The following is a 216426-nucleotide window of genomic DNA, read 5'->3' on the forward strand; positions in this document are numbered from 1 at the left end:
AATCCCATCAAGTTGATTACATACCTCTAAGCTCCATGCCTTGGAATGTTAGAAATCCAATGGAATTTTTCAATATTCAATCCCATTCATCAGTTTAACTGCTCCATTATCCTGATCTAAGGTTTCACATTGTACTTGGGTGATGAATGACATCAATTCAGATACTGTCAAGGTAAAAAAAAAGATAAATGACAATATGTTACCTGGTAAAAGAGAGATGGCCATAGATATGAATATCAAAGTACATAGTCAATTCCATCAAGTTCAACACGAGCCATTCCATATCAATGCAAAATAAAGTGTTTACCTCACCATTTTAGATTTTGTGTAAATTTGTTACGATGATTGCAAGTGCTGGAGCAATAATTACCAAATTTTCAATTTTTTATCTGAAGCAGTTACAGAAATATGGCTAAGTAATATTTTCATAAACTGACAAAAAAGGGAGAACAAATATTTTTCATCACTCTTTGTGCTGTCTTAATTGAGCTGCAGAGATGGGAAAGGTGTCATATACCAACATTTTGTACACTATTTCCAGTGAGATACAAGTATTAGATAGAAAGTTTTGCAGAAGGGTTATGCAACATTCTTTCAAGTTCTCTGCTGTATTTATCCATCTGAAGATGGCATGTATAGCAGGCATTCCAGTCTGCTTCTTCAGGCTGGAAGTCAAGGTTCAAATGAAAAAAAATGTCAACTGAATTAAAAAATCAGCTTGAGTTGACATAAATAAAATGGACAAGTGCCTATTCAGAAACACCTAAAGTGGGGGAACTTGAAAATTTGGAGAGTGAGATGTTTCAAATTTGATGACTCTCGACATTTAAAGAATATTCTTTTGACAGGTGGAACATCTAAATTAAGTCATAACTTAGGAGTTTGAGACATAATGCAATAGAACCTCTGATGATAAAATAGATGCACATGACTAAGGGCCTATCTGAGGCTTTCTGAGTCCGTACTTCACAAGACTTAATCTACAACCAGATAATGAACGACTATCTTGTTTCTCTGTTGGTGAGACTTTTTCCTTACATTTTTATTGAAGATAAAATTAAGTACCACATGGCTAAGCTATTACATTATGTCATGATGATGATCAAATCTGTTGAGTGATTCATTTATTAGCTTAATTATTAGCTGGACTGAGTGGCCACACCCCACTTGTGAATATTCAACTCAACAAATCATAAAATGAATGAGTGACAATGCCAAGCAAAATGTGGCATAGAAAATAACTTAAGTAATAACAAGCAATGCAGTGTAAAATAGCATTTCAACTGATCACCAATTGATTGAAACATACGTACATAATTCTGAATATTGCCCTTGAGAAACTGTTACACCTAAAACTTTGCAAGACTCCCTTGAAGTAAATTTAAATTTAACATGTTCCACTCTGACTGTAAAATTCAGTTCATTACTGTAACCTTACTCAGACTAGATCATTTAATGTGATCTGTAAAACTGGAATTAGCATAAAATAACCTGCAACATGGCCTCCATTAGGCAACCAGCTCTCTAGCTCCATTAGTACTGCCACAAGTATAGCTGAAACAACACCATTAATGTATGAGCCAGTTTTTCCAAACATAAGAATTCTTATTCCATAAAGAAACTTATATCAATTTTAAAATTTGGTAGATATTTAGTATCAGAACCAGCTATGGGTGTACCACTTTTGAACAATATTAAAATTACGATTTTTCAACAGTAAAGGGCACCCAACAGTTCAGAACCTCAATCATACAAATCCAATGTCTCACGATAGAAGAGGATAATGAATGAAACCATTGACTACACAGCGAAGAAAAAAAGTTCTACTAGAGAAAGACTCCAGTTCAGATCAAAGGGGATGTAATCGTAAAATTAAATTTCAAAGATCATTACCTATTCCATTGCGTTGAAATTTATCCAAAAATCACACCCCAACATGATAGAAATCCAAGAGCATTTTACAACAGATCTTGCCAATATTCACTTAACCATGTCCAGCATACAAAGCCAATGTCTCATGCTATACGCGACTGATGAATTATAGCATAAATTTCACTGTGAAGAAAAAAAATAAGATAGGTTCCCATTCGAAGAGGTCATATTCATAGAATGTAATTAGAGTTCTTACCTATTTCATTGAGTTGATCTTTATCCAACATTCACACCTCAACGTGATAGAAATTGAAGAGCTTTTTTTAATAGAATACGCCAATTTTCACTTAACAAAATACACCATACACGTCCAATGTCTCATGCTATATGTGATTGATGAATAATAGCATATATTACACTACGAAGAAAAAAAGCAAATGGGATAAGGTGCACCATCAAAGAGGTTCTAGTCATAGAATTTAATTAAAATAATTACCTATTCCATAGAGTTGACCACGTCCAACATTCACACCTCAACATGATAGAAATTCAATTCAAGGGCACATCCTTCCTTCCATCCTTCCTGCACAATATGCATTAATCCGTATAAAATATCGTTCATATGTATCCGCAGATAACATTACACAATATTAAAATATGTTTCTTCCGCTGCACTGCTCTTTATTTTGCCAATGAAAAGTAATTCACACTAAAAGGATTATGTTGGTAATAGCATGAAGGATATCGAATAGGATGCTGAACTTGATGAATTTTCACTAGCGCCCCAGGTCTTCACGCGGTGTCTTATCCACAACATTAGGTAAGCCGGCGGCCTATACTTCTTTCACGGCCTTGGATGCCAGTATTTCCATTTCGACCCGACCCTGTGGTCTCTCGTGTTTTGACGGCTGCTGCGACATGAAGCTGTTCCGCTAGACGCGGGTTTGGCCATTGTGGGGTGAGTGGAATCTCCAAGAATGCCATGCCACTTTGCGCGCTATGGACGCAATACTGACCAAGGCCAAGAATGTCATGACTTTGGTTTTTGCGACGGGCGTAATATTACGACATCCGTCCTTTGAAAAATCGTAATTTGCAGATAACCTAAGATGCACCTCTAAATAAACAAATAAAAAATAGAAGCAAAATTCATCTTTTAAAACGATACGAAACAATTAATCTTCGCATATAAGGTCGGCTGTTAAGAAATATCACCAAAGTATTGAAATTGAACAGCACTGGGGTAGAGATCTACAATACTAAGGTAGGCACAGCAAGTATTAATACGCATTTACATCTGTATACTTGCACGCAAGCCGCCTCAATAGGCGTGTGGCGCGGGGTGTTTACTCACTACTAAATAATGCAGTTAAACAACAAGAGAAAATTAGTGTGCAAAGACAACAAAGAACAATGCAAAGATATTTTAAAAATTTATTGCACGCTGTAAGTGATTTTTGTGACTGGTCAGCTTTGATTGCACATACTTCCCGGAATGATAATAATATGCGGACAATCCTCATGTGTTGTCAACCGGGTGAATGGCTCCATCTCCAACGTTTCGGCAAATCACTTCAATGCCCACTAGAGTGCCACTCTCCACCCCTGAAGACGGTGGCACAGTGAGCTGCCGAAACGTTGGAAATGGAGAAATTCATCTGGTTGATAACCAAAGAAGAATTTCTCAATCCTATCAAGTACTACGAATTTTCAGAAAGAGAATTTTTTATACCCTTTGGCGTACTGTTACCCTGGTTGTGTTTTGATATATTTTCCCATCCATAATCTCGCGGTTTATCTTTAGAGGGGGTCCTTCGAGAACGACCCCTCATCTTGCCGCAAAAATAGTCAGATCCACGTTTTCGTGTATCCATACCATTTTGGTTTTGGAAATCCGAGTTCATAAAATTTGAGCTGCAACAACATTTACTTTCTGAAAAAACCTCCACTGCCAATCAAAACTCAGAACAAGCATTTCACTTCAATCACGTGTCTGTCTAAAACAGTGCACGAATCATGTATCATGTATCTGTCAAAAATTGTCCCCGTGCTTGAATTTTAGATCATAAAAAGCAACATTAGGATGGACAATATTGAAGTTTCTTTCATTTTCAGTCTAAACTTTTTCCAGCCAGTTGATGACCTGGGGGCCTGGCCCATTTGGGTCCCCGGAGATCGTTGAGAATTGTTGGGTGTACGAAGGGGAGAGGAGAACTGCTAATATGAGAGCGTGCAGTTGTAGCATGCGTATACTTTACATGCAAATGATGTGTTGGGGATAAATCACGGAGTGTGACTTTTCAATAGGAGCCGTGGGCCACGTAGTCTGCCCATGGAAATCTGCGCCACCTGCATTCTCTCGTGCATTCGTGTGCGCGTGAGGCGTGACGCCGCTTGAGTCACGCTCAGTGGACCCAGCCATTCCCTTGTCGCACCCCACTGCCCGCCTTCATCAAGTCCCTCTCTGTCACCACACAACGCGATGCGATCCACAATCACCCGATCACAATTCTCGGGGTTTTTGGAAACCTTTCCATAATTTTACGTACCATGATAACGTAAGAATTCACGGCGAACTATCTGACTAGATAAAATGTAGAACAGATAGATTCAGAATGTCGTTTTTCCCTGATCAATAGGACACTATAACGGCACCGTGAGGACTTAATAATAGGTCAGTTGAATTATAGTGTAGCCTATTAACTGATGTATTCCTGAATATATATTTCTGAATTTTCCTAGTATTTCCGACAGCATTTTTTTTGCATGTTCTAGCTTCATAAGCAGATTGCCTTCGCATTAGTCGGAAAGTTTTGCCTTTGCATGAATTTGGAAGTAAAATTGTTGGCATGCGTCACATTTTTACGACCGTGTAGTGCGCATGTGGGAACCCTCTTGATTGAGCACTATCTGCCAAACACCCCTGAGGTGGCTCGCAGGAAATTATGTAGATCTGAGGAAATTCGTTTCAGTTTCTCCGCCGGGTCTTGTATTCCACGGCAGAAGTTTCGAGACTCTGGTCGGGCACCGTCATTATCTCAGAATGCCCTGCTGATTAAAAAAAATATATATCAATGAAAAAGTTATTCTTTTAGATTCCAACACATTTCGGAGGGATTGCCGATCAAAGTTAACGCCTGGCCGAAACGCCTTACGTCATTAGGTAACTGTAAAGACGTCATTCCCTGCTTCGTTCAGCCATGGCAATGGGCGTTTTTCGCCAGTAGCACAGTAGAATTAATAGCTTTAATTGAGAATTAAATTGGTTGCATTGATTTGAATTAACAGTGTAACGAACCATCTTTAATCCTTGCATCGCTACCATTTGTGAAATGCACGCATTGGACTTTGGCAAACTTAATACCCGTGATATTAATATTATAATCTTATGATAATACTATTTAAGGTTTTAAAAGTACCAATTAACGATAAGGTTAAATCGATTAATTATAGGTTAAGTCGATTGTTTGATTAATTAACTTCTTTAGTTACTAAAGGTTTTAAGTGTAAACAGATGCTTCAGATGATAACTTATTTGTTAAATTTATTTGTTATAACTTTCAAATTTATTCTTGGTGTCGCGGTATAATTCGCGCAATAAAATCTTTTGAAATATTTCGGGGCGTTCTGCTGGTTGAAATAATCTCTTGGCTGAGGTGGTTCTCCGCTCCGGTGAGATGCGAAAGTTAAGGTAGGCATGGAGAAAGCGTGGAAAAGGTGTGAAATAGTGAACGGTGGTAATTTAAGCTAGGAAATCCGTCGTCAGTCCTTCGCTATTCTTACCTCGGTGGCGGGCGTTGTGCCTTCTTTACACTTCGGCGCTCGTCTTCCGCCAATCACCATTTGTTACTGGACTAGCATTACGGTTTGAACATAGAGTGAGGATCAGTCGACAGCAATGGTGAACATGGCGTTGAGTCACGTGACTTATGGAATTAGGGGAATGGAGGTCAATGGCTTTTCATTTGGATACAATGAAAAATCATTCTAGGGAAAAAAAGCACTGCAGGAACAAGTGACTTTTTACGCAGTCACGCGCACGCGTGTAAGTTGAATAACTCCTCCATAACTTCATCCGTTGGTGTATTTAACATTCTAGGGAAGCCCAGTGAACTTTCACAGGTGAGAGGAATTGAGAATATTTTAATATATATTGTATTTCATTTTGATGCGTGACTAAGTTTTTCTTCCGGGAAGATCGATTTTTAAATTTCTCACGTCACTTGACACATATGATGACTACAAGGGTTTATTGAGAGGGAAGCTAGCTACACGCATTCTACTAATCGTTACTCTAAAACCAAGATAAAATATAAACTACAAATGGCAATTTCCGCACTATGATATAAAACTCCACCACCGACAATGATTTCGCCATTCCATGTCATTTTCAAGGAACATTCTATGTAATTCCATAGATCATGAAAATGACGATAGAATTTCGATACCATGTCGTGGATACATCGCATTTTCACCAAGTCAAGCCAGAGACAATTTCATGCTTACTCTAAGGTTTTGAATGGGCTAGTACATTTTCGGTCGATTATAATAGAGTATGAAAAATAGAAGGACCAGCATTTCTTCCGTTTTCTCATCCGTGGCTTCCTTCTGTGGACCTATTTGTGGAGAGGAATCGACTTTTTAACCCTCTCGCAAATAAGTTGATGACGTCACAAACTCGTGGTGAGAGTGACTCCTTCCTCCTCCTCCTAGCGTATCTTCTTCGCGTGGTTCGTTCTTATCTTCACTTTAGTGAACGATCACTTCACTTTAGGGCTGGGGGTGGCTATCCCATCCTCCCCCCAAATCATATAATGGAAAAAGGACGAGGACAACGGAGCTGTGGTAGAAATGTGGTAAAAGTGCTGTTGATGGAAAAAAGCCAAAAATCAGAGGGTAAAAATGCGGCCTGAATGGGACTCGATCCCAGAACCTCCTGGCAGCCGGCCAGGTGCTCTACCAGTTGCGCTACCAGGACACTTAGATTTACCATGATTTCGGCGGGGGTTTTTGCACAGAAAACTCCCTTTGCTTTGGCCCATTAGAGTAGGTGAGCTGTCCCAGTGCCATCTATTGGTTTCTCTAGTTTTTGCCAAGGCGAGCGCTGTGGTTTCTATGACGTCGCCCACGTGGAACCGCACAAAAGACACATCCGCAGCGGCAATTGTTCGGGAAACACGTCCGATTCCGAAAACGTAAAACAGTCAACAAAACGCACTCTCTGTCTCGCTCCTTCCTGCCGCCCAAGGCGAAGCGGAGAACGTCCGGCATAGCCCACGCCACGCTCGGACTACGTACTGCAATTTCGGTCTGGTTCGTCGGTTCATGGAAATAATCAAAATAAATTATCCATAGTTAGAGTACTTAGCGTGGGATTATCATTGCCAATACGTAAATGAAAGTAAAGAGCATTTTCAGGTGCAAAATCTATTGCATGCGATCCGCGTAATTCACCTTCCCAAGTCGCAATCTCATCCGAATCATATGATGAGAGGAAAAAATTCAGAGTTACGCGATTGAAATGGATCTACTCAAGATGCCGAGTTACGTAATAGGGTGGTTTCCTATTATTTTTTTATTGCCTAAATCGAAAGATTATTTCTCCTGGAGTACCCACTTCACGCTTTTAAATTTTTAAATGACGATATCTATTTTTCGCGATTAAATGAAAAGTGAAAATTTTAAAGAGCGCGAAAACGCGACGGCTAAGTAGGAATGATGGGAAAAGTCCGTGTGACGTCGTTCTGGTTCCCGCTGCCGCAAGCGAAGTGACCTTGGGACTAGGCTTTGAGCGCTGATACGACGCTGGATGCTAGCAGGTAGCAGAGTACCCTGCTAGCTGGTAGCACTTGGCTTAAATAAGGATTATTTAAGGCAAGATTCTTATCATTGTGGAATGCCCTCCTCACCTGTTGTATTCTACTGATTATTTATTTATTTCTTTCTTTGCCTGATCAATGGGGTTCCTAAGTAGCGAAAGCCTTTGAAACTCTTAAAGCTTTTGTTTATTCCGAGTATAATTTAGTTCCTCTCTTCATCAGCATGTTTTATCTCAACATTTTTGTTGAATTTCAGCTGAAAGGGTTGCGAGAATGGAGTACTGAAGGAGCCACAAGTACCCAGTGAAACCCGCAAATAAGACCCCCTCCAAATTGCCGTTTCGGATGATGTAACGCAACTCTCACCATGTTACCCATAACATTATGATTTCGATTGCTACTTTAAAGTGACTTATTGGTAAATTATATTTTAAAAAAATAATTCGGATGAGATCGCTATATGTGTGACAATAATTATTTGCGTCTCATACGACAGATTTTTCGCCTGAAAATGGGCTCTTCTTATCATTAAATTTGCGCATTTTCACCGATTAAAATAGACGGAAATTGACTATGTTTGGAGGGCCCGGAGGACTTATGGCTGGCATCGACTGCTCCCGTGCAAATCGACCACCACTCCATTGTTTACATTTTAGGGTGGATGCTGTGCGTGACAACATTGTAGCTATTTGTGGTGTGTTTTTTTTTATAGTAGGCTGTATCAGTCCACCTGACGTCACGGAAGTGAGTGCAGGAGCGGTCAATCTAGTCCGCTTGCGCCCTCTCGCGTGTGCCTCGGGAAGTCCCGTCCACGTGTGTTTTCCCCCTTCGGGAGGAAGTCTTGACGGGAGGGGAGGGGTGAGGGGAGTGCGATGCCCGAATGGGGACTGTGGAAGCCGCGAAGGCTGCCGGCATTGCTCGTCCGTCTGCCGAAGGGGTTCATTCGCCCGCTTGCAACCCTTCCCTCTCTTTCTCTCGCTGCTGGCGATCAGAAGATGCCGCTGGACGATCCGCCGTGGATCTGTGATCGGGTTTTCCCTGCCCTGCCATCGTGCTGCCATCAGTGACGCGGCGGTTCATCTTTCGGATGACCACCGAGTGTGGTTTACACTTTGCGCGCTGTAATCGTACCAATGTTGGTGATACTCTACTACTTTACGTTCCCGGGAGAAGCCAAGTTTTTTTAAATCTTCACTAACTCCACGAATTTATCACGAGACGGATTCCCCGATCCAGGGCTTCATTTTGGAGTAATCATAGCGGATCGAATCGGTGAAACGGCGGACTTGGTGGTTGTTTCTTCGGCAACTGAGTGTTGACTCGTCGAGTGTGATCAGCGCATTTCTGTCGTGCAACTGAAAACTTCGCTGCATCGCAATCATTCACGTTCCCGCGATGTTATTCCGCGGATACGCAGTTCTACAAATTGATCACCAAAATACTTGGTTAACTGTCTGTCCTGTGAATTCGCTTTAAGTGAGCGCGGTGAAACCTGTGGACATTTGTTTGGTTTTTCGTTACCCAGCAACTGAGTGTTAATTTAATAATCCTGCTGATCGCATTTCGTTCAATCTTTGAACGCAATATATTGCCGTATAGTTTACAGCTTGTTACGAGAGTAATTTCCCTGATTACTTATCTTTCTGCAGATTGAATCTCCATTTGAACTTTTTCATTGCCGCCCGTGCATTTAGTGGAGTGTGATTTTTGTGATTCTGAGAAATATTCAGAAGATGTGTTTGCTTTTTCGGTGACATATGCGTGCTAATCTGTTGAGCGCAGTTCGCTGATGCTATTTGCCAGTCTCGCTTGGAAATCTCCCTGCGAATTATTCTGGGGCGATTCCACGAACTTTAAATCGTGTGATTTGATTTACTAAATACCAATTCTGAATTTGCGTGAGATATTCTTTAGGTGCCCTGTATCGAGAAATTTTTTCTTGGAATATTCTTCACGCTGGTTGAAGCATGTTTTTCTGTTTTTTTTTTGTAATTCCTTTTCTCTTTCGCTGTCCAGTGTTTTAATTGGGTTATATTTTTGAAGAGGTCGTTCCGACTCATTTCCTAAAGTGCGTCTTAATATCTTCGTACCTGTACAAAGAGCGTTTCTCAAACTAGCACCTTAAAAATCGCCTCTCTTCTAGGAACAGATCGAGGAGCTGGTGGACTGTGAAGTTGGGATTCTTTGAAAGGTCGTTTAAAAAAAAATAACAAGATAATTAGATGTCACAAGTCCGTGTTAGGTGCCGCCGGGGAGGTGATGGAGTGCTGTAGGAAATGAAGCGGAAAGTCTTATGAGCAGCTCTTCGAATGAGCCGTTCTCTCGAAGTGAGTCGTTTTTATGAAACGGCTCCAACTGCTTGACCTCACTCGCGTTTCTGATTTATCGGAAGTTTGCGTGTGCTGTGCTCATTGTTCTGTGTTGACTTCATACTCAGCCAACTTCATTGACGGCAGCGCGAAAAGGAGAGACGGTGAAAAAGAGGGAGATAGTGGCTAAAAGCGAATAAAAAAACCAAAATATTTGTTCTCCCCGCCATTAAAGTTTTATTGTCACGACGAGAGATAAGGAGCACATCTCCAGGGAGACGTTTGCTTATTTATTAATTCGTTCCCCCGCCGTTGCTCTTTCTGAGGTCGCTATCTTCGTGTCTTATTGAAGCAAGCGATATCTTACCGTTTCCGGAGGGGGTATCTAAAGCCCATAAGAAGAGAGAAAATCAGTGGTCCATTCGGATTCTCTCGCGTTGTCTTCGGTGCAGCATCTGCGAGGCATGGCGGCGGTGGAAACGATGGAGGCTGTTGGTGCGGATGCTGCGAAGGAGCAGATCAAGAAGAAGAAGTCTCCGTCGCCATGGAAACCGTGGAAGCGGAAGGCGAGGAGGGTGGGGCAGATGCCAGGGTGAGCTAACATCAGAGGAAAAAATATAAAAGAAAACACTTTCCCTCTAAACTTTCCTTTACTTTGTAGTGGATCATATTATTATTATAATTAGACAAATTGTTACACGTCAACCATATCGATGGCTAACAATAAGTTCTTACAACACGTATCTCAAAATTAGCAAATTTTGAGGAGAGCCGAAAAACGATTAATTAATTGTACTTGTAAGCTGAAATTTTAAACCAACAGTTCATAAAACTGAAAAAGAAGCATTAATTTGCAAACAAATAGTTGTTTTTTGCTTGTATTTTATTTTAAATAATGTTATTACACTTTGTTTAAGATGCCTGTCTCAAGCCGGCCGAATTTGAGTTACGTGTTGTTACAACTTAGCCATCGACATGGTCGGATAGTAATATACAACGCAAAACTATATAAATCCCAAAATACAAAATGTAAAAGAACAATAAAAGCCCTCACAGTTCAATTTTTTTAAGCCTCGTCGTGAAAATGGGGGATTTGACTCGGAAGGGCTACAATATTGACTTCCTCGGGTCATTCTGTCTGGATTTCTATGGCCCAGTGTAAGAGGAAGAATTTAAGTGTATTTGAGAGCTGCCTTGGTGGCTCTATCTTAAAATTATGATCCTTCCTCGCCAAATAACTGCGTTCTTTTAACCCGCTTGACAGGTCCTTCCTCGCAGGATCACCAATCTATGCTTTATAGATACCCAACTGATGGTCGTGCTTCTCTCATCATTGCCTCTAATGATCTACATACCAAAATGTTTTATCTCTGTGTGACACTTCCTATCTTTTGAAATATTCCATTAGAAATATGTTAATCAGTAGCGAATGGTACCTTTCGAATTTCAGCGAGGGAAGTGAAGACTACAATGTGTATTTACTATTATGAAATCAATGATTTACTGTTTGCTCCATGTTGGGTAAGAAAAAGTTGTATGGCTATTGTAGACAATTTTTGAATGCATTTAAACGCGTGGTTGCCACGGTAACTTTGAATTAGTGAATTGGCAGAGAATTGGATAAAAAATATAACTAAGTATCTTAAGGAAACGGAGATTTTTGCAAATTTGAACAATAGAAATACAGTATTCATTTCTCCACGCAATGAAGTAAATTTCATCCCTATATTCAGAGATGTTTAGAGCTTTTCTCTTTGTGACTACAAACTTTAACATAAGATGAGCGAAAACGAAGCAAAAAACTGTTTCTCGCTGAAAAAATCCTTTCTTTATGCGTCCTTGACTTGAAGAATGAATGAATAATTTACTAATAGTCCTTGGGCCATTTCCCTTAAGAAAAGTGTACATCTTTTGGGCAAGATAAATAGAAAAATCAACCATTTGGAATAGACATGGTGAAAAATTAAATGTAAATAAGTACAATTTTCACATTTAAAATGCTGAATGGAAAGTATTTTATCGTTCATTTGACAAAATTCATCTGCATACGTTTTTAAAGTTAATTATATAATAACTGCGCCAAAATACAATTACTACGAGTAAAAACACAACGAATATGGTTTGAGGCGTTACTTATGGAATTTATTCCTATAGTTGAAAATTAAACACGTTTTTCCACGTAAAACATTTATTAGTTCACTACCATGGTTTCAATTGACGCAGATGGTTTCACATGACGCAAGGTGTTGAAACCTTGGTAGTGATCTAATAAATATTTTATGTGGAATAAAAAGAATTACTACAAAATGCAAAATAATAACAACATTGAGTGGTCAGAAAGTAAACTATTATAATAATTCATCTTAAAACTAGCAAAAGAAGAACAATATTTTTATGTTTTTGGGCAGGATGTTTCAGAGATGAAACGTAGTGACCACTTTAAAATCAGTACATTTACTTTAATCTGAGGAATCTGTCTAATGTGCTAAATTTAAATTAAGGAATATATTGTGGAAATTTGGTCGCTCCATAGTTTGGGCTATTGGTGAGTCGGTGAGTAAGTGAATCAGTCAGACAGTCACGACTCATTTATTTATGCGGAGCCCGAATTTCAATTTTCATTTTTGCCTAAGTCTTAATTTTCATTTTACGCTGAAAGATCCACAGAGTGCGTTTCTCTAAGAGGGGTATATTTCTCCCCGTAATCATTGGGTGCACGGAAATAGCCCAGTCACGACGGAAGTTCGATCTCTCCCGTGCAACGAGGGGCGATTTATCGATTTCATAGTTATTCGCGATGGAAACGCGTCGCACACTGCCGAAGGTAGGAAGTACGTGAAGTAAGTTTGAGGTCAAGGAGGACGATGGGTTGGGTCGTGATATCCCTACGTGGTTTTCCACTTGATATATGCCGCCGTTGATGCTTGAAAAATACCGCAACAAATATAATAATAATTGAATTCCAACAAAGGATGAAGTTCGCCGTGAAAAAATATTTGATTTAGCCGGAATTCGAACCCGGATCTTCCGATTGCCGGTCAGGCGGGTTAACCAGTTCCACCACCAAGTCATTTTATCAGGGCGAACTTCGGGATGGGTTTTAGCGAACAAGATGTTGGCGTCACAAGTCCACACTGTGGCACATGTGGCGAGGGTCATGCTTAGTACTAAGCCACTGTCCCTTAGTGAAAAACCCTTATTTTGCCGCTGGTCTTCGACGACGAATGACGTGACTGCGTACAAAGTCACTTGTTCCTGCAGTGCTTTATAATAACATATGAAATAGCATGTTTTGGCTAAAAAGAAAGCTTTTCCATGCTCCGGTAGTAGCAAAAACTTTTACATTAAAATATATGGAGGAAAGTTGATATCTCCTTGAGATTTTCTAATGAAAATTTTCACAGCTTCTTTTATCAATGTTGGTGGTTGTTTTCGGGTATTGCTGCGTAGGTAACATTTTCTTACTCGACGTTTCACTCCTCCTACTGGGAGCGTTATCAAGAGAATGGGAGGGACACCGTTCTCGTCCCGAGCTTATATATGGATTTCGTTAACCCATTGTTGACCCGATTTTCTCCTTGAGATGTTTTGTTGTTACCACGAAATCCAAGATAATGTCCTTAAACCCCGCTTCTGAGCGCATTATGAAATAATTATTGACTTCAAAATTGTCTGGACGCCATCATTAAACGCAGAAATAAGAGAGTCTTTTATAGAGTACACTTATTTTTAAATCGAATTATCTGTTTTTTCAAAATTTGGTCTTCAAACTTGGGTGATGGAATTTTGCAATCTCGATGATGACGTACAAAATTGAGCATTTGCAGCAAATTCCAGAAATTAACGCAATTTTAGCCATGTATTTTCTTTTATGATACTACTCGTGGAATGCAACTGATCAGTTTTTAGTCTGATAAGTTTTTTAGAACCAATTTAATTGAACAATCAAGATCACCTTATATATTAAATAAATCCCGTCCCTTAAATCTTTATATGTCGTATTTAATGCATTTTTTCCACTGATGTAGTTGCTTGTCATCCGTTGTATTTTCCTTTAAATGGGGAAAATTAAAAGAAGTACTCTTTCCGAATCGTGGCGTCCGTCCAGCGCGTTTATTGAGGTTATTATTAGCGGACGATTACAAAATAAGACACCGTTACGAATTAGTGCTGCTCGGTATATTCTTAATCGACTGCTTGATGAATATTGCTATATTGGAACTCATTTTTGTACACGTCGGTACGAATGGAAAAATTTTCTCTGCCTCTACGATATAAGTGATGCTGTACCCCTATTTAAGATTGAGAAAATGTCGTCAGCATTCTGCCTGTGTGTCCATTAGATGACATGAATGGATCCAAACTCAATAATAACGCGAAACCACCGTGATAATTGCCTCGGAGGCTTGAGGAAAATTTTCAAAGAAGTGAAGGAAAAATCTACTTCAGGGTCTTCATTCTGGTTTCAATGACATCTATATTTATCAACATACGACCCCGCAAGTCACCTAGGCGCGTGGCAGGGGATGTTAGGACTTCAGCCGTTTGCAAATAAAAAAAAGGAATGCAGCTCCAATGAAGTTCCGCATAGCATTTATTAAAGTTCTTTATTGTTCAGGAAAACAATCAAATTCACATACCTCTTTTTTACGCATAATATCTCTCTTAATTTATCATTACTGTCGGACATGGGAATAAAGTTGGGTTCTGATATGATGTCTCCATTTCGCTCCCAAAAATATCTACTCTGAATTGCTCAATCAATCTAAAGCCTGAATCGCACTATCAGATTTTCGTCCCTCCGAGTGATAGCTCCAATGATAGGTTTTCAGGGACCAAAAGAGTTATCGCTCATTGACCCATCATTTATCATGAATCACACTTCCACATACCGTTCCTTTTTCCTTTACTTATTCCGTAACTTTCCGTATTTACGACTGTAATTCAATTAAATGCCAATCGTGGTGTAATAATCGTTTTTAGCGTCTGTGCGTTCTGATTGGCTGAAGGATGGTATCAGCGATGGAATTAGGGACGGTCTGAGTGATGGAAAAAGAGATGGGATTCCCATCCCTGGATCCATCTCGGAAAATGATTGAAGAGAAACGGTAATATTTTCCGCTATTGTTGGAGCTATCCCTCGGAAGGGATGGAAAAAATGGCCGTGTGATTCTGGCTTTAGCTTAGCTCTTAGCCTCCGAGTCTCTAGCGGCTTCCAGCCTAATTCCCTTATCATTTGTGGCACTCTTTCTTTTCGCCCGAAACAGTATTTAGCGAAACGCGCATGCATTTCATTTAGTTCACGGATTACGTCTTTCCGCGCCGGATGCTCGCTGCACACTCAAAGTGTGGCCGGATGTGTTCGTGGTCAACAACTGAAGTAGGTGGAGAATATAGAAAATCTCACCACAGTTCTTGAATACTTATTTCCTTATGACTAGCAAATGATTGCAGCCGTTATCACAAGCGGAGATGAAACAAGAATGTACTCCCAGATCACATAACTCATACAGTCCTATCGAAGCTTTTTGCGGACTTCTAAAGTATTGCTACGGTTAACACTATAAAGAAAATACTTTAAACTTCTGATACTGTTGTTATTGTCAGATACACACTAGATATATGCTTGTTGTTCATTTAGAGATAAAATACACAAAACATGATTTTTAAATCTGTTGAGATCTAGATAGTTTCAAGAATATTACTTTGAGAGTAATTCCGAACTTAAAACAAAGGAAAGTGCAAATATATACGGGATTTGAATTTTGAAGTCTTATGAATAAGTAAAACCGTAGTCTTATAATTTTACGTTTAATAATTCCACAATCGAATCACATTACTATTTCACACTATTTGTGTCAAAGAGTTCGCCTCGCCTCGCAGGAATTTCTGATTTTTATACTTCACTAGTCCCAGCCTTCTGGCTGTCTCCAGTGTGTTGCTATAATTTTAATCTCTAGTAGGGTTTTTTCAGTTTATGATCGTAGTGTTTCGGGTGGTGTGACTATTTAGGGGATATGGTTTGACAGGAATGCTGAGTTTGGAGCTCTGTGTTTTTTGGGTTGAGTTCGGTGTGCATTTCCAGAGGTTGATTATTTTGTCGTTTCCGGTACGACTGAGTGATTTTTTTGAATGATGATAAATTTTCTTTTAATTCGTAGAGGATTGGCGTGATGTGAAGGTCCTTGCGGATATCTCCGTTTCTAATAAACCATTTAGAAGCAACAATTTTCCTGATGAGGGCGTTTTCGGCCTTTTGGATTTTAGTTAGATGTGTTTTAGAAGCCATCAGCCGGACTGGTGACGCGTAAGATAGTAGCGGTTTGAGCATGGTTTTATATAGGGTGACTTTTATAGAGTTCTCTTTCCTCGCAATCTGCAACCAGACGGCTTGCACTGGGCGGCCCGATAATTGTATTTCAGTCTATTGACACCGAAAATAAGCCCTCCGAGGCTGTTGTGTTCGGTATCTGTTTGTCAAGTGTTTTGTGACCGGAAGTTGGGCCACTCGGCGACATGGTTGGGTAGCCATGGATACGGAGGCAAACACTCACCCGCGCTCCGAGCGCCACCTTACCGTTGCCATGCCACGAATCCATTACATAGTGACCGGCAGTGGCGCAATATATGATCGTGACATATCATTTACTTGCCATTTCCACCGTCTCATGTGAAAAATAACACGTGGATTTTTGTTTACATCTAGGAAATGCCTCAAGGGTTTATGGAAGGGGGGTGAATAATCACAAGAATTAAATATGTACCCCACTTTCAATACAGTATGCATGAAATAACGAGGTAATACGGGAATAATTGTGCAGGGGACGCGAGTTCCCTCCAAACATGCATCGCTCCACGAAACACTAGGATGTGAAGCTGGATTAACACGATCATTTTTTCTCCTTCCCAATGAGTGACAGCTCTAGCGTTTAGGAAAAGTTTTCAGCGGCAAAAAGAGGCATCGCTCATCGATCCATCATATTCTGAATCACGCGGTCATTCCCACCTTCACTTGTGCAGTCACTTTCCGTATTTACGACTATTTCATCTTACAATTCCCATCCCTTGGGCTATCGCAGAAAATGATTGCGTGAAACGGTCATTTTTCCGCGATCATTGCTTCAAGGAACACGGAAGGAAATAAAAAAATGATGGTTTGATCCAGGAGTTAGTGATACATGCAGGGGAAACCCTGAATGAAACCGAGACAGAGAACAATATCTGCTATAATGGGGGGGTAGGGAGAGAGTGAGGAACATGATCGAGGTGACTTCCTGGCTCACGGGCACGTGTTTTAGTGGCGGAAAAAAATAACGGAAAAGCTCATTGGCCAATTGAAATTGTTCGAAAAATCCTGTGGATTTCGGTGAAAACGGCAATGGAGAGCAAGTCAATATGATAACACTGCCATTTAAGCGGCAGCATATCGATGGTTAAGTTCTAACAGCACGTATCTAAAAAATGGCAAATTTTCAGGAGAGCAAAAAAACGAATAATATTTGTTACTTGCATACTGAAATTAAATACCAAAAGTTCATAAAATGGAAAAAGAAGCATTCATTTGCAAACAAAGAGTTGTTTTTTGCTTTTATTTTATTTTAAATAATGCTATTACACTTTGTTTAAGATACCTGTCTCAAACCGGCCGAATTTGAGATACGTGTTGTAAGAACTTAGCCATCGATATGATGACTTTAACATTAAGCCTAAAGTCTTGCTCACCACAACTTAACTTGACCTAACTTGGCGTCACTGTGGAAAAGTCTGGTTCTTCACAATAACTTAAAACATCGTCACTCGAATAAACACCGTCATTAATTGAGTAAAACTTAACTGTTCTCTTGAAATTTACCATTAGCAAAGGAAGATAGTTCACGACAATAGGGTGGTTTCCTATTATTTTTCTATTGCCTAAATCGAAAGATTATTACTCCTGGAGTGCGCATTTCACGCTCTTATATTTTCAAATGACGATATCTATTTTTCGCGATTAAACGAAGAGTGAAAAATTTCAAGCGCGCGAAAACGCGACGGCTAAGTAGGAATGATGGGAAAAGTCCGTGTGACGTATATCCTGGTTCCAGCTGTCGGCGTGTGAGGTGACCTTGGGGAGAGGCTTGAGCGCTGGTGCGACGCAGGATGCTAGCAGGTAGCGCTTGGCTTAAATAAGGATTATTAATACCTTATCAAACGAAGGAAACTTTCCAACCATAGGCAGCTTTAATGGGAGATTATTAATAGATATTTCCATGAGTTCTGTGCCTCAAGCATGCATTAGTAATCTCAGACAATATAAAACTCCTATCTACTCGTATAGAAACTAGGTCCCTGTGACGTTGCGTGGAGTGGAATCGCATGGGTGCCAATCTGGCCTTTTTCAAATGAGGATAAAATTGACCATTGCCATTCGTCTAAACTGGGCATTTTAAAACCAAATAATTTGTGTATTATGAATGCACTAATGGTGGGTAAGGAATCGCAATCAATGCATTTCATTTTCTTTGATGGAGGAAACTACCCTATTTAATTTGGCGTTACTATGGAGTTCAACTCTTTAAAAGAGCATGTGCTTTTTACACAAAAAATTATAGTAGATAACCTCAACAAAACACTGCCATTGATTGAGAAAAAAACCAAAGTTCTCTCGGGGAAAAGGGGTGGGATTCCCATCCCTGGAGCCATCGCGGAATATGATCGCATGAATCGATCTTTTTTCCGCCATCATCGGAGCTTTCGATCGGAATGGAATGGAAAAATTATCGCGTGAATCAGGCTTCACAATGATACACACAGTCACGCGCACGAGAGCAAATGGATAAATACATCAAGGATGAAATTCGCCATACGATTGGAAAGAGGGAGACCCGAGTTCGAATGCAGGCGAGGCCAAATATTTATTTTCATGGTGATTTCCATCCTCGGTGCATAAAAATTCGCAGCCGTGCGCGTGACTGCGGACAAAATTACTAGTTTCGTGCTGTACAAACTAAAATAATGCTCAGAAATGATTAGATGAGATGAAATATAGTGAGTACGCAGTAATTACAAAAACAATAGGAATCGAAAAAAAACATTCAGTCGTCCTAGCGTGTGCTGTTCCATCCATGGATTTTATGGACTGGGCAACTGTTACCATCGCTACCGATGGTAACAGTTGCCCAGTCCATAAAATGGTAACAGTTACCCAGGAAGGTTATTTAACTTCATTGTTATCGATGAAGGAAAGCTATTTCGAATCTCTCTGTTCCAGTCTATTTTTGCCATTCGTGATTCCCTAAGTCATTCTCAAAGATATTATTGTTCCCAACTAGCAACCTCTTGATATCTCAATACAATGTGTACGCAATAACTACACGATGTGGGTTGTAATGAATCACCATATTTTTGCATAAACCACGTGCAAAAATTTATAGAAACTCATAACCCAGACGTGACTTGGCTGCAGGAATTTTTTTGGCTTTCTACTTTAATTTTTGGCGAATATTCGGCATAGCTACGTAGAATCTATGTGTTGCCTAATAGCTGAATGCAGAGTTGCCTATTTTTGTGTTAGTGGTAACAGGGGTCGATAGTGTACGTCTATCGATCCATTCGCGCGCAGTACTACGTGTTTACTCGTCTAAGCTCAGCTTGACTACGACTGCTTTTGAGCCAACTGCATGTATTTTCACGAATGGGCTTCGAAATCCTGTTACTGCTTTGCCGCGTTAAATCTGTAGTGCATGCCAGTGACTGGATAAAATTACTCAGTTTTTTATAACCGCTCAGTTATTATTTATATTATGCAGAAGTGTATATGGGAATCATTGATTATTTAACGACGTAGAAGATACTTTTTCGTCATTGCGCAAACTAAAAATAGATATGAGCGTGAAATATGTTTCCAATTTTATAGTAATTTCTATCACGTGTCCACTTTAAAAAAATCCTTGTGGAGTACCCTGTTGATTTGCCGGTTGAATAATAATAATTGATGTTGCCTTTCATAAAACGAAGTTGTGCTTTATTTAAAATTGATTGATGATGGAAAAATATTTTTTGCCTCAAATTTCTATCATATTCGCATCAAACGACGCAATAAATATCCCTGAAACTACATGTACATAATACCTTACGAGCCACCTATAGGGAGTGTGGCAGGGGGTGATCAATCACCAGCATGCAAGAGGATTCCCACATTCACACCACACGGTTATAGAAATATTACGCATACTTAAAAATCATTCTTCCATATTCATGCAGAGGCAAAACTTGCCAAAAATTCATGAAGGCAATCTGCCTATGGAGCTAGAACATGCAGAACATTCTATAAGAAAAATATTCAGAAACATGCATTAAGGTATACATAAGATAGTAGGCTGCATTACAAGTCATCTAATTTATTTTTGAGTTCTAACGCTGCCTTTATAGTATCTTATTGATCGTGGAAAAAATGACAATCTAAATCCATCTGTTCTATAGTGTATATCTCTAATTTTTTTCAATCTTTTCTACCGTAGAACATTGGCGTTCGTAAGATATGTCTAATTTCGTCGGAAAATAAACTGCTCTTGAATGTACATAATAGGTATAGTCAATTTTTCAGTGTACGTTCTGGCAGAGATTCCCATCCGAGTTTATCAAGACTATCGTAACGACCTTTCACGTACCTGGCAGCTCTTCTCTGCTCGCGTTCTAATTCTGCTTTTAAACCAATTTCATGAGCATCCCAAGCACTGGCAGCGTATTCCAAATGGGGTCTAACGAGGGACAAGTACTTTATTTCTCTCACTTTGTCGTCGTACTTTCCTAGTAATCTTTTAACAAATCCCAATTTACGATTAGCTTCACTAGTTATTTCCCGAATACGAGCCCCGCTGATAAGTTTTTTTTTGTAAGGGAAAACTCCCGCAGAAACTCTAGTGATGCTTAAAACTGCTTATTAGGATAGTGCTCTGAGTAAAATACGCGACTACGACTGATTTTCGCGTTTCAGGAATAGACAGATGTCGATTGATGACCATCCTCGTTCAGGGCACCCGTCAACATCAAGAGCAGACGACAATGTTGCGAAAATCCACTCCCTCGTTCAAGAAGATCGTTGCCGAACCATTGGCGAACTTTGTAGATATTTCACAGAGGTTAAGGGAAAATATCCGGAAGAAAAGGGCGGATCTTTGGCGCACAGGTGATTGGTTCTTCCACCGCGACAACGCACCCGCCCACACCGCGCTGTCCACGAAGCGGTTTTTGGCAAAATACGGCATGACGCCAATTGTTCACCCCCCTCTACACACCAGAAATTGCCACCTTTGACTCTTTTTATTTCCAAGACTGAAAAGGGATATGAAAGGGAAACGTTTAGGGACTGTGGATGAGGTTATCCCTTTGAGTGCGGATGGCATAGCATTGATGCCCAGCGTAGGTCCCGCCAACGGGCGGGTGGCATCACATTGATGCCATGCCAGCCTATGTCCTTCAATCGCTCCCTACGCTCCTCCGCTCTGTTCTTTCTACTCTCACGATGGTTTCCCGCACGCACATTGGATTAGGCTACCTTGATATGCCTTCCGTTTTTGAAAAAAAGTTTATATTTTTTTAGTACATTTTTTTACATTTATGGAGTACTTTTTAATTTGTAAGATTTTTCGCCATTATAAAAAAATTAAAATGTGATATTTTCTTTACTCTTCTGAATATTTGTACTAAATGTTGCCATATTTGAAGGTTATTATCCCCGTTTTAGTCGTATTAAAATTTTTGTAAACAATATTTAGTCATAATATTCCTTTCATCTCACCGACGAAAAATATTTTCGTATATCAAAATACGGTCACAATACACAAGCTAAACACAGTTGAATAATATGTTTCTCTTTTTACTATTGTTTAAACTTAATATTTACATAATGCCGTTTTAACTCATAACATTCTTCCATAACATATTTGCAACTCATTTTCTGAACGATCCTATCAATAGGGGTTTGATTATATTGGTTTCGGAAAAAGAAATAGATTTTTTCGACTTTTTCTCATTTATTTCGTATGAGTTTGTTAAAGTTACTTGGCTCGAATAATTACGTCCACCAATTCGTTATTCACGGGAAATATTGAAGGTTCTAGGAAAACTTTTATATTTATTTCATTTTGAATGAGAAATTAGAATTGGTGAAATCTTTGGGGAAAAAATGATCAAATTTCGGGGCTCAGAAAAAAAGAGTCATTTTATGTCACCGCGGAATAGACTACAAGTCACTCTGTGTCTCCTGTTATCTCTATTTTTAGAAGTATTTTTGCCATTCTTATGAGAAATGCATGCAAATGCAAAGTATTCTGTTATTTGCATGTGGTGGAGAAGGTGAGCTCTTCCTGCTCAGTTTTTTCGACTCTCGCCATTAGTACAGTCTCTACTTCGGACATCTTTCGATTGCGTGCATTTTCACTCCTCTATAGAGATTTTATTTTTTTATAATATTACCGTATAGCCTTTTTCTTTTGGAAATTTCAGTATTTTACATATATTTAGCCACTTACGTGGAATATGGGAGAAACCTTTATTTTTAATTTTATTCCTATTCTCAAACCCCAAGGACCGTTTATGTATCAGCCTTTGGTGAACTAGGCTTTGAATATCTCCTCGCAATAAAACTACCTCTGGCACAATTTACTCAAGTTTATGCATGGAACACTGCATTGAGTCTTCTCCGCGAAGGGTTTTTTTTTTTTAACTTTGAAGCAATTTACATATTTTACTTCAACCAAATAGAGCTATTATAATTAGAAAAGACCGAGCATAGGGATATTACTCGTGGGGAATGGGGGATATTTTTAATCTGGTATACCTAATGTATGATTGCATTAAGTATTACAAGATGGCCATCCATTCCAGATTATTGGAAAATGTAGGAAAATATTTTCGATGTTTCTTGTCTTCACACCACTTTTTCCCGAGACCGATTTCAACTAATTTTTCGTTGCATGCATTTTGGCAGGGACCCTGGAGTAGATGATCCGATATCAAGAGACCCCTTGCATAAAATTCGACCCCTTTTGAATTTATTCACTCAAAGAATGAACTAAATTTACTATCTGGGTAAAGAACTCTGCTTCATGAGTCCATGTTGCTTTGGCGCCACAAACACGGCATAACATTATATATGCTTTCAGGGCCTAATGGCGTCGTGCAAGATGCTATAATTTACACAGGGGCGAAGGATCCTGATGTTGGAGGCAGGGGACATGCAAACAAAGTCGTGCGAAAATTAATCGATAGATTTCATCTCTGTGGACACAGTTTATACAGTCGCGAAGCCACGATTTTGAAATGAGGGGTTTTTGCAGGAGATTTTAGGGCCCTTCCGGAGGGTGCGGGGGCCATCTTACCCGTTTTTGGCGCCTCAACGGGGTTTGTAACCCATTACCCCCCCTTCCGTGGCAACACTGCTGAGTTTACGCATGGAAAATTATAATAATCTCTTGAAATATCTATTGAGTTACTCAAAAAAGACGCACCTCTGAAACTCTAAGGACAAACAGAAAAATAATACTCCTCACGTTCTAAGAACGACTAAAAAGTGGCTCTGATGATATATGATGTGCAGAAGCTCCAGGGCTGTGTTTGAAGCCTTTTTTCAAAGAATTCCACAATTATTAGTTAGTTTTTATAGCATTAACGCAAAATAAATTGTCAAAAAGATAAAATAACTTTCATATGTTTGCATGCAAATCTAAGTTACTGCTAAATTTAAAAATTTATAAATGTGAAAATTAAACTTCAAAAACTTTTATTTGCCCAAAATATGATGCATGGAAAGTGGATGATAACTGAGAATATATTTATCTTCTTTTATAATTCAATTCCGCCATCATTTCAGAAATTATTTTAAGCTTCTTAGTTGCTACGCAAAGATTAGTTGCCCGTCGTCACCTAATGTTTGTGTAACGGGTTGCATAAATATCCGGAGCATTGTTTCACATGGGTGCGGATGGCATCACTGTGATGCCATTAACAAATTGTTTAATAAATAGTGAAATGAATATAAAAATCTTTTTTGTATTGAAATTGTTTACCTATTTTCGAAAAATAAAGTGAATGCAGTGAAAAAAAATTCTCCGCCAATGTGAAACAACTCTGAGAAAATTTTACGCAATGAAAGGGTACAAATATCGCCAAAAGGCCTAAAGAACATTGACTTAAGCGAATCAAAATAATTGTTTTTAACGGCCAAGGAAACGATTAGATAATTGTGTTGCAGTCCATGAGGATTACTTCGAAGGCGATGAAAATTTGGTGGGAAAATATTGATTAACGAAAAATTAATTGCGAAATTTCCGTTATTTTTGGGTCCCCCCTGGTATGTTTAATCCACGATAGTTGATTGCTGATTTTAACTCCTAGGTATACTAGGTGTTATTGATATATAAGAGTGTTTTCCTTTTGTTTTTTTTCAAGGGGCAGACACATTTAAATGTCGTCATGGTCAGTGGAGCTGAAACCATTTTGGGCGTGGTTTTTCTTTTCCATGCCGTAGGAGTGCATAATAGGGTGATTCCTCCAACACCTGACTCACTCACTCACTCACTTAAAGAGCCCTTCACCCCCCTCCCTCCTCGCCCGAGTGATCGTAAAAAAGAAAAGCGAACTCCGTCGACCGACACGGACATCACACAAGTGCCCTCTCTCTACCTTGCCTCGCAAGAAGTCTGAAGCAAACTTCCTCTGGTTTTGATTTCAACTTACAGTGATGGTACGTTTTCAGGAATGCGTCTGGCGCGCATGCGCGCGACAAGACGCGTGATTCTTCGCGTGAACTGTTCTCATGAGAACGAATCTATGCGTAGACGAACATAAACGTGGGAGGCGATCCATCTGCAGCAGAGAAACGGCAGTAAAACAAATGAAACGCGACGACCGCATGTGCTTCCACAGTAGCGGTGTTTCAATTATATTTTGTGGATCATCTAACCCAAGTAAGTATAGTTCTTCTATTTTCTCTGGGAGTTTATTAATCTCATCCACACGCCAATTTGCAGTAGGTACTTACAGGGTGTGATATTTGTGACGTAGAGACCTCCACCAGGCCAACACACCCAGGGGCGCAGCCAGGAATTAAGGCTGAGGGGGTTTAAGGTGCAACTAATACCGGGTGTGTGGAGGTATGGAATACCCACCAGGATAAACAGTAGGTGCGAGATCAATAAATTGCGGAATTTTAAGATAAACGATTGAAAATGTTTATGGAGTTTTACGTTTTCTGAGGGATATTTTTATTTATCCTTACACTACTCTATTCTATTAGTAATATCAATCCAATTAATTAAAATGGCTTAAACTTAAAAATGTCTTTGAGCTCTGGGGGGGGGGGGGGGAGGGTTTTTGCCCCAAACCCCCCCCCCTCGCTGCGCCACTGAACACACCTTCCGCTGATTGAGACTACTCAAGCCTTCAACATAACCTTTGAGAATCATCAGAAATTAAAATTCTCCGTATCTTCCATTCCAAAAGATACTTCTGTCTCCCTCAAGTCTCTATCCCTAAGATTTCTGTTTCGGTATCTGTAGTCTCTAAAATTGTACAGGCAAGTATATTTCTCCCCATTTTCGGATATAATTAATGTATCAACAGAGACAAGGCTTACGCAAGCCGCCATGTTGGCGAGTTTCGCTCGTCGAAATTTGAGAGGATTTCAACTTCGGGCGACGCATCTCGCGCGAACTCACGCGAAGGATTCTGATTGGCTGAAGATGCCGTTTGCGCGTCTCTGCGCCTGAAACGCGTCCATGTAAACATACCTTCAGGATCAAATTAGAGGACGGGCAGCCAACACCCTCTTCGATATTCACGTGCACCCGCCGTATCTATCACGTGACGAGGGAAATTCAATCGTTAGTGAGGCCGGGAGGACATTGAGCACAGTGCAATGCATTAGAATATTTTTAACTTGAGTTTACGATGAAAGTACATTGATTCTCCCCCAGACGATTTTTCTTGATACCCAAAAGCACAGACCTGGTGCAACATTATGATTAATTGCATGCAAGTCACCTGACACGATACGCACATTGCTAATTCCACCGAGCAAGTGATGAGGAATCTCTTAACTTATAATTACCTCTTGAAGAAAAATTATCATAAAAGCCGCAATCTCGTCTGAATTATGCACGTATACATATCAGGTGATTGATACGGAGCATGTTTCCCTGTATGGAAGCGAGTCTTGGATGTTGACAGCAGCAGAGAAGTCAAGAGTGGAAGCATCCGAAAAGTGGTGCTACAGAAGATTGATGGAGATTAATTGGATCGACCGAGTAAGTAATTGTGGAAATCCTGGAAGAGTGGAAGAAAAGAGAAGTATAATAAAACATTTAGGACAAGACGGGACAACTTAGTTGACCATATTTTGAGACGTGATGGCCTGATGAAAACAATCGTCGAAGGACAGGTGGAAGGGAAGAAGGGCAAGGGACGTCCCCGAATGAGTTACATAGGACAAAGGGTTATAAAGGATGTAAAAGGGAAGAAATATGTCACTATGTAAAGGTTAGCGGATAGAAGGGAGCAATGGAGAGCTGCGTCGAACCAATCTTCCTAGGATTGTTGGCTTATGGTGATGATTAGGGATGGTCGGATCGGATACCTCGGATCCAAATATCCGCGGATATTGCCCTTCATCGGATACATCGGATGCAAAGTCGTGGAAGACATCAGATCTGGATCCGAAATTTTAAATAATAGCTTCAGTGAATGCAACTGCTATTTTCATTTCCAAACCCAAGCGTAACAGTTTAAGACCTGAGAATGTAAAGATGTTAAAAAAAACAACTTGAAAGCCTATAAAAATGATTTTTAATTTATAAAAATATTAAAATGTGTATGAGAATCTATAAAGCATTCCTTCGATTGTACGTACCCAGAATAAACTTGAATAATTGCTTCGTTTCATAGCAGGAATTTGAAAATGCATTTGGATCCGAAAACATCCGATCCGAAAGATCCGGTTCCGAAAATCAAGGATTCGATCCGAATCCGGATCCGAAAAAAATCCTGGATCCGTCCATCCCTAGTGGTGATGACGCTCGAGGTATGCTGGGAGCAATACTGTGATTTCACCCGCCCCTAATTATCCTTAATCAATTTATTTCAACTCAACAGCGGACGGTCTGTCTGCGTTCATGCGTCCGAAACAGTTCAGGGATATTGAAGGGAGATTTCTGCACGAATTGGATCGTCAACTAATTCTTTTTTTTTTTACTTTTCCTTTTGTGATGGAGAGTGAAAAATTAAGTGACTAGCATTGCTATCTTTTTCAATCGGTCGCCCACTTTTCAAGCCACTAACGACGAATACTGAACAGCTTTTACCCTATCGCTCGTACGTTGATGACCTCACGAACTCATCTTGAGCGGACCAAACTACCCGTCGTCGGTCGGCCATGTGCGTGAACTCAACGTGGGGTCGTTGTTGTTTCTTATAATCTGGTGAGCGATTTCTTTCCTCCAATGAACGTTTATCCATGAACGAGATTTCAATAATTCAGAACTTTAACGCCTTCACTAACTCGAAAAAGGTAGGCTGTCTCGTTTTGTAGCAAAAAATTATTAATAAATCATCGGTTGGGATCACCAAGGGTGAGATTCGAGTTTCAGAAAGTCAATGGCGACTTTAAAAAAAATAATAATAAATAAAAATATAAAAAACAGAGCGGACACTTCTGGACATAAAACGTGGATGAAGAATGAGAAACAACGTGCATATTATATAGAAATGAGAAGTCAGCTCCGGAAAAGACATGGATGAGGATAAAAGAGTTACTCTCTTTCAATGCTACCGAAGTAATGTGCGGCAGTTTGAACTGTTGTTGTTTTTCAGAAGAATGATAGTTGGTGTTCAGTCCACGGAAATTTATTTTCCTATGAACGAAGCTATGAAGCTAACTTTTCGCTTATCCTAATTTATATTTTTTGCAAATTTCATTAAAAATTCCGCCTTAACTTCCGCGTTTTCTTATTTTGAATTTAATAGTGAGTATAAGGTGGATTTATTTTCCCCGTAAATTATCTTTCTCGTCTTATAACCGCATAAAATGTTATTGACTTACGATATCAGGTGTGAGCTAATGGCACCTTGTAATCAGTATGGCTATCGATACAGCGGGTGTTTATCGGATTGTTTAGAGACCTCTTTCTCCCAGTTACAAGTTATGTAGTCTTAAGGTCTGTCTTATGGTTCTAAATACGATTTTTCGTCGTGCCTTCTCTTTCCCATCCAACGAACGAATTCTTCTCTCGAATAACAAATTCTTGTTTGCGTGAACGACCCCATTGTGAGCAGGTGAGGGGGATGGGGGGCGAAGGATTCTTTATGTAAGTGAGTGAGTGTGTGAGTCAGGTGTTGGAGGAATCACCCTATTATGCACTCCGATGGCATGGAAAAGAAAAGCCACCCCCAAAACCGTTTCAGCTCCACTGACCGCAACGAAATTTAAATGTGTCTGCCCCGAAATAAAAACAAAAACAAAACACTCTTATATGTTAATAACACCTAATTTATCTACGAGTAAGAATCACAATTTAACTATTGTGGAATAAACACATTCGGGAAATAACTGGTCAAGCTAATCGTAAATTGGGATTTGTTACAAGATTACTAGGAAAATGCGACGACAAAGTGAGAGATATAGGGTAGTTTCCCTTATCAAAGAAAACGGAAGGCATTGATTGCGATTCGCTACCCACCATTAGCGTATTCATCATGTACAAATTATTTGGTTTTAAACTTCCAGTTTAGACGAATGTTAATGGTCATTTTTAACCCCTTTTAAAAATGCCAGATTGGCGCCCATGCGATGCCACTCCACGTGACGTCACAGGGACCTAGTTTCTATACGAGTAGATAGGAGTTATACATCGTCTGAGGTTACCAATGCATGCATGATGCACAGGCTCAGGGAAACATGTCTTAATAATCACCTATTAAAACTGGATAAGGTTGGAAAGATTTCTTCGTTTGATAAGGCATTAATAATCCTTATTTAAGCCAAGCGCTACCTGCTAGAAGGGTACTCTGCTACCTGCCAGCAGCCTGCATCGTGGCGGCTCTCATAGCCTCGCACCAAGGTGGCATCACACGGCGGCAGCGGGAACCAGAACGACGTCACACGGAGTTTTTTCCATCATTCATACTTAGCCGTCGCGTTTTTGCGCGCTTTAATATTTTCGCTTTTCGTATGATCGTGAAAAATAGATATTGTCTTTTAAAAATCTAAAAGCGTGAAATACGTACTCCGGGGGTAGTAATCTTTCGATTTAGGCAGTAAAAAAGTAATAAGGAACCGCCTTATTAGCTACTTCTCCCTCGTATGTATCATATTACGAGGACTTCCTAGAATGTCGGACTCACTCTTTAGCTCGCTCTTAGACTTCCGAAACAACCCTTCCATTCTCTCGTCGTCTTCGCCCGAGCGATCTCAAAAAGAAAAAAAAGCCACAAGTGCGAAGAGCGAGGACGTGGGTCTCAGGAATCACAAATGGCCTTTTATTTGCCCCGCAGGAAGTCTGCAACTTCCTCCGGTCGTGATTTCAACCCAACGGCGGACGGTCCCTCGGCGCTCTAGCACAAAAGAGGATTCAGGCGAACGACCATGTGCCCTGCCCCGAAGAATTATTTCGAATACATAATGAGCCCCCATTTTGCTTTGCTTTCCCTTTCCTGCCGTCACTAAATGCACGAAAAAATGTTTCCTTGAGAAAGTAACACCGTGAAAGATTACGTAGCTCTGGAGCGAAAGCGTAAAAGAATTCGTAATTCGAATCGACTTGTCCGACCGATTAATGAAATATACGGAGTGGAGAATATGAGCGGCGGCATTTTGTAATTGGTTGTTACGATAAACAAAGCAACGTCACCAAGTTTATAAACGGAGTAATTAAAAGACGGAAGGCGTGATTGAGAAAAATGGATGGCTTAACTTTATGAAGACGCTTCATTCGGTTTCGGCCCGTCTTTTTTCGTCAATTTTTGCTTATTTATAATTTTTTCTGACATCTTGAAATCATTTGGAAATACAGAGTTGACTGTTTTTCGGCATCTGCATCCATTTCAACAATAAAAATATGACTTAATGAGGGAGTAATTTTTGTATAAATAATTCATACCTATTACCTCTTTGCTCATTATCATGTTTTCATTGTGCATCTTACAATCAATAATAATCAGCTTCGGTTTTCTGTTCAGAGGTTTCCGGGATTTGCACCACGTTTGTACTTCTTTGTTGACAAAAGTTTTGCCCGCACTGAAACTTGCATTGCTCCGTAGAGCCACTAAAAATCAACGACTGAGCCTCTTGGCCATATCTGAGCGCGGCTGAGCACATCTGGAGTGGGCCCACTCACAATGCTGACTCTGAAAACCAAAAATATTTGCCAATGAGAAGAGATACTATCCACGCCTCATTATGGAAGCGATAGAGATTATGAAATTCACGAAATCCTTCAATAGAGAAGTCGGATACCAGCTATGCAACTCACGAAAAAGAGTTTTTAAACCAAATCCGGGAGAGTAAAAGAAAAACGCCAAGGAAGACGGACCAATGAGATGTCTCCGGTCCTCTATGTGGACCAATGAGAGGACGCCAGACTTCGACGGATGTGTCTACGTAAATGGTTGCAGGGGCGCAGCTAGGAATTATGTCTAGGGGGTGTTTTAGGCGCAACTGATACTGGGGAGTTTAAGGGTATGGAATACCCTCCAGGGGAAGCGGGAGGGGCGGGGGCCCTCCCCCAGAATTTTTTTAAAGATAAATGGTTTAAAATGGTGAGTTTTACGGCTTTCGGAGGGATATTTTTTTATTTTTTTACATTTTTCTATAAGTAATATTAATCCAATTAAGTAAAATGGATTAAACTTAAAAATTTCTCTGAACTCTGGGGGGGGGTTTATCCCCCAAAACCCCCTCTCACTGCCCCACTGAATGGACGATACCTCCTTCCGAAAAAAATGGAAGCATTTCAAAATAAATCAATTCGTTCCCTACTTAATATTGGCAAATTAACCAACATCAATCATGTTAGAGCAGGTAACAAACTTCCTTCTATTAATGACTTCGTCAACCACCTAATTAGCAATTTTAAGTCCAGCCTGAAGGGCACCTAGGTAATACACTAATTACAGACATATGGGACTACGACCCAAGTGTCCTAACAACATATATACACTGTCTCAACAAATCACTCGTCTATGAGTCTTTTCTATGTCTTTTCCTTCTTCAAATCACAGGATCAACTAAATGTATTATTGTAAATTCACTTTTACATTTTTATTGCTAACTTGCCATATAATAATCAAAATATATAAATAGTAATAAAAAAATCAATGTATTGGCAAGTGACTATTGTGCTGAAAAAAATCCATTTAAAAAAATTATTTTCAATTGTTATACAAAACAATTGTCCAAAAATATACAAAAAAATATTAAGATACAAATAAAAAATATATTAAAAATATTATAATATAAACAAATAAAAAAGAATCCAATATTATTATATTGTTATCTCTTTGTCAATGTACTATTTTAGTTTTTAAGTTTCCTCTTCACACAAACAACACTTCGTACAACAACAGAACATATGCGCACGACGCCTTTAAAATTGTAAATCCGTCTGACTGGTTGAGGTAAGGTTGATGCACCGGTACAGTGTTTACCGACGCGCCTTCGGACAATGAATGTGACTTTCCTCTCTGCACTTCGTTGACCAGAAGAAATCAGTTGCAATGCCGGCGAAACCGTTCTTCTCTACGAATATGGACACAAACGGTGAATCTCCCGGAAACCTCTCAGCTGAATCTGCAGCACACCGCGAAAACCTACGCAAGGGTTTTGCTGTTTCTTAAAGAACATCCTTTTTTTTTTAAATCTTGTCCAGAATAATAAATTAAATCTTATGTGCGTCAGAGTTTTGGGGCCTGGAATATAAGCAGACCCCTCTCGTTCTGCGGTCGAATTGAAGCCAAGTCTCTCGATGATGCTTTACGTCATCTTCAAGTGTCTCCTTCTGTGTGTACGTACACGATGCGTCATTTTCGAGGGTGTTTATTTCTAGTCCATCACGAGCAAAGAGGCAGACGAAGGTCCCAGGACAAGTAGAGAGTTCGTGGAAAACACTTAAGAGACCAGACAAGTAGAGAGTTCGTTCCTCTCAAGAACCCTGTTATAGCGACAGGGGCATGATTAATAATGGAGACACCCATCTACATCTACATCTACATAATACCCTGCGAGCCACCTCTAGGGTGTTTGGCAGGGGGTGATCAATCACCAGCATTCAGCATGCATTTGGACTCCCACATGCACACCACACCGTCCAAAAAACGTCCCGTATAATAACAAACTATACTACTATATGCTGTTAGAAATAGAATATAGAATAGAAATTCAGAAACATGCATTAAGTTTTACATAGGTTAGTAGGCTACACTACAAGTCATGCAATCTATTTACGAGTTCTATTGCTGCCGTTATAATCTCTTATTGATCGTGGAAAAAATGACATTCGGAATCTGTCTGTTCTGCAATCTATCTCTTTAATTTTATTTATATGATCTGATCTTCCGTAGTACGTTGGCGTCCGCAAGATATGGTTAACTTCGTCAGAAAAGACACTGCTCTTGAATTTATCTAAAAGGTTTAGTCTATTTTTCAATCTACGGTCCGACAGAGATTCCCATCCGAGTTTATGTAAGAGGTCAGTTACACTAACAAGACTATCGTAACGACCTTTCACATACCTGGCAGCTCTTCTTTGCACGCGTTCTAACTCTGTTATTAAGCCTTTTTCATGAGGGTCCCAAACACTGGCAGCGTATTCCAGATGTGGCCTAACGAGGGAAAAGTAGCTAATTTCTCTCACTTTGTCGTCGCACTTTCCTAATATTCTTTTAACAAAACCCATTTTACGATTAGCTTGACCGGTTGTTTCTCGAATATGTTTATTCCACGATAGATCATTATTGAGTCTAACCCCTAGATATTTCACGGATTCAACTGCCTTTAACTGCGTGCCCCGAATGATATAGTTACGCTGTAGGGAGTTATTCTTCTTCCAGAAATTCATTACGACGCATTTTTCCAAATTTAATTCTAACTGCCAAGCATCGCACCAAGCTTGGATAGCAGCAAGGTCATTCGTTAGTTCATCTATATCTTTGCTGGAACGGATTTCTCTGTAAACTACAGCGTCGTCTGCAAATAATCGTAACTTACTCTGCACTACTTCGCCAATGTCGTTTATATAAAGAAGGAATAGGAGTGGGCCAATGACACTACCCTGAGGAACGCCAGAAGTGACTCTAACCTCATTGGAGACTGCACCGTCTAATACTACTCTTTGGACGCGGTCGCTCAAAAATTCTCTAATCCAGGAAATGACATCTTCGTCTAGACCATAAGATTTCAGTTTTATTATTAACTTTCCGTGGGGTACTTTATCAAACGCCTTTCTGAAATCAAGAAAAATTGCGTCTACTGGAATGTTGTCTTCCCCGGAGACTAAAATATCGTGGGTGAAAAGCGCTAACTGAGTTTCGCACGATCTGCTTTTCCTGAATCCATGTTGAGTTCCCATTAATAAGTTTTGCGCGTCTAGGTGTTTAGCAATTTTCCAGTCATTAGGTACTTTGTGTTGCTTGATGGATTTACTGAATATTAACTGCAAGTAATGGCCAATTTCTGAGGTTAGTTCTTTATATACGCGAGAAGGGATTTCGTCTGGACGAGGTGATTTATTTGGACTAAGCGATTTCAATATATTTTCTATTCCGAGCGTACTAATGTCAATAGCTGGCATCTTATGTATACAGGGATTGTCATCGGTCTCGGGTGAGTTTTCGGAAGGCTCCGTGAAGAACCATGATAGAGGAGGTGAGGTACCCCCCAATAATGAAAATAAGAGTTTTCCCCACAAAATCGGATGACATGATGGAGACAAATGGTTGACATGACCTAAAGAGGGCGTTTCATTCCCACTCGACTCGTCCTTTTTCGTGGCATACTGCTTGTTTTGAGAATGATTAAAAACAAGACAAAAATACCATCATCGAGATGGGACCAGGATGTTCAAGGAAGAGCGCCAGAAAAAATATATCGAAGATGAGAGAATATAACGTGTAACAGAATACAGATATTTGAGAAGTCTGATAAAGTACTACGGAACAAGTAATGAATAAATACGTGGCAGAATTATTCAGGCAAAGAGTGCCTTTGGCGGAAAGAATAATATCGTATAATTTCAAGTAAGCTACACCTTTATATAACGAGAAGGCTAATCAAGGGAATATTGAACGGAGAGATAGTCAATGGAAATATGGGAAGGGAAAAGATGACGACTTTTGAGGCTTGGTTTGAGAAGACGGCTTTTTAGAAGAAGGTTTAAGATCAGTTGTTTACATCGTGTGACAAATTAGCAATTATTCAGAAGAGATGGAGATATGAGAATCCTTATAAACAGCCCAAGGAAATGACGAGCAAATATAATATATCAGAAATGCTCTCAGATATACTGTATCAGCTTACTTTAAAGAATCATTGATTGGACGACAGAATGAAGGATTATAAGAGATGGACCACCATTTGCATGCATTGATCAGATCATGAGGGGTGGACATTTTGGACCCTGAATTTTTGGACCCGAAGACGGGATCTTGAATGCGCCCGAAATCGCCGTTCACCAAAAATGAATCAACTTGGCCTCAAACCGGAAAGCATTTATCCAACAGGACATCATCTTAGATGCAAACTATATTTTCAAGGCCGATAGAAACGATTAATATCAGAGAGAAATGATTTTGCGAAGGGATGAGTAAGTTAAGGAACTCTTTGTTCCTACCTGAAACAAAGGACTCCAAAGAAAATTAAAAATCCTTAATCAAAACAACACCAACATTACTCTCTCTTCAATGTCTATGCAGTCCCCAGTATTCCAACACTCGCCACATTTCTCCTGTTGAGGTAGCTCACCTGGTTGTATTATAATGTTCAAAGTTGCAGAGATGTGTTTCAATTTTATTTTTATTTTTCGCTGATATTTATACGTTTTGAAAAATAAAAAAAAATAAATTAGACTAATAATATATTAGACTACTAATTACAATTAGACTACTAATAAAAAGGTTAAAATAGACTAAACCTTTTACATAAATTCAAGAGCAGTTTCTTCTCTGACGAAGTTAGCAATATCTTACGAACGCCAACAACGCCAACGGTATATCAGATCATGTAAATAAAATAAGAAAGATAGACAGTAGAACAGACCGATTCAGAATGTCTTTTTTTTCACGATCAATAAGAGATTATAATGGCAGCGTTTAGATATCTTGTAGTTTAGCCTACTAACTTTTGTATACTTTAATGCATGTTTCCGTATTTTATTATTATTTCTAACAGCATATGGTAGTATAATTTTTAATTATGCGTAACGTTTTTTGTACCGTGTGGTGTGCATGTGGGAGTCCAATTGCATGATGCATTCTGGTGATTGATCACCCCCTGCCAAATACCCTACAGGTGGCCCGCAGGGTATTATGTAGATGTAGATGTGAAAATAAAAGAGACACTATATTTTGGTTTAATGATCTTTCGCCTGCATATAGAGGTATTCGTTGCGAGAAATAGATGGTCCTTTCGCAGATGAGTTGGTGACGTAGAGGATTCATGTCGAACGTGTCCTAGCTTCACGGCTAGTCCTCCACCTTGCAAGCCTCGCTTGGTTCGCTGTCGTTTACACTTTTGCGAGCAATTCGTTCCCTTAATGAGCGGTCCTTTCTGTGAACGAGCGAATGGACCGCAACCGAAATGACGTCACCGTCTCGTGAATGATGGCGGCCAACTTACGCGTTTTTATTTTTAATTAAAGCCGAAATGGCTGAATGAGTGACATTTTTTTCCTTAGTAACTATTATTTATTTTCCATCCACCATATTATTTTAATGATTTTATTTTTTTAATTATGAAAGGGAGAGAATTAAAATGAATTGAAGTGGGAATTCCATGATGAAAGAGGATATTGCCAGAATACTTCGTGAATACTCCATGCCAACCCACCTCAATCGGTGGAATACTATAATTATTGTGTCTGACTGAACGATCTCATTCGAACACGGGCCCTCGGGATGGGGTGCAAGTTTCTCCACAGCTTGGGGTACTTCGGCATCTCACGCAACTGAATACATTGTTTGATTTGTTTTGCCCCCGACCAGACCGTATATTTGGGTCGTCCTTCGTCGTTAGTGTTCTGGTGTGAAAAGAAAGCGACAACATTGTGTCGCCATCGTCAAAAAAAAAGGAAACAATGTGTGCGCTCCGATGACACCCTCGCGTTCCAATGCTTATCTTATTAATCGGCGTCCACGAATTAGGCGCTGCGTGTTTGCGACCGTGGCGCCCCGCCAAGGGAATCAATCGCGCGTTGTGAGTACGAGAAGGTGTAACAGGAATCCTCTCACGATTTGATTGTGTGCACTCAACACGTCGCGTCGGTCCTCGATTCGCTTTCGAACGTTCGTGACGGAGGGAACAATTCGGAAGGAACAGTCGCCCATGGAACAATCTGGAAATCTACGATGCTCTCTCGATCGATTCCGGAACTTCTCCGTCGCATCTTTCTTTTCCACCGCGTAAGTTACCGCACCTCACGTGTCGGATTTTTCTTTTTTTACTTTTTTTAGTGTTTTAAGATAAATAAATTAAAAAAAAATATGGGCTCATTCAACAGTTTTATTCGCTAAACTGGAAACAACGGAATGCCGCCACCATCGCCCCAAGTGACCCCAAAAGAATTGCGCATCTTGAGAGGGATTTACAGAAAGGCGCTCCGATTAAATTCACTCTACATCTACATATACGAGGTACCGTGCGAGCCACCACCGTTATGTGTGGTATGGGATGATTCCACGCCAGGGAGGCAGCATTAATCCTAGTCTTAATCGGAAACGCGCTCGCTTGCCGGATACAGGCCAGGCACACAGGACAACGACACGCGGTCAGACAAGAAACTAGGAGAGGGCTAACGACGCGAACATGCTACCATACGAATAAAATTACTTTATACAAAATAGGATATAAAAGAAAAGGTAGCGTAGCGAAAAGTGATTCATGCACGAGTTTAGGAATGCCAAAATAAATCATGCAGATAATTAGTATTTACAAATATAATGGATTATTAACTGTGCGTGCAAAGCTTATTTTGCCTAGTCGGGGTCAAGCTATCCTAAGGCTTAACTATCGCGCAACTTTGAAATTTTATTCTCAATTCATATAGGGTTGTGAATTGGAATAGTTGCTCCTGTATAAGTTACCTCTTATATAAGTCGATGTTAATTCATGGATAAGGAACCCAATGTAAGTCACCAACTTAACATCTGATTAAGAATTGCTAGTATCCGTGAGTGAACATTTTGTAATTTCCACGCGATTATGCTCTAGTAAAATGATAATTCAAAGAATGTATTAGTTTTAATGTTTGAAGAAAAAAACATTCTAAAAGTGTAGTAATCGAAGAAGATTTTAAAGCTCTTCTGATGCTTTTAATGTGGATAAAGCTAACCTCATGGCTTAAATTTGATATATTTTGTAAAATTTTATTTTTTGAGCTCCTTTGTATGCTGTAGGTAGCTATTGTATGTTTTGCGTAAATGGTGTACATACGGCATATTAAAATTAGAGAGGAGGCTTTTTTCAACTGAATATGGACGATTCTTTCAATGTAATTTAGTGCATTATCCCATTTTTTGTAATTCATGGGAGTCGGCCATGTTTTGAGGGCTTCTTTAGACTGCCTTCAACTGCCCCCATGGTGCAACGCGGTGCATAGTGAGTAGTATTCCATATTTGACACTTATGTGATTTCAATTTATCATCGATTAAGTGTTGTTTGAAATATGAAGACACCTGTATATTTTTCCATTTCCTGATCCTTTTGCCACTTCCCCAAGATATTTTGGCAGTTGACGTCCTTATAACTATCAAATATTAATACGCATGATAACAATTAATATTAAACCTTTTTGGAGATGAGTTGATGACGTCACGAATTCAAGTTGAGTGCTGCTGTATGCGACACCCGCCCTTTGCGGACGGGTCCCGTTCGATAAGAATCCATGGCGAATTTGGTTGTTCTCCATGTTTTCAGAGAAAAGATAGTTGGTAAGGTCATAGAAGGATTGGATGGAGCGAGTACTAAGCGGGGGGGGGGGATGTTGAAAATTGTTGTATTAGAGGGAATAATGTTGGATAAGCGAGGGAGAGGAAGGAAGAGAATTTGGATTTATGGATATAGAATGAAAAAGGTGTAGGCCACATTGTGATTTGAAAATTGAAGCCCAAGCTGAGAGGGTAGAAAGGCCGGGGTAGTCTGCATAATGCTTCACGTGAACCTACTTTAACTTACATTCCAACTGTGTTTTTCACGTGACACCATCACGTGGACTACCTTTCGTCTGGCTCCTACCCTTCGACCTATCTTGCATGGGTGGCCCTACCGGGAATAATTTAGAATTAATCCCGCCAGTGCAGCTCTAGGGGTCATAGGAACGCGCAAGCCTTTCCACCGCGACAAGGTTGTATTCTAAGGGAAAGGATTTTTGCAAAGTGCAACGAAAAAATATTTAACGAGGGCTTAAAGTCTCACATCAACATCTACATAATACCCCGCAAGCCGCCTAAAAGGCGTGTGGCAGGGGGTGTTAGGACACCAGGCATTTACAAATAAAAAGGAAATGCTCTAACTAAATTACGACTAGGAATAGAAGGAACTACAACTTCAGGGCTTTCCATCATCAGGACTAATGGCGAAATTCTGGGAAAGACTGGTAAAGGAATCCATCGAGATCCGGCTGACAATTAACACCCTCAACTGTGACGCCGGGTGTTCACTAAGTAATGTATGGAAACCGGCACTTAGGAAAATAAGATTGGCTGCCTCCCGGCCAATCACGGTAGACCTTACAACCAATTGAAGACTATACAAGCTGGCAAACTTCATCCACTCACCATTAGCCCTGATGATGGAACCCGACTCGTGTTCCGAAACGTCGGCTGAATGGAGGGAGACCACCCGGCTGGAAGCCCGAATAGCCTTTTTCGAATATATTCGCCGGGAAAGCATCAGATTTTACTCTAATATGTTGATTTCCGTGTCGCTCTTAAAATATCCATTCTCAATTGTTCAAGCAATCTAAGCCTAGCGCGCAGCCTCCGAGTCTCTAACCGCCAAATTCTTTAAACATCTGCGCAACGATCTCTGTACGCGCGTAGCAGTTTTTGACGAAACGCGCAGCTTTCCTTTGCATTTTATTCAGTTCACGGATTAAATCATTCCTTTATTCTTGCTGCATATTTAAGGTGTGGCCGAATGAGATGGAAATAGCATCTCTCTTCTAATGCTTCATCCGAAAACCTTCCAACGAGACTCTTAAACTTAATCTTATGAATTCTGGCATCTTCCACAAATATTTTTTACATCTTTTTCCCATGATAGGTTTGGTCCCATCGATATATCTCTCATTGCCCAACTCTGACCCTCGCAATTACTCTTTACGACCCTAAGTTGCTGAGGAGTGTGGATCAGGTTGGTGTGGTGGCTATAACGTAGGCATTCCACCCTGTGGGTCCGAATTCAAATCGCTTCTCTGGAGAAGATTTTCAGATCCCTGCGTTTGTGCTTCGTGGAGATCACTTAGGGGTCTTTCCTGTAATGGAAACGTACGCAACGACTTAACTAGTTGACGGAGTAGTGTTGAGAGTGTGATGTAGAGGACTCTGGACCACAGGCATAGGCATACCCAGCAGTGGGCAGGAGGGGGCTGAAACCCCTCCCCCTCCAGAATCAAAAATAAATTTTTGTTCAAAACGATATTTTTGAAGTTGATGGTTTGAGGCGTTACTTTGTGGAATTTATTCATATCGAATGGAAATTAAACTTTGTTTTTCCACATAAATATTTATTCGTTCACGACCTGAGGATGACACAGTGCGTCGAAACCACGGTCGTATATCGAATAAATATTCATGTGGAAAAACAAAGTTTAATTTCCATTCGATGTTTTTGAACAAATTTTCTTTAAATTCAAGAAAAGTGATATTAGTCTAAAACAGGGGCGCAGCTAGGAATTAAGGCTGGGGGGGGGTTAGGTGCAACTAAATACCAGGGTGCCTGGGGGTGTGGAATACTTGCCAGGATATACGGTTTATGCGAGATTAATAAATTGCGGAATTTTAAGATGAATGGTTCAAAATGGTGAGTTTTTACGGCTTTCTGAGGGATATTTTATAAGTCCTTACACTATGCTATTGGTAATATCAATTCAATTAAGTAAAACGGATTAAACTTAAAAAGTTCTCTGAGCTCCGGGGGGGGAGGGGGGGGGTTTATCCCCCACAAACCCCACCCTCGGTGCGCCACTGGTCTAAAACATGTAATAAAAATATATTTAATTTTTGACAAAAATTTAAAAAAATAATAAAGGGCTGTTATAATTTTTTTTTGAAATTTTGGTTTTATAGCCTTTTCTGAGTCACAACTTGAGCGACCATGGCTTGCCCCCATCTAGTTTTGACCATGGGTACGGCCTTTGCCCACAGTTATACAAGGTACCAATGCAACTACTGGGAAGTTTGTTCGATCCAAAGTGACCTACGCGTCATCATGATATCTCTTGGGTATGGTGCGTTCACGAAACGGAATAGCTCCTCAATGGCACTCACGGATCTTGGGTTCACTTCTCAGCCTAAGCAATGCCTCAATATAGCACGGGAGGGATTATTATCATCTATATGACGCACTTGACCCTTATAACAAGCAAGGGGTTTCGAGACGCGCAATTGAATGCTCTCGCTTGTGACGCGGAACGATCTTCAATTGTCGATGCATGCATCCAGAGAAGGTTAAGTGGACGTCATCCACCGCCATCTTGACCTCTGACCGCCCCGTCGATTTTGAGTAATGTCCACTGCTCCTATCAGGTCGCTCATTGAGGTCAATGCAAGCTCATGTTCTCCACGTCGTAATTGGAGTGGAAACGATTGATTAGTCCCCGTTCAAAGTTAAGGCAGTCTTCCACGTCTTCTGATCATCTAAATTCCCCATCGGGACAGTTTGGAATGAATCTATTTTTGAAGGGCTCCTAGGAGTGAAAAGATCATCCCCCATCATTTCTCAGTCTGTGCTAATAGTACCAAGTAAACTTAAAATCTATTATTAGATAATCATATAAGAACCAGTGGAGCCGACTCCATGGGGCTAGAGGGGGCCCGAGTCCCCTCAAAAATTCGTTATGAGTGACAGAAAAAAATGTGTCAGGCTTGTCGATTTTCCCTGAAGTGTCCACATATCGAGATTCGAGTTATCAGGGTTCTAATGTTGATCATATGACTCCTCTAAAATGCTCAAAAAACTTCAAACTCACTCCTTATAAAATTTCCCGGGTCAAGATCTCCGGTTTGGGCCCCCCCAATATTTTTTGTAAGTCGGCATCCCAGATAAGAACGGTCTGTGGCAGTGGCTGCCAATTATTGGAGCGTTGGACGTGAAGTCACCTGAAGAGCATCTTCCCAAAATATTTGCTAATGAAAAACATGCTCCATATCCGCCTATTTTAATTTTTTCACTTCTCAGTAAAAAATTACTTCCCCATGTTATTCCTTATACTTCGTTTTAGGTCAGTTCTTTTATGATTGCGTAAAAGCTTCGTATTCGTTTGAAACATTATTCATTACAAGCAGTTTTGATATGCAATCTTGTACCCTCATATTTTTAAACTCAAACAATTGAGAAGTCACACATTTCAGAATTGGACGAAATTTTGTTTTCGTAATCAATACTTAATTACTTGCCTTACTATTACAAAATTGATTTTCTTGTAACTCTTATATGTTATTATAAAATATACATAAATTTTCTTATCTTTCTGGATTTTTTACGATTTATTATTGATAAAAACAAAAAAAATAACTTGTATCTTTCCAAATATTCTCGTTCAACGAAAATTCTTCCTTAATGTCTTAGGTAAATAAATTAGGCAAAAAATTCCATTAAAAAACCAGGTGAAGAGAGTGACTAGAAATTGATTTGAACACATGCATGATTTAGTAAAATGGTGCGAGGAATATGACAAAAATGAATCATAAGAAGAACGAAGTAATGCGATTTTCCAAAGCATCGCGGGCTGGGAATGTGATACTCAAGGTATAATTGGGACGGTGGCGTAGCCAGGGGCGGGCCCGGGGGGGCAATGCGATTCGCTCTTCGGGGGGTCTTTAACAAATGAAGTTTTTTTCGGTTATGAAAAGAGTTAAATTAGTTTAAAACCCTCTACTTTGCACCCTACTTTTTCTTATTTTCCCCTCTGGTTTTGTACCCCCCACCCCCCGAACGAAATTCATGGCTACGCCTCTGAACTAGGAGATCATAAACTAGACCAGATGTAATGATTATTCGGGTGGACCATTTGAGGAAAAACGGAAACAACAATAAAGGCATCAGAAAGAGAATTGTTTTGGAAAAGACATAGGAAAGAGTTTATGAGAGGATCGCAATGTAAGAGTCCAAAGAAAAGGTTGGTGAAGAGTCTGATCTGGAGTGTGGTGCTTTATGGCGCGGAAACATGGACAGTAAGGAAGGAGGACGAGAGAAGATTGGAGGCATTCGAGATGTGGGTATGGAGAAGAATGGAGAGGGTGAAATGGACGGAGAGGAAAAGGAACGACGAAGTGCTGGATATGGTTGGCGTGGAGAGGCAGCTTTTAGATGAGATATGGAGGAGACAGAAGGTATGGATGGAGTTAGTGCTTAGCGGGGAGGGGATGTTGAAAATGGTGTTAGAGGGTAGAATGTTAGGGAAACGAGGAAGGGGAAGGAAAAGAATAGTATTTTTAGGTAGATTGATAGGGAGTAGGCCTTATTGGTAACTAAAGAAGGCATTAGAAGAAAACGGATATAGTAATATGGACATCAGGAAGCGAATTGCATTAGCAAAAGAGGCGGGAAGAAAACAGGAAGGAGAGATCGTTATGTAAGTTTTTAAATAAAAGGTTAGTGAAGAGTTTGATTTGGAGTGTAGCTCTCTACGGTGCGGAAACGTGGACACTGAGGAAAGAAGGCGAGAGAAGATTGGAGGCATTCGTGATGTGGGTGTGGCGAAGAATGGGGAATTTGAAGTGGACGGAGAGGAGGAGGAATAAAAAAGTGCTGGACATGGTGGGTGAGGAGAGGCAGCTTTTAGATGAGATACGGAGGAGACAGAAGGTGTGGATGGAGTTAGTGCTTAGCGGGGAGGGGATGTTGAAAACAGTGTTAGAGGATAGAATGTTAGGGAAACGAGGGAGGGGAAGGAATAGAATCAGATTTATAGATATAGAATGGCCTTATTGTCTATGATCTTAGGTTTTCCCGGCGTATCAGCTGCAGAAAAGTTTCACGGGTTTTCCACCAGTTGATTTTTTCCATGTCTGGGAAGAAGTGGAAAACATCAACCGGTGGAAAACCCGAGAGACGTTTCTGCAGACCTTATTGTGATTTAAAGAATGAAGTCCAAGCTGAGAGGGTGAACAGGCCGGGGTAGTCTTCATTATGCTCCATGTGACCCTTCTTTTAACTGGCGAAATGGTTAAATAAGGAGCCATTTGTCAATTTTCTCGTATGCGTTTTTTTATGGAATGAGGTCAATTTAGATTCAGATCGCGGGGAATGTTGTTTTATGATATAGTAGGTCATGCTCGTTTAATGCGATTCGCTCTGAATTTGCGTCCATTGTCACATTGCAGTTATTTAGATCCTTCCTAACACGAATACACGATCCCTGAACTGATTATCATCATCGCCCCTTTACGTTGAGTTACCACCATTGCCTCTTCGAACGTGTCTTCCGCGCGTGCTTGTTAATTAACGGCGCGACCGCTACGAGGCGTGACGGTTTTCACTTTCGGGCGCCTCATTACGAGCCCTGACCTTCTATCTCCTATGATTTTGGAAAGCTTTTTAAATACAGGCTAGGAGGACTTTCGCGCGGGAATTTTTATCGCGATGACGACTCCTTAGCTTTCCAGCAATCTACTAGATCCGAGGTTTATTCAGAATATAACGGGAATTTTAGTTTTTCTAAAGAAAAAATATATATATTTTTTCGTCAACAGTAATGTCTATAAATTAACCATTGATATATGGTAAATCAATCTTTTTTTAATTACAGCACAGTTTTTTCATTACTATTTAGGCCCTTTAATGAAGTACCATAATTCCTTTGTGTACAAATTTTAAAATATACTATGCAAAACATAGCATAACACGGAAATTTCAGTTTTTTTTTAAGTTATATTTTTTCGTCAATACTAATGAGGCCTATAAATTAACCATTAATAAATGATAAAACTAACCATTTTTTAATTACAGCATAGTTTTTTTCTTTACTATTTAGGCCTTTTAATGCAGTAGAATGATACCTTAATATACAAATTTAAAAATATTATTTGCAATGTAAACTACGTATAATAATGCTGCATTTAAAGTTAACTTAATTAATTGGGAGTGAAGACTGCCGACCGTATCCGGATCGCCTGTCGCGAGAGTGTCGTGCTTCGAAGAAGGGCTACGGCGAGTTCTGTCTTTTCCACTTACGCGGTCGTATGCGCTGCTTACACTTCTGATTTGTATTTTCCCTTTCAAATCGATTTTTGCTATTGATTAATCCGATTAGTCAAGTAATCCGAACTGGGTTCGATCCCAATTACTTCGGATCAGGGGGACTCCGCTGTAGCAGCGAGATATCGTTTTTGAGCTCCCACTAAAGGCGTCATCTTTTTCACAACCAATGGTACATGAAAGTGAACAATCATGCGTGTGTGAAAGGTTTACATGCGTGAAATGAGGACGAAAAATTTCGCAAGCGAAATTTCATTGTCATCAGCACGCCATCAATTGTTGCGTAGTCGGCTTTGTTTTACAGCATGAATAGTATGCATTAAGTTTAATTCAAACAATAGCCACCAGTGTCATTTTAGTGCGTAAATGCTCCATAATCATGAAGACAGGTATGAAATATGCAAAAAAAACATTGTGTAACAGTAAAATAATAGTCAAAGAATCATTGTAAAACGAGAAAATAAGTGTTCAAAGGGCATAGCCGGATAAAGAGGGTAAAAGTCCCCCTCCGGGATTTTTCCCGCACTTGGGGTATGCGATTTGGGATCAAATAGGACAAACCTCCCCACATTTCCAGCCCGCTAGATGCCCATCAGGGCCGGCTAGATCAAAAATACGATTTTCACTCTTTTTTTAATATCTCGGTCAAGAAGGCGTATTTTTTTAATGCGGTTTGCGGCATTTGAAACCTCATTTAATGGAGCAGTTTTCCAATTGTTTTCAAGAACTTTGAGCGGGACAAGAAGATATGGCGTTGATTTGAAAATTTCTAACGCATGTTTTTATAAAATATGTTTGAGAGAGCCAAAAAGAAAAAAACGTTTTCTGGAGGTGTTTTTTAATACCTTTCGGCTGGCGTATTGAAAAAATAATTTTTAGGTGGTGGAACATCGCGAAAAAATGCGATTAAAAATATGCGATTTTGGCTCTATGCTCTGGCCCTCCATAACACCCCTTTTTATTTATTATAGTATTCTACCGATTAAGGTGCCCACCACAGGGACAGAATTGTATGTATGCTGGTGCCGAAAATGGTTTCAGGGCCTCCAAAAACTGCCGGAATTTCATAATACAGATTAAGAAAATGAGCTCAATTTGAGTTTTTCCCACTTTGTATCTACGCACAAATGTTATTTCATTTGTGGATATACCGCTACAAATTATCTCCATCCTGTTTCCGTAGAAGCTAGATTGCAGGTGAAAGAAGGCTGATCATTCCTTTCAAAAATGTGGTCTATTATTATTATTAAGAATTATCTAAATAATAAGCGGTTGTTACCTATGGAATTACCACTTTCCGTATCTATTGCATAAGTATTTCCTTGCATGTTTCTAAAATTCGTCTATTTGTGGACAAAGTGGCAGATTTATCTAACCGCAGTTTGACGGCGAAACTTTGTGACCTCCATTTTCCAGAGAACTGATTGTCCGCGAACTTTTACTGGTTTGTCATGGGACCAAGTAACTGAGTAACGTCGACGAGAAATTCGGATGTTAGGTCAGTTACTCAAGGGCTGATAGTTTTTCTTTTCAAGCTGCAAACTGGAAACATGAACAGTACTAGTTCCCCTTTGTAACCATTCCCTATTTTTACCCTTCATGGGTTGTGGTTTATATGACCGGACCTTTTTTGGCCAATCAAAATGATGCCGATTCTCTAAAATCAGTCTTGCAATCGGCATATCCAATGAAAAGTTTAATGAAAAAGGGTGACATTTTGATTTTGGATAGAGGATTTCGGGATGTTGTGTGATTTTAAGAAGATGATTAAGAGTTCAGTGTGTTGATGCCGACGTTCAAAGGCAAGCGAGCTCAGTTAACGACTAAAGAATTGAATCAATTGTGATTCGTGGCTAAATTAAGACGGGTAGGTAATTTTTATTTAGAATTTACTTACAGCGAATGGCATCGAATGAGGCAGCATATTGACATTTTGCTGTGATTGTGGTAATGGAAATAGAAGAATACGGTGTTGCGCTCATTCCCTAACGATTTTAGCTGAGTACGTAGCCTTCCAGCCAGTATCGTTGCCAGGATTTTGAAATGAGGGGGGTTTAGCATTAGGGGCTCTTCCGGTTTGCATTGAAAACACCCTGGGGAGAAAGGGGGCACGGAGATTTTTGGGATTTTCAATGTTGAAACGTGATTTAGAGGACTCGAAAACAGTAATCTTGTACGAGTAGTTATTAAAATAAAGTGTATAGTATAGGTAAAATAAAGTAATAAGTTGGTTGGGGGGTTGGCTCAAGAGGGGTTGTAACCCGGAAACAACCCCCCCACCCCCCCGTGACCACGCCCACTGCTTCGAGTTTCTAGCGGCTCCCGGGAAAAATTCGGGTAAAAGTTGTGCAACGCTGTCTATTCGCCCGTAGCAGTTTTTTGACGAACCGCGAAGCTTTCCTTTGTATTTTATTAAGTTCATCTACTAAGTCTTTCTGCACCGGATTTCATATGCTCACTGCGTATTTAAGGTGTTGCCTTGAAGAATGCGAAATAGCACTTCTCCTCTACTTTTTCATCAAAAATCTTCCCACAACACGCTTGACAAATCCTAGCTTCTTCTTCAAGGATTTTCCACAAATATGTCTCTCATGTGTTCCCCGCGATAAGTTTTAAATGTTTAGCAATAGGGTACTTTCCTTCATCAAAGAAAACGAAAGGCATTGATTGCGATTTGTTACACACCATTAGTGTATACATAATATGGAAATTATTTTTTGTTTTAGAAATACCAGTTAAGACGAATGTTAATGGTCAATTTTAACCTCATTTGAAAAACGCCAAATTGGCGCCCATGCGATGCCACTCCACGTGACGTCACTGGGACCCAGATGCTATACGAGTAGATAGGAGTTTTACATTGTCTGAGAATACCAATGCCTGCATGTGACACAGAGCTCAGGAAAACATCTCTTAATAATCACCTATTAAAACTGGCTAAGGTCGGAAAGTTTTCTTCGTTTGATAAGGTATTAATAATTCTTATTTAAGCCAAGCGCTACCTGCTAGAAGAGTACTCTGCTACCTGCTAGTAGCCTACATCGCAGCGGCGCACATATCCTCGTCCCAAGGTCACCTCAAACCAGGATGACGTCACACGGGCTTTTCCCAGAATTCATACGTAGCCGTGGCGTTTTCGCACGCTTGAAAATTTTCACTTTTCATTTAATCGCGCAAAATAGATATCGACATTTAAAAATCTAAAAGCGTGAAATACGTACTCCAGGAGTAATAATATTTCGATTTAGGGAATAAAAAAATAATAGAAAACCACCCTAATGCTCTTCTCCAAAGTGATTTGTGAAATGGGAAATTCAGAAAACCCGACCTTTTCTCTCTGTATACAATGCTTCATGATAATGATCTCTCCGTGAATAATGTGAGTCTTGACGCGCTCTCCTTCCAATTTTCTTTCCATATCGCAAGACGAAGATGCCACCATCGCTCTATTTAATCGCTCTGATTTGCGATGGTGGAGGGGGTAAAGTCCTTGCGGGTTCGATTCTCGCCTAGGAAGGATGTCCATATCCAGGGTATGGCTGTTGGTGATCTTTCTAAGTCGTTTTTCTTTTTAGATCCTCTCGCTGTGAAGGCATAAAATGCGATGTTTTAGGGAAGATATATAAATAATTAATGAGATCGTGATCCACTTTTCGACACTGCAATTGTGTCCGTGCATACAAGTCACATGGAGGTCACGGTCTATCATCCGTCACGACCACTTGACGAATGTCCGTGCCATTTCAGCTGCTCATAAATATCCTCTTCTTTACCCAGGGATTTTCGTAAATATATGATTCACCGATTCAGAGTCATAGTAATGGGGACTAGCGAATTATTTTTCCATGGTTGAGAAATTGGTTGTTTTTATCACTCAGGGTGATAAGACAACCTGAGGGTTGGTTTGGATGGGCGAAAGTGACGCTCACTCGAAACTTAATAAGTATACGAATAAAGACTGTAATGGCAGTGGAGGTCTGAGCATTGGAGAAATATTAATGAAAAAAAGAATATAAATGGAACTGTATCAAAGGATCACAAGATAAAATGGGATAGCGCCAAATCAATCTGCCGTTCCAATAATTCTGGGACATACTTGCTATATAGTCCATCATTTTTAGGCGTATTAAAAAATACTTTTTATCGAGACAGGGGATGTAAATTTAGCAACGTGTGGCATCCCATTTCAATGAAAATAAGAAATAATAGAAATCCTCCTTTATATCTTAATTTCCATAATCTTTCCAGTCAATCAGGAGTAGCCTGATTGTTGTGTCTGTTTATGGTTACATTTCAACGTTTTTTGCTCCAGTAAGTTTATTCATTCACCCTAATAACGAGTCGTCCGTTGAAACGTCGGAGGTATACATCGAATTACACCAGTAAAAATCCCGAGAAAGCATCACGCAAACTACTGTTATCTATTTTACACTTGAATATTAATTTTTAAAATGGATACAAGTACAACTGTAATAATTACTGATATCAAATGAATTTTGTTGAATGAATATGACGTAACTTCATCAGGGGCGAATGAGTTATAGGTTAAAAATATAAAAATTGGAATTTCCACATTTTTAATACTTATATTTATCTTTTACACCAACTTTTGTTACAATGTCATTTTACGAAATATATGAAAAAGTGTTTGCTTTTAACTGATACGCCAAAATGGAGCGTTTCCTAAAAGACTTATTCTGTGCAGAGGCTGGTTCATAGAAAGAATGAGCAATAATTCTAAATGCAGATTTACATCTTTGGGGCGGTAATAGAAAAAAAGTAACGCATACTCGACGCCATCTATAATTACCTTACAGTACTAGCAGCAAACTGCCGACAGCAGGTCATTGAAATTAAGTTGAGTTTTTTTTGCTGTTACATCGATATCTGCTCCAGAGTTTACCTCTCAACTCCCCATCATGTACTCGTTATATTTCATTCCGATATCGATTCCATCTATTTTTCACGGTTTTAATTTAAAAAACACGGGTTAAATGGACATGATGTACCTAAGCAAATGAACGCGCGTTCCTATAATTTTCGCAACTTTCCCTTTTAGTTGAAAAACGAATAAATCTCTTGCTATTCTTCGCATTAATTTCACCATAGTAACGTCATAACTTTTCTTTTAAGAGCACCGCTATAGACGCATACGTAAACAACTGGAATATCACGCTAAGCGCTCTCTCTACGCATAATATGTTGCTGTTTTTTATACGTACACCAGCCAGTATGGAAGTAAGTATAATGAGCAGCGATGGAAGCTTAGCTAAAAATTGACGAGTTAATCCCATTGATTTCGTGATCATGGACATTGACTATGAATTTCGGTACGTAATAATGAGTAAAACTGAGATTCCCGAACAGGGTTACTCAGAATACCTGGTATTCCCTTCTGGGAATACCAGGCTCGTAGATAGGTAGGAGGGAGATTTTGGGGGTTCAGCTCCCCCTTTTTCGAAACACCCCCGAATTTTTTTCCCTTGTTTCGCCTGCCCTCCCTTGGAAAAAATATCCTAGAGGCACACTTATTCTTAGGACTATCTCTCAAATATTAAAGGTTGTGGGCTTTATTACGAAGGCTTCCGATCTGAAGTTAACTAAATACCGGATAGCTTTCACTGCGACGGCCGCAGGGCCCTAAAATATGAATCGTTTTCGACAAATTAGACGTATTTCGGGAAGAAAGGCCCACGGAGTTCAAATTCAGTTCAGTTTTATGCAAACGAAATTGTCGGCTTACTTATTTAATGAAATGTATGGTATTCCGTTGCGTGAGAATTGGCAACAATGTAGCCAACACACATCACACCAAAGCAAATGTCTGTCTTCGCGCCTGCCGGCAAAGTAACATCGTCTTTTGCACTTCGTTCGGCGTGTGTTAAATATGTTCCGTCCATCGAATGCTTAACTTACGCGCCTTTGGAGTGAGAGCTGAATAAATAATAAATATGTTATACACATTTAAGAAGTAAGTTCGTCCTTGTTGTTAGTTTGGCTCCCATTAACTCATGGCAGACTATTCCAAAAATACCGTTATCATGCAATGGATGCCACTTATCGTTCGTGAGCACTTGGGGGCAAAGGGCACGGCAGGAGCAAGCAGGTTTCGCTTCGAAGGGTGGGCATTCCGTGTGCGGGTAACCTATGCTTAACATTTTTCTGTCAATATCCACCCATCGGAAAACCATAAATTCTATAAATATTTCTTTTGTTCTTGGCTTCTTATTTATAATTAAATGTGAAATCTTGACGCTTAGGCCATTTATAAAAAATCATATATGCAGACGATTAGGAAATGTATTTTCCATTTTAAAGGCTTATTGTTTGAAGAGATAGGTAGGTACAATAAAAAAGTGGCTAATCATTAAAACTAAAAAATATTTATTTAAAAATTTGAAATATTAATTTGGTAACTTTAAAAATGTTAAACTTTGTGTTTACTTATTGCTTTTCTCATCTTTTCAAATACTAAGGCTTAAAAAATGGAAAATAAATATCCAAATCGTCGGAAAATATGAATTTTTTAATGATAATTCTTGGAGTATAGCTCAAATGTATATGATGCAAAAAAGTTGTTATGTAAAAAGTCGTTATGTTTCAGTAATGCATTTTTTTATAAATTGACTAAAGCTAAAGAGTTCAAAATTTAGCACAAATTTATTAGTTGTAAATATCGTTTGCATAGTAATGAATCATCCTTGCCATTGTTGGTTTGTTTCGGAACGACCATAATTGAAATGGCTTGATTTGCATTTGATAGGCGTTTGTTTGCATTATTCGCCTGATTTTATATTTTGTTTTGTTAATTTAGGCAAACGGGCGCACAGTGTGCTAAAATCGGAAAAAGCTGGCTAAAACGCCAATAATTGTTTTTTTTAATGAGTATGGAAGTTGAAAATTTGCACAGTTGTTGTCGATACGTTAGTGCATGAGGCATGCACTTTTTTATGGGTTCTTTTTTTAAAATAAAATGCTTTGCCTCAAAGCTGAACGAATTTCGCAAAAATTGAATTTTTTTCGTACATTAGGTGTAATGATACAAATTTTTAGCAACGCAACCATATCAAAAACTCTCAATGTTACTTAACGGTTTTTAATTGTTAATTCTCATCAACATGGACACAACATGGCGGTGGTACTGAATATCATCCGATTTTGAAAAAAATCCCATTCGAGATCCTCATCTCAGTCAATAACTTATTTTAATTGCTAGGAAAATCCAGAGGATAATATAAGTGCCCCTTGGCTAATTGCATCCACGGTAAATGCATTGCGGTTAGTCGCATCAAGGGAGAACTTCGGGGTACGTAGGCGAGGAAAAAGTGCGTGTCTTGAGGTCTTACACGGCCAGGAGATTTCTTCACGAAGTCAATTACAGACATTCCATTCCTCGTTTTTCGAAGACAAATATGCTCCCATTGGAAAATATTGGAATTTATTTGAAGGACGAAAAGTTTGCAGGCGGAAAATAAATTTTTTCACAAAAAAAATAATTTGTTGGGAGGAGGATATGTTTGCGGTTCATTTGTCCAGACAGGGGAGGAGGGGTATATATTTTGCACGAGGAATTACACTGAAATCCTATTCCCTCATTTCCAAAACTTTATACGACTGCAGTTTTCTAAGACCCCTTTTCGCAAATTGCGAAAGTTCCAAAGGTGTTTGTGTAATAAATGTGTGACTTCATTGTGATTAAATCCCCAATCCGAATTCGCACCCGGTTGAACTAACACCTTGCAATATTTAAGAATGTTCTTTCGATGGAGACACGGAGTAAGGGGGTAAGGGGCTCTCTGTGGGCTTCAGACCCCCTCCCACACCCCTCCCCCTCAAAGTTTTTTAAAGCCCTTTTTGGCGACTACCCGCGAAAGATAAACCCGCGTTGGAGACCACTTAGCGAACCAGGGCCACATATCCTTTGACTCTCCATATTTCGAAATGCAAAGTTACATTTAAAAATGCCTGCCAATAGCAAGAGACGAATTTTTTCAATTTCAGCATTTTTTGAACGCAATAATAATACAGTTGATTTAATGAAATCTATGTTTTTCCGATGGTTTTTTAAAATCCTTCATAACAGGTATGCAGGTTGTGGTTATATTAAAGGAGTGGAATGGCCTGATTAAAGATAATTTTAAGATCTTATCCGTAGATATTAAATTATTTAAGTGTAGGTGATCCTGAATTCTTGGATAATGTCATTGTGAGGGGGTTATTTGGTTCAAATTTCATTTTTTAGTCGTAAGGTATTCGTAATAGTGTTTTTAGTTTTCTACAGGTTTTTTTTCTGTTCCTTCACTTCGAATTTAGGTAGGTAAGCTTTTCATACATTTGTTTCACTTCTTATGCTACCACCTGGCGATAATCTACTTGTCGTAATATGCAGTGACGTCATGACAAAGATGGCAGTGCCGGAGCGCATTTTCCTCAACTTTTTTAGAAGTGAAATATTAATGTCTTTTTTTATTGCAAGTTATTTTACTACAATTTTTTGTTTTGATTACGAATGAATATATTAGAATTTTTCGAGCAACGAAATTGATAAAATGTTATTTGACTGTTAAGCCTTCCGTTAACCAGTGCCGGAACGGCACCATGACACTCCTGGTAATATGAATTTGATAAATAAAGAAATAAATCTTCGAGTTTCCTCTCCACTTTCCCCTCCATTGCCACTAGCACACAACGGGTTGACTTTTGAAACACAACTGATCCTCTGCATTTAATTACACGGAGTGAAAACCTTCTCATTCGACTCCTATTCGCACTCACATGTGTATTTGCAGGGATCGACTTCGTAAGGGGTACAAAAACTTTATTTTCCTCGAATAATACCCATTTGTGTGAATTCCTGCTTTGTCTTCTTCTTCTTTACGCGGATGCGTTTCCGGCACGATAGAAGAACGTGCCACGCGCGCATGCTAATAAACCCGCCGATATCCGTTCCCACAATTCCCTGCGTCGGATGCGCACTCCTTGCCTTAAAATGCTCTCTTGATGTACCGTTGACTTCGGAGCACGGCGAACTCTGTGCACGTGACTCTCGAACAAGGGAAATTGTTGAATGCACGAACATGACAACAATGGAAATGGTTCTCCAATCGGCACGTCGCTCCAAAGTCACCCACCGCGCATTCGAATGGGTTTAACAGAAGTCGTTACTCCCTCGGTTGGCGGGCGTAGCGATCAGAATTTCAGGGAGGAATCGAGTATAATTTGGAATATTAACCGGAATTATATATTGGTAATCTACATCTGCATACTACCCCGCAAATAGCTTCAAGAGGCGCATTGCGGGGGGTGTTAGGACACCTATTATTAAGGTATTCTACGGGTTTTGGTAGGTCTCAAAGGAGAATTTAAGTAGCATTCTGGCTATGTACCAGTGGCGTAGCCAGGAATTTCGTTCGGGAGGGGGGTCCAAAACCAGGGGGGGGGGGGGAATTTTTGAATAACAAGGTACTAAGTAATGGGTTTTAAACTAATTTTATCACTTTTCATAATCGAAAAAACTTCATTTGTTAAAGAAATATTTTTAATTCATGATTTTTCAATATTTTGTTTTCTTTTATGAACAAAAATGATTGCGTTTTTATATTTCGGGGAGGGTACGGACCCCCCCCCCTGGCTACGCCACTGCTATGTACCCTACCCTCCCTCTTCAATTCCCAATGAGGCCTACTCCCTTTCATTCTATCTCATTCTTTTTCTTCCACTGCCTCGTTCGCCAAACACCCAAGTGGGAATGTGTACTTCATTGCAAATGTTGAATGTAGGTGGATGGCTCTACACTAGGCGCCGCCTTGCGGGCAATTTTGAAAACCGATTAAAGAGTGCTCTAACAATAAGAGAAAAAAAATTCCTTTTACAGGGCGAACTGGCGTCTCCTGTCCGTGGTTCCCATAGAGTTATGATGGTTCCCTTGTTTTCGCTCTCAACTCGAGTGCGCATCTCCGCCTTCTACTGTCTTGTCCCGCTACGAAGCTTCAGCGCACGACCGCAGGGAGCTTGATTCCCGAACAAGGGGCATTGTTGCGTCAATCGCATCAACATCAAGCGAATGACAAAAGCGACTCGTTGTGCGCATGGTTGAGTTCGTCCACGTCACTCGTCACGACTATCACCCTCTTTATGCATGCGATTTACTCCTGCTTCGTTCTGATCGACACAACCCCGCGAGGGCCCGGGTGCGAATCCCGGCGCATGCAGTACTCATAAGAATTACGGACCGCCAAAGTTTTAACCAATTTTGCGCCTTGATTTTTGTTATTTTAAACATTTCCATGAAATTCAATCTGTGCCATTCGACTTCCAAGGGCATAATCGTGCGGGAAAAATTACTCCATTTTCATCCTTCAACGTGTTTCGCAGAGGTGTTCGAAATGGATTAACGGATTGGTTCCTACGGTGGCTAACTCCATACATGCCCTAATGGTTTCTCAAATTGGTCCAATTGTGGAAGGTGAAATCATGTCCGCATCTGGGTTCTGTCGACTTTTGGGCTGTTTCCCCTTCAGGCGCGGAGACAGAAATTTTCTGGGGGGGTTCGGGTCATGGTTTGGTGGCTAGAGTGTTGGCGTGGACCCGGGTTCATATCCCGTCCGGCGGTGGCAGAGTTTATTAAGAGATCTCTCTGATTGAGGGTTGCGTGGAGGGCAATTCAATTTAAACACTCCGTCCGTCGGATGGGACGTTAAGCAGTGGTCCCCTTGGCGTCTTTCATCTCTCTTCCCTTCCCCTCCTTCATGGCGCAGATGACCTCAGATGTTGATCACGTCCTCTTTACGTCATAACCATTCCACAATGCTCTCTGACAGGAATGCGCTTATGAATGGTGTTGGCTAATCCTCCGAAATTGAAAAGACTGTTAAGGGATACCAACCAAAAGTATATATTGTTTAGTTCGAAAATAAAATTGGATTTTTGTGTGCACAAACGAGATGTGATCGATAATGTGTGTAGTAGGGCGGATCGCAAAAATCGATTTTTTTCAAATCCATCTGGCCCAATGAAAAAAAGTTGTGGGACCGATCAAAAATAAGGCCTGAAAATTTTCAGACCTGTACGTGAACCCCTGACCCTCGCTCAAATGCAATTTAGGGGGGGAAGGTCAAAATTCGAAAAATATAATATTTTATGGTCATTCCCTATAGATTTTGCCGAGTTACTGCCCTTTTAGTGCAAAAATTTCGTGCATTTTGACGTATCTGCCACCGTTTATCCACAAAATGCCTAATTTGAGTCCGCCTAAATGCGTCTGCCAACTGTGAAAGAGGTATATGCAAGAACCAAGCAACAGCAATTATCGTTCCCGTAACTTTAGCTGACGCAAAAGTCATAACTTCGTAAGATACATCAAAGCTAGTGTACCAGAATTACTTACGTAGACAGAAAAAGATGCTAATTACTGTGAATAAGAAAAGAGAGGGGTCATCAAAGGGCCTTATTTTATTGGAATGAAAGACTATACTCTTGTCTGATGAAAAAAGGGAAGAGGACTTATCAATACAAGTTTAGAGGGGAATGTGTGGTGTTAGTTGAAGAAACAGGGTTCCTCTTTTGGAGGTTTGCCTCCCCCGTCGGAGGATTAGCAAAAGTTATAAAATCTGCGATTATCGATTCCTTTCCGAGTGAAAATTAGATACACAGAATTAAAAAGGATTTGATTATGATGGTACTAAGCGAATAGCGCCCAAAAAGGAGGCATCATCCCTTTGCTAAGTATAAGCATAATTACAACATCCCTTGCAGTGTGGGTAGACTCTTCTCGGGATTCCCACCGGGTTAAGTTTTCCATAATGGCCAACATTTCAAGCTCCGACTGGGGGCTCATCCTAAGGGATAAATTTTGTTGAACCCCGAAAAGAGTTTACACACATCATTGGCCGGGAAAGCATCAAATCGTATTTCATCCCTTACAGTGGTCTATTTACTAATTGCACTAAGTTGACTTGGATTTGCGACATAAACGTTGTGAGGGTAATCTAGGGACCCAATTTGCGTTTCTGCAAGGATTCGTTTGGTGACCAATCCGAGATTTTTTTTAATTGCTGGATTTTAATATCGACGTAAAGGACTACCCGCTGATGATATATTGGAGAGAGACTCCGGTTCCTTCGGCTATATCTGAGCTTAGCGCTATGGAATTTAAAAATCTATTGATGAAAGTTCAAATTTGAATTTCAATATTCCTTTTATGATACATACGGACGAGAGATTCGCGAAAGAATTTACCAAAACTTTGTTGAAGGCAGCAAAAGACGAGGAATGACACCAACATAAGAAATACAGACTGGAAAGCAGGTAATTGAGTAATTCCTTCATGATTGTTCCTCACTGGACGATGCTGATACATCAAATATTAGTAAGACTAACGAAGAAAGACGCACTTGGTGTGAATTTTGGTGCATCTGGGGCGTTCGAGAGGGGAGCGGGGAGGTTACGCCGGCGGCCTTCACCCTTATTCATCCGTTTAGTCATAGCTGTCGGACAATACCGGAATAGAAGTGCATAGCCTAAGTTCCCAAACTTTCATAGCCACTCGAGAGGCGTCTTCATAGATCGTAGTCTCCTTTCCTGCGTGCGCAGATCTAAAAATATTTCATCACTTCTCTAAAAGTTGGTAACATCGATTTGTTTAACGCCGACGAGGCGCCAAATAAGGGACAAGTCGTCTCACTACGCATCGTTTTTTACCTTCTACCATCTTCTGATTTATATTAACAAAGATAAACGACCTCCTAGCAGCATGCGCGGAATGAATTTTGCTGTATTAGAGGCGTGGGAGGGGGAGAAGCGAGCGTGGAGGGGAAGGGATCGGCCTGCGGCTCTGGTATCCGCGACGCTGCGTGGGCGTTGGAATATTTTCTTCGCGGACGCGGACTCAAATTAGGCATTTTGTGGATAAACGGTGGCAGATACGTCAAAATGCACGAAATTTTTGCACTAAAAGGGCAGTAACTCGGCAAAATCTATAGGGAATGACCATAAAATATTATATTTTTCGAATTTTGACCTTCCCCCCCTAAATTGCATTTGAGCGAGGGTCAGGGGTTCACGTACAGGTCTGAAAATTTTCAGGCCTTATTTTTGATCGGTCCCACAACTTTTTTTCATTGGGCCAGATGGATTTGAAAAAAATCGATTTTTGCGATCCGCCCTAGTGTGTAGTCTGACCGTTATAAACGACAGTTTGGCCGTTAAAATGCCAGCCAATCAGTGGAGACATTTGACGCCGGTTTTAATGGAAGTACAGGAGTCACCCCATAGAACGAAACAAAAATTATGCGGCTTTTATTTACATCAGGTGATTGGGTCAACATCGATAAGCTTTCATTGATTAATCGAGAATGCGGCAAGATTTCGATAATATTTTGTCGTAAGGAATGTATTGAATTGTAAAGGAAACCTAACATTCTTCTCCAACGATTCCATCATTATATAACATCCGAAGATCAAAGCGTAATGGAGCGGAATTTTTCCATATTGAAATAAAATCTTGCAATTTTCCACGATTATTTAGTAAATGTCCAGTCTTTATTTCAATGTTTCCATGATCGATTTTACAAATTCGGTTAACATATTCTGTACTCCTACCTCTTCATTTGGATTTCAATTCTCTTTTAGTGATATTTTAAAGTAATCCTTTCGCTTACTCTCCTTTGTTTGCTAATTAGTTGTTAACCGTAGTCTTTGGTTCGGCGTGGATTTCCCTTGAACCAGGTTTTTCTCCTTTACATAGTCGTATACGCATAGGTCTGCGTTGTTTCTATCTTTGCCTATTCAATACGTCGGTATCCCTAAAATAGTTCGATTCTTCCATGTGAACACGTTATCGATTATTCTTCGTTAACACTTTCGCGGGTACTCGTTATGTTGAATAAAAACTTTTGGGCTATGTCGCCGCGTCAATTCTTGGGTGTCCCCAACGTTTCCCGACCGATTCTGGTCGCTTTCTGGATAGGAATCTTGAATCTGAATAGGCCCCTTGGAATCCCTTGAGAAAGCGACCAGCATCGGTCGGGAAACGTTGGGGACACCCAAGAATTGACGCGGCGACATAGCCCAAAAGTTTTTATTCAACATAACGTTATCGATTGTTTGACATCGAGGTGGAGGAATAAAATACTTAGGTCTGATTACTCTTCCTTGCGGTACCCATGCTGCGATACCAACTTCTTAGATGTCAGAGCGCGCTGTGATCGGCGGCACTGATTCTTATCGTTTATCCCGTGAATAAATTACTCCCTTCCTCATACGCATTAGGCGTGTGCAGTCGAATATGTCGAGACGAATATTAATAAGTCAAGTTTAAGGCCGCGATCGGCTGACATTACCTCAAGGACAAACTTAAAAAATTCAGACGTTGCCCCTGGTTTTCACTGCCAGCGGAACTTGTCGCCTATCTGAACTTTCCTTTCCCTCGGGGAGGCAGTCGTCAATACATGCGCACGGTCTCATTGTGTGCTTTTCACAGCTGTCTCGGCTTCCGGTCACTTATCCAGCTGATTTGCCCTATCACGGCGTTTCGCGTGACCGCTCAGACACCCGGCGTTTAAAGTTCCTGGCCCGCCTCCATCCTCGCAAGTAATTGGTTTTCGCGTTGCCTAGCACCCGTTGCGTTGCTTCAACAATCATTTTAATGCCTAGCTTCGCTTTTTACGATCTTAATTTTTTTAAACTGCCTTTCAGGTGAGCAGTGTCGGGTTTAATGCAATAGAAAATTACGAAGTTCTTCTCTCGTTGCTCCCTTGTAAAATATTCCCTGAGCACTCTTCCTTAATATCTCCTCGCAGTTACTAAAAAAAATCATATGAATCCACTGCGCAAACATAGCCTGCTGGTGGTAATCTTCATATTCTTATGTATTTTCGTGACGTTAGGTCGCGGGGAGCTTGCTTAGTGGCAATTAGAATGTTTTACAGTCCAGCCGTAATTTTGAAGAAAACTCAGATTGTAAGAGAATAAATAGTGTTCTTGATTTTTAATAGCCTATAGTACAAGTATTGCTGCCAGTGTAAGAGCTTTCCGACACATGTTGTGCAAATGATTGAAAATCTTATAAGTGACGCTTTGTCTATCTCTTTTTTTGAAATTGCCTTTTAAATGAAAACTTTCTGGTTGAATTTCAATCAGAAAAATGATAGAGCTGTGTTTGAGTTGTTAGTTATGATTTGCTAAAATATCTCTCAATTGATTTCACTGGGTTAGTCATTCATTTGTTTGCATCTTAACAGGAGTGCGCATAATTTCCGCGCCGACCACGGATATTATAATTTGATTCATCTATATACAATAAAGCCCAGTTACGACCACTCACCAGTTACGACCACTCACTCACTCATACAAATGTTTGGGGTGAACAAGACGACATACGACAAAAAGTCTTATGACGACCCCCTCTAAAATTGTCTGAAACCCCAGGAAAGATTATGAAAACACTAAATTTCCCATTATTTATCTGCCTATTAATTAAAAATTGAGTATGGAGATTAGTTCAAAAAATGGCCACTAAAATCCAATGGCGGCGCAGCAATCATACAAACGAACAATCAAAGAAGCATATTTGTTTATGCATACAAGAGGAGCTAAATTGGAAATGAAGTTAAAGGAATTAAAACTAAAGGATGATAAAGATAAGATAGGATATTTACTTAATAATTTTTGAAGTAATTATTTTAATGGCTTATTTCCATGTGAACAAATATTTGATCACATCAAAGCGTATTCAAATGAAAAGGGGAGAAGTATAAGGTAAACAAACCTTCCTTAAAAAGATAAGTAGGTAAAAATGATTTCATTTTCATTCTTTGTGATCGCGATAACGTTTAATTTTTTTACATTCTTTTTTCTGTTACTATCCTTTTTAATTTGCAATGTGACCCGTGAGCTGGTGCATCAAAGGCAGTGAATAATAGAATATGGAGGATAAGTGTAATTATAAAATCGAAAGTGTAGTTGTTATTAATTCCATAGTTAACAAGAGTAGGTACATAATGTAGTTCCTCTTTTGTTGCCCATACACGATTGCAGTAGAAAGATATCTAAACAAACCTTCCTTAAAAAATAGGTACGTGAAAATGATTTTTAGCGTTTAATTTTTCTTTACGTTCTTTTTCTGTTACAATTCAAAAGTTGTCATCTACTACTCACCAGATGATTTAACTTCGAATTATAGCTGTATAAAAGCTGTAAGGAGATGTTTGTGTATCCTGACTCATTAAAAACTTTGAAGAGGTTTTCCTGCAGTGGTATCATTCGCGATCATGATAAATGATCTTTCGATAAAATTCGTCATACTAGGCCCAATTCATTTTAAGGATCTCCACTTTGCGCATTTACACTAGATATTGAAATTCACTTCCTACGCAATTCTATTGTGTGTATCATCTTCTCTTAAGCTTACGAAGGGAAACCGATTAGCCTGGTCGACTGAGTGTTATTGCGCGTGGAGGACCCGTGTTCAATACCCTATGCAGGCACATTTCTTCTCCGATTAAAAAATTTTTTTTGAGAAAACTTACATTTAAATCCTAATTTTATGATTTTCAATCAGAAAAATGGTTTTCTAGGTGACAAATCTTTCATCGACTCACGCTTTATCGAGTTAATTATTCGTTTGATTTTAGTTGTTTTATCAAACTAATGGGTGCCATGTTGATAGAACTATCTACCGAACTACATTTATCAGACGTGTTTGGTAAAAGTAACAGAAATATCCAATGCTCCTTACGAGTCCAAATTGCGATGAGTTTAATCAGAAACTGGTATTTTTAACTATACTTTTTGCAGTGTTTACTCGCTTTATAAATTAAAATGTAGTTTACTGCAGTGCATTGTATTTCGTAAAGTCGTTATGCTAAGATATTAAGTATGAGTTGAGTATTACAGTGGAATATGTTTTCAACGTTTTTTGTATTTGAGTGGAATAACGTAGAGACTCTGTCTGACTCGTAGAATGAATGAAAATTGTACTTTGTTTTTCCACATATATTCATTTACACGCATTTACACGCATGTAAATAAATATATGTGGAAAAAACAAAGTACAATTTTCATTCATTCTACGAGTCAGACAGAGTCTCTACGTTATTCCACTCAAATACAAAAAATACATTCATCATGAGCAACTTCCATTAAGTAACGCCTGAAACCATTAACTTGACTCGTAGAAATTTATTTTATTTTTAAGTCCCTCAGAAACACGTTTCTCTTATATAAAAATTTATTTTCATATTGTAACCTACGTACCATACGCCCGGTTTACTTGAAAGTGGAAATATTGCTTATATCTAATCTAGCCAACTGAAAAGTAAACGACCCTGAAGTAACAAATGGGAGACAAAAAGTATATGACCTAACATAGGGACAATAACAGGCCGCAGGTCTGTTAAGGGGGAGGGGGGGTCCGGGAGGGGGAGGACCCCCCCACCCAGCGAGCAAAAGCGAGTCTTACAATATAATTCATTCCGGCGCCGACAATAGATTCGTATTTAAAGTAAAAAAATGTAGTATTTTTATTGCACCTTCCGAGATAATTAGATTAAGTGCATCTTGTTCCGGGAATTATTTAAAAATTTGTGAAAAGAGCACTTCAACATAAGATTTTGTTCTTCGTGAATATGAAGACTTTACATATACATTAATTTCTAAGATTCTGTCGCTTGCATCCATAAATCGCATTTAGATATGAATATTTTTGATGGTCATGTTTTGATTTTTATCGATTATTCTTATTTTTAAAACGTATTTAACTTCAGTCTTATTCTTAACTCTTCTAGGGAATAAATTTTACACGAATAAATTCCCATTTCCAAATCTGGAGTGGAGATTCAAACGTTGATCCTGAGATGATACTATTAGCGTTATTTGGGATGTTTATGAAGATTATTATTCTGAACAGATTGTTGGATTTTTTTCATCTGTGAAAAGCTTTTTTTAGTTAAAAAAAAAGTTTTTTTTTAATCGCTGGAACCAAATTGTCTCAGTCAGTAGCACATCTCGTTCACGAAAACCTTCGCTAATTGTGATTAATCTCGGTAGAAATTAAAATTTTTCCTCTCCCATTTAATTTTCTTTGAATCTTCCCAACTTAATTATATTTAGTATCTAATTCAATGCGAGGTTTTCGAGAAAATATGTTAAGGCGTGAAATCCGCTTCGCATCATTTTAGATGAAAAACTTCACAGATGCAATTTTGTATGACTGGTTACATTCCAGAGTTCCTACATGTTTGAAATTTTCAATGTTTTTTAAATTTTAAACGTGGTTGTTGGATTGTACATCCAAAAAAATGTACTTTGCAATTAACGACCAATGTAATTTCATTAGCCTCCCGTTATTGGATTTTTAGGTTTGAAGTACGGTTGATTTCATTCCTTAGTAGCAATAAATCATACATTTATAGTTGTCTTCAGTTCTTAATAGCGTAGGTTCATCCGTATCACACTTACTTCTCTTCCAGGCTATTCTGCGCCTTTGCGATCTTCTGTTCAAGTAAAATGCTGAATCTCGCTCTTTGTCTTTCAACGCGACCGTCCTGGCGCGCTGTTAGCGTGCTGCCATCTGCAATCTGTTTGTGGAACTTGATCGGTCCCATCGTTGCGTGGTAGCGCACCCACCGGGATTTATCCGAACCAATCCGAACACTCTCCGCTTTCACGACGGTCTAAGCGAAGCGCGGGAAATGCAATTCTAATGATATTCTATAATGGCAGAGTTCAATAAATTTCACCTTTTCTTGCATCACACATCCCATTTTAAGTGCCAAATCAATGTCTTTGAAAATATATTCGCACGAGGGATATCGTTAGCATTTTTAAAGGGTCATTTTAGGCAATTATTACCAGAGGAAAATAAATATATTCTCGCTTCTTAAATTATTTTTATGGCAGAGTTAGAGGAACATAAACAAACATTACATTAACATTAGCACGGATTATTTCATGGTCCAATTCCTTTTAATTTAAAACTTCCATGCATCATTATATCCTATGGGAAAAACAACCAGACAAATGACAAATGATTCCGTTGGTCGTGTTTCGTTGAACGACCTTCTCATATATTGGAGAACATCCCATAAAAAACGTAATGAGCCATCAGTAGTTTACTAGATAACTATGATAAATACATCACAATCTCCGGCAGACAAAGCATCCGAAGTCATGAATTGCCCAGAATATCCGGCAACAGGACAAACTCGTAGCCAATCGAAGCGTTTGACTCATAGTTCCTGTAGTTTAAAAATTGTACATTTTCGACCAAGGCATAATTTGTAGTTTCGGTTCCCAATGGCATCAGCTATTCAGCGTTAAAATTTAGTGATATAGTTCTTCTCCACCCTGCGTATTGCTCCACCTTTCTAGTGACCACCGCGAGTTGCATCGGGGGCAAGCGAGCAGCGGATATTTCCCGACTCTCCGACTCGTGTCGAGAAAAAAAAAGGAAGGCGATGATGCGATGTGATTGCGTTTGCCCCGTCAGTATCAGGGGCAGATTAAGAGGAGCTTCAGATATACCATTCCCTCGTTTTTAAAAAGTAAAAGAATTTGACTTTTACATGTCTCTTGATGGGAGTAGAGACCTATCCATCTTTTCATTTGGGGTGTCTTCAATTTTAGGAACTATTAATTTTATTACAACTACTGTAAATGAAAAATCTCCAATAAAATGTTTTTAAGATATAGTTACTTCAGGATCATTATCGTTAGGCTATTTATTATCATCACCATTTTATCTCGTGCTTTTACAGTATAATTAATTGGTCGTAGTATTAAATATTAATACCTACATCTTTTTCATAATTTTTTAGTCCTTTTGCAAACGACCCACCTACCCCCGGAATTTATTGGAAAAAGAGAAAAGATGTTAGGTCTTGGGTGATTCAATAAGCAGGTTCTCGAATGAAAGCTTTTTACGCATAAAGATCATTGATGAATTTTTAGAAAGCTACTTGGAGACTGACATCAGACCACAGACACATTATCCCGGATATTGACGGCATAACGTCGTGGAAAGTGAGGAAACCGCTAAAACGACGACCTTAGGTAATACTCACGTGCAATTCCAATTTTTATGAGATATTTTTATACCTAATTTTGTTTATTTAAATGAGATCTCTTGAGGTTCAGGTCGTTTTAAAAAAATATAATTACCGACGTTTTGGAATTTTATTTTACATTTTTAAGGCTTTTGCTATGAAAAGATTAGAGGTGCAATAAATACAAAAGTGGTTTTATTTGAGATTTAAAAGGTTTAATCATTTTCCCGTTGTTCTTCCAAACATGGCTTCCTCCAATGTATTTTAAAAGGGAAAATCCGATTTAAAGTACATATCGTGCAGTTTAAGAGGAAAAACTGTGTATTCGGGTCCAAGGAATTCACCTTCCAAGTCGCAATCTCTTCCGTATAAGACGAGCTGCGAAAAAATTCGAAGTTGGACGATTTCCCTGTTTTTTTTTTTTAAGTGAATTTTGAGTTTTAATTCATGGAGGTCATTCTCAAGGTGGCGAGGTCGCATCAGTTCTCCATTGTTTAGACTCCAGCGGTTGAAATGAATAATGAAGGGGGCGATGTTAATTTGAATACCAAGGTTTAGTCAGTAAAGGAAGTGGTATTTTTGCATTGGTGAGCAAATGAAGTTGTATCACGATACCCAATTAGGAGGAGAGCTGCATTATGTATGCGTTGTTACATTGCTTGCGCATTTAATGACGCTAAGCTGCGTGTATGGCGCTACTGGGATAGCTGCGTGTTATTCCAGTGTGTGGTCGTGCAACAAGGCAACCATTTTGTTCTCCGCCTATCCAATAGCGTCTTCGCATTCCTTTGGATTGATGCTTACATAGAAAGGAATACAATCAATGATCGTGAAGAGGCGCAATAAGAATCCATTACTCTTTCTCGGAATAATCCCGATGAGTTGCTAGTCGTGGGGATTCGGGAAATATTGTGTGCAGTAAACAGTTGAATGTCGTCGATCATCGAAACGTCGGCCACGGGAAATGTTGATTAGGAAGTTTATAAACCGGTTTTCTCCGCTACTCATGGCTATGCTAACGAAACTTTATTGCCTATTGCTGCAAAAAAGATATTTTTAAAAATTTTCTCTCTTTCCTAAAATTAATTTTGAAAATAGCTGATGTAGCATGATTTTTAGCATAAGAATTATTATAAACTTAAGGCAATCTTTCGGATATATGTTTGCGGTATAAGAAAATAAATGTTATGGTTTAAGTAACAACACGCTATTTAAATTAAAATAGAGCTAAGGAAGGCTGAAATAGCTGAATATCGTATTGCCAAACGAATGCAATTATCGAATCATCCTCTCACTCTGCGTACCTTTAATTTTTTATAACTTCTGTGGAATTCGCATCAATACTATAAATAGCATGTGATAATCGTTCCACTGTGCGGATTCAATTGAAAACATACATGTAATTACATAGGTTGGAATGTTTTGAATGGAAAGGAATTTTAACGAAAATTTCAAAATATACTCTTTTAATTTTAATGCATCGTAATTAATGTTTTATAGGCGTCATGTGTTTTATTTGTGTCATTTATTTATTGAAAATTTGATTGAAGAAATGACCGAATGATTGATGGCAGATCAACACAAGTAACAGCGGTTGTACATTCCATTGTAGAGATTAGAAATTTGGATCAGTGGAGATGAAGGAAGACTCTGCAATGGATAATACATGAGTATTATTAAAGAATTGTATTTCCTGCAGTAAATCACACTTTTCTTGAACTGAGCGGGGTGCTTTCTTATATATAAGACTGATTTATACATGCACCTCGTTAAGGTAAATGGACAACAGTCCAGGCCCTATATTCACGGTAAATAAACATGGTATAAGAATACTATCAGGTGGGTTTTATTCTGGGTACCCTAATGCTTTGATCATACTTCGGCAAGTTGCCATATTTAATTTTGTTATCGTAAGAGGCGTAGCCAGAATATTCGTTCGGGGGGGTGGGGTCCAAAACCATGTGGGAAATTTCTTTAAAAACAGGGTGGATACTAAGTTTTAAACTAATTTTAACACTTTTCATAATCGAAAAAATTTATTTGTCGAAGAAATATTTTGTAAATGCATGATTTTTCAATATTTTTTCTTTAACGAAGGAAAATAATTATGTTTTTAAATTAATTTTGAGGGGATGGGGTCCGGACCCCTCGACCCTCCCCTAACTACGCCACTGGTTATCATCATCAAAGCGAATGTTTACTTACGGCCCCAAGAACTATCGGTTAGCGATTGAATTTATAAGCAATTTAAGTATTCATATCATGCATTGACATTTTGTCATAATGAACACTTTTCAGTGAACAAACTTGCCTTGGTGTTTCGATATTTTTAGTTTGTCTATGGTGTCGCGTGTATGGAATGGAAATACCACCAAGAGAGGGCTCTTCTGGGGTGCATCCTAATGTCATTCTTTCTTAGATTATGCTTAATTTATGTTATGAATTATGCGAACGAATGATAAAGAGTCTTAGGGCCGTATTCTTAGTCGACCCTACATATCCGTCCCTACATGACAAGAGGCCCCTACATGCGTTTCTAAGTCGAGCCTACATAAGTGGTGGGGGTGATTTTCGTCGTAAAGATCTCTGAAATGACGTCGAGACAATAGTAGAACCGTATCGTCTTCAAATTACTTCAGAAGCTGTCTGTTCAAGATAGTGATAAGTACGGGGCGAATATGAACATTGACTTGGGAACTTACGTTGCATCATCAAGGTTCGTCATTCGCTGTTACCATCCGTAGTTAAGTTTATTATGTGGCAAATAGCGGCATGAAAATACGTTTTCTTCGGTTATACGTAAACGAAGTATTGGTTTTTCAAAAGCACACCAAGCGCCAAACGTGAAGAATATTAATGTGTTTTCGCAGAAACAAGGTCATGTTTACCACTGCATTGTACTTATTATTCTTCAGTCAATTTTACTATTTATTTCACTTGATGGGCATAATGCGATCTTATTATTATTTTTCTGCTGTGATTCTGTACATTTTAAAATGGTTCGTGTGACCTCGTCTTACGCATCATAACGTAGATTCTTTAATCGAAGTGATCAGCAGACGATATTTGGCCGCCATGTTTTTGTAGGATTTAGGGTTGGTTCGGGTGCGCTACATCAAGTAGGGCCCGTTTAGTTCCAAAAACGGCCATATGTAGGGCTTGATGTGGCGTATGTAGGGCGAGATCGGTTTATGTAGGGGTTGATGACGTATCCAGGGTCGGTTGGCCCCACAGGGTCGACCAAGAATACATTCTTTCATTATATTACTTTAAAATTCATTAGGCTGTTACATAGTGTGCCTCGTGAAAAACTGGCTTTACGTCTGAATTTTATAATGCCATTGATTTTACGAAGGCATTGTCTTCAAAAACGATATATTTTTCAGAAAGAATGAAATTATAAATTCCACAGAAGAGTTATTTTTTTAATTCTCTTTATTCTCTTCGATATTTCGGTGTTGACTTCAAAGACTGTTATCCTACGGTGCGTGGTTTATTTTGAATCCATCCAAGATTCCATTAGGGGCCCTATCAACGCTTCCTCTTCCATTTCCTTCCATTTCAAATTGCCTTTCTATTTGTGCTCTGACGCGTAAAGAACGTCAATATTTGTGCTGAGAAGATTTCAGCGTGGAGAGACGATTGCGTATCGGAGTCTGCTCGCTTAAGATACAACAATTCCCACAAAATGATGTCAGGACTTAAGCTTAAGTTGCACTTCTGGAAATTAAATTTACTATTGACATGATAAAGGTATTCATTGCGCTGCCAAAAAAATAAAAGTGAAATACATAAGGATAACACCGTAATTAGGCACCTCAGAAGAAATTATCTTCTCTCAGAAGAAATGAATTAAAGGCATCCTAAACAGTACATTTTATGAAATTAGCGTTTAACAAAAATAGCTCATTCACAGACTCATATAAAATGCGTTCTACTATTATTAATAAAGTTATGTGACTAATCATCGTTAGCAACTACAAAATACCATGAGAAAAACAGGCATTTCTTTTATTCTTTACCTCTTGTTTATCAATAAATATGAATTCTTCAGGTTTAGGTCATTTATAAAGAACAAAATATTTTCGACGTTTAGTAAATTTATTTTCCATTTTCGAGGCATATTGTATGAATAAATTAGAGTTACATTAAATACAAAAAGTGGTCAAGCATTAAAAATCAATTTTACCGTCTTAAATATCCAATAATACATTTTAACAATAATACATGATATTAATAAAGGATGTTTTATCTTTAAGCAGATGCAGTAATTAAATGTCAAAATTTGACAATAGTTTTAAATAATTTTTTTATTAGTGCAATGCTTTGGGAGGGGGGCATCTATCCCCTCATCCCCCCAGCCATAGTTACGTCACAGGCGCACATCTACCTCTTTGATATTTTATGAAAGCCTCAATAACGCGATCATTTTTTTCCTTTCTTTCCGCGCGATAGCTCCAATGATGGCGGAAAAAATGACAATCATTTTCCGCGATGGTTCCAGGGACGAGAATCCATTCATCCATTTTTCCATCAAAACGGAATCACATTAAAAGTCACGCCGAAGGCGAGTTAACGCCGTACCGGTAAACCATGTTTACCACAACCAGCCTTTTGCGCATTAGTTTGTGTTTTTTGGGGTAGTGTGGTGTTTGTGTTAGCAGAAACTTACATGCTAAAACAGTTGTTGATTCACAAAAAGTCCACAGAAAGTAAAGTATATTTTTTCCAGTGAATATCAATTCTTTTATATTTATTTATGTATATTTTTTTATTTTGATAGTGTTTTATTATTTCTTAGTTCGTATTTATTAGTTTTATTTTTTCCATTGGTTTATTTTAATTTTTTAATTTTTTTAAATTATTTTTTCAATATATTTTCCTTGTAAACAATATTGATGGGCACAATTATACTTATATAAAAAATAGCTAAGTCAAGAAGAAAGAAAGACATAGGACAGACTCATAGGAGAGTAATTTGTAGAGGCAGTATACATGTGGTGGGAACTTCTGGATCACAGTTCCAAATGCCTTTAAGAAGTGTATTTTTCGTATCAGCACGCCCCTTTTTCTACTGCTGAAACCATCGCTGGTATCATACTTCAGCCAATCAGAACGCACGGCAGCTGAGATCGATTGCAACGCCACACTCGGCACACAGTTGTGAAACAGAATGTGAGAGAATAAGGGATGGAAAAAGGGACCGTGTGATTCATAATATATGATGCGCCAATAAGCGGTCACTCTTTTGGTCCCTGGAAACCTAAAGCCGGAGGAAAACTAAAACGTGAGGGACTGAAAAGCGATCGAGTGATTCAGGGTTAATATTCGATTCGCAACGGTAGTTATGGCTTCTTCCCACCGTAAATAAGATCTGCGTTAAATCACGTCATTCCAACCTCATTTTTCCTCTCTTAATCACGCCTGTGATGTCACTCTTTTCCCTCCTTTCGTGTGAGAGGCGTGATACACAATGGATGGTATTGGAGACACAAGACTCCGTCAGCGAATTCCAAGAGTTTAATGGACAACTAACTTAGCTTTAACCAGCCATGAATGTTGAGTGCCTCAAGATGTCGAGCCAACTATTAAAACCAACGGCTACAGATGCTTATTTTTTTCAAAGTGTTGGTTGAGTTTCTATTTTAAGTTCAAAGTGATTAAATGGAATTGAATTCACTATCCCGAAAGTCGCCTCAATGGTCGTCCTATGGTGCGTACGGCGATTTTTCAGCAAGGTAACCTAGGGTTCGTACCCTTGATATTGGTACTTCAAGGGTCGGTTTAATGACGTCTAGTTAACATTAAGTGGAACATAATACTGTTGTAAGCAAAATTGATAAAATTTGAAAGTTGAACTAAAGCAAAACTGCGCAGCATAACAATCAGTTTACCAGCCTTATTTGGAAGACGTAAAAACACCTAAAAAAACTTTACGAATCATTAGAAAACCGACCCTAAGAAGCGAAACCGTTTGGGTTAAATGAAAGAATGGTTTACTGATGCTCTGGGAAACACAAAAGAGCTAAAAACCTAAGTGCATATAAAATTCTGCTCAAAATACAATCAGTAGGAAATAAGCATTACATAAATATATGAGTAGGTAATTGAATACACATAGCCAAACAAAAATCATAATAATCCACTCCCAGATTCTTACATCTCAATACAAGTAATGAACTTCCAGCATTTGAGTGCTATACTTAGGAAGGAATTTAGGTACTATTTGGTACGGGTTTGGGGTACGTGGACAAGGTTTAGATCTGCCGGGGTTCTTCTGACGGAAACTGTAGTTCTGAGGGCGAATAAGTTGTGGAGGCCTTCAGAAATTTGAAAATGAAAGAAGGAGAACTTATAGACCACAGGAAGTAGTTCCTTCGAGAGCTAAGGGGCAGTCACTTCAAGACAGCAAAGTACTCATGAGCATGAACAACTCTGAAAAGATCGAATATGAATCTAATGCAGCTGTTAATTAGAAAGATAGTTAAGAGTTTATAAAATTACTTCTCAACTATTCCCAAAATCACAACTCAATGTCGAGACAGCATTGTTTGAGTCAGTATGACACATGATGAATTATTTAAGAGTAGAACGTGCGCCGTTTCAGTTAAAATCATGATTTTCAGGTAAATGCGAGGGATGAAGAAAAATCTATTTAAAGAATTAAAAACTTTTTATTTAATAATCAAAAATCCTAGCTCTGTATCATTAGTGAAAGTACTTTTATTTAAAAAAAATACAAATTTGAAATACGAATGTGAAGTGTCGAAACATGGGCGTACCCAGCGAGGGTCAGGAGGGAGCAACTTCCAAAAGCAAAAATCCCAAATGTCTTTAAGGAAAATAATATTTTTTCAAGCAAATAATTTTAAAAATTAATAAAGAGCTGTTACAGTTTCCTTAAAATGTTGATTTCATTCACCTTCTCCATGCTCTCATTATTATTATTATAGTATTCTACCGATTAAGGTAGGTTTCCATGGAGTACTAAAAAGTGATTTGGGAGCCTCCCCTTCCTTCCAGCACTGCCTTCTTCAATTCACTGTAAGGCCTACTCCCACTCAATCTATCTAAAAATCCTATTCTTTTCCTTCCCCTCCCTCGTTTACATAACTAGTTAGGACGAAACGCGGTGTGTATTATGCGACTTCCGATTTCTCTTTCACGACCCAGTCGCATAGCGGCGCTGTGTTGTTTCCCCAATTTCTCCAACTCATAGGACATTCTTCACGTTTCTAATCCCGCGGCAGTGGACAGAATGAATGACTAACGCACTCACACTCACATACGTCATTCCGGAATCATAGAATGCATGCCGCTGAGCTCCGCATCTCTTTACGGAAGCGCGCGCACCTCTATTACGTGCGTTCGCGTCGCGCCGACGACATTAGTCAACCGCAAGGCCGCCACTGACTCAAGACATGCTTATGTCCCTTCGACGGAGCTCAGGCGATCGGGAGGAAATCTCTCTCAAGAGGCTAAATATAGCGATCGCTTCAATGCGAAGTACTTCCCACATATTTCATTAGATCACGCCTGGCAGCCATCGAATGGAACACTATTCTTTACTTTACTACGCGTCTTTATATGTGCGATCTGTTTGCGTGAGTGGATTTCTAATGTTCAAGAAGAATTTTCTCCTTCTGATTATCATCAGAAACCATTTATCACGGAACCTTCGTCCGAACGGAGTGAAAGCTATATTTTCTAAAAGCGGTGATGCTAATTCTTCCTTAAGCGCTTATTTAAAATTACTACCATCATAGGCGGATATTGAGGGTGGGCACGTGCCCCTCTCCCCAGACTCTTAAAAAATATGCAATATTTTAATACGGTCCCATTATCATTGCGTTCGTTTTGTATTACGAGGTATCCGTGTGTCTTCCCAGAACAAAATCCTGGATACGGCATTGCTTGTGCCCACCGCCCCCAGAAAGAAATCCTGGATCCGCCCCTGACTGCCATTATCATTTCTAATGAAGTCTATGGAGCTGGCTTATAGAAATAGTAGCATAATGATGTAATAATATACGTCGTAAGCACTAACTATCTGAATGAATGTTTTGGCATGTTATAACTCGTGCTTGGATTACTTACTACACTAAATTGACCTTTATAAATTTTTTCCTTATCAATGGACTAACGTGAAAGAAAGAAAAGTTAAGAATCCGCTGATCCAATCGAAACGAATATCTACATCTGCGAGGTACCGTTAAAGCCACCACCAGGGTGTGTGGCAGGGGGTGATACCACAACACGCATGCAGCACTCATCCTAGCCTCCAATAAGAAACGCTCTCCTTCGCCGGAAATAGGCCAATCACTCAACGAACACAAACACGAACATGCTATCATGCAAATAAAACTAACATTTAATTATGGAAAAGCGAAAAGTAAGCGTAAAAAGTGTTCCATTTATGAGTTATAACATGCCAAAAAATTCATTCAGATGGTTAGTATTTACAAATTTACTTCATCATTAACTACACATGAGCCTATTTGACCTAGTCTGAGTCAAGCTATCGTATAGCTAAACCGTCACAAGTAGATTATGCCTTCTTACTGTACGCGGTAAATACATATTAAATATATCAGTTCTGCAGTCTGTTTTTCTAATCTTATGCATGTGATCGTTCCTATCTAAATAATTAGGCTCTCTCCATTTTGTAACATTCAAATGATTGTAGTGATGCTTCAAATGACAGTCTCGGTTGACTAAGCCTCGGTCTACCTCCAGTTATCCAAACCTAACCTAATCCTTATAGAATATCCAATGCTTAGAAGATGTGAATTGATCGCTTTATAACAGTGCTGGCCATCAATTCTGTAGTACAAAGTCATGGGACTCTTAAAGGAAGTGTTTTTTCAAAACACAGGAGAAGCAGGAAAGAATAAGCGACGTAAAAATGTTATCTAAATGATTTTTATGAAAGAAAATGCCATATTAATTTCAACTTCCTAAGCTAAGTGACCGTTTTTCCTAATTACTATGGGTGGATAATAGTACTTGGTATATTTACTAGTCATTTTTCATCTTAGACCATTTTCTCCCTTCTAAAATCTCACCCCAACCGTTTCAAGCGAACATTAATTGATATTTGTGTATAATAGTATTAACTTTTCTTATTTTTACTTTAATCTGGAAAATAGCTAGAAATTCCTTCCTTGCTAGGTAGAGAGCGGCCATCTGTCACATTTTCAAAGTAATAGATTAGGTTCGGAAAGTTGAGGATGGAAATCACCCGAGACCAAGACACTAGCATTCGAGCCCCACAAATTCATGCAAATGGTTCTTTAGTCTTTTTTGAATGAACTGCAATCATCAATAGATAAAATTTTGTAGCTTTTTGAAGTTGGTATTTTATAACTTATTGATTGTCGTCATGGTTTTTTTTATTATTTGAATTATATAATATTTCATACCGTTACTTCGCCAATATACTGTCTGACAGGGATGCCGACGTATAAAAAATATTGGGGGGGCCTAAACCGGGGATCTTTCCCCAGGAAATTTTATAAATAGTGAGTTTTAAGTTTTTTAAGCATTTTAGAAGAGTCATATGATCAACATTAGAACCCTGATAACTCGAATCTCGATATTTGGACACTCCGGGGACAAACGAAAAGCCTGACACATTTTTTCCTCACACCCATAACGAATTTTTGAGGGGGCTCGGGCCCCCTCAAGCCCCATAGAGTCGGCGCCACCGTTATAGAACCACGAGTGACGAGCATTTAGTACGTCCAAACTCTTTCTAGTTTCTCTTAGATCTGAAGCTAAGACCCCCTCTGTCGTTAGTCGAGCACTCTCTTCTCCGAGCCAAGAAAATTCCTAAGTTTTAAGCAGAGGTACGAAAAAACAAATCCTCAGATAGGCTCTTGATAAAAGCTAATTGCACACGGCTGTTTGGATTACTGTGAAACATGAGACAGCTGTGCAGAGTAATAATGATTTAGCAAGAGTCCTTAAGGTCCGTAAACAAAAGCGAGGGCCAACAATGAAACCCCCAACTTCATTATTATTGCGGTAAATTGAAAAATATGAGTGAATGAAATACATAATATTAGATATTATAAAAATCCAGGCTATTCTCTTCCTTAGTGATTAGTACGTTCAATGGAAATAAAATTTACATTCGGAGTAGGCAACGACCAAGTGCGTTGAGTTTGGAGTTCTGGCGAGGGAATAATTTATTTGTATTCGATAGAAAAGCCGACAAGTCTACGATTATATTTCGGACGATTCATTTTGCTGTATTCTTGTATTTGTTAACCTTAATTATAATATTTATTTTTGAATCATCCATTTGTTGATTTGTAAAAAATCGCGCGTGTAACATTTGGTTTTGATTTCTTTTGTCGTCCTGAAGGTGGAAAACGCATTCCCTGAAACGTCGGACTGACTTTGGATGGAAACACTTTTGCTCGTCCAAAACTCCATAACAGACTAAATAATTATCAATAAAGTAGAAGTCGATGAGAATATTATAGCTGCTTAACAACGAAAGCTAACTTTACCATCAACCAGCCAGACGCGTGATTCAGGATTTTACCATTTGAATCTTGCGCGCATGCGCAAATGACGGAATTCGTTCCTTTTTACATGTTTACAAGTAAGGCGTCATGCCGCACAGCTGGGATGAAATTTTCGTGGGGTTCGCCGGGATTGGTACCAGCGATATTCGACCGGAAGACATTCTCTGTGGATGGAGAATTCTTGGGTGTCTCAGCGGATGACGTTATCCGGATCCCTTTCCAACGTTTCGTAGAACCTCGGACATCGTCTTCAGGAATCCAGGAACGCGAGTCATCCTGGAGGGGGTCGCTCGTCGAAACGTTGAAGGGAGAAACATTAACTCAGAATGAAACACGGGAGACATTCACCCATATTGAAAGAAACTTTCGTGAATTCTTTTCGGGTTTCCATCCGGGTGAGCTCCATCTCCATCGCTGCCTTTCTCCGCCAATCAGAACGACCCAACATAACAACCGAGGATATATAAACCTGGCACTTTCCTACTGGTATCATCGGCCCTGATGACGATAGAAAAGGATTCTATCGAAACGTCGGCAGCGATGGAGATGGAGCTCACCCGGATGGAAACCCGAGAAGAATTCACCGTCATCATACGCCGGGAAAAAGTGAAATCTCTCAAAACTTTTCGTACTCTCCACTTCTTAATTGTGAAAATTTGTTATTCACAACGAATTTCGGTTCGTAGCGTGATCATCAGGTCGATTAAAAAATAGAATTTTCGCAATCAAAGAAAGTGGACGATGCGCAATGTTTCAATTAGTTCATTCATCATGTCGCCCCAATCGTATCTTGCCTAATACAGAAGATCTTCGGCCAAATAGTTTTCTGAGAGAAAACCAGGCACTGCAGCCATATGTGCTCTAATCACTAGAGTTTTTCACGCTGCTGTCAAGTAGAACGCACATTGACATAACATCGAATCTTAAGCCCGTATCAAACTTTCCAATTTTTTGGCCAATAAATCGGCGCGCAATATTTTTGAAAATATTGGGCGTTACGTAACCTACGGCACGCATCAATATTTGCACCAATATTGGCCGGAATAGTTTTCTAATGCCCCGCCATTGTACTTCGATGATTTTACGTTTGAATAAGCATTTGCGTGTTTTGTACTCTTCAATCAATTGTGAAACAAATTCTTTCGCCATATTTTAGAAATTTCAAGCAAATTCTTGGAACAAAACCAATATTTTAAAGCCATAAACAGGATGTTTTGCGAAGAGCTTCTTTTTTTGGCCACTAGGAGTCAACATAACTGACTTCTGATTGGAGATTGGCCGCGAGAAAAGAGAACCTGTTCTAAATTCAAAATTGGGCGATAAATTGTGTCCAATATTGTGGAAAGGATATTGGACTAGAAATTGGTGTGTGTCAGTCGGAATACAATCCAATAGTATCCAATGGATTGGGCAATAAATTGGGAAGTGTCATACGGGCTTTAGCCTTAGCAGAGGCGTGCGGAAGTGTGAAGCGGAGATTTAATATTCTCGATGAGGAAGAGGCGTTCGCTCTTGAGGAGGTGTCCGACTCCTCCCCTCCCAAGAATCAAGGTAGCGTGGAATAAGCCACCCACCCACGAGTGACGTGTGCGTTGCTTTACCTCCACGACCTCTGCCACCCCTCATCTCAAACCCCCTCCCTCCCTCCCTTTCTCTCTCCCAGTCTCTGCCTCTGACATCAGAGTCCGACCAGACGGCCGCGCGAGAGGACCTCCGGCCTCCGCACACGCGAGAGACAAAGGAGCCGCGCTTTCCGCTTCGACCGAAAGAAAGATTCGGTAAGGAGCCAGGGCACGGCACTCTCTCGCACGAGCAACAATCGCACGAATCGATTGTTGGAGCACTCGGTGACAATCGCCCGCTTCGAACCGAACGATTGTCGGATTTGTTGCTCGTCAACAACCACGCGCCATCCGCCCGAACCGATTGGATTGTTGGCGCGGTTGAAAGCCTCTTGTTGTTGAAAGCGCAGCGACAGCACGCAATCCGAAACCAACCCCCCGTGGAGTGAGTGGGAACGAAAGTTGAAGGAGAAGAAAACAAAACACTCTTGGGATCCGCACGTTTATTTCCTTCGTAGAAGCGAGTCAGTCCGCTCGCGTCATCCGTCTAATTTCGGATCTCCCGCGAGGCAAAAGAGCGGGGAGACGGCGCAGTGAGTTCTCGCGAGTGAGGCGGCGACGCCCCTTATAGATCCCCCTCGAGCCGGGCGGGCGCCTCTGCAAGGGCCGACGCCACCGCAGTGATCGTCTCCCTCGCTCGGAGTGAGGAGGAAGGTCAAGTGCGAATCGGTCAGGAGGAGTTGTTGGCGAATGCGAATCGGTTGTGCGGGTTGATTGTGCTTGTGTTTTTGTGCTAGTGTGTGTGTTGTTGTTGCGTGTGAGCGATGGAGGAGGAGGAGGTTTGCAAGGGCCTGGAGTCCAAGGGCGGAGGCCAGGGCCGGAGGGAGAGCGGCGAACCCTTGAAGGGTCTCTGGGGACACGTGTTCGACAGGGTCAACTCGGTTGAGGACGCCGAAGTGGCGGCTGACGGAACCAGGTGAGCTAGAGTAATCGGACATACCACTCATAAACACGCGGGCGGAGTGGTAGAATTGGTAGTTTAGGTGTACTTAGGATGCTTTGGACATTATAGCCACAAACGTTCTACTGATTTTTCATTCACCTATTCAAAATTCAGACCAAATTTAGCAATTATTGGAATTTATTTGCATCAAGTTTTTGACTTTCATTCTATGCAATATATAATGTTTTCCCGTCGCAACTCCGGGTTACTCGATGCATTAATTCAATTCATACGAGAAGTCTCAATGTTTGATCGCGAAAATGATCGCCAAAGTGCACCGTGTAATCGCCCAACTTGTGCGAATGCATGGACACTGAATGGAAACTGTTCTAATTTGGTTCATCCATTCGTATGCACGCTTGGTTTCCGATTTTTATGAAGTACTTGTCACATTCGAAGGATATTTCAGTTCACTTTACTGCAGCGAAGTTGTTTGCAGATTGCCCTGATAAATGATGCAGGTTTTTTTGCCGTCACATTGCTGTCCCTTGCGACAACATTCATTGTTTGCCCCAATTCTAAGTGCGCCAAGTGTATTTCTCCATGTTATACAATTATCCGAACAAATTAGCGCATGCAAACCAATCTTTATAGGTATAGAAACTGGCGATTAGCACAATAGCATCTATTTGTCCATTAGTAAAATTTGACATGGCAATATTTCCACTGAGATTGCAATTTCCAATTTTACTAATATTTACAAGAACTTCCATCACATCGTGCCTAGCATCATAAATATATTTGTGCATCAATTGAAGCTGAAAATCAGCTGTAACTAATGTTAAAATAAATATGCACGTTATAATTTAAAAAACATTTTTTCCATAAAAATCCAAGGTTTCGATCGTAATTAGTAGGTTGAAAAGTAGCTATTTATCAAAAATATTATGTCTACTACATTTTTTGCTTAAAATTAGGACTTCAGTCTGTTTCCGGGCTTATTAAGAGAAAAATAATTTCCACCGCAGAGAAGAGGTGGCAACCACCCTTAAGGGGGGATGCGTCCATCGCCGCTGTGTCATTAAAACTCGTTGACACATTCGGTGGTCAGGGGGACCATGCTCAGGGCCCCAGCGGGTAATGCCTGATCCCGCAGCATTCAGGTTTCCTGGGTTTAGTCTTCAGGGGCAAACCCCAGGGGTGTGAGGTGGCTCAGGGGGTGTGTCCGAAGACAGATCGTCCAAATGTCAAATTAAGTATTTTACGCTTTCCCAGTTCAATAACAATAACCACAAATGTCACGATATAGGGTTCTCAAGTTTGGCTCATGATGTGTTGTCAACCACCGCACATTTGAATGCGATTACACTCATAGAATAAAATGAAATTACTTTGTTCTGTTCCACACTTTATTTTAAATAGCACGACCCGGGTTTCAGCATCCAGTGTTATCATCAGGACCTAAATAATTTTTTAAATAAAACCAGGATTTAAAATTAATTGTGGAATAGAACAAAGTAATTTTATTTTATTCTATGATGAAGCAGTGCCACAAAGTAACGCCTAAGACCGTGTCTTATATTAAAAGCGATTACAACCGTTGCCACTCACGTAATTCGCAATGATCTCAAAATTAGTCCGATTCTAATTTCATTAAAATCTGCTACGACTCAATTTCAAAATTCTTTTAAAAGAACTAAAATTAGATTAATTGAGAATCTTTGGGACTATGCATTACCTCCTAAACCTAAACACAGACACCTACCCTAAATCAGCCCTAATCCCTTCCCATATCCCTTTCCCTTCCTAACCCCGCAATGCTCTGACTGAAATCTTCAATCCAAAACTACAAGTATAGTATATGAATCAAACCCGTTCCAGCAACACCAAGAAGACAGCTGATTGGCTGGAAGCTTGGAAGAAGAGCATATAAGAAAATTCCGCTTGGCTTGGCTTGACGGGCAAGGCGATCCGATTTTCACAGGAGAATAAGATCTTTATTCGCAGAAATATATGTTCAAGATTACGCGATATATCAAATTAATAAATATTCAATGCTATTCCTCGCAATTGTAATTACCATCTAATCAAAATAATGAACAATCAATTGGATCGCTCTACGGTCATCGCCGCGATGCGGACATTTTTGAAAACCAATTAAAATGCGATCGAAGTGAAAACAGACATGAACCATATATGGGATGGAATGGATGGGGCTTCCTCTATTTGTAGGATCCTCTTAGCATTGACAGTCACATGCAGCCTGGGTGTGTAAACCGATACCTTGCTTTGAGGCAGACGCCGAAAAACAATAATCAGTGTTTGCCAAATACCTTTTAAGGCAATAATTAGCCCAAATTCATTATTCCAAGTTGCCGAGGGAACGAAGCTGGCCACTACCTGAAGTGCGAAAAATCGACTCGCTCTGACTTAGTTTGGGGTGAGCTCTGACCGCACATATCAAAATCAACCTTCGATTTGGATCGCCGATTGATGAGGTTCATAAGTTTTACACTATACAGAGGCTCTTGCCATCGCGTTCGGTTATCCGTTGGGAGAACTTTCCTTGTTGCTCATTGTTTAATCTTCCAACGAATGTGCCATGTACATAGTTTCATTGTTATTTGAATATCCCAAAGAATGAGTACTTGTAAACTTCGATTAATAGATATAAATATAGGGACGAAGCCACAACAACGTTTTACAAGTAACATTGAATAATACCCCTAGTGGTTGCGATGATATTCGTCTCTTCATTTATGTCAGGCATTTTAAATTTGATTTTTGTATCCATTTAAATAGTAAAGTTATCTCATTACTATCCTATTATTTACTGGTTTCTCAAATAAAGCGAAGAACAAATACATTTAACACTATCAGGTAGTTAATTTTAGTTTTTCGTTTATTTTCATGATATCCACCAATCCATATATTGTGCAATTGATATTTCGGCCACTTGCATCTGTATCATCTTTCGCCGTCGTCTTCCGGATGTATCGTCAGATTTACAGCATCTCAAGGCACGTGGTCAAAAGTAAAAGTAGACCAAATGTTACCGGTCCAGCGGAAGTGATGCGTCCTCTTAAATAAGCACATCATCTGATTATAATCAGCGTTTTGTGTTTTGTATATTCGTAGCTTAAACATATGGCCAGTGCTATTGATTGGAGGAACTTGTTATCATAGGAGAAATCATCACTATTACTATTATAAAAGTACTGATAATGTGAAAATCACTTATATACTTGTTATCACGTTTTTATTTTCCTTAACCGTACGTTTATTTTCGTAGCAAAACCGATTAGGACAATTATTTTAACATGATTTCCTCAGTTATTCTTGATATTTTGCGAATAATCAATGATACTGTTTGAAGTCTATGATCATTTTGAATTCCACCAATTTCAATCCGTTATTCTTTTGTTTGCAAAGTACGTCAAATTTAGTGTTGGTTGACTATGTAAGTCAACTTGTGCAACTGCCCCACGTGTTCCGGTGCCGTGGGCAGGCAGTCAGCTCGTAATCGCCAGATAGAACGGTCGTACTCAAGATTTCTCCTTATTATATTTTTTGACATAATTGTCCATCTGAAGCATTGAGAAAAGGCCCAAACCGGGGATCTTGCCCCGAGAAATTTTATACTTAATGAATTTTAAGTTTTTTAAGCATTTTAGAAGAGTCATATGATCAACATTAGAGCCCTGATAACTCGAATCTCAATATCTGGACGCTCCGGGGAAAATCGACAAGCCTGACACATTTTTTCCTGACACGCATAACGCACGAATTTTTGAGGGGGCTCCGGCCCCCTCAGGCCCCATGAAGTCGGCGCCGCTGCCTTTTCTATTATCTAAAACCGCCTGGTCCTTCGGAATATTATATTAATACCTATCGTGTTCAGATACATATAAAGATAGCATTTTATAAATATCATCAATTCTTTGCAATCAATCTTTCTTGCAAATCTTTCCGATGCTCGAGATTTGCAACAAATTTCGATGCCTGGCTGAATCAGTGGGCGCTGTCTTTTGTTTTCGACCACTCTTCGCTCCTGTTGCTGTTTTTATTCTGTTTCACCGCGTCTCCACCTTTTCCGCCCGACTTAATGCCTTCGAAATCCTCGGTTGGACCTCCTTCCTTCGCAAGGTCATCCTTCCGTGGCTCTGCTTTTCGCTAGCCAAGGTCGCGTCCTCTACGACTCCCAAGGCAGCCAGCCACGGCGAACACGACTCGCTCACGATTCGATTCACCTTTGATATTGCAGTCCCGGTGAGTTTAGGAGCGACTCGCCAAAACCAGCCATTTTACATAAACAATGAAATTTTAGCGCGTATGTTGCGCTATCGGTGTTAAATGTGGGTTGTGTGAAAAAATATTATGTAAAGATGTTGGTTTCTGCCATTTAACTTTTATCCACACCGGCGGAAGTGAATTGCTCCTATATGTTTATTTTGGGTGATAAATGTTGTATTGCAAATAATGTGATAATAAGTTTAGGTAGTGAATGCTCGGGTTCTCCACCGTGTAATATTTCCCATATATGCCGACGTTTCGGAGTTGGACTCGTACCCAGAAAAGGCGGCAGATGTGATGGGGTCGAGCACCCGAGCAGCCTTCGCAATCAGCACACAAAAAGATCATAAAGTATCAGATTTTAAAAATTGATTTTAGGGTTTACTTTGCATGAAGTTTATTCTCCCTAAAATATTTGGGAGAGATGTAGAGAAATTTGGGGGTGGTCCTGACACCCCCACCCTCCAAATGCCTGATCCCCGCTCTAATCTTAGGGGTGCATTTTGGCGTGACATATTGATTACATTATGATTTTAAGTGCATATATTTCTCCCATTCTCTCTCATTGAATTAATTCCATTAATATCCCCAGGGTTCTTTTATTGTAATCTAACTAACCTTTCAGGTTTAAATAAAGCTGGTATCGCTGAAAATGTTTAGATGCTGGTATTTCGGCTTTTCTGTGTCAGATTATTAATTAATAATGAGAAGTAAGGAATTTTCGGAGGATGGTAAGATGTGTAGGTACACAAAAAAAAACAGTGGAGTGCGATGGTGTTCCATTCACAGCGTTACGATCCAAAGATGGCATTTTGCATTTCTCGCCATCCCATGAAAGTCCTTTTGCCTCTATGAGACCCTCGCTTCCTTCTTGATCTTCACGATCGTACTTATCTTTAGGCCTTCCTCCGGGAACTTTTCCATTAATTTTTATCCACAATACATTAGTCTATAGTGAAAAGTGTAGCGCTTTACGGTGCAGAAACGTGGAAACTTAGGAAGGAGGACGAGAGAAGATTGGAGGCATTCGAGATGTGGGTGTGGCGAAAAATGGAGAAGGGAGAGGAGGAGGAACGATGAAGTGCTGGACATGGTGGGTGAGGAGAGACAGCTTCTTTTAGATGAGATATGGAGGAGACAGAAGGTATGGATGGAACGAGTTCTTAGCGGGATTGGGATGTTGAAAATGGCGTTAGAGGGAAGAATGTTAGGTAAAGGAGGGAGGGGAAGAAAAAGAATGGGATTTTTTGAAATAGCATGAAAGGGAGAAGGCCTTATTGTGATTTGAAGATGACAGGCTGCGGTGATTGGAAAATGTTCCATGTAAACCTTCCTTGATCGGCAGAATAATTGAGCAGTAGTATTCCTCACATAGTAACTACTCTCTGGTCTATGTAGATGCATATTGTCCATTCTTTTCCCCCTCTTCAGTATCCTTCGTCATTTCTAATCCTATCCGTCCCTTTTGATCTTCACCACCCAGTGGTGCAGCGAGGGGGGATTTGAGGGAGGATAAAACCCCCCCAGAGCTCAGAATTTTTTAAATTTCAATCCATTTTACTTCATTGGATTAATATTACTTACAGAATAGTGTAAATATCAATAATATATCCCTCCCAAAGCCGTAAAACTCATCAGTTTGAACCATTTATCTTTAATATTTTCTGAAGGAGTGCCCCCACACCTATCGCTTACCCTGTCGGGTATTCCACACCCCAGACACCCAAGTATTAGTTGTGCCTAAACCCCCCCCCCCCCCAGCCTTAATTCCTAGCTGCGCCCCTGTCACCACCCATCGCCAGCACTAGATCCCCAAGTCTCATGCTAAAATCGGTTTAATGCGAAATCGCCTTGGCCGCTTGGAGGCATATCGCGTAAAAACAAAACAGCAGCGGCAGTCTGCTCCTCCTCGGAAACCGGTCCGGGATTCAAAACTGGTAATTTTCATGGGGATTTGGTTTATTTTCTTGCCGCAGTGTGGCGCCCCACTTCCTGGGGATGGAATTTCTTTCCCTTCTCCAATTCCTGTGTGTCCCTCTCTTCGTATCTTTCGAGACGCTCCGAGTCCTCAGTCTTCTAGCCTCCTACGGTGATTGATTTTTTTATGCTTGCGAAATACGTTCAGAGAGATCAGTTCTTTCATTGGATTTTCTGCCTTAATATCAGCCGGATTTGCTATTACAAATTGCTAACAGTACATGGTTACATGAATTTGTATGGCTGAAAATGTTGAGGTGTTTGTGTTTCGGCATTTCTATTTAATTATTTGAATGATAAAATGCAACATTCCCACTGAATCTATTATTTCCTCTAGACGCGTTTAGTTATCACAACAAAATGGCACTTGAAATTGTTGGGAAACGAAACGCTTCGTACAAAAAGAAAGTCAGGGGAAAAATTTCAGCGCCTTATTTAACTTATATTAAGAATGAAAAAGGAAAAAGAAGTAACTTTGTGCTTTCACGTGAAATATTTATTATCAAATTTACAAGGTAATGGTTTTAGAGTAAGACGTCAATCATCAGGTGACGTCTTTCGTTGAAACCATGGTAATGTAAATGTGTGAATAAATATTTCAAGTGAAAGCACAACGTTTCTTCTTTTCCATTTTTCATAATGAATTGCTTTCACAAAGTTACCCATCAAACCATCAATTTTATATTTAGACATTCCACCAAATATTCCACTACACGCCATAGGATGTTTTCTACCAGTTCATTTATGAATGATAGAATTAGGAATTCCAGAGGATATTGAGACGTCTAGAGCTATAATAATCCAGTGCAGTCCTATAATGCTCATAATTCATAGTCATAACATAGGAATCCTAGCATTGGTACTCTGTAGACATACAAAATGAACACCGATAAAACAGCAAGGAACTACATGAGATTTGCCTAGAGGTAGCGGAGAAGTAGTGACCCGCCCGGCAGAAGTACGTCACGTCATCTACTAATCCGTGAAATGTTTAAGGCCATTGATTTTCGCCGCGGATAGTTCGAGAAGGAGGCGACCAATCGGAAGCCAAAAACTTCGTGTCTTTTAAGTTTTGAACTTCTTTGTCTTTCGCATTAACAACTGATCGTGTGCCCGGCGCAAGGCAACCAGCATCTAATCGCTATTGATCTGAGTGCGGCCACAGCAATATCGATGGCATAGAGCGACAAAACGATCTCTCTAAAATATTAACGACACTATTTAATTGAGCTTATACGCTGGATGACAACGGATATTCCGTAATGAGCCACGCAATCTCTCGCTCACCTTTTATCGACAAAAATACTCAAACGCATCGCACATTATATGGCCGTAATGGCAAAAACCATACGGGGGTTATTCTGAATTATACATATTCCGAGTTAGGGCTAAAAAATTGGGATGATGTCACAGAATTAGCCAAATGCGGGCATTGTTTGGAAGTTCAACAGACAGAAGAACCTTTGGAGCGCGAGTTACTGCTCACTCAGAAGGCTCGCTTCCACGGGAACGGATCAATTTCTAATGTGTTATTGCCGTTTCCTCATACAATGAATGACTCATTGAATGCCTCAATTGAAGTGCAAACAGTTATCCGAATGTGGTAATTTTATTAGGAAATACACAATAACTCCTCAGGATATGATATCAAGGAGGGGTTTTAACCGTTATTACGTTACGCAATGAAACATCAAGAAATCCTCCAGCTGCGCTCTTGATATTAGCTCAAGCAATCCAACATTCTTCGCCGCTCGTAAGGAAACATTGTAAAACAGTTGAAGTATGCTGTCGGCTTTCAAACATCCGGTGTTTACGTGTGACACAGAATCGTTGGGAAGAGAATTGCACTTGGTGTTAACTACAGAACCAAGATCACGGCATTGCAAATTACTCACGTGGTATTCACGATAAGGTTGCGTGTAATCGCTCACTTTAAGCACGGAATCACGTCCCGCAAAACGTGAACATGCATCAAGCGAAGCGAAATGCGATGTAATTGCGACCTTGCTCACACCGTTACTAAAGTCCACAAATTCCTCCTCCTTTAGTTTCGTGGACGTGGAGTCATTTGTGGTCGTTCACTCAGACCTGAATTTGCGACTCATTAAAAAAAATTTCAGAGAATTAACGGGAAAGAATAAGTTATGATGAGAAAAATTCATCATCATTCAATCTCACTCACGCATTCGAGTCCAAAATGCCGTATGATGACGTAATGATGTAAAAAAATATCATTGCTATTTCACCGTTGAGTGATTGATTAAATTCATTATTTGATAATTTTAACCATAGTCGTTTAGAATCTCAGATGAAAAAGTACCGTTCAATAGATTCTCGTATATTCGCCTCGTAGTAGGCAATTTACAGAAAGGCTTTCAAAAAGCCAATGTAATTTCAGACAATGTACTGAATTAGTGACCATTGCTGTTTTCAAAAAATTTTATTGGCACTCATAAATATTTAACATGAACTGTAACTCACTACAGTTACTTTTTCTTCGAACTGTACCCCTATTCGCAAATAAATAAAATTTTTAAAAATAAATGTATTATGAAAATAACTACACATCGCCCGATTATAAGTGAGTTCAAATGGAAAAGCAACCTCGACTCGTGTGTTTCAACTTGCGCTGACGCCATCTTGTTTGATATGATTTGATTCAATTGTTTCGCGTGGATTCCCTCCCACGCTATTGTTACGTTCACTCGCGACGACTGGCCTTGTCGCATGGGCCTGTTCTCCCACTGCATCCGCCCATGCGCGCCGGGGCCATCTTGGAATCCATCAGGCGAGACTGCTTCCAGACCTTGGAGAGAAAAAGCGTGATCTCGCACAAACGCCTACCGCTATAAATACATTTCCACTTTTTTTCCCCAACACATCCAGCACCCATCTGCTGCTCCAACCATTCCATTATCGAATTGGGAAATAAACATACCTCCGATGTTGGCAGATTGGAGGCGATTGATTCGCTATTCCAGCATTATTATTGTTATTACACCAAGCATGAAATTTTCCTTCAGGCCAAATTCAGTATCGGGAAGTTTTGACCACCAATTTAAATATAAAGATGTACTTAAAATGCCGTCAAATATACTTACAATTATGTCGCCATTTTTGTGTCTTGGCAGTTTTTTGTCTTTTAAATAATTTATTTGTAATCTTTCATGTTTTTTTTTATTCCTTTCAGCGATTTATTTCATTTTTTCATTTTGAAATTTAGCTTTATTTTATCATTTTTTCTCTTTGAATGAGTTCGGTGGCCAATGCCCAGTCGAAAAGAAAAAGATCAATGCCAAAAAAAGAACAATTAATATACATTATTAACTTTGAAATGAAAGTGTTAGAATCAAAGACATAGCACGTAATTCATAATTATCGAAATTATATTTGTTATGGCAGGCTTTAAAAGCGTTTGTAATGATTTGGGTGACCCATAATTTCATGTGTGCAACGTCGAAGGGAGTTTTGCTGGCGCACAACTGGCGTCGTGAATGAATTCGTGGGTGGTCGGTATTAATAAGGCCGCCTGATTTCTTGTATTTGTACGACTCTGCGTTGGCTTGTGACATTGCGCAGTTTTATTTTGGAGCTATAAGTAGGCGTTTGATGTTTGATTGGGAAGCGCTTTCGTATAGGTACTTCACACCCCTTACAGCAGTGAAAATTCTTTCCTTTCTCGTATTTTTTATCAAGCTTTCAATTTCTTTACTCCTTTTGTTCTAGCCATGAATATGGTTTAAGTAATAACCCTAAGCACAGGTATTCCCTTAGGGATTTTGCACTGTTAAAAGCAAAACAAAAATATTTTTTACGAAGTTTTTGGTTTGCTAATGTTTTTTTTTGTTAGTCTTCACTAAATGAAGTCGGATTTAAGACCAAAGAAGCTTCTTTACCCATAGGGATGGATGCAATGTATATATGCCAACTTCTGACGCCCACCATCAGTTTTTTTCAAATAGCGGAAGGGTACCCTGAGTGGACAGAGGAGGTCAAGGCAGTTATGTTTGGCCCTATGCGGACATTTTCATCTTTCTGATTCAGTTGAATATGCAAATGTACGGACAGGCCCTTGGGCACGGGGGAGGACATAGTTGCGATGATATTTTCAAGTACTAAAACAGGATCTTTCAGCTTTTGGGCCTTCAGTCTATCCGAAATCTTTCCCCTTGTGGCGACTGCCCGCGACACATCTTCTGAGGATGCCTATATTCTAGGGAAGCTCACTATCCTCTGACAATCCTTACTTGGATATACTAGTCATATTTCATAATTTCTGCCAATAATAATAATAATCATCACAAGTCAACAATCCTAGATTAGGTTTGACGCAGCTCTCCATTCCTCTCTCCTGTCCGCTAGCCATTTCATACGTATTTCCTCTCTTTTACATCCTTTATAACCCTTTGCCCTATGTAACTCATTTGGGGCCGTCCCTTGCCCTTCTTCCCTTCCACCTGTCCTCCTACGATAGTCTTCATCAGGCCACCGGGCCTCAAAATGTGGCCAACTAATTTATTCTGTATTCTCCTTAAGGTTTTTAGAAGACTTCTCTTTTCTCCCACTCTTCTTAGCACTTCCTCATTTCTTACTCGGTCTATCCATTTTATCTTCATCATTCTTCGGTAGCACCACATTTCGAATGCTTCCACTCTTGACTTCTCTGCTGCTGTCAACGTCCAAGACTACCTTCCACAGAGAAACATGCTTTATACATTGCATACAATACCCAACCAATATTTGATGAACATTTTCTCAGGTCTGCCACCGGGTGTTGTATTGGATAATTTCTCCCAACGTTTCAACGGCTGAGTCTGCCATCGTCTTCAGGAGAAGAATTTTTACGGCATTTTGTATATTTATTCATATCCTTGGTTGTCCCTATTGTTGTTTACGGGTGTAGCGATTAATTATGACATTTCAGGAACTGCATCGTTTATCTCTATTTATGCTCCTCTCCTCCAGGCTAATTTCAGTCGCCTCCTTTACAATTCGATCCCAATAGTCACTATTGCGGCACAAAACCTTCGTATTTTTTAAGTCCATATTATGACCGAGGTCCGAGCAATGTTCCGCTGCCGCCGACTTCAGTGGATAAAACAGGCGAATGCATCTTTCATGCTCCGCCAGACGTTTTTCGATTGTGCATGTTTCATGTGATTGCACTCACATGGGACGCTGTAGATTCCCGGGGTATTCTGGCCCACGTCATCTTTTGGTGTCCATTATTTGCCTAAAATCAAAGATGGCAACTCTCAGAATAAAATATAGCTGACTTAGCAAATTGTATGATTTTGCGATACTTTGGAATTGAGAGCAAATTAATAGTACCTACAGGGTATTCTCCCACCATCAAATAACCCCCCCTCAAATCCCTGAAGCACATTTCTGGCCCCACGCTGCTGTGAGCGGATGAGTTTGTTTAATAGTCCCATATTTGTCCGTGTGCAACAAGTAGGTGGGCGTGGCCTATTTCAGCGACTTTACTTTCGATTGACTCACTCTCCTTTGGGGTTTGAGGCCGAGCGAGGGTCGTTTGAATAGGGACAAAGCTCGTCTGATAAGTTAAGCTCAGAAACCCGTGTCTGAGCGAATTCCACGTCCGATCAGGCATTAGTTCTTCTACATCTAAACAATACCCTGCTATCAACCTCAAGGGTGTTTGGCATGGGGTGAGTATGCACCAACATGCAGCATTCTATACGCAAATCTCTTCTTATTCGTTGGAAAAAAGGCCATAACACGTACATGCACTTGCCAGCAGGCGGTGTGAGCTCTCACCGATCATGCATTGCTACATGCAAGTGGACACCAACCATGAAAAAAATACAAAAGAATACTAATTGGATAAATTTTCATGCAGCTGCATAAAACTAGTTTGATGCCGAACGGAAAAAGGGCCTACAAACACAAATCAGAAAAGGGAGAAAAGTAACTAAAAAATGGATGCATTTGGTTGACCTAGTGAGTACAGCGATTAAATACAAAAAATGGGACATCTGTTGCTATCAGTGATATTTTCTAGGAAAGAAGGACATTTTAAATCTCTCTGTTCTGCAGCTTATTTCTTTTATCTTCCTCTCGTGATATCTTCTAGTTTCTACAATAATAGGACAGTAATTGAATTGTGCCTTTTGTGTCATTTGCGTCCTCTCGGAATCTGCTTAGTAGGTTAAGCCTTTTTCGTTCTTTGCTCAAATAAAAACTCTCTGCCTAATTCATTCTAGCAATGTACTCTTGCTGTCCTGTTTATCGTAGTAACATAGATAAGTTAAACTCAGCAACGCGTGACTGAGCGAATTCCACATTCCCTATGGGATTGACTCATCAGTTTTTCAGAGAAGAGCGCTGATTTAAGGAATTTGGCTGTGAAAAATGGCGCATAAAAACGTATGAGTCACAGCTGCGATGATATTTTAAAATGCTAAATCAGGATCTCCCAGTTTTGGATCAACGGTCTACTTGGGTCTTCGCTGAACTCTTCCATTTCTCTTTCTGCTCTCCTTCACTTGTTTCTCAAACAAAGTTGCTGGAAGAGGATTAAATATTTTATCCAGAACCTTGTTTTAATATTAATTTTCTTTGATCAAAAACTTAATTCTTATCAGGAGTGGCGTCGAGAGAAAAAATTAATTTCCATCAGTGTCCACGGAAATGCTTTTCATCCACTCAAATTCGGTTAAAATTATTTATTTTGTGACAATGCGGAGGTTGTTCTTTATAAGTATATAACGTTGTCACAAAGGAAAATATGTACATATATGAGGTCTTTTTTTATTGAAGCAGTTTTCGGTGGAGGCGGGGTAAAGTTCTAGCCTTCCATCACCTCGAACTTAAGATCGTGTGATTAGAGTGGACCCTGGTCAACATTTTCCCGTATTTTATGCTTGAAAATTTTACCTTAGAAATGTCTCCGATACATTATTTTTTGTATTTCGAGTGAAGCAAATGTCGGCAAATGTCTTCTCTTTATATAATGTAAATTTCACGTTCATACTGCATGTATTGTATGAGTTATACGTCACCGAATAATACGAAAATTACGATTTGTCGAGTGGGTGGCAGAGGTCCTCTTGATAGGGTGATCGTCCCTTGTCTCTTTGTGATGGCATATGTCAATTCATAGAAATGGCAGGTATCTTGGCTCTGAATAGCCGTGTCTTGGAAATTCGTATAATGCATTAGAAGCAAAAAAGTTCTCCGCGATTTAGGTTAGTAACATGTTTTTTTCCGACTGCAGCCGTGTCCATGGCTACGCATTGTGTTGATGGAGAGAGGGCATTGTTGCACGCCGGTCAATACACTCCGGCGACATCGTTCGTCTTGCAGTTTGGAATTTAGATCATGAATTTCATTATATGTCTCCCACTTTTCTATGGAATACGTAAAATGATAACTTCAACGAATGCAGTGCATGTCCACTTCAAGATTGACTCGTTCAACTCGTATCGAGGTATGCATGCGTCATCTTCGGGAAATACGCAACAAGGATTAAACATCCCAGTTAGCCACACATGTGTTAGAAGAAAAACCCTGCTGCTATTTCAACCCCTTCAAGATCTTCGCTTCGAACAAATGGGACGATGTTTGGATTCCCTCGAACTGTGAGAAATCAGCAAAAGGAGGAAGAGGTAAGAGGCCGATAAGTGACATTGTAAACCAAACCTAATCCCATCTACTATTCCTATTTGCCTAAAATTCCTCCTTCACTCCGCCTTTCCTCCCTTTTTGCTCACACCAGGAGTATGAACCCCCATCGCCCGGAACCACGAGGTAATTAAAATAGTTATACGAGTCATAATTAAAGTGGGTATATAATCCTTAGCATATTTCATCCCTACATCATCATGTGCCACATCATTTCTCCTCTTACCATTGTTTTCACATATATTGGACATATATCATTAGTAGAACACATACCGTCGGCTCGACCCATCTTTTTTGGGTTAAACAGAAACTCGCTTAAAATTTATGGTATGATATAGAAAATGTTCAGGGCAAACAGGTTTGAGACTCTATTCAACATTTCCCGGTATCTCAAATACTATAAAACAATTAATCGTAGGGAACGGTGAAATATGCAAAAGGTAAAATTTGTAAGCCCTTTAAAATCGTTATCATGATTAATACGCTGATTCGCTCTTTTTGAAGGAATATGTCATGTAATGGTCTGTTTTATCGTGGATTCAGTTACGCCAAGTTAAGTTGCAGTGAAAAGGGCTGTTGCTAAAGTTGAGACTCCTAAAGTTTAGCCTATCCTGAGCACTTGAGAATAGATATCTTTCAAAGCGATACGGAGAACATCATATTAGAACCTCATGAAAATAATTACATTCCCGACAGGAACGGTAAATTAAGAGAGTTGTTTTGCCGAACGGATAGATGTGGGAATCCCTTTTTCCCCGAACAGTGAAATAAGTATTTTCATAAATGCTTCCATGGCGGAGGCTACTCATTATAACTGAGTTTATTTGTTAAGGGCTGGTATTATATCACCCCCTCCACACGCCTAACGATGCAACTGGCGGGATAGCATGTAGATGTAGATAATAAAATTTGTAAACAACTGTTCGGAGTATTGGGGTCCCCCAATGCTCTTTCACTTGGCGAAAATTTAGTTATGTTTTTCTTATTTCCCTTATCGTTTGAACGCGTGGGTTTACTCGCTATAGGTGTTAGGATACGTGACTTATATTTAATTTATTATTCAATATGGACAAAATATGCCATTAAAAGTCGTATGGATTAGGCGGGATTCGAACCCGGATTTCCAAATAGGGTAGTTTCCTTCATTTAAGAAAACGAAAGGCATTGATTGCGATTCGTTACCCACCATTGGTGTATTCATAATATACAAATTATTTGGTTTTAGACATACCGGTTTAGAATGGCAATGGTCAATTTTATCCTCATTTGAAAAAGGCCAGATTGGCGCCCATGCGATGCCACTCCACGTGACGTCACAGGGACCTAGTTTCTATACGAGTAGATAGGAGTTATACATTGTCTGAGGTTACCAATGCATGCATGAGGCACAGGGCTCAGGGAAACATGTCTTAATAATCAGCTATTAAAACTGGCTAAGGTCGGAAAGATTTCTTCGTTGATAAGGCATTAATAATCCTTATTTAAGCCAAGCGCTACCTGCTACAAGGGTACTCTGCTACCTGCTAGCATCCTGCGTCGTATCAGCGCTCAGAGCCTTGCCCCAAGGTCACCTCACTTGCGGCAGCGGGAACCAGAACGACGTCACACGGAGTTTTTTCCATCATTCATACTTACCCGTCGCGTTTTCGCCCGCTTGAAAATTTTCACTTTTCATTTAATTGCGAAAAATAGATATCGTAATTTAAAAATCTAAAAGCGTGAAATACGTACTCCAGTAGTAATAATCTTCCGATTTAGGCAATAAAAAAATAATAGGAAACCACCCTATTGTCAGTAAAGGTATGTTATAACTGCTACATCAGCAAGCTATTTTCTTTCAAGACGAATCGCAGACTGGATTTACCGAGTAAGGTGTTGACGTCTCAAGTCCACGCTGTGTCACAGGACGCGGAGGTCGTGCCTATTGTAAGCATTTGCCGGAGAATAATTTCATTTTTTAATCTACGCTCATTCTTCATATGAAGTGAAACTCTGATCGAGGTGGAGTGAGACGTCCTCTTAATAGAGTGAGCTACTCTCATTTCACTTCGTGTTGCTCGTCAATTTATATAAATTGCAGACATCTTGGCTCTGAATAATCGGGGCTTGGAAATTCTTATCATGCAGAGCAAAAAGTTTCCTCAGATTTAGGTTAGTAATATGTTTTTTCCCGACTGCAGCCGTGTCCATGGCTACGCCTGGTGTCGATTTGTAGAGGGCATTGTTGAACGGCTGTCGTTACACTCCAGTGACATCAATCGTCACGCGGATTGGAATTTAGGTCTTGCATTTCATTAAAAGTCTCCTTCTGTTCTTTTAAACATTTTTCTCGAAGAAGGTAGCTCCACCCGTTTGCCCCTTTGAATTCAAATTCTGTGCGCGCACAAAAAAACTGATATTATTAGCTCTTCGCTCCGAACATACACCTTTATTTATTTTTCAATAATGTTTACCCTAAAAACATTACTCATTTTTACACAATATAATTATTTTACATTAAAATTTGTGATAAAATTCAAATAATCCAAAATATTTCAATCGATCCCGAATCAACTAACCGATTATGCATAGGATCCGCTTTCATTTGATACCGATAACAGAATAAATATGCAAAAAGGTAATTTTATATGCCATTAAATTAATCGTCCAAATTACATCCAAAATATGCATGTGGTGAAAGTGTAGCGCTAATTGCTGTTGAACGAAGCCACGTGGCTCGTTGGTGGAAAGAATGTTTCAGCGTCGTCTATTGGTCTGGTTGGCTCCTCGCGTCGTTTTTTAAGTGTTGTTGGTTTCGATTGACATTCTTTTTAATTTGTAAATTCAACACTTACGGAAAAAGAGAAGCATTCAGATTTTGATAAAATGTTCAAGTCTTTCATTCGCTTCATCATCGTAAGTCAACAGCCTTAAGATTGGCTCTCCATTCCTCTCTCCTATCCGCTAGCCTTGGTTTGGATGCTACTAAATCATCTTCAAGGTATAAAACGCTTACAATGTACCTACATGAAACCCCCTCGAAACCCATCATATGAAATGAAATGACATTCGCATCACAGCAATCGTGCTTCTACGAAGGTCACCACTTAAAATAATGAGTTTTTGCCTTGGCCTCTCTAATTGATTCGAAATAATAATTTATTTTGTACATTTGCAAGTATATTTCGCAAAATGTCGATTATTAGCCGGTGCGGTGTGCTATCCAATGTGATCCAGCCCTCTCACCCCGTAATCTAAGCCCTTGTTACGCCATTGTTCAGAAAGGGAGGGCTAACCCCCCCCCCCCAATAGGTCAGAGAAATTTTTAAGTTTAATCCTTAATTGAAGTTATATTACTTATAGAATAGTGTAAGGGTTAATAAAATGTCCCACAGAAAGCCGTAAAACTCACATTTTGAACCATTTATCATAAAAAAATTCTGGGGAAGGGCCTCCATACCTTCTACTTACCCTGGCGGGAATTCCATACTCCCTAGGACCCCCAAGTATTAGTTGCGCCAAACCCCCCCTCCCCTAGCCTTAATTCCTAGCTGCGGCACTGCCACTGTTTACTCTTAAGAGGTTTTGGCCGTGCTCAAATCATCGCTATATGATCATCTCTCTGTGTTAATCAGTCGCTTTTAAGAGCGCACGCGAAGCGATGGGCATTTGTTTTCAAGGGACCAGCCCTCGCTTCCCTCTGACCGGAAGTCCGCTTCGCAAATCACAGTCACCCGCCCCAGAATGCATCATTGCTTGTTTTCCTTCGCTCGTGCGTGACAGTATCTAGGCAGCAGACACAACCCCTTAAACCCCTCTCAGTCTGTCACGGGTCAGCTGTCGATCCATCGATCAAAGGTCGACAGAGCATCTATCCCTCATTCGCTTCCTTTTAGACATGTATGTCCCTGCGTTGGTCTAAGTTCTCTTTCGTCTCATGACCTAAATTAGTTGGGACGGGTGCGGATAATAAAGGTAGTATTTCATGGGCTTAATCTGGTGGTAGTCGAACATAAAAGTGATTGAATACAACATATAATAAAATAAAATTACTTTGTTCTATTACACACTATATTTAAAATAGCACGACCCGGGTTTCAGCATCTCATGCTATCATCATCTAATGCTATCTACCTGATGATAGCATGAGATGCTGAAACCCGGGTCGTGCTATTTTAAATATAGTGTGTAATAGAACAAAGTAATTTTATTTTATTATATAAATGAAGCAATTCCTCAAAGTGACACCTGAGACCGTGTCTTTAATTAAATTCAACTTGATAGCTTCTTTTTTCATCTTAATTGCTGTTAGTGCGCCCTTTTCGCCTCACCCGCGTGTTTGGAAAAAATAAATAAATCGGCTTTCTCGCTGTTTTTGTACCATTTTATTAAAAAAAGGCAATGATGTACTCGCGAGTGGAAGGTAGAAAAACAATGTTTTGGGATGACGTAGCATGAAAAAGTGCTGGACCAAAATTATCATCGCAGTGATGGTTCAACTTAGGGACATCTGACTTTTGTTACTTCCACAGTGGAATCCCCCTAATTCAAACTGATTGGGACCAAACTCTGTTCAGATCACTTGATTGTTCGGATCAGCCGAAATACCTAATAGTAATAACAGCCGGTTTCAAACGGAAGAACGAATCAATGACGTGCGCAGTTTATAGGACTGTAGAAAATATAACTATGGATAAGACTGCACTCACTTTAAACCCCTTCCTCTTCGATGTCTACACTCACGCTGATGCCTCATACTATGAGGCGGTTGGCACCAATGACGTAGCGATGGGGGGGTTTGGGGGATGACCCCCCCCCCACTGAAGATCAGAGAATATTTTTTATTTAATCCATTTTATTTAATTGGATTAATAAATATTACTTACATAGTATTGTAAGGATTAACAAAATATCCCTCAGAAAGCCGAAAAAATCCATTTTGAACCATTTTTGTCTGGAGGAGGACCCCCATACTCTGCAGTACTAGTTGCGCCTAAAACCCCCTTCTCTAAATTCCTAGCCCCTAATTTGCAGTACAGGTTCCACCGTATTTGTGGAAAATTCCCAACAACTTTCCATTGGATGCGGAAAATTTATGAAGTCATTTCACATTCACTGATCGGCGATTACGAGGTGTGTTCACAAAAGAACGGGAACTGAATTTTTAAATTTCTCGCGAGTTTAAAGAACCCGACAGTAAAATTCATCGTTATGCTTTTCTGTGAAGCCCTTTTCGCCTCAGCGCCGGAAGTGACTCTGCCGTATTGTACTGGATAGGTGGGCGTCGCCTCAACTGCGAATCCGTGAAATTTTCTCTTTATGGCCTCCGCCAAAATTTAACTGCTCTCTCTCGTTTACTTTAGGTCAGACAAATAAACGTGGCCACAATTTATGCTGTGCTCACGACTTCGTCTTTATTTACCGCGAGGAATTTTCCCTCTTTCTCCTCTGGTTTAGAAACCATCAGTGTGTGATTGAATCTGTGAGAGACAGTTTTTTTTCCACGTGCCTGTGTTGTGTACATCTTCCAGCAACTACTCATCTTTATCTGATAATCTGAGCTGAGAATAATTCCGGAGAATCTTAGTTTGAGTCCCTACAGCCACCTCGAAACTTTCTTGTTTTCGTTTCATGTATGAGTGTAAGTGTTGTAGCTGTGGTTTGGTCCCAGCCTGCCGTGAAACTATCCCCTCCTGATCACCAACACAGTCATATGTTGTGCCAGCGGGACTAGAGGATTTGAAATTTGGATTCATCAAGCGTATTATGGGAAGATTTTCTCATGAGAACGTAAAAGAAAGGTGCTATTTCGCACTCGTCCGACCGCAACATGAATATGCAGCGAGCATATATGGGATCCGGAGCAGAAAGACTTGCTCCGTAAACTTAATAAAATACAAAGGAAAGCTGCGCGATTTGTAAAAAAAAACTGCTAAGTTCGTGCAAAAAGCGTACGCTACGCGCAGGGCTAATATTGTTTGAACAATTGAGAATAGATATCTTTAAGAGCGAAACGGAGAACATCATATCAGAGCCTCACCATTTTCACTAACTCTTGATTCAATTTGTGGTATTCCATTATAAGTTTTCCTGCATATCAGACAATTACTTATACCACTTATTTTTTTACAGAGCGCGACCCGGGTTTCAATGAATTATCATCTTCTTCAGGCGCAAATTTTGATTTTTAAGGTCTTTTTTAAAAGAAAGTTTAAAGGTATGAAATTCCAGGTCTGGCAGAATGGATGAAATAAGAGAGATGTTTTGCCGAACGGATAGGTATGAGACTTTTCCTCCGAACAATGAAGGACTCTAAACAGTTCTTGGAGGAATTACTATTCAGCATTACCTTCTTATTTTTTTAATGGTTGATGTCGTAACACTCCCCGCCACACACCTATTTGATCGGATTCCATGGTAGAATGTAGAAATAGAGTTGGTAAACAGATAGGTTTGGGAATTCGTTTTTTCCCCGAACCACAAAGGACTTAAAATAAGTGCTAGTTGTAATTTTGTTTGAGCATATGCTTTTTGTGTGTAAACGGCTGACACCCCTTGTCACACGCCTTTTTTAGGCGGCTTGCGGGGTATTATGTAGATGCAGTGTTGGGAGATATATTCATGCGTCCATTTGAGGTTTTCCTTCCTATCTCATTTGCGCAGTCTAGACGTAGACCCGTTCTGTCCGTGAAATAAAGTTGCAGAATACGATTGCGACCGCCTCAACTTGTGTCTCTTTAGCCATGATCTCATCATCCAGTCTATCTCTCTCTCTCTCTCTCCCCATGATGGAATGAATGACTTTGCGATGAATACGGATTTATTCCGGGAATTTGATCTGCACAGTTAGATTACACTCACTTTTCTATGAGCTCACGGAGCAATAATGGAGGTAGCACATACGTAAAGAAACCTCTTATATAAGCAAAACTGATACCTCTAAAATTATATAATAAAAATCAACTATAGTCTTTATCATTAAAAAAATACTTTCACCTTATGGCCCTCATTGGTGTAAATCAATTTTCACTTGAGTCATTCGTTTCGAGATGAACAAAATGTTCGTCAGAAATTAAGATTCAGTAAAAATAATAATGGATAATTTTTAAGAACGTAATAGAAAAATGCACGCTCTATCCCTGTGTTGGCCATTGCCTCTCGTTAAGAGTTTAAGGGAAGCCTTCGATCATAAGTAAACTAGATGATTTGATATAAAATTGCGACTAAAATGTATAATTAAAATAAAACCGCTAAAAAGGGCGGCACCGACCACATTTCAGTCCATAATTCGTTTTGAAAAAACAAGTTGTTCACCTCTGTGCCGGGTGACTCCCAGCAGTACCTACCTGTTGGGAATAACATTTCGAAACGCTAAAGGGAACATCACACACAGTTGGCCAAGATGGCTGTGGAGCGAACACACATCGGAGATGACGAAAACAATTAGCGAGTATCCACGACGCGTCTAATTTCGCAGTTCTTGTTAGCAACAGTTGAGAGGACTCTGGAAAGCTCTAAAACACGCCACTCATTCCTATACATTCTTGAAGAACGCTGTTAAATGCCTGTGTAATATCTGCGGGAGGGCAACTAATTTTAAGTTTCAAACAAGCTGTGGACGGATGCCTCTAGGGGGAGAGAGGGAACGTCGATAAAATGCGCGCATTTCGGCACACAAGGTGACCCTCTTCATCTGCTCACCACTCCGTTAGCCACCTAAATAGGCGGCTTGAGTTAAGGGCACCAAACGTTAAGAAATGAAAAAGGAAATGCACTAAAGAAGTTCCGCCTTGCATTCATTAAAGTGCGTCATTGTCGTGGGGGGAAAAACAAATTATTACTCTTATCCGCTCGGCAAAATACCTCTCCTAATTTATTGTTTCTCTTCTACATCTACATCTACATAGTACCCTGCAAGTCACCTCTAGGGTGTTTGGCAGGGGGTGACCAATCACCAACATGCAGCATGCAAGAGGACCGCCACATGCACACCGCACGGTCATAGAAATACTACGCACACTAGCAAAATATACATGCTTATTCATAAAAAAAACTTGCAAATGGTTAGTTATTCCTTGAGAAAATACATGCAATGTTAGAACTATGAAAAAAAACATGCAATGAGTGATCATAGCGAGCGACGCCATTAATCCTATCAATTGAGACAACGTTGCTATCCTTAATATTACGAGGGAAGAATGACATTTTAAATCTCTCTGTTTTGCGGTCTATTTCTTTTATTTTATTCTCATGATCACGTCTACTATATTATGATGGTAAACGAAGGATGTGATTCACGTCATCTGAGAAAATATCTTCTTCGAATTTCCTAAGTAAGTTAAGCCTATACTTCGATCTACGCTCCTGTAAAGATTCCCATCCTAACTCGTGTAACATACTGGAAACGCTGCACTTTTTGTCGTAACAACTCATCACAAATCTGGCCGCCCTGCGCTGTACTCGATTGATTTCAGCTATCAGTCCCACCTCGTAAGGGTCCCACACGCTAGCAGCATATTCCAAGTGAGGCCTAACTAGAGTCAGGTAGCTTATTTCTTTCACCTTTTTGGACATTTACCGAGAATTCTTTTTACAAATCCACGGTTAGCTTTCCCGCATACTTCACGTGTGTGTTTCCTCCACGAAAGATCCCGGGTAGCGGGTGAGCTGGTGTGACCCGCTCGGCCACACCAGCTCACCCGCAGAGATAAACTGAACAGAGTATAATGTCGGCGCGCGGCTCGAAGCCGGATCTCAGGTGAGACGCAGGCGAGGGATTGACGTAAGTCGGGTGAGATGTGAACGGCCTCCAGTCCTCTGCACCACTCACAATACACCCACCCTTCTTGTTGCTGCTTCGTCTCGGCCAAGGCTCGCTGCGAATTGCCCAGCAAACACATTCCATTTCTCTCCCTTGCGATGGAGAAGGTCAAACTCTCGGCGGACACTCAACCCGCCCTGGATTCGAGCGGACTCTCTTAACCGAGTAAACAGACGCGGAGTAACGGCCGTCTCCGCGTGATTGCTATTCGTATTTGCCAGAGGTGTGTGTGTATTTTCACTATAAAATGAAATAGGCCGAGCCCCAGGAAACGGGTATTTCTCGTGTCCCGCAGTACACTATTTTTTCTAGCATCCTTCGCGGAATTATTAGTGTATATTTTCGGTACTAATTTATCGTGTTTATTTAAACGGTTCTTCACTTACAGCAGTATCACATTTTTAAAGTGAACATTTCAACAAAAAACTGAAATGATACAATATACAATGACACCGTGGAAAACGACAACGAAGAAACCAGAGGAGAGAGGAAAAAATTACATCTTCTGACGGATGAGAAGTAGATTATGTGGTGAAATTAATGCTTCAGAAATGAAGTGGATCATTGGAGTGGATTGGGAATGGATGATGGGCGATGTGAGAAGAATATGGGGAGGCTACAGATCGTTGCACGAAACGCCTGCGTCTGCTTTGTCTTTGTAACCATGATACGCTGATCTGCAGCAAGAAAGTATACATAAAAAATCAAAGAAAGGCGTTTAATAAAATAACCCTTTCCTTGCTTTCCTTCATAGGTACTCCCATCTCTCGATTTCTAATGACATGCCCCCCATCCACTCCCCTCCCCATTCCATTCTTCTCCACCCCCTCGGCATTTCCGTTTCCATGTTTTTTTAAATCCATGTCGTTCTTCTACAGATGTTATTCGATTCCTCCTTCTGCTCCTGCCTTTCCAGTATGTCTTAAGTTGTCTGTTTTCTTACTGTCTCCCGACTATAACCCCCGATTCCCACCCCTTCACAAAACTTGTGAAATCCTCCCCAACCTAACCTATAAATGTTAAATACACCAACGGATGAAGTTCGCCATGAAAAAATATTTGACTTCGTCGGGATTCGAACCCGGATCTCCCGATTGCCGGTCAGGCGTGTTAACCAGTACACCACCAAGCTATTTTCTCAGGGCGAACTTCGGGATGGGTTTTCCCGAATAAGATGTTGACGTCACAAGTCCACACTGTGGCACATGTGGCGAGGGTCGTGCTTACTAAGCCACTGTCGGGGTTATTTTGTCGCTGGCCTGCGACAAAGAATTTCAAAGCACTGCAGGAACAAGTGACTCTGTACGCAGTCACGCACACGGGTGCAAAGTTAAAATACACCCCCTGAAGCAGCAGAAGCGACACATGTGGCCACACTGAGAGCTATGGATGAGTTTTACGATAGAAATAAAATACAGGGTGCAAGCAAATAAATGTGATCACCCACTATCTACAGTGGACCCAGAGAACGGGAGGGCGATTTGCTGCCGCATTTTACAAGAGCGGAAAATGACCCCCTAACTAAACTCTAAAGTGCACGCGAAAGGCCCTGAAAAGCCATTCGGAAAGAAAAGGGGTGCGGTTTGGGTATTATCACCTTATATGTGAGATAAAGCAACACCCTTATAATCTATGTTGCGAATTTTATACTCTCAATACGGCAACAATTAATACAGCAAAATTCTATGCATCAATTACGAGTGTTTTTTTTAATTAATGCTCTTGTTCACAATTTACGGAATTCAAATTAAGAACTTCCTCGTATCCACTCCCTTTTTCCACTTTATCCACTCTTTTACACGGTGAATGATGGTCATTCGCAAGATCAGTCGTCGCGTAAAACGGTCTTTACACGGTGTGACCACAGTAGGAAAGACAAGCTGAATTTTCCTAAAAAAAATGAAGAAAATTGGCAAACAACAATTTGATCACTCGATCTATTGCAATGATTTTTTTCGACCGCAAGTTTATAGAGTCATAAAAACTGTGATTGGGTCAAACAAATTATTTTTCTTCTTCGGTTATTTTTATGGACGTAATATTACGTTCTGTTAATCTTTCTGAAGATTGCCATGGACGTAATATTACGTCTTTCTATTAAATTGGCTTTGTATGCGTGAAGCCGTAATGTTTGCCCGTGGTACTTTTCCAGTTTACTGCTTAGTGGTTCTGTGTTTTCAAAAATCAACTGCTCTATGGAAAAAGATTTCTTTTAATGTCTTGAGGACGAAAAGTCCTCTGTAGCTACCGGCAACCTTTCACCCTTTTCTCAGCCTACTTTGTGTGAAAATTCTTTGGAGGAAAGAACCGTTGGTTGAGGGTGCAGTGACCCTTTTTGTCATCCAGGATTTTGAATGATTTGCTTGGAACAATGCTTTCGTATGATTTGCATGGTTTTAAATAGTTCGAATTGAGCGTAATAAAAATATCATTTGTTGCAACTTTTTTATTTTTCAAAATCAGTAGGTTTTCATTACTAATGTATATATTTAAAAGTTAGTAATTAATGTTATTCAACTCATTCATGAAGAAGAGCAAAGTCCATTTTTATTCAAATAAACATCGATATAAATATATTTTTGATGCCAATGGTTTAAAAAAAATTGCGAATTTAGTAAAAATGGCTGAATTTATCAGTAGGACTTTGAATTTAGCGGTCGGCACTCAAAGGCTTACTTAAACCTTCTCTAGAAAAAACGAAAATGTATTTAATAATATACCGAAGAACGCAATTTTTACCAATAGATATGTGGTATCTTAATGACAAGGAAAAATATTTGCATTGTTATCATGCAAATGGATGTCACCGGCGTATTATATTGTGTTTCCACATTGTGGTCCGTTGCCCATTTGTAAAAATTTCAAATGGTAACGTATCGTAGTCTGGTTTCTCAGATTTTTGTTGCATTTAAAGACAATGAATTTATGAATTCACCATAATTTCTTTAGCGAACGTGTCGAGTTTTATTGCTATCAAAATCATGGAATATGAAATATATTTTTCTCCCCATCCGTTAATAAAATCGCTGGACCAACTTATCATTCATCACCATTAACGTTAGAATGAAAGAACTTAATCTAACAGTAATTAGGTTAACACAGCGATTAGATAAAGATGGGCTGATGAAGATAATATTTTAAAATACCTTATATTTTTGTTATGAGAACAAAAGAATTAGCAGGTGAAATTATTTTTAATTATTCATTTATGAAGAGCAACCGGGAAAAAACAGACGGGATTATAAAAATATAATCGACGCCAACCAAATGTGGCTGTAAAATTTTATGTCGAACGGGCCTTCACTGACTTATCTCTTTTCTTGCTCCATTTAAGTGATACTTACTTGAGAAATAAAATTCTGGCGTGTAATAGAATTAAAAGTTTATTTACTGTCGGAGCAATGCATAGCAGTTGGTGAGACTGGTTTCCTCAGAAATAAAAGTGTGATAAAAATGGGAAAAAATTAGGTTTATAGGACGCGGGGATTTTTAAATGATTCTTCCACACAAAATCTTTTGCATAGTAAGTACAACATATTGAAAGGAAGTTTTTCAAAATTGAATCCTTGATTGTGATTCAGTAATGTTGCGAAATTTTACGACCATGTCAGTTCGTGTTAAATGGCCCTTTCCTCATGAAGGAAACAAGCCATATTTCCATTAAGGCATTAATTTTTTAAGGGTCTTTAGTGGTTTATGAACTGAACAATTCCGTAACTCGGTGCTTAAGTACTTCGGAGAAAAATGATCAAAATAATCAGCATAAAACATAACCTCTGGTGTAAAGTCAAATTACGTAAATTACGTGAAAAAGGCTTTATTGTTGACTCCTGAAGCTTGAAAATTTATTATTAAAAATTAACATAGGAATTTCCATATTATGTTTACTTTGTCATTTTCACTATCAATGAATGACATCCATGAAAGCAAATATATTTTGAAACAAAGTATACTAATCCATTACATTCAAATACATACAGGAGTAAGGTCTAAACAGGAACATTTCTAAAAAATAACAATTTTGTAAACTAAATGAATGATTTGAAAACTGGCCAATTTAAATTTAATTTGTTTATTATATCATACAAAACTTTATTTCATGAAGCTGCAACCGTGAGCAAAAAGGGAAATGAACATATTGGCGTGCACGGGAAAGCAGTCAATAAAGTTTTAGGTGTCAAGGGTTGTTAAATAGTAATTTATATATTTTCCACGGAAATGCTTTTCATTTGAGTTTGACCTTTCAAAGAATGCTCAAATATACTCAGGTAATTATTTCTTTTGCGATAATATCGATGTTGCAATGCGATGTTGTTCTTAAGTGATAAGTCCGTTTGAAAACTACTAAAGGTAGTTATAATATTTATTAGGTATTTTTTTCACAAATGGAGGGTATTTTGTTGATGAAGGTTATTAAAATCTTTATGAGTGTCACTGCCCGCAATCTCGATTTCGATGCCCAATAAATAATATTTCTTCGATCGCATTCGCGTGTGTAATGAGGGGGTTTGTGGTTCAGAGAGAGAGAGAGAGAGATAGCAAAGCTGTCGGCATGATCGTACCATGACTGCTCCGCGCCCCACTTTCTAATTCCGTGAGCAGTGACGTAAACATGCCAAGCGCGCAACAAATGCTGGGATCCTGTTCGAAATTATTACCGCCGCCTAAGGGTACGACATTTTTCCCTCCGACAAGCGCGCAGTGGCCGTTCGTTATCTTGGTGATCATCGAAGAATATCTATTCCTATTCTTATAAGTTGGTTCTGCCCTTAGGCGGAGAGAAATACTTCAAAAAATTTAAAAAATAGCCATTTTATTTTTTTTACTATCTAAGTCTGTTGCCACAAAGACAGCGACGCTGATCATTTGCAATGCGTATTTTCCGACTTAATTTTAGAGTATAAATTGAGTCATAAGAGTTAGTTGAGTGTGCGAATAAGTTGAGACGTTCTTTAAAAAACTGGGAAGCGTATGAAGTGTTGTTTTTCTGGACGATTAAATAATCAAAGTACAGTGCATTGCTACATGGAGTACATGATGAAAATATATAAGGTATTGCGCAGTATTACATTCTAAACCTCATCACTTCATCATTGTTAGATGAGTTAGGCTGAGAGTCGTTGCTTGAGCGATGAACGAAGTATAGACTGAACCTAATAAGCATATTCAGAGAGGACGTGGTCGCAGATGATGTGCAAAGTACACTTACTTACTGTCATAGTATGGTAGAAAAGATTACCAGAGAGAAATAGATTGGAAAGGTAAAGGAAATAGACCGCAAAAGCGAGAGATTCAAGATGTCATTCCTTCCTGGGAGTATGAGGGATAGTAACAGAAGTGAAAAAAACAAATAAGCGAGTGAATTTGTGAATTAAGTGAAAAAGTGAATTAAGGTAAGGTTTCACTGGATGAAATATCACTTTTCGTAAAAATGAATCATCAACTAAAAACATAGGACAAATAGACGCCGGTTTACAAAGAGCGTAGGACGAAGTGCAATGGAAGAATAAGTGTTGAAAATAAATTCTCGGTAAACTTCCGAATTTTGCGAAATAATAGCTGGATGAAAACAAAAATCTCGATTGCAATATCGGAACTCAAGTCGTTCTCGTCTGGGCTCAATTTTCTGATACGTCCTCCGTTTTACTTTGAGAGGCGTTTCGTGAAAAATTGGGGCAAGAGCACTTATACCGCTATTGATACCCCTATGTACTCTATAAAATAGCTAATACTTATCGCAAAAAGCTGGTTATTAGTTTTGATGAAACTTCAAATATTTTACTTAAACTTTTGTTTAAAATATTATTCCGATTTTTACCTTATTTTTTGGAAAATATGGCTTTTAGGCATAACATACCCATGGTAGTCCGTGAAATTTTGAAATATTTTCTGAAATAAAGTCCAAATACCATCTGTTTCTCCATTTTTCGAATACTTGTTCGCAAATCTATTAAATCAGGCGTATAAGCACCGTTTTACTCCAATTCTCAAGAGAAAACACTTTTCTTTTCAATTTCTCGCCATCAGCTTAAATACTTCACTTCCGGCCTATTTTTCGCCTGGGCGTCCGCGATTTTCATGTTCATCGGAGTCGAAATTACAAGCGGTGAGGAGCGCAGTTGCCCAAATGTTTATACGAAACGCCTCACGAGTTGCCAATCGCTGGAATCCTGCCAAGTCTTTTCCGTCTGCGCCGTGATTTTGAATTTTTAGTCTTGCGAATTAAGGCCGGCTAACGGAACAAAATTAACAATTCATATAAATTAGGATAAATGAAAAAATTAGCTTCACATTTTGGGGGGTCTATATTGAAAAAATAAACGTGTACTAGGCTACATCTATCTATTCTTCTACAAACCGACAACAGCTAACGGCCGCACGTAAGGAATTGTAATTGCGTTGAGCTGTTGTTTCTCGGCCGAATCGATTTCTTTTCCGCAGTTACTGCTAAATTCGATATTATATCCGCGTTAATTGTATTCCAAGGTGTCTTCTTTCACGATTCAAGGTTTGAACTAACCAAAAACGGTTTCAAAGCGGAGTAAAAATTTTAATACGACTCTGAATGTTCCATGGTTTAACTCTTATTTTCCCTTTGATTTAAAGTCAACCAAATCCACGCTTATTTTCGTCTCGTTCCTCGCTGTTTTTATATGAACGCCGCTAATAGTATCTCGGTTCAAGTGCTCCTTACAGATAATTTAGTGCTCCATCAAAGAGCCTTTTTTGTATCTCATTTATCTCAATACGAGCGCTCCGTACAGATAATTTATTGTTCCACAAACGGACCATTTTTGTGTCTCATTGGAGAAAAGAAGTTTCTCACGGTTCACGCTCCATCGTAGACGAGACTCCAATGTGCAGGTGAGGTCAGACTTCCTTGGAGGGACCTGTGGCTCACTTCCCGACTATTTTCCTCGTAGCAAGCCAGAGTGATTGTGCGCGATTTCGTATACCTTATTTCCTCTATGTTCGATCCTTTGTTTCGCTTAACCTCAGCGAGATTCCGGTTTGCCTTCGACTCGCGGACTCCGGAAGGTTAAATGCTGGTGAGAAAGTTGTGAAGGACTATGATGATTTTTATTCGTCCATTTCACTCTTTGGCGGGTTCCATCGCGGCTACCGATTCGAAACAAATGAATAATTAATGAATAATTCGAAAAAGAGAATCAAAATGACTAAAAAATAACATAATTAATGTAAGAGTATAACAGAACCATAAGGACCGTATGACGAAAAAAAGGACATGATACTTATTGAAAAATCTTCCACAGTAAGAAGGGCTAGAAGGAATATTGCTTCGCGTCCTTGAAAAAAGTATATTAAACGTATACGTATCATCCTCACCCCTTTATAAGTTTCGTTGTAATGCCGTCTGAAAAGTTTTGCTCCTTTGATATAGATTCGCAAAAATTGCAATTTCAGTTGCATGAATCATTTGAAGTATGAAACGTGAAATTTTTAGAAACAGGGATTTTCTCTCTTGGCATTTGAAGTTATGCTGATGGATAGTTCATCGTCAAACTTTGAATGCATAAAATACTCCATTCTTTCTCATACCTATAAATTGGTAGCTATAAATGTGAAGGAAATCTTTTATCATCATGGTCAATCAAAAACCAATCCCAGGAGTAGGTTATTATTTTCCCCGTGGCAATGAAAATAATTGAGGTATGCCTTTTAAAATGAATAATTTATGGGAGTGTGGAATTTTCCGCTCCCAGGGTGGACTTGACGATTATATTTGCACACACCAATGAGTTTTCACTTTCGACTGGTTAGTGAGAAATCGTTGGTTTTGATGAAATATCATCTTAGTAATCATCAATATCATGAATGGGAAAACTTAGCGTTTAGTAAAATTTTAACCATAAGAACAAAATATGCATCGGATTAGAAATTGATCTACTTCACATGTCATCTTTATGATCAATAAAAACGTCAGTTCATTCTAATTGAAACGTATTTATCATGCACGAAAAAGTGAAAGCTCTTTTACTGATAAACTGGCACTGCACTCGTAAAATTGGTATTTATAAACTTATATTTTTACTACTGGCCCATTAAACCGTTGCTTTACGCAACAATATCGTTTCATTATTATCTATATCGATTGAAGCGTGAAGCAATTAACGTCGACTCAGGACGTTTGATTTTGTGACAACTGTTTCCTATATCCAAAATTAGCACGCGCACATGTACAGGAAGTCTTTAATCATCAAGGTCGGTCGGAAACTATGTTGGGAGAAGCTCATTTTTTGATCGTGGCAATAAAAATAATTGAGGCACGCCAATTAACGGGAGTTTGGAATTTTCCATTCCCAGGGTGGACTGGACGATTGAATTTGCTCATATCAATGAGTTTCCACGTTTTCTTTCGATTGATTAGTAACGAATGATTATTGGTTATGCTGAAATGAAGTCTTTTCACTGCTTAAACATCCTTAATTTCCAGTTATTCAAGTTGAATTATTTTTGCCGCAAATTCTCAATATTGCTGTGGTATTTTCATCTGAAAATTTGTGATATGCGTCGATGTCACTTTGATATGGTAATCTGTCTCTTAAGTTGCGTGCCTACCAGTGAATATCCTCTTATTATAAATAGGTATTGTTTTAGCAAGTCTTAATTTGTCAGAAATACTAATGTGAACTTTTTGAGAGTTTCAATTAATAATTCATTCAGTGGTGAATTCCTGGTTTTGGTGGCTTGAAAAACAGAAAGAACACACGTGTTCAGTTTATGGAAAGGTTGAGAATTTTTCGCTGTTTTTCGAAGAAAATATCGTAGGTGATATTTAGGGGAAACAAAGTTAATTCCATTCTTTATCATCTGTGGCTTTCATATTTCTTTAAATTTACCGAATTTCTTTTCACTGAGTGAACCCTAGTTTTTTCAACTTGCATTAAACGTTTTTAATACGTTTTCAATAAAGTATGTCGCACGAGGTCAATTCAACGAAAGGTTGAGAATTTACTGCTGTTTTTCAATGTAAATATCGTTCTTGATTTTTAGGGAAAACAATGTTAATTCCATTCCTTTAAATTCACCGAATTTATTTTCACTGAGTGAACCCCTACGATAGCCATCTTACATGAAACGTTTTCAATAAGGCATATCAACATTTTAATGCGAGATTCAATCGTTCCATCCCAAACTTTACATTTCCAATAGCACCCACACGATGGGTTGTAAAATTCATTTATTCGTCGATGACCGCTAGATGGCTATAGCGATGAACATAGTTCGTATGTTATCATATGAGTTCGCTGTCCTACATCATCAAGTGAACTCGAAATTAATTTGATCGTTGGAATTTTTCGAGCTTTAATTTAAAAATTAATTCGCCGGGAAAGAATTACATCTTATTTGTATATTTTTGACTAGCTCCGAACGTTTCAACTTAGCTTTTTAATCCCCCTTTATTAATTTCTTTATTTGAGATCCGACCGAAAATATCAAAATCAGCACACATTCTTGGTGAAAGAAAAACCAAGTACAGTTGCTGTTTGTCTTGATAATGACGGTATAGACATTGAAACTAGTTGACAACAAGTAAAAAAAAGTTTGTGGAACTCTACTTGGTTTTTGTTTCACCGTGAACATTTCATCGTTCCACCAACATCTGTTGATTTTTAATCACACATTCTGTTTGATAATCGCGTCTGTATCTGCATTGAGAATATGACATCGTATTCATCGTTGTGGATACCTTAGCTGCGATGGAAAGCACCTTCATTCGCCTGCGGTCATCCGCGCGACCTTCGCTGTACCACCGCGTCGTCATGACGCCCTTGATCTGCTAACATTTGGAACATCTTTCCGCGTGGGTTCCGTACGTGCCTTCTTTCCTTTCACCTGAGAATCACGGATCTTCTTCATCACCAATCCTTCCATACTCATCACTTTCTTCATCCCATAATAGCCTTCCCACCTGAGTAAATTGCCAATTTGAGCCCTGAGTTTGTTGATATCATTGGTGATGAAAGTGGGGTGGAATTCGTTCCTCGCTAACTCCGCGTTTGCAGAACGGATTTCACTGTTTTAAATTAATTTAATGATAAAATAAATGGTTAATGAGAAGTTTAATTGGTGAAAATGTATTATTAGTGAAAATTGCTATAAGAATCATGTATTATTTCGATGGGGAAAATTTCATCCAACTTCATCATTCTTATATATCGCCTATTCTAGCCCTGAGTTTGTTGATATCATTGGTGATGAAAGTGGGGTGGAATTCGTTCCAAGGCACTCACTCAGCTGCTACGCATATTGTGGCAAGTCAATACCTCTGTTATCCTCATCTCTTATCAAAGAGATATATAAAGAGAAAGGCTCTCCTGAACTGCTTCAATTTCCTGTATTCCACTCCTATGTTGCTCCTCCCTGCTACTCCACATTATTCTTAGTCAATCCCTCCCCCCCACTATCACTCGTTTGTTTTTATCCATCCTCCTCCTCCCCTCCTCAATTCCATTCCTCCGAACGTTGATCCCTTTTAAACCCGAACCCGAACGTCTTCACAAATTCGGCTCCATCTCACCTCTCTGAAGGCTTGGGTACTCGATACATTTATGATTACGACTTGCGTATTTGAAAAGTTTACCCTGGAGGCAGCTCCAAGATGAACTTGCCAAATTATTGAACTCGTCGAATTGAGAAACGTGATGGAGTAACTATTCAATTTCTTCTCTCGTTAATATCAGATTACTTAATCTTATTCGTTGCCCATAGTCCAGCCCAGTCCAGCCTCATGTATGAACGCGGGAATGAACGCCAAAATGCACCGTGTAACCACCCAACTTGTGCGAATGAATTCACGGAAAATAGAACCTATTTTAATTTAGTTCATGCACTCGTACATATTCCGTTCCGGTCCACAAAAATCATTCACGCAAACGTACATTAACTGGCACGCGTTAATGTACGTTAACCTGGCCTTGATATTCATTAGCATCGTATACATTTCCTTACCGATTTTTCGGATTCTCTTTATCATATTTTATGCATTTCTAATTGTTATCGGACCACAGAAAATCGGCAATGTGTCTGTAAGTCGACATTTTCAATAAAATAAGAGTTCAATTCAGGGCATCGTCACTTACTACTAACAAAAGTACATAAAATATGGCCCAATCTTGAACTGATGCCGAGTATTCCGCCCTGCAATTTAGTCCTTTGCCGTTGCCGATGAGTTTGGAGTTTTATGGCTCAGTCTCTCCATTTTGCAAATGCAAGCGACGATGAACGAATCGAAGAAGCGAGTCTTCCGTGTTCCGCCTTTATATATTTTGAACAATTACGTACACCATCTATTAAAATGGACGATTTTATTTGAGAATTTTATCAAAGAATTAATTCATATTGGCAGGCTTTGCTCAACCCTTCACAATATAATCTCTTGCTACAGAAAATTAATGATACCTAAGGAGGACTTATCTTTAAAATTGTCTATGAAGAAATGAAATTATCCCATGATTACCACTTGCGTATTTGACTAGTGTACCATGGATAATAGTTCCAAGATGAACTTGCCAAATTATTGAACTCGTCGAAAACAGAATTGAGAAACGTAATGGATTAACTATTTATTTACTTCTCTCATTAATATCTGATAAGTCAATCTTTGTCGTTTTCCACAGTCCAGTCCTCAGCAGTAAGAGAGAGATCCATTTATTCTCAATATTTTCAATAATGAATTTGCAATGCGAGGTATTGCGGCCAAGATATGTATTTGATGGAAAATTACGCTGTTGTGTGGTTTTTATTGAAGTTATAAGATATGAAAATTTCTTGGCATGAAAATGATTGCATATTTTTTTCGATAACCCACGAGTATTTTCGACTATATACTCTTCTACGCCTCGGCAATCGATGTCTAGGTTTCGAGAATACGAAAAAAACCAATCCATATATTGGGATAGATGCAATTTTGATATGGATAAATGGACATATTTTCTCCTCTTTGGAGAGAAATGAATTACAAAACTCATAATTTGGGAATGGCGACAGTAAGACGTCGACAGTTTCTCTAATTTTTCGCGGGTGTTGCTTCCGCCATTCCTCCATAGAAGCTAAACGCTGATGTGTTATTACAATGTTTTCGATTAACGTACTTTTTATTAAGAAAGCAAAACAACTCATTACACTTTTTTGTGCAGCCTCGCTAGAATTTCGAACAAATACTTTTAACTTCGGCATCCAACTTCGGCATATTTGGAGAGTCCAAGGGTGATGGCTGAATTTCCGATACGAGGGATGTTTATAGCGCTGTCGTAAAAAAGGAGAAACTGGAAATTCACCAATCCCGACCGCAGGACGTGCTCATCGGGACCTTGTCGTGCCGAAGATTTTTTAGGCTTAGGCACGTGACGTCACTGCCACCATCTGACCGATAGAGGTCGTGCCAGAGGTCCACGCGTTCAGGCGCACAACGATCAAAATCGCTCTTCTCTTGTTATTCTCGTCGATGATGGAGTGATTCCCAATTCAGTCTCTGCCGCCGGGATCAACGCATTCGCTTGTGCGGAGAGAGGTCAGGACACGACGAGTCATTCTCATGACACACGCGAGGCGATGGAGCGAATATGTGTGTGAGCCAATTGCCTCATCGCGTGGGAGACGATACAAACGCCAGCCTTCTCTTCCTCTCACCTTCTATTTCCTCTGGTCGTAAGACCTCGCTCCCGTTATTTCTTTAAGCCCGAATCAAGGCCTTAAGCCCGTGTGACACTTTCCAATTTATTGGCCAATAAATCGGCGTGCATAATATTGTTTAAAATAAGTTCAACAGATTCAGGTTTCATTTGGTAGAAGTTAGACATATTTCTTTAAATATTGATTAAAATATTGGGCGCTACGTACCGTACGACACGCATCAATATTTGCACCAATATTGGCCGAAGTAGTTTTCTAATGTCCCGCAAGAGAACGCCATTGTATTTCGATGATTTTACGTTTGAATAAGCATTCGTGTGATTTGTACGCTTCAATCAATAGTGAAGCAACTTCTTTCGACCTCATTTTAAAAATTTCAAACGAAATTTCGGGAAAAAAAACAATTTTTTACAGCCAAACCTGATGTTTTGCGAAGAGCTTCTTGTTTGTGCCACTAGGAGTCAACAAAACTAACTTCTGATTGGAGGCTGGTCGCGAGAAAATAGAACCTGTTTTGAATTACAAATTGGGCGAGAAATTGTTTCCAATATTGTGAAAAGGATATTGGACCAGAAATTGGTGTGTGTCGGTTGGACCACAATCCAATAGTATCCAATGAATTGGCCAATAAATTGGGAAGTTTCTTACGGGCTTTAGGTCTTTCGAGCGATAGCTTCAACAATCGCTGCATTGATGGCAGAAAAATCATAATCCATAATGGCTCCAGGGATGGAAATCATATCTATTTTTCTATCGCTCGCCACGCTCCGAATCCGTTGCTGAAACTCAAGGTGCGTATAATAGGCACCTATCATACGCACCTTGGCTGAAACCATCGATGGCACCGCCTTTCAACCAATAAGAGCGCACGGCAAATAGAAGCGATTGCAACGCCATGATTTTCTTCCAAATGAATGACCGTTGTAATTATGGAAAGCGACTGTGCAAGCGATGGAGAAAGGGAATGACTGTGTGATTCATGAATTGATGAGTCAAAGCGATCACTCTTTTGGTCCCTGAAAACCTATCATTGGAGCTATCACTCGGAAGGGACGGAAAAAATCACCGTGTGATTCAGGCTTCAGAGTAAGGATTAATTAATAGAGAGTAGCTACCACCGTCTTCACTAATTACTAGTAAGTTTACCCATCATATGTATGTATCATGTGGCGTGCGGAATCAGTGACGCTATGGGACAGTTTGGGGCAGTGGCGAATAATGATTTCAGGAATTCCCTGCAGATGGCTTGGATGAATTCCTATCGAGTATTCTACCCTGCCCTGCGAGGGTGTGTGGCAGGCGTAGGATAACCACCAGCATGCAGTATGCAAGACAATTCCCACTTGCACAACACACGGTCATACGAATCTGGAGCGTAATTAAATACGTACACCTTCGTACAAAGGCGAAACTTGACAACGGTTAGTAATTCCTATGAAAAATCCATGCAAGGTTAGAAAAATGAAGACATGCAATGAGTCGCCCTAGCGAGTGATGCCATTAATTTTAGTTGCATAGAGACACCGTTGTCATCTTTAACAGAACGAAGGAAGAATGGAATTTTAAATCTCTCTCTTTCGCAGTTTATTTCCTTCATTTTTTCGTGTTCACGTCTTCCATTGCACGACGGTAAATGAAGGAAGTGTTTCTCAGTGTCTGAGAAGGAATTCCCTCCGAAGTAATCCAAAAAACAATCCAAATTTCTGTTTATTAAATTTAAGCCACACTTATCTCTACACTCCTGTAAATATCCCCATTCCAACTCTCCTAACATATTTGAAACGCTGCATTTTTTATCGTTACATCTCATCATGAATCTGGCCGCCATGCACTGCATTCTATTGACTTAAGTCCGACTTCATAAGGATCCCAAACGCAAGCAGCATACCGCACGCCGCTTCTAGCAATTTGATACATAATCTGGCAGTGCTATTCCTCGCGAGTGTAAATGCAATTTTTCAAACCTTGCGAATAAATGGATCGCGTTGCGCTCATCGCCACGCTACGGATGTTTTTGAAAACCGATTAAATAGCAGTCGACGTGACCAAATGAGTGAACCCTTTACGGAGCACGGAGTGGGGTCTCTTATGTTACGTATTCCTCTTATTATTACAGCCATCGCGTCATCGTGCGTGAGACCGCCTCATCATCCTTCTTTCTCATTCCGAACCCGTTATTTTCTCTCTCTCTCTCACTTTTCCGCGTCTTGTCGCTGAAGTCCGCATCCGGAATATGTGCATGCCAAGGGGTCTACTTAGAGGAGGATCCATTCCATCTCGAAGGAGGTCGATTTCTGCTGTAAGCCTTCAATCAGTTTTCAAAAATGTCCACAGCGCGGCAAAGAGTTCAGATCCATCCACTATTTCCCAAAGTTTTGAAGAAAAGCATTTCAAATTTAGGAATAACATGGGAAAGCTATGAATTAAATAGATCACTTGATCAGAGATCATGCAGTTTGGTTGACAAAGCCTTTATTATTGATTATTTCACCATGAAATGAGCTTTAATCACGGCTCTCCAACGAAATATTCCTCCATGGTGCCTTGAGCAAAGAGTTTGAGGGTTCTAGGTGAACCCTTCGAAGGATACAACGCACCAGGGCCGGGAACCAAGCCCGTGGCTTACACGCCCGATCACCCGGGGAGGGGGAGGAGAGGAAGGAAAAAGGATACAGGCGCCGCCGCGATGGGAGCCCGACGACGCCTCTGGGGTAGGGATAGGAGCGGAAGGGAGGGGACGAGGGAAAAACACCCCAATGCTATAGAAATGAAGAGGGCCCTACTAATTAGCGAAACCAAGCGTGAGCTATTAATGTTCTACCGATCCTAGTGGATTTTCCTATGATGAAGAAAAATCCATCGATCGAATCGCTAGATTGAGCAATTGAGCGAATGAGCTAGGTGCCTTGAGCAATGAAATTCATAACCTTTTTCCCACGCGAGTGCCGATACTCATTTTTGAAACATTGGGAATGAATTGATCGCTCTGCATTTATATCGCCGCGCTGCGGACATGTTTGAGAACCGATTGAGCGGCAAGTGAGCAAAAAGGCTCCAGAAATCAACCTAAGAAGGGAAGGAACGGGACCACCTGTGTGCATGGCCCCCTCGTCAGCATCCCAATGTCAGTAAACCTTCGCTTCACAAAAACTATGCGCTCCTTCCCATACATCTATCGCATCGTGACTTCGTCCAACTCCCTAAGCTGTTAGCGTGCCTCATAGATTGCTTAAGCCTGATTCACACGATCATTTTACACGTCCCTTCCGAACGATCGCTCCAATGATGGCCGAAAAACGACCGTTTCACGCAATCATTTTCCGTGATGTCGTACCGAAATGGGAACTCAAATGTCAAGGGAATGAGGGTGGGAGACACTAGAGACTCGGAGGCTGCGCGCTACGCTTAAGCCAGAATCACACGAGCACTATTTCCATCCCTTTTGAGGGACAGCTCCAGTAATCGCTCCAATGATGGCCGAAAAATTATCATTTCACGCAATCATTTTCTGAGATGTCTCCAGGGATGGGATTCCCAGTGATGGAAAAAGGGATGGGTTTCCCATTCTTTTTTCCATCACTCTTAAAATCTCTGCCAATCGGAACGCATAGCTGCTAGCAAAGATTGTAACCAGTGGCGTAGCCAGGAATTTCGTAAGGGGGGGTCCAAAACCAGGGGGAAAAAGTTTTGAAAAACAGGGTATTAAGTAGAGGGTTTTAAACTTTATTTGTTCAAGAATAATTTTGTAAATTCATGATGTTTCAATATATTGTTTTCTTTCATGAAGAAAAATAATTGTGTTTTTATATTTCGGGGGGGGGGGGGGTAGCCAGGAGGGGGGTTCCGGACCCCCCTCCTGGCTACGCCACTGATTGTAACTAATTAAAGTATACCGGAACTAGCCACGATGATAACTTTTTAAGGAGTCACCCGCAATGCACAAATTGTGCGAAAAATCCATGGAGAAAAAAAATTCATTCGCCTTGACCGGGATCCGAACCCGGATCCCCCGATTTCCGGTCGAGTGGTGTAGCCAGTTAAGCTCCCATGGTGTCTTTCTCCTCTTTGGAATTTTTTGGACTATACCGGATTGTAGATTGTAACGACACGTTTGGAAATTCATTGAATGTCAGTTGTAAATATGGAAAGTGAAGGAATAAGGGATGGGAAAAGGGACGGTGGGAATGACCGTGTGATTAAAGATAAATAAATGATGGACATAAGAACTATGACTATTTTGGAACTCCCTGAAAACCTATCATTCACTCAATTGGGAAGGAGAAAAAAAATATGGTTCGATTATCAGGCTTTAGCAAATTGATTATGCATGGTTCTGCTCCAACTCGAAGGCTCTTCTATTTTCTTCTCTGCCAAAACCGAACGTTCTCTTTCCATGTTATTTGCGAATGGACAAGAGAGAGAGAGAGAGAATCCCCGTGGACTGGCGGACCGGATGTGCAGAGATAGTAATTGAGTTTGCTCTCCTCCCCACCCTTCTTCGCTGCCGAGGTCAAGGACTCGCCCGGTATGTTCATTCGTCTGCGCGCACGGAATTCAAGGGAAGGCCCAGAAGGGGCTGGCTGCCTCGACGCTAACTGCAGTCCCATTGCTCCACGGGAAATTTCGCCATCTCTGCGGATGGACTGATAGATACTATATGCTTCTATATTCATGTCAAAGTTATGTAGTTCGTGAAGCTCTTCCAAATTTATGGCTATTCATAGTAGAAAATACTTAGGTTAATTCCACATCTTTAGTGTTTATTAACAGACCCGGGTTCTAACATAGCATTATTGCTATTATCGTGGTCACAATTATTTGGTTGATTTACAAAACACAAGGTTTTATTTAAACGAAGTTATTTTTCACTGCGAATCTAACAAATATCCGTTAAGTTAAGCACCTTGCGATTTATTTTACTTGTTAGCACATTGCGATTTATTTTACTTGTTATTTGTGACGAATGCCAATTCATTTTTGTAGGATATAATTGTTAAGATAAGCAATCAACATATATTAGTCAGTATGAAATGTTTGATATTATCATGCAGCAAAAGAAAGGAGGCTAGAACAAACATTAAACAAGGTTAACAAAAGCTTGAAGGAGCGAAAGAGTTTAGTCACCAAGGAAGCGGAATAACCAATCATGGGCGAAGCAAGAAGATAGCATAATAATAATAATTATATTTATTGTTCTTGGACAAATGTCCATTAAGAACATAAGATGAATATTACATACAAAAGAGATCACAAAATAAACTTGTTCAAAATATATCAAATATTTCCGAATTGAATTCAGCATAACTAACACATCAGGGCATAGAAATGAAATCTTGAAGTTAACTCAATCAATCATAGCAAGAAAACCTAAGTATGCATATATACCCATCACAACATTTAGGGTAGAACATGAGATAATAATTAAATAACTAAATAAGTAGAACATGAATAATGATAAATCATTTACTCCAACAAATATGGCATTCGATTTCAAACAGACCTGAGGTTAATGTTATAAAACATTAATTATGAATAGTTGAAATCTCAATGACGAATAAATAAATGCACACTTAACAAGTTTGAAAACCAGTAAATACTTTCCAATAGCATGGACATAAATTTTTAAACATGCTAATGGTATTGCAACTGCGATATATTATGTATTTCACATTATTCAAGAGTTTGCAGGTGTTTTTTTTAGCACCATCACTTATTGCTACCAAACCCATATCTGTACAAACTAAAAATACTAGCACAGACGAAGAGGGCTTTCTACAAAAAAAGAATCTACTAACAACTGAGAATTAAAGCATCAAAAAAGGGGAAACATCATCATATGCTACATATGGAGCATATTTATCTGCGATTTAACCGCGGAAACTTTTCAATTCAGGCGTTACTGAGTTAAGAGTGGAAGCATTCGAAATGCGGTGCTACCGAAGAATGATGAAGATAAAATGGATCGACTGCGTAAGTAATGAGGAAGTGTTAAGAAGAGTAGAAGAGAAGAGAGAAGTCTTAAAAAAAACCTTTAGGGAGCCCAAAAAATTTCATTCTGGCTATTCGGCGCTTAGATACTGTAAACAATCTAGATTATTAATAATATTACTTTAGAAAAAAAATTAGTGGGAAAAACAAGTTTTTTTATTAGAATTAAAAAGAAGAAAATAAACCGCCATGCATTGGCCCCACGTTAATTTTTTTTCAAATAAAAGATTAGTAGTTCAAAACCAAGAAAGTGGTGCCCACTAATTTCAACATCTTAAATCAAATTCTTTCTCTGCTAGTATTCATTACTATACTACCGCTATAATGCCATAAGTGCATGATGAGTTAATGTCACTTCAGTATCAAATGTAAAGCGAATTCGCTCCACGTTTTTTGTTTTTAGAATACATTACTTCTACTTGTAAAATTTATACCTGAGATTTTGGCACAAGGCACCATGGTTCATTTTCTTATTTTAAATTCCAATAAAATGGTGTTTTTTATTTATGCTATAATTTTTTTTTATATTTTATTCGGAAATGGATAGACCTATGAGAATATTGTTTGCGACCATCACTTTATGATTGGGCACGATCGAATGAGGATATTTTTCAAATTTCATTGAAAGGACATGCATACTCATTTCATGAACCAATCATCTTAACGGTAGAAATAATTTACCACCAAAGTCACTCGCGGCGTATGCAATAAAGATTTCTCCCAGCTTTTTTTATCACATTCGTTTTAAGAATTGCGTAATTGGTTTTTTTACGACTCTATTTTGGTGATGGCACAGTCGTCCTCGTTTCTTATTTGATTAACTGACGCGCTAACCTTGGCCGTGGCATTCATAAACGAGAGATTATACTCCATAAAAAGCGCGTGTGAAAAAAGGGCTGACTTATGCCGAGATTACGATTGGCGTCAACTTCAGCCGTTAACTGTGTTTTGAGTTCGAAAAAAGCCGTGTCCTCTTATTACATTTGGAATTATGAGCAAATCAATGCTTTCGTTGAGGTCTAATGGCGTTAATTGCATTGAAATGGCACCGCAATTGTCTAATCAAGTATTTATATGAAAGTTTTTTGTAAAAACAAAACGAGTGGTGTGAAAATAAATCCAGAGTAAATATTGCGTTGTCTTATTTGACTAATATCAATAAATTCCATTTCATCGTGCCAAATATCATTCAAGTTATTTAAACCAAGATTATTTAGGAAATTATGTCTAGAATGAAGTCTTAAGTTTTTTTAATCTAGAGAAAACCTTGATGTGAAGTGTTATCCTGTTTTTCATTGAGGATAGCGGATCAATCCGCTGAAACGTCTGAACGTTTATTTGTGAGTGTCCCTTTTTTACGTGTGTCTATGTTTTTAGTAGTACAATTTTTGTTCGTTCGACTCGATCGCAGTTATTTCGGATGTGGTTTCGAAATTGAAAATCGATGCGTGCCCATGATGTCCTCCGCAAGGAAACTGGTTACACGACCTCTAGAGCCGTGCTTGAAGGTGGTTGGGGTCACGCTTGGAGTGCCGATGCATCGAAAAAACTTATTGCCGTGCGAACGTCCGCCGTGCCGTGAGTCACGATTAACCGTGGGAGAATGCTGGATAACGTCGTTGCCCCATTGTTTTTATTTTTTCGGAAGTAATACAAAACAGAGGATTAACCAGCTAGCTTTAACTATTACAGCTAGCATTGTGTACAGTGTAGATGTGTTTAACAAAAGTCGCCACCCGCGTCATTTACGGAATTAGCGATCCGAGTCTCACAAAGGAATTAGCTGTAATTTACTGAAATTTATATTCGTGATGAATTGATACATCAAATCTATAACTATTCAACGAAATTCTTTACATTTTTAAATATTATATGGATCATTTCACTCTTATAAACAAAGGTTTTGTCTTTTAGGGTCTTCTGAGATGGAATATTTGAAAAATATTAATAAGTAATTGAAAAAAATTAAAATATAAAAATTTTAGGAAAGGATATTTAATGATTTTTTTACATTCAGTGTCGAAGTGCACGAAGTCTTGACTTTGAAATAAACCATAAATATGGCAGGGCGACAATGTGGTGGAGAAATTAAAGAAATGAAATGACCGTAGTCACGTTTTTTCGGAAAAAATACGAAAAAATTAAAATGCGCGTAAAACGCACGAATTTATTTTATGCCAAACGGTCGCGATGTATTTATTTTGAGGTGGATTTAGACGCATTCAGGAATTTTCATCAAAATCTGGGACCTTGAGGGACAAAAGTTTTTTTTTTTTTAATATGAGGTAGAATGTTTCATATACTCATAGCGTGTTGTGAGAAGATTTTCGGATGAGAAGGTAAAAGAAAGGTGCTATTTCGCTCTCGTCCGACCGCACCTTGAATATTCAACGAGCATGTGGGATCCGGTGCAGAAAGAGTTAATCCGTGAACTGAAAAAATGTAAAGGAAGGCTGCGCGTTTCGTCAAAAACTGCTACGGGCGTACAGACAGCGTTACCCAGATGGTAAAGGAATTAGGCCGGGAGCCGCTGGAGACTCGGAGGCTGCGCGCTAGACTTAGATTGCTTGAGCCAGTGAGGTAACTAGGCATATGCTTTGGGGGTGGGGGGGATGGGATGGCCTGGATTGGCGACACCCCACACAACAGGGGTTCCGGGAAAATTTCTGAAAAACGACATGCCTGGAAATACATTTTGGCGCTTGAAATTTGACTTTTTGCTAATGCAGTTATTATATGTCAAAACAAGACAACAGTTTAAAATTTTATTTTATTTGTCTGAGCTTTGGGGGGGCCCTCATCCCCCCATTGTTACACCACTGGTTTGAGCAATTGATAATTAATAGATATCTCTCATAGTGACACGAAGGATATCAATTTAGAACCCCACTTTATAACCAGGTCCGAGAGAAACCATTAATTAGAAGATATACTTTGGCGTACGAATAGGTATGGGAATTCGTTTTTCTCCCGAACAATAAAGGTCTTAAATGAATGTTCGGCGAAACTTTGTTAAAGCATTTCCTTTTAATTTTATTGCGGCTGGTGTGTCCTAACACACGCCTATCAGTTCAGTCTGCTCGAGGGGTAATATGTAGATGTAGGTGAAAGGTTAGGAAACGGTGTAAGTTCTAACGCATCGCCTTCTTCCGCGAAAAATCAAGTGCAAAGTATTTATATTCGTGATCCAAGTCATGAATACCGCATAGACATGACTTCCTACGGTTGTGCTTCCTTGTCGCATACACCCTTAGCGAACTTAGCCTTGGGTTCCTCCGCCCGATCGTCATTCAATTCTCATTTTGCCTTCTCCACTCGACTGCATTGGAAAGGCTCCGCCGACTCCTTTGTCTCGCCTCCAGCAGGCCATCTGGCGTCAGAGTGACTCGCGAAGCATGCGTCGTTCACGACCATTAGCTCATCGCTGTTCCACAGAGAGAATTCGACGAAGATTACGCCCCATTCAGACTTTAGGGAATATGCAGATAGAGAGGCGGAGTTCTTTTGTCAAGGTCCAAATACGGAACGGTGGACTCATCTCTGCATAATAGATTAGCATCGAAAAGGCCCGCATGTCGACACTTCAATTAAATCGATCGACATGACGTCGACAACGAACGAACACAACAATCGTTGCCTTAGTCCCTCAGTCAACAGAGCATAGGATAACAATCGTAACCACACCAAAGAAACATGAGTTCCTCATGGCAACCACCTCCAACAATAATGATCTAAAGAAACTTATTAATACTCCTTAAATCTCCCTTGTATTAAGAATTGCGTATGCTTCAGCCTAAGCATTACTTTTAATGAGTGAGTTATGCACATAATGGGTTAAATGATCCAAAAGGGACATGGTTAGAAAAACAGGACTCGTAAACAATCTCGCGTCAATCATGATTAGTAATCGGTATGTCCGATTGAAGGCGCGGCAAACAATCGCTTCTAAAACCTCCGTTCCTTGCCCAGCCCTACGCAGTGATTCAACGTGAAGGTTGGTTTGGATGGGTGAGGGTGGAGCTCACCCCGAAATAAACACTAGCGTGTGAACACACACGTTCAAGGTAGGGGGCAGGGGGGGTCCTTTCCATAGGCCACCTAGCAATGCGAGGATCATCATTTGTGGGTGCATAAAGGCTTCACTTTGGCTTTGAACCCGCGACAGTTTTATCAGCACCAAGCAATCTAATCACTACTAATAGGCTACCGAGCCCCCATTTATTGATTATCAAGGTATAATATTGTAATACTTTTCTGGAGATTTCTCCTGGATTTCAACTTTGACAATGGCATCGCAATTGGCCACTAGGGCATTCCCAATAATACATTTGTTTAACGTACGTTTTTTTCCATTTCCACGGATCGAAAAATGGACATTAAGTGACCTAGAAATAATATTTTGCAGTATATTAAACAACGACTTCATCGTAAACTGTTCCTCTAATCTAATTTAAATTTAGAGCAGAGAAACTCCTCACACTTCTACGCGTTCTATTATCCCCTGGTAATATTCCCGTTTTGAACACTTATATGTCCATTAATATCAGATTCGAAGCTAATTAATTCACTGAGGCAATTTATTGCACTCGTGCTATTTGGGATTATAGAACTTGCGTATAACTTCGATGGACTATAAAATAATTCGCTCATCTTTTCAAAGGGAAATAACGGTCCCTAAAACTTTTCTACGTAAAGCCCATCAAGATCATTACGCCTTTGATTTTGAACTACCAACTCGGCCAAGCTAGTCCAACTACCAGGCAACAATGGGGAATCATTCATCTAAAGACGATCAAACAGGCATTTTACATAATTAACTCTTATTATTCCCATGATAAAGCATCTATCCAGCCAACTCTAGATTATTTAAGTTTTTTTATTTTTTTATTTTTTACCCTGATAATCAATAAAATGTATGGCCTGTTGTGTTATACGGATTTCCTGCTGGTCTGATTAATTCCTTCCACAGCAGCTGCCGTGCTGAATCAGCATTGTGATATTTTTAAGAAACCAACGCTGAATATCTGAGATTATAAAAAATCTCAATCAAACTCGGTATTTTTATTATGCAACTCTAATTTATCTTTTTTATTGAGTTCATTTCGAGGAACTGAATTTGAGCAGAAACGTATTCGTAAACGGTTATTTTAAGTCCACTCGGTAAAAATTGATCACGTATGAAAATCAAACCCAAATTACACGGGCGCTTTAATTTGAATAATTTGTTTAAACACTTATGACGATGCTTGCTGTGCAAATATTAAGGAATCCAATTGCTAAAACAAGTATTCCTCAACGTGACGTTTGCGATGAAGACGAAGCGTGGGTACCTCACCGCACTGCCTGCGGGCAATGAGCAAATCAGTGCAGTGACCCCTGAAGCTGGGGTCGGAACGTACTATTCATCCCGTTTCACACTGGGTATGTAATTGTACTATCTGAATTAGTGGTTTCAAATTGCGTGGTGTAAAGCGATCAATTGCTAGAACGTATGCGAGAATCTATGAACGCGAGATGGAAAAAATAGCCCGTGTTCTAATTTCGAGCATTTTTTCGCGCAATTGCATGCCAGATGGAGGATAGAAATGCAGTTATCAATTGTACAATTACATGCACCGTATAAAACACCCTGTAACAGCATGTAGGTGAGATGACATTCAATTCGTGGCAATCATCATGACGACCACCCGCGATGGAGGAGTCCTTTCGAAGACGCAGTGACGAGGAATATATGTGATGGAGGCAAACTTGAGGAGCCTTGAACTTGAGAGGAGAGACCAAAGGTTGAATTCTCGAGTCAATAACATTGAGTGTGTGCCGTAAGGCAATTCTTGCAAGAATTCATTTCTATGCAGCATTCATCGCCAGTATAGAAGCATATCAGTTTTCACTTTGTGGGAAAAAATCAACATTCATATTTAAATGAAACTGTTGTAGTTTTTCGCACAGTATTTTTAGGATAAAATATACACTATACAAATATACATTACATAGTTGCGGAAAATTACGGCTTTTTTCAACATGGTTTCCATAAATACTCTACACTCTCCAGGGCGTACCCAGGATTTTCGTAATTCCCATACATAACTTATGCTACATATAAATCATGAATTTAAGGATCATAGAAAAATTACAAATAAAACAAGAAGTGTTTCTGTCAATTTTATTTTTTTCTTTCTGGGTAAACTGTAGGACTAGATAATGTTTAGACATTTTCGTTAATTAACAACAAAATCTGCGTCCACAAAATGCTCAGAAGCCATTTTAGTAATTTGCATTGATGTATGCAACTTATTGTGAAAAATGAAAGTAGTAGACGTAGTAGTTTTCCCTAGGTTGAGTTACAAAGTTCATGAAGTTGAAAAAACGGCTAATTTTACGGTGCGCGGAGTAACTTATTGCACTGGCGTGTCTAAATTTTTGAATTTTTCATAAAACAAAAAATGAATCAGAATGAAAGTAAAATTTTCTTTGAAAAGACGAATTATTTATTATTATGGCATACACAGAAGTCCAGATATAAATTCGCAAAGTACAGCGACACATTATTTTGACGATGACATAGTAGAGGGCGGCAAAATGTAACTCGGGAAAGGTTAAAGAAGATAAAATTTCAAGAAAATTATAACACCTCATTATTAGTTTCCTAAATTCTTTGCACAAAAATAAAATATTTTTATTTTAATTACATGCTTTATACTAATATAACTTTTCTTGGATTTGAAGAAAATTTGTTCAAAGCTTTCGTTTTGAACTACATTTACTTTTGCATTTAGAGAGGGGGCAGCTGTCCCCCTATGAGTACGCCCATGTACACTCACTCTTTCCGAGAATATGAAAATTACGTCGGAAATCGAAAATATTCTCTATACTTGCGCCTCATCGATAGACGACCTTCAAAATAAAGGCATTGCGTGCTACCATAGAGTAAGGATGTAATTATTACATTGATTGGGATGTACCAGTAGCGGATACAGAAAAAACAATGATGATCGATGCCAGAATATACGTCGTCATGAGAAAAAACTATAAGAATAACTGAAGCGGACGACCTTTTGAGGTTTTAGATAAAGTAAGGGGATCGTAGTGACCTAGTGGGTAGAACGCTTAGCTACTGACCACAAGGTCCCGGGTTCATATACCGGTTGAAACCTTCGGACATCCCCAGACAAATCCTCGAAGTGCTAGGTGGCCAGGGCGAATGGAATCCTGAAATTGTGAAGTTCACACACCTTCCGCTTAGTTTAGGGAGAGCTCTTCCCTTATCTATCCTAACCAACCTTCGGGTCGAGTCACTTGAGATTGAGATTAAGGGTTGCTGTAATTGAAGTGAAATTACGTCAGTTGTATGAAAATTATTTTTTCCGCAGATTGGCGATGCTATCGTATGCGAAACGAATGCCACGAAAGCCACACCGACGTAGCATATAAGGCCTCTGAGGAAACGAGTGGAATTAATCAGACCTTACCAATGTAATCGAGCGGAGACAACACAACACCTTATCTATTATGCATAGATGACTCCTCGGTCGCATATTTGGAGCTTGAAAAAAAGAACTCCGCCTCAATCTGCATATTCCCTAAAGTCTGAACGGGTACCTGATCTTCGTCGAATTCTTGATGTGGAACGGCGATGAGCTAATAGTCGCGAACGAGGAATGCTTCGCAATGCATATATCGACGCCAGGTGGCCTCTGATAGACGAGACAAAGGAGTCGGCGGGACGTCCTTTCCAATGCAATCGAGTGCAGAAGACAAAGTGATCCTCAGATGAAGCGAGGAACACAAGGTCATGTTCGCACGCGTCGAGAACATATAGACAGGGTGTATGCGACGAGGAAACACACTTGTAGGGAGCCATGTCTCAGCAAGATTCGTGACTTGGATCTCGAGCAAAAATATATGCTGTTTTTTTGCTCTTGAAGAGGGCGCTGCAGAGTAGCGTCTGTTTCCTTAATTTCCCCCTCTTCCTGCAAATATCTTATGAAAATGGACTCATACACCTAATTTTCAAAATTGCTGGTTGCCATAAAAGAAGGTACCCCCCAAATAATGATCTGATACACGCCACTGTGCTTGTGTGACATACCTTTTAATGCCCTAAAGTACCTATATAAACATTTATTTCTTTCACCCACCTGGGCTGGGTTACCTAACTTATATTCCGGGTGTCAATTGAACTCAACTCAATTGATTTCTATGCTATGAACAAATATTCTATTTCATTGGCCACACCTTAAAGGAAATGAAAAGGCATGCATATTAATGTTAGTGATCCATATATTCATAGGCGGATCTAGGGGGGGGGGGGTGGGCAAGGGGGCACGTGCCCCCCCAGGCCCTTAAAAATATGCAAGATTTTTAATACGGTTCCATTTTATTGCGTTCGTTTTGTATTACGAGGTATCTTTGTGCCCCCTCCAGAACAAAATCCTGAATATGGTCTTGCTTCTGCCCCCCCCACCCCCCCAGGAAGAAATCCTGGATCCGCACCTGCATATATTCATTCATTATAAATATATTTCGTCCATCAATTACTGCTTATTAGTATGATTGGGCTTATCTTTTAAACTCTAGCGGATAAAATTTAAATATGCTGAACTAATGATTTTACATTAAAATTTTTCTTTTGATTACCACGATTCAGTTTAATTTTGTCATTAAGTGCAATAGTTTTTAATTGATTTTCTTCCTTATTTTTATCTCTCACAGTGTCTCTCACGTCGATGGCGGCTTCTTTGAGAAGTTTGGATCGCTGCTCAAGCATCCTGATGACCACCCTAAAGGATCGCCCAGGAGCGGTCGAATGGTGCGGGAGACTGCGATCCGAAGGAAGAGGAGCGCCAAATTGGCAGCAGCCGCTGCTGCTGCTGCGGTGCCCGTGGATGCGGGCGTTGCGGTGTCAGGTGCGGAGGAGGACAATGAGGAGGAAGTGGTGGATGGCGTGGGGGCGGTGGCCGAGGAGATGGTCGCCATGGAGATCAAGGAGGGGGAAGAGCAGCTGCGAGAAAAAGGAGAAGAGGAGGAAGAAGGGGAAGGGGAAGAGGAGGAGGAGGAGGACGAGGGAGTCGGATCGGCATCACCACACACCTCGGACTCGGAGCCCGAGGAGAGCGAGAACAAGCCGAAGGACATAATCAGCAACACCATGGTGTGGAATGTGAGTACATACATGCAGCACATAATGTTCTATGAAACCTAATGTGGATGGTGCCAGGAGGCTACACCCCATAGGTGTACCTACTCTACGATGTTGCAAATAATGATCACATTAACTAAGTACACATAAATATAAAATATTTAAATAGGTAGATAAATCAATTCAAAGTGCACATTGATATGTTAAAAGTCAGGTGTCTGGCAAGATGAGAAAAATAACTTTGAACTTAACCTCAAAAAAAAAAGTTAGAAAATATTTTTGCATAATAATTGTATCAATGGAGGAAAAATAAACAGAAAAGATATAAACAAAAATAAGTATGGTCAACAACAAGCATAGGAAATTCACGTAACAGAAACAGAGAAAAACAGATCTGATATTGCGGGCTATATGACATCAGACGGAGCTCTTACTCACTCGAGGGACAGTGCACTCCCTTCTTATGTTTACATTTACATTGAAAGATACCTTGTTGGCAAATAATTGAAGGTCCTCAGAAATAAAACTGTATCAGACTTGGCTATCAATGACAATGAGTTTCTCGTAAATGGAATTTAAAAACTAGTCATTCTGGTTGTTGAGATGAATTACCTGTGATTCGAGTATGAATGGAAATTACTTTGCCTCTAGTACGTTAGATGATGGAAAAGTACCCATTATTACCACCATAGAGTAATATACTCCGTGGTTACGAGGAAAGTGAAAATCAGCCTTCTCAGTCTAACATCTGTTCTCCCTTGTGCTAGCAATCATCTCGTTGCTGTTTTTTATACAGTAAATTTTTACCAGTGCCATTATGAGGACTGTATGTACGTAAGGAAAGTACCATAAATCTTTGTGTAAGGAAAGTACCATAAATAAAAGTGAGACCTGCAAGATAGCGTATTATTGTATTTTAGAAATGGCAATTATGGGAAACACACTGAATGTTAAGGTGTAAAAAGCACGAGATTAACATTCTCATAGGTAATTGGGATACTTGCGTTGATTATGTTCTAGCTAATCATTCGGAAAGTTTTTAATTGGCTGTCGTACAAGCAAAACTTGTGCCATGGCTTGATATCTATACCTGGGTTACCACATGCTGTGTTGTTCATTGCATTCTGAAAGTAAACAAAAGACTGTTTCAAAAACCCTATTCCCACTTAGCAATGCAGCAAACTTACTCCCAAAGCGTATGCCACGAAGGTCTGTAAGCGACTGAATAAATTTCCAGTGGGCTATGCTCCACCAATCGCCTTTTGATTGAATTTCGGGAAGTCACGTGCCCTCTGCCCTCACGCCCCAAAAAAATTGCGCCTGCCTTGCAATCGCAGTAAATTCACATTTTAAGGTATTCCAAATGAACTCTAATCTTGTTAAAACTTACTAACCACTCAAACAATCTATCCATTTGATATTTCACATTCACTCCAGTCAAGCCCAAAGGCATAGTCAGCAACACCATGGTGTGGAATGTGAGTGGAGTTATTACTACACAATGTGTACAAGCATTGTGGAAAAAATACACTCTCTGCCTATTTTTAACTCAACATTGACGAGAATGTGGTCTACCTTTGAGAGTGCTATGTTGTTTTGGGGAAATAAATCAACATTATATGCAGGAGCGGATTCAGGATTTTGTTCTGGGAGGAGAGGGAGGGGGGGGCACAAGGATACCTCATAATACAAAACGAACGCAATGATAATGGGACTGTATTAAAAATCTTGCATATTTTTTAAGGGCTCGTGCCCCCATCTTCCCACTTAGCACCGCATATGATAATATGTGTACAAAATTATTTTTTACCACAATTTGATCAAGTTGGAAAACTATACAGTGGGGTAGGATTATATGAGAGCGCCGACGTTTCGAGTTCCGACTCACTACCCATTCTCACGGCTACTGACAGAAAATTCGAAGTGACCGTTGAAGCCCAGCATTAGGAGGGGCCGAATTGGTCAATATCCGATTGTTGTCGCGGAAGACCGTGGACCAGCATAGACTTAGCTCTGGCAAGCATAAATCTTTTAAGGGTTTTATTTGAATTGATCCCGAGAAGATTTTTCAAATGTTGTTCGCCGGGAAAGTGTTAAATCATATATAAACAGTGGTGTATTATAAATCAGTAGTACCAACTTAATCATACCATAAATTTAAACAAACTACAACCAACTTATCCTTTTTTAACGTGACCTAGGTAATTCATACAATTGTTTTAGAGGTGGAGGGGTATGGTGAGAAATTGAGGTAACAGGAATTGGACAACTTTCTTGGAGACAAAGAGCTGAAATGTTCTGCCTGAAGTCAAGGAGACATGGCAGTAGAGGTGAGGAATTCATTGAAAGGAAGAAAAACTTTCTAAAGGTGGTCAAATTAAATTCAAAAAGGCCCCAAACTGACACAAATTATTAGTCCTAAAAATAAGAAGCATATAAAAATGCACACAGCCATATGTTAGAATCATCAAACCCTCCCCTTATAACTCACCAATTTGAGGCAGCTGTCTTTATGTGAGAGTTGATTTCTCTTGCTGCACTACTAATCTTATCTTTAGCCCGGCCTTTTGGACTGGTGGGTGATGTTTGAGCCAGTAAATATACACAATATAATTATTTGTTTTAATAATTAAAGTATTCTAGTGGTTAATATATGTGTGTATGGATCATTTGCAAATTACTTCATCCATCTCCCCTCCCTCCTCTGACTTCCCTCTTCCTTCAAACAGCAATAAGGGCTACTCCCTTTCAATCTACATCTGAAAATCCCTTTCTTTTCCTTCCCCTCCCTCGTTTACCCTTCATTCCTACCTCTAACACTGTTTTCAACATCCCCTCCCTTCTCAGTACTCGCTCTAGCCTAACTTTCCGTCTTCTTTGTATCTCATCTAAAAGCTGCCTCTCCTCACCCACCATGTCCAGCACTTCTTCGCTCCTCCTCCTCTCTCTCCACTTTAACTTCCAAATTCAAAAACCAAATTCCAAATCAGTTTGTTCACCAGCCTTTTATTCAAAAATCAATTACTTAACAATCCTTTCATGAACTGTTTCCTGTTCATCAATGCCATTAGGCACATTGTAAATATTAGCGTAGTTTTACAAAGCATTAACACTGCATATGATCGGTTTGCCATTGAAAAGAGGTGTGTTCAATGTAATTATAATGAGTCCCATCTAAAAATTTGATTGTCGAGGAAATTTTGCGACATAACAGGCTACAGTAGACAAAAACCCCATACCAAGCAGTGCGTTTAGACTTTGTGTGCATTGGGAAATTGGATGGACCAAGCACTGCTCAGGTATAGTGTAGAAAGTGCTAAAAAATACAAGTTAATACTTTGTGAGGATGGCTGCATTTGGATGTTAAAAGAACTCTTTCCACCCTAATGGGGTGTTGCATTCACTGAAGCTATTATTTAAAATTTGGGATCCAGATCCGATGTCTTCCGCGACTTTGGACCCGATGCATCCGATGAAGGGAAGCAATATCCGTGGATATTTGGATCCGAGGTATTCGATCCGACCATCCCTACTTATAATATTTCTCCATTTAGTTGTAACAAATGAGTTTGTATCCTCTTTCCAAACTTAACAACGATAAGCTTTTTAATGGCCATGAATGAATTTGTGCTACCATTTACTATCAGAATGCATAACATTGTGTTCCCAGACATCCTTTCGTGTGGGAGACAGATCAATTTTCCTTGGGGCCTAATCTGGTCTGTGTATAAGTCCATAATCGTAAACATATCAAACACAAACCATGTGTGTATTCTGAGTTCTGTCAGATGCCAGTTGCTTCAATTTGTTACTGGCGAGGAAACTGTAGAGTGAACTTGAGAGTAATTTGAACAATTTTTTATTTCCAACATTCACTTGAAGCAGTGACTCAGTTCCCATCAATCCCATATGTCCTCCAACATTTAGAAAATATGAATTGAGGTAACATGGAGCTTTGAGGGTGATGCTTTGGATATTGAATTCAATTCATCGGGCATTCGACTGCTAGTTTACGTATTTTTTATTAGAATTTAATTTTTATTCATCTACGAATAAAACTAAATTGAAAAGTATGTCCTGTGCTTCCAATATTTTCTCTTAATCTTTAGAATGGTTTTCTTACATTTTATGAAGTATCTGAGTTCTATGGAAAATTTCAATCAATGATCTTAAGTAATTGTTAACCTGAGACCTGAGTACACTTGAAAGAGATAGGGAGAGACAAACATGGAGGGAATAGATCTCCATACTGAATTTGATGATAAATTCCTGGAGTGTCCTGACTGAGTCAATCGCCTCTCGTCACCACCCTCTCCATTGGGGTATAATCAGTGTTTTCTGCTTCAATATAATAGTCCTCCGAGGAATGAATGCATATGAGGGGGCCGGAATCTCCATGAAATGAGGATCTATGAGGGTAGCACTGAAATTGCTGCTGGGTTCAATCAATAAATAATATTGCGGAAAACTATAACGATTCCATTTCTTCTCAGCATAAAAACACTCTGGTGCATACATTCTGTGATGTTGAGGTAACGAACGCTTGAGTTATATCAACTAATTAAAGTCTGTTGGTCACAGCTTAATTTTTGGATTTACTTCTGGACCTAGGCACATTTAGCAAACCACACACAGACCTTACATTTGATTCATCATTACCAATTGTCAACAATCCAAAGATTGGTTTGAAACAGCTCTCCAATCTTTTCTCACCAATGGATTTCTTCTCTTTCACATATATCTTTACCATCTTTAATATATTTTGTACTGTAGGTCTTCCTTTTCCGTTCTTGCCATCCACTTGTCCCTCAATGAGTATCCCTCAACCTCTTCTTATCAAGGTTTTCATGTGGCTTCTCTTCTCTATTACTCTTCTTAGGATTTCCTCGTTACTGACTGGGTCAATCCATTTGATTCTAATTATTATTCTGTAGCCCCACATTTTGAAATCCTTGTATTAGATTTTTAAGAGCCATGCTTCATTAACCTCTAGATAAAAGTATGACCACAGGCAAAAGTTTTTATCTAGACAGGTATGAACTGTGATGAAGGGTTGAGATTGTTTGTGGATATGAACGAAGTAAACATTGTTAGATATATAGAATTTGGTCCTTAACTATGCATGGGACATTTTGTCATGAATGATTGTCAGCCAGAGGATACACAACCCATCCGACAGACAGAGGGCTGTGCTCAAAGTTCCCTATATGTACAAGTCACCCTGGCAGGGATCATACATTCATTAAAAATCACCGCCACTGCCAGGATTTGAACCATGATCCTCAGTTGGTGGAGTCGATGCTACATACACTACTCGATGATATAGACACTACTGCAACCCAATTCCCTTGGACACATCACTATTAGCTATTAAAACACCACTCCAAAAGAGGATCAATCGCAAAATGGACAGATGTAGATACATATTTTATGCATAATGCTGCAGGAGTTCCCTTTCATAGATGATGATAATGATTGAGTGAACCAATGGCGGCTGGTGGTAATTTATCTAGGGTGTGCATTAGAGCAGATATAGGATGATTTAATTATATTATGTTAATCCTAATCCATGAGCGTCATATTTCGTCGTAAGAGAATACATAGCAAGCAAAACATATCACTGGTACACTCTACCCTTAAAATTGCATGAACAGAAATAATATTAGCATGTATGAAAATAATTATTCTCAACACACCTTTACAAGTGACGGTAGTTGAAATTCATTCTCTTTTCCTTACACCCTATGAGGAAGTAGTGTAGAAAACGGCCATACAGATGGCTCTGTAGACGGACTAGGATCCTGGGTGCAGGTAGTGTAGGTGGCGGCTACACCACTACACTACCTGCTAATCAGTCACCAAAAACATGCGCGTGCACATTCGCATGGTTTTGAGTCTGCTCCCATCGCCCCTTTGAACAGCACATACCCCCCTTCACACATACCAGTGCTTACCTCGTCCCGCCAGAGCACCCTCAAGGGATAGCACAGACCGAAAATGTGCCTGGCATGATGCCACGGGATCGCACACTTGTAGAGCGGTGAATTCGAAAAGGAGATAGCTGTAGCGTTCGGAGGCTCATGTTTCTTGCAAATGCAGACAGTACATTTATCCTTCTCGTTGCAAAGGAATAGTTTTCTTTTATAATTTATTCATCTTTGGGTGTGCACTTGCTAACATGCGTATACGCACGCGCCACCACTGGTGTGAACAGCAATATTTGCCTGCCTACAGCTACCAAAATTAATGCACCCAAACAAAGGTGCAGTGGTGCAGCGAGGGGGGGGGGGGTTTGGGGGATAAAACGCCCCCCAGAGCTCAGAAAATTTTTTAAGCTGTGGCATTTTTTAGTGTCCCCCCCCCCCCCAAAAATTTCTGGTACCCCCCCCCCCCAGAAATTCCTTCGAACTTCCTCGAACTTCCTCCGAACTTATCCGCAGAACTTCTCCCGCCAAGAACTTTTCGCGCTAAGGTTTTTTCGCGCAAAGGATTTTTTGCGCAAAGGGTCCCTGTAGCAAAGTGTCCTGTCTCGCAAAATCCTGTCTCTGGAAAATCCTGTCTCTGAAAATCCTGTCTCTGAAAACCCTGCCTCTGAAACAGCCTCCGAAACAGCCTCCGAACCAGCCCCGAACCAGCCTACCTGCAATGCAAGACTTATATAGGACTACTGCGGAGAAATACTTCTCCTTGGCAAGCAAGGGGAAATCGGTGCTAAGGCCTTAGTATTGCACTTGGAGTGAGAAGTTTTACCATTGTCCTATCACAAACTCTCTCTCCCTCCAACACCTCACCCCAGTATCTCCTTCCCCTCCATGTGTTCCAATGAACGATTCCTCTGATGTCTCCAACCCAGAAGTTGAGGGGAAAATTCTGGGTGCTGGCTGTTGTCTCAAAACCAGGGAATGGTGTTTTGTGGAGCGGCCGTTTCTGCAGGGGCAGTGACGCATCAGTGGGCGGTTGTTGAATTCGCCTGGCTACCCCTCCACTCCCTGGAAGAAGCCCTCCCCTCAAATGCTGTCTCGCCTTGCATAGGCAAGCCCTCTTTCTGGTCGTGACCTGCTGGGAGTCACATGTCTTGTGAGCCATGAGATTTTTAGAGCAATTTTCTGCTGGTAATGTTTCCTTTGGGATCATGAATTTACTATCATTGTTTTCTGTAATACTTGTGATTTTTTGAATACTCTACTTTGAATAGATATCGTACGGTAATAACTCGTAAATTATTTTTGGCTACCTTTTTCTTGTGAGCTGTTTTTCTTGTTTGTGGAGTCTTTTCCCTGATCCAGCATGTGACCGACGGTTGGAGTATTTCCCTTGTCTGGACTTACGTGAAAAATCAACCAGATTTTACGACGTAACGTCTCAAAGCTTAATCTATTTTATTTATTTAGATTAGTATTACTTACAGAATAGTGTAAGGATTAATAAAATATCCCTCAGAAGGCCGTAAAACTCACCATTTTGAACCATTTATCTTTATTTTTTCCCCCGCACCTCCTGCTTGCCCTGGCAGGTATGCCAAACCCCCTGACACCCCAGTATTAGTTGTGCCTGAAACTCCCCCTATCCTTAATTCCTAGCTGCGCCCCTGCAAGGGCGTACCCAGGATCATAACTAGGGGGTGGGGCAAGCCATGGTCTAGGGGGAGGGCAAACAAAGTTGTGACATTAGTTTATGAGATTATTTCCTTGAAAAAATAGTTTTATTTTAGTTACGTATCTTATACTAATATATATATCATTTTTCGTGGGTTTAAAGAAAATTTGTTGAATGCTTTCGTTTCAATTCAGTACTGATTTTGCTGGAAGACTTTTCCGATTTTTGCTTCTAGTGGGGGGGGAGCAGCCGCCTCCCCGACTGCCCCTCGCTGGGTACGCCCATGGACCCAAATGTGTGTTCTGCCTGGTTTCAAATTAAGAAGCGTATGTATAGTGAATGGTGGGGAGGGGACAGAAGGAAGCTTGATGAATGAATTTCTTCTCGCCTTGTGATGTCCGACCGCAAATCGCCCGTGGCCAGATTCGCTTCCGTTGAAAATTCAACGCGACTCTATAAATAAACCAATCGCCCGCGTCGACGCGGACGCCGAAAAGAAGATACATAGGTTGAAACGCGCGGCGCCTTTTCTTTCCACTGGCCGCGTTCTTCGCGCCATCTCTCGGTCGATTGATAAAACACGAGTTCATGGACCGCGTGCGCGCGTCATTTGTCTCTTTTATATTGCGAGGCGGAGTGGCGATGGGATGTGTTGAGCCTGGAATGATGGGATTGCTCACCAATTTCACTAAAGAGATGAGATTTTCCTGGCCGTTTTATATTATCTCTTTCTTGACTTCTTTTTTTTACATTTCAATATGAACTCTTGAGGTTGAGGTAATTTATAAAAAACGTATTTTCCGACGTTTCTGAAATCTATTTTCCATTTTCAAGCCTCATTAAATTCGAAGATGAAAGGCTCCACTTTTTGGTTTTCAACATGTAGTCTTATCTCTGTATTAATTTTACGAGAGGCTTTGGAACAAGGTAAGGGTGGTTTTCTGTTTTACTTTTCAATTCGGATAATATCGTCGTAATCAATGGCGTAGCCAGGAATTTCGTTCGGGGGTGGGGGAGGGGTGTCCAAAACCAGGGGGGGGGGAAATTTTGTGAAAAAAGGGTACTAAGTAATGGGTTTTTAACTAATTTTAACACGTTTCATAATCGAAAAAACTTCATTTATCAAATAAATATTTTGTAAATTCATGATTTTGCAATACTTTGTGTTCTTTTATGAAGGAAAATAATTGCGTTTTTATATTTCGGGGGGTCCAGACCCCCTGGACCCCCCATGGCTACGCCACGTCGTAATTTAAATTATTTTGAAAAACATTATTGTAATATTCAGTTTCCAATTCCCCATAGCTACGCCAAGGTGACTCATTTTACAGAGGCACTTGAAAGTTTTGTTGTAGCAACGATACGCGTCTTGACAAACTATAAATTAAGTGGAAATATTTATAAAAAATAACTCAGTTTAATTTGTTGTCGAGAAAGAGGCTCTAAGCTCATGCGGAAAGGATTGTGGCCTCCTATTATTATGTACACGTCTTGGGACGTGTGCCCTTGGTCGTCATACTTCCTCCAAATGTCCGTGCCGTGCGCGACACACGCGTCCCCCCCCCCTCTTCCTGCTTGCGTGCGTTCGAATTCGCGTCACGTCGGGCGGAGGGAACTTCACAAAGATGGAGAGAGTGAGTTGTCTGCACGTCGTCTCGCTGCCCTTTAACTTTCCTCTCATCCTTCCATCCGACGTCGCCTCTTCCCTTTTCTCCTGGCCATATCCGTCATTCGCCCCGTATCTTGTTAGTACGTGCTAATGTCACCTCACCGCATATCCACCGAAAGCATCGCCTCAGTTTCGACGGCTGCGTTCCGTACGAACAAGTGGACATCGCACAATGTTTTTCATTCGAGCCCAAATTCGGATGACATCTCACTCACAGTAAGATCATTTCGTAGGCGGGCATTGTTTGGAAGTTCAATAACCGACCGCCTGCGGCGCGCGGGTAACGGCTCGCTCAAAGTTATCGCTTCAACGGGAATGGTTCATTTCCTTCGTTCAATCGTTGTTGCCTCACTGAGCAATGAATGAATGACCCGCTGAACTGGTCGTTTGAAGATTTCCAAAGTTTTCCGAATGTGGGAATTTTCATTCGGAAATATGAAATAACGCCTTCTATGCAGTGGCGCCGACTCCATGGGGCCTGAGGGGGCCCGAGCCCCCTCAAAAATTCGTTATGGGTGAGAGGAAAAAATGTGTCAGGCTTGTCGATTTTCCCCGGAGTGTCAAGATATCGAGATTCGAGTTATCAGGATCCAAATGTTGATCATACAACTCTTCTAAAATGCTCAAAAAAATAAAAAATCACTACTTATAAAATTTTCCGGGATCAGATTCCCGTTTTGAGCCCCCCCAATATTTTTTGTAAGTTGGCATCCCTGCTTCGATGTGACTTCGAAGACAAAATACGTAAAGAAATGTACGTAGTTATGTATGTCATGACCCGTGAAGGGCCCTTCCGTGGATATTGCGTAGGATTGGCTTCTGTGGAGCGGTTACAGTTTTTTTTTTGCCTTCTATAAGCATTTTTTCTCAAGATAGAAAACTGTGATTTTTATCGGATGGATAAATAAATCAAGCTTTTATTCCTTGGATCGATTTCCCGTTCCCTCTAGCATTTGCCTGAAAATCATCATTTTACCTAAAATATCATTTATTTTTTAAACGAAATCCACCATTGCAATATATCCGTGGCAACCAATGATAATAATAATGAATGGTTATTTCGACGTTGGAAAATATTTCTTCCATTCCAGTTGTGTTGACGACTGTTGTTGGACAATGTTACTGGACGATTACATGAATAACTCTTACGATTGGTTGAGCATTTGCATACGTGCTGGGGTGAAGAAATTTACTATTGTAGGAAAACCTTAGCCGGGTTTCGCTATCTTTCTGTCTACCTGTGTGTATGGTAAAGATAGGGAGTTCGTACGTTTGCCAGTTCGTCCGAGATTAATAGACTCCGAAACCGTTTACCGAACACCGTGAAAGTTGGCAGAAATGCATATTTTTTTCGGAGAAGTTTTTTGTACCACCCATTTTTATAACTCGCCCTCAGCACGGGCGTACCCTGCGAGGGGGGGGGGGGGCAGTTGCCCCCATCTCCCTAGAATAAAAAATCGCAGAAGTCTTTGAGCAAAATCAGCTCTGAATTGAACGAAAGTATTCAACAAATTTTCTTTAAACCCACGGAAAATGATATGTATTAGTCTAAGATATGTAACTAAAATAAAACTATTTTTTCAAGGAAATAATCTCATAAAATAATAAAGCGCAGTTATAATTTTCTTAAAATGTTGGTTTCATTCACTTTTTACATGCTAAAATGTCACAACTTGGCCTGCCCCAACCCCCTTAGCTATGATCCTGGGTACGTCCTTGTCCCTCAGGGCACACAAGGATCCTACTTTTATCAATTTTTTTTATAAATTGAGTTCCGTGCAGTGATTTCATTTTTTACTGTTTAGAAGTACTTTCACTGAAGATATAAGGGCTGCTTACTTACTTAACCGTACGCGATCAGGTCCAGTGGACCGCGCGACGTCAAAACAAAGGTCCTCCACCCTTCTCTTCTTCTTCTGGCCACACTCTTCCCTCCATTCATCTTCGCGGGCTTCTTTTCGTTGCAGATCTTCTATTAGTACGTCATACATCCACCTTTTCTTCAATAGTCCTCTTGGTCTTCTTCCCTCCGTTTCACGTAATTTAATAATTTAGGCCCCTTGCACATTAAACGTTTTCGCCCGTGCGGGAAAAAACCGCACGGTTTTAAATCGTACACGGCTGAAACAGTCTGGTGTGAAAGGTGTGCATTTTTTTACGTCGATCACTAAGCAGGAAGACATTGTGTCCCCAATGGCACTGGACGGCTGCGACGCGACTAAAAATCGTGCCCGTGTATTAACCGTGCAATGTGAAAGGTCTCGTAAACTTCTTCAGTGAGCTAATTAGAAAAAGGCCCGTGCAGTTTTTTCCCGCACGGTCGAAATCGTGTAATGAGCAAGGAGCGGGATATCTGGCGTTATTAATCCGTTCCACGTGTCCTGTCCAATCAAATCCCCTGATTTTTAACAATTCCACTGCCTTATCGTTCTCATTAATAATTATTATATAATTCCTAATTGTGTCGTTTTCTCCATTCTCCTGTTGATTCGTCCTGAATTGAATCACACATTTTCTTTAGCACCCGTCTCTCAAGAAATAATAATTTGTTCAAATCTTGTGTCCTTGTAATCTAGATTTGGAAGCTAAAAAGAACTTCAGGGAGAATTAGTTACTTGTACAGTAGGAAAAATCGATTTATTCCATTTTGCCCAATGAAAAAGTTGTGGGACTGATGAAATTTAAGTCCTAAAAAAATTGAGACCTTTAGGTGAACCAGTGGCCTTCGCACAAATACCATTTATGGAGAGGTGGGTCACGTATCGAAAAATGTAATATTCTAAGGTCATTCCCTACAGATCTTGCCGAGTTACTGTCCCTTAGGATAAACATATCTTGCATATCGTCATAATGTCAAATTTGAGTACGCGTCCGTGAAGAAAATATTCCAACGCCCTCGCAGGGTGGCGGATAGCTGAGCGGCAGGCAGCTCGCGTCCCCTCCCCACTCGCCTCTCCCCCCTCCCACGCCCCCTATAATGTACAGTCTTACTTTAAGTTACCTCAACACACATTTCCGGGACATAATACCATTTAAAGCTTAGAATGCCTTTCTGGAAGCTTGGGTTCTTGATTTTATTTTTATTTCATGCGATGCTTCTTCCTATTGTATTGTACCAAGATATTTAAACTGGCCGACTATCTTGTAGGGGTCATCTCTTTCATAGCTGGTTAGCGGTGTCTCCCGAGGATGGAGGGCCGTTATTCGTTTTTTCTCGCATGGATGAATTTATGGAGTTTCCAATCATTTCAATCGGTTTTCTGTTACTCCTCGTTTCCTTTTGGAAAAATTGACTGCGCAACGCATCCTTCAACTGTTGCAGATCCTCGCATGTGTAGCAATGTGAAAGGAAGGTTGTTTGAGTGCATCAGCACGTGCGCCCTCGTGAACACTTGTGAGATAAGCGTAAGCGATGTTAATGACGGGAGGAATTATTAATTGGTAGTCGTCACTCACTGGCCGGAGTCTACCTCTTTCAAACGCCACTCCATGTAAGTTAAGACCAGCACGTGTTACGGCCGACTCTTGTCTACGCGAGTTAAATAGAGGTTGAGAATGCAAGAAAAATCAGACGATGGCAGGTTGTGAAAATCGTGAAGTGTTCATAAACATGCTATGAGGGGAATTAGACTTAAAAAGTGATGTTCGTGGGAGTATTAATAGTCATGGAAACTTCAAATAATGTAGAAAGTTTATTCGTTGATTATTTCTGTCCGAGAAGTAATTTTTTCAAATAAATAATGCATTTGTTAAATGATAAATATACTATTGAAAAATCTAAAAATGGGCGCATTTAAACAAATAATATACGATTTTATTTCATTCATTTACATAGTTCATAACATACGATAAGCTTCAGCTATAATAGAATGAAGTTAGGCATTTCAGAAGAGCACTCTTTAGATGGGGTAGACTTGCGATATGCACAGACATATATATCAGCACAGACAAAGATATCCAAGCACCAAGGCAAATTTTTGCACAGACCATAAGAGTTCAAGATTCAAAAAAATATCAAAATCAGTGCACCATGACAATAAAATAGAAATCATTATGACAATAACGTTCAGTGATACATTTTTGGAGAATTTTTCTGCATAAAAAGATTAACTCTAAATTTCAAAACATTGTTGATTGAGATATTCCATTAATAAGCATGAAAAATTACTCCCTTCATTCATAATCCCTCCTTATTGCCGAAGTTTGAAAGAAATAAATGATGGATTTGAAGCTCAAATTCACATTTATTTTGAGCATGAAATATCATCGTTGTCTTTTTGACCAACCTTTAGGGGATCGTGTTAGGGGATCTTTTTACGTTTGAAACTATCACATTTTTAGTTTTTATTGAGTTTTTGACTGATTTATATCGCCTACAAAACTCATATGGTATCAGATAGCGGCATTATGGTCAACGTCTACTCCCATTAATCTAACCATCATGATTGGTGTTACGACTTTTTTTTTTCGAAAAATTGTGAAACTTAGAAACCCAAATTTCTATACGATGCACTTGCAAATGCATTTGTATTCTCCCTATCACTCCCCGGTCTCTACCGTCTTCGAATTCAATCAGACATAAAATTCATTTCAAATTCCTTTAATTCTCACTATGACAGTCCTGATATTGATCCCTTCATCAAAATGCCATTCGAGTATTTATCCGCCACACGCATTTCAACTCCCGACCCCCGATGACCAATATACAGGCCATCAATTAATATACGAAATTAATTATATGTTTACTTACTTCGCATCATCTCACTTTCTGTCGATTAGCCTAATGACTCGTAAATATTGAGGATGTGGCCACCGTATCGGTTTGTTATATTGTTTTATTTCAGTTTGATTTGTAACTTTATTAACTTCTTTGTTTCGTTTTATTGTTATGATTTAAATTGGGATTCTTGATGTTGCTTAACGTATTCTTTTAGATAAAATAAATAGTAATTTTAACTCGGTCTTTACAGTGAGACGAGAAAAAACTGTCCCACTATATAAAAAAAAGCTTCAGGAAGTGAATGAAAATTTAAAAAAATGGCTAAACTCTTCACCCCTCGCGTAAATAGCATTCTGATATCATTTTTCTTCCGGAAAAACACATATTTAATAGAGAGTCCAAAATTGATGCAAAGTCGCCCCAGTTAACGGTACTTATCACGAAGAACGTACCTACTTGCTTCAATGGACCTGTGTATTTATGGCGTCTCCGTATGGACAGAGTGAAGAAAGGGGTGGCTTAAAGTGTGTTAGCTTGGGCGATGCATACTCTCAACATGTATGAACACTTTCGACGCGCTATTAATGAGTGCAGCGATAGCGCCCATTAAGGGCGTAAATAGGCCACGAATTTACGACCACTATCCACTCCACGCATTAATAGATATCTCAGACGAGAGAACGAATGTCCGTAGTTGCTAAGTGCGTTCCTAAAGCGAAGTATTGGCCAACAAACATCTTACCAGCATAGCATCAATAGGGATCGCAAGATAAAATGGGATAGCGGCAAATTAATCTGTCATTCCAACAAATTCTGGGACAACCTTGCTAAATAGTCCGTCATGATCAGGCTTATTTAAAAAAATACTTTTTATCGAGACACGGGGTGTAAATTTAGTAATTCATGGCATCTTATTTTAAAGAAAATAAGTTATTATAGAACTCCTTTTAATCCAAATTCCCAAGATCTTTTTTCCAGCTAATCAGGAGTAACCTGATTGTCAGAACTTATTCATACACCCTGATGACGTTGGTCGAGTCGTCCGTTGAAATCATGGTGGTATACTACGATTTCAACCGGTGGAAATCCTGATAAGACTTGATGCAAATGTCGCACTCATTTCATGAAAAGCTGGCCTTGAGCGTCTCACAAGAAGTCCTAAAATTTCTCGCAATGGTACATAAAATGCATTAAAGAGACGTCTATTGGTTAAGAAACAGCACTATCTCTTTGGGACATATTTTTTGGCACTTCTTTTTCAGTAAAATACTGTGAAAACTAATTTTAGGGGAGAGCCATGGCTTAAAAAATCAAAGAAGCAAACGCGCAGTCTACATTTGGGTAATCACGTGACTATTCGGTCCTCATAAAAATATAAAAAAAGAAAGCCATGGTAGGTTACAGTTCGCGAATTTCTCATGGCCATTGGGGACAGCACCGTCGATGGCCGTGGGAGAGATGATCGAGTGCAAACAGGCATATGTATCGCCTGATGGCGACTCGTGTTTTTTTTAATGAAAATTTAGCCGTGGCTTCGACACTTGAAGTCTTTGAGCTTGTAAAATTTTTTAACATCATATGGGGGCCAATTTCCTATTTTAGAAAAAAATTAGATCTATTCATCATCTTCATGCCATAGATAGGTGAAAGAGATATGGTACCTGACTCTGGTTAAGGCCTCATTTGGAGCACGCGGATAGCGTGTGAAGCAGTACTGATAGCTGAAATGAACAGGGTACAGCGCTCATTCTAAGACGTGACTGAATTTTTGCTACAATTACAAGGCAATATGAAATTAGTGCGTAGGTTTCCGCGGCGTCGTTCACGATGACTGCTAATTTCCGGGTTCTCCAGCCGCGTCTGTCGTTTATAGTTGACTACAGTTTCGGAAGCCATCCTGCTTCCGTCTTCAGGTCGAAGGTGAGAAGTGTTCATTTTTTGCCGTCTTATATAGCACTGGCCGATCTCCTCCTGTGCGCTGATTGGTCAGAACTCTCTTCCAAACGTTGCTGATTGGGTAGCCGTTGTCCCTGTTAATATTTTGCCTTTTGTGGATTTCAATCGCTTCCCTAATTTGCCTTGGGTAGTAGCGACTCTCTTTTGCCACTATCTTCGCTTTTTCAAATTCAATGTTATGGCCGGCCTCACTCCAAACATGCTCTGCAATGGCTGACAAGTGCAGTTGTTTCCCCTGTGTTGGCCAACCTCTTTATGGAAAAGTTTGAGGAGGAGGCCGTGAATACCTACCACAAGCAACCAAAGCTTTGGCTTCGGTATGTTGATGACACGTTCATCGTATGGCCACACGGTGCAGAGGAATTGGACAAATTTTTGATATATCTCAACAAACAACACCGAAGGATCCGCTTCACAATGGAAAAGGAATGCGAGGGCAAGTTGCCCTTCTTGGACGTAATGATTAAGAGGAAAGACGATGGCAGTCTTGGACATGCGGTGTATAGAAAGGAAACGCACACGGACCGATACCTGAACGCAGCATCACACCACCATCCCGCCCAGAAGGCCTCGGTGGTAACATCTCTACTCCACCGAGCCTTCACCATTTCCGACGCCGAATCATTAGAATCAGAGAAGAAGCACCTGACCAAAGCACTAATCAGGAATGGCTACGACCGGAAAATGGTCCTCAAAAGGGCCGCTAAGGTCAAAAAGATGCACTCACGACCATCTGAGGAACGCCAGGCCACAGAGGAGGAGGAATTGACCAAACCTGCAGCACGGCTTACAATTCCATTCATAGCAGGAGTGTCAGAGTGTATTGCTAGGATACTAAGGAAGCATGACGTGGTCACAAGGTTCAATTGCGTGACCAAGATACAAAACATTGTACCTGGACCAAAAGATCGTATCCCGCAGGCACTATGCGAAGGCGTGTACACAGTGCCATGCTCCTGCGGAAAATCATATGTTGGCGAAACATGCCGAGGAATGGCGACAAGGATGAAGGAGCATGTGAGGGCTACCAATAAAAAACAACTGCACTTGTCAGCCATTGCAGAGCATGTTTGGAGTGAGGCCGGCCATAACATTGAATTTGAAAAAGCGAAGATAGTGGCAAAAGAGAGTCGCTACTACCCAAGGCAAATTAGGGAAGCGATTGAAATCCACAAAAGGCAAAATATTAACAGGGACAACGGCTACCCAATCAGCAACGTTTGGAAGAGAGTTCTGACCAATCAGCGCACAGGAGGAGATCGGCCAGTGCTATATAAGACGGCAAAAAATGAACACTTCTCACCTTCGACCTGAAGACGGAAGCAGGATGGCTTCCGAAACTGTAGTCAACTATAAACGACAGACGCGGCTGGAGAACCCGGAAATTAGCAGTTACAAGGCAATATGTTTTAGCCTCGATGAAGAAGTAAGAAAGCCTTAAAAATTAACATTTTACCCCAGTTTTCCTACTTATGTTCACGCGGTTTCGATCCCAAAAAAGGTAATATTAAGTACGATTATATTGGTTGCTGCAGGATTGGCCCTTGATCGTTGGATGTGAACGCTATAAATTACTCCATTGATAAATGATCAGGTGGAGCAATTAAACTCTTTTGGCAGCGGACTAGAGGACAACGGACACAGCAGTAAGGATATCAGAAAGAGAATATCGTTCGAGGCGTTCGTGAACAGGAAGTAGCTTATGAGAAGATCATTATGTAAGAGAGTTAAGAAGAGGTGATTGAAGAGTGAGACCTGGAGTGTAGCGGTTAAAGGTACGGAAACGTGGACACTTAGGATGGAGGACGAGATGTGGGTGTGGAGAAGACGCATTACGTTGAGTTGTATTTATTTAATCTAAATGGAGCTGCAGGAGATTAATTATAGCATTATGAAGTCCTTCATTTCGTCATCTTCATTCTTCTGCCCATTGGAGAGACCGGGCAGCATGCACAGGGCGAGCACGTGGCGGAAGTGGAGACGGCGCATGCGCAAACTACTGCGCTCACACATGTTCGCGGACGACAATGCGGTGAAGTTCGCAACAATCGTGAGACGTGCCAATTGGGAGAGACCCAAAGGGGCCAACGCGGGACTTTTGGAGCTTTCGTGGACCCTACTATAATGGCCATTAATTCGAACACGTGCACCTCCCACGGGCCCGCTGCCAAAACTCACACGCGGCGAAAAAAAAGAATATATTGTATACCAGGGGCGTGCAGCACGCTGATGACGTCCACATTTTAAGGCTCGTTCCTAACACATTCCGATCGGCTCGTATTCGATTCGTTCCTGGTGGCGTCCGATATGAGTGAACCAATGTGTACTGCTTTTGTTCGGAGTACCGGATAGATACCTCCAAGGAACGCATCGGTTTTACTACGATTTCCAAAAGCCGCAAAATCGTGTCTAGGTTACAAATGGCGTTCACTTATGTTCAGTTACTTTTGTTATCTGTGATAAAGCCATTTCTGCGGATTGCATGCAAAAAAATTCTGTTTGTTCATCGTTAATCTTGTCATAGATTTGTAAATTAGATTTTCCTGGGACTTGGTACGCATCCATTGGTTCACTATAAATATTGCCATAAATATGAATCCTTGAGGCTTAGGTCCTTTTATGAAAAAACATATTTTTCGAAGTTTCGGAAATCCGATTTCCATTTTCAAGTCTTTTATGTAATTGTTCAGTTTCGTTTGTTATGTAAGGGAAAGCCATTTCTACCAATTGGCTGAAAAATATTATGCTTGTTCATCAATACAGTGGTACGGTTGGCTTTCCCGTATACTTCGCGTGTGTGTTCACCCCACGAGAGATCCCGAGTAATGGTGACCCCTTAAGCATTTTACGAATTTGATAATTGGATCCCGTTAGCGGTGTAACTTCTGCTAAAAAAAGGATATTCTTTTCCTCAAGATTTATATCCTCATGCTTTTCAAGATTTAATTCTAACTCCCCAAGTACTTCACTATTAATTTATGGCAGTGAGGTCATTTTCTGATACCAATATATCGCAATGGACATAAGCAGATATGAAGATACGGATGGATAGTTTCCTCGAAGCGGTCAAAAGAGTTCAAAATGCGAATTTAGTCTCTTGCGATTTCCTTCGAGTCGATTCACGTATCTCGTGCATTTCAGCAGGAAAGTGGTCTCCTCATAAGAATATTTACTTTTTTGGGAAATACCTCCGTTCTTCATAAGCCCTGTTTCCCTCAAATTTGACGAGAAATCTAGAAATTTATTCCGTCGTCGACAGTCTTCAGGAGCGAGGTCAAACTAAACCTTCGAGTGGACTTGAGTCGCGTGTTCTGGGAATGAAAATTACGTTTCCGTCTCCTTCGCGTTGTCTTTTCGTTTTCTTGAGAAGCGATGAATGCTGGGAAAGAACGCGCGTTGGGAGTAATTGAGGGACCGTTGCGAAATCCCAAAGTCGTCACGTCATCGTCTCAATCTTCGCATCAATAGTTTTTGCCTTCGGTTTCTCGAAACAATGCTTGCTGTGTGTCACCGGTGGAGGAGTTCAAGTGGTGATTCCATCTCTAGCGGCTCCCGAACGATTTTCTTAATCTCAAAAGAGCTTTCGGAGGTGAGGGTCTCAATATAGGTTCACTGAACTGCCTATTTTAACATTTTCGTCACCGCATCAAGTTCAGGAGCTGATATTTTTTTTATTAATAAAGAATGCTAGATTCAGATCTGAATTCAGTTTATCCCCATCATATCCAGGTAACATAGCAAAACCATAATTAGTTTTATGGTAGTATTAGGCAAATCGAGGATCAACGCTCAGGATTATAAGTGTTACATATGTCCAAATATGTTTAGTAAAATATACCTACACGATAGGAAATTATTTCACGTTTTGAGCTGAGTTCACCGTTAAGTTTGTCCTGTTCAAAAGGCTTAAATTTTTCAGAATATCAGAACGAATGAAATAACTTTGAAAAATAATCCCGAGTAATCCAAAATATTTGGACACTAACTGATTTCCACAACCTATAGCCTACATCCATAAGTTTGATTTTATGTGACATTTTTCGTACTGATTAGGTAAATGGTGAGGATATGCTTTAAGGACACAGAGACACGTATACATGCTTACTTTATTTTATGCGATCAGGCCCAATGGACCGCGCGACGCCAAAACCAAGGCTCTCCAGTCGTCTCTTCTCCTGGTCACACACACTTCCCTCCGATTATTATCCATGTTCGATGCGGATCTTTCATTATATTATCCATCCACTTTTTCTTGGGTCCTCCTCTCGGTCTTCTTCGTTCCGGGATTATTTCTAATTTAGGATATCTTTCGATATTAATTCGTTCCACATGCAATCCAATCACCTGATTTTTAATAATTCCACTGCCTTATCGGTTCATAAAATATTGTATTGTTCCTGATTTTGTCGTTTTTTCCGTTCTCCTGTTAATTTGCCCTGGACTGGAACATATATTATCTGAAGCACCCGCCTCTTAAAAACTAATAGTTTGTTCTCATCTTGTGTCCTTGTGTTCTACTTAATGGCAACCATAAAGAACTTCAGTGAGAATTAGTTACTTCTACGTTTTATTTTAACTTGTCTCGACACGTTTTGGGACTTCATTACACCGTGTAGAGAACAGAAAGTTTTATTTGACACCTTGGTTTCTTTCTTTTATTTCAACTTCATTTGATGCTTTTTCCGATTTTATTGTAACAAGTTATTTAAACTCGCTAACTCTCTTTTAAGGTGTCATCAGCGATTTATATCTCCGTCACATCTGGTAAGCGGTGACTCCCTCTAATCATGTATTGACGTATTATATAAATGGGATAGAAAAACCTCAATAACGTTAAATATAAAAGTTGTCATGGAAAAAAAATAATGGGTTGTTGTTGATTTTGACGAGAGATAGAGAACACGGAAGTTTTCATAATTTTTATACGTCAAAAGATTAAGAGGAGGAATAAAGAAAGTGAATAAACTGTAAGTAGTGATAAGAAAATTAGTTCTTTCGCTGCATTACGATAGTATTTTGTATTGGATGAGCTCCCATACTGGCCAAATTTCTTGGCTGCAATTAACAGCGTATGCATTATAATCGAACACTTCCCTCCAATTATCCATGTTCGTTGCAGATCTTCTATTTTATCCATCCACTTTTTCTTGGGTCCTCTTCTTGGTCTTCTAGCTCCGGGATTATTTCTAATTAAGGATATCTTTCGATATTAATCCGTTCCACATGTACTATCCAATCAAATCACGAAGTTATTATGTATACCTAGAAATTAGCTGATTGAACATGACTCGCTCCTCGCATTCATCGATTTGTGTGTTCAATATTTTATGAGGGAGGAGAATAGGTCTGCGTTTAAGACCTCGAGAGAGAGAGAGAGGGGGCTGCTTAATTCGACCGATAGGTGAAGGAAAACATTCGCACGCACGTGAATTCCGTGTTCTCGTCGATCAGTCGAAAGGGTTAATCGAAAGGGCGATGAGAGGATAGAGTTCAATTGGCGCTCATTTCAATCTTCAGTCGGTTGCCATCGATTATACCTTATCCCTCTCCCTCTCTCCGTTCACTCTGCTCATCTTTTCTGAGTTGAGCAACCTTACTATGCGGATGACTGCGGCCTCATAACAGCTGCCGTGGGTTTTGCACCCACCGCGTTATCATCATATAGGCAAGGGCATCATTCCGCTGTCACGGATGGGGCAATGGGAGACTTTTAAAATAAAATGCAATATTCTGGTTTCCTATTATTTTTTTAATTGCCTAAATCGAAATATTATTACTCCTGGAGTACATATTTCACGCTTTTAGATTTTTATATGACGATATCTATTTTTCGCGATTTTATGAAAAGTGGAACTTTTCAAGCGAATGAAAACGCGACAGCTAAGTATGAATGCAGGGAAAAGCCAGTGTGAGTCCCGTGTCGAGTCCCATCTGGGTAGGTTACCCCATCCATGAATTTTTGTGGTCGTCCATTGTAGTATATTTTAGCCCAATGATGTTAAGGCCAAACAGTGCTGCTGTCGGGTTGACGAATATAAAAAAATGAAACAGAAAAGAAGGAAAAAAACGCGGAAATACTTATATTGCGGGCTGCCGACCGCTTTCAAAGATCGTTAGTAATCCCCCGTACTTATCTATTTGTAAAAATATACGTCATATAAAGTATCAATAGAGATAGGCAATGATTGATGGGTATTTAAATTCACTCCCGAGAAAAAAAGTGTCTCCGGAATTCTGTGTGGTGAATGCGATTCTTTTTGGGGATGTTGGCTCTCCCAGCCGATGTCTGTCTTATTTATCTCACCTCTTTTCCTCATTTCTTCGCCTCCTGGTCCTTTATTTTCCTCCAATACGTGTTGTAAATAATTCCACAAACATCCGTTCTCGAGGACTGGCGCTCTTTGTATCGCCACGACTCGATCGTCTTTTCTATTCGGGGTTCGCACAAGTGATTCGCACGAGCGATCTTCTTCTGTTTGAAATGTAGCGGCCGCAGCGGAAGTGTGAAGATAGCACCGCGTGCTCTATCTTCTGTGTGTGGAGAAGACTCCTCTCTTCATCTCTCAAGTGCTTTTTATTGACCGGAAAACACGCCAGTTTCAACCGGCGCACAGTAGAGAGGACATGGGGTTCCCCAGGTATTTTTCGGTCATTGGTAGTACTGATAACATCAAAAATAAACTTTGTTATCTTTATAAAAAATTCTACCGGCTTCGTCTTGTTAATGGCCTGAAAAGTTAGAATCCGGTAGAGTTTTTCATGAAAACTGCGTGGAATGTAACAAAGTTTATTTTTCTATATGTTTACTTCTACATCTACATACTACCCCGCAATCCGCCTAAAAGGCATGTGGCAGGGGGTGCTAGGAAACCAGCCATTTACAAATATAAAGGAATAACTCGAAGGAAATTATGAATAGCATTTATTGAAGTCCTTTATGATTCGGGGGAAAAAGGAATTCCCATTACTATCCGTTCGGCAAAACATCTCTCTTAATTTATCGCTTCTATCGGACCTGGAAATATAGTGTGGCTCAAATATTATGTTCAATTTTTCAAGCAATCTAAGCCAAGCGCGCAGCCTCCCGAGTTTCCAGGGGCTCCCAGCCTTATTTGTTGGGTAACGCTGTCGGTACGCCCGTAGCGGTTTTTGACGAACCGCGCAGCCTTCCTTTGTATTTTATTCAGTTCGCGGATTAAGTCTTTCTGCACCGGATCCCATACGCTCGCTGAATATTCAAGGTGCGGTCGGACGAGTGCGAAATAGCACCTTTCTTTTACTTTCTATTATCATGTTACCAATGGACGGAGAGGAAAAGGAACGACAAAACGCTGGATATGGTTGGCGAGGAGAGGCAGCTTTTAGATGAGATACGGAGGAGACAGAAGGTATGGATGGAGCGAATCCTTAGCGGGGAGGGGATGTTGAAAATGGTGTTAGAGGGTAGAATGTTAGGGAAACGAGGGAGGGGAAGGAAAAGAATAGGATTTTTAGATAGATTGAAAGGGAGTAGGCCTTACAGTGAATTTAAGAAGGCAGCGCTGGAAGGAAAGGGAGGCTCCCAGATCACTTCTTTAGTACTCCATGGAAACCTACCTTAATCGGTGGAATACTATAATAATAATAATATCATGTCACCATTCCACGAAGTGAACTTGTAAAACCATTGCTTTGATCGGCAGTAGGTATTATTTCACTCCCTCTCGTGAACATAAATGCATACGTTGTTTTTCATTGAGTAATTTGGTAGTTTCTGTGCCCGAATGACGTAAACCGTCTCATTTCCAATTGCTCTAGCATCTCACCCGCCAAGATATTTGAACCGAGTATATTTCACTGGAAAGGTTTCAAATGTTTCTTGTTAATTAATTCTTCCTCAGTACTTCCACGCTCCATTTACACCGTCTGTCTCCTTACTATCTCCTACTTTGCAATTACGTTTAATTTTGAGCACGGCGTTGATGCTACCGGCATCCTTTTCTGCCCCCGTCAGATCCACAGGGTGAGCAAAATCCCGCATCCCTTGTACTGGCTGGGTTCCCTAGATTCGAAAAATAAACTGAAATCAAAACAGCAATGCTGATTATTTGCCGACTTTCTTTGAAGTTCCCACTTTCCCGCAATTGTTTCTGTAAATTAAGCTCTGTATAGTTGCTCCGCATAGGCAGTGCATATTTTGAGATGACAAGGTCGAGATGGAATAAGCTCTCCGTGTCACTATCTCCTCTAGTAGTTATGGCGTGGTACGCAATTAGCCGGGAGGCGTGTTTCCCGTGTAGTTAACACGGCGTTGAGATAACGACATCCACAAGGCGCGGCACTTCACAAAGGAACTTAAATAAGGGTGGAGGGGGAAGGTTCGCCTCCCCTCCGTCCTGGCGCTCCTGTCTCCTCAGGATGAGGCCGGGGAAAAAATAAGAAGTGTTGACGGCAGAGAGTAACGGGGAGGAGGTAGATTTTGGCGTCGTCGGCTCGCTAATACCACCGAAGCTTCTCTTCTTGCTTTAGCGCCAGTTTTTCTTAGCCTCGTATCACTATAAGGCCCGCTGCATTCCAATTGATGAGAAATCCACATGTCAGCACTATCGGAACACACCAGCACGCGTAATGAGGCGTCAAAAACATGGCGTTAACGCGATTGTTTACTAGTCGATTCGTTGTCTGGGCAACCCAGGGTTTTTAAGTACAGGGATGGGCAAACTTTTTTATAAGGTAATTTTTGACCCGCTACGTGAGTTCAAATACTGGAATACACCATCGAGTAAATATTTGGTTGCCATGGTAATTGAACGATTATTTTTTTTACTCATTGGAGTATTTATGAAATTAATTTTTTTCTTCTTCTTATTTTACCTTCTTTAATTAATGGTTAAATAGTTCTTGGAGTATAGGTCCAGTATACATGATGCAAAAAAATGTGTAGCCAACGTGTCAGTTTATTTTAAATTATCATCAGGGCTATGAATGAAAACATGAGAACAATATAAAATGCAATGATATACAAAATTTTAGATAAATGTTACGATAGTTTTTTACAATAATATAATTTTTTAAATATATTTAAATAAGAACAGAAAACACAAAAAAAATTTGACATACCTTAGCTTTGCACATATTTATTGATATTACGTTACTAAGCTATTACCAAACCTAGTTGCCATTAATTTTGATTAATTAAATAAAAATAAATTTTGCTAAGGTGTCCAATGACTGTTTTTTTAATCAAAACTGTTAATTGATTTAGATATGTGAACCATTTCTTTGAAAAGAAATGAAATTTGAAATTTTTTTCTTTGAAAGTATTTATGAATTAATTTCCGTTTTCAAGTTTTCATCTGCTAACCGACTTATTCATCTCCAGTGTAAGAAATCGCACTACTTATAACCATTAAGAACGGCCGTCACGGATCGGATCAGCTCGTCAAGGCTCAGCACGGAAACGGAACGATATACCGTTGCACAGAACCATATCGTTTCATTTTGCTAATAAATAAATCAATTAATATTTAAAATCATAAATAATTAAATATTATTATAGACAATTATGAATGGGACTAAAGTTACCGAGATATTGTGTAAAATGATGCAAACTTAACGTGTAAAAATTGATAGATAAATCCCATGAAATTAAAACAGACATGCTTTAAGTTGAATTTACCTTAAATCGACCATTTCGACGCATCGAGCGTTTTGCGCTAAACTTGCCCCTATATGACGGGTTTTGTAGGTCAGCGCAATGATCTAAAATATTTATGCAGCTCGAAATATTGTGGGCCATATCCTGTAGAATCCCAATACTTAACTCAAAACTTCCTTGTAAAAAGACGAAAAAATGAATTTTGGCCATCTTTTTTTTGGATTTGGGACCACTGTGTGGTACGACGTGACATTAGTTAGTTCACGGAGGACTCTTCGGCCGTCAATCGCGCAAATCAAACGCTTCAACTCCAATGCCTAATGCAGAAATATATGTACTTACAGCTCATTTGGTGAAGAACTCAAAGATCAGGTACTGAAACGTGATGCGAAGGGCAGGATACATTTTGAGGCACTTTTGCAGAACTAAAATTACTGTTTCCAGGATTCCTCCAGATCCAAACTTGATCAGAAATTTCATGGAGGAAAGTAAAATCTTTCATTGATCAGGGGAACAGCTTCTCTTCGCAATTTCCCAGCTCATCTGCTCGCAAAAAATAAACTGTACCTGATTTTGGTAGGCAGGTAATTTTGAAAAAAAATTCCATTTCATATGGATAATTAATCGGCTCACTTCAAAAGGTTAGTATTCTACTTATTTCGTGCGACAGTGTAATGAGCTCAACATTCGTTAAACGTTAAGGTTGGGGTACCTTCATGTGATTCTTACTTCTTAGTTCTGAAGGTGGAATTCATTGAATTCCGTATCCAAGGACGCTGCAAATAGGAGGCCCAACTCCATCCCATAGAAGGCCGATTTCTATTGCCACTTCCGTCGCATTTTAATCGATTTTCAAAAATGTCCGCGGCGCGGTGATGAGTGCGATGAGATCCACTTTTTTCCTATATTTTGCAGTTTGTAATTGCGAGGAATAGCATTGAAAATTAATGAATTTGATATATCACATCATAATGAATATAAATTTTGGTTGAAACCCCTGATTATACCTTATTTCCCCGTAAGACTCGGATCAATTTGTCCGTCAGCGACGCGAGTGGCGACTTTTATAAACCCATTTTAATGCGCGGTGGCTGACAGCATATTTATAGTCGAACTTGAGGATCCTCCTTTGTAATACTTTTTCCGTAATGTAGACAAAAAAATCAATTCTTAATCGACCAGACGACCTCTACACGATAATTTTAATGATATAAAAATCAAGAGGTCGTAAAGGAGGATGCCATAACCTATTCCATAACGACTTAATTTCTTCCGCAAAAATTGCAGGGCTAAGTACATCTACTTCATCACCTCAACTGACGACATTCACTCTATATTTTAATGAAATAAATTATGCTAATAAAATTAGCGGGGAAATGCAATTCTAAGTTTCAGTAGGAAAAAGTTATCAATCGGGTTTAATGTACAATTTTACGATAAAATCTTTCAATCATCGTTATAAAATTTGAGCTCCATTTGCGCGAACAGTTCATCCCCCACGCTTATGTCTAAAGTACTTTTTGGAAAATTATAATAGATGAAAAAAATATATTCGGGCGTATAACTCATGCCTTGGCGCATATTTCGGAAAACGCCCACAAAACTCTCGTTGGTGAGTAGAAGCCTTTTGGTATAGAAAACTCATGCCATGATAACATGCAACTTTTTAAATGTAATATGCTAATTGTAACTTATAGGTTAAACAAGAGTATAATGTGATTATGTATATAATTTATTCTTTCCGTAAGTAATTGTTCTAATCAAGTTTTGCTTCGTTAGATTGTGCTTGCTCTCTTATTTGATGGATGAAAATTAGTTATTATGGCTATGTGCAACATTTTCTACAAAATTTACATAAAAATTGCTTTCTTCAGAGATTTAGGGTAATTATACAGTATTTCAATCCGCCCAATACTGCAGTGTATTTTACATTGCTGTCAGCGGAGAAAGCAAAGCTTAAAAAGAAGTTTGTGCAACAGGTATCGATCAAAAGCAAAGAAACGAAATGAGTAGGGAATATTTAAGGGAGAATTTAATAAATATTGCGTATAAATGTGCATTGTACAAAAAGCGGCGCACAATATGAGGAAGGAATTAAAAGCTGTGAATGGGGTACCAACTAACAAAACATGCCTGGCTGATGACGCCTAAGTCTGAAGAGACAAAATGAGTCAATTGAGATGGGTGTTAAATGCAGAAAATCATAGAAAATAGAAATAGAAGGGGTAGCGGGTCATTAATGTTGTAGAATCAATCATAAATTAATAGAAAAAATGAACTTGCAAGTATATGATCCATTAAACATTGGGGTTATACCGTGGAGAAAAAAATTAATAACAAAGTATTATTTGCTCTGTATGCAACTTGCGTGTGAATTAATGACATTTACTTTTTATATCCTAGAAAAATAAATCGATCAAACTTAAAAATGAAAGAAATAGAATTCTCAGCTTTAAAGGAAAAAGATTTGCGTATCAAAGAAGAAAAAGTTGACGCTATCTAAAGTACAGATATATCAAACATATGACATATCCTACACATACTGTAAGATTTCTTACACAATAGGTACCGTTTATATGTCCCTCAGAGGCCGTGGATTTCAATTTGTTTTTTAGTGATCGCTAGATGTTTTTGTAAACTTTTTTTATCCGTAAATGTGGAAAAAATACGATTTTTAGCAGAAAATGGAAGTTTTCCCTCCATAAATTTAAAATCATTTGTTGAGAAAACTTGAATCTTATATCATGGAATAGAGAATTTTGAGTTTCGTTTAATACTCATCATTCATTTTCATAACCGATAGAGATGGCTGTAATTAGCATTTATTAGGAATTGTCGTTTGTATTTTGTTGCTTACTCTCCATGATAACCTAAATAGCTTGGGACCCAAAAAAAAAACTCAAAATAAATTTACAACTGCTTTCCAGAATTTTTTTTCCAATTAAATCAATTAATTAATTGTTAATGGTGAACTACTAGTTGCATGGTTGTTTCATTATAATTTAACAATCGCAATTCAAGATTGTGGGATAATCATTGTTGATGCGTCGTCCGGACAACTGCAGTCAAAAGTTTCCTCCACTGCCTGAATATTGTTCGCGTCTCGAAATTCAAGTGAAGTCCCTCAAACTCAAATAAAAAGTGAATTCTGCATAGTGCTGTTACTGTCTCACTGTTGAAGTCATCCAGAAGTAAATTACGGATATCAAAATGGTATTTATATAATTTTTATACACCTTTAACTCATAATAATATTTAACAGGCAGATTAACTGGTGTTGAATAATATGTCAATAATACTGGAATTCATAGCATTTTGATAATCAGCGCATGAATTCGGGGCTTATAATTATTTTATCTTGAGTGCTCATCACTCCCTGTCAACGTATGTGTTAAATACAAACAGAAATATTAAGAAATCACCCGCGAACATTTTGCGAAAATGTTTGGCATTTTCTTTCAACCATAGAGCAAACTTTTTTGTGCAAAACGCCCACATTCATGGTGCGTAAAATATTACATTTTCCATCGGAAGAACTCGTTTTGAAAACGTGTTTTGAATTCATAAGACAGCGGAATAAAACCGAAGAAAATATTCAATTTTATGTATTTTATTTTAAATTTTGTATTGACCGTTGAATATAAGTGTAACCAAGAAAGATCACCGATAAATTTTTAGAGCTAATTTGGTGTAGTTTTCGTACGAATACGTCAACATTTATAGTGTCTTACAATGTTTTTGCACATTTGCGATGTTAGAAGCGCTCATATTGAAAGCACTATTTTGAATTTCTAAGGAAAACACTGAATAACTAACTAGAAAACTGAATAGCTAAAGCAATATTGAATTATGCGAGAAGTATTTGTAGGTCACCATGGAATATTTACGCATAAATAACAAATTGGGAGTGGAACAATACGATTTTTAGCAGAAAATTGAAGTTTTCCCTCCATAAATTTAAAATCATTTGTTGTGAAAACTTGAATCTTATATCATGGAATAGGGACTTTTATCTTCTTTTAGTTTCGCTTAATACTAATTATTTATTTTCACAACCAAATGAGTTGGCTGCCATTGGGTGCCTTTTTAATTAGAACCCGTTGTATGTTGTTTAGCGAATAATGTGCGTCGCGGGAAGTTCTATTTCTGAAAATACTGAATTTAGAATATTTTATGTGTCAAATATAAACCAAAGGAGACGCTCAATGAAAATACACCGATACACTTGTAGTGAGATTGAAAGAAAATAAATTCCCCAAGGCGAGTCTAAGTGTCTCAAGGCCGTACTCTGGAGACTACGGATTGGGGGACTTTATTTTCTTTCAACTGTTCAACGGCCGTGGATCGTTCAATCACCTTTATCATTGTGGCGTGATGCTTAAAGATTTTTCAAACAGATCCTTCAAAATACATTGCTTATTGTAAGTCAATAGCATCATCGAAAATACTCGTACTTAAAATTTTAATTTATTCAGCCAAAGGTGTTGAAACTTAACCCATGACAGCTTACTAATAAATTTCTTCGTGGAGTTCAATTTTTCGGGTTTGATACAGATCTGTGATGAGTGAGGTCCTACAAATCTGTTGCATTTAATTCTTTGAATCTTGAATCTGAAATGTTTTGTCGGATGTGCTGGTGTTTTTTAAAATTTCGATGGAATTCTCTGTAAAACCAGAAGTAATTCAAGGTTACTTATGAAAATCTACCGATAAATTCGCTATCTGGTGTTTAAATTTTGGTGCAGAAGTTATGATGCGTCCTTCGACTTTTATTGCGTTCATCAAATTGCACTCTTCGTCGGACGTGTCGTTTGTAAAATTTAGGATACGTGAGGGAACAATTTTTGAGCTGGTCCAGAAGATAGCCAATTATCCAAGCCAAGTATCGAAAGATAACCAATGAATATTTAACAAGAAATTCGTTGGCTAGTGTTTTTCTTGTTTGCGTAGTTTTGATACGAATCCATTGGTGGAAATTGCGTTAATCAAATTAGCTGCTTCGTCGGAAGTATTTGTATTAAGTTATGGGATAAATATTTGTCGAATTCATCGAGAAGTACTGATAGTTTGCAAATGAGAACGATATTGCTATATTATTAGCATGGTTATCATGCACTTTGTAAGTTTGACAATATCCATAAAAGAAAATCAATTTTCCAAACCTGATTTTACTTCATGCGTTATAACGTAATTCTTAGGAATGCCATGAAATTTGGGATGTTGATTTAGTTTTCCAACGGGAAATTTTGTGTCATAAAAACTTTTGACCATAGAGCCTTGGTTGTCCATTGGTCAAGTGTTTCAAAACGGCGGTTTGATCTTTCCTTTTATTTAAGTACTATCATTCAAGATAGAGGGCTGTAATTTGTTTTAATGGATGGATAAGTAAATGAGGTTCATAATAATTCGTTTAATAAATTATTTACGCTTCGTATTTTTCTGAAAATGACGATTTAAGCGTTAAATTTCCCACTTTTCTTTGTCATTTCACGAGCATTGTAAATGAAACTTCTTCTTGCCCTAGGGGGGCACGAAAAAAAACATAATACTAGCGCAGCAAAAAAATAAAAACGAAAACATGGAGCATACGAGGTGGAGTTCCTACTACTTTGGAGCATTTGGTTTAGATTTTATCTGGTGGAATGGGCAATTAACTGGAGGCTGGAATTGGTGCGTCACTAATTGTGAGGACGGCCGAGTCCTTCATTTTGCTAATCCAGCATTAAATTGTGGCTACTTGAATTTTCGTTTGTATTGCAAGTGCGTGCGCGCTTCATGTGAGATAGAAAATGTGAATGTCGGAAGTTGTGGCGGCTTGAGATGTTTCCAAGGTCTCTCCTGATGATCGAATTCGTGAATCACCAGTTCCTCACGCTGATTACCACCGTCGTCGAGTTTCTGCGAACTCTTTAAGAAACGAGACTGGACTCTGACAACGAGGTGTATTTATTCGCTGTGGGGTATTTTTAAAGTCGATTTCCGAGAAACAAAGCACATGTCATACTCGATCATTAATCTCAAAATTGGATCTCTCTTTTCCATGCTTTAAATAAATGAGATGAGCAGGAGGTTCTTTTAATTTAGGCCCGCCTATCAACATATCCGAATCTACTTCTCCAGGATGCATTACCTTGAAGACAATATTCGTTCGTTGCGGGCAATGATTTTTTATCCACTTCGAACAATCTGAAAAAATTCGGTGTGGTGACGGACGCGTTGATACACGTTTCAGTTACATTTTAAAAATTTTCAGCTCTAAAACGGAAGGAACGGCGAGTTTTTTTGAATTTTTTTAGCTCTTTCCAACATTTTAATTGGCCACATAAATTTTAATAATTTGCATCGTCGGTTATTTTTATTAATCATCTATTTTTATTTTTTGTAACTTAAATTTGTCCAGAAATATTTCAAAAGCGCTGTTTGCTGATTGGCTAATTACCTATCCACTATTTTTGCATGCTCAACATTTCACGAATACAATTAGCCTTTCTCTGCTGTAATTTCTGAACAGATCATTTGGAAATCGGAAATTCTATGAATTGGCATTTTTTGTTTCGAGTCCAAACTCTCAATGTTTTTGTCCTCCCAACGGCACCTCTCTTGAACCCGCATCCGGTGGACTTCTGCTCCAACTCTTCTCCTTTACAATTTGTCCCTCCAGATATGTCATAGCCGTCCCAAAGGTCTCTTTCCTCTTCTTAATCCTTCTGATACTGCTTTTATCATTCTGGTATGTTCTCTTTCCGATGCAAGGCCTGCCCAATTGAGCCAAATACTTTTGACTTGAGCTACTACGTCTGATTCTCTATATGTATATCATAGTTCTTTTTTGGTTCGGATCCCCTATATCCCATTATCGTTAATGGAACCATAAATTCATCTTAATATTTGATCTTCAAAAACTATGAGCTTTTTTCAGTTTGACCAGTCCCACATTAGATAACAGGTTGTATAATGGTTTTATAGACCCGTTATTTGGTCTTTCTTGAGAGTATTTTGTTTTTTAAAATCCATCGTAAGGTCCATTAGCACCCGTTTGAAATTATTATTCTAGTGTTGATTGCAGCCACTCCTTGGCTTGTTTGGTTTAAATATACATTTACGAATATTTAAATTCACTTGCTCATTCAAAGGTAAAATCTTATACTTTTAAATAGTTCCTAATATATAAATCATGTGTCGGTCTACCCGGAGGTATTTCTTTTCTGTCCATTTACATGGATCCTTACCTTTTAAGCTTCTTTTAATAGAGTTTTGGCCTGACTTTTTAAACCATTTTCACCTTCTGCAACTAGAACTTTTTTTTTGAAAAATCGATCAGAATTTGTTGCAAATGGTGGTTATTAAGGACATGAACCTCCTATCGGCTCCTATCCTCTTACAGCGGCTGAACATTTCGTTCTCCCATCGACAAAGGTACTAAGCTATACGCTCTGTATTCTTGCAAGGGCGCTTAGCGTTATTTTAGCCGACCAGCTGGTAAGCAGGCCTGGCCTTGCGTTTTTAGGGGATTTTAATGTCTAAAGCTTGAAATGCGGAAGGGAGTAGGATGCGTGGTCTATGAAGAGATAGTAAATTGTTTCAAGAGCATATAATAATCCGCCTGGGTGTGAGAAATCATTGCAAAATAAGGCGATGGAAGATTCAAGTCCTCGCTTTGCATATCTATGGCTTTAAGAGGGAATTTTACGACGACAGATAAACAGAAAAGATGTACTCAAGTGGCGTAACTATGGAGGGGAGAAGTAACGAGGGTAATCGCATCACTGATTCGTTTAACTTTTTTTAAAGCCAGATTATTCAAGGAGGCGTAGGAGATACTAAGAAACGCTAAAAATTTCTACAGACATGAAGGACAAAAGATTAGCTCATCCAGGCTACTATCAATGCCCTGAAAAAGAAAGAAACATCCAGAAGACCATTCACTCATCGTTAGCCCCTCCCAACCGCATGATGACACGCAAAACTATACGCGCAATGAAGGCAGAACAGTAGCCATGAGTAGTCTCTAGCGTCAGGGACGAAACTTTTTTATTTTAACACTTGACGTGGGAGCTAAAGAAAAAGAAACATCACTGGACATCCACGAAAAATTAGACCACCTGGCGAGTGAATTACATCTTTGTATAATTTGAACGACAAGGATTCATTGCATAGAAAAATATTCTTGTGCAGGATCGGTAATAAGATTGTAGGGTGCGTCGGCACTAAGATTATTTTGCACCACTTACTGATCGGAGAAGGAAAGAAAAAATTATAATAATCCTTATAAAAAGCATGGCTGGTCTTAAAATAATGTTACGTCCATTTCCATAGAGTATTTAAGAAGTACTCTGGCAATAACCCCTCCCATCAAGCACTTCCCTCTTCAATTCACTGTAAAGCCTTTCAATCTATCTAAAACTTTTACTCTTTTCCTTCCTCTCCCTCGTTTACTTAACATTTTACCCTCTAGCTCCATTTTCAACATCTCCTTCCCGCTAAATACTCCTCCCATCCATACCTTCTGTCTCCTCCGTATCTGATCTAAAAGCTGCCTCTCCTCGGCAACTATGTCCAGCACTTCGTCGTTCCTTTTCCTCTCCGTCCATTTCACCCTCTCCATTCTTCTCCATACCCACATCTCGAATGCCTCCAATCTTCTCTCGTCTTCTTTCCTCAGTGTCCACGTTTCTGCTTCGTAAAGCGCTACACTCCAGATCAGACTCTTCACCAACCTTTTCTTTAAATTCTTACATAGCGAACCTCTCAGAAGCTCCATCCTGTACATGAACGCCTCCTTTACTAACGCAATCCTCTTTCTGATGTCCGTACTACTGTATCCATTTCCCTATCGTGAGTATAAATGAGAAATAAAAAAACAAAGTCTTTTAGTATTTATTGGACATATTGAAGGCGTGGGAGTTCACCCTTCACGACTTTAAGGTCTTCGCTCTTTACTGATTATTATCTGGTGTTTTTTTAGGATTAATCTTTACATTGAATACTTGGTTGTTATGGTTTTGTTCAAGGCTATTTTTGAGCCCCTTGCAGATGCGAGATAAAACTTATTAAGATGAAATGTTCGATTCTAGGGTGTCCTTCTTTTGGGAAACAATAAATTGCGCAAAATATTAGCTCTCCCTCCCCAAATTTTTTCTTTTGTAACATTAGAACTCAAGTACGTAATTTCATGTAAATATGATGTCGTTTATGAGCGATGTACCAATTGACGGCAAGTTTTAATAGTAAACGCAAAAGAATTTTGATATTTTTTTTGGGATTATGTGGATTTTTGGATTACGTTTTGGTTAAATCCGTTGATTTATTATAAAGTTGATGAGTATGCAGTGACATGGCACACTCAATTAAATTGTGACTGAATGTATGCGACACGCAAGACACGGAAGCCCCACTGAGCAGCCTAATCACAACTTGCACGCAATTAAATGCCATTCTCCAAAATCTTTTAAAATTGATGTTTTCACTGTACTCTCTTGATTTTGCCTCGGCGAAATTCTGCCTCCCATGGGACAGTTTCTGAAAAATACATTTCTAATAAATCTTTCACGATGGGCTCCATCATTAACTATAGTTTTGGGAAAAAACTGATTTAAAGTGTTTTTCGATACAATAATAATCATAATAAAATAATTAGTCGATCGGCATCCATACGGTCATCTATTTTTTTAGAAAATTTATAACGCTACTGAATACTTTTGTTGAATGAAATGGCGCCATAGTTGAATAGAAGCTCTGGATAATTCTGGGAAGGACAAAGAACGGACATATCGCTTAAACCTTTCTTACCCACAGCTGATTCTGGGAGAAATCAAGTATCAATATTTTTCATTTTCAAAACTTGAAAATTTAACACTCGATGATAATTACCGTGGTAGCTAAATATTTCGTTATTAAAATTTACACTACAAAATAATAGCTAGTTTAGATATTTCCTAAATAGAGCTGAAATTTTAAACATGTTTAAGCTTAGAAACAACATCGGGTTAAAAAGGGTTAAAACACTAATATTTTTACTATCGTTAAATTTCAATTAACTTTGAAAATTTGATTCACCTTTCTTTTGATTTTATAAGGATAAAGTCGATTTCCTGCGATATAGTTTCTAGAAATTTCATTTTTAAATAGTTTTACATGAAATTTCATCGAATTATAATTTTTCAGCACAATAAAACTACATAAATTGTTAAGACCTAAAGATGAACTGCCTCTTCATCGTTTCTCCGGATTTCTTCAAACGCTCAATTGCAAAATGGTCATGATGCTCCATTGTTGTGTTCTCGGCGTCTTCGCGACCAACTGCCTTTAATCGTCTTGCATGTGTGTGGGATATCTCCGTCCATTCGAGTGCTTAATTAAGAGCAAAGCGAACCGATGACTTCAATTGCCTTTATCTTCGTCTGGTCTTTACGCTCAGATGGACTCACCCTGACATTCCCGACGTCTTCATTGTGAAAAAAAACCTTGAAACTAACTCATCTGCGACTACATACATACTACCTCATCAAGATACTCTTCCATGAATATTCAATATGCCTTCCCATTTCTTCTAGTTTTAACAATTTCATTTATTGAAGATGTTATTTGTATTTGAAATATTAATAACATGATTAAGAATGATAAAATTGCTACTTGCATTGAAAAAGTAAAAAAGTTAGATATAAAAAACAATAATAACAGAAATTATTTATCAATCAAATGAAATTCTATAAGTGATAACTTCAGGCTTCACTTTGTGAAACCTCTCCATATTGGAAATAAAGGAGTAAAACTTAGTCAGGTTCACTATTATAGTGCTGTTGTTAAACCTTTTCTAAAAAAGTTAAAGTTGGAAAAATTAACATAAAAGTTTAATTATGATAACAATGAACCGGACAAAGTTTTACTCCTTTATTTCCAAAATGGAATTCTGTATGCAAGTATAAAAAAATGCTCCAATTCATGTTTTCAATGTATAATTTTTATTCATCTACTCACGCAAACAACTCACCACTCACATAACACGGACAAATGCGCATAAAAAATTACTGCATAATACTCTGCGTGGTTGGGTTGAACATGGTTCACCGGAACAGCTTCTGAACGCACCTAGCGGTGTGACGAATAATGAGAATGAGGAGAAAATATCAGGCGTAGCAGAAGCTCAAAAAGCAACACTTCTATTTGGTTGAGCGGATATAAAAACCGTTCCATATACCTTACAAAAATGTCAAATCTTCTCATATTTGAATCCCACAGACACGCGGTTTCTTTACGAGGGCCTTATCCAATGGAATCCGAGGACAAAATCCTCAAATTCCTCCCAAGAGTCTAAAAGATGGTGCCTCGGGCAGATTTTTTCGGTTTGAGACCACTTTGGTGGCTTTCTATTCCAATAAGCAATTTAAATGATCGTCGGCCCGCCATCGTTAAACTTTCTTTGTCATTAAAATTTTTCTGTGATAATTGAAGACAAAATACATCGGTTGATTGGAATGGTGGAAAGGTCCATTACATACAAGGTATCTAGAGTGATATGATTGTATAATATAATATATATAGAGATAATTATATAAATTTAAGCACGGTTAAAATTAATCCTTCAACATGGCTATTATATTGGAGATATTTCGCAAAAAGGCAGCTACTCTCAATCTGCAAAGTATCGGGTTCTGCTGTAGCTCAGTCCTGTAAAGGTGAAAATTATTCTTACAGTAGTATACTTCCCAATCTCTAATATTAAAAACACTGTAGATGTCCTTTGTCATCAAGTGAGCTCGAAATCAAGTGAACTTCTTCATCTGGGCTTTCGAAATCGTTACAAACCGTGGTCTCCTTGTTTCCGATTCGCTGGCTAATTATGGCGCCGGGTTTCTCTCCACCCTCCTTCCCTACTCTTCCCTCGTGGCACAAATAACCTACCAAATCCCCTATTAATAATTGACTCTCGTAAGGACTTCTATATCTACATCTACATATTATCCCGCAAGCCGCTTCTGTAGGTTTGTGGTAGGGGGTGTTAAGACACCAGCTGTTGGCAACTTGAAATGCTCTAACGAAATTTCACCAAGTATTTATTAAATTCATTTATGGTTCGGGGGAAAAACGAATTCCCATAACTATCTGCACGGCAAAATATACCTCTTAACTTATCGTTTCTGTCGAACCTACAAATGAACTGGGATTCTGATATGATGTTGCCCTTGTCGATCTGAAATATATCTATTCTCCATTGCTCATTCAATTTTAGCCTAGCGCGCAACCTGTGAGTCTCTAGCGGCTCTTCTCTATGGGTATAAAATCAATCAGCACGCATTAATGATATGAATAAATATTTAAACTCACTTACAATTAGTACCATACAAAATAATATGCATTTTTTACTATTAATAAACTGCAGCAATATTTTTACTACTATAATTTCACCCGTAATACCAAGTAACCGGTTTTTTTATTTTAAAATTATTTCTCATTGGCAAGTTCATAACCAATTGATGTAAATACTAAAATGATTTTGGGCCTAAGTATGATACGTTCTAAATAATTCGTTTTTAGTTCTTGTTTTTCGTATAACTAATTCATTGATCCTAATAAACATCGACATTATTATTAGTTCTATTTTCCGACTCTTTCTCGTCGACCAACATTTTTAAGCTTCTTTTCACAGTGGATACTTTGGAATATTCTGTAAATTAGCACGAAAATTGATTCGCACCTTAGAAGAAATATTGTTTAAATAAATCGAATTTAGATGTTGTTATATATATGCTCATCGGTAATAACATAATATCCCCAATTGCTCTGAAAAACATTGATACGTATATTAGCTCTAGTTTCCTTCACCCCATACAATGGCCTATATTGTTATACGTTCTCGCGAAAAAAAGTGAGGGGTGGTTGTCTGAAGCCAAGGGAGGGGTTAATTGGGGGGTTGGGGAATGGGGGAGGAGACCCTTCTAGGAATAGACGCTGCTTGGCAGGGCGGCGGTGGCGGGGTGGGGGAGCAGCCAGACCCCCTCTCTCCCCTCATTCCCGTGCGGGGTGATCTGCCAAAGGGCCTTCGTCCAGTGCGGCCTTCTTAGGATTTCAGACCCGGCCGAGACGTCCTCTCCTGCCGGCACTCTTAACCTCTCGAGACGCCCACCCCGATGAGAGCGGGGGGCGCGAGTTCGCGATTTCCCGGCGTTCCCACCGTCGACTGCCCAGGACGAACCCACTGCCAGTCCCCGGAAAATTTCCTCTCTGAAAGTGCGGAAGATTAAAAGACAAAAAAAAACCATCAGCCCAAAGGAGGAGGATACGACCGACAGTCGACCTGAGGTCGCTTGCCTCATGAGGGAAGTGTAAGGGAAGGAAGGGTGGAGAGAAACCCGGCGTCGGCATTAGCCTGCTCTCAACGAAAGGCGCCAAGGGGACCACGGCTTAACGTCCCATCCGACGGACGGAGTGTTGTACTTTAAGTGCCCTCCACACAACACTCATGCAGGGATCGGGCAGACCCTCACAAATCTCTGCCATCGTCGGTATTTGAACCCGGGCTTACAGCGTGGAAAGCCAGCGCACACAGCCTCCAAACCAACCCGATCCCGAAAACCATTTTCTCCGGGCCTTATATCGAACCAGGATCTCCCGAATCCGTGAGTAGTGCTTAAACCGCTGTGGCAGCCGAAGTGTCATCTTCCACTTTAAAGTTAGGGAGGACAAGGTTGTGTTTTCTTCGTTAACGGTGCACCGTCTCCGATTCACTTGACTGCAGGAAGAATTACGGCGCGTTAATGTGGTACCTGTAAGTGCGGGAGGTGGATGGGAACAATAGGGATTTGTGTTCTGCAACAGCTATCCCTGGGCGATAGATTACATTCACCAAGGAATAACACGTGATATTTTGTGATACTATGAACGTCCGTGGTGCCTTTGCTTTGGCACTGGTTGAAGCCAACATCTGAATTTTTTATCGCGACGTTTCTTCAAAGTTTATCTCAAAATTTTCTCCAATAATTTATAGCATATCCCCCTGACCTTCAATCGAACTGGGATACCTCAAATCCAACACAAGTCAAGTGTCATCCTTCGCGGTAGACTTTCGGTATCGTCTTTTCTGGTCGTCATCAACACTACCAAGCCTTCATCCTCGGATAGTGAAACAATTATCAGTATTCCTTAGTTTTTTCTGTAGAGTAGAGAAGAAATTAGGCAAAAAATATTCGTGTTGTTGCTGTTGACTTCACAGCTTCGGAACCATATATTGTCTTTCGGCAGCCCCGGAGATTTTTAGGAGTTTTATTTATTCCAAATAATTTTTAAAAGCTATGTGGTTCTTGTTTATTGGAGAGTTGAAAATACTTTCCTGAAATAGGTTCAAAAGTGCTGTTGCTTGCATCCTCTCACCTCGAGGACCCGCCTTCTACTTCCGGGATTGGGCAGATTAAATAAAAGTCCACAGGATTGTGTTAGAAACTTTCTTAACTTGATAGCTGCATGCTGGAGATTTTTCATTTTTACAAATTCCTTAAATGAAGAACTCGTTATACCTGATACCGTATGTGGTTGAGTGCTTAGGTTTCATGTCGATGAGGTCCGAATTATAGTTGTGGGAGTTGCGGTGTTTGCCCGCGAAAGCTTTCTAATTCCTTAAAAAATAACTCTCATTGCGGAATGTGACATGTTATATTGTTTGTCACACGTAAGGTTGTTTATCCAAGTGGTGCCTCATATTGGATTCTGACTGCAACCAACTAGGAAGTGAAGTTTTCATCTCACCAGTGATTTTCTCCAGAATTTGTTTTAAGGACATCAACTAATGTCCTTCTAATATGACGAAAATAGTCTTCTTTATGTTTTTGGAAGCCTTGTGAATTGTGTGACGTGACCACCTGGGCCTCGTTCAGGGTATGTAGTGTTTGTGGACCATCAGCAAAACATATTCTCTCCACGAATCCTACGAAACGTGAAGGTACCCCTCCAATATTGTGGGAAACCGTTTTATGAGAGGGAAATTGTGAGTTTTTTTATATCGTGTGAATGTTATTTTCGGTCGTCTCGATCGACCTTGATGAGAAAATTCCCCCTGCTTGGTTGATATTACCCTCTTTCTTTTCCTGGGCCGGATGACTTAGTTCTCTTGTTTGGACTCGCGAGTGAGGATTGCTTTGACGGATGTACCCACCTCACTCACGTGCGGCTCCGATTTCGTTTTCGCCTGGATTTTCGCGAGTGTCGCCGTGTTCGTCTTCCAAGATATGGGTCTTGCTCTTGGCCCCGTGTCAGCATGGCTGCCGACGGGAAGCACTGTTTGAATTCGCCCACGCTCTGAAAGGTTCCTCGGCTCACATCTCGAGCCGCATATAATATTTTTCAATTCCTCCTGTTAATTTTCCCCCATTGACTTACAATGATGAAGACTGAGACGATGAACAAGTACGGAACATTCCGCGGGATCAAGAAGGATATGATCAAGAAGAAAGTGGATCAGTATGTGCGGAATATGACGGTGAGTGAGCGAGGCGGGGTGTCACCTTAAGATTTAAGAGGGCGCATCACTCCTTATAGATCAGTCGAATTTTATTCTTCTTTGAGACTTGTTTTTAGAACCCTTGAGACAAAGTCTCAATAATTTGAACAAATTTCGTCATTTCGTTCTTTTTAGACTTGTCTCAGGTATCATAATACTGATAATAATATTATAATATTGTTTATTTACGGGCAACGAAACCCATTACAAGATTAAGATACACAGAAAATAAGCCAGTAAATAATGTAAAAGCCCTAATAATGTAAAAGAATGCCAAGAGAAACACTACGAGTATACAATCATAGATAAGTAAAAGAAAATAAAAGACAAGGTATACTTGACTACATAAAAGTATGCAATCGTAACTTACTTAGTAAGAAAGTCCAAAATAATAGAGGTATGATGTAAATACAAATTCATCCAGACCCACCAGAAGGTAATTTGGAAGAAAACAACAATTATTATACTATTGTACCTAACTACTGTTTTAACGACGCTCTTAAAGTATTAATTTTTTAGCAAAAAAGTCAGTCCCAATTTTTATTGCTATCTTTCATCTCACGAAAATAATAGGCATGAAAAAAGAATAGTTGTTTTTTAAAGATATAATTGTGAAAAATGAAGTGTATTGGATCTCTGAGGGATACGACACTAGATAACAAATTTGAACATTTTACATGATCATTTAGAATATGATGTAGAAAAATAATGGCTAATTGCTTTCTCCTCATTATAGTGGCGTCAATTTCCTTCAGTGGACGTATTGTTGAGATATTTCTCCTCTCGGAGGCTGTGGTTAGTCTCCAAGGGGTACAGTTCTGTGATATATATCGAGATCAAGTCCTGAGATCAGGTCTTCAGTGGACACGTAGCTTTGACAAATTCATATCTCTTTACAGAGGAGAATAACATCACCACGTTGCGACGTCGTGACATCTGCGGCTCCACATTGAATGTGCAACATATTTTGACGAGTGGCGAGAAATATCGTTGGTTTCGAGATGAATACGAGATGAAGGGAGCCTTAAAAACAATGCTATGTGACTACCCATATAGACTTACATTTTAAGAAATTTAACATTTTAAATGAGTTATAAAATACGTGGCCTGTTGCGTTTTGTTTTTTTTTCACATTTTAAATAATACCGCGAAGTGATTTGACCTCACCTTCTAAATTTCAGTACTGAGAGTGATGCAAAATGACCCCAGCTGTCGACGCTCCCGGAAAACTAATAATATTACTACTTAAGCAGGTTTGACTCTATGTATCCTGAAAATTTCAACGTGGTAGTTTAAGTTTTTAAGCCTTAAAGTTAAGGAATAATAGAGGGCGGGTGACGCGACTACTTCAGTCCAAACAAAGCGTCTCCATGGTAACGTGGTATTGTGTCTCGTTACTCGCAAAATGGTGCTCTTGGAGTGGATTTGGTTGCCTAAATTAATTATTGAAAGGAAGCTCAGTTACTTTTCATAGAGAGTTAAGTTAAAAGTATTTAAATATATTGTATATCGTTTTGATATGTGCCTAATATTTCCTCGGGGGCTCTTAATAATTTCTAACGTCACGTGACAAATATTATGGATGTTCGTCTTCTCTGAATAGGGTGTTGCCTATCCGCCCTTTGCTAATCCTTGCTTCTAAATTAGTTTTAACTTTAAGTATGACGTCAGCAAAAGCGATTGGTCGAGTTCGGAGGGATGCGTACGTTTCATCGAAAACAACGAGCATGTCATTTTTCTCAAGTTTTCAAAATCATTTTCCCCGGTTAAAATCTTGGTGTTGGTCTTCAACAGTCGCCATCTCTATTATACTTTAATCATGGACCAATCTTTTCTCTTCACTGTATGATTATCAACCCAGTTCTTTCACCAACTGAGGTGATGTGATTCACCATGTAGATCTGCCCCATATAGTCCAGCCTGGAAGTGCCCGGATGATTTATTCCCTTTATTGCATCTTCTCGTAATTTTTGATCGAGATTTCATATCGGAGTATAGATGACCAATCCTTCTCTCATTTGATATTCATAAAATACAGCCGTCTTTCCTTTCTCCTTTTAAACATCTCATCCGTGACTCTTGTCATTCAGTATTTTCCTTTGAAGCCATATTTCAATTGCCTCTATAGTTTCCGTTTTTCCCTCACCAAATATCCTAGTCCCACAACCGAAGACGCTCCACAAGAAAGTCCTTCCTTGCTATTTCCAAATCGTTAGTAGATATTGCTGCTGGTGAATAGTTTGTTGTTCATGTTGAAGACTAAAGCAATGCCGACCACGGTGACGATGGGATTAAAGCCTCTCCTGCCGAACAGAAGACCGTGGGTTCGAGTCCTGCCTTGGTAGGTTGCTCCTATTCAGGGCATGCGTGTCTTTAATCGTTCTTTGTTGTTATTCCTTAGATTTTATAGGCCTTAAATGCACTGTTTTCGGAGCTGTGAAGATAGTGAAAAGAATGCATTCCTATAGTTGTACTTATTCGACTGACGGCAAAAAATGTGTTTTCAACACTACATTCCTGTAAATTACACATGAAAATTATGATTTATTTACGAAGACTCTTGTAGCGATGCTGATTTTAGGAGAGGAACATTATAGATTGCAACCCGAATGGAAATATCGTCGTGAAAAGAAGCTGACGCAAATTTCGCAATATCATTCAATTTATGATTGAAAAATATTAAGTAGGTATATTTCTTGAGTCAGTTGAAAATGCTTGCTGTCGTTGAAGCCGAATCACATGAAAACAAGCATATGGGTGGTTTGAAGCACCTCTCTATTCCGCTAGCCTTTTCATAGCGACAAATATCTTCACTTTCACATCCTTTAAAATCTATCGTATGTAATTCATTCGGGGCCGTCCCTTGCCCCTCTTCCCTTCCACCTGTCCTTCCAAGATTCTCTTCATCAGGCCATCATGCCTCACAATGTTGCCAACTAAGTTATCTCGTCTTCTGCCTAAGGTTTTCAGGAGGCTTCTCTTTCTTCCCACTCTTCTTAGCACTTCCTCATTACTTACATGGTTTATCCATTTTATCTTCATCATTCTTTGGTAGCACCACTTTTCGGATGCTTCCACTCTTGACTTCTCTGCTGCTGTCAACGTCCAAGCCTCACTTCCATAGAGAAACATACTATATGTAGCATCTGATGAATTGTTCCTTACTTCTATGCTTGTTTTCTCAGCTATAAGAAGATTCTCCTTTTCCCTCTTCGCCTGAGCTATTTTGCTGACTATTTATTTCTTGCTTCGTCCATCGTTGGTTATTCGGCTTCCTCAGTATCAAAACTCCAAAAACGCTCTAATCGTAGCGACTTATTTCTTCACTCTCACATACTTTATAATCTGTCCCACGTAACTCATTCGGGGATCCCTGCTTCCCATCCCACCTGTCCTTCTACGATTGTTTTCATCATGGCTCATAATGTGGACAACTAACAAGTAACCTGTCCCGTCTCTTCCCTTACGTTTTTAGAAGACTTCTCTTTTCTCCCACTCTTCTTAGCACTTCCTCGTTACTCACACGGTCAATCCATTTTATCATATCATCATTCTTCGGCCGCGCCACATTTCAAATGCTTCCATTCTTTACTTCTCTGCATCTGTCAACGCCCAAACCTCGCTTCCATAGAGAAACATCCTCCGTATATGGCTTCTAATGAGTGTTTTCCTAACTTCTATGCTTGTATTCTCAGCTGTAAGTAGATTCATCGTTTTTTTAAATGCTCTTTTCGCCTTTGCTGTTTTACAGACTATTTATTCTTGATTCGTCCATCGCAGGTTAATCGGCTTCCTACGTAATAAAACTATTTCATCTCCTCCATATTTTGATTTCTTAGGTTAATGTTTGTCCTAACCTCCTATCTTTTTGTTGAAAACCGATACCTAAGTTTTCTTTCATGGATTTTCAGCTAATATCTGGTCATTGTGCTTGTTTGATCATTAAATTTTTAAAATCTTTACTTTTAAAGCACAACTTATGCATATAATCCAGTCTTCGTGAACCCATGTTTTTTGTTATATTTTACACTAATGGGTATAATCTATTTAAGTTAAAAATATCTTACACAAAATATTCGGCAAGGAACACTCTCGTGCTTTTCAATGTCAAAACCTCCAATAGATTCTCTCGGCTTATCGATTGTGGGAAGAAGTCTTCGCGTTCCACATCCGAGTATTCGTGCAAGGCACTGAAACTTCGGGGCCCAAATCTACCTTCCTCCGTAGGAATGATGCTGCATTTCCCCAGCGCTTAATAACCCACCACCTCGCGATCCACATTCAATAGACATCACGCTAAAATTAAATTAAAACGCGAAACGGTGATCTTTCATGCACCTAGCCATTATTTATTTATTTTTTTCATGTCGACTAGAATCTTCTTCAGATCCCCCTCTGTCTCTGCTTCGACTGCTATGTCATCGGCAAATCACAGAGTGCTACTTCATTCGCCGCGCATCGATTCCTGGCCCTTCTTCTTTGATTTCATTTATAGCTTTCTCAATGATCGCATTGAAAATAAGGGGGGACAGAACGCACCCTTGTCTCACTCCTTTTCTTATTCTTCCTTCTTCGCTTCTGGCTCTAAATTCAATGTTTTAGGCATAAAAACTCTTCGTTCCGAACTCCTAGCAAGTGAACGTGTGCGGTTTTGGAAGTTGTGGCTCACGGCATAAACGTAGAGGGCATTAAATAAACTAACTTTCACGTGAAAAACGCCGATTGAGAATTCATTTTCAAGAACCATTCATTGATTTACTTTGTCTTTTGAATTTTAAATGTGGCTAATAATGCACTAAAAAGTGACTTTATTTTCCTAAAATTCGGTGTCCGACTCGGCCTTTGAAGCGCTGTGGTCGGTTTGACCCCTGGGGGAACATGAACGGCCTTCGCCGAAGTATATATACGTTTGAGCATGATTGCGCAATTCTTTTGAGTGCGAGTTTTATTTTAGTGAGTCGAATCACCGTTCCATGTCTGCGGCGAGTGAACTCCTACGCAAGAAAGAATTTCCCACGTCATACGAAATCCTTTTGCAATACATCCCGTTATACTATCGTTCGGCCCCAGCTTTCCATCAATTCGTAAAGGTATTTCTGTTCAGCCATAAATGCTATGTCGATTTTCAACCTGATTTGAAACCCGTTTAACACGAAGCACGTGGTTGGACGGACGTGGGAGTACATTTCGAAATGCATCCTGCGAAACAGTGAATGAAAGCCTGCGCATATTTATTTATTACTACATATTGCTACAAGTAGGCTATTTCCTGGTGATAGCATGAGATTGAGAATAAATTAATGAAATGTCTGCCTATCAATGAACAAAGTACAGAGGCAGAAAATTCACCTAGAATATAAAAAATACATTAATATTCGAATATCATACCGCTGATAAATGAAGTTTCAAATAAATAACCCAATTTCCAACTCTCTCGAATGAATCGCAATGACATGAAAATGTGAATGAATGCTAGGTGGAAAATTATAAAATTTTCCAAAATACTCGATTTTCACCTCTTTACATTCTTTCAAATCTTCATGGAACCTCCAAATTCTTTCGTCGCCTTGTGTGACGTGATAAATTACGTGCACTCTCTCTCTAAAATTGAGTTGAAGGTGTCCGAAATACCCGCTGGCTCGTATGCATGTACCTACGTGCGGTGACCGAAATAAATTCATCGGTGTAACCCGACGCTGAGGAGCAATCGCCGTTTTTATTTCGAGGAGGAAAAAGTGCCACAACACCTCCGGCCCTCGCGAATTTTTCTCTCTCGTTGTCAGGATTCCATTCGCCCTGCATATCCTCCGAGAATCAATTGAAAAAGATATATCTTCTCTCCAACATCTGTTCGCCTCTCTTTATTGTCGTCTGACGGTTTAATTTTTAATTAATTTTCCTTTCAATAAACCGACGCTATGGAAACCACCCCCTCAAAAATATTTTCTTAGTGTCGCTCAGCTCAAAAAAACTGTCTAGGAAGTACTTTTTCAATGACTGTCAAAGTATCTGATCCGAGATATGATAATGATATAAAGTGACAAGGAAGCGTACTCGGCCCCCTTTTCTTCATTTTACAATTTCACGTGAATTCTGCTTTCAAGCAGAGGGTATATCACGTTTAATAGCGGACGACGCTCATAGTACGTTCAGTTCACACCTAGAATTTTTATAGCTAGTTTATTGTTCGGGGATGAAAAGAATTACTATACCTATGTGCACGGTAAATCATCTCTCTTAATTTATAGTTTCTGTGGAAATTTAGTGAGGTTCTAAGATGATATTCCCTGGTACATTCCTCCCCTAATATGATATTCCCTTGGCTCTGAAAGGTATATGCTCATAATTGCTCAAGCAATCGGAGCCTAACATATAGCCCACAAGTTTCTGGCGACTCCCAGCCTAATTCATATACAAGCTGAGTCATGACGCCCGACGCTCCCTGTCTGATACTGGCGAATGACGAATTTTATGGCGAATCGCGAAGCTTTGCTTAGGATCAAGTTCAGTTCCTGTATCTGTCCTGTTCCTGTATATTTCTGCGCCGGATCCCATATGCTTTCCACGTTTTCGAGGTGCGGCCTGACGAGCACGCTTCACGAATCTTTGTTTACTCACGGCCACAAATATTTCTTAAGCGATTTCGCGGTTTCAATTAATCATAAGTACCGTTTATTTGACTTCATCTGACTACTGAATATTAACACCATCCACAATTTATGAACGTCCTGAGTAAAAAATGTACCGCCTTGCTTTTGCTTGAATTTATTTCTAGTCACCACTCTCGGTTCCGCGCACGAACGTTGTATTTGAGCGGTGGAAGGGTTTTCAAAATCGGACTGCTCAATTTTCGCAAAAGATGAAGCTTCGTCCGCAAATAAGCGTACTATTTTACCTATTTGTGAGGCCATACTTGTGAGGCATATATTTGTGAGGCAGAGGCCATATTTAGTATTTATGTAAAATGAACATAAAGGGGCCGATTATGCTCCCTTGTGGGACGCCGCGCGTCACTTTATTTCACCTGTTTTGCACAAACAATGGGTAAATTTTCACTTTCATATATCTATATCGGATAATTTGACAGTCATTGAAAAAGTATTTCCTTAACTATTATTTGGATCTGAGCGGCGTAAAGAGTATATATTTGATGGAAGTTGATGGGATGGTTTGGATGAACTAGGTGGAACTTAGGAAATCAACACTGTCCTAATGCGCACCTATTATTCTCTTTGCTTTGTATTCTTCTTTGTTTCTGGCGTTAATTTACTTACTTTTTCTTCTTTGTTTAATACTTTGCTCTATTAACATGAAAATCGCTAAAACACAATACTATATGAATAGCTGATCCCGTTTATCCTACGGCTTGTCAAAGGGTGCCAAAATTACATTAAAATTTTCCAAAATAATATAAATATCATTTACCAAAAATATTCACATACCAATCATAGCTTCACTGTTATTCAGGTATAGTTAGAGGAAGCTTAGCGCATAGTATCATTTTTGGTTCACTTTCATTGCTTATTTTATGTAAATCATCATAGATGAATTGTTGGTTAGTTCATCATCCTACATAAAATGCACGTATTTAGATGTGCAAAATTAACTTTCGTTGCGTTTTCGACCAAATTTCTTGAGACCACTCGTGTCTAGTCCGCAACCATCAACGCGCGAGTCAGGCTCTCTAAATAGGTCGTCTCCAAACGCAAAAATTAATTGCGAGGACGAATGCACTTTCTGGCATAGAAAATTATCCACAATTTTATAATTAATTGCGGAAATCGCTGGTGAAAATTCTATAGTTTTTTATCGTATACTCGAGGGCCACACTCAGCTTCAATGCCATCACTTATTTTATATTTGCCAATTCCTTTGTTTTATAGCTCTGTAGATATGAATGATTGACAGTTCGGAAAATTATCTTCCGCTCCCTCGTCAACTTTGTGTCTATTTTTTCGGCTTTTCTGGTCTATTCCCTGCCCTACCGAAGTTCCTCTGTCGTATCAAGTGGTTTAATCCAACTTGAAAATGATTTATCTTGGTAACATAAATTTCAATCAAAGACGGAATCGCGGCCTTAGTCCTTCAAACGCGTATCCGTAAAAAAAATAGCTACACATGTACTCTTATGGTATCGACAAGTTGTTTCCTATCATGTTGGCGATAAGCGGTCGAGGCTGAATTTTGGGACTAGCGGGTCCTATGTGCTCGCAGTTGGGCCATAGGTTCCTCCGCATAGATCCACCGCAAGATGAATCGAAGCGAGCGGAGAAGTGGGCAAAGAATTCCGTGTAGCACGCAAAAGCAACGGAAAAGTTGAAATTTTTGAGCGCCATGCCTTCGCTGCCGGAATGCGAACCTGATAACTGCGAGGAAGTGAGTAATATCTAGTTTAACATGAAGATTGTTTATACCTAGAAATTTATAGCATATCCTTTTCACCCCTACGTGTGATCAGTGGCGGATGAAGAAAAAACTCAATGGAGGCGTAAAAATATACTATATTGAGCTACCTTTACTTTTATTGGTAATAATCAAGTCAAGTGCAAGTTTAAGAAAGTTTTATTCAAAGTGATTAGTAGATCGCCGAGGAACGAGTAGACGACAAGAACGGAAAAGAAAGACCTCGAACAAAATATATGGAGCAGGTATGGAAAGATGTGAAAGAGAAGAAATACGTAGGGGTGAAAAGATTAACTATTGGAAGAATGTAGAGGAGAGCTGCGTCAAACCAATCCTAGGATTGTTGACCAGTAATGATGATGATATACATATATACAGCAGTAGACTATGCCATCTCATGATATAAAAAGTTATAACTGTGGTTCTGCAATTTTCGGCAATGCGGGTGGTACCGCAAGGGGGGGGGGGCGCCCTATATATATCCACCACTGCGTGTGCTTGAAAATTTCGGCTAGAATCTGTCGACCGCCGAGTTATCTCCTCTCATTTACATTTACCAACTGTCCCTTAAGGCGATTCGATAGGAGAGTGCATGGCGTGTGATAGGACCTTTGCAACGGAAAGACTCAAAAAGAAGTGTGCGTTGGGGATATTCGGAAACGAAATCCCACCTATCAATATTTAATGTCCTTTCTCTTAAGGAATAAAACGAATTTCCGCGCCCATCTATTCGGAAAAATATCACTCTTACTTCATCGTTTCTGTTGGTCCTAGACATATATCTACTTAGTTAGATTCTTAGACGATGTTCACCGTGTGCCTCTGCAAGACATCCATTCTCAATTGATCAAGCAATTGAAGCCGAGCACATTGCCTCAGAGTCTATTACAGCTCCCAGTCTAATTTGTGTAAAAGTTGTGGAACGCTTTTTGTATACCTATCACATGTACACGCACTTTATATCTTCCTTTTTTAAAGAAAATTCATTGAAAACAGAAGGGACGGCATATGCCAAAGATCTCTCGTCATGCACACTTCGGTACAATTAACTATCATATTCGACGTAATTGTTTACGAGCATCTATCGCACAGTGTTCTATTGAGGTGCCAGTAAAAAAGTCACAAATTATTACAGTTACATCGCCAGTTATACGACGTGAATACCAACATAATTTTCATGGGGGATTACATTCTTGGTGTATTTAACTTTGCACAAGTGCGCGTGACTGCGTAGCAATTCGCTTCTTTCATGCAGTGCTTCAAATATGAGATATATACCAATTATGAGAGTACCAGAGTAGTAATTGAGAATGACCTATCGATCGAAACGCGTTGTACGTCATTTAATAAATTTGTGGGAAAAAAAAGGAACATCTATTTTTCATTGACTCATAAACGATAAATCCAGTGGCCATTTAAATAGCTGATGCTTTTTCGGGCAAAATATTGTTCCCACCATTGAAACTTTTTCATGAGTAGTCACGAGGAGTGTTCCCTGCTCCGCCTCGTGTTTCACATGCGCATCTCGAGAAACCTACAATTGAAAACAGTGGCGGATAGAGAGATGGGGGGCGCAGGGGGCACGCGTCCCCCCCCTTGTGGGGCCGCCCGTATTACCAAACATTGCAGAACCACAATTTTAACTTTTTTGTATCATAAGATGGCATTGTCTTGCATTTTAACACAATAAATTTAATTAAAACCTTCTTATACTTTGCGAGTGATTTGATTATTTTTTATCTTGATAAAAGTAAAGGTAACTCAAGGTATCTTTGGGGCCCCACCCCCCTTGAGTTTTTTTCTTTATTCGTTACTGGTTGAAAACCATGTCATAAATAAATGGGCTCCTCAGGTGATATTATAAACAGCGTAACGTTAGTGATCCGGGTTAACGTTGGGACCAAATTCCTCAAAAGGAATGCGTACTAAGTGGTTATCTGCTTGAATATATGATCGTAAGAAAATTGGCTGACAATTGACTCCGTTATTACGCTCTCAAGGAAGTTCTGGGTAATAATATATCGATCAAACCTGTCAATTTTTTGATAAATTTATGTGCCTTATCATGTTTTCTATCACTTTTATTCATATGAAATGAGGGCAGTCCCATTAGTTTATTTCAACTAATTTATTAATTTATGAATTGCAAAAAATCAATCTCAAATCGAAAAGCAATTCATTGGAAGTGGAATTATCTTTCAGTGGATAAATGGCTCGACACCAAAATCCGATCTTCCGGCATGAATGCGAGCACAGCTGTTGGACTCGAAGTATTTCGCAATATTTTTTTGCCCTAAAATCAGGTTGAATGTCCCCCATGTTGTAACTGGCTCATATTTTCTGCCAAGGCATCCGTATCGGTAGCGCATCGGTTTAGGTGCCAAGGGTGTTGCAAGTGCTGAGATACTAATGCCATCCTTATCTATCCTCCGCATAGCGAAGCCATGTGTGCGTGCAGTATCCAGTGAGGAAGTTTGGAACGGCGGCAGGATTTTTCAGGTTGCCATCCAGTTTATCTGGAATATGAATGGGCTAGTTCACTCATTTAATTTTAATTCTTAACTCGAAAAATCGGCCAGAGGTTTTTCTGTTAGGGTATATTTCTTTGCTTCAGTGCCTACGTGTATAAAAACACTACTACTGTCGGCGTCAAAATGATGTGCCGCTGTAATTTGCAAATTTATATCTGCACTTCAGTGCATGCCATAATGATGAATAATATGTCATTTTAAAGGAAATTTTATTCTCAATTCTAATTCATTTTTTGTTTTATGAAAAAATTAAAAATGTAAACACGCCAGTGCAATAAATGACTCAACGCACCGTAAAATTAGCCGTTTTGTCAACTTCATGAACTTTTTTAATAATAAAACGTTATTGTACTTTTCCACTCGATCGTGTGGAAAAGTACAATAACGTTTTATTATTAAGAATGGATTTTCACAAAGTAAAGCCAGAAACAATCAAGTTTATTTTCATGAACTTTGTTACTCAACCTAGGGAAAACTACTACGTCTACAGATTTCATCTTCCACGATAAGTTGCAAAAATATATGTAGGCTTTTGCGTATTTTTAAAACGCATGTTTTGTTGTTGAAATGTTTAAATATTATCTAGTGCTACAGTTTGCCACGAGAGAAAAAATAAAATTGATAGTTATGTTTATTGATTTGTTCAGTTGTGCCTTACTATATCCTTCCGTTGACCAATGGATAATCTTTTATAAGAAATGATTAATAACATCGGGTCTGAATGAACGATACCATCATTAGTGCTATACCGACTATCTTCCCGATTCCATACCTCTCTACGTACGTTTCATAAGTTTTTTTTCGGGAAATTAAATTTGAAATCGTGATTCCAGATCATGCCGCTCCCTCCCATTTCATATGATCCGCAAAACTATTTTCTCAGCTATTTCGTATTAATTAAACTAAGCAAAAAAATGCAAGGCAACAAAAAAGTTATCGAAAATGTAGGTTGCCTTAAAGTGCTTCTACCCACTGAATACGTGAATGATACTCAAAGCACCGTATTACACATATGTTTTGCCCAAATCGCTCACATTTTCAATGAATGAAAATGCAATATTGGGTACTCAAATGAATTTCGATGAGCAACCGAAAGGCCGCGACCGTGGACCTCACGGAATCCCCCTGAACCTCCACTCGTATGTGACCGATGATTCTGGTTGTGTCCGGTCGGATCCGTTTGATTATATGTGATGTCTGGTTCTGCTATCTTTTCAACTCTGTTGTCCTTGATAATGTAAATAAATCACTTAATCTCGACAGCTGCTAAGAATGAAATTGATTATTCCCTATTGTCGCTTTTGCTCATGTGATATCACGCCTTTTGCCCATTATCAATTCAAGAAATGGGTCTATTAGAATAAGGAATGTTTACAGAGGATGTTTTCCATTCATCGACACAAGTCGACTTGCGTCGCGGTTTTCGCATTCCATTCTGTGTGTGTCGCCGACTGTTGTGACACAAGTCAACACACGGTTACGCGCAGGAATTGGAGAGTTATAAACAGTTACCGCGAGTCGAAACTATCCCATTAATCGTGTGTAGCTTTTCATATCTAATTTTAGGCAGTTTACCGTGTGCGGTTTTGATGAATTGATGGCATTACCTTGGAAAATATTCTTATAAACTGTTGGTTGCAAACCAAATTCTATAATTTTGTCTCTATGACCCCATAATGTGGATACAAATCCAAGACCCTCCGGCCTCGGTGGCTAAGGGGCCAAGTCCTCGTCTGTCTTTTCCACCCAATGGGTGAAGTTACTTTATAATTGCAAATTTATCATTTTTTATCGATTTCGAAGGTCGTGGGTCCAAGTCCGCCTGGTTAAGTAGTCCTAATTCACGGCATCGGTGTTTGTGTTGTAAATTGTTTATGTTAGAGCCCCCGCAGTAAAGTCCTTTGTGTGCAATTAACGCGAAGTTGGGAACAAAAAAATCAAAATTTACCCCTGTGGTTTCGATAATTAAAAAAAAATTACTTGTAGAAAACAGTTTGGTTTTCGAGCTTAAAATGCCATTTCCTCGGGGTTTCTGGGAATTGCAAAAACAAAATAAACCCTTTTAGTGGTGAAGAAGCCAACCGTAATTCTGTCACAGGTCACTGCCAGTGTGGAAACCGCAAAAGGTTTAAAATGGTGAGGGATGTGAAGTGTAGCTAACAAGGTGTCGACCGTACGAAGGGTTTTAAGAATAAGATTTTAAGGGTGCCAAAGTCATTGACAACATGTTCACTGATCCCTTTTGTCAACCAATTGACCTTCAGCGACCATGCGGAGGTGAAAGGTCACCGAAGAGTAAGGAAGGAGTGGATTTCCTTAGATTGAAGTGCAGTCACTTTCAAAAGTTGAAGAACAAATGTTGTGGCACCACTTCTGCTTCTAAAAAAAGTTAGTTTCCCTTACTGTTTATGCAGTCCTTGGTTATTCACCGCGGGTGTTTAATGAAGTCCTATTAAATGCTTCAATGTTGAGTTCAGTGGTGCTAAGTTTCCTTCGATGTTTGATATAAACACAAATATTTACTCTTGGTGTTGCACATTGGTATTTGATGAAATTTAAATCCTCCAATTCTTTTAATAACTGTACTTACTAGTTCAACATTGGTTTTCTTGTGATATGTTTGGAAAAGATTAATGTAATGTTTGAAAAGCAGCCTTTACTCAGTTTACCAGCACTATCCTCCAATCATTTTGTCAATAATTCCCCATTTCTGTTCTCCTGGAGCTATTTTAATGAATAATTTACTGCATTCAAGTATGTATCGGTAATTTCGGGATATTTGAGAACCTGAATAGGTACAGATCGCTAACGTGAGATTGGAGTATTAGATCCACTCCAATTTGGATAGCTTACTGAAATATATGTTGATAAATTAATAATAAATTTTTGGAAGCTTATAGAGTATGATTAAGTTTTTGAATGCAATTACGCCGCGTTAAGATTGAAAACAATCCAAGGCTGAATCGACGGTTTGTATACAATGTTGCAGCCCCATTTTTAATGATATTGTTTTAGACTTATTAATCGCCACCTCTGGTGCTAATATCGCTGAAAGGTCATTCCATTTCAAATCACCCAATATGAATAAAATTTGTTGCCTGATATCGCCGCCCAGCTGTTTGCTTCGTTTGAAATCAGTTGGCGAACCGTGTCGCAAAGGTCTGGTCTTTAAGCGCGCTAGATAGGTCACTCTTCGAATGGAAAATAGGTCGCTTCGTTTTCTTTTCGATCTGGGACACGGCACAAGTCCAGGAAGTCGAGAAGGTCGAGATTTCCTTTGCCTTATTTTCGTTTGTTTTGAAAAGGCCAACGTCCTGGGATTCGGAACATTTGTAACGGGAGGCAATACATTTAGCTACACACTCTTAAGAAAACCATTAAGAGGACTCGTCACTCCCGCTCCGTGACGAATTACATGTTGTAAATGTTTTATGTTGCCTCATTACGCCATGCATTATCCGGTACGAGTTAAGTATCGGAGCAATCGACGTGAGTGTTTGATGTGATCCATTGGCGGAAATACGCGAAGAGATAATAATAATAACAATAATAATGATGAAAATAATAATGATAGCAATAATAATAATAATAATCTTGTGAAAATAATAATAATCTTGTGAAAATAAAAACCTAAGTAATTCTAACTCTCAGGAAGTGGAGAAATTTTGGTCAAATATTTGGTCGAATGATACATCCCATAATGGAAATGCAACCTGGATGAGAAATGAAAGAACAGCAGCGGAAAACATAGAAACTATGCTTCCCCCCATTATTACAATGGAAATTCTGGAAAAAATTCTTAGCCGAACGCATAACTGGAAAAGTCCAGGAAGTGATAATATACACAACTTTTGGTACAAAAAATTCACCAGCTGCCATAAGCATCTACTGAAATATATAAACGAATTTTTGAAGTTTCCAGAAAATATTCCAGTTTTTTTAATGGAAGGTAAAACATATTTATTGCCAAAAGAAGTCGCATGTAACGATCCATCAAAATATAGACCGATAACTTGTCTACAAACATTTTATAAAATTTTCACCTCTTGCATAACAGAAGTCATCAACAACCATATAGATGAGAACCACATTTTTACGGAAGAGCAAAAGGGGTGTCGCAGAGGAAGCAAAGGTTGCAAGGAACAGTTGATAATTGATTCAATTATTCTTAAACAAATACAAGAAAAGAATAGGAACCTACACAGTTGCTACATAGATTACAAAAAAGCTTTTGACTCTGTTCCCCATTCCTGGCTTATTGAAGTACTAAACATCTATAAAATTCACCCAGAAGTTATTAAATGTCTCCATACTGTGATGAAAAAATGGAGCACCATCTTGCACATAAAAACTGACGAGGGTCTTTTGCAGACGAATAATATCAAAATCAAACGGGGAATATTTCAAGGTGACTCTTTGAGTGCGTTATGGTTCTGCCTTGCGCTAAACCCTCTATCAAACCTCCTGAATAATACTCAATATGGAGTCAAAATAAAAGGAAAAGAACTAAGATGCCACACTCTATCGCATCTCTTCTATATGGACGATCTCAAGCTATATGCAGGATCTAATAATAATCTAAATCAATTAGTCCGTTTAACTGAAATATTTTCTAAGGATATAAACATGGAATTTGGAATAGATAAATGTAGAACTATCACAATATTCCGAGGTAAAGTACAAAGGAATGATATTCCACTACTGGATGGGCAAATAATAGAGGCCATGGATGAGGGAGATACCTATAAATACCTAGGATTCCAACAAGCAAGACGACTAGACCACTCTACGATAAAGCAAAAACTTTCGACTGAATTCCAAAATAGAATCAAGAAACTTGTTCGCACGGAATTGAACAGCAGAAACCTCACTAATTCAATTAATACCTTTGCCATCCCTCTCCTGACATACTCCTTTGGTATAATCAAATGGTCACAAACAGATCTAGACGACCTACAAAGAAAAATTCGATCCCAAATGACGGAGAAAAATATGCTCCATAAAAGCTGAAATATAGAGAGGAGCACGTTGCCCAGAAAATTTGGTGGAAGGGGTATCGTAGACATGAAGAATCAGCACAACTCACAACTTTCTCAGTTACGGAAATATTTTTTCAGCAAGAAATCTACCTCGGATCTCCTGAGAACTATCTGTGACGCAGACAATAAATACACACCGTTAAACCTATCTGACGAAAGTATGCAAGTTAGTGAAACCACTGTTACTATAGACAGTAAAATGTCAATATGGAAAGCTAAATCCCTTCACGGAAGACACCCTCATGCCCTGGAGGCCCCTGAAATCGATAAAGATGCATCGCACGCATGGCTCAGGCATGGGCAACTCTTCCCAGAAACAGAAGGATTTATGATCGCAATACAAGACCAGGTGGTGAAAACAAAAAATTATGAAAAATATATAATTAAAAACCCAAATTTATTGGATGACAGATGCAGAAAATGTGATAATGCCTCTTAGACGATACAGCACATCACAAGTGGATGCACTAACTTATCTCAAAAAGACTACCTACACCGTCACAATCAAATATGCAACATCATACACCAGAAATTAGCTCTGAAGTATAAACTCATAGAAAATGGAGTTCCTTATTATAAGTACACACCTAAAACCATCCTTGAAAACGACCACTGTAAGATTTATTATGACCGTTCAATTATTACCGATAAAACAGTCCATAGCAATAGACCTGATCTAGTAGTACAAGATAAAACTCACAATGAAACGTACTTGATAGACATTACCGTACCTAATTCGCATAATATCACTACAGCCTACACCAGCAAAATGGAAAAGTATGGAGAACTTAAAAATGAAATCAAGAGATTGTGGAAATCAGATAAAGTACACATAATACCCATCATTATCTCCGCCACAGGAGTAGTGCCTCATTCACTCCATCAAGGTCTTCAAACTATTGGACTGCCGAAAAACTTGTTTATTACCATACAAAAAGCAGCAATTTTAAATACTTGCCGGATTGTCAGAAAATTTTTCAAAACAGAGTAAAGAGACGAGAGTACTTGGTGATACCCGTACCTCGCCTACAACCAGCAAAAATGCTGTGAAAACATAAAAAAATATAAAATAATAATAATACGTCTTTATTGGGCGAGATTGGGACTAGAAAGTCCCATCTTTCATCTAACCCCTCGTCAAACATGAAATATATGCAGTTAAATACATTGTCATGTTGCTCATGGAATTACATGCAGAGAAATTAGAGAGATGGCCGACGAGAAAGTATAGACTACGGATACAACCAACGTGAATGTGAACGCGGTACTTGAACGAGAAATTTGGCCAACTTCTATCAGCTCAAGTCCACGGAGAACCAATCAGGTTCCCCTAGGCAATGGGAGACACCCATCGGATTGCAAAGGAGGCGCATGGATACTAAGACGGAAAATTTTCGAGTTTTGGACATTAGAGTTCGTCTATTAGAGTTTATTTATGGGATTTTAAAGGCAAATGTGATAAATTAAAGTTTCGTGGCATGGATATTTACAAATAAATAGATGGAAACCTATCATCATAAAACAAATTACAGGAGTCCAAAATATATTGCAGTGCCTTCATCCATCTCTACGAACATATTATTTATCGTATTATGTAAAACGTAACAAGTTCACCTTTTTACACACGCTGTTGCATGGATTTCAGCGTAGCGATAAACGAAAGTCAATTGTTTTATGATTTTTAACTTGCAAAGGCTTGTGCTGTTAGTAGTCGATGCGATCATGGCTTCCGGTCATCCACCGGTTTTTGAAATGTCTAATATGACGATAGCTTCCCCACCAATCCCTCCACGGAATTTCCGAAGAAGCTATCGCCACATTGGGCATTAAATAACGCGATGGATGCCTGGAAACCATGATCGCATACGATTTTAGAATTTATGTTTCAAATTTTTGTGTTATAAATGCTAAATGTATCTTTTCTCTCCTTCTTTCTTTGTGCGCTAAAGTTGGAAGAGCTGTACTCCGAAGTCCTGTACGAGATCTTGCACATGATTGGCGATGGCACTGAGGAAGAAAGGGAGGAGCTCTACTCTTACCTGAGGGAGGCCTTCAAGTTCGATGAGGAGAAGCACAACAGCCTCCTCGAAGCGGCCAGAGCGAAAGAGGTCAGTCATACCTACTTACAGAGATGGGGTTCTATTTAGCTAGCAGAAAGGGCAAAGGTAACACGACGCAATCTCAGGACCTTGTCCGTCAACTACCAAGTCCCTTTTAACTATCAGGGAATTTAAATGCGCATGGTCCTGCTTGGAGAAATTCACGGGCCTAAATAAACAGAAGGTGTCAGATTTCAGCTAGATTAATGATTATTTTTATAAAATAACAGATAAAAAATTCTTTTAACGGTTTTAATTTGGGGAATTGGGAAATTTGAACTGATAAAATATTAATATCTCTATTGGCATATGCGTCAGTGCAAGCGGTATTATTACGAAATGAAAAAAGTCCGTGCACTGCCGGAAATTGAACATAGCCGGGAAGCCATTATACTTTACCCGTAATAATCGATTATTCTCTTGCAGGGAGAAGAAAAAGCAAAATGCACAGAAAAACGCTTATCGTTGTCCTCGTGTTATGATGGCTTGTGGGTACACAGATGAGTGACCGCTCTTATAGCTTCCCGGTTATATCTTTCCCCTTTCCCAAATGTCAGCAAAAGTAAAGTAATCTGTGTGAAGAAACAAAAAGAAGACCACTCACACCCTTCACCTAGTAGGGATCATGTAATGTTTGTACGTTCCATTATGAAAATATACTTTGTGAAATAGTCAATGATAATTAATTTGTTGAAAATTTCTTTCCCCCTTCCCGCTAGTATGGTGATTTTCCGCTACGTAGACATTTACATAGATAGAATGCACTAGAACATTTACAAAGAAAACTTAAAGCGTAAGGCAATTTTTTTCAATTATTCACGCAAATATAACAGTAAAAAATTGGAAATAGGAAATCAAGATTGATATCGCTGACGACACTTTTGCCGTTTTATCTTGCGTTTTACCTGAGAAATTTAAGTACCCATACATTTTTTTGCTGCAATGATTTCTTTTTCGTTGTTATCGTGCACTGTTTTTTTATATTTTCGTATTAATGAACACTTTTCTGTGCATAAATTTGCCTGTTACTCTTATATTTTTTATCTTTGCTATGCATCAGATGGAAACCCCACCAAATAAGCGCTCTTCTGGGGTGAATAATTTCATTCAACCACAATTCATGCTTATCGCATGTTAATAATTACGTGAAAGAATGAAAAAAGTCATATTTTATTATAATTAATATTATGTTTCATTGCACTGATAACGAACCATTGGTTTTGTAAATTTTAATTTTAATCGGTGTTTTTCTCTCGTTGATAGGCTCCCGATATAGTGCTGAATGTTGAAGTAATTGAGGCCAAGGAGTTAAAACCTAAGGATGCAAACGGTAAATATCTGCTTTACGAAAGAGAGTGTACATTGAAATTATTCACTGCCTATCAGGCTGAAAGATTAATTCTTATTTTTCTTCGTATAGGTTTGAGCGATCCATATTGCACGCTTTACCTTACTTCTGGAAGCCACAGATACAACACATCAGTCAAATCAGAAACTTTGCAGCCGTCTTGGGAGGAGCATTTTTCGTTGTGAGTAGTCATTATAGTAATTGGATGGATGAGGCAGATACTTTGTGGAGATCCATTATGAAATATGAAGTGAAACACTTTGCACTTTCCACATAAAATTTTATGTGGAAAGTGCAAAGTGTTTCACTTCATATCTCATTATAGTAACTTATATCTTCCTGTTTTGGGATCAAGGGAAGGATAAGTATCAATTCATGGTATGAATGCATTATTTAGCATTTTATCATATGTGAAAATATCATATATGCATTTCACATGCGGGAAAATTTAAAATATAATTTAGCCCATATACCCTGAAAATTTCCAAATTGCAGGTTACATATTAACACTAGAAGGGTCTGCATTGATGATATGCATTGAAGAACCATGTCCTGTCATCCTCACGGTTGCCATATTTTATCATTATTCCCCAATTTTTGCACTTAAATATTCTGAATTCGTGTAATATTTCAATTTTCTCAAATATTGATAATAGAAGTTTACATATTTTTTGTGTGATAGTGATTTACATATTTTTTTTAAACACATACTTAACACACGTACAAAAGTTTTAAGCTATGCAGCGCCTAAAGTTAAATCTATTTTCGACGATATTCACATTCATTCAAATGCTCATTCTTTTGCTCCAAGTTTAATAAATTATTGGGCTCTCATGTACGGATTATATTAATATTGATGTTATAACGTAAATATAATGATTATTACAAAATTTTCGTCAGCATATTTTTTGCATAAAGCGATTCCCTGAAATCACAATTTACTACAATAATTCGTAAGTAGAATGAGAAAAATACGTTATGACGAAAAAAAGTCTTCCACCTTCAGTCATTTTCTCAGTACTTGAAAATGAAAAAAGATGCGATGGTTACCCACCACTTTTCATGAGTTAGTGACGTCATTAAATTTCCAGTTCATTTAGTCGTTCGGAGAGGCTCATCAATCTTTGACGGAAAGAATTGCTCATTAGAGTGTTCGTGACAAGGAGCCACGTGAGATGATTGAGCGAGGCCGAGGAAGGGCGGAGAAGTAGCGGTGAGCCTCTCTTGGCAATCAATGACGTCATGAACTTTTAGGGAAAGGGGTAAGGCCGTCGATATTTCGCCGCGAATTGCTCGAGAAGGATGGATCGAGAAACGGAAAAATACGAGTCTCTTTATGTTTCAAACTCTATCGCAAACTACAATAATGTTTAAAAATGGTCACGAGGACATGCAATCAGTAAAACGTTTATCATTCTCATCGAAGTACATTGCAAATTTGATAATCCTGATTGTTTTTCATTTTTATTTTTTAGGCCTCTGCAAAAGTGCCTGGAGGATCAGCTCAACATTGAAGTGTGGTAAGTAGAGGATTGTTATATTTTTATCAATTTTCACATAATAATGACGTCTCAATTGGAAATGCATTTCTGTTTAAAAAATTAACGGGTTTGAAGTGTAAAAGTGCTCGTAAATCACAAAGCTTTAATCAATGTTCCATAATTAATTGTTGAATGAGTAATTTGTTAATTGCGAGAAAAGTGTGGAATTTTGTCTCAGACATGACGAAATAAAGTCCGCCGCCAGCACCCAATAGCTGCAGCATATTAATAAATGGACAATGGTAAACTGGGTTTCACGTCAATATTTTAGTGTGGGGACTCTACTAAGGGCATGCTCCAAAGGGCCAATTACGAAGTAAATTTGATGAAATTTGGATTACGATTTCATTTGACAATTTACGAAGTTCCTTTGACGGAGGGGGCATTTAGCGATGATCATCGCCGAATTGAGTACCCCCTGTGAGTGGTGACTCCCCACCCTAGCCTGCTGTTTTCCATGCTCCTTTCTTGATGCCAGTCCTTGCGTTTTCCGCTTGGTTTTAACTCAGAGTTAATATTCTTGTGGTAAGTGCCCCCTACGCAATAACCCAATCTCAAGTGCCTTGAGCATATGATTCAGTCTTTAATTCTATTGAGTGTACGCGTGATCTTTACTCTTTCTTGAAGTTTAGGCAAGCTTCTTAGTTCATTTACCGCTGAGATTTATTTCAGCTGTAATATTGAGCATTAAAATCATTTTGATATCCTGGAAATTCGGATGATTCGGCTTATTTATCTATAATGCCGTCTCTTATATGACAGGCATACAATAAAATGGATACCATGGTCGTGTGATGCGCCGAATTGTTCCACAGGCTAAGGTAGCTCAAAGGCGAAATATTCTTTATTTAAAATGCCGTTGGATCCAGAGAAATGGAATTTATGGCAATAAGATCTACCTGGAAAGAATTCAAACCTAAAGGACAATCGTTGGGTGTTTGAAAAGCATTTTCGGGAGGAAAAAGTTGTCGGGAAAATTGCTCATAAAGATGTTATGAAGCCTCATTTGGTTGTGGTTTCAATGGGCACCGCTGGAAATTTGACGCTAATAATTTTTTCCCCAGCGCTAAACATCTCGTCCGTAGGAGTGAATTGTCGCGCGAGATCGTTGTCCGTCGTCGTCATGTGAACCGGCAACGACCCGAGTGAGTTATTTTTTCGTAATGTGAATGTTCTATATTGCATTTTCTTGCAGGGATTTCGATCCCGCTGAGACCGTTGCGGAGAAGATGAAGAAGATAGGCGGAGTGAAGGGCGTGAAGGGACTGAGGAAGCTGATGAAGGAAATCGCAGTGACGGCCTCCACGGGCAAACACAACGACGAGCTCATCGGATCTCACGTCCTACCAATAAAGGTATTCCCCAATTGATTAATTCATTCATTCGTTTGATGAATTTCTGGAAGTGCTTCAATATAAAACGATCCGTGTGAGGGGTAATACTCTACCATCTGCCCTTCATGTTGCGTGAAAGATATTTTTAAACGTTTTTCATGAAAATTCTCCATATTTTAAGGAAAACTTGCTTGCCTTGCTTGCTTGCTCACATTTGTATTCGCGTTGTATGCGAATCAAAGTCACTCATTAATTCACTGTTATTAACCCTTTCTAACCCAGAGCTGACTGTTGGAGAAATAAAATTTCAAGACTTTTCATTTTAAAAATGTGAAAATTTTCTACTCAATCATAAATATTGCGGAAGATACAAATTTCGCCATTAAACATAACAGCATTAAGGGACACGTAGTTTAAATATTTCATGAATAGAGCTGAAATTGTATAAATTTTCGATGTTGCTTAAAGGCAACACTGGGTTATAATGGGTAAAAGTATTTTTCCAGTCAGGGTAGGTTTGTATGGAACATTTCGAAAATTACCCTGGCCTGTTTCCCCGTTTCAACTAAGACGTCCATCTTCAATTCACTCTAAGACCTACTCTCGATCATTCTACGACTATAAATTTTATTCTCTTCCTTCCTCTCCCTTATTTACCCAACATTCTACCCTTTGAAGCTGTCCTCTTCATACCCTCCCCGCTAAGTACTCCCTCCATCCATACCTTCTGTCTCCTCCGTATCTCATCTAAAAGCTGCCTCTCCTCACCCACCATGTCCAGCACTTCATCGTTCTTTCTCCTCTCCGTCCACTTTACCATATTCATTCATCTCCTAACCCATATTACGAACGCATACAGTTTTCCCCTCCTTGCGTGTCCACGTTTCCGCACCGCAAACAGCTACTCTCTCTTCGTAATGAATGAGACTCTGCACTCCCCTGATATTATAGAGGTAAAATTTTACGGAAAAGTTCCCAGAAAAAGACCTAAAGAGAGGTATTATAGCGAAGTTCAAGATATATGGGAGAGAGAAGCGCTTCAGAGAGGTAAAAAGCACTAGCTTGGGATGGAGAGGGATGGAGAATGCAGTCTTTGGATCGTAATGCAATGAATGAATTATGGGAATGGAACGCCCTCCCACTCCACTGGTTAATTGTGGACCTACACATCTCACCATCCTCCGAGAATTCCTTACTTCATCACATGTATTATTGCAGAAAGGTCTTTTTCTGACATTTCGTATATTCTCCGTTAATGCTGCACCTAATAAGTGAAGTAAAATTTTAAACGTTGAATCTCCTGTCGAAAAATACAATCTCAAATTTCACCATTTACCCATTTATTTGACTTAAAAGTTTCGATATTTTCATGTCGATTACTCGCCCGAGATATATCGACTTCATACATTTTTTTAAATACTAACCTTCAAAAAGAGGTTTAAAAACCCGTTAAATCCTTAAAACTAAATCAAAGAAACGTAAAAAATGCAGCCAACAATATTAAAAAATAAAATCTAAAAAGTATGAAGAATGATCTAAGTTCTCTTAAAGAGACATCGTATGTAAGAAACTTATAAGATAACGTGTGCCAAGGGAGAATGAAAATATCGTGTTGAAAGTATTTCTGAATTATTATCATTGGGAACGGACAACAAAAAATGAAAAAATACGAAATTCACACATTTATCGTACAATGTACATGGGTGAATTGTATAAAATTGTTATTTAAATGAGTGAGAGTTTATTATGAAATTGTTTTAAGAATTATAGAGTACTAGGTAACCGGTGCGAAATTTTCTGACACAGAAAATTAAATTTAAAAAATATATGTAACTTATCTGACGCAGAAAAGCTGAAATAGCACCATCTAAATATTTTTGTACAACTTAATTTGAACCTGCAAGGTTGTTATCCTATCAAATAAAAACCCACTTATAAATACACACGCCACTGATTTAATTACTGTCGGTTTTTTTTTACCTGCAGAGCATTCCAGTGACTGGTCAGACCCTTTGGTGTCCGCTGGAGAAGAAGGGCAAGGGCAAGGTGCAGGGAATGGTCAAGTTGAAGCTGGCCGTGGGCGCCGTGAAAAACTTCCAGGTGGCCATGCAGGAACACCGAAGCCTCGTCAAAATGCTCCTGCTCTACGAACTCGAGAAGGACACGGTAAGCGAGAACGAATGTGCTTCCTTTTGTTTGAATTACCCGCCCTTTGAAGGGAATAGAAATGTATTGAAGTGCTGCTTGCGTGTTTGTTTCATTGAGAGAGTTTCATTGGTTACCAAGAGAACTTAATTCTCGTGTACATAGGCTTTCGAGGTGTAGTGGAGATTCGACTGAGATTTTACGGGACATGCAGCGCGCGTCTTCGTAGGCAAGAACAGTTTCGCCGGCATTGAAGCCGGCTTCTTCTGGTCGATGGCAGACCGTCTAAACCACCTCTCTGCACTTCATCGACCTAAAGAAGTCAGCTACAATGCCAGCGAAACTGTTGTCTACAAAGATGGACATTCGCGGTGCACGTCTCCCTACATGGATAATTTATTGAAAATTGTTTTTTTAAGTGGTCTTAATGCCGACGCCGGGTTTCTCTCCACCCTCTCTTCCCTACCCTTCCCTCGAGACGCAAATGACGTATACGGACGTTCAGTGGCGTAGCCAGGGGGGATATTAGGGGGCACGTCCCCTCCCAAACCAATTAGAAGAAAAATATTTGCCTATAAAACTTATTCAGCTCCACCAATATGTTTTAGTAAAACAGCACCCTGATGATCCATCAATTGTGTTATTTTAAGTGCCAAAAGAGCATAAAATGTGATTTCTATACATAAAAATGCTAACATTTTCAGTTTTCCTGGATATACACAATTACTTATACCACTTATTTTTTATCAGAGCGCGACCCGGGATTCAATGAATTATCACCATCTTCAGGCGCAAATTAATTTTTATATTAATTAATTAAGGGAAGATGATGATAATTCATTGAATCCCGGGTCGCGCTCTGATAAAAAATAAGTGGTACAAGTAATTGTGTATATCCAGGAAAACTTGTAATGGAATACCACAAAGTGAAGCAAGAGTGTGTGAATTTTGCTCATATTTTCACCTGAGGGGGGGTTCCACCCTCCTGACCCCCGGGGTCTTGCCCAACACATCGTCCTGACTATGGCCCTACGGACCGAATACCTTCCCACCCTCCTTTTCTTTGGAGACTGTTATCCCGTAGATGTACCCTTCGTGTTTGTTTTTTCCTTGAAAGTATTTATAAACTCCATTCGCATCGCCCCAATCGCCCAAAGCATTATTTGCCAATGCCCGATATTGAATGCGAAGGAATTGTCTCCACTTTACGTAATCAAAACTTTGATTTTACAGAACTCATCAATTGATTCGCTGGACGGTCTGGCAGCTTCAAAACCAGTAGGTACCCCTTTCAAAGAATGTAGAAACATGTAGGTTGCTCCTCATTTTCTATCTCTCGTACGAAGATTTTTTAATCCGAGACTAAACCTTTGTATCCACGCGATGGAGTATTTGCAATTGGGTCTGGACTGGGCGAAGAGTGATTTATCAGCGAAAGTTTGTATCACAACATAGTTAATCATGGTGCCAAAGCTTTTATTTGTTCCATATTGTAAATAATATTGGCCATCGTAATTGCAATTATTTTCGAATCGGCATTGGAGGAGCAAAACCGTTCTCTGGAGACCCAGTTTCTCTTAGCCATGTTTATGTTTGCTATGGATTGCATGGCAACGATAATAGCATAGTCGTTGCGACGGAATGTTTTTTATTTTACTTAGCACCATGTATATTTGCAGTTTCCCTTCCAGCCCGTCTTATTGGACCTTATTCACTATATGCTCGGCAGTCTGGGATTTCGATTATGTATTTCATCACACGATCGCTAAACGTTATACCTACCTACTTGCCAATGCATTAAGTATAGTAAATAAAACCACAGCCACCTAGAATGCGAATTTATACAATGGGTGACGGCAAGGTTTGCTTACGTCATTAGATGAGGAACATGGCGACCGTTCGTTTCAGCTCAAGACGTAATATAAAATCTTTAATGTGTTATTGATCAATACCTATGAAGTACGTAAGGGAAAACGTTTAAATATTATTGAGTTTATATGCCTCAAATAGTTTTTTGTCGTTTTATCCAAAAATTTGCAAATACTCCATTGCGCAAGTTGACAATATTTTAGGTACTGGACTCAATAATTTCTTTGGAGAAGGCATTCATGCATAAAGTAGATACATTAGACTAAAATTTATCAGTAATTAGATCCTCATTTTTTACCTGAGAATATTTTCTGTTGGAGAGTAACAATTAACATTGTTGCTGTTCTCTTCTAGCTGCCTGGATACGATCTATGTATGTAGCAAATTAAGATGAATTTTTCAAGGTATATTTGTCCTTATTCAAAATGATTTTGTACTTATGTTGATGATATGCATGAATACAAGGTAAATTTAATTAATCTTAGTGTAATACTTCATCTAATTACTTGTAGTTAAATTGTCTGCAATGTTTGTGAATTTTACTTTCTTTGGTAGATGGTGATAGTAGCATCTGCTAGTGTTAGCTATAAATTAAAATAGGAATACCACTGAAAAAGTACATAAATAAAGTTACTTTTATAACCTCCATTATTGTGTATATCCTATGTCCTCTACTCGAATTTGAGATCACTGTTTACTTTCATTGACGATGTATTAGCGAATTCCTTGTAAACTATATTTGTTTTTTTTTGTTCGCTTTAGGTCGACTCTTTTTGCCACATCATTTTCAGAGATAGTTGCTTTAATACTCGAATAATCTTTTAATCCATATCGATGTTTAAAAAATGTCATTTTTTGTAACCTTGCCGGTTATAATAGCCTGCCGAATTTTTTCCTCGAAGAGTCAAAACTTAGAGATTTGCGAAATTGTCTTTTTAATCATTCGGAATTTGCTTGGTCATATTTTAGCTAATGAGACGTATGTCACGATGTATACCGGTGTCCGATCGGAAAAACTATCCTTATTTCCTGTAAAAAAGTGACCGGCAACGGCCACGGAACGTCGGGCGACAAACCGAAGAAGTACGCGGGGCGCACCCGAAAAAAAACATCACCAACAGCTACGACGACCCGTAAGAGATTCAACCAATAAATACACCCGACAAATATTTATATTGTAAGGGGCTGGAGGGTGGGGGGTGGGGCGAATTTTCCTCTCATTCTCGACATGACTGGATTGACTATGATCGCACCAACTATACGAATTGACTACCTAATGGCGCATCATTGGTCTCTGTTAAAAATGTTTTCTTCATTTCTCATTTCGGCGGCCTCCCTAATTATTCTGGTCCATACTTTTGGCGGATATTTTAAACTGTAACGCGGGTTTAGGTACTCATAAGAAGATTCACTGGGCATTACGAACCACTATAGTTTTAAACAATTTTGCACCTCAATTTTTTTTAATTTCAATCATTCCATACAATTCAATGTGTGTCATTCAACTTCCAAGAGCAAAATCTTGCAGAGAGAAAATTACTCACGCGATTTCCTTCCGACGAGGTGTTTGTCAGAGAATGAAATAGATTTCTCTCTGCGGTAGCTGACTCCATACATGTTCTGATGGTTTCTCAAATGGGCCCAATTGTGGAAGGCAAAATCATGTCCGCATCTGGGTTCTGTCGACTCGTGGGATGTTTTCCCGTCAGGAACACAGTCAGAAATTTTCTAGGGGGGTTCGGGACATGACGTGGTGGCTCGAGTGTTGTCGTGGACCCGGCATCACATCCTGGCCAGCGGTGACAGAGATTATAAGAGATTGCCCAATCCCTACTTGAGTGTTGTGTGTGAAGGGCACTTCAAGTTGAGCATTCCGTCCGTCGGATGGGACGTTAAGCCGTGGTCCCCTTGGCGCCTTTCGTTAAGAGCAGACTAATGCCGACGCCGGGTTTCTCTCCACGCTTCCCTCATTGTGCAAATTACTGCAGCTGTCTGTCGTCTCCTCCAAATACCATAATTGTTATCCAAGTACAAAATATTCGTTAGAACCGATATACAGATTCACCAATTGCCATATTCTATCAAAATTGGGCGGCATAGTCTATTTTTCCTCTAGATTATGACAACATCGGATAGTGTCCGCAGCGGTGTCTTCTGGTTCTAACCCCTTAAACTTCTCTTCAGGGAGTACTTGGACGTTGTGCGGGTTGCATATGAGGGTACATATTAATTAGTTTGTCAATCCTAATGCATCAGAAAACCATGCATTTCATTGTAAGTCAGCTGTACATATCGTTTGCGTATTGCTGAAAGTTAAATTCATCATTATTTGGTTATTTGATATTCGTTATGAAATGTAGGAATACAGAAAAATTGTGGATGTCAATATACAGGAATGTAACTGAAGAATACTGAAGAATAGAGAAGATAACTTCCAGGCTAGTATTTTCCTCAACATATTTATGGTGGGTAGTCACCAAAAGGGAAAAAATCTTGTGGGCCTGAGGCTATGCGCCTATTCCCCTAAATAAATTAGTTTCTGCAATTCTGCATCTTCATCTCCCATCTGATCGACTGTAGATTACCTGAGTAGACTTCTAAGTAGCAAGAATACCTTGAAAAATCACTTTGGCGAATGAATAAGTTTAATTTATTAAATTTTTTCAGCACTATGCTATAATTTGAATAGTTGTATTTCATTTTTTGCATACAATTTTTGTACGTAGATATTAGCTATTTACCTTGATCTCTTTCATAATTAGAATATGTGTAACTGTGTATGTTTTGTGATTGATGAATATTCTTTTGCCGATGTGAAGATATTGTCCTGACTGTTTGTGTGTCATCATGCATTTTGATACAATGAAAGTGTTTCTTTGTCCTCCTAGTTTGTTTGAGTAAAATTCACTTTTCCTATTTTTTGGTAGTTAATACCTCGTTTGTATTACTCAACCTCAATAGCTCATTTACGAAATATTTCAGCGCATGAAATACTTGGGGGCTCTTTTATAATCTGTAATCAAAATTTTGTGGAGTAGGAAAGTTGAATTTGATGAATTCTTTCATTCAAAGCACCACTAAATTAATCATCCTTGTTAGCTGCTTTACTTCAGAGCAGCTCTCAGTTTTTTACAAAGTTATTTTATGCCTATGTGAAGTTATGGGTAATGGTAGCCATGCATTATAAAATCGGCCCTAAGTATTTATAGTCATGAGAAATGCTTATGTAATTCAATTGTTGTACATTTATCATTGTTTTTTCTTCTGCCTTTACCAACAGTGTCGGCCGTACAGTTGGTCGGGGGAATTTTCGTCAAAAGGAGTGATTGTATTGACGCAGCATTTAGCACAAGCCGGCATCAATGCGTACCATCAGTTCTTGGCTCAGTGGATAGAATACACGAGTATACACGTCGATCATCCTCTGCACTTTGCCGTCTTCTCCCGCATTTTGGACACGCTGGTGCCGTGCATACAAGGCGGCAATGTTTTCAGCGAGGATGAAGTAAGTTGTTTGGTCTTCACAGTTCTCTCTGTTTTGTTTTACATTTTGCTGAAATTCTTTTCGCCTCAGTTTTGGTTCCTTTGTTAATCATTGCACACACTCACTGCTTTAACCCAAATGGATTGTTGAGGGTAGAGTTCAACCATCACTAAGGCTAAGTTAAATTTAAAAAAGTAAAACACCAATGAATGTCATTCATACATAGTATGAAAGACAGTCAGTGAGGATTCTTTTTTGTTGTGAATGCATAATTATTTATAATAATAACTCATTTGGCAACAGAGGCGCTGACTTCATGGGGTCAGAGGGGGCCCGAGCCCCCTCAAAAATTCGTTATGGGTGAGGAAAAAATATGTCAGGCTTGTTGATTTTCTCCGGAGTATCCAGATATTGAGATTCGAGTTATCAGGGTTCTAATGTTGATCATATGACTCTTATAAGATGCTTAAAAAACTTAAAACTCACTACTTATAAAATTTCCCAGGGCAAGATCCCTGGTTTGGGCCCCCCCAATATTTTTTGTAAGTCGGCATCCCTGTTGGCAACGGAGTCAGGATCAAGACTTGCGTAACATTCTGGAATATGGCCGTCAGTATGATGATCTTGTCAGTATGATGATCTAGTCTTTTCCTTAGACCCACAATGCATGTAAAATGTGATGGTTAATTTTTTTGTTGAATTTGGGAATTAAAATTGAGTCTAAATACTTTTTCAGGTGAAAATGTTTTGGGACTCCTACAAAAAATTACTGCCCTCCTGTTTCAACTGCCTTAAGAAAGTGAGGAGGCTCTCCAAAGACGATAAGAGCGCAGAATTGCAGTTGAGGTCCCTGTTGAGGTAGGTGACTCAGTTGAACTGCCTAAAGCAGTCGTGTTGTGGTGTGAAGTGATAATTGTCATTATTGATCTCTGAGAAAGGAGCATTGGGATAGAAAGAGGTCATGTTCTTTCGGACCCAAAATAGCTTCATTTGAACATGCACTTTTTAAAAAATGCATTCAGAAGCATATATGTACGTACTTTAATATAAGAAGTCAGTAATGAGAATACATCTACATATTTGAAAGCATTTTTAATAATTTTTCAATTTGTATTATATACATATTGGTGATGCAATCTTTTTTAATTATTTTGTACTTTGCAACTAAAATAAATTTGAGAGGTATTGTGTAATTTCAAAATATCTTAATATAATTTCAATTTTTGGCTCATCATTTTTTTCTGTTTTTTTTTGCCATACAGCTTTCCTTTAGCTATCCTGTTCATAGTACTAGTTCACCCTCCAGTTTATTTTATGCTAATTTTCTTATGCTTGATGCCACCCATAACTTTAAATTTGGGTGATTTATATTGAAAATATTGAATGCTATTTTTTTACATGAAGTGTACAGAGACTGAATGGTGCATGTTGATTATTGAAATCGGATGGAAAAAGTAAAAAGTGTCAAGTGATGCAGTCATGGTTGTATGGGCTTAATTCCAACAATCATGGGGGATGCTAAGGAGATTTTTTTGTAATTTTAGAGGATTTAATTTTTTAAAAAAGAGGATAAAATCGTTGATTATAAAACTGGGTTTTTGGATTCATGGAAATCATATTTTCATATCTGGGTCACTCCACTCAAATTCAACCGGGAGTCTGTCTGCCCTTTGGGTCACCGCTTTCAACCAAATTTGGCAAATCGTATCCACTTTATTAGAGAATGAAAACCCCAATGCAAGCAGTTTGCAGTACACTTATTGCAATGTTGTAAAGCGGCAATTTTACGAAAGAATCTTCACATCAGACATTGTATCTCAGGAAAAATGAAAGATTTAAAAGCATACAATACAGATCTGATTTTTTAAGTTCTCTCAGGAAGTTCTTGTCTGTCCTTTTGGAAAGAATTGGAATACATACACCAGTGCAGGATTATTTCATTTGTATGCGAGTTGATTTTATTGGCTAATGTGTTTCAATAATGCCTGTTTATTTTGGTTTATTTTAGCATATTTGCTCACTTGAAGTCCCTTGAATGTCCAGATGGAATTGAGTTATTCTCTCCAACTTTGTTTAGTTGGTTCAAAACCATAGAAAATGGCTGTGATATTGAAGGAGGTCTACATGATGCCGTGACCCAGTGCGCACAGGAATGGTGAGAAAATATTAACATCTGCTGTTGGCTTATTTAATTGAACTTTTTCTGCCAAATCACAGATGCAAAGTCACATTTTTGACCTTTCAGCTGGCAAACTATATTTCTTATCATGACTTGGCAAGCTGTTTACAAAGTATATAAACATTTCTTATCTGATTTTATATGAAGTTTTAAATCAAAATAATTGCAGTACTTGGACAAAAAGCACAATAGAAACAAAAAAAAACTCTACCATTATATGAAATTAAATTTTTTTGCTATAATCCCTCTTCAAATGAACATTGTGCACACTTTTTGCATGTTTTATACAAATGAACTAATACTCATTTTTAGCCCATAACTTTTGACTGCACTCTTGAGTATTTCATTGACGCCATCTTATATTGGAAGGAAAAAGCCTGACAGAGGAATACAATAATGATACATTTGTAAAATGAAAAGTTTAGTTCTTAAATGGGCACCTGCCAGAAGGTTAAATATCTAGTAATTGACAGTTTATTCCCATTAATGAAGGTTTTAATTTCTGGAATGATGACTTGCTGGGAAAAATGTTGTTTGAATAAATTAATTTTTATAATTGATGTCTCTGGAAAAAAATTACATGCGGATTGATAGAAATGTGTGTGAATTAAATGTAACGATGTCCTTGGAATTTAGTAAAAATAATAATTCATTTAAACAATCAATTTATGTTCAATACAGCAAGAATTTTAATTAATATTTAATTATCATTGCTATTATGCTTTTTTTATCAAAGACATTAAAAATTGAAGTGTCTAAAGAAAATGTGCAAATTGTTGCAAAATGCTTGAATAAATTTTAACCAAATATTTTTTTTAATTGACAATATTCATAAATTCTTAAAACTTGTAGTTTTAATTTTTGTCATTTTTATATTTTACTCAGGGTTTATGTCATCCTGGAGGAGAATAAAATGGATGAGACGTCAGACGACACAAAGCTGAAGCATGCAATTACAGTTACGCAAAAGCTGAGGTCTGATTTACAGAAAGCGCTAGATTTTCATGAAAAACATTTCCAAGAGTAAGTGAATATCAATTTCTTAAGCAGTGATAGCACATAAATGTTACTTGATTACTGATTGGGTGAAAAAATTGAATTTTTTAATTAAAGAAATCATGATAATGAAAAAAGAACTGAAGAAAATACTCCGACTTCATGTTGAGCATGCATAGTACAAACCGATTTTTATATGTAGGTTTTTTTCATAATTTTGCATAGTTTTTTATGCAACGCATAGGTAATGGAAGCATGCAAGGTAAGGAGAGGAGGAAAATGGTTTACACACTGATTGAATGGAACTTGATTACAGACCTGGGTAATTAATAAATACTCTATGTATGTATACCTTCTTCAACTTGTAGAGTAATTAAAATGATAAAAACTGGTGTTTTTTCTAACATTTGCTCCTTTTATTATATTTTCAAGCATAATAAAATCATAATTTTTCACCAAGACTTCATTTTCTTTTGCAGGATTTTGCATTTCCCTTACACCAAAACATTGTACAAGGTGTATGATTATGAGGTAAGGGCTCTCTCTCTCTCATCATTTCGAGAATGTAATTGCCGTTTTAACGTATTAAAGTGTCTTACAAATTCAATGATTCAGCTTTCAGAGGTTGCAAAGCCAATAGTGACGGATGCGTGCTGGAAGCTAAAACCTTTGAGATTTAGCGATAACCCAGAGGATGTGATGACTGATTCTGAGCACCTGCAAATGGGAACCTCCCTCTTCGAACTCTACCTCATCTTACAGAGATTTGCAATGTAAGTACTTTTAAAGTACATCAGGGGTGCAGCCAGGAATTAAGGCTAGTGGGGGTTTTAGGCGCAGCTAATGGAGTATGTGGTGGTATGGAGTACCCACCCAAGGTAAGGGGGAGATGCGAGGGCCCACCCCCTGGAAAACTTTTAAGATAAATGGTTCAAAATGATGTGTCAATAATTTGATGTTTAGTTTGTGAGTCATATGATGGTAATATATAACATAACATTACATAGTTGCAAAATTTGTCACATTGGAATATTTTTATTTAAAAAATTCTATGAGCTCTATTCCCCAAACCCCACCTTCACTGCTCCACGGAAGTTAATGATTTCGGCTGACTGAAAGAAGTAGGTTAATGTCAGTTTTAATTGCCCGTAAAGAGACTAAATAAAAGGAAGAACTTCCCACCGTTAAATGGCAGGAATTTCTCTGTAGGCAAAGAGTAAAAATTTGCTTAAAGCATTTATATTGGAATTTGTATTAAATTCTAAGTGAAATCAATATGATTATTCAAAAACTCCTTGACATTATTTCTGTGGACCAGCCATTTCTTTGATGCATAGCACGCTCATAAAAGCATGGAGGAAAAGCTCCCACTTAGAGCCTGGAATATGGCCACGTTCATTTACAGGGCAAAATTATATTTAAATCCGACAGTGAATGGCGGCCTCTGGAATTTATAATCTAGTGGCTAAGTTAAGGAGACATGCACTAAAAACGAGTCAACCATCATTCATTACTTTATTCATTTGTTATCTTACACATCTACCAATTTTCCGTGTAGATTCGTCATATCAATCCTCTTGGCTTGCATTCGTCTCTTTTCAGTTTGGCTGGTAGAATCTATTGCATGGACATGGATGGACTGAAAATGCAGGATTACCACAATTGGTTCACCAAAGGAGTTGCCCATTGGCTTGATATTGCGCTGTTTAAAGCATTGCAGAGGATAGAGAAAGCTGTTGAGTTGGATGCCCTTGTTCCTGTTGATGCCTCTGTGCAGTATAGTTCCTCTGCCGTCGACACATTGGCCATATACTATCAAGTACGTAAATGCGTCTTTCCTGCTTCCCATATTTTTTTCCATTTTGTTCATTTGGTTCCTGAAAAGTCTTTATGGAATAAATTAGGGATAGATCTGGAATACAGAGTCGGTCACAGAAATCTGCGCAAAAAATTACATACAGAGTAGGTGAAATTCATGTATCAAGACTTCTTTGCCTAGTGACAATACTTGGTGCAAATGCAACAAGGGAAAATACTGGAGTTCTACTCGTGTAAAATTGAAGTCAGGAAGGACTAAACTCCGAGCCCTAAGTGTCACCACCCAATTTTGTTCCTGGCAGTGCAAAAAAGTTTAAATTTTTATTTCATGTTTGGTGTAGCATGGTAAAGTTATGATAGGTGAATACATACAGAACAATAAAAAAATTATTAATCTCAAACAATATCTTCTGATCTTACAAAATGTTTGAATACTATTTGAAAAATTGTGACTTTAATCCACTTTTTTGGTGACTTTTTAAGGTGTGTTCCTAATTTATTTTGTTCTGCTACAGTGAAAAAAACAGTCAAAAAGGATTTTTAAAAACAAGCTTTTTTCAAAAACAGTATTCATAAAATTCATGGAAAAGTAAAAAATAAGCTTTTCATTCATCGTGGTTAATGGAGAGAATGAAGATCAACCGTGTTCTCAATTGATTCCCACTATCTCTTCACTAGTGCTTCTTAGAGACTTTTTGCACTTGCAAGTTGGACGTAGATGTTGATTTATATAGCTGTTAACTGTGATTTATGAAGAGGGATTAAAATTTTACCTCAGGTAAATTGCTTTGAAATTTTGGTGGTAGTGGGTAAATTCTGGAGTTGATTTAGGATTTGCAAAATTCTTTGGAAAAAGTGACGAGCAGTTGATAGGGGAAAAATTGATGAACTGAACATTGATGTCGGGGGACGGCTCTAGAAATTTTCCTCGCTGGGAATGCTATACAATGGACCTGCAATAGCATCTATGAAATAAAAATGTATGCAGTGAATGTAGTATGCTTTTGGATGTGGTCATTTTGGAATCTAGAAGTGCAAGTCCAGAAAGGCTGACTTAAAGTCTCACAGATTGGTTTATCGGTTGGCTCGTCAACCATCATCAGGGAGTAGAATGTGTCTTAACCTATCTGAGGATGTTGTAAGAGTGAGTAGTGTGAGCTGCATGTGTTTTTGTTGACATGATGACGTCACGGCCCAGGGGGTGTCTGATTAATCATGGTGTTTCATTGTACCCCCCCTTGTCTGTTATGTCATCACATCAACACCACATGCAGTTCCTGCTAATAACTCTTACACTATCCTCAGATAATAAGACTCATTATCTTCCCTGTTGAATATTGCCAAGCACACCAAAAATCCAGTTTCGAAGACTATAATTCTTATTTTAATTGGCTTTAGGGCATACGCTTCTAAATTTCATTTCAGCCAATCAGCAGCTCCTCCCAATTTTGTTCCTCATTTTCGATTTTTTCATTTATGTATATATATATATATATATATATTTGTGCAGTACATACGGAGTGTCATAGTACATTGTTATTCTTTCATTTTTTTCCAGATAAAAATATTTTGGAATCAGCTCTCCTGGCCTGATGTCGAAGGATCATACTCATTTATTGCAAAAATCATTGACGTAAGAAACCCTCTGATTGAGAATGATGATTAGGTGAAGATTCCCCAATTCACATTGCATCATTGCTAAGTGTATCTCTTGATTTCCAGGATATATGTCGGTGTTCGGTGTACTATGCTGACATGATGGCCAAGAAAGTGGATGGCTTGGGAGAAAGTGAAAACGCTTACGAGAAGAAGTTTGTGGTGACGAATGAGGTATGTGCTGGAAACGTCATCCAAAATTTTTACGAATGTATTTCATATTGTTGAAATGCATGTGTTATCATGACTTTTGAGCATTTATTAGCCCTGTATTTATTTTCTTTGTAGTGGTGTCTTGCCATAAATAACATTGGCTATATCCAAGAATCATTAGCACCATTTGTTCAAGAGCTGGGAACTGATGCAATGCTGAATAAACTCGCTGATTACCAAAGTGAAACGGCTGCTGATCATTGCCGGGAAACATTAAAGTTGGTTGTTTCAAATGCGGAAGAGACCGTGGGGAACAAGATTGTGGATCTTATTCAAATGCTCACTGATAAGGTAAGTTTGTCTTCTGTCATGAAATGGTGGCACCATCATGGGACAGTCATAAATTTCAGTCCTGAAACCAGACCTACTATATCAAATCATGCAGTGTTACAGCTTATAATGTATATTGATCCAGGATTATTTTTGGTTTTGGCTCTAGCCCTAATTCTTTATGTGAAGTATCTGGTCATCGCATATTTTCAGATCCAATCGCATATTTAAATGTAAGCTACAAAAAAATAATACAAAAAAATTACGAAAAATATTCTGGGTGCATGCGATAAAATCAGTGTGTTGTGTTTATGTCAGAAATATTTCATTTTTTTCCTCATTCTATTGGGACCAAATTAAATTTACCAAAGTAAAAATATAATTTATAATGAAGTATCGCATTAAATGGGTAAAAATTGCAAGAAAATCATAAACATCAATGTGAGGATTTAATAGTCCATTAATTTTTGGTTAAAAATTTGGATATTCCTGTTACATTACTGCTCATGGGAGTGCGAGATGCAGCCCAAAGAGTCGACCAAGGGACGGATCTGGATCATATGGACATTAAAATATATATAAAATGTACGTAAAAATTATTACAATGAGGATAAATTATTATTACAGATGTCGCCTGCAATGCAGCGGTTTCTACAAGAAGGGGCTGAGTTACTCAATCAGGAAAATAACATCATGGACCGTCTCATGCAGTACTTAGACGAGAATCTAATGACTCTCCATTCCAATCTCAGCGATGAGAACTTTGATCGGACATTGGAAATTGTGTGGGCAAATGTTGAGGCCATGCTCCTGACTATGATAGAGACTGGGGTTGAGGTAACTCCCATTTCTTCATCATTTATTTATTATCTCTATAATTTATGTATCTGGTCATCACCATATGGCGTTAAAGACGTTTCACTGTGAGACTGAATCAATGCTAATGTGATGTGGGGTTGAGCCATGAGAGGTTATGGTAATATGTATTAAGGATTAGATCATCAGTCGTGGGAATCATATAGCTATGAACAAGTGAACCCACAACCGCAACGAAAGAACGCTTTACTCTTCACTGCTCTCCCACACCCATCCTACGTCTGGGAACCAAATTCTTTCTTTAATGAATGAAAATGCAATTGGCTACCCTCCCTTGTACTCCCTTTATTGGTTGATTGGGTTTACATTCCATCCATTCCCATGGGGTACGGAACTTCCCAGATAGCGCAAAGTAAAGAGAGTTACCCGTTTCTTGTGGTTTTCTTACAGAAAAAATTGAATAGCAGCTTATCTTAAGCCAAGGGTCTTATCTTAATAAATAAGGCAAGGATAAGATTTTAGGGAAGAATGAGGAACTTGCATGGGTCGTAGATTGCTCTAAAAACTATTTTGAATGAGTAAAATGGATATATTAGCTCGCAAAAATACCTTCAGTTTCTCCATTCAACATCAAAAGAAATAAAAAAATTGCATCTAAAATCGAGAAAAATTTCTCTGAGCCGACCACTGCGCGAAGACACCCGAGCGTTGCCGAGGCCAGGCGTGACGTCATAGGTGCCTAAACAACCGTAGGGAGTTGGGAAATACGCTGGGCGCATGGTGTAAAATTTGCTTTGAGGGAGCATTTAGCCGCTCATCGTCGCCTTATTTTGTACTGTTATTCTTGGGCAAGTTGTCCTATCGCTATTGTGCCACGATTATTACTTGAGATATTAATAATGCGACATCGGGATGATGAAGTACAAGTGTTTCACTTCGTATGTTTTAGTTATCAGAAAAATTGATGATAATGTTGCCACTCGTTCGAATAGTACACCTGAAATTCATCTACATGTACATAATACCCCGCAAGCCGCCTAAAAGGCGTGTGGCAGGGGGTGTTAGGACACCAGCTTTTTTTTTTAGGACACCAAACATTGATGTCACGACCCTCATAGAATTTGTTAAGACTAATTATTTGTTATACGTCGGCGGCAAATCGAGATGTAAAAGAAACTTGTAATACTAGAGGATAACGATCTTAAGCTGTGCTGTTGACGTTAGAGTAAGCTGTGCTGTTGAATTTGGCAACGCCGAATTAGCGGAGAAGGTAGTCCTATCCGTCCTACGGTACGAGTTCACAGCAAAACAGTGTGCACACAATCCACATGTGAGATCGCGAATCGGTTCCGCTGCCAACACACACACAAGCTACAACCTATTTCAATAAAATATGTAAATCCATAAACAATATACTAGCATATACCATAAAAATATAGTGGGAAATAGGCAAATACTCTTATCAAAAACTGGAGGACACTGTCACATTCTTATATTCATCACGTACAACTTACAATAACAGAGCTCGTTATGATAAAACAACTATTTATTCACTGATTTAAACCCTTAAATTAGCCCACAAAAGTGACACAGGTGACTTTTATCACTACTATTCGTTGAAATAATGGAATAACAAACTTCACACACAGTTTTTATTTCAATAGCTTGATCGTGAAATGTCATATCGACGGTGAACAACGGAGGTTATCACGCCACTGACAATTTTTACACTACTATTAGACATTTATCGATAGCGTAATAGCACTTTTCACAATTCAATCACGATGAAACACTGATAACTCTTGGCCGACATTTTTCAACCTTGTCAAACTTTGAGCATTACAACCACTGGCACTGTGATTATTAGCTGTAGCTTAACGGGAGATGTCACGTTGAAAATAACACTATTTTGGCACAAAAATGTTCCTAGATGTCTCCAATCAGCGAGAAAAAGTTGCATTGACTGGAACTCACCCCATAATACAAGCACAGACAGTCCTAAACGACGAATTCTCCGGTACCCACGAATAAACGGATGAAGTTATTGTATATAAAAGCATAGCGGACATTAGTAAACATCAAAATCGTTCTAATTACATACTTAAATGAATGATATGCCGTCGATAACATCAACTTACAATTAACGTATCCCCCTTCCAACGGCCGTGGCTCAGACTCCTACATCGATGTTATTTAGGTATTGTAAAATTTTTGGTTTAACTGCTCCAGTTTTATATTTTATGCCCTTACTCAGAGATAAATATTATAAATAATGCAAAATATGAGGGCATCCAAGCCTCTATCGTCGGATATTTATCATTAAATATAAAATAATCAACACGTCTAACAAACGAAGCTCTCACAACTGCTGGCAACTATTACAAACAATCACAACAAAAGCTTCGCGTGATGTTTAGGCACCTTTGACGTCATCGAGGCTTCGTCGGCAGTGGCTTGGGGGGTGAGGGAGTTTTTCCCGCGCTTTAAAATTCGTTATATTTATCATTGAATATCTCGCGAAGGAAAACTCAGATATACATGCGGTTTTCTTTGTTGTATTCAGAAAATAATTTTCTCTCCGCCTGTGAAATAAAAAAAATTCATGCAAGTTCCCCATTGGTAAGAAATGCCGCCAAATATCCTCAGATTGACATAAGTCACTTCTGTTGGAGTGCCAAAGGTGGCAGAACAGCGTACTACACATGCTACGCTGCTCAGCCCGTCACGAATTTAAACCCTACCGGTGAAATTCAGTGAGTCTACATAGAAAAAAATTAACAATTGCAAGCGACTGGCTGGTGAAAATGCTAAGCATAATAAGTAGACATACCTTTTCCTTGTGGCAGAAAGAAAAAAAATAACATTTGCGAGAATTGAACGTGTAACCTGCAGATCAACAACCTTGAATGCTAACCATTACACCTATTATGAATGTGAGCCATAGGTACCTCTTTGAAATCCAACTATGCATATCGAAAAACTTCTGCTGCGTGCATAAAACAAACTGAAATCATTCAAGGTCCCCACAATCTAACATTTATGAATTTTGATTAATGGTCTGATAACTTAATTAACACATTGTATGTATAAGTGATTTCTTTCTGGCATTTTTATATTCTACATCGCTATTCACGTGAAATTATGTGTTATTCTCACGACTGTGGTTTTGCCATCATTTCATAAATGTGAATGATTTTCAAATTATGGCCGCATGATTTTATTTCTCCTCATAATATAGATGGACCAAGATTATAAACATCATTCTTGCACATAAATGCCTTAATGAATACTCTAAAATGATTGAATAATAACAACATCTACGGAAGTCCTGAAAGTTTGGCTTCCATTTTGTCATTACCCTGGATGTTTGTCGGCCTGGCCGTAAGAAACCCATAAGAAAAGGCCAACAAGCTTACTTATAAGCGCCGTCCTTATTTCTTCGTGTGACCTTACCTCAATGAATTATAATGTGCTTACTGGGTTGTCCTCCCATAATCCTCTCAATGCACTATGTGGACTGAATGCTAAGAATTTAAGAATATTTAACCAATATGGGTGGGTGTCTTTGGAAAGGTTTGACAAACTCTGCGGTGAAACAAAATAAATCATCAATCATTTCGTTTGAATTTTCAGAAGCGTCGCCCGCCATCGTTTTTTGCCAACTTGCACGAAACGTTAAGGATGCTTCTGAGCTTCTTCAGGAGGGAGGAACAGTGTTGCCAGATGCAGCAGCAGCAGCAGCAGGAGGAGGAGGAGGTGCACGTGAATGGAGAGGATGGCTGCGAGGAGAAGAAGAGGGGAGGGAGGAGGGAGAGCAAGAGGAAGATAGATCGCATGGAGTCGCTCTTGTCTCTGCACGGGATGGAGACGTGCGAGCTCATCCAGCAGTATCACCTGGAGAGGCTGGGAGAGCAACTGTCGATCGAGGGGAGCGGACAGGCATCCCCTTTTGGCCTCCTCACGGTGCGCCTCCAATTCGTCGAGGATGTCTTGAGGATAGGGGTGATGAATGCACGCAACCTCAAGCCAATGGATTCAAACGGTAAGTGGCTTGTTGATAAGTGTTAGTTAAGTGGCCAATATACCATGGCACGTTAACTCCAACAGGGGTGCAGCTAAGAATTGAGGCTAGGGGGGGTTTTAGGTGCAACTAATACTTGGGAGTGTGGGGGTATTGCATACCCGCCAGGGTAAGCAGGAGTTGCGGGGGCCCTCCACCAGAAAAATTTTTAAGAATAATGGTTCAAAATGGCGAGTTTTTCGTCTTTCTGAGGGATATTAGATTAATCCTAACAGTATTTTACAAGTAATACTTATCCAATTAAGTAAAATGGACTAAGCTTAAAAAAATTCCTCCGAGCTCTGGGGTGGGTATTATCCCCCCCAAACCCCCCCCCCCCTCGCTGCGCCACTGAACTCCAAACCTGCTGCTTGAACGATGGTGATATTTATATTAATTGCTATGGAAAACATTCCCTTTAAGGTAAAGAATGAAACAATGGGGCTTTGGCTTTACAGGGCACACCACTACTATGTACAGGTTTCGTTTCTTTGCTATTCTGCCATTCTTGATGGACCTTCAGGGTCAAATGCCCAGCACTTTGAACCTCTGTATTTGCTATGGGAATTAAGGACCTTGGATAATGAAGCACTGTGGCCCTGAAAGTTAAAGGTCCTTGATTCGATTCCCAGCTCAAGAGATTTATTTTCTCATTGCAATTAATGGGATAAGTAGCTTTTTTACCACATAGTCAATTTTTGCATGTGAATTTCCCTCTTTGATTAAAACACCATTGTCATAAGCAGCCCTGCAGTGGCATCTGGAACCTTATTCCAAAGAAGCTAACGATTGAGCAACTAATACTTATGCAAGCTTCATCATTAAAATTTTAAATGTAAATACACATTCTGGATTTTTCATTCTTTAATGATTTTCTTTTTCTTTACAGGGTCATGTGATCCATTTGTAAGAATTCACCTTCTTCCTGAAGAGAAGTTCACTGGAACAACCAAGCCTCGCACAAAGACACACAAGAAAACACTGTTTCCATTATTTGACGAAGTATTCACAGTGTAAGTAACCTAACCACAAAACTAGATCATTTTAGTGCAAACCTAAATTGTCTCAACCCATTCCATTCATTTGTATTTCCATCTGTTATTACAAATTTAGCTGTTTTGTATGTTAACTGTATGTAAGCCTTTAGGAGCTCTGCGGGTTGACTAATATATGGTATTTCAATTCTTCCTTCCTGTTTTTTGTTTGGGTGGTAAATATTTTTAATTTTATACCATAAAAACATTGCAAATACATTTACCATCCAGTTTGAATATATATGTTTGAGGTTATCTCATGTGCTTCTCTCTCTGACTATTTTAGACAAATGTCTTCAGATCTACAACAGACAAAAGATGGGCTGGTTCACTTTGTGGTCAAAGATTACGACATGATCAGTGCCAACGAGTTCATTGCCGAGGCATATGTTCCATTCTCGAAAATACCATCGACAGATATTACAATTGGCCTGGAGACTTTACCTCAAGTCCATCTTCCTCTTACAAGGCCCACCAACCCAGGCAAGTATATCAGCAATTCAATCAATCCGTCATCAGCAATCAATTCATACCATTATTTTATCCTTATGGACTGCCTCATGTAGTTTTACAGTCAATAGTAGCATCCATTGAAAAAATTAGTAGGAAACCTGAGTATATTAATAGAATAATTACCATAAGATTTGACCTGAGGAGGGTCGGAAGAAGCTTAGGTGTGCATAACTTTGTCATTGGTGAACAAAATATACACATACGTTGCTTGCATGTGCACAGAATATATGTACTAAGTTCCCAACGTGGCACTTTGTTTCAATATTCTATCGTCACGTCTCGAATGAATTTTTCCACAGGGGGTGATTGGGGTGCACACTATGGTTTAACTTATCATTCGAAAGTCAGATAAATAAATACTATTGTGCATGCCAAAATGTTTTAATGAGATACTCATGTGTTAATTTTTTTATGGGCTTACTTGTTAAGCTATTCCGGTGTGGTAACAAATACACAATTTGATATTATTGATTTCGCACTCAAAACTGGATCAGAATTTCTTAAATATTACGTACCCTAAAGAAACTTGATTGCTTTGATAACTTCATTTTTTTGTTTGCAATTAAAAATACCCTTGGTTACAAAAATAGCCAAACATCTGACACCTTAAATTGAGGATATTGGTTCTGTATCTTGGTCAAAAAAAATCCTGGATATCCCTGATTGGTAGTCGTAAATATTGATTAAAATTTGTGTAGGTTTATGCATATTCAATGTCTTGTCACTGTTTTTGGCACAAGCATACATATTGGTCACATAAAAATACTATTACAAGTTCAGCTCTACAATAAATATTGATTTTTCCCCAGATTCCAAAGTTCTTCTTGCCCTGGAGCATCGACATGGGGATAAATTAGCCCGAGACTTTTACAAAAACAAAAAGTCATTGTTTTCACATTAAGTACATCACGTGACGTGGTGCAGATGCAAAAGTGAGCATGCAAGGAGAAATCGTGAGTCAGCTGTTTCACCTTTCAAGCAAAAATAAATTATTGTTTCCTCTCCTACAACCTTGCACACAAGCTGAAAGTGATATCCGTGGACATTTTATGATTCATAAGTTTTACGATCATTGTCTATTTCCCTTCCTTGAATGTATGCATAAATATTTAATATTTCCTGTGGATAAATTTTAGTGAAATGCTATTCGTAAGTGCTCTTAACTTTTATATGAATTTATAAAGCTCTGGGAGTCAATGTGATAGATGTTAGTGGTGTGCAATGTTCCTCAGTGAAAATTATAGAAATAGTTTTCATGCGTCAGAAAAATGAAATATATTTTTCATCCAGTCTTGCTAAATGTTTTCATGTTGTAATATCTCGCAATAGGAATTTGGATCGTTGCATAACCTGTATTAATTGGTGCTATTTGCAAAGGTGCATGCTTTGATAAAGGCAGCTTTCACTCATTGTAAATAATCATTACCTTTTCTGAAGATATGTCGTTTAGCCCTAAACATTATGTCAATAAAGATTCAAACTCCTGTTTTCTGTGATTGAAATGTTAACTCATTATTATTGCTTTAATGAGAGGGGGGACTGAATTTACTTTTTTTGTATTAAGTTTGTTCACTCAACATTTCCAAGTGCAGATAGTTGCAGTTATGAAATCATTCATTTATATGTTTCACAGAGTAATGGATGAAAGAGGAAAATGTATGTTAGAAGTACATGTGATTATGAGCCATAAATAGATGGGAAATTATTTATGCAATAAATTACAGAATTTCCATATTCATGCTATCCAATGATGTTTAAAAATCTGTAAAATGTTATTTTTATGGATGATAAATTAAATATTTTGTATAAAAATCTTGAATTTTATTCATTTACTACCTAATCAAATTCGTAATGTAGTTTTAAGGGGGCTCTATACACGTTAAATTTTTCGACGCAATGGTCATCAAGATTTGTTTCCAAGGTGGCCGCTGCAGCCGGTTTGAAGCCCAAATAGGTGGAAGGGGGACTCAGCAGTAAGTGACGGAGAGGAAGGCGAGTCAGTCGAAGAAAGTAAACATGCCTTTAAGAAGTGGTGTCATATTTCAGGGGGAAGAGGAAGAGTGCTGTGGAGAGATGTTTTTTTTTCCTCGGACTGCCTTTCCTTCCTCGGATCTTTCCCAACCCATCAAACGATGCTGTGGTGTGCTCACTATGAACAAAGATGCAAAATTCTCAAAAGTTAACGCCTTATTTTCAATTGGAACAGCAATTATTTTTCATATTTTGATCGCTTGAGTTCACAATTAATTGGCAAAGTACCGGCAAAAATATTACCAGCACAATAAGATTGTTCTTAGTTTTTTATTTATTTTCAGAGAGGAGAATCTTCTACAGCCATCAATCGACATACATGTTGCTAGACCTAAATAATATACTGACAATGAGACAAGGCATGAGCAGTCTATTGAGGGCATTTTCCAATAATGAAAAGAATAAATGCCATTGGAATTTTTCCTACAGCAAAATTCCTATGGCAAACACATATATCAAAGCATGTGGCTTGTGTGCATCATTTTGTGTGGGAACCGAATTTTGAATAAGAAATTTAAGGTAATTTTAGTTAAAGGTTCACTCTGATTGTGAGTTTATTAATTAATTTTCCAAATATTTTAGGCAAGATCCCAATTTTTTTTAACTAAAACACAAATATTTACAGCCCAAATCCCTATTTTTGTATCCGGGATCTAAAATTTTATAACTTGAATGTCGATTTTTTTTGTGCACTTCCCTTTTTTTATTGCAAATAATGCTAAATTTTTTGTTCCAGATGCCGCCTTATCAGTAAGATCCCAATTAATGACCAAGATCTCAATATTATAGCCAAGGTGAAAACATTTTTAGCCCAGATGTTGATTTTTTTACCCTGAATTTAAATTTCTTAACAAAGATGCCAAATTTTGTGCTCCAGATCCAAAATATTTTTTCCCAGATACAAATTCTTTTTACCCATATCCCAAATATTATGGCCCATATCCCAAATTTTTTACCCCAGATCAAAATTTTTTAATACAATTTCCTAATTTTTTTTACCTCAGATGCATATTTTTCTAGCCCACATTCCAATTCCTGTAGCCTATATCTAAATTTTTATTGCGTAGATGCCACTTTTTTTTAAAGCCTAAATTGAATTTCTTATATCATTGATGCTAAATATTTTTGCCAAGGTCCTAATGTTTTATCCAGATCCCAATTTGTTAAACTGTATCCAAATTTTTCACCCACAACTCAGTGTCTTCAGAGCAATTTAAAACTCAATATTTTAGCCAAGATGCAAAAATTTAAAGATCAGGTTCCTTTTTTTTCAGCCCAGGTGCCAATTTTTTTGCCCAGATCCCAATTCTTTACCCAGAACTCAATTTTTTTCCAAAGTGTCAGTTTCTTTAGCCCAGATCACAACTGTTTAGCGCAAATGCCAATTTTTTTTAGCAAATATCCTAACGTTACAGCCCAGGTGCCAAATTTTCTCTACCCCAATTCCCTATTTTGGTAGCATAGATCCCAATTTTTTTAGCCCAGATGCCAATATTATATCCAGATCCATTTATTTAGGCAGGTGAACATTTTTTTCTAGATGCAAATTTTTTTAGGAAGATATCGCTTTTTATCACAGATTCCGATTTTTTATTTATTTATTTAAGTAAATTTCACGTACAGCCGTAACGCCAATTTACAGTGAAATTTTTAACAATGACATGAATTAGACACAATACAATAACAACATAAAAACAAACAAAGAATTAACCAGTAGGGAAGTATAACATTCAAT

At 39.1% G+C, this 216426-nt stretch overlaps 1 protein-coding gene across 5 annotated transcripts; it reads left to right on the forward strand.

The window, feature by feature from the left end:
* The first annotated feature begins 8642 nt into the window (after window positions 1-8642).
* LOC124155414 (protein unc-13 homolog 4B) lies at window positions 8643-214295 on the forward strand. Of its 5 annotated transcripts, none has more exons than XM_046529205.1 (24): window positions 8643-10592; window positions 127818-128265; window positions 187235-187393; window positions 188648-188714; window positions 188805-188913; window positions 190208-190252; window positions 191469-191628; window positions 193594-193773; window positions 194986-195030; window positions 198902-199126; window positions 199842-199963; window positions 201114-201260; window positions 202170-202307; window positions 202760-202811; window positions 202896-203053; window positions 203883-204099; window positions 205657-205731; window positions 205821-205928; window positions 206043-206258; window positions 206865-207074; window positions 210687-211095; window positions 212003-212126; window positions 212434-212630; window positions 213470-214295. In XM_046529205.1, exons 1-24 carry the CDS (start codon window positions 10465-10467, stop codon window positions 213559-213561), a joined length of 3831 nt encoding a protein of 1276 aa, XP_046385161.1. In that variant the 5' UTR covers window positions 8643-10464; the 3' UTR covers window positions 213562-214295. The 5 variants fall into 5 exon arrangements, with proteins under 5 accessions (XP_046385161.1, XP_046385160.1, XP_046385162.1 ...); XM_046529204.1 differs by lacking the exon at window positions 8643-10592 and adding an exon at window positions 76931-77776; XM_046529206.1 differs by lacking the exons at window positions 8643-10592; window positions 194986-195030 and adding an exon at window positions 76931-77776.
* The last annotated feature ends 2131 nt before the right edge of the window (window positions 214296-216426 follow it).

This window comes from Ischnura elegans, chromosome 3 (assembly GCF_921293095.1).
Source record: "Ischnura elegans chromosome 3, ioIscEleg1.1, whole genome shotgun sequence".
Classification (NCBI taxonomy): domain Eukaryota; kingdom Metazoa; phylum Arthropoda; class Insecta; order Odonata; family Coenagrionidae; genus Ischnura; species Ischnura elegans.

Excerpts from the sequence above, each read along its gene's own strand:
- LOC124155414 (XM_046529204.1), top strand. The coding sequence starts at position 77,625 with ATGGAGGAGGAGGAGGTTTGCAAGGGCCTGGAGTCCAAGGGCGGAGGC. Across the intron at positions 195,031-198,901 it reads GTCTGGCAGCTTCAAAACCA|TGTCGGCCGTACAGTTGGTC; the intron begins GTAGGTACCCCT and ends CTTTACCAACAG. Across the intron at positions 211,096-212,002 it reads CAAGCCAATGGATTCAAACG|GGTCATGTGATCCATTTGTA; the intron begins GTAAGTGGCTTG and ends TTTTCTTTACAG.